Raw genomic sequence first — 288,358 nt, 5'->3', positions numbered from 1 at the left:
AACCTATTCGGTTCCATAGTATCTAGGCGGAAAATCCACCTTCGTTCTTTCTGCAAAAGTAGTCTCCTGTAATCACCTCCTCTCTTCTGTGGGAAAACCCATTGTATTACCCAACATCTAAGATCATCAAAACTGTGTTGATTCCTAGTGCAATGCACTGCTAGCAGAAGGTTCATCTTCTTAGTCAGGATGGAACTGCGGTGTTCTATCAAGCTAACTTGTAGTGCTCTTACTGTTTGTCCCACGTATAATTTATCGCAGGGACATTTCAGACAGTAGATAACCCCTTTCGTTTTACAGGTAGTAAGATCTATTAAATAGTAGATCCTAGCATTGTTCGGGTGCTGAAAAGTTGCGGTTTCTAGCATAACATGACAAACAGAGCATTCATTACATTTCCTATGCTCCCGATTAGATAAATCTGTTATACTTAGTTCCTCAGAGGTAGGGTGAAGAGCTGAGAGACAGAGGCGTTCTTTCAGATTCCGCCCTCTACTGTATGCAATTCTCAATGAATGATCCTTAAACGCTGGAATCGTCTGTACCAACGGCCAATGTTTCTGAATCGCACGCACTATCCGCAGTGTATGGGTCATGTACTGCATAACATATTTTGACTCACCAATAAAAATTGTTTTACATAAACTAAATTCTGAAAAAGTTCATCTTCAGCCTACATTAAAAAATACAAAAGGTATTCAAGCAGATTTTGTATGAGGCTAGAGAAAAACAAAGCTTTGCCCTTACACCAGATGGCAAACTCCTTTACTTTAAACCATTCAATCTGTCAATGGAATCCTTCCTAGAAGGCAGAAGGATGAGACACTTCATCAGACAAAGCAGTAAGAATGAATTATCTCCCATTCAACGTACAGATTGGGAGCTAAGAACTTGATGTTAGAATGAAGTAATGGTTTTCTCTCTCTAAGTGCAATAAATGCAGATGGCATCATTACTGATGTTTCTTGGGGCTTGTCAAATATCCAATGCTGCCTGGAGCTGTAAAAAAGGACTGATTTAGTATCACTATCAATGCATCCAGTGCCACAGTTATAGGTGCCAGTATGTCAAAATGATTGGGGATGCCCCCAAAAAATACAAGTTACCCCCCCCCCCCCCCCCGGACACAATGAAAGAGCTTGCTCAATTATGCTCAGCCCCCCCCCCCCCCAAAGATCTGGATCCTATGCTTTCAGCAAAGCAGTACCCCTCACCTATCCTCCTCCTCAAAAGCTATTAATAAGAGGACAGCATGTACCTCAAGCAGACAGATAACATCTTTCTGAATTAGTTGAGATATCTGTGATATGGCACGGAGATAGTTGCCATCTCATACTCTCTCTGGAGGGTAGCTGGCACTTAATACTTCGTCTTCACCTGATGCACCATACTGGCTGCCTCTGATGCCAGCAGCGATACAGCCAAACCCCTCTGTATGCGTCAAGTGGGATCAGCAGGAAAAATACCAGTACCAATGCTAACACACATGGGTTGGACGTTGAAGCTAGGCTGAAAATATACCCTTCTAGAGCCTCATGCCACATGGAGGACATTTTTTGGCAAGTGTTAAATCCTCTAAATCATGTTTAAAATCAATGCATGTAAGCTGTCATGAGTGTCTGACTGATATCATAAGACTGCCTCAGGTATCAACATGTTTCTCTAGCATTGCTGAAAAAGCATGTAATATAATGACAAAAAAAGATTTTAAAATACTGATGACACTGTTGCCAAGGTTGAACAGACAGTTGCAAAAAAGGATATAAAACCCTTGATAACCCTACCTGTGAGCCCTACTGAGGACGGAAGCAGCCAGGATGCATATAGGGCCAGCTTAATCATTAGGCAAACTAGGCCACTGCCTATGCCAGCAGCTTCCAAGGAGAGGCAAAGAGCTGCTGCTGTCAAAGCTAAACAGTAGGCTACCAAAGAACCATCAACATGCAATTTTTGTCACAGGAAGAGTAAATTATTTTCAAATGGCCCATTTACCTAGATAGTCATTTACATGCCGTCATCTACTATGTTACTATGTTATGTTACATGGCTAAATGATTTTGAAAATTGCTCTCATTACGTATGTGCATACAAAACAAAGTTTTGATATTAAAAAATGTGATGTCCACCTATACATTTTTACAGGACTGTTCTAGGATAGGTGATGTTGGGATGAGAATTGTTGAGTTTAATTGGGGGGGAGGGGGTGGAGGCCTAAGTGCATGAAAATAATGGAGGGGTGGTGGACACCTAATCCCCTTGCTCCTGCGCTGGATACACAGCAAGCCTATAATCACACACAAAAATACAGCAGAAATTGAAACTACAGGCAAAATAAAACGGATCAGGATCCTGCGGACTGGTGATTATAAAGGAACAATCCATACCTCTTCATGATCAAGTGTACAGCGCTGCATACATCTAGTAGCGCTATAAAAATGTTAAGTAGTAGTAACCTAATGTAACACTCTGCTCTTCTCAAAGACACAGAGTAGTTTACAAAACAGGTCAATAAAATAATTTAAACAAAAACATAGAGAATAATTCTATATGTCATCTGCTTATCCTTTTATCCTATATGCCTATTTCAAGCCTATTCTATAAAGAAAAGTAGGCACCTAATTTTCTTTATAAAATACAAGTGGAAGAAAAACACTTATATAGTTAAGGCATAATCACTTACACTAGCCCTATAGCTGATGTAAGTGCCCGCGCTAGATGTTGGCCAGAATGTACTTAAATTATAGCATTCTATGAATATAATTTACACACCTATTTGTGCTCTCTGCTCATGCACTACTCAAACTCCACTCATGTGTATACCTACCAGCAAGTATGCACCATCAAAACATGGTATGTACTTTTCTACTAGTTGATATTTTACAAGAGATCATTTACAGGCATAAGTGGCCATTAGTATGTGCTCCTGGCTCCTGAAAATAGGCTCTTCCTTATAGATTAACCCCCCCCCCCCCCCCAAGCTCTGTAAAGCATTAACAAAAGGCTCTAGAAAGCTCTCTGAGAAGATACAGTCTTGGGCTCCATCATGATGCCACCCCCACATGGAGGACTAAATATCCTGCTTGTCCTTGGAGATTTTTTTGGCTCTGGATATTAGAAGATGATTTTTCTGACACTGCTTCACAGCCACTATATTTCTAGAATAAGTCATTCTTTTTTGCTTTTATTCTGTAAGGCAGAATGAGAGAAGCTGAACGGGTCTGGAAGAAAAAACAAATTTTCAGTACATTTTGAAACCTCATATTGGACCAAGTTATCTTTTATACAAAGATGATGATGCACATGAGCTTCCAAAACTATTTGGTCCCTTCTTCAAAAACAGAGCAAAAGCTAAATTCTTTGCAGGTTGTAATGGGCAGCTGATAAAATGGGGCCCTGTATCATCTCAGATATTATATCACTGGAAAGTTATCTTAATTCTTAATGCCAAGTCTACCCGTTATCCTCTGGTACCAACTTTTTTTGTCAGCCGGAAAGGGAATATCCCACATGAGCACACCTTCTTCAACCTTTGAAATACTAATTAGGTTGTCCCACTAGTTTTCTAGTGGAAGAATAAAAAAAGGTTTTCCTAACTTTCACATGTGCACTACAGTAAAACATTATAGTAAGCTGTGTCTTCTAGCATAAACATAATACATGCAACCCATAAAGTAAGAACCCAGTGCTAGCTCAATACCAAAGAATTGCACTTGTGTGTTTTTCTCACAGTTAGTGTCTCCAAATGGGCTTGGTTAGCAAATATCAAGACATGAATAAAACTCATTTTAAGCCAAGGCTTATTAAACATAACGTTAATCTCAGTCTCATATTTACTGCTAGAGCTATTTTCAATATTTGCACTGTTCCAGGGATAGCTTCCTATTGTAATCCGTATCCCAATTATGGGTAGTACGTCAGAATGGGCTGGCAAATGGTTCTCGATCAGCCCCGTGACATTCCTAAGAAAACTGAAACCACTTCTGTGATCGTCCATTGTGACATCTGAGATGTCTCCTAAGACTGTCATTCCGACTGAAGTTTCTTTCACATTCAATACATTTATATGGTTTTTCTCCTGTGTGAGTTCTAAAATGCCTCTGGAGAGCAGAAGCCTGGCTGAAGCTTTTCTCACAGACAATACAAATATATGGTTTTTCCCCTGTATGAGTTCTCATATGGCTCTGTAGACCTGAGTTCCGACTAAATGCTCTCTCACATTCAGCACATTTATATGGTTTATCTCCTCTGTGGGATGCCAGATGGTAAATTAGAGCAGACCTCTCCATGAAGCTTCTCTCACAATCAGAGCATTTATAGGGCCTGTCTCTGTTACAAGACTTTAGATGTCCTCGAATACTTGAAGTTTTACTAAAATTCTGCTCATATTCAGAATATTCATATTGTTTCCTCTTTGTAGTTCTTCGATCCTTTAAAAATCCAGTATACCTGTCCATTTGTTCTTCACTGACTCTTTGCTGAGCAATGAGATTTGTTAGTTTACTTATCTTGGTTACAAATTTTGTGGTTTCCAATGTCTCTGGCCTGAAATCCAGAGGGTCCCTATAATTCCAGTTTGGTTTTTGCTGTCTCACAATGGAGATTCCTTTGGCAAAACACTTGTGAATGTTATCTTCAGCTTTCCCTGATATTTTTTCAAAGAGTTTTATTTTTTCTGTGCAACCCTTTTGGCCTTTTTCCAGCATGGTCATAGATCCACTTTCTGGTGAAATAAAATGAAAATCTAGTTGTTATATTTAGTAACTCCTGGGCTTAAAATAGTATTCAGACAAAATTTTAACTCAGTGAAATCTTAGAGCTATTGTGTTTACAAAAGGGCAACCAACATATGGTAACATCTGCACTATAAGCACTTGTGTTCTCTCTGGAAAACGCAAGGTAATATGCAGGCACATAAGTAGCATACTATAAATAACAAAATAGAACACCTGAATGTAGCTTGCTTTGAAAAAACACAAACTAAATCCAAATAAATATCAGCATACAATCTGTAAAAATAATAGAATTCTAGCTGACTTATAGAAAGATACATTATAACCATTCAAATCAACGCTTAAATTGCACCACCCCACAGAGGTTGAAGGTGACACTTAATATGGTGGAGGCAGGGCCACTGAAAGAGTGGGGCCTGGGGCAAAAATATTTAAGCCCCATCCCCTCACTGCTCTCCCCTCCCTTCCTCCTCCTTGATGGTCTCACCTACAGGTTCCTGCAGCTGGCAGCCATTCACAATCAGAGGCCATCTCAGACTCCGAAGCCCTCCTTCTGCTGCGTCCCGCCCTCTCTACTGCAACTTCCTGTTTTGATGCTAAACAGGAAGGTGAGAGGGCGGGATACGGCAGAAGGAAGGTCGCTGTCGGCTGTAGGATCCTGTAGGCGAGACCTGCAGGAACAAGAAGACAGGAAGGGAGGAAAGCATTTTGACTGCAAAAACAAAACTTTTTACTGTTCCTGTAGGGCGGTAAGTTTTGTTCCCATATCCGCAGTGCAATAGCTCTCCAAAGGCCTGGCGCTGGGCCCTCTCCTTGGAGGCTGAGCGAAAAGGTACAAAAAGCCAAGGTTACAAGTAACAGACATAAAGGCTATAAAAGTCTGGAAGGGAAACTTTCATTTTTTAAAAGGTTTCATGTACTATAGGGTCAGTAGAATGGAACTATGCAATTGTTTTTTTCACATCTTTGATGCTTTTCTTGTTTTACATCCTAAAAACCGCAAGTGCCTAAAAGGTACCTAAAGTGGGGTATGTGATTTCTGGGATTACTTTTTTTTTTTTAATTGATAAATATATTTCTCATTTTTTTAAAGATGTAGTTAGTCCACACTTGAAGCTCAAATTTAGCAGGATTATGCAGCTGACATTCCTTTATCTTGTGGTATAAATAAGACACATACTTTTGGTACCTTTTCACTCAGCAGGTCACATATAGAACAGCCTCTGTATGGAAGTGGTGGGAATAAAACCAATTAATCAGATTTCAAGTATTAAAAGTACAAAAGATTCTTAGAGGAAGGCAAATTATGGTAAAGCTGGATAAGTAGGGGCTGCAATAACGAGGAATAATGGTCAGACCTCATGTCATCTATATTTCTAAAAGCAGTACTACTAAAACAAAAAAGGTAATAACAGGATGCCTGGTTTAAGAGTTCAAGTAGTTGCCTACTTCGGTGCTATTTTATAAAGACACATAATAAAATACTAATATAAGCAGTAGAAATCTCACCTACCTTGCAGGTGCAGAAAGTCACACCTGCTGAGAATGACACGGGGACAAAGTTTGTCCCCGGCCCCGCAGGCTCTATCCTCATCTGCATAAACCTCAAACACTTATGATTTTATATTTAAATCTTTTTATTAAAAGTATAAAAAGAAACATTATTCTGTACAACTGTGTTTATAAATCACAAATAGAAAACAATAGTAACAATGCGCAACTGAAATAACACCCCCCCCCCCCGTCACTCTCTACCCTTTCAACCCCAACAATATCCGACTTCTGCTACCCCAAGGAACCCTAATCCACCCTGTTAAAGTGTCCAGGGTGACAAAATACAATCCGCTCTGTATGCCCTAGTGGGAGAAAAATATGCCCTATGAAGCATTATGATTTTTTAATCTGTGGATAAATAATGTCATCAATCTCAGGACTCAATCTAGCTCTCCTGTCTTCCACAGTCCTTCTTGGAATAGAAAATGTTCTCTCAGAAGATGTGCTGGTAGCAGAAATGCACAGGATTCCCCGTACAAAATTTGCCAGTTTTGGCCAGCACTTTTACTTGTTTTTCCAAAAAATCAAAACATTGTCATTTGCATCACTCAAGCATGAACAACTATCCAATTCATTCATTTATTCCGCAGCTTGGTACAATCAATGGTGTTAAAGCCACTTGAACTACTGTAATGCCATATACGCCGGATGCAAAGAACAAATCATTAAGACACTCCAAACTGCCCAAAACACTGCAGCCAGACTCATATTTGGAAAAGCGAAATACGAAAGCGCCAAACCCCTAAGAGAAAAACTACACTGGCTCCCACTGAAAGAACGAATTGCGTTCAAAATCTGTACCCTGGTTCATAAAATCATTCATGGTGAGGCCCCAACATACATGTCAGACCTCATAGACTTACCAACCAGGAACACAAAAAGATCAGCACGCACATTCTTGAACCTCCACTACCCCAGTTGCAAAGGACTTAAATATAAATCAATATATGCATCTAGCTTCTCCTACATCAGCATGCAATTGTGGAATACACTACCAAAGGCCTTAAAAATAATGCACGACTTAACAGCCTTCCGGAAGTTACTAAAGACAAACCTGTTCAAGAAGACATACCATAATGAACCATCATAAACAACCTACATCAAAACTCTATCAAAACCAAATAAAGCCGAATTCTTTACACCTGATTACATCAATTTGTCACCAATGAATATTAACGTATTACCCTTTATATCTTATGCCTGAAATGAACTGTTTATCCAACTTATTTTATAATTTACCTTAACATTTAAGAACTTTAATGTAACAATACTTTGTATTTCTCATTCCGGAAATGGCAATCGCCATTACGGCATAATGTAAGCCACATTGAGCCTGCAAAAAGGTGGGAAAATGTGGGATACAAATGCAACAAATAAATTAATTAATAGCCTTCAAAGGAGGCATTGTTCCATAAAAGTCATTCATAAAACTGCTAACACTCATTTTCATTCTTTTGGAGGAGAGCTCTTCCACGGATGTAACAATTTCTGAAAATGTGGATTGTGGAAAATCCTGAGTTGGTAAGGATGATGGCCTCGAGCCTTCCATTTCGATCTGGTTTTGGTACAACCTTCTCAAAGATTCGATTGCCTGTGTTTTTACATCATCTAGAAAGATAACTAACTTGTCTTTCAGATGTGGGTATAGAAGAGAACAAACATTGTGTAGTGGAAGAACAGAAAAATAAGTGTCAATTAAGTACAGGAAATGAAGTCAGAAACATTATGAATCTGTTGCAGTAAGATGCTTGAGCAACTGGGTACGTGAAGGAAGGACGTTGTGGATGGTAGGAGTCTGATCAGCAGACAAGACTCTTGTTGCCACATCAAAGGCAGACAAGACACAAAAGATGTCACTTAACAGTGCTTCATTTAAATCCAAAAACAGCTTCTGCAGTTTTTTTGATCATTGAATTCAGTTACCAGTTATCTAAGATGTGTTTTTACATATGGATACTAGCATTTTATAAATGCTGTTCCATCTAATTGGAACAGTCTAGTCTATTCATTAGTGTTACATACCACTTCTACCCTTAAAAAAAGGCCCCGAATTAGTTTACAAAAGAAATAGACTACAGGATACAATACCTAAAGAACCAGAAAGAATAGAGAGAACTCAGAAGCATTCAGGTATCAGTGAAATAAAAAATATTTAAGTATTTTCTAAATATAAAATACGAGTCAGCAAATCCAATAACTCAGGAAGAGTATTCCAAGTTCAAGCCACCTTATAAAGACAAGGAATTCTCCAAAATTCTCTTTAATCTAACACCTTTAAAGGAGGGAAACATAAGCTTAAAAATTCTTGACCCTCTACAAGGAAGCTTACAATTGGTAAAAGATACAACTGTCAAAAAATCTTCAGGAATATCCTCACAAAAACGTTTAACACAAAGCATGAAATTTTAAAAAGTCTATTCCTTCTGTTAACTGGGAGTCAATGTAGCTCTCTTAGAAGGGGTGAGACATGATCAAATCTAGATTTCTGAAAGATCACATGGTAGCTGTGTCCTGGATTATCTGCAATCTTTTTTTGCAACCCCAATCAAATGCCAGCAATGAGTTGCAGTAGTCTAGATATGACTCAATGATATATTGAGTCAGAATTGCAAAATGCTGCTGTTCAAAGAGTGCCTGCACAGATCTTAATTGCCTGTTTAAGGCTAGTCTCAAGCTTATAGAGAATGTCCCCATTGCTGTCCCCGTGGTTAACCACATGTCCCCATCCCCTTGTCATTCTCTAACCCTGATCTCTCTATTGTAGATTCCTGAGAAGTTACGACCTCTCAAAGCTTATTTTAGTTACCCTACAAACTAGAACACTGCTAGAGGACACGAGAGAAACAATTCACCCTCTGCCTGATTCAATCAATCATTCTCAACATGGTTCTCGGTAACTATCTGACCAATCTAGTTTTCAGGATATCCACAACAAATACGGCATGAGATACCCTAGAGGAAGAACAAATGTATGTAATATATATTCATTTATGCAGTACTTTTTTCCTACTAGCATCAGCCACTGGGAAATAACGGGAGGGGATAGGCTGGATTACGGAGTAGTGTAAAGCAAAGTTACTTACCTGTAGCAGGTGTTCTCCAAGAATAGCAGGCATACATTCTCACATGTGGGTGATGTCATCCACAGAGCCCAGTGCGGACACTGCCATAGTGCACTGTCACTGCCCCCACTGCGCATACGCAGATGCTTTCTTGCCTGATGATCGAATGTGGGACCAGCAGTATAATATTAAATCCATGTTATTCTCACACATGGGATTCACTAGCTGCCAGGCTCACAAATGCAATTATAATCTTGGCAAGTAAGGAGAAAGTGAGACTGGTGGAAAAAAAGGGTTGAAGGGTGGAGTTGGCATTCAAGTAGCAAAAAGATTTTGAAGGACTGCTTGTCCAAACCAGCTATCCCGCCTAGAATTCTGCTCCAGACAGTAGAGAGCAGTGAAGGTGTGAATAGAGAACTACATTGCTACCTTGCACATTTTTTCAACAGAGGCAGAGCAGAAATGGGCTACTGAAGCTGCCATGGCTCTTACATTGTGAGCGGTGACATAGCCATGAAGGGTCAGACCAGCCCGAGCATATGTGTAGGACATACAGTCAGCCAGCCAGCCAAGTCAAGATAGTACATTTGATGATGGGAATCTCTAATCTGTTAGGGTCGAAGAATTCAAAAAGCTGGGAGGATTTCCTATGAGGTTTTGTTCGTTCCAGATCATATACTAGGGCATGCTTGCAGTCTAAAGTATGTAGTGTTGCTTTTCCAGGATAGGAGTGTGGCTTAGGGAAGAAGTAGTACAACAGACCGATTGAGGTGGAACTCTGATACCACTTTAGGGAAGGATTTGGTGTGACTTCGGAGAACAACCCTGTTATGGTGTAAGGTGAGTCTGGCTTGAAGTTCGTTTACTCTCCTGGCAGAAATAAGTACTACTAACAATACTTTATATGTGAGGAATTTTACAGAACAAGAACGGAGTGGTTCAAATGGAAGTTTCATAAGAGCTGTGAGTATAGAATTAAGATCCCATGCTACAGGACATTATAATGCCTTTGTATTGCTCCATGGTGCGACCGCACCGCGAATATTGTGTTCAGTTCTGGTCACCGCATCTCAAAAAAGATATAGTGGAATTAGAAAAGGTGCAGAGAAGGGCGATGAAAATGATAAAGGGGATGGGACAACTTCCCTATGAGGAAAGGCTAAAGTGGCTAGGGCTCTTCAGCTTGGAGAAAAGACGGCTTAGGGGAGATATGATAGAGGTCTATAAAATAATGAGTGGAGTGAAAGGGTAGACGTGAAGCATCTGTTTACTCTTTCCAAACATACTAGGACTAGGGGGCATTTGATGAAGCTACAAAGTAGTAAATTTAAAACGAATCCGAGAAAATGTTTCTTCACTCAACGTGTAATTAAACTCTGGAATTCGTTGCCAGAGAATGTGGTAAAGGCGGTTAGCTTAGCAGGGTTTACAAAAGGGTTGGACAGCTTCCTACAGGAAAAGTCCATAGACCATTATTAAAATGGACTTGGGGAAAATCCACTGCTTAATTCTGGGATAAGCAGCATAAAATGTTTTGTACTTTTTGGGGATCTTGCAGGTATTTGGATGAGCCACTGTTGGAAACAGGATACTGGCTTGATGGACTTTTGGTCTGTCCCAGTTATGTAGGAGATGGTTTGACAGGAAGACTGGTATGAAATAAACCTTTCATGAATCTAGCTATTAAGGGATGAATGAATACTGGCTTATTATCAACCCTAGAGTGAAAAACACTAATGGCACTTAGGTGTACTCTGAATGAGTTAGTTGTGAGGCCAGATTCAGAAAGTGGAGGAGGTTTTCCATAAGGATCGGAAGAGAGCATTTAGCAGGGTGGAGTGATCTGGCTATACACCAGAAGGAAAATCTTCTCCACTTAATACGGTAACAGGTAACATTTCTGTGTAGGTGGTTTTCTAGAGGCTAGGAGTATCCTAGAGACATCGTCTGGAAGATTTAAGGAATGTAAGTCTATGTCATCAAAAACCAAGCCGTCAGGTCCAGACAGTAATGGTCTGGGTGGAAGAGGGACCCCTCGTTCTGCGTTATTAGGGTTGGAAAAGGATCTAACCTTAATGGTTCCTTGCAAGATAACTCCAGGAGAAGAGGGAACCAAATCTGATGTGGCCAGTAGGGAGCAATTAGAATCATGGTCCCTTCATCTTGACATCGTTTAAGAAGAGTTTTCCCAATAAGAGGCAGTGGGGGAAAGGCACAGTTTGGAGCATAGATTCTGGAACAAAAACAGGGAAGCTTGTTCTGAGAAAACGCAAACAGATCTATCGCTGGGGTCCCCCACAGTTGGAATACTTGATGAGCCACAGGCATGCTGAGGGACCATTTGTGAGGCTGAAGAACCCTGATCAATCTGTCTGCCAGCTAGATAAACAGCTCTTATAGAGATGTTTCGAGAAGCTGCCCAAGTCCATATCTGGATTGCTTGTTGACAGAACTGGTAAGAACCTGTCCCCCCGTTTGTTCAGGTAATACATTGCAACTTGGTTGTCAATGCGAATAAGAATTATCTGATTGAGGATGAGATCTTGAAAAGTGTAGAGAGCGCTCCAGACTGCTCGCAATTATAAGAGATTGATATGATGTTTCTCCTGTGGGGACCAAGAACCTTGTGTATGGAGACCATCGAGATGAGCCCCCCCCCCCCAACCTACCATAAAAGCATCCGTGGTGAGGACTCTGTGATGGGAAAGGGGCTGAAATGGAAGTCCCCGGGTGAGATTCTGGGAAACCATCCAGCATGGTAGAGTGTGGCCTAGCTGTGAAGTAACTTGAATACGGGCTGAGAGCAACTCCATGGCTTGAGACAACAGAGGAGAGAGAGCCCACTGAGGTATTTGGAAGTGGTGCCAAGCCAATGGTGTTTTTTGGTATGAGAAAGTACCTGGAGTAAAACCCTTGACCCCTCTCTCTCTGGCAGAGGAACTGTTCCATTGCATTCTGCTGGAGGAAGGCAGAGAGCTCCTTTTGAAGAACTATCTTTTGGAGGGAGTTGAAACAAGACTCTCCTTGGGTGGGTCTCTTTGCCCCCAATGCAGAGTGTAACTGTGCTGAATGATTCGTAGTACCCAACAGTCTGAGGTTATGAGTGGCCACCTCTGTTGAAAAGAGGATTAGCCTGCCTCCTACTGGTAGGTTGCTTGCCATAGACACCTAGATGGCACTCTAGGATGCAGTCAAAAACTGGGTTGTTGTTTAAGATTGAAAAGGGGGTCTGTGATTTCTGTCCTCATTGCTGCCACAGACATGAGCGCTGGGACATAGTCTTTTGGGGTGGAGGAGGGGTAGGAATATGATGACGCTTAGATATATGGAGCATTGAAAACCTCCCACAAAGCTTCTAGTACAGCGTCAGAAGATTTTGTGGCTTGGACAGAGTTTTAAATGTATCTATACGCTTTTTTTTTTTTTTTTAATTAGGTCGGCTACTTCCTTGCCTTTGTCCTTGAATAAGTTGTCTCCTCAACAAGGGACACCTGGCAGACGCTCCTTGACAGCAGCTTCAAGGTCGGAAAGTCTAAGCCAGGAAAGATGTCTCAATGATACTCCCAAGGTGAAAATGTGAGAAGAGACATCAAAGGCCTGCCTTATTAGATATCTATGACAATCTAGAAGTTTCTGGTGAATTTTGAGGAAATAGTCAGCCTTCCGAGGAAGAAGGAAGTCTGCAAAGGAGAAAGTACTTTGATTTAGAGACTAAGTAAATTGTGGAATAAAGTTAATAACCTAGTATGCGGTGGTTAGCATAGAGGCTTTAAATGTTCTCTTGTCAAAAGAGCCTAATGTTCTAGCTTCTCTGCCTGGAGGAGCAGAAGAACGAGATCTCACACTGTGAGAACGCTTTGAAGCAGGTTTCCAAATAAGAAATGATGGGTTAAGTGAGTTTTTTTTCAAACCCAGTGCATTTCTGTATCTTGCACATTTTCTTTGGTGCTACTTGAACTGTTAATGGAGTCTCCCAGTTTTTGATCAGAGTATTCTTCATGACTGTACGAAGTGATAGTGATTCCCTCTTTAGGAGGGGAGTCATAATCCACAATCTCAAAAAGCTCTGAAGGAGGTTCCTTCTCCATCTTTATTTTGAAATGTATGGCTTGGGCCATCTCACGGATAAGGCCAGGAAAGGATATACTTTCTGGAGACTTAAGTCTCTCAGGCAGTGGAGAAGGGTCAGATAGGATGCTATAAGGACTCCTCAGCTGAGAGGTCCTGTGGGTGCTGATCCATCTCCCAGGAGAGGTCTGAGTCTGACTCTTCAAAGTACAGCTCTTGAATAGTATATGGAAGTTTGTGTCGACTAGAACGGTGGCTGTGTGTAGCAGAGTGTCGAGGCAGATAAGTCTTCAAGGCTGGAGAAAGTTCCTCTACCAATTGTTAATGCTGAGCCAGTGTGTGGTACCTTTCCTGTAACTGTCTCTCTGATGTATCAACAAGCTAGGTTAAGGCTGGCGCAAGCAGCCTGTAAGCCTGAATAGACTGCATATGCAGTAGCGCTGAGAGCTCCTATTTGAGCATAGCCTGGATTTCCTCCTATAGAGTAGGCGTCGGTGCTGGCTGAGAAAGCAACACCTGAAGTATAGCCTGTGCAGGTGTAGGAGATCAAGGACATCAGAGGCTCTCGCTGAAGAATAAGTTGTAGAGAAGGAGACTGGTCACTGCTGCATGGACAACTCCAGTACATCGAGGATGCTGATGCATGGAAAAGTGTTGGCAGAATGCCTGGAGGGAGAAGATGGCGATACTACTTAGGTTTTTTAAGCTGCAGATCCGTCGATGCATGTGGCACTGACGAGGAGGATGTATAGTCCTTATGTGGTTTCGGTGCCAAGACAAATGTTGGACATTCACGATGTTGCATCAGTGCATCTGATGTTGACGCCGACACTAATGCAGGTTCTGTGTCTAAAGCCGAAAACCCTGCCATACTTGATGCAGAACCAAAACGTTTTTCAACCTGGACTCTGTAGGCTTTAAGTGTCCTCTTTTTGCATGCGCAGAGGCCATACTGTATGTCCCAGCGCTCCGGACCGAAGCACTAAATACAGAAGTTATGGGGGTCTGTGCCTGAAATGGTCCTATTGCATCGAGTACACTTCTTAATGCCACTCGGCACCCTCGTTGACATGGAGGAAAAACAGCAGGTGCAAGGTCAAAAGGCTCAATGGCCCAGGGAACTCAAGTAGTTCCATATCCAAAAATGGTCGATGTTCCCCGGACAAAAAAAGGGCTCATAGGCCTCAAAAGCTGAAAAATGAAAATTGGAAAAATGAATAAATTGAACAAAATTGATAAAGAAAAAAAGAAAAATATGAGAAAAAAAAAAAAGTTTCTCAAAAAAGGAAAGGCCTCAAAAAGGAAAAGTTTGACGCACTGAGATATCAGAAACTCAATCTCTCTGCTCCACGGAAAACGCTAGTCTGCAGGTCCCATGCTCAAGCATCAGGAGGGAAGGCACCTGTCCATGCATGGTGGGGGCACTGACTTAAAGTGACAGTGCACTTTGGCAGTGTTTGCACCAGGCTCAGTGGATGATATCACCCACATGGGAGAATATCATGCCTGCTTGACCTCGGAGAACTCTTCTGATCTGTTCCCTCCTTTCCATTTTCCTGCAAGATGCCTGAGAGGAGAAGGGCCAATACAAGCTCCCTCAGCAGTGTTGCCTTTTGCCTGAGGATATGGAACGGGAAGGACTAGAGCTAACACTACAGCAAGCCCACAACTCTATGCTTCTAGGATTCAGCTGTCAGTGAGTTGAAGGAGAAGGCTGAAAGGGGGAACATAGATATACCTGCACATACATAAAACATCTTTATAAAATTACTCCCTTAAGCTGTATTTCAAGTTTTAAAATGCTTCTTGGGCAGTTGCATAGCCAGACATGGCATTTTGGGTGGCCCTGAGCCCAAAGTGGGTGGGCATACAAATTCCCCCCACCACCACACTTTCTGCCCCCACCCCTGCGACTCCCAACAAATAAAATAAATACATGAGCTGGCAAGGGATCCTCAAGCCCCACCAGCTGGAAAAGGCCTCCGGTGGCCAGAACAGGTCATTCCCCCTACTTGCTGCAGCTGGTGGCAGTGTCCATGCACTGCTGCTATGTTGGCCTCTCCCCTCCCACACATGCTCAGTTTTTGCATTGTAGGAATATAGGTCATACCAGTGCAGATAGAAGTGCCACTCCCTTTTCCAAGGTATTTATTAATTTAACAGATTTCTATTCTATATTATCTATAAAATTTAAGTGGGTTACAACTCTCGAATTTCAAGACATACAACCAACAAAGTGTTTCTCCTTCCTCTACTCTGCCTACCTTGTCCTTCCTGAAAGAGCATAGCTTGGTAAAGCTATACTCCTGTAATTGAACTATGCTTCTGTGATGGCCAAAATATCTGGATCTGCCTCTGCCATTACAGCTGGCAAGTTTACAGTTTTACTACCTAAACTATTAGTGCTCATATATTTCAATATATTCTTACTTCCCCTTTGCAAATCTTTAGGAAAATATTTTGATTTTTCAAAGAATGATATATATATTTATATGTAGATATTACAATTTTGCTACCTTCATTTAATTTGTTTGATGATAGTATAAGGGATGTAACTGATAATTAAAATTGAATACTAGTTAAGACAAAGATTCTCTGGCTTACATCCCTTTCGAAAGATCCCCCTAGTGAAACATTATGTATTTTGGGCAAGTCATTTGTTTTAGAAACTACCTTGAGGGTTTTAGGGATATTATTGGATTATCATTTGTCTATGTCAGTTCAATTACAATTCTAATGGGACACTTTATTGCGGTGTGAACATTGAGTTTGGAATGCTTTTAGGATTAAGTGTCTGGCATTTGTTCTATTTTAGTAGTATGCGTTTATAGACATAGTTGTGTATGCATTGGCTCCATACAGGACCCCTGATGAAGGACATCGTGCCAAAACAGAGCCCCTGTTGGGTTTTGCCTGTATGTACTATTGACAAAGAAATAACTTGGAACATTAAAATTGTATGTCCTTGGAATTTGGTATCTTTGGATTTGTGGTTGTGGTGACTGCCACTCCTTGTTTGGTTTGTGCTTGCAGTTTTTTTGTGGAAGACTTTTGATTCTTCTTTTGCTTTTTTCTGACAGTTCAAAATAAACTGATTCAAAGAGTATCAAACTGAAACAACTGCAGTATCTGAAAAATCTATTGGATCTGGAGCTTTTTCAGTTAGTGGTATAAGCATGGTGTTGTCCCAGTTTGATTATTGTAATTATTATTTAGGCTGTTCAAAGACATCCTTCAGGCGTCTGCAGGTTTTACAGAATACTGCAGCAAAATTAATATCTGGCAAGTGAATATCACATCAGACCACACCATTGTTGAGAAGTCTTCATTGACTCCCAATAGAAGCTCGTTGTCAGTTGAAACTTTGTGTGTTAGTACATAAGAAATTATATGGGCAATCCTCAGAGTATATGATTAGCCTATTAGCAGTAAGGTCTATCGATCGATAAACAAAACCCACTGAATGAACAGATTTCAATTTCACTCCCTTAAGAGTAGGGTATTGCAGCATACAAAGATGTGTATTGTAAGATGATGTAATTTCTTAGTGATAGCCTGGTATTCTTATATTGTAATCCACACTAATCCAAAAATGGTTTGTAGCAGAATATACATTTGATTGTATGTGTAATCCTCATCTGAGTCCATTTAATTAGCAAAAAAAAAAAAAAAAAGTCAGTTGATCCAAGATTATCTTTTCCTTACTGGATAAGAACTAAAACGTTAAGTATCATAAAAACAATAGCTAGAGAAGCAACATACACAGCCCACCAAACCTAACTTACAAAACATCTTAAGTGTCTTAATTTAAAACAAATAGCTCCCACAGTCACAGGTTCCTTATCCTTTAACCTCTCAAATGGAATGGAAAAGAAAACCTTAAGCTTCTTGTGAAAGATTAGATAATTCCTCTTCTCTGAGCCCTGGGAGAAGACTGTTCCATTATTTTTTTAAGCCTGCAATCAAATAGGAACAGGTAGCCTCGTATTTTTCACTATTAACTTTGTTGAGGGTAACAGCTAATTATAGCTTCAATGCTCTGCTAGTAGTGACAGAAGCATTAGTTGAACTTAAGATTGTGATTAGTATATTTATTGTAATAAATTGTACAGATTACTTTGTTTTTACTTTATTTTTTTTTACATGTTTTTTGTATTTCTTATGATTTCATAATCCACCAAAAATGTGCTGGATTAGCAGAATACCAATGTTTTCAAATGAAATTAAACATTTATGACCAGTAGGAAATGAGTTGGTGAACTTGTTAAATAGTTATTGAGGGAAGAAAGAAATACCTTGTTCAACAGACAATTTAAATCGAAAAGACAGAACAGATTACAGAAGAGTTTAACACAAAATGGAAACTTTCAGAGGCCACTTAGTTGTGCCATTCTTCCTAATAAACGCTCTCATAACTCTTACCTGTGCTGGGACTGTTCAAATATCCTCTTTCCACAGAGTCTTGATGGTTCCTAATATGTGATTCTTCTTCTACTTTAACTTCTAATATACTATCAGTGATGACAACAGGATCAACTAAGAATAAAGAAATAATGTACTATAAAAATAATTTCATTATCCAGTAAGAGCCAGAGTCTAAATCAGTAGTCTTCACTAATTTCTGGTCAGGGCGACTTTGAATCCAAATGAGCTGAAAGACAGTCTCCAAATATCTTCCCATGCAGGGCTGCAACACTGTTAAACAGCATGTGTCAATGACATTCATCTCCCCCACCCCTTCAAAACTTTTCATTCGGGAGGTATCCTTAAGGGGGAATTTCCAAATGCATTCAATTTTGTCTATTGACAAATGTCTTGTCATTCAAGCATGCAGCTCTTCCCCCATCCACTTCCCACTTTCTGTCATGAGCTTGGTTAGAAAGGCAGATAGGGCCCCGCTCAGAGGTCTCCAGGGGTCATCATTGGCCCTCAGGTCTTCCATTGAAGAATCCTGGTCTAAATATTTAAAATTTAGTGTCACAACTGCAAACCTCAGGAATGGTAGGCACGCCATTCCACCTAAATAAAGATAAGAACTTGACTGGAGTCTTGAGCATCTGAGAAAACCAAGTTTTTATTTTCGGATAATAATCCTGATCCGTTGATCGATCACATATCAAATTCTCTCTCTCCTGTAATTAAAATTTTGAGTGTCTTTTTAGACCACTCTCATTCTCTTGAACCACAGGTCAATTCTCTGATTAAAAGCTCTTTTATTTATGAGAAAATTACAAAGAATTAGAAAGTTCTTTGAAGTTGAACAATTTAGACTGCTTGTTCAATCTCTGCTTTTGTCAAAACTAGATTATTGTAACTTGAAGAATGTATCTAGGGGCACTGAGATATCAACGATTGCAGACAATTCAATATACCGCAGTTAGATTGATTTTTTCTTTGTATAAGCATGATAGAATTTCTAAATTTTATAGAGCTTCATTAGCTCCTGATCGATGCCAGAATCTCTGTATTTTACTGAGTTCTCAATGGTGAATGTCCTGAATACCTATTGTTTAATTTTAAATGTTCAGTTTCTAGAAGCAGAAAGACTTACCTAGTCTCCTTTTACTTTTCCTTCAGTTAAGGTTTTTTTTAGCAATATAAGATTTGTGATAAGACTTCTTGCTTATCAAGCACCCAAAATTTGATGTGAGCATGCTTTATGTTTTATCAAACATTCTGAATACACTTTGTTTAGGAAGGTGTTGAAAATGTCACATTTAAAAAATTTTCTTCTTAATCAAGAATGAGGTTTTGGTCATTTGTTTGTAATTGTATTTCTCAAGTGACTGCCTTGATTTTTTCTTATCGTAAACTGCTTTGAATCTTTGGTGTCAGCGGTATATAAATATAAATAAACTGAAACCCCGTTTATCTTGTTGGGAAGACTGGATGGACCGTTCAGGTCTTTATCTGCCATCATTTACTACGTTACCCCAAAAGTGCAGGTCAAATCCAGCAAGTTCCCAGGTGTGTTTTGAAGAAGACAATTTTTAATTGCCAAGCATTTTCCCACCCTTGTTTATCATATTAGAACACAAAGGAAGTTTCAAATAGAAACAAGAAGATAAAAACAACATGTAAACAAACACATTTTATCCATCAGACTGATAAATAATGGTGTCAATTGATACACTGGAGCCATGGCTTTTTAGGATAGCCTTTAAAACCTTCTGTTCATAGATCTGGTGAGGTGACTAATGTTAACCAAATCACTTGATACCTCCTGAAATTCCCATCATATTCTCAAAAAAATATAGGCTTCTTTCCCTTCAGTCATATCTGAAGAATTAACCTCTTTGCTCTTGAAAGCTCCTGCAGTAAATCCTTGGATAATTCTTTTGTTGGACCAATACAACTACTTGAACTCTAACCTCTGTCAACAAAAGGAATGAGCAGTTTAAGGGAGTGATGCAGCTCTACTACATCATAAAAAATATAATATATATTCATAAAATCAGAATAACTATTTCTAAATCAATCATCCAAATGGTGCACAAAATAAAAACATAAATAAATACACAAAGAAGAAAAAAAAAACCTGTTCAATAGTTCTTACCTGCGTTGGGACTCTTTGTATGTTCTATTCCATCAAAGTCCTCATGATCCCTAAAAAATAGCTCCTCTCCTACTGTAAGTTCTAGTATACTGTCAGGACTGGCAACTGAATCCCCTGTGATTAAAGAGAGACATTATGAACATAATTTCACATACAATCAAACATCTGTTCTCATTCATTTGAAAAGGGATTCTTAATTACATATCTGGTATATTTATTACTTCTCTTGGTGAAGTTCTGAGACATTCCAGGTATTACTATGAACTTTTCTGAAACTCAAAGCAATTCTGAGAAATATGTCACTAGGCACTTAGAATTTCAGGGATAAGGACACCTGAAATAAACTACAGGAATTATTTGCTTCTGTTTTTGGTGGCATAAAGAAACTGAACTATTCTTTGTGGGTGATAATTTAGGGGAACTGAAATAAATCACTGGGGTGTAAGAGAAAATGGACAAATTAAATAGTAGCAAATCACCAGTACCTAGTAGCATTACAGAAATTTTAAGAAATAGTAGTGTTAGTAGTACCAAACTTGACGGTGTTCACCCCCGAGTTATGAATTAACTCAAAAATGATACTGCAGACTTGCGATAGATAAATCTATTATTTTAAAAATGCCAAGATCCAAGCTTGTGCTGGAGCTTTAGCATCCTGAGACATGAGCTCTACTGAGATCTGTTTTTTTCATCTTGATCATTTTCTACCATATGGTTAAGAGGAACAGTTGACTTGATAAGAACAGCTGACCTGACATTCAAAGTGAATTAGGTGCAAAGGCTTAACTTGTTTATCATTTATTTTTAGCCCTTATACAGATAACTGGCTCAATTTTAAACTGCAAAATGGTCAATTTCTATGTGTATAAGAAGAGGTCCACATTGGGGAGGGCCAAAGCACTTATGTTTAGCAACAATATTCAGCAAGTGAAAAGATAAGTTATGAATTTAAAACTGGGCCAGTAAAATAGCAGGCCTAAATTTTAAAACACCAGCACAATTGCCGATCAGATGTATATTCAGCAGCAGTACTTGAACTGATAGAATCGATGAACATAAGAATAAAGTTAAGCACCAGTGCCAGCACTCTGTAAATTTAAGGCATACCTTGTAAAAGACTTCTACCTCCTTTCTAAAATACCATTTGTTGTAGCTGTTGCTTTGGATGTTTCAACTCCTAGAGCTCCAAGGGTGGTTTTCCTAGCTGCACTTAGACACAACTTTTAGTCTAAAGGTAAATGTACTTCCTCCAGGATTGAGCAGATTGATAAACTGGGGTTGGTGAAGTACACTAAATCAGATTAATAAGCATGTGTCTGGATGGTAGCCTCTTCAAGGTAATGCTGATTTTTTTTTTCTGGTGGGCATCACTAGCGTCACATATTGGGTTAAAGCAGGCCAAATTGTAGTACGTAACTTGACAAATTAGGATGGCGGGATCCTTTCTTTTGCGGCATTGTGAGCAGTTTACATCTATTTAGCCTACTTGCAAGTCTGTCACTACATACATTCCCTGGATTCTCAGTGCTTAACAGAGGAGGCAGTGGAGCAAGTTAAGGAGACTTGCTTGCTTGCTAAGAATGAACAAACTAATATTTCCTTTTACAAAATGCTGAGGGCTAAGCAGGCCTCCTTGGAGCTTTGGAGTAAGTATAAGCAGGAAATCCAATATGTTAGCGTTTAACTTTCAAAAAGGAGACTATTATAAAATGAGAAGAACAGTGGGAAAAAAAAAAAAAAAAAAAAAAAAAACTTAGAGGAGCGGCTGCGAGGGTCAAAAGATTACATCAGGCGTGGATGCTGTTGAAAAATACCATCCTGAAAGCCCAGGCCAAATATATTCCGCGTATTAAAAAAGGAGGAAGGAAAACCAAACAAATGGTAGAGGCTATTATTAAAAACAAAATTACAGAGCACATCCGAGGACATGGATTACTGAGACCGAGTCAGCACGGCTTTTGTGTGGGGAAATCTTGCCTGACCAATTTACTTCAATTTTTTGAAGGAGTAAACAAACATGTGGACAAAGGGGAGCCGGTTGATATTGTGTATCTGGATATTCAAAAGGCGTTTGACAAGGTACCTCATGAAAGGCTACAGAGGAAATTGGAGGGTCATGGGATAGGAGGAAATGTCCTATTGTGGATTAATAACTGGGTGAGGGATAAGAAACAGAGAGTGGGGTTAAATGGGCAGTATTCACAATGGAGAAGGGTAGTTAGTGGGGTTCCTCAGGGGTCTGTGCTAGGACCGCTGCTTTTTAATATATTTATAAATGATTTAGAGATAGGAGTAACTAGCGAGGTAATTAAATTTGCTGATGACAAAGTTATTCAAAGTCGTTAACTCGCGACAGGATTGTGAAAAATTACAGAAGGACCTTACGAGACTGGGAGACTGGGCGGCTAAATGGCAGATGACGTTTAATGTGAGCAAGTGCAAGGTGATGCATGTGGGAAAAAAGAACCCAAATTATAGCTACGTCATGCAAGGTTCCACGTTAGGAGTTACGGACCAAGAAAGGGATCTGGGTGTCGTCATCGATAATACACTGAAACCTTCTGCTCAGTGTGCTGCTGCGGCTTGGAAAACGAATAGAATGTTGGGTATTATTAGGAAAGGTATGGAAAACAGGTGCGAGGATGTTATAATGCCGTTATATCGCTCCATGGTGCGACCGCACCTTGAGTATTGTGTTCAATTCTGGTCGCCGCATCTCAAGAAAGATATAGTGGAATTGGAAAAGGTGCAGCAAAGGGCGACTAAAATGATAGCAGGGATGAGATGACTTCCCTATGAAGAAAGACTAAGGAGGCTAGGGCTTTTCATATCAGCTTGGAGAAGAGACGGTTGAGGGGAGACATGATAGAGGTATATAAAATAATGAGTGGAGTGGAACAGGTGGATGTGAAGCATCTGTTCACGGTTTCCAAAAATAATAGGTCTAGGGGGCATGCGATGAAACTACAGTGTAGTAAATTTAAAACAAATCGGAGAAAATCTTTCTTCACCCAACGCGTAATTAAACTCTGGAATTCATTGCCGGAGAACGTGGTGAAGGCGGTTAGCTTGGCAGAGTTTAAAAAAGGGTTGGATATTCCTAAAGGACAAGTCCATAAACCGCTACTAAATGACTTTGGAAAAATCCACAATTCCGGGAATAACATGTATAGAATGTTTGTAAGTTTGGGAAGCTTGCCAGGTGCCTTTGGCCTGGATTGGCCGCTGTCGTGGACAGGATGCTGGGCTCGATGGACCCTTGGTCTTTTCCCAGTGTGGCATTACTTATGTACTTATGACAGCCATGTGGTTAAAAAGTGAGGTGACGGAAGCTATTAGAGCTAAAAGAAAATCCTTCAGAAAATGGAAGAAGGAACATACTGAAAATAATAAGAAACAGCATAAGGAATGTCAAAGTCAAATGCAAAGCGTTGATAAGGAAGTTAAAGAGGGACTTTGGAAAAAAAAAAAGATTGCATTGGAGGCAAAAACACAAAGTAAAAATTTTTTTTAGGTATATTAAAAGCAGGAAGCAAGCAAAAGAATCGGTTGGACTGCTAAATGACCGAGGGATAAAAAGGGCAATCAGGGAAGACAAAGCCATAGCAGAGAGATTAAATGAATTCTTTGCTTCGGTCTTCACAGAGGAAGATTTGAGAGAGATACCGGTGCCAGAAATGGTATTCGAAGCTGACGAGTCAGAGAAACTGACTGAAATCGCTATAAACCTGGAGGATGTAATGGGGCAATTTGACAAATTGAAGAGTAGCAAATCTCCTGGACCGGATGGTATCCATCCCAGAGTACTGATAGAATTGAAAAATGAACTTCGGGAACTATTGTTAGTAATATGTAATTTATCTTTCAAATTGAGCGTGCTACTGGAAGATTGGAGGGTAGCCAATGTAACGCCGATTTTTTAAAAAGGTTCCAGAGGAGATCCGAGAAATTACAGACTGGTGACATCACGTCGGTGCTGGGCAAAATGGTAGAGACTATTAAAAAGAACATAATTACAGAGCATATTCAAAAGAATGAACTAATGAGACAAAACCAACATGGATTTAGTGAAGGAAAATCTTGCCTCACCAATCTATTACACTTCTTTGAAGGGGTGAACAAACGTGGATAAAGGGGAGCCGGTTGATATTGTGTATCTGGATTTTCAAAAGGCGTTTGACAAAGTACCTCATGAAAGACTCCAGAGGAAATTGGAGAGTCATGGGATAGGAGGTAGTGTCCTACTGTGGATTAAAAACTGGTTAAAATATAGAAAACAGAAGGGGGGGGGGGGCGTGTCAAAATGGCGGTCGCGACTCGTGTGTGATCTGGTCGCGTTTAGCTGGTCTCTGAGTCTTTTGAAATTATACATATGAAATAATGCCACATACCAAGAGAAAAGGTCTGGTAAGAAATCAACCGTCGATGAGTCTTACGTCTTCACCGATACAGCTAACGATAGACCGTTTCACAACGAGTCGAGCACTGGAAGTTGGCGTGGTAATCCCTGCAGGGGACGCCGATGGAGGAGCATCGACGCCCCAAGGGTTTGAAACATCTCTGTCTCCGCCAGAAATCAACCCTCCACCGCGACCAGCTTTTGAAAAGGGTGAGCTGAAGGAGCCGCGAAAACCGGAAAGCGGCGATCACGACTCCTCGTTCGGCGGTAGCTGGCCCCGAGAAGCTGAGACAACCAGCTTGGAACGGAAGGTTCCCCAGGTGGTGACGCTGGAATTAATTTGGGAAGCGATCCAAGAACTGACTTTGGCTTCGAAGAGGACAGCTTTAGAGACTGCTTCAATAGTGAGTAAACTTGACTCCTTATCCATAGCGTTTGAACAATTGAAAAGTGACTCGACATCTCAAATTTCTCAGGTTCAAACGGACTTAACAAATTTGAAATCAATGACAGCAGTGATGAAAGATAATACGATAATAAATCGAAAAATTGATCAGATTGAAAATCATAATAGGAGATTGAATCTGAGAATATTGAACTTCCCAGTTGTTTCTGGAATTTCTGTTCTTGAACTTTTTAAGAAATACCTCATTGAAATACTTCATTACTCATCTTCCTTGTTGCCCCCAATTAATAAGATTTACTATCTACCAAATTCAATAAAATCTGTGGAAGATAAGAAAAATGTAGTTTCTTTAGCGCAAGAACAAGAGAAAGAATCCTTGGATATTTCAGCAATCTTAGAACAGTCACTATCGGATATAAAGACTCGAAGTTCTGTCTTGGTCTCATTTGTCTTCGAACAGGACTTGAACTCTCTGATGAAAATGTATTTCAAAAATGCTTTGACTTTTTTCTGTGGGGCCAGGATATGGATATATCCTGATGTGACCAAGACGACTCAGGACAGACGAAAATTATTTTTGGCTTTAAGAGAAGAGACTAAAGCTATAGGAGCAAAGTTCATGTTGACATATCCTTGCAAATGTATTGTTTACTATATGAATAATAAGTATGTCTTCCTCGAGCCTGATCAGCTCAAATTTTTTTTTGGATCAGAAAAGTTTAACCAAATAAATTCCATCGTAAGTTGTATATTAATCAGAAATGATGTGCAATCAACCAGGCCATATTTCCTATAAACAAATGCTTCTTTTTGTTCTACTACTTATTTTCATAGCCCTCTACTCTAATTGTGGTCTGAGGCTGAGCTATATTTACTTTAAGCAATACTTATAGTAATTTTGGAATTTCTTTATATTAATTCTTTTTCTTTACTTGTTTAAATATTATGTTTGGAAAAATATTAGCTCGATATTGCTTGATTCAAGTGTATGGCTTGTAAATGTGTAAATTCAATAAAAAAAAAAATAAAAAAAAATATAGAAAACAGAGAGTAGGGTTAAATGGTCAGTATTCTCAATGGAGAAGGGTAGTTAGTGGGGTTGCCCAGGGGTCTGTGATGGGACCGCTGCTTTTTACCATATTTATAAATGACTTAGAGATGGGAGTAACTAGTGAGGTAATTAAATTTGCTGATGACACAAAGTTATTCAAAGTTGTTAAATCGCGAGAGGATTGTGAAAAATTACAAGAGAACCGAGACTGGGCGTCTAAATGGCAGACGACGTTTAATGTGACGGGGAGAAAATCTCACCCTGGGCACCCAAATCCTGTCCGGTGCTAGCCACTCCTGAAATAACCTCATCTTGAGGTGCCCCACCCGGCTCAGGTCTCTCCGTGTCCACGGAGGCCGCGCCATGCGGTGTAAGCAAAATGGCGCCCGCTGCAGGCTCAGAGCGGGAAGAAACATCGCTCGCCATGCTCGGGCCGGCTCCTACGCCAATACAGCACGATTTACAGAGCCCTGCTGCTGATTTGCGCTTGCCACAAGTGGAACAGCGCTTTACATTGTCCGCAGCTATCGCCAAAAAACGGCGGTAAAATCCAAAATGGCGGTTCGCGTCAAAATCGCCCCGATCGCGGGCCCACCCCGGAGGAGTTGGAAAACACTCTTACCTCAAAGGATCTAGTGTACAACTACGATCCTGCTGAAAATCAGGTCAAAAACCTCTGTTCCAGCGTCTCTGCGTTTAAAACGCGACGCAACTTTATTTATTTATTTTTTTTTAAGCTGTGAGGAAAGCAGAGGTATTGAAGACTCCGGAGGCTCAGATGAGTGGGAAAGGCAGGGAAAGGGTGAACCTATATGCCTGCATCCACTGTTGGTGGGTAAGGACAGGGAAAGCAAGGCAATATGTCCACATCCACAGAGGTATGGGTAAGGCAGGGAAAGGGCTAACCTATGTGCCTTTAAAGTGAAGCTGCTATAGCCTCCAACACCCCGGTTAACAACTGGCAAGCCAGGAACCACCTCCCGGCAGATTTTTCTGGAGCTCGAACAAGCTGCAGCCACCCTGCTAAGGGAGATAGAGAATACTGAAGAGGCAGTGGAGCTAGCTGGCCAAGAGGGCACTGTGAAGTTTGAGTGCTCTCTATCTCCCCTGCTGGTTGATGGACATAACCCATACGTAATGGCTTCATCTGCTTGATGACAAGGAACTAACATTCTTTATCGGCAAAACATGCTTCATTTCTTTCTGAAACATCATCAAGTATCACAAATTTCCTGGAAGTTCAGTTTTGTTTGTTTTACTCACTTGTGAAGATAGTAGTCGGGTCCTCATCACTCATGGTGTGTGCTTCTTCCTCTGACTTCAGGCTCAATGACAGAATAGATGTTATTATCTGATGATCCGTCACTGAAAAGAAACAAGATTCTATAATGACGCTAAATAGCAGTACAGCATATCTGACAAAAGACTTCTAAATAAACTAACTTGCATAATCATGTCTAGGAAGAAGAGACTAGGCTGGTATGCTGGATTTCTAGATGTTTCTGCCACAGAAGCAGCACCTATCAATGGTTTAATTATGAACAAATCATTTTTAAGTGTGTTAACAGAAGAAACTAACAAAACAATGGTAAATAAGTAAAGTAATTCCAAGAAATGCACAAGAAAGAAATGCAAATAAAAACACAATGTTTTTGAAATTCCATCTCAAGAAAACTAGTCTCCCCCCAACCCTACAGCCAAACCACTCGATATCCAAACGTCCCATAATACATACCTAACACATGACATCCCACTGCAAACCTCACCTTACCAACACAAAATAACCTACAAAGTCAAGATTATAGCCACATATCCCACAACAGTAAAACAAAAATTAACAAGAAACTAGGGACAAACTAAAACCATCTGTGATTCGCAAGCAAAATAGAGAAAACGCAGAAATAAAATACAAGAAGCTACTTTAAAAAAAAAAAAGAAACAGCAATATTAAGAAGTCCAGATTAATTAGTCTGCCCGTGTGTCCAAAACACAGAGAGGTAGCTTCCTAAGTTCCCACATTGGCTGAAAGATGTTGAAGAAAAGTTTTTGCTGCCTCCACTGATGTAAAGAAATGCGTTTGTCCACCACAGGTGACGTGAAGTCGCGCCAAATAAAGCAATGCATTCGGAATCTTCAATACATGTAATTCAGTACATAGGGGAACAAAGGCTTTTTGTTGGAAATCCACTTTGACAGTATAGTCCTGGAAACAGTCGTTTCTGATTGTTATATTCCAGGTTCTTTCCTTGATGCAGAGCCTACAAAATGGCCTTCTTAAGTACCAGATGTAAGACAAGGAATATAATTACTCAAGGACGTGCTGTATCGCCACTCTTATAACATATTCTGTGGGCCCACTCAATTTTAAAAGGATCCTCCAAAGACCCCAAGGTCAAGGACTGTGTAAGTCAGGTCGGTCTCCAGAAAGCCCACAAGGTCCTCATCCTTCAGAGAATCGGGAAGCCCCGCCAGTTGCAAATTCTTACGACTAGAGCGGCCCTCCACAGCATTGATTTTACACCCCAACTGATGCACACGAAGCCTGAGTTGATCTACGTCCTGCGCTGCACACTGGGGCTTCTCCTCCAATGCCAGAGCCTGATGTTGTGCATCCATCTCTAAGTCCATATTGTCCATGCGTAGCCCCCATTCTAGCATATAATTGCTGCAACTACACATCTAGCGGAGCCTCCACCACTGCCCTCACTACAGTTAAATTCTCCGAAGTCCATGCTGAGGGACTCAGCGGGACTGATTCGGACGCCATGTTAGCACTGGTTCCCCTCTGCTTCTCCTTTTCTTTGCGTGCAAGTCTCAGATGTCATTTCAAAGTCAGGAACCTTGAAACTCTCCTGCCTGAACCAACATCAGCACTCAGTAGCAGGTAAAGTTTCAGCCAGTTTTTCGATATAAAAAGCAGGATATATGACTATTCATCAGAGGTTTAACTATAGTTTTGCAAATGTGGAATGCAATTTTCAAAGCCAACTGATTGTGTAAATAGTGACTTATCCGGGTAAATTGACCTCTCTGATGACTGCCAAAATGTGCAGATAGGTTTACATAGTGTGCATACTTTAGCTTGGCTAAAGAAAAGCATTCCTTGATGAGAAAGGCTAGGCTGGGCTGGGCAGAAAAACTGCACATGTATGTGGCATTTACAAAAGTAGGTACAGTATTCTATATCCCCTCTGCCAGTAGCGTAGCCAGAGAGGCCTAAGAGGTGGACCCTAATGTGCTCTCCACCGCCACTCCTACCCCCTCAAAGCACATGCCCCCCAGACTCAAGGTATAAAGGAAATTATAAATGCCACCTGAAGATCTCCCTAAAGGCACCAGGACCACCTGTGCTCAGCTCAGCAGCTGCTTTCTAAACCTGCATGCACAGAGTACCAGCATTAGCAGCTCAGAAAGCAGTTGTCGACTGCCAAGCTGAGCACAGGTGTTTCTTGCACCATCAGGGGATCTTTCAGCTGGCAGGGCTTGGGGATCCCCACCAGCTACTGCAGCAGTGTGCTACTGTTGGGTGAAACCAAGCCCAAAATCAGTAGGCCTGTGCCAACCCCGTGGCTATGCTGCTGCCTTCTGCCACCCACACAAATAGCAGATGCACTATACATTTTTTACATTTCTGGAGAACGGGGAGCCTATTATGAAATGACAGGCTCCACCTTAACCAGACTGGGACCAGGATGCTAGCATCAGCATTTAAAAAGGAGACAGAGCAGCTTTAAAACTAGAACCTGAGGGAAGGCTGACAGTCATTCAAAAGCACATGGTTCGGAACAAGGTATCTTTCAAAGATATCACCAAAACAGGGAAGATAGGATATCCCGATAGACACCATAGTAGACCAGGTGTCTATAATGAAAAAGCAGACAAAAGATTGCAAATTAACACTGTCAACTGCTAAGCAAGATGTAAATAGGAACAACAAACAGTTTGAAATGTCTATATGTGAATGCCAGAAGCCTACAAAATAAGATGGGAGAGTTAGAATATATTGCACTAAATGATAAATTAGATATAATAGGCATCTCTGAGACCTAGTGGAAGGAGGATAACCAGTAGGACACCATTATACCAGGGAACAAATTATATTGTAGCGATAGGGTGGATTGAATTGGTGAAGGGGTAGCATTGTATGTTAAGGAGGACCTTAAATCAAGTAGATTAAAAATTCTGAAAGGGGAAAAAAAAACATATCTTGGAATCACTATGGATTGAAATCCCATATATAAAGGGGAAAAGGATAGTGATAGGAGTGTACTACCGTACACCTGGCCAGGATGAACAGACAGATGTAGAAACGTTATCAGAAATTAGGGAGGCTAACAAACTGGGGAGCACAATAATGGGTGATTTCAATTACCCCGATATTGACTGGGTAAATGTAACATCAGGACATGCTATGAAGGTAAAATTCCTTGACAAAATCAAGGACTGCTTTATGAAGCAGCTGGTACAGGAGCCAATAAGAGGAGGAAAAATTCTAGACTTAGTCCTACTGGAGCACATGATCTGGTGCAGGAGGCAATGGTGCTGGGGCCACTAGATAACGGTGATCATAATATGAGCAGAGTTGATATCGGCTCTGGAGTAAGTATACACAAAGGAAATCCAATACATTAGCACATAACTTTCAAAAAGGAGACACTGAAAATGAGAAGAACAGTGAAGAAAAAAAAATCTTACAACAGGAACAGCTGAAAAGGTCAAAAAGTTACATTAGGTGTGGATGCTGTTCAAAAATATCATCCTAGAAGCCCAGGCCAAATATATTCAGTGTATTAAAAAAGGAGGAAGGAAAACCAAACGATAGCTGGCATTCCTAAAAAGTGAAATGAGAGCTATTAGAGCTAAAAGAAAATCCTTCAGAAAATGGAAGAAGGATCTGACTGAAAATAATAAGAAACAGCATAAGGAATGGCAAGTCAAATGCAAAGCACTGATAAGGAAGGCTAAGAGGGACTTCGAAAAAAAGACTGCGTTGGAGGCCAAAACACACAGTAAAATTCTTTTTTTTTTTTTTTTTTAAGGTATATTAAAAGCAAAAAGCCAAGAAAATAATCGGTTGGACCACTAGAGGACTGAGAGGTAGAAGAGGAAATCAGGGAAGACAAAGCCATAGCGGAGAGGTTAAATGAATTCTTTACTTCAGTCTTCACCAAGGAAAATTTGGGAGAGCTACCAGTGCCAGAAATGGTATTCAAAACTGACGAGTTAGAGAAACTGACAAATTAAAGAGTAGCAAACCTCCTGGACAAGACTGTTGTTTGTAATACGTAACTTGTCTTTAAAATCAAGCGTGGTTACGGAAGATTGGAGGGTGGTCAATGTAATGCCAGTTTTTTAAAAAAGGTTCCAGAGGTGATCCGGGAAATTATATATCGGTGAGCCTGACGTTGGTGCCGGGCAAAATGGCAGAAACTATTATAAAGAATAAAATTACTGAGCATATTCAAAAGCATGGATTAATGTGACAAAGCCAATATGGATTTAGTGAAGGGAAATCTTGCCTCACCAATCTATTACATTTCTTTGAAGGGGTTAGCAAACATGTGGATAAAGGTGATCCGGTCGATATCGTGTATCTGGATGTTCAAAAGGCATTTGACAAAGTACCTCTTGAAAGCCTCCAGAGGAAACTGGAAAGTCATGGGATAGGAGGTAGTGTCCAATTGTGCATTGAAAACTGGTTAAAAGATTGAAAACAGAGAGTAGGGTTAAATGGTCAGTATTCTCAATGCAGAAGGGTAGATAGTGGGGTTCCCCAGGGGTCTGTAATGGGACCGCTGCTTTTTAAATGATCTAGAGATGGGAGTAACTAGTGAGGTAATTAAATCTGCTGACACAAAGTTATTCAAAGTTGTTAATTCGCAAGAGAATTGTGAACAATTACAAGAGGACCTTACGAGACTGGGCATCTAAATGGCAGATGACGTTTAATGTAAGTGCAAAGTGATGCATGTGGGAAAGAGGAACCCGAATTATAGTTATGCAATGCAAGGTTCCACATTAGGAGTCAATGACGGGGAAAGGGATCTAGGTGTCATCGTTGATGATACGTTGAAACCCTCTGCTCAGTGTGCAGCGGCCGCTAAGAAAGCAAATAGAATGTTAGGTATTATTAAGAAAGGAATGGAAAATAAAAATTAGGACGTTATAATGCCTCTGTATTGCTCCATGGTGTGACCGCACCTCAAATACTGTGTTCAATTCTGGTCACCACATCTCAAAAAAGATATAGTGGAATTAGAAAAGGTACAGAGAAGGGTGACGAAAATGATAAAGGGATGGGATGACTTCCCTATGAGGAAAGGCTAAAGCAGCTAGGGCTCTTCAGCTTGGAGAAAAGATGGCTGAGGGGAAATATGATAGAGGTATATAAAATAATGAGTGAAGTGAACAGGTAGACGTGAATCGCATGTTTACTCTTTCCAAAAATACTAGGACTAGGGGGCACACAGTGAACCTAGGAAGTAGTAAATTTAAAACAAATTTGAGAAAATATTTCTTCACTCAATGTGTAATTAAAGTCTGGAATTCATTGCCAGAAAATGTAGTAAAAGCGGTTAGTTAGAGGGGTTTAAAAAAAATATATGGGGTTTTTTTGTGTTTTGTTATGTTGTGTTGTGTGTGTGTCTCAGAATGGAAAGGGTGGTTGGGTTGGTGAGCTGAGAGTGTTTTGGTATAAGAGAGGGAGAAGGGTGGTTATATATTTAGGGTGAGAGTGAGTGTTTTTTTGAGATTTTTTGTTTTGTTTTGCGTGTGTGTTAAGGGCAGTGCCTGCATTTTTTTTTCTTCTTTATGGCTTCGTTGGGAGGGTGCCGTGATCTTGAAGATGTATGACGACTTTTGAACTGATGTTTTGAAGAGTGGGGGTCTGTAGGCGCACAGGCATTTGCTGACGGGAGGTTGTCTGTTGTGTTTCTTAATGGGGACTCGGGAGGTAGTAGTTTGGGGAGTAGGTGGAGTGCGGTGTGTGTTGATAATCTTTTTTCTTAATGGGGACTCGGGAGGTAGTCGTTCGGGGAGGAGGTGGAGTGTGTTCCGACGTTGTAGAAGAGAGGGAGGGAGGATTTGGAGGGCGGTGTTTGTATTACAGAGGGAGCTATGCGGTTGCGTTTTGGGGAGGAGGGTGTGTGAGGGGGGCTGTGGCCGGTTGATGTGGTCTTCTGTTGAGTTTTGCTGTGCGTTGGGTTTTATTCCGTGGTTGCGGGGAAGTGGTTTTTTTTTGGGGGGGGGGGGGGGGGGGGGTTGTTGCATGTGTTTGGGTGTGGGGATTTACCTGTTGCCTCCGAAAGTGCTGATACCCTTTATCTTTCTTCTTGTGAAGTTGTTTTTTTGCGCTGTTGGCGGTTTTTTTAATACGTTGATGCTGTGCTGTGATTGGGCACAGTCGTTGGCGACGCAAAAGTAGGTGTGATACGTCATCATGTCAGGAGATGGATACCGGAGCACGAATGTTTCAAGGTTTTTGTCCACGCTGCCAGCTTCAGAACGTTGGAGGTGCTTTTTATTATATAGGATATTATTCCCTTTGTTTTGAAATGGAAGGATAAGTTATCTTTCGATCATTTATAGAAAAAAATTTTATGGGGGGAGGAGGAGGAAAGAGGCGCACTAGATTTTGTTTGAGTTTGTTGACCCTCCTGTTCTGAGGGGAGGTCTAGCTTTGCCTGCCCTGGACCTTTATGTTAAGGCTTGTCACATAAGGCAAATCCAAGATTGGTTAAAAGATGCATTGGACTATGAAAAAAAAAAAAAAAAACATTTTTCTCCACTGTCCTCTAGATTTGTTTTACATGCACAAACACGAGATTTCCCTACAAAGTCTGGTGCAGCCATTATGGATAGTTTGGGGTTGGTGGAGTACATTGGGCTAAAGCAGGTCTAGTTGTAGTAACTAACTTGACAAATGAAGATGGCGGGATCCTTTCTTTTGCAGCATTGCAAGCATCTTACATCTATTTAGCCTACTTGCAAGTCCATCATTGCATACATTCCCTGGATTCCCAGGGCTTAAGAGAGGAGGCAGAGGAGCAAGTTAAGGAGACTTGCTTGCTTGCTAAGAATGAACAAACTAATATTTCTTTTTATTACAAAATGTTGAGAGTTAAGCAGGCCTCTCCTTCTTTAGACCAATGGGTCCAGTGATGGTCCCGAGAATTAGGTGTGGCTATTCCACCACTTATGCTTCAGGGTCTGGTAGCTAAGGTGGTGAATGCTAATTTGAAATAAATTTATAAGTTTCCCTTTAGAGCCTACATTCCTCCTGACAGAGCTAAAATGATGGCCACTGCTGTTTGTTTAAAATGTAGAGCAGGAGATGCTGGGCTAGGCTACTTGTTCCGGCTCTGTGAACCAGTTCATCTTTTTTTGGGGAAAGGGTACATCATTATTTCATTGTATTATATAAACAAATTCCATTTAGTTCTCCGTTATTTTGTTTCATGATTGTACATCCAATCGACGCACCACTGTTTCTTTGCAGAAGAAATTTCTGTACTAATTGTTTTTATTAGTTTGGATGTGCATTTTGCTATAGTGGCGCACTGCCTCCCCACCCACAATGATGCAGTGGTTGAACCTTGTTTATACCACGATGGCCCTTCAGTAACAGAGTGAGGTGAAATGATGTCGCTCATTGGGTTGCCTTTCTGAAGATCTAGGAATCTGTTTTGGAGAGTGATGCCACACCTGGCACGCGGCTGGATTCTTAATTATTAGCTGGAAGATCCTGTTCTTCCCTCTGCTCTTTTGACCAGTTTTGATCTGGGCCTGGTATAAGGAACACCAATCAGACTGAAAAAGGTTAATTGACTTTTTGGTAGAAGCAGAGGGAGTTTTGATGCAGATGGGGGGGGGGGGGGGGGGGGGGGGGGGAGGAGAGTGGACATTACAACAAAACAGTGAACTTTCTGACTTGTTCGTTGCTGTGCACATTGCTTGTAAATTTCAAGCACAAATTTATGGTTTTTTCAAAACACAAGATTTTTTTTTTTTTTTTTTAAATAGAGAGGCATACTAGTGTAAAATACTGTGTGCCAATATTAGGACTTTAAAAACTTAATACAATAGGGAATGGACAACAAGCTGTGTTTTTTGTTTTGTTTTTTTTAATTTAAGCTCACTATGATCCCATGGTTTAAATTTTGATCCATTTGGTTAACTGTTTTTTGACAGAGGCAATATGATCCAACTTTTTGCGCAATATATTATTGCATGTATTTGCCTGTGTACCTAGAAATAAAATTTGTTGAAAACTTTTGAAATAATGGAGGGAGATGTTCCAGATCTATAGTTCCTAGTTTCCTTGTGGTATATCCTAATTAAGATGCACGTGTCCTGCAGATTCTATACACATAGGGATTTTAAATAATATTGCTAATCTTGGCTTGCAAGTGTATTTCGATTCAATGGAGGCAACCAGAATCTCCTATCATCACACAATGGTAGAATTTATTTGAACTTCTGAATCTGGAAAAGTGGAGAGTTGAACTATGACATCTGGATCGTTGGAAATGTTTTCGGAAAATATAGGAACCTGTTTGGACTGCAATGCTGTATTAAGCCTCATGAGGTGGGGATGAATCTGAAGGAAAGACCCAGGATTTCCTCTCCAAAAATCCTCCAACCCTTCTTCAGAATTCCAGAAACATTTAGAGTCAGACTCAAAGGTACTCTTGAAGGAAGTATCTGAGTCTCTGTTCATCTCAAACTACTGACACCAATATCAAGCCTTGTTCAGAGGCACAGAAACATAGGCAGGAACTGAATGATGGCCTTTATCGATGCTCAGTGTTGAGGGTGATTGAGACACATTTGATGTTGATGTGTCCTCAGCATGCAGCACCCACTGAAACCAATGCTTCTGATACTGATAGACTGGTCCTATCGGTGCAAAAAAAAACCAAAAACCGTTTCCTTCTGCTTTTCTGTGCCATGAATCCCTCTGACATCTGAGAACAAAGCATTTAATGAGAGGGATCTTGGCTGGGTCTCAGGCATTGGAGGCACCACGTGTGAATATCCATTATGGATATGCCCCTGCTGCAACAGAAACACCCGTTGAAATCACTGGGCTCTTCTTAAACATGTCCAGAGAAATAGCTACAGTGAATCAAATAATTCAACGATGAAAAAATCCCCAGATGGGAGGCCAAGGCCTAAAAAAATGGCTTACACTGTACTCATGATGAAAAATAAAGAAAATTTGAAAAGACATGGTAAAACCTCCCTAGGGACACCTAACAGAAAAAAAAAAAAAAAAAAAAAAAGAGCCCACACAACAGCCACAGGACTTACACAGTGAAAAATAAAAATCCAATCATTGAAAAGTCACGATAAGGCAATCGCGATGACATCATTTCAGCTCCACAGAACTAAGGACCACGGGAGTCCCATGTGACAGCGGCAGGCAGGAACAGGCATGCATGAGGCTCTCTCAGAAGCTCTGGAAAAGTGCTGGAGTAAACTTTCTGCATGAACTCAGTTTGATGTCGTCAACCATATGTGAGAATTCCATTATCCTACCTGTCCTCAAAAGAAATGTGCACTCCCCTGAAGAAATAGGGAATGCTCTTGTGTATCTTTCTGCCCCACTCTAGTCCCACCCAAAAGATGCTCCCTCCTTGCCAGATGTATGTTTCTGTGTTTTATAGATGTAAATATAGATGTAAATCATAACTTCCAGATGTATATGCAATACACATCTAAAACACAAATAGCATTTCTAAAATTAATGCCTTAGTTACAGTCACATGCAAAAAAAGGTTAAGTTTTATAATCAAACTACATCAAAAAAGGTTAAAGCATCATCACGCATCCACACATTTCAAAAAAGCTATTTGTTCCAATTCATTGCCACTCCACAACATAAAAATACAGTCAATGAACCTTCTCTAAAATAATATTTAAAAAAAGCAGGGAACTCAAACTTTAATTCTGTCATATATTGGCTAAAGCCAGGGCAATATTAGCACCCATCATTGTTCCTGATATTTGCATGTAAAATGTACTTCAAAAGAAAAATATATTTTTTAAGTGATAGTGCTCAATGATATGATGAATTATGTGGGTACTTCATGAGAGAAATCTAGTATTCAAAACTTGCTTAATTGTGTATTAACAGATGAATTGAGGCGGTTGAAATGTACACGCAGAGCACGTGCACAAATTTACACCTTTTTCAGAGCAGGTGTATACATTTTTGCATCAGTAATTGTGCACTAACTGATTGGTGTCAGACTGCATTAGTTAAATATTTACACCTAAATTCTATGCCAAGGTGAAGCAAGGCACATGCGAGAGTCTGGTGACCACAGAGAGCAACAAAACACTGGGCAGTAAAAGCAGAGCACAATAACATCACAAGACATGAGCACAAGCCAACAAAAGAACGGTACAAGAACTGCAAGTTCTTAAAGATGAAGAGGTAGTGGTCTTAGGGAAGGCATCACTTTTCTGCTTCTGGATCAGGGGCCTAGCTAGATGGGGGCATGGGGCCTCAGCCCCTACAGATTTAGTCCTGGCCCCTGGTTTTGCTGGTGGGGGTCCCCAACCCCCTGCCAGCTGAAACCTTCTTCAGCACCGGTCTCCAGCGCGTTCGCTGATCTGTGCTGCTGTCTTCTTGAGTCCTGACATCCTGCACGTTCCTTTAAGTGAAACTGAGCAGTTTCACTTAAAGGAACGTGCAAGACGTCAGGACTCAAGATAGCAGCACAGATCAGCGAACGCGCCGGAGATCGGCACTGAAGACGACTTCGGCTGACGGGGGTTGGGGACCCCCGCCAGCAAAGGTACCTTCTGGCAGTGGCTGGGGGAGGTGGGCTAAAATGTGTCCCCCCCCCCCACCTTGGACTCTGGACCCACCTCCCGCCGAGGTCTGGCTAAGCCCCTGTTCTGGATACATCTCAGGTACCTTGTCCTGCCTTCTGCTTCCATCTTAAACAGTTACTCACTTGTGATGGTATCACTAATGCATTCTCGTTCCTCAGGGTCATGGAAATCCCTTAAATTGGGGTCGTCTTCTTGTTTAATCCGAAAAAAGACATCAGGACTGTGACTCAGATAACCTGCATTAAAAGGAAACCCGATAATTTTGCAAATTCACAATCTATTTTATAAAATTCTCATCTATGAGTCTGAAACAATAGATGTTAAAACATCAGAGTATTTTTTTTTAACCTGTAACATAATTCTCTGACACACAAAAACTATGCATGGCTCTGAGTGAAACAATTTTTCCAAAGCTTTCTGGTAATGACAGCATCTTACTGCAATGCAATGACCCCCATGGTTTCTCTCAGCTCCCATTTTAACCAAGTTTATAGAATGACAAGCACTCCAAAAAAGGATAGGGGTGGGGTTTGTGTAACTGATGCTCTTCTTGAAGAACACCTGTTCCAAGTAAACAGCTTTGCTTTTTCTGAAGACAAGCTAGTTTACCAATAAGTGAGTATTTAGGTGATAATTCTAATCAACCAAATTAGACACTATGTTGTATGCTGTCACGTCTGTGGCCGTGACCACCCTCAGACTTACCCTGTTTCTGGGAATCAGTGGCTGTGCTGGCTTCTGCTTGTCTCTGTGTCTGTCTTAGTTTCTCTCTGGCTCTGTGTGCTGTTTGCCTTACTGGACCTCACCTGTGTGGGCTATGCCTCTTCCAAGATGGCTGCTGCCTCCTCCTCTATGCCAGTATCCAGTGCTTTTTTTGTAGAAAAAAAGGTGCCGGTACTCATTATGGGCGGGGTCACCACATATGGCTCCACCCCTATGATAGCCACACCCACATTAACCACACCCCCTATACCAGCCATGGCGCATATAAACAGACATCATTGAAAATATTATAGTACTATAGGAGAAAAAAATAACGTGATTTTTTTTCATGATAAATAATCTCTGTAAGCTCTTACAGCTCCAGTATACCCAGTGCAAAATAAGACAGCCAATGTAAATTCTCAAATTGGACATATTACAAACACTAAAATGAAAATAAAATGATTTTTTTCTACCTTTGTTGTCTGGTGACTGTTTTCTTTCCATATTGGTCCCAGTCTGTGATTCTGCTTTCCTTTGTTTTCGCTTAACTCTTCTGTGCCATTTGTCATTTTTGTCTCCTTTTTCTTTGCTTTCTTCAATATTTTTCAGGCTCTCTCTCTGTCCAGATTTAATTCATTCTTACTATCCATTCTTTAATTTCCTTCATCTACCTGTGGCTTTTCATCTTTTCCTCACCCTTGTTCTCCCCATGCATCTTCCTCTTATTCTCCAGTCTTTCTCTATTCCCCTTTTCCATCCAGCAGCTCTGCTTTCTCTCCCCATCCTTCCAGTGTCTCTCCTATTTCTTTCTGCATTCTTCCATCCAGCGTCTTCCCTCTTTCTCTCCCATCCTTCCGTTTTCCCTCTCTCTCTCCCCATCCTTCCATGTTTTTCCCCCTCTCTCTCCCCATCCTTCCATCTGTTTTCCTCTCTCTCCCCATCCTTCCATCTGTTTTTCCCCTCTCTCCCCATCCTTCCATCTGTTTTTCCCCTCTCTCCCCATCCTTCCATCTGTTTTCCCCTCTCCCCAATCCTTCCATCTGTTTTCCCCTCTCTCCCCAATCCTTCCATCTGTTTTTCCCCTCTCTCCCAATCCTTCCATCTGTTTTTCCCTCTCTCTCCCCATCCTTCCCTCTGTTGGTTTCCCTCTCTCTCCCCAATCCTTCCCTCTGTTGGTTTCCCTCTCTCCCCAATCCTTCCCTCTGTTGGTTTCCCTCTCTCTCCCCATTCTTCCCTCTGTTGGTTTCCCTCTTTCCCCAATCCTTCCCTCTGTTGGTTCCCTCTTTCCCTCTCTCCCAATCCTTCCCTCTGTTGGTTTCCCTCTTTCTCTCTCTCCCCAATCCTTCCCTCTGTTGGTTTCCCTCTTTCCCCAATCCTTCCCTCTGTTGGTTTCCCTCTTTCCCTCTCTCCCCAATCCTTCCCTCTGTTGGTTTCCCTCTTTCCCCAAACATTCCCTCTGTTGGTTTCCCTCTTTCCCCAATCCTTCCCTCTGTTGGTTTCCCTCTCTCCCCAATCCTTCCCTCTGTTGGTTTCCCTCTCTTCCCAATCCTTCCCTCTGTTGGTTTCCCTCTTTCTCTCTCTCCCCAATCCTTCCCTCTGTTGGTTTCCCTCTCTCCCCAATCCTTCCCTCTGTTGGTTTCCCCTCTTTCCCTCTCTCTCCCAATCCTTCCCTCTGTTGGTTTCCCTCTTTCCCTCTCTCCCCAATCCTTCCCTCTGTTGGTTTCCCTCTTTCCCTCTCTCCCCAATCCTTCCCTCTGTTGGTTTCCCTCTTTCTCTCTCTCCCCAATCCTTCCCTCTGTTGGTTTCCCTCTTTCTCTCCCCAATCCTCCCCCCCCCCCCCCCGCGCGACACTCCGGGCGAGTCCTACACTTAGTTTTTTTTTTTAAGACTCAGAACGTGCGAACGATGCAGCCGGCAGCGACTGAAAGAGGCTGTCTGGGCTGCCGTCTGCGTCGGAGCTTCCGACCCTCACCCTCTGCGAGTCCTGCCTTCGTTGTTACAACTTCCTGTTTTGCGGGACTCGCAGAGGGTGAGGGAAGCTCCGACGCAGACGGCAGCCCAGACAGCCTCTTTCAATCGCTGCCGGCTGCATCGTTCGCGCGTTCTGAGTCTTTTAAAAAAAAAAAAAAAAAAAAAAAACTAAGTGCAGGACTCGCCCGGAGTGTCGCGGGGGGGGGGGGGGGGGGGGGGGCAAAAAAAGGTGCCGGTACGCCGTACCGTTGCGTACCGGCACAAAAAAAGCACTGCCAGTATCCAAGATGGCTCCTGCTTGTCCTTCCTGTGGGCTCACTTCCTCTGTGTGTCAAGCCTCTATTTGGAGGCAAGGAACTTCCTGCTTCTATCCTGCTGGTGGTGACTCATCAGTGAGTTCCTTTATAAGGAAGGCCTGTGCTTGCAGTCAGTGCCTTCGCATGGTGTCATTGTCTGGTGTCATGCCCAGAGGCCGACAGGTTAGTTAGTGTGTTGCTGCGCTGCTTCTAAGCCTGTCTTCTGTGTGGGCTTCTTGCCTTTCTATGTGGGCTTGCCCTTCTGTCTGGTACCTGTGGGCTTCTTGCCCTTCTGTGTGGGCTTGCCCTTCTGCTTAGTACCTGTGGGCTTCTTGCCCTTCTGTGTGGGCTAGTGCCCTTCGGTTCCCAGTACCTGTGGGCTGCTTGCCCTTCTGCGTGGGCTGCTAGCCTTCTGCCTTTAGTCTGTGTTTAGAGCCTGCTGTTCAGCCCTGGTTTCCCCGTCTGTGTTTGCAGCCTGCCCTACTCCCTGCTTGTATATTCTGTGTGCACATCCTGAACCTTGTATATCCTGTGTGCACATCCTGGTTGCTATCCTTCTGCCTTTAGTCTGTGTTTAGAGCCTGCTGTTCAGCCCTGGTTTCCCCGTCTGTGTTTGCAGCCTGCCCTACTCCCCGCTTGTATATTCTGTGTGCACCTCCTGAACCTTGTATATCCTGTGTGCACATCCTGATCCTTGTATATCCTGTGTGCTCATCCTGGTCCCTGCTTGTTCGTCCTGAGTCCTGGTTTTGGCTAGCTAGTGTTATCCGGTTTTCTGCTCTGCCTAGCTACCTTCTGTCCCATGTGTCTACCTTGTACCTTGCTTGTATATCCTGTGTGCTTATCCGGATCCCTGCTTATGTATCCTGATTCCTGTATCTGTCTTGCTAGTTTGTATCTTCTGGGGGATTTATCCTGTTACCTGCCTCGACCTAGCTAGTGGGTTTGCCCAGGGGGTATTCCCAGTCCCCCCTTCTTCCTTGCTTGCATGTCTGTCCTAGTTCCTGCTCCTGATAAGCTTCTGTCTGTCTAGTATGTCTGGCTTAGCGGCTGCGTGCAGCGCTTAGTGCAGTCTAGTATTGTTCCCGTGTTTCCTAGACCCGAGGTGGGTCCTCTGGATCTTCAGTTCCGGCCTTGCCCTACAAGTCCTGTCGGCCGCCCGCACGCTAGAGCTCAACTCTAGCGGAAAGGTGGCTAAGTACAGGTGAAGCGGTTCCTGTTCTGCCGGTTCAGTTGCCTACTTCCAATCCAGAGTTTCCGGTCCAGTCCTTCCGGACGTCCAGTTCCAAGACGGTCTTGCCTGCCTCTGCCGCTCCGCGGCAGGGGCCCAAGGGCTCACGATTCCCAGTGCTGTCTTGAGGACCTGACAGTATGCCAAGGCCCTCGAGAACGCGACAATGCTAATTACTATGGGCCCTGTTTACTAAGCCGTGTTTTAGGCGCGTTAACATTTTTAATGCACATTAACTGTGTACGCACCTACAATATCCTTATAGGCGCCTACACAGTTAACGCACATGCTAATTGTAGACACGTTAAAAACGTTAACGCACGTTAGTAAACAGGGCCCTATGTTGTATGATATTTTCAATTTTTTTTTTTTTATTGAGAAGTCAATATTCAGCCATGTAGTCAAAAACCCCACCTCTATTTTTGGATGGATAATTCTGGTCATAAAATTACATGCTCATTTGCCTCAGATTTCTAAACAAAAGACACTTAGGCAGTCGACCCTACCATGCAAGTGGTTTTGAATAGAATGGATAAGAACTCTGTAATTTGCTTCTGAACTGTATTTATGAATTTGTTTACTCTGCAATCAATAAGAAGTCGGCCAAGGTGAACAAAATAATCTTCCACCCTAGATAATATGGGTGAATTAGTTTTTACCTGCTAATTTTATTTCCTTGAATCCCTCCAGACCAGTCCAGATGCTTAGGACTGTGCTGTCCTGCTAGCAGGTGGAAACTATGAACTACTAAGCAATCCCCTGGCCAGTTAATATTTCTCCTAACAAAGCAGAAGAGTTAAGAAAAACTCCCCTAGGAACTAATGAACCACTCAGAGAACCAATAACGAAGGATAAAGCCCTCCAGACTAAAGATTAATCAGGAACAATGAACTAGTCAAAATCAAAATCTTTGAGCTTAAGGAGATAGAAAACAAACTGATGCTCAGAACCACAGGTGTGTTTGTGCACCATTCTGGAGAGACTGAAGGAAAGAAAATTAGCTAGTCAGAAGAAATTTTTAAGGGCCGAACAGCTAAAAGAAATTAAAAAGGGAAACTGAAGAAAGGGTAAAATATCAGGCTATTTATTTATTTTATTAATTTATATTCCTTCTAAATCCTAGGCAGGTTACAATAAAAACATCTATACCAAATTTAACATAAAAACACAAAACAAAATAAGCTGCAAACTGTACATATCCTTCAGAAGTATAAAGTTTCTAGTAAAACTGTAAAAGTTGGTCTATAGTGTTCCCACTACGTTCTTAATAATTGGTACTTGCTCTCTGGTTCTCCTGCCCTTCAAACATGAAGTGGAGACCTCCCAGCTTTATTAGAGCCTTCATATTAAGTTTTTTGTTTTTATAAATGTCTTTCCTAGCTCTCCGCCTCAGTATTTCTTATGTCTTAATTTAAATTTCATTATTTTAATAAGGAAACTCTAAATTTAAACAGGGAATTTCAAACTAATTCAATATAAATGTTACGTATTATAGAGTTTGAAAATAGAGTTTAGCATGGTGTAGCCACCTAATAGTTAGTGCAGTGGACTGAGATCCTGGGGAGGTGGGTTCAGTTCTCACTGCAGCTCTTTGTGACCCCTAGGCAAGTTGCTTAACCCTCCACTGCCCCAGACAGATACAAAACTTAGATTGTGAGCCTACTAGGGACAGAGAAACTACCTGCATATAATGTGCACAACACTGTGTATGTCTAAAAGAGCTATAGAAATCATAAGTAGTAGTAGAGGTCTTTGATATTTTTCTGGAGCCTTTTTTGCTGGTAATTCGTCAATATCCTCACATTAGAGGCATATCTCACTTAAAAATAGTTACAAGTTCACCGCCTAAGCAGATGACATCTTACTCTACCTCAGTGAGCCTACTCAGATGATTCCACATCTCCTGGAACTTATAGACATCTTTGATGGTTTCTCTGGCTACAAAATAAATTGGACAAAAGTTGGAGGTGCTGCCCTGAATGTACACAACTTATCTGGCCCTGATAGGGTTTTCAGTCATTACACTAACCCAGTGGTTCCTAAACTTTTTCGGTTCATGGCACCCTTAGTGCCTGAGCAAATTTTTCGTGGCACTGCTCCCTCCCCCCCTGGCCATATAGATCTCCCTTTCCCTGCAGCCCCCTCCTCTCATGCCAGCACACTTCTCCATTCCCTGCAGCCCCCCTCCTCCCAGAAAGTCCAGCACACCTCTCCCTTCCCTGCAGAACCCCCTCCTCCCAGTCCAGCACACCTCTCCATTCCCTGAAGACCTCTTCTCCCAAAAAGTCCAGCAAACCATTCCCAGCAGCCCCTCTCCCCCTGTAAGTCCAGCACACCTCTCCATTCCCTGCAGACCACTGCTCCCAGAAAGTCCAGCAAACCATTCCCTGCTGCCCCTCCCCTCCTAGATAGTCCAGCACATCTCTCCCTTCTCTGCTGCCCCCCTCCAATAAGTCCAGCACACCTCTGCTTTCCCCAAATCCAGCATCACTCACTACCTTCCTTCCCGCAGGTCCAGGATCACTACCGCTTCCTTCTCCTTTCCCCGCAGCTGCTGCAGTGCTTGCAGCTTACATTTTTGGGCTGTCTGCAATTCACACAGGCACTCTGGTGCCTTCCCTTAGCCGTGTCTAGCTCTCTCTGATACAACTTCCTATTGTGAGGGCTGGATGCGGCAGAGGGATGTCCCCGCACAGCCTGTGTGAATCGTGGACAGCCTGAAAATGTAAGCTGCAAGAACTGCAGTGGCAGCGGGAAGAGGAGAAGGTAAAATTATGTATAATCATACCTGATAATTTTCTTTCCATTAATCATAGCTGATCAATCCATAGACTGGTGGTGGTTGTGTCCATCTACCAGCAGGTGGAGATAGAGAGCAAACTTTTGCCTCCCTATATGTGGTCATGTGCTGCCGGAAACTCCTCAGTATGTCGATATCAAAGCTCCATCCGCAGGACTCAGCACTTAGAGAATTACACCCACGAAGAGACACTCTGCCCAGCTCACCACCGCCGAAACGGGGGAGGGGAATTAACCCAGCTCATCCCCACACAAGTGGGGGAGGGGAATCCGTCCAGCTCATCCCCGCGGAGCGGGGGAGGGACACCACACCCGCCGATGCGGGGGGATCTGGCTTATCCTGCAACCGCAACCGCGGGAGGAGCTGACTGACCCTAACACCGCCGAAGCGGGAGGGGTACAAAGCTGCCCTACAGCCGCACGAAGCGGGAGGGAGTGCCGGCAGAATTTATGTCTCAATCCAGCCCCGTAAAACGGAGGGGAGAGGAATGCAGCAGCTCACTGTAACACAAACTCGTCTCAACTCTTGAAGAATCCAAGTGAAAGAACTTGAACACGAAGTCTTTCTGAAATAACTGAAGACTAAACTTGAACCTGAAATGCAACCAGAATAAAAACAGATATCTGGGAGGGGCTATGGATTGATCAGCTATGATTAATGGAAAGAAAATTATCAGGTATGATTATACATAATTTTACCTTCCATATCATCAAGCTGATCAATCCATAGACTGGTGGGATGTACCGAAGCAGTACTCACCCAGGGCGGGACATTGAAATCCCTGACCTCAACACTGAAGCTCCAAACCGGGCCTCCGCCCGTGCAGCCACAGTCAAACGGTAATGCTTGGAGAATGTATGAGCCGAAGCCCAAGTTGCCGCCTTGCATATCTCTTCCAAGGAGACTGATCCGGCCTCTGCCATCGAGGCCGCCTGAGCTCTCGTGGAGTGAGCCTTCAGCTGGATAGGCGGCACCTTCCCCGCGGCCACATAAGCCGCTGCAATGGCTTCCTTGACCCATCTTGCCACTGTAGGCTTAGCAGCCTGCAGACCCTTACGAGGACCTGCAAACAGGACAAACAGATGATCCGATTTCCGGAAATCATTGGTCACTTCCAAGTATCTGAAGATGACTCGTCTCACATCCAGATATTTAAGAGCAGAGTACTCCTCTGGTAGTCCTCCCTACGAAAGGAAGGGAGACAGAGCTGCTGATTCACATGGAAGCGAGAAACAATCTTGGGCAGGAAGGAAGGCACTGTGCGAATAGTCACTCCTGCCTCAGTGAACTGCAGAAAAGGCTCTCGACATGAGAGCGCCTGGAGCTCGGAAACTCTTCTGGCTGAAGTGATAGCCACCAAAAAGACTGCTTTCAACGTCAGGTCTTTCAGAGATGCCCTCGACAAGGGTTCAAAAGGCGGCTTCTGCAATGCTCTTAGCACCAGGTTGAGATTCCACGCAGGCACCACTGAGTGCAGAGGAGGGCGCAGGTGATTAACTCCCTTGAGAAAGCGCACCACATCTGGCTGCGAAGCCAGGGAAGCACCCTTCAGGCGGCCCCTGAAGCAAGCCAGAGCCGCTACCTGGACTTTAAGGGAACTGAGCGACAGGCCTTTCTCCAGACCTTCTTGCAGGAACGCCAACACTGAAGAAATTGGAGCAGTGAAGGGAGAAAGTGAGCCTGCTTCACACCATGCTGCAAAGATACGCCAAACCCTGGCGTAAGCAGTAGAAGTAGAGCGCTTCCTCGCTCTCAGCATAGTGGCGATGACCTTGTCTGAGAAGCCCTTCTTCCTCAGACGCTGCCGCTCAATAGCCAGGCCGTAAGACCAAAGGGAGAGGGATCCTCCATCACCACGGGACCCTGATGTAACCAGCCCTGCTCCACTGGCAGCCGCAGAGGATCGTCGACTGAGAGCCTGATCAAGTCCGCATACCAGGGACGTCTGGGCCAATCCGGACCCACCAGGATTATCCTGCCGGGATGCTTTGCCACCCGGTCTAGCACCCTGCCCAACATGGGCCAGGGCGGGAACACATAGAGGAGCTCTTGTGTCGGCCACTGTTGGAGAAGAGCATCTACTCCCAGGGATCGAGGGTCCCGTCCTCTGCTGAAAAAGCGCGGCACTTGGCAATTGGCCGATGACGCCATCAGATCTAGGCTCGGCTGGCCCCAGCGCTTCGTGATGTCCAAGAACGCCTGAGCAGATAGTTGCCACTCTCCGGGCTCCAAGGTATGGCGACTGAGAAAGTCCGCCTTGACATTCATGACTCCGGCAATGTGGGCCGCTGAAAGCTGCTCCAGGTTCGCTTCCGCCCACTGGCAAAGACTCATAGCCTCCTTGGCTAGAGGGACGCTCTTGGTACCTCCCTGGCGGTTGATATAGGCCACAGCTGTGGCATTGTCCGACAGGACCCGTACAGGCTACAACACCAGTACCGGGATGAACTCCAATAACACCAACCGAATGGCTCTGAGTTCCAGGAGGTTGATAGACCACTTGCCTCTGCAGGAGACTAGAGCCCCTGCGCTGTCCTTCCCAAGCAGTGGGCTCCCCAGCCCATCAAAGAGGCGTCTGTCGTGACGACAATCCACTCCGGGGTCACCAGAGGCAATCCTGCAGACAACTTGTCTGTCTGCGTCCACCAGCTCAGCGCCTTGCGCACTGCTGGGTCCACGGGAAGGCGCACAGCATAAACCTCCGACATCGGAGTCCAGCGCAGCAGCAGAGATAGCTGTAGTGGTCTCATATGAGCCCTGGCCCAGGGCACTACTTCCATCGTGGCCGTCATAGAGCCCAACAGCTGCACGTAGTCCCAAGCCCGAATAGGAGAGGCTACTAGGAACTAGTCCACCTGAGCCTGAAGCTTGACAATCCGATTGTCTGGCAGGAACACTCTGCCCACTTGGGTGTCGAATCGAACTCCCAGATACTCCAGGGACTGAGTCGGGCGCAGCTGGCTCTTCTTCCAGTTGATGATCCATCCCAGGGAGCTCACAAGAGCAACTACCCGGTCCATAGCTTTGCCGCACTCTGCATAAGAGGGGGCTCGGATCAACCAGTCGTCCAGATAAGGATGGACTTGTACTCCTTCCTTTAGCAGGAAGGCCGCTATGACCCCCATTACTTTGGAAAAGGTCCGCGGAGCAGTAGCCAACCCGAAAGGGAGGGCTCTGAACTGGAAGTGTCGTCTCAGGACTGTAAAACGCAGAAAGCGTTGGAGAGGAGGCCAGATGGGAATATGCAGGTACGCTTCCTTGATGTCCAAGGAAGCCAAGAACTCTCCTGCCTTAACTGCCGCTATAACAGAGCGGAGAGTCTCCATGCGAAAGTGCCTCACTTTCCAGGCCCGATTGACCCCTTTGAGGTCGAGGATAGGCCGGACAGAACCTCCTTTCTTTGGAACCACAAAGTAAATGGAGTAACGTCCCTTGCCAATCTGATTTTTTGGCACCGGAACGACCGCACCCAGGCGGATCAGGTTGTCCAAGGTCTGCTGCACTGCCACAGCTTGACCGGAGACTTGCAGGGAGAGAGTACAAACCCGTCTCTTAAGGGTTGGCAGAACTCTAGCTTGTAGCCGTCTCTGATGACTTCCAGCACCCACGCGTCTGAAGTTATAGAGGTCCACTCGCCCAGAAACGAGGACAGCCGTCCTCCAATCTGCACTGGGACGTGGACCAAGGCCCCGTCATTGGGTACGAGACCCTGGGGGAGGACCGGAGGGAGCACCTCCGGGACGGCGGTCTCTGCGAAAGGAATGCTGCTTGGGGGAGAAATTCCTCTTGAAGGAAGAGGGGGCAGAGGAACCCGACTTGCCCGGGCGGTACCGACAGGCTTCCAGCAACCGTCCTCTGGAGGTACCGGGACGAGTACTAGCCCGAGCCCTGACCTCTGGTAATTTCTTGCCCTTAGACGTGCCGAGATCGGTCACGATTTTGTCCAGCTCGACCCCAAAGAGCAGCTTGCCTTTAAAAGGCAATCTAGCCAGGCGGGATTTAGAGGCGTGGTCAGCAGACCAATGTTTCAGCCAAAGCCACCGCCGCGCAGAGACTGTCTGAGCCATGCCTTTAGCTGAGGCTCTCAAGACATCATACAGCAAGTCTGCCAAATAGGCTAAGCCCGATTCCAGGGCCGGCCAATCAGCCCTCAAGGAAAGATCCGAGGGGGAAGCCCGCTGCACCATAGTCAGGCACGCCCTGGCCACATAGGAGCCGCAAACTGAGGCCTGCAAACTTAAAGCAGCTGCCTCAAAGGACGACCTTAAGGCCGCCTCCAATCTTCTGTCTTGGGCGTCCTTTAGGGCCGTGCCACCTTCCACCGGCAACGCCGTTTTCTTAGTCACCGCAGTGATTAAAGAATCCACGGTAGGCCACAGATAGGCCTCACGTTCACTCACAGCCAAAGGATAGAGGCGGGACATAGCCCTAGCCACTTTAAGGCTCGTTTCCGGGACATCCCATTGAGCCGCAATTAAGAAGTGCATGGCATCATGCACGTGGAAGGATCTAGGCGGGCGCTTCGTCCCCAGCATAATGGCAGAGCCAACAGGGGCTGAGGGAGAGACGTCCTCCGGAGAGGAAATCTTCAAAGTGTCCATGGCCTGTAAAAACAGGTTGGGCAAATCCTCTGGGCTAAAAAGCCGCGCTGCAGAGGGGTCATCCGCTCCATCCGAGCGGGGATCTATCTCCTCCAAGGAATCCGCAAAGGACCGTTGGGAGACCTCAGACACGCTGCCCTCATCTACATCGGAGGAGACAAAGTCCTCCAAGGCCTGGAAATCAACCCGAGGGCGTTTACCTCTGGGAACCTCAACCTCTTTATCAGAAGAGGGAGCAGGGGCAGCGTTTTGCATGAGGAAAGCCTGATGCAGCAGCAAAACAAACTCGGGGGAGAAACCCCCCAGACTGTGCACTTCCGCAGCCTGGGCAACAGCCCTAGACGCACTCTCAACCGGCGCTCGCAATAGCGAGGGAGAGACATGCTGCGCATCCAAAATGGCGTCCGGCGCGAAACTCCGCGAAAGAGCCGCGCGGGAAGAACGGCGCTTAACTTTAGCCGCTTGTGCAGTCGCCCAAATTAAGGGCGTTCATGGCATTAATGTCTCCAACCTCAAGAAGCCGTCCGAGCCGCGTGGCCGGCCAAGATGGCGGAGGCGAGGAGCGGGGGATGGGCGTTTATGGCGGGAAAAAACCGCCACGCCGGAGGAACGACCGGGACATTCATCGGCCACTAAACTGTCACCCATCAAGGGCGAATCAGGTTGTAAAACCCCCGCATCCCCTCTAGAAGCGCTCCAGCGATCCGGGGAGCGACCCTTTGCGCCCTCGCCCTCCGACGCCATATGCCACGAGGAGAAGAATCGGGGAACCCCCTGCCCGCTATAAAAAGGTAAAATTACCTGCTTGCCGCTCCGAGCTGTAACGAACTGGTGTCCCAGTGAGTAGCTGCAATGAACGTTTAAAGAAACGTCGAATTAAACGCCTTTAAAGACGTTTAAAATTTTTTATTTTTTTTTTAAACGGAGCCAGCGGGAGGGGGGAGAAAAGGAGGGACCTGGCACCACCAGGTTTGCACTTGCTCAAAAGAGCCCTCAACCCCAGGCCTCAACAAAACCTAAGGATTAGGCTTGGAGGCCTAGCCAGAGCTGCTGCTGTGTGTGACCACCACCTGCTGAGATAGAGAACATACTGGGGAGTTTCCGGCAGCACATGACCACATATAGGGAGGCAAAAGTTTGCTCTCTATCTCCACCTGCTGGTAGATGGACACAACCACCACCAGTCTATGGATTGATCAGCTTGATGATATGGAAGCGGCAGATTCCAAACTTACGGGAGGGGAAGTAGGAAGCGATGATGGATTGTGGGTGGCTGGGGGTCTCCATCTTGGTTTGGGTGGCGGTGGAAGGGAGGTCAGGATTTGCCGCGGTACCCCTGAGAGTTTGCTGAAATGCACCAGGGTGCCGCGACGCATAGCTTGGGAACCACTGCATTAACCCAAGTCCTTTTCATGTCCAAAGTGCCTACTCTATGGAGGCTGCTGTGCCACATGTTTTTGTAAATGTAGGTGCACCCTGGGCTTGAAAAGGTTGAGAAACACTGCCTTACAGCACTAGGAATGGCAAAATTAATCTACACGTATATAATGGTGGAGAGAGGTGCAGGCTGTCTGTCGCAATGCACAAAAACAGACTAACCCTGAGCACCTACGCACTGAGGCACCACCATGGTACTCCATTTGAAAAGGAAAGCTTGAGAGCTACAGTACCCCAAAGAACCTGTATCGTTGCAAGATCCACAAAGCCCGAGAAGAAAAGAGCGGGTGTACCTGGGAGATGGAGGGCAGAGCAGAAGAAAAGAGATATGAGTTAGGGGGGGGAAACAGGAGGGGAATGAAAGCATGTGCTTGGGAAGTGCAGCCAATGCTAAAGATACTGCAAAAATTTTGCAGGCATCTGCTAATGTAAAAGATGATGATTCTTGGTTTCTGCCAACTGAGTTATCTTTTTTTTTTTTTTTTTTTTTTAATGTTTATTTCATTCCTGGAGTATTTCTGAAAACTACTACTCAGATTCAAAATTCTAGGAGTGACACATACAAGAAGATACATGCAAAGTATGGAGACAGAAAGGATAAAGGCAATATTGGAATTTTTAAAAAACTGTGCATGTTTTATTAAGGCCACCTTATTTATTTTTAATATAAAATTATGAAAAATTAAGAAAACCTAAAAATAAATATGGAAGCAATAAAACCCTGAAATAGATAAGCTAATATTTAGAAGTCTGCTGCTTTAACATGGGAAGCCTGTATGCTGACCACAATACTTGTCTACCAAACCATTTAATGACACATTTAAAAACAAGGAAAACTCTTTAAATATGTGAAATCAAAGGCAATCAGAGGGGTAGAGATAGCTGTTACTATTCAGGTAGCCTTACCTTGGATGGCTTTTCTTATGTTCTAATGACCCATTGAGATCAGCCTCCCCATTTCTCACTATGGCTGATTCAAGTCACTTGAAAAAACTTCCAGATTCTAATAGGGAGATCTATTCCCTGTTCACTCTTAGAAGTACAAGAGGCTTGGGAAAGGCATATCTGTGAAATGCTTCCCAGTACATACTTTACAACTTGTTACTTTGGGGCTCATTTTGAAAAAAGAAAAATGTTCAAGTGGCGGCATAAATCTGCACTTGGACGTTCTTCCTCACAAAAACGTCCAAATGTTTCAAAACCAATGTTTACACGTTTTTCTATGAAGTCCATTTGAAGTGCATTCAAATCAGAAGGGGGTGTGTCAGGGGCATGTTAAGGGCAGGATCTGGGCGTTCCTAACACTTGGAAAGTTTTTCAGCCATAATGGAACAAAACAAAACTGTCCAGGACTAAAACTAAGATGTTTTGAGCTAGACCTGTTTTTATAATGAACTAGTAAAAAAGGCCCGTTTCTCAAAAAAAATGAAACAGGCGCTAGCAAGGCTATCTTGTAATGGCGATTATGTTTTTAAGGCTCTCGTTGAAGCAATTTCTCCTCTCTCCCCTGCCCTCCCCTCCATGTCCAGCGATTCTTCCCTCCCCTCGGTGTCCTGCGATTCTGACCTCCCCTCCATGTGCAGCGATTGTCCTCTGCCTTGCCGTCCTCTCTGTGTCCCAAGATTCTGGCCTCCCCTCAATTTCCAGCGATCCTCCTCTGCCCTGCCATCCCCTCTGTGCCACGTGATTCTGGCCTCCCCTCCATGTCCAGCGATTCTCCTCTGCCCTCCCCTCGGTGTCCCGCGATACTGGCCTCCCCTCCATGTCCAGCGATTGTCCCCTCGCCTCCCATCCCCTCCATGTCCTGCGATTCTCCTCTGCCCTGCCCTCCCATCCGTGTCCCGTGATTCTTTCTTCTCCCATACCAACCATGTCCGTCGATTCTCCTCTGCCCTCCCCTCCCCTCAATGTCCCGCGATTCTGTCCTCCCCTCCATGTTCAGCGATTGTCCTGTGCCCTGCCCTGCCCTCCCATCCCATCCGTGTCGCGCGATTCTCCCCTCCCCAGTGATTCTCCTCTGCCATGTCCTCCCATCCGTGTCGCGCGATTCGATTCTCTCCTCTCCTCCCATCCATGTCCATCAATTCTCCTCTGGCATGCCCTCCCCTCACCTTGATGTCCCGCGATTCTGTCCTCCCCTCCATGTCCTGCGATTGTGCTGTGCCCTGCCCTCCCATCCGTGACCCGCGATTCTGACCTCCCCAGCGATTCTCCTCTGCCCTGCCTTCCCACCCAGCGTTCCCTGCAGGCAGGTTGGCTTGCGCATCCCCTCCCCTCCAGCATTCTGTTGCCTTCACTTGCTTGCGTTCATAACATCCTGACGTCAGCTCACCTCCAGCATTCCCTTCCCTCTCACTGTTCCGCCCTCCTCTGATGTCATTTCGCCTTTACGCGAGGGCGGGACAGTGAGAGGGAAGGGAACGCTGGAGGCTTGCTGACGTCAAGATGTTACGAACCCAGACAGCCAGCCAGCCATAGAACGTTGACAGTACAAATTATTATATTATGTAAGACACAAAAAGATGCCCTAAATGATCAGATGACCACTGCAGGGAATCGGGGATGATCTCTCCTTACTCTCCCCTAGTGGTCACTGACCCCCCCTCCCACACCCCAAAAATGTGATTAAAAACATTGCTTACCAGCCTCTAATGTAGAAGTCTGGCCTATTAGAGCAGCATGCAGGTCCCTGGAGTGCAGACAGGTGGACCCAGGCCCATACCTCCCCATTATACTTGCAGTGGAAAACTGAGCCCTCCAAAACTCACCCAAACCCTTCTGTACTCACATATAGGTGCCCCTTTCACCCATAAGGGCTACTGTAGTGGTGTACAGTTGGGTGTAGTGGGTTGGGAGGCTCAGCAGACAAGATAAGGGAGGAAAGGTGAGATGAATACCTGGAAGAATGTATATAAAGTTCACAGCAATGCCCCCTAAGGTGCCCCATTGCTCTCCTGGGTTGTCTGGGGGACCAGTCTACCAATAACGCTGGCTCCTCCTAAATCCCAATGGATTGATTTTGTGCATTTTTCACTTGGACATGTTTTGTTTTGTTTTTTTAAATGGGCCAAAAAGATAAACACACAGTGCACAAAAACATCTAGCAAGTAGCCATTTTTGACAAAAAAAACAAATAGACGTTTTTCTGTTTTGAAAATGGCTATGTTCCCCACTTGAATTTTGGACATTTTGAGTAAATCATCCAAAGTTGGACTTAAAACATCATATCGAAAATGCCCCTCTAGGTGTACTAAACCCCTTTATTGAAGTACTTCTTTGGCTACTTCTACTACCTGCTATAACCTAGGAATCAGAATATAAAATGTACCTTGGGTATGATCAATGGTCATTCATTCAGTCTGGGCACCTGAAGTACCCAGCAGATCTTAATGAGATGATTCCTTCCTTGTTGGCCATCTCCGATGTTGTAAATGACTAGACTGCTGTTAATAATGGACTTGTGATACAGAAGCTTGTCCAGACCTTTTTTAACTACAGTTATAGTCACGGTTTCCAAAAAACAAATCTAAATTTTATGTGGACAGAAACACACGTTCTTAAATTTGTTTTAAATCCGCTATCAGTTAGTTTCATGGAATCTCTCCTAGTTCTAGTATTATTTGAAAGGGCAAATAACTCTACCCTATTTATTTGTTCTACAACAATTGATTTTTATAAGGTTCTATAAAATGTCCTTTGTCATCTCTTTTCCAAGTTGAAGAGCCCTACCTGTTTAGCCTTTATTCATTAAAGGAGCTATTCCATATCTTATAGCATTTCTGCTGCCATTTCCTGTACCTCTGCTAGTTTTGCTATATGTGACCATCTCTGGGAAAAGGTGATGCAGTCCCCAGAAAGAACAAAAAAAAAAAAAAGATGTTAGAACAATTTGTAATACAACAGTCCAAATCCCATCATTCTATATTTCAGGAGTTCAAACACGTAACTTTTTCAGACTGCTTATGGATCCATGACATGAAAAACTAACCGCTCAACATTTTGGATCTGCTACTTTAGTCACCTTTTCCCTGAGACAGACATCATGTTTTAGGAGGAAATACACATAGTATTCAAGGTACGGTCACATAATGGATTTATACAGACACATGGGAGTCCTTGTTTTTTTCTGATTAATGAAATAATCTCTAAATGGGCTCTAATCCCGGGGACATCAGACAAAAACCCGGCATGTCCCTTTGAATAAAATCAAACAGCCCCCAAAATACCAATGAAGACTCCAGAATTTGTCAAAGGGCCTCTAGAAAACAAATACTAACAAACCAATTAACAGGGAGCAAACTTTTCAGAAGCTAAAATCACAAATTGATTAAGTTACCGTCATAGAAAAATTTCCAATGAAACTGGTTTGTTGGACTACCTCTCTACAAAACCCATTAAAACATTTATGAAAGAATTACTTACATGGGGGAGGATCCTTCATCCTCTCTTGTCCCTCTGAATCACAGGGATCCCATAAATATGGTGTCTTCTCTTTTTTAATTCTAAATACAACACCAGGATTAACAATGATGTGGCCTGATAAAGAAAGACAAATATGTTTTAGAATTCACTGTAGTATACTGAAGAAGTTTATTCATTTTTTTCTACAATTATTAAAAATGCATAACTACTTTGAAGATTTTTCCTCGGTATGTGGTTTTTTTTTTTTTTTTACTAGTAATAACCATTGCTTTCTAAGACTCTTATTTCTAAGCATGGGCTACTGTTGCAATGAAATATCATTCAATGATAATAGTACCCTCTTTGCTCATAGTGCACGGTCTTTAAAAAGAGAGTGCACAATCATTAAAGTGTGCACATTCTTCAAGAAAAGTATACCCTCTTTACACAATATGCACTGTTAAAACATTCATTCCAGGATGGGGAGGGGGGGGGGGGCGAAAAAGAGCACAGAATAAAAACACAAATGTTTTGGCTGTCCATCCTTCTTATTTTTATGCTGTGATGGTTTCCCTGTACTGAAGTACAATAGGGATAATTCTTTAATTGAGAGTCTCCATTTAGGCACCGCAAGGGTAGACAGTCGCCTAGGTTCCATTATAGAATACTACCCTGTTTCCCCGAAAGTAAGACATCCCCCGAAAATAAGACCTAGTAGAGGTTTTCCTGAATTTGTAGATATAAGGCCTCCTCCGAAAGTAAGACCTAGCAAATTTTTGTTTGAAAGCAGGGCCGCCGAGAGCCGGACAAGGCCGCCCCCCCACCCGAGGTTGCCGGGCCCCCCACACCCCCTCGCTCCCAGAACTAACCTTAAACGCCTCCTTTAACCTTCGCAGCAAGCAGCAGCAGGGCAGACCCCTCCTTCCTTCCGTGCCCCGCCCTCACGGATGTTACATCATGCGAGGGCGGGACACGGAAGGAAGGAGTGGCCTGCCCTGCTGCTGCTTGCTGCGAAGGTGAAAGGAGGCGTTTAAGGTTAGTTCCGGGAGCGACGGAGGGCGGGCGGGCCAACCCCGATGTTTCCCCGAAAAATAAGACAGCCCCTGAAAATAAGACCTAGCGCATTTTGGGGGGCAAAAATTAATATAAGACAGTGTCTTATTTTCGGGGAAACACGGTAGTGTAACCCAGTATCGGTGCACCTAAGATTTACACGCAGGCATAGACCTGGCATAAGCACAAGCACCTAAATTTAAAGTTAAGTGGTATTGCAGATTAGTAGTTAGGCAACCTATTGGCATATATGTGCATTAACTGCTGGATTCTATATATATCGCGCCTGGCGTTTTGTGACTAAATCTAGGCATATTCCATAATAATGTGCATAACGTAATCGGCTTAACAAGCCATCAACATTGTTAACAGAACTTAAGCAATAATTAGAACTAATTGGCAAAAATTTGAATTTACATGCATAATTCAATAACTGTACACTGTAATGAACTGTGCCTAAATTCTAAAGAGTGCTGTTTAAAGGAGGTGTGGCGTTTCCAAATTTAGGTGCATTGTTATAGAATATGGCCCAGTCTGCATAAATCTATATGCTGGGATATCAACTAAGCATATTCTATATACCGCGTATAAATCTCAGAATACGCATAGGCGAAAATGATTTCCACGTGGATTTTCCAGGCGCCATATACAGAATCTCCCCCTATGTGTGTACATACGCACATATATGCTATTGACATGTAAATGCTAACGACCAGTTAGAGAAGTGTCCCTTAATATGCATTTATGGGAATTTCTATTTATTTTCAGTATTTATATACCACCAAGACCTAAGCAGTTTACAATTTTCTTTTTCCAGGTACTGGTACTGTTCCTAATGGGCTCAAAATCTAGTATTATATTGTACCTGGGGCAATGTAGGGCTAAGTGGCTTGCCCAGGGTCACACGGAGCTGCAGAGGGAACTGAGCCTGGTTAGGATCTCAGCCCACTGCCAACTGTTAGGCAGCAGCGGAAATTCAACCTGGTTCCCTAGGTCTGCAACCTGCTGCACTATAGGGTGTCCAGTACATCAGCAAATTAAAGCAGTCAGACAAAGAACAAAAGATTATTTTATATAAAATTCAAAGTTACACAGATGCAAGTGTTTTGAATGTTCATAAAAACAACAGTTTTCATGAACAAGGTCAGGCCAATGGTCCATCTAGCCCAGTATCCTGTTTTCCAAACAGTGGCCAAGCCAGGTCACAACTACCTGGCAGAAACCCAAATTGTGGCAACACTCCATACTACAAATCCCAGGGCAAGAATTGCTTCCCATGTCTCTTTCAATAGCAGACTTTTCGTCCAGGAATTTGTCCAAACCTTTTTTAAACCCAGACACACAAACCACTGTTACCAAATCCTCCGACAAAGAGTTCCAGAGCTTAACTATTCGTTGAATGAAAAAATATCTTATTTGTTTTAAAGTATTTCCATGTAACTTTCTCAAGTGTCCACTAGTCTTTGTAGTTTTGGAACAAGAAAAACTCAATTTACTTAGCCGAAATTGGGTGGTGGAGCAGGTGGGGGAAGATGGGTTGGGAGTTGAGGATAGTGGAGGGCAGACTTATACGGTCTGTGCCAGAGCCGGTGATGGGAGGCGGGACTGGTGGTTGGGAGGTGGGAAATACTGCTGGGCAGACTTGTACGGTCTATGCCCTGAAAAAGGCAGGTACAAATCAAGGTAAGGATATACATATGAGTTTATCTTGTTGGGCAGACTGGATGGACTGTGCAGGTCTTTTTCTGCCGTCATCTACTATGTTACTTCTCATTCTACACCACTCAGAATTTTGTAGACCTCAATCATATCAGTCTCTTTTCCAAGCGAGCCCTAACCTCTTTAGCCTTTCCTCATATGAAAGGAGTTCCATCCCCTTTATCATTTTGGTCGCTCTTCTTTGAACCTTTTCAATTCTGCTATATATCTTTTTTGAGATACAGCGACCAGAACTGAACGCAATACTTAAGGCATAGTATTTTTGGTCTTATTCACCATCCCTTTCCTAAGAATTCCTAGTATCCTGTTTGCTTTTTTGGCTGCTGCTGCACACTGAGCAGAAGATTTCAGCATACTATCTACGACACCCAGATCTTTTTTTTGAGTGCCAACCCCCAAGATGGACCCTAGCATCAGGTAACTATGATTCAGATTATTCTTTCCAATGTGCATCACCTTGCATTTGTCCACATTAAATTTCATCTGCCATTTGGATGCCCAGTCTTCCAATTTCCTAAGGTCTTCCTGCAATATTTCACAGTCCACACGTGTTTTAGCAACCTTGAATAGTTTTGTATCATCTGCAAATTTCATCACCTCACTCGCCTTTCCAGTTTCCATATCATTTATAAATATGTTAAAAAGCACCGGTCCCAGTACAGAGCCCTGCGGCACTCCACTGTTCACCCTCCTCCATTGAGGAGAAATGACCGTTTAACCCTACCCTCTGTTCTCTGTCCAATAACCAAATTCCTAACCCACACCAGAACCTTGCTTCCTATCCCATGACTCTTTAATTTTCTCAGGAGTCTCTCATGAGGAACTTTATCAAAAGCTTTCTGAAAATCTAGATACATCACTTTTATCCACATCTTTATTCATTCCTTCAAAGAAATGAAGCAAACTGGTGAGGCACGACTTCCCTTGGCTGAACCCATGCTGACTCTACTACTACTAAACATTTCTAGAGCGCTACTAGGGTTACGCAGCGCTGTACATTTTAACGAAGAAGGACAGTCCCTGCTCAAAGGAGCTTACAATCTAAAGGACGAAATGTCAAGTTGTCCCATTACACCATGTTTGTCTATGTGTTCTGTAATTTAATCCTTTATAATAGTTTCCACTATTTTGCCCGGCACCGATGTCAGGCTTACCGGTCTACAATTTCCTGGATCACCCCTGGAACCCTTTTTAAAAAATCAGCGTCACATTGGCCACCCTCCAATCTTCAGGTACTATGGACGATTTTAACGACAGGTTATATATTACTAACAGCAGATCAGAAATTTCAGGTTTAAGGTCTTTCAGTACCCTAGGGCGTATGCCATCCTGTCCAGGTGATTTAACTCTCTAACTTGTCAATTTGGCTGAGTATGTGTTCCAGGTTCACAGAGATTTTTCGTTTCCTCCAAATTGTCACACTTGGTACAGGTAGATCTCTTATATCTTCTTCCATAAAGACAGAAGAAAATAATTCATTCAGTTTCTCCACTATGGTCATGTCCTCCCTGAGCATCCCTTATGCTCCTTCGTGATCTAACAGTCCCACAGATTCCCTCGCAGGCTTTCTGCTTCTGAAAAAGTTGTTACTGTGAGTTTTAGCCTCTGCAGCAAGTTTCTCACCATATTCTCTTTTAGCTGTCTTTATTAATGCTTTGCATCTGACTTGCTTATGTTGCTTCTTATTTTCTTAATTTGGGTCCTTTTTCCATTCTTTAAAGGACAATCTGGTTGCGAGGCAGGTCGGGTCTCAGAAATCAGAACTGCCGGGGCCAGTGCAGGAGCAGGATCTCGGCTGCTGGGAGACGGACACATAGGCACCTCCTGGATGGAGAGGGAGTGGTCCTCCCGGCGTCAACGGTTCTCGGGTGCCGAATCCCTCTGCGCCCCGGAGCTCCTGGCACAGAGTGTCGATGGAGACCGGTGACAATACTTCTTGGCCTTCACCCGATGCACATCACTCATGCTTCTCGGTGCTGATGAGGATGACGTTAAATCCTCATGCCACCTCTGAATCAGGTCAGACGATGGATGGTCTCGGTAGGACTGCACAGCAGGAGGCCTCAAGACAGGTGGAGACCCACCCGATGCCTCTGCTCCCAGAGCTCCAGGGTCTTGCAGCAGCCATTCCTACCGTGACTCCCAATGTGGTGCCACATTCGATGTAGACACCGATGCCGAAGAACTGGACCGGGCTCAAAAGATTTTTTTCACGTTGAGCCTCCCGGGAAAGCTGGGTTCTTTTCTTCATACAAAGAAACAGGACACAGTTGGCAGGGCTATGGTCAGGCTTCTGAAACCATAAATGAGTGTCCTTTCCCGAGATAGTCTGGTTGCACCAGGTAAGGCGTTTGAAGTCTATAACATGGAAGAAAAAATGGCTTCGGCAAAATCAAAAGCCATGATAGTACCCAAAAAGGAAAAAAAAAATAAAGCACAAAAACGGAGACCTGCCAGGCAGGCCTAAATACAGCCGGTGTCGAAAAGTAAAGAAAACTTAGACGCAGGGTAAAAACTAAAAATAAGAAGAAAAAAAAAAAAAAGTTAACTACAGTGAAAATGAAGAGGAAGAAAGAAAGATGAGCGGTATATAAAAAGATACCGAAAAGGCACTCAAAAAGCTCTACCGGGTGTGAGAGGAGCACAGAAAAAAAAAAACCCCAGCTTCTTTTCACCAAGGTTTGCGCGGCAGGTGGGAAGGCACGTGCACATGCGCATTGGAGCGCTGCTTGCACTCCTTAAAGCTCTAGAAATTATTTCCTCTGACAATCTTGCCGAACTAGGCGTCACTGGACCTTAACAACCCACTTGTGAGAATAACAAGCCTGCTTGTCCTTGGAGAATAGATGATATCCTAATGCCACTTACTGGGTGACAGGCACAACACAAGTTCTAGACTGATCTGGTGAGGATACTAAGAAAGTTAGGAATTATTAGGGAAGGAATGGAGAATAACAGAGAACATCATAATGCCTCCATAATCGCTCTATGGCGAGAATACACCTTGAATACTGTATACAACTCTGGTCAAAAAAAAAAAAAGATGTGGTTGAATTAGAAAAAGAACAAAGAATGGAAAATGCCTGTGAAGGTAAGCCTGGAGCATTTTGTAATTAGTTTGCTGCTCTCTACTGAACAATGCTGGATGCTCACTGGTTGAGGCTGAGAGCTCCCAAAGAGTAAAGTGATCTTTGATCAGGGAAAAAACATCTTCACTTTTTCACCAGAAGGCATCTACTAGGCAGTCATGATGTTCTCTCTAAGGCCTAAGTCTCTGAGCTGCTCTGTTTGTCCCTGTGGCAGAAGTGCGGGAGATTGTTATCATAAGCATCATATGTTGCATTGATAAGGTGGAAGCTACACTCTTGGAGGTTGAGAGATAAAAGACATAACTGTTCCTGCCAATCTTTCAGAGGAGAGTGCATCAAGTCAGTTAGTCTCTGAATGATGGTAAAGAACTGGAACTGATGAGCTACAATTCTCAGATTAAGCACTGACACTTGGTAAACTATGCCTCTTGTTATCTCTAGGATTCTTTATGCTTTCCCTAATGGTAGGTTTGCCTGATTTCTGGAAGGTTTTGTTTGTTTGTTTAAAGAGCTGCTTCAGATATGACCAAGAGGGAGCAGGATAGCCTTTATATTTCAGTTCTAGATATCAGAAAGAGGCTTGGGGCATGAGCAGAATCTACCATATCTTAAGATGCAGATCCTGAAGGACGTGATGGACTGGCAGAGCGAGGACCTCTTTGGGAGCACCAAGAGCCTGTAGTTTTGACATCCTGTTTGCTCTGCGCAATTGAGGAAGTTTGAAAGGAAAATGCATTTGAAATCTTCTGGAGGAATTTAGCGTAGCAGTAGTCATCTCCTGGGGCATCCCTGTTGGTTTTCATGTGTAGGACCTGTGAGATTTGATGAGAGAGGTTTCTCCAATGTTGCAAATAATTGTAATGATCCTGGTACACTATGAAGAGCTAGTATGTCTTTTTGGCCTTTGAGAAAAAAAAATCATCTTTGAAGGCAGGTCCCATAAGCAACTGGTAGGCTCTAAGTGGTCAGGGGAAGTTTTCAACCAAAAAGCTCTGCATAAATATATAGATACACAGTGCTCAGAGGCTCAAGAGAAGCAGGAGTCTTAGAAGGTTTTCCAGATTTTTGAAGTAGTGTTGTAGTTTCTATAAGGAATTTTTGAAGCAGATGCTGTTGGGAGGCCACCAGCTGAAGGACAGGCATTAGGCGATTCCCCAGTGACAAGAAAATGTTGTACTTTTTATGTGCTTGTATAGGAACCATGCAGTCAGTGAGCAGGATATACTAGTCGCTGATGATTTTTGTAGCTCCTTGGGAGTATGCATTGTGCCTTTAAAAACAGTGGTATTCCTTTAAGGGGTTCTGACTTTCCCTACACTGAAGCTTTGGCTTTCCCGTGGTCTATCAGTGCCTGGACAGCTTTAAGTGTAGCAGCAGGCTGCGCGGCTATTTCCAGCAGTGATGCTGAGATACAGGAACAGCTTTTATAATGCAGAGCTATGAGGCCGATCTAGTGAACCATGCCAGGAGCTGGTATGATATTGGCATCCAGTCTGCTAGCATGGGGAAAAGCTGGAACAGAGGCTTTCATTCCTATAGGTGCCAGTTTCTGACCCACTGGGAGAGAGGGGAGCCAGAAGCTCTGCAGCTGAGAACCCGCAGTACATGACTGAGTGGACATTGTTCTGAAGCTGCTGGTGTAATGTTCCTTTTATTTTCCTTTAGTTCTGGTAGTTTTCTTTTTTAATTTTATATTAAAAAAAAAGGAAGAGCAAGATAGTGAATTGTCGTTGGTGGAGCACAGAAACAAGACTGAGAAGAGGGAACATGAACACCTGGGTTAGTGTGGGAATACTCATGCATACTGAAGGAAGCCTCTTAAATACTACCCTGAGCTGTGCGAGAGCACCACATGGCACCATGAGGAGCCTTCAGGATGACATCAGTTGTGTATCTGCATTTCTCCCGTTGACAGAGAATGTTCCATTAAAAAAAAACAAAAAAAAAAAAAAAACATTTTTAGGGGGCAAATGTTACCACAATACTGAGTTACAACAGAAAACTTCACAACTTGTTTCCTTATTGTTCTTCCCATTTGACAAACCCTAGAAACCTGGAACATCCCGGTCAGTCCAAAGCTTTTATAATTTTATAAAAGACAGAAAAAATTCTGTACCCAGTGATGTGAGAGCTCCATGAATCATCTTAATCACGTTCCGGTACAGCTCCTTCTGCCATTCTTCTAACAGCTGCCACTCCTTTTCAGAGAAATAAATGGCAACATCATGGAATGTGACTGACGCCTGGAAGAGAAAGCATTAACAAGATTACCAGAAGTATTATATCATAGTATGCTAAGAATACATATCTTATAAGTTGTTCTAATAATCAGAATTACAAGAACTTTTTGAGTACTTGAGCTAGTTAATGTATCTTTAACCCTGTGACAACCGCTGTACAGCAGCCTATCTACAATGCTGAAACACACTAACGAATCGTTAAAGGACAAAACACACACTTACAACTGCAGATCTGACTGATGTTTCACTTTCCAAATTTAGGGCCTAATTTACCAAGGCTTTTGTCTATAGGAAAAGAACTTAATAAATCAGAATTACAGGCCCTAGCACAGCAATATAAGTAAAGGACAATTTTAGTCAAAGTCAGTGATACTTATTTTCAGTTGTCGAGGACTGCAAACAGGTCAGGTTTTAGGTTGCCCCCATTGAATATGCAAGAGGCGACTGCATGCAAATTTATCTCATGCATTTTCATTAGCGGTATTCTGAAACTCCTGATCTTTCTGTGGCCCCCACAGATCATACAGTATGTGACTGTCACTGCTCTAAGTAACAGCAGAAGATGGGTACTTCAAATACATTCAGTACTGTACAGCAGAAATTAAGTAGCTAATACTAGCCAAAAAGGAAGATTGGGTCACCATGTTCACCAGCAAGTTGCCAGCAGACTATCAGAGGGATTCAGCTATTCTGGTTGGTGACTTTTTTTTTTTTTAATTTGCATGAAGTCTTTATTGACAGGTAATACAATATCCAACAGAACAATACGAAATAAACCTTACATTACATTTCAGGGCATCTTGACACAAGTCATGGCTAACATTTAGCTGTCCCTTACATTTCGCTTTTCCCGTTGCTACTGGTTGGTGACTTTTAATAAAATTAAATAATTAGACTGTAAGACTATAGAAAAATGTATAGCTGTGGGGCCTGTCTCCATAGTTCAATGATGAACTATGAGAGGCAAAAAGATCATGCAGGCGTCTAGCAAGAATATAGTCCAAAGCAAAAACAGACGACAACTGGAACTGGCGAAAATTACTAAAAGAATAAAAATATAAAATTTAAAAAGCTAAAACTAATTATTATACTAAATATGTATATAGGTTCACATTAAATACCAGAAAGCTCTATGCTTTGGTTAATAACACACAATCCCTGACCATAACCAATGAACCTACTCCCTCCGCAGACCAACTAGCAAATTACTTAGAGGAGAAAATTAAAATTAGACAAGAAATGAAAGGCTCCATTACTAATATTGAAAAATATATTTTCCATCTGTCAATTCTGCTGTATGCCATCCAAAGACATAACATGGTCCAACTTCTCCCCTCCCACATTGGGTCAGGTAAAATTGTACGCAACGTCACAATGCATTTTACACACGTCCCATCAAGGATCAGCCCCCGACCTATTTATCAATTACATACAATCATACTTGTCCCTCATGTTATCGAATGGACTATTCCCTGAAAATGATGGCAAAATAATTTTAACACCTATCCCAGAGAATCCCAAGGCCAGTAGAAGCAAAACATCTAATAAACAACCTGCAGCCTCTATTCCTTTATTGGTAAAAGTAATGGAAAGTTTAGTAGCTAGTCAGTTCATGGAGTTTCTACAGGCCTTTTCCATCCTTCATAGTACACAATCAGGATTCCGGCCATCCTTTAGCACTGAGATAGTGCTTACCACCCTTATTGCAAACTTCAGAAAAGAGTTGAGCAGAAAAACTACAGTTGACAATAATATAGCTATACTTATTAGACCACTTTGGTATTAGTGGAACTGTCTTAAAGTTGTTCCACAGTTTCCTAATATCAAGATCCTACCAAGTAAAACAATCAGGTCATATCTCCTCACCCTGGGACTCTATCCAGCTTATTTTCAAAAGAGATCGCCGGCCATCTTCCGACACAAACCGGGAGATGGCTGGCGATCTCCTGAAGTCGGCCAAATCTGTATAATCGAAAGCCGATTTTGGCCGGCTTCAACTGTGTTCTGTCACGGGGCCGGCGAAAGTTCAAGGGGGCGTGTCGGCACGGTAGCGAAGGCGGGACGGGGGCGTGCGTTGAGATGGCTGGCTTTGCCCAATAATGGAAAAAAGAGAGCTGGCCTTATGAGCATTTCACCGGCTTCACTTGGTCCCATTTTTTTCAAGTCCAAGCCCCCAAAAAGTGCCCGAACTGACCAGATGACCACCGGAGGGAATCGGGGATCACCTCCCCTTACTCCGCCAGTGGTCACTAACCTCCTCCCACCCTCAAAAAAACAACTTTAAAAACTTTCTTTGCCAGCCTCAAATGTCATACTCAGGTCCACCGCAGCAGTATACAGGTCCCTGGAGCAGTTTTTAGTGGGTGCAGTGGACTTCAGGCAGGCGGACCAAGGCCCACCCCCCCTACCTGTTACACTTGTGGTGGAAAATGGGAGCCCTTCAAAACCCACCCGAAACCCACTGTACCCACATGTAGGTGCTCCACTTCACCCCTTAGGGCTATGGTAGTGTGTATAGTTGTGGGGAGTGGGTTTTGGGGGGCTCCGCACCCAAGGTAAGGGAGCTATGCACCTGGGAGCTATTTTAATTTTTTTTTTTTTACTTTTTAGAAGTGCCCCCTAGGGTGCCCGGTTGGTGTCCTGGCATGTGAGGGGGACCAGTGCACTATGAATCCTGGCCCCTCCCATGACCAAACGGCTTGGATTTGGCCGGGTTTGAGATGGCCAGCTTCGGTTTCCATTATGGGCAAAAACCGAGGCCGGCCATCTGAAACCCAGCCATCTCTGACATTTGGGTGGCCCCAACTCTATTATCGAAAAAAAAAGATGGCCAGCCATCTTTTTCGAAAATACGATTGGCTCCGCCCCTTCATGGCACCATCCTCGGAGATGGCCGGCGCCGTTCGAAAATGCCTCTCTATGTGTGTGGTGTTCAATATCATGATAGCACCACTGTGTTACTTACTGGAGACTCATGGATTTAATTTCTTCATCTATGCTGATGTCACCTTTTATATCCCCTTCAAAAGGGAATTGCTATAAATTATACATGAGATTAAAACCAGTTTAGATCTGATGGAATCTTGGGCATCCAGTTTCAAACTCAAATTAAATTGGGAAAAGACTAAATTCCTCATATTTACCAACCCCTATCAACCCATTTAATTAAAAAACTTCATTACTGACAACATACCATATGCCTCTGATCAATGAAAATCCTGGCCATCAACACTGACCAGCATTTATCATTCAAAGCTCAGGTCTCAAAGGTGGTCTCAAGCGTCTTCCATACACTATGGAAGTTAAAAAGGTTGTGTCTTTTCTTCCCAAGCTCCACATTTCATAATATCACCCAATCTCTGGTACTATCCAAATTTGATTACTGTAATGCTGTCACGCTTTCCAAAAGCAGGAACTAGGTTTGTGAGCCCTTGGGCCACTGCCGAGGAGCGGCAGCAGCAGGCAAACCACCCTCAAACCAGGGACAGGGCAAAACAGGACTGGAACCCCAGACTGGGGTTGCAGCAGAGGCAAACAAGCTGGAACAGGCAGAGCTGGAACCCTAGTCTTCACCTGCGCTTTGCCGCTTTTCCCCAGGAGTTGAGCCCCTGGGTGCAGGCGGACGGCAGGGCTTTGCAGGGCAGGGCAGGGGCTGGATACCAACAGGCAACACACAACAGAGAAGGACTAAAAGCTGCCAACGCAGCCACAAGAAACACAAACAGATAAGGATTAGGACTGAAAGCTGCCAGGCAGCCACTAAACAGGAAACACAGAGAACCAAGAACTAGACACTGAACAGTAGAATAAACCAAGGTACAAGCCGGGTCGGGGCAGGCAGCAGACAGAAGCGAAAACCAGGATACTAGCCAGGGCAGGCAGCAGGCAGTAGAGAAAACCAGGAAACAAACCAGGTCTGGGCAAACAGCAGAATCGGGCAAGAAACTAAAACAAGAAACCAGACTACGCAGAGGAGCACAAAGCACCAACATACCAGGGACCTTAGATGATGCAAAGGCAAAGGCAGAGAGTTTCCAAATGGCTAATAAGCCCAGCAGCAATTGAGGCTCAGCTGCAGTAATCACCAGGCAACTATGGGAGCTGTGCAGGTTCAAACAAAAGGAGCAAGTCTGGCAGTCTGGAAGATCCGGACCAGACTGAGCTGAAATCTGGAATGGGTGATAGTCCATAGCAGCCACTGGTTCTGGCCACCAGAGGGCTAGGTGAGCACAGACGTAACAAATGCCATATATATGGGTATTAAAATACCACTACTTAAAAAAAATTACAAACAGCACAAAATACCGCTGCCCACCCTGTATGCAGTGCTCCTCACTTTGAGAAGGCTTCCACTCTTGTTGAAACTTCACTGGCTTCCCATAAATGCCAGGATCACCTTTAAAATATGCGTGACTCTTTACCAAACCATATATGGTTTATCAACCTCCTACATACAATAACTAATTGATTTACCATCACGTAATACAGTAAAAACATCTAGAGAATACCTCATACTCCATTATCCAAATTGCAAAGGTCTTTAGACTGACAGAGTTCTCCATGCTGATCAGGCTCTCGGAGCAATTGAGACTCCATTCCACATCAAAGGTGCTACACTGTGACAATACCACCTACAATTTTTTGATCAGGATTAGCTGACCCCTGAGGCAGGCGCCAGTACGCCGAAACGCAGCCCGTGTCGGGTCTATCCGTCAATTAATAAACAAGAGACTTTGATCATCTCAATCCTGAAGGCCCAGTGTTGCTTTTTTGTTTCTGTATTATTTTGTATGCTGTTTTACCCTCTCTTTTGTGTCTGTGTAAATAATTATTCCTAAAATGTTATAATTAACTATTATATTTTTAATGGTTTTCTTGAATGTAAGCCACATTGAACCTGAGCTTGTTCTGGATAATGTGAGATACAAATGGCATAATAATAATTATTTTGTTATATTTGTACCCCACACTTTCCCACTCATGGCAGGCTCAATGCGGCTTACATGGAGCAATGGAGGGTTAAGTGACTTGCCCAGAGTCACAAGGAGCTGCCTGTGCCTGAAATGGGAATCGAACTCAGTTCCTCAGGACCAAAGTCCACCACCCTAACCACTAGGCCACTCCTCCATCAATACATCAACTGTCATCAGTTTGTTGTAGTCATTGTTAAGCCGCTTTAATATTAAGGAGGCACTTGCATGTATTTGCATTCAGGTGCAACGCATTAATATTTTAGTTGTTACCCTGGTTTATTTGTTTTATGTCTGTGGAATGGCATTCTACTGATGACAAGTTGATGTATTGATGGAGATCAACTTGTCATCAGTAGAATGCCATTCCACAGACATAAAACAAATAAACCAGGGTAACAACTAAAATATTAATGCGTTGCACCTGAATGCAAATACATGCAAGTGCCTCCTTAATATTAAAGCGGCTTAACAATGACTACAACAAACCTTGTGATTTTTGATAAACCTTCAAGAAGTGTGTTATGCCTGTGAAAGCTCTTGGTTGTCCCCTCATGTTCCCCAGTCCCTAAAGATGCTACTAGCCCTGAATGAAAAACAAGTTCTGCACCCCCTCTTCCCCTCCCAGTCAGATCCAAACATTCTCTCCAACAAGACTGCCTGCTGTAGTCATCCATGTCTTCCCACTAGGACCTCTCTTCGTTATCCAAGGGTAACTATGTCTCTTGGGCAGGTCCAATAACATATCAACTTCTGCCAACAGGTCTGTAATTTAAAATGGGGCTGGCTGACCCAAGCTCCACTTTGAATTATGGTACCAGTGGAAAAGGAATGACTGAGCTTCACTCTTGCCTAACACAGACCCTTCTGGGTAAGAGGAGTCTGGGATTATTTTTTTTTTTTTTTTTTTAAGTATTCTGGTAAGAAAGTGTGTAGCATGGGCTATAGTATGGGCTGTGGAATTGGGGCAGGTATTAATGGGGGAGGAGGGAATTTCAAATTGGGGTTAAATACCTCTTTAAAAGGTCACAGTCTAGAATGTCAAGAAACCTAGTAACATAATAGGTGACATCAGATAAACACTCATCCAGTCTTCCTAACAAGGTGTAATAAAATACACGTACTTGATCTTGATCTGACTTCGCTGCTTTTGGAACACAGACCGTATAAGCGTGCCTGGCAATGTCTTATTTCCTCACTGCTAGAGTTGCTTTCTAAGTACCACTCCTGCTCATCATAACACATCAATTGCTATGAGATCATTTATGAAAGAAGATGGATTCAAAACAAAACTTTAAAAGGGATCCTCTGTGTATATCCCATGCCTTTTTAGTCCAGTCAATGTTTTTGTCTCCACAGCCTCCACTGGAAGGACATTCCAGGCATCCACCACCCTCTTTGTGAAAAAGTGTTTCCTGATGTTGCTTCTAACACTCTGCAACTTCAGTTCATGTCCTCTAGTTCTACCACCTCACCATCTCTGGAAAAGACTTTGAATATTAATAACTTTCAAGTATTTAAATGTCTATCATATATCCTCTGCCCCTCCTTTCCTCTAGGGTATATATGTTTAGCTCTTCAAGTCTCTTCTTATACATCTTTTGGCACAAACTCCATACCATTTTCATTGCCTTCCTCTGAACCGCTTCAAGTCTTTATATTTTTTTAGCAAGATATGGCCTCCAAAACTGCACACAATACTCCAAATGTGGCCTCACCAATGACTTGTACAGGGGTATTAACATCTCCTGCTGGTAATGCTTCCTGCTATGCAGTCTAGCATCCTCCTAGCTTTGGCCACTGCCTCATCATAATGTTTCACCACCTTGAGACCTTCAGACACTATGGGGTTCATTTTCAAAGCACTTGACTTACAAAGTTCCCTAGGTTACTACAGAACTTTGTAAGCCTAAGTGCTTTGAAAATATGCCCCAAGGTCCCTCTCTCCTTCTAATTCACACAGTTCCTTTGGATTTCTACCTCCCAAGTGCATCGTTCTGCACTTCTTCACATTGGATTTCTATTTCCCAATGCATCGTTCTGCACTTCTTCACATTGGATTTCTATTTCCCAATGCATCGTTCTGCACTTCTTCACATTGGATTTCTACTTCCCAAGTGTATCACTCTGCACTTCTTCACATTGGATTTCTACTTCCCAAGTGCATCACTCTGCACTTCTTCACATACTATGCAATGATCACTGCCGCCCAGGTGGGCCTCCACCTGGATATTCAACACATTCTGTCCATTCTTGAGTATTAAATCTAGCAATGACCCTTCCCTGGTTGGATCCCTCAGTATTTGTCTGACAAAAGCCACTTATACGGCATCCACTATCTACTTTTGTTTAGATTTTTAGATGAAAACTCCAATCCACATCCAGTAGGTTGAAGTCACCCAGTATCAACAACTCCCCTGTGTGAACCACCCTTGCAATATATCAAGTCAATTTCTGTTCAGCTCATTAGTCTGAGTCAGAGGTCTATAGAAAGTACCTCCTCTTTCCAACAAAAGCCAAAGGGCTTCTTCTTTACCCACTCCCTCTGCATTTCCACTGCTTTAATATTGCCCAGGAAAGGCAATATAGAAAGTCTTTTAATAAACTTAATAAAACTATAAACGTTTACATGGAGAGCTACTCTCCTTCCTTTTTTGCCATCTCTATCCCTTAGGAATAGGTTATAACCAGATGCAGCGATATCCCATTCATGAAACTCACTGAAATACATCTCAGTAAATCGCCATAATGCCCAAAGCCATATCTTACCATTAGGGCTTCCAGATTAGGAATTTTATTGCCTAAAGTATGAACATTTGTGCTCACAGTCAACCACCAATCTTTAGATTATTTGCTTGCATTTTGTAAAGTTTCTGCTTTGGTTTTGGTCACCTTCCCTTTGTCTCTTGCTTTTTCCACTATAATGTTTATGCTGGGGGTGGCTTCCTGAAAATATGCTATTTCTCTGAGCACCTTCCTCTAGTTTAACTGCATTCCACATATTGACTTACTCAACTAGAATCCTTTTACCTGACACAGAAAGATGCAGTAATCCAAGAGAAGCAATAAACAGAAGTTCCTCTAGAACAATCCACAGAAAACACCGGAGAAGTAAAGGATGACACACAACCTTCAGGCAGGATCAAAACCTTTATTATGGCATCAACAATGAAGACCCGACATGGGTCCATGTTTCGGCAGACGTACCGTACCGCCTACCTCAGGGGTCACATATACACAAACTATACATATATATGTTGTATATTGTACTTGATGCAATTCACTGTATAACCAGGAGGATGTGTCCGAGAACACAAGGAACTTCTGTGCTACAAAAAGAAATGCTGCCTTAATCTGGCCAGCATTGCTTCCAGTACTTTCCCAATAACCAAACTGAGGCTTACCAGCCTGTAGTTTCCAGCTTCTTCTCTATCACCACTTTTGTGAAGAGGGACCACATCCATTCTTCACCAGTCCCAAGGAACCTCCCCCATCTCCAAGGATTTATTAAACAAATCTTTAAAAGGACCTACCAGAACCTCTCTGAGCTCCCTCAATATCCTGGGATGGATCCCGTCCGGACCCATGGTTTTGTCCACCTTCAAATTTTCAAGTTGTTCATAAACATTTCTGCTCCATTCTCATACGTACCTTTGCCAGTCAATTGTGGTCCTTCTCCAAGATTTTCTTTAGTGCACACATTTGTTTAGCACATTTGCTTTTCCCTCATCATTCTCCACATAGCGGTATATACTTGGGTCGTAATTTGAAAGATAATTTAGTCCATACTACCCTCGCTCAGCATAACCATCAGATTGCACAAGGGCAACATGAACCTTGTGGCGAGTGTCAGTTCTGCCCACAAACGAGGGTGATACATCAATGGACACATACTGGGACTCAGCAAACATTCACTATGGACCATTCAACCACATGTCAATCATCATTTGTGGTGTATATAATTCAGTGTCCGTGTTCACTATACTATGTGGGTTGTATTATAAGAAAGATGAGAATTCGCTTGGTGGAACACAAAAGTCGTTTGACCACAAAAATCTTACAGCACCCCTTGTCGCTCATTGTTTACAATTTAATCATAAGTTTTCTGAATTGCAATGGTTCATCATAGATCATGTACCAGCAACAATGAGCGGCGGTGATCGAGTTTCAGTGTTAACTGACCGAGAGCAAGGGTGGATATATAAATTACAAACCATTAGCCCTCTAGGACTGAATTAAAACACTGAGTGGAACACCATGATTTGGCATCATGCTACACTATTGTGATGGGAATCACTCAACACAGATGTATCTCTCTGGTTCCATTGTTTGTAATGAACAACAATAAGTAGATGTCGGTTTGTGCATTAAGATCATATGGGCTGTTTGATATTTAATTGATGGTTAATGATTTTTGTTTATCTTGCAGTGACGTCAAAAAGAATCATTTCCGGTTTAAGTCACATGAAGGGCGCCTTTATAAGCTGTAATAGTGCATCCAGTGAACGTCGCACATGTGGTCCAGTCAAGAAAAAATGGCTGCAATCCAAGTTTCTAGATGGCTTTAACCCGAGTCCCTGAGGAAAGACTTTTGAAACCCGCGGAGTCGGGCGTTTTCAGGGGAAGCCTGTCAGTTAGTCAGAGAGAACGACTGTGGAGAGAGGAATGAGAAGCGAGAATGTAATGTGCACATTAAAAAAAACGTTCAGAGATAAGTTCACGTTTTTGATTCATTATTATTTTTATGTTACGTTGTAGCACTACTTAGATAGGCAATAGCACATACACAAATTAAAAAGAGAGGCCCGATGAAAGAAGTGCTATGCCACTTAGCAAAGAAATGTACTTGCCTAAAATAAGTGGTTTTTGCTGAGAGCACTCTTTAATAAAAAAAAAAGAAAAAAGAAAATTGTAAAAACAGAGAAAAAGTTTCTGGCAGTATTGCTGTTAGCCAGTTTATGTGTAGCAGCATTTAGTCTTGGTTCTAGTTCAACATATGTCTATCATTTACCAAGGACTGTGGGATTTGATTTTGTACAGATCTGTAGACAACACCCATGTGGACAGAGGTTCCATCATTTGTTTTCAAAGTGATCCATATTGCTTCTTCCTTTCCCCAGGTCCCTGGCATTTCAGTCACTAGAGCTACTCCACCACCTTTGCCATCTCTATCCGTCCTAAATTGACTGTAGCCTGGTAAGTTTGCATCCCCATTCGTGGGAATCATTGAACCATGTCTCCGTGATAGCAGCAAAGTCTAAGTCAGGGCTTGCAGGTCATGAACTTTGTTGTTTAGACTGCAAGCATTCGTGGTCAACGCTTTCTAGCTACATTTCAGTGGCAGTCTCATCTTCTGTTTAGTTTTTCCTTTAGTTTCACTTCCTGCAGTGTTGGTACAAAGTGATTTGCTAAGATTGTTGTTTACTATCATCACATCTTGTCTTTAGCTGGGGGTCACCACTGGAAGTGACCTGCCTCCATATCCCACCCCGTCTTCTAGTTTAAACACCTACTACTACTACTATTTAGCATTTCTATAGCGCTACAAGGCATACGCAGCGCTGCACAAACATAGAAGAAAGACAGTCCCTGCTCAAAGAGCTTACAATCTAATAGACAAAAAAAAATAAAGTAAGCAAATCAAATCAATTAATGTGTACAGGGAGGAGAGGAGGGTAGGTGGAGGCAAGTGGTTACGAGTCAAAAGCAATGTTAAAGAGGTGGGCTTTCAGTCTAGATTTAAAAGTGGCCAAGGATGGGGCAAGACGTAGGGGCTCAGGAAGTTTATTCCAGGCGTAGGGTGCAGCGAGACAGAAGGCGCAAAGTCTGGAGTCGGCAGTAGTGGAGAAGGGAACAGATAAGAAGGATTTATCCATGGAGCGGAGTGCACGGGAAGGGGTGTAGATAAATACTGTCAATTTCTCTCCAAGGACTTTTTTTTCCTGCCAGTGAGTTGCAGTCCATCATTACAATATAGTCTTTTGTTTTCCATGTACTGCCCCATCCTCCTATGTATCTAAAACCTTCTTGATGACACCAGGCTTTGAGTCACCTATTGAAATTCTTGATATTTTATAAACTTCTCTCTGCCTTTCCAAAAGTAGGTAGTACGTCAGAAAAAGATACGGTTGTACCAAAGGTCATAAACAACTCCCCCCCCCCCCCCCCCCAAAGCTCCTAAGAAGCTATCTGTGCTGCAAGTGGGGTGTTATTGACCAGGACATTTGTTCCCAGGTGGATAACATCATCAGTGTTATACTCCTCAGTTTCTTCTCTGATTATAGACCGTATCTGCCTGGTATTCCTGGTAGCTGAGGAGCCTGGAAAGCATTTCACTTTGCTGGGCCCCTTGAACTGTGTTTCAAAGTTAATGCCTCTGATATTGGAATCCCCTAGCAGCAACAGTTTTCTGGTATGAGATTCTTTATTGCTTTGATGGTGTCTTTTCTCTTAGGACACCTTCGTTGCTTTTTGTTCCACCTCAGTTCTATTTTCAGGAGCATCACAGTGCTGTAATGGAGCAAAATAATTCTGTAGGGGCAACAATTGTGAGGGTGGATGCTTCTGTGCCACATGTTATAGTTTACCTGAACAAGTCCGCTATTAAAAAAGGTCTCTAGGAGGGGCAAGCAATGACACAATTTGCTAAAATAATCAAATTCTGTTTGATACAACAGTGAAATCCAGCTAGAAACTATCTTTTCTCCTGTAAATCTGAATATTCCCAATAATTATAGCAGTCTCTGCAATATAGATGCAAATTAAGCCAGTTTTAAGACTAAAGCTGGGGTTTTTTTTAACCTAGGGACTAGCAATGGAAACTAAACCTGGCAGAACTTGTCCATAGTATAGTAGCCAAAGTTAGAATGTTACTGCTAGAGTTAGCAGGGTGAATGACAAGAAACAGTTTGAAAAGCCTATGCTCACTACTGTCAGAGCTAGGAAGAAAGGAAGAGAAAGGATTTTTTTTGTTTTTGTCTTTTTTGGAGTCTGGGTGAGAAGACAGAGAAGTACACCACAATACAGATTCACAGGACAAATTAATTAAGCAATAAAGTCTAGAGAATAGATACATCAGGTAGCTAAAGCTGTAGCCAGAAAGTTGAGAAATTAAGAATAAATCAGTATTATGGTTCAGGTCCAGCACATGGACATGGGAGTGGGAGATGTGGAAAAAAGGTCAAGGGAAAAAAAAAAAGCTAGAGTGCTATGAGAGATTGTTACAATTAGAAAAGAAGCATAAGGCTAGGAAGTTAAGGGAACCCGAGCAGAGTTGGAGCAGGTAAGAGCAAGAATCAAGACATTACAGCTAAATGGCTTAAACTTTCACTTTGTAAGGTCAAAACAAAGGTTTTATGAGAAGGGGAATAAACCAGGTAGATTGCTAGCAAGGCAACTTAAAGAAAAGACTATGACTATGTGCAGAAGATTAAGTGGAGGAAAGAAAGAATGTTCTACAATAAGGGAACAAGAGTTATTTCTCCACTTTTATATGAAGCTATATGCTAAAGAAGGTCAAGTGAGAGAAGAAATCACTGAATATTTTGCAGGTTTAAACAAACATTCCAACTATCACCTGTGCCATAAGCATGGGTAAACATATCAATATGGGAATTCGAGGTGCAGAGGTTATTAAGGAATTGCAATACCAAAAAAAAAAAATGGGCTGACTTTTATAAAAAGACTGGGCTGTCTCCCAAAGATATGCGAGGGAATTATGGTTTTACCTAAGGAAGAGAAAGATTTAACAGTTTCTGGGTCACTGCAGAAGCCACCATTTTATTCTGTTGATGTTTGCTGTTGTGTATGCTATGTTGATAAAGATGAGTTAAAAAAAAAAACTGTTTGTGGGTCATATAGGCTTATTTCACTACTAAATGTGAATGCTAAAATGTTAGCCAATTACTAGGCAATGTGGCTGACTAGGGGGAATTGAGGGATAAAATAAAGAGAATGTTACCAGTATTATGGACAGCCCAGAAAGAGAGGAAGTTGACGGTAATGGTAGTGGTGGGTGCAAAAAGGGCATTTCATATGGTAAATTGGTATTTCCTTATGGGAGTGATTCCAAGAATGAAGGTAGAGGGGATATTTTGGACAGGTTCAGAAGCTTTATAAGGGACCACAAGTTAGAATAAAGGTAAATGGGACCTTTCCATTAGAAAGAGAAATGAGGTATGGTGTCCCCTTTCCACTTTATTATTTGCAGTATCAGTGGAGCCTTTTTCAGGAAAGATAAGGGGGTGTCAGGACACATGGGAGGAAGTGGTTAGTGGACAGGAGCAAAATAAGATATTATTTGCAGATGATAGAATGCACTATATGGAGCAAATGCTGCCAGATTTGTTTAAGAAGGTACAAGAATTTGAGGGGTATCCAGCTTCAAGGTAAGTACTGAAAAGATGGAAGTGCTTAATGTGAACACGGAAGAGTGGAAGGTGAGAAATTTGCAATTTTGCTTTCCTTTTAGATTGTCAAAGGGGACAATGATAAATTATGTCTTACCTGATAATTTTCTTTCCTTTAGACGCAGCAGATGAATCAAGAGACTAATGGGTTGTGTCCATCTACCAGCATGTGGAGATAGAGTGAGCCAAATTGAACTGCCATATAGGACTTCATGCTCCTAGCCCAGTCAGTATTTGCATTACAAAGCAGAAGAAAACATGAAGAACAAAAGCATAAAGAACATTTCTCCTCCCCCACAGTTGATTAAAGAACTTCCCGAAGTAATCTGCAACAACTGTGAAAAACCAACAAAAGGACCTGCAATCAACGGGCAGATACCAGATAAACAGAGCAAAGGGCGGGCGGGCTCTGGATTCATCTGCTGCGTCTAAAGGAAAGAAAATTATCAGGTAAGACAACTTCTCGTTCCTTAGTGACAGCAGCAGATGAATCCAGAGGCTAAAGGGATGTAGTCCTCAAGTAGGGTGGGAACCTGAAGCTCCCTCAGTGAGAACGGTCATCCTAAAGGCAGTGTCTGTACGCACTGCAATGTCCATCCAATAATGCCGTGAAAATGTATGAACAGATGACCAGGTTGATGCCCTGCAAATGTCTTCCACGGAGAGCAGACATGCCTCTGCACAAGAAGTTGGAACCGCCCCGCCCAAGTACAATGAGCTCGAAAATGGTCCGGCACTGACTTACCCTCCAGCAAATACGTTGAAGCAATTCCCTCTTTGACCCAGCAAGCAACAGTCGCCTTCGATACCGCCTTTCCCTTGTAGGGCCCCACAAGGAGAACAAACAAGTGACTGACTGGTGGAATTTATTAGTCACTTCCAAAATAACAAAACAGAATCCAGTGAACGTCTAGAAGACGGAGACAACTGACCTCCCAAGAGTAGGCTTCCTCCCAAGAGAAGGCAGGCAAAACTAATGGTTGATTCAGGTGAACAACCAATTCCACCTGTGGAATGAAGGCGGGAACCTTGCGCTTGTAACTCCTTTGGATGAAAAATGAAGAAAAGGTTCAAGACAGGAAAATACCTGAAGAACCAAGATCATGTGCGCCGAAGAAACAGCAATGAAAAAAAACCTTTTTCAGGGCAAGATCTTTTAACAATGCTCACTGCAACAGCGCAAAGGACGCTTTTTGAAGAGCCTGCAATACCAGATTAAGATTCCATTCCAGACATAGGGGACAAACCAGAAGCCTGAGGCGATTCTCAGCCTTTAAGAAACGTACTACATCTGGATGAGAGGCCAACAGTGAATGAAGATGGCTTCTATAACAAGCCAAGGCCACAACCTGCACCCTCAGGGAATTGTAAGCAAGACCCCTTAATAAGCCATCCTGAAGAAATGCTAAGATGTGCAGTAGTAATGCCCATAAGAGGACAATCGCCCGATCTGCACACCAGGATTCAAAAATGTGCCAAATCCATGGATGTAGAACGCTTTCATTTGAAGAAGAGTAGCAATCATTTTGGGATAATACCCTTTCTTTCTCAACTTGACCCGCTCAATAGATGGGAAATGTGGGGTACAAATGTAACAAATAAATAAATAGCCATGCCATAAGACCAAAGCAGGAGGGAACCTCCATTGGAATCGGCCCCTGAACCAGAAGGTCAAGGATAGGGAGCTTCAGAGATGCTCGTCCACTAACAGCTGAACTAGGTCTGCATATCAACGTTGGCCAAACCAGAGCCACAAGAATTGCCCACCCCAGATGCCGAAGGATCCGGTGAAGAACCCTATCACAGGCCATGGAGGGAACATGTAAAGGAGCTCCACAGGCCACAGTTGGAGTGCATCGATGCCCTCTGAACCTTACTCTCTCTTTCTGCTGAAAAACTGGAGTGCATTGGAACTGTGCTGAGTCGCCATTAGATCCAAGATCAGTGTCCCCCCACTTGTGGACAATCATTTGAAACTCGCCAGCTCCTACTCCCCCTGGTCAAAGGCGTGCCTGCTCAGAAAATCTGCCTGGATGTTCTGAACTCCCGCAACATGTGCTGTTCACAGTTGCTGCAAATTGGCTTCTGCCCACTGAATGAGGAGCTGTGCTTCATTCACCAGCTTACACTGTGCTTGCCTCCCTGTCGGTTGTATGCCATTACTGTCATATTGTCGGACAGCACCCAGACAGGCATGACAACTATAAGGGAGAGAAACGCCAAAAGAGCAAACTGGACCACCTGTACCTCCAACCAATTGATGCACGCCACTGTCGTCATGTTGTCGGACAGTACCCAGACGGGCTTGCCCACTACAAGGGAGTGAAACACCAAGAGCAAACCGGACCGCCTGCAGCTCCAATCGGTTGAACGACCACTGCCTCTTGTCTGACGACCACTGTCTTTGGGCCACCCGCCTGAGACAGTACGCCCCCCAGCCCGAAAGGCTGGCACCTGTCATTACTACTGTCCACAGCGGGGTCACCAGTGGCAGACCATTCTGCAGCGATGACCTTTACAGTCGCCACTCCATGTGCCGGTACGCTGCGACTGTCCAGGAGAGCATCAAGTCGGAATCTTGCGACACTGGAGACCACTGGCTCAACAGGAACTGTTGTAAGGGACGCATATGTGCCCAAGCCCACAGAACTACATCCAAGGTCACTGGCATCGAACCTAAGGCCTGAATGTAGTCCCAAACCTGAGGGCACGGGAACTGTAGAAGAGCCCTGACCTGCTCCTGCAGTTTGAGACACCTGTACCCTGGCAAGAACACCTTGCCCTGAGCTGTGTAGAACCGCACTCAAGAGATATTGCAGAACTTGAGTTGACAGCTGACCCTTGGGAAAACTGATGATCCATCCCAAATGCAACACTGCGATGACAAGAGACGTGGCCCAACTGCTCTCCTGGGCTGACAACACTTTGGTGAGCCAGTCGTTGATAGGGACGGACCCATATACCCTGTTTTCGTAAGAAAGCAGCCACTTCCATCATGACCTTGGAGGTGTGCAGAGCTGTGGCTAGACCGAACGGTAGCGCTGAAAATGCTGCCCAAGAACGGCAGAATGCAGGAAACGATGCAGAGGCCAGATGGGAATGTGCAAATAGGCCTCTTTGAGATCCAATTCTCTGGACCGCACAGCTGACAGCACTGAGTGCAGGGTTTCCATGCAGAAATGCCGCCCTTTCAGGCACCTGTTGACCTTTCTGAGATTGAGAACCAGTCGGAAGGCGTCTCCCTTCACCTTGGGAAGCACAAAGTAAATAGAGTACCCGCCCTGTCCCTTGCTCATCCAGAGGCACAGGACCTACAGCTCCTAACTCCAGCAGGTTCTGCAGGATAGCCCGAAACACTATTTTCCTTATATTGCCATATGGGGACCAAGAAAAAAATCTGCTACGGGATCAGTGAATTCTAACTTGTAACTGTCTCAAATAATGTCAAAGACCCACTGATCAGTCGTGATGTGGGCCCATTCCTCACCAAAAAGAGACTTCACCCCAATGGGCAGCAAGGAAGGACCCAGCGCTCCAACATTGGGAAGTCCTGAAACTGAAGGAAGGCTGGGTTGCGGGCACCGAGGCCCATTTATAAACCCGAAAGGACTGCTTCGCGAAATAGCGAGACCGCCGAGCCACATTCTGGTGCCTCAAACGCTACTGGCACGTCTCTAAACCTAGGCCGAGATGAGCTTGAAAGAGGGAAAGGCTTAGCTTTATACTCCAGCAAGCACCGAGTCTTAAGAGTCACCAAAATCTTTAACTAACTTCTCAAGATCCTCCACAAATAACAGCTTGCCTTTGATGGGCAACTTAACCAGACACTACTTAGAAGCAAAATCCACAGCCCAGTGGCACAGCCACAATAAGCGCCTTGCTGCTCCCGCCAGAGACATTTACTTTGCTGAGGCCCAAATCATATCATATAAAGAATTTGCCAGATACACCAGCCCTGACTCCACATCCGGTAATGTCCTGGGCAAGGAAACCTCGAAACCCTGCAAATCAGCAGCAAACTGTTGCACCCAACTAAGGCAGGCCCAAGCGACATAAAAGCTACAAACTGCTGCTTGCAAGGAGAGGGCCGACACCTCAAAGGAAAGCTTAAGAGACGCCACCAGTTTCCTATCCTGCACATCCTTCAGGGCCATCCCTCCCTCCACAGGGAGGGTGGTCTTCTTGGTGACTTTAGGCATGCAGAGCTTATCAAGTTCCGCTGGGATTGACATATAGAGTTTAGCTATAATCTTGGCTACCAGTAGGGATACTGTAGACATTTCCCACTGAGCAGAAATGATCTTGAGCATGACCTCATGCATTTGAAAAGACCACGGCAGTTTCCAAGTGCTAGTCATCTTACGGTTGGAGGCAGCTGAAGTGGCTAGATCTGGTGAGGCAATATTAAGAGCCTGATGACCTTTGGTGATAAGAGAGAGCAGTTCCTCCTTGTGGAACACTCACCACAGTGGGGTCCTCAGCTTCTTCCTGAAGAAGTTCCCCCTCCTCCAGCGGCGCTTGAGAAGACATCACGGCTTTCTGAAAACTCTGCCTCAGACACTGGGGGAGATGGGTCTCATGGACCCCCCCTTCAGATTCTGAGGCGCAACACCTCCATGTTGGGGCAGGATGCACTGGCAACTGTGCTATGGGACATGGAGGTGCCTGGTCCCAACAAGCTCCAAAACTGGGAGCTTCTGCAGCCTGACTTGACTGTTTCAATAAATAACCCCTATTAAGGAGCAAAACAAACTCCGAGGAGAATGGGTCAGACAGCCCACCCTGGCAGGAACACTGAGCTGGTCAGAAACAGGAATCAGCTGTGCAGCATTAAAATCATCTGTCGTCGAACTCAGCAGCGCTGTCCCCAGCTCATGCTACAAAATGGCCGCCAGCACGCCCTGAGTCAAAAGCTCCTAACCCTTCTCCGGCGTGTGGGCAAAAAACCGCTAGAGGAGGCACTGCTTCTCTGACATTGGAGAGCAGCTGCAACCTCCCCAACACTTACCCAATGCTGCTCTCCGCTTAGCACAGCGGGAGCCGTGCTTAACAAGCTCTGCCGCCATGGTGCTCAGGCACAGATGCACAAAGGTCTCCATTAAGAATCCCTCTGTATTTTGTTGGTAAACATTACCAATTTGGAAATACAAAGGGATTCCCAAAGAGAATCGCATGCAAATGAGCTGCTCGTTCCTTTGTGACCCAGCTCATCTGCATGCGATATGGGAGAAGCCAGTCGGCCAGCTGAGCATGCATAGAGCAGCCCATCAATAAGCATGGCTGCTCTGCACATGCTACAGATGGCTCTCATACATGCAGACAAGCTGCACGTATGAAAGCCAGCGTAGATTAAAAAAAAAAAAAAAATTTCTTTTCAAATACTGCCATGGTCCACTGATGCCCGAAGCTTGCAATTAGGGGCACCAGTAAAGGTCAAGACTGCAGCAACAGCAGGTCTATCCTCCTGGCTCTCCTCTTACCAGAGGCTCTGAGCACAAGCAGCTCCCTAGAGCTTTCTCACTCTTATCCACAAAACTGTGGGCTGCTGCTTGCCACCCCAGGAGCAGTGGAGAAGCAGTGGAGAGCCCGGAGCTGTACGAAGGATTCGAGCAAGAAAGTTGTAGACTGGCACTGGTGGCTTTATCCCGGGAGTCCAGGAGCAAACAAGAGCTAGAGTAGAGAGCTGCTCAAAGGGATCGGGAGATCCCAGGTCTGAGCCCTGACCTGTTGGCAACCAGTTCAGAAAGCAGCAGCAGAATTAGGGGGAAAACTGGTACATCTACATCTACTCCTAACAGCTCAAAGAGATAGGGAGATCCCGACAGGTCCAAGCCCTGATCTGTTGGTGACAGGTTCAGAAAGCAGCAGCAGTTGGGATTAGGAGGAAAACTGGCAGATCTACTCATAACAGCTGTAGCAGGATCCTTTCCTCCCAACTGCCCTATTTTAATGTGTGAAGAAAGTCTGGAGCTGTCAGGACCGACAGCTCCAGACCTCCTGTAAAAATTTCCATGGTAAAAGGTAGGGACTGCTTCTGTGCATCAGGTCGGAAAATTGCATGCACATTTGTATAGTAAATAGCTCATATCTTTGCATTCAGTTTTTGTTAGCTGCTACCGTGATAGGAAAATAGCTTGGAGAACCCTTTTGTGCACGTCTCATTTTACTCCTTGCTCGCTAAACTGGCTAGAACTTGTATAAAAACCACATTGCTGGGCCTGGGTTTTTTTTTTTTCAATGAAGCTCGCTGAAAGCTTAGTGCAGAAAACTTACCCAGCCAAAGACTAGGCCCATGTTGAAGGTCAGACAATTGTTGCAGTACTCACACCACTCTCTTATGCTCCCCAATAACTGCCGAACAGCAATCCTCAAAGTCAGGAAGTCAGACAGAATCAAAACCCGACTGCTAAGCCTGCCACGGGTCTCCTCTGTATTTATTTATTTTTTCATGGGGAAGGAGAAATGAGAAAGAGCAAGAGAGGGGTAGGGGAGGGATCTGGAGTGACCAAGTGTACCCCCTAAAGGCAGCACCACACAGTTGCTCACCCCAAGCTACACTGAACTAAGCCTAGCACAGAAGCCAGAAGCACACGGAAACATTCATTCGCCTGCTGGACATAGAGAGCGCCGAACTGAAGTGCTATATAGGACGCCATGATCCTAGCCCAGTCAGTATTCTCTATCTCTACCTGTTGGTAGATGGACACAACCCATTAGTCTCTGGATTCATCTGCTACTGTCGCTAAGGAATTAGGTATTTAAGAGTCCAGGTGGAGGTGAACTTGGGAAAGATAAGAGAATAAACTACAAGAACGTCCTTAGGGCAGTAAGGTGTGACACTTTAGGTAGTCAGCACAAAAGTTATCTGTCCCGGTGGGAGAGGATAGCGGTGGTAAAGATAAATATAATAATCTTGGTAATTCATTTATTTCAGGTAGTACTCCCTAAAAGGTACCCAAAGGAGTCCTGGTAAATTTGTAAAGGGAGATTTCTTGTTTTGCCCAGGAGCAGAGGAAGAGGAAAAGGAAAGGGTGGCTAGATCCATTTTATATAGTAATACAAAAGAGGAGAGTTAGCAGTATCTAATTTTAGACTATTACTTCCCACTCTTAATATATGCTTCATTTGAACTGCAAAGTGGAGAGATCAAAACCAATGGTCCAGTTAGAGCAAGCATATTGGGGGAAAAGGGGAGTTGAGAAAATTCCTGTGGCTATCAGAAACCTGAAACAGGAGAAGGAAAATAGTTAATCCCTTCGCAAGATATCTTCTAAATTTATGACAGAAGGTAAAGTATTTAAAAGGTTTAAGGAAGGTAGTTCTTTAGTTGGGCCTGTCACAGAGGAAGAGGGATGTTTGAATGATAGGTGGAGAAAGGGGATATCTAGATTCCATCAGTCCATGGAGGAAGAAAGAAAGATTCCTTACCTTTAGTGAATGCCAAATATTTATGGTCTGCCAGACCTACCTGAAATGCATGTGCAGCATTTTATGGGAGTGAATGGAATTAACTTGGAAATGTAAGGAGGTGTAGCAGATTGAGGATACCAAGTCCATGAATAGTTTGAAATGACTGATAACAAAAATGTACAGATATTTAACAGGATCAAAGTTTGTTAAATTTGCATTCATCAGGAGTGGGAAAATAATCAATATGAAGTAAAATGGAGGACCTTTGAAGAAGCAGGCAGATCTTTAATACTTTGATAAAAGAAAATGAACCGTTAACTAGTGATAATTGGGAGCCAACCATCAATTACTGCACTTAATTGTTGCGCACCTTGCTAAGTGCTATTCCATAAAGATCCATGTGCAAATCTTTTAGCACACAACTGAAAAGAAGGCAGGCCATTGGAAGGGCACTCTCTAAAGATGCGTACATTATTACTAAATACTGGGGATCAGCACTTAACTTGTGCACCAGGATTTACACTGGGTTTCAGCTGGAGTAAATCCTCATGCCCAAAGTTTGGAGCAGAAACCAGCTCTAAGCACTATTATACAAATAGAATGCAACTAGGAGTGCTACTTATAGAATATCACTCCACACAGATTTTTTTGGGTGCCATTTACTGAATCTATTCCTTGGTGGTTATATTCAAAAATAGTGGACTTTTGAAAGGCTGTGGAGGAAGAGGAGAAGGAATTTGTGGGGAGAGATTTAAGAACGGACCCAAAAGTTTTGTTGTTGGGGACTATTCCTAGAAATATAGCAAAAGGGAGGAGACAGTTGCTGTGAAATGTGAGACACTGGACAAGGGCCAAGGATCAGGCACTTGAGCAGTGACATTCTCTGTTTTATTCTCCATTCCTTTCCTAATAATTCCTAACATTCTATTTGCTTTCTTAGCTACCACTGCACACTGAGCAAAGGGCTTCAACGTATTTGCAATGACGATATCTAGATCCTTTTCCCGGGTGGTGACTCCTAATATGGAACCCAGCAACATATAACTGCAATTTGGGTTATTCCCTCTACATGCATCCCTTTGCACTTGCTCACATTAAATTTAATCTGTTACTTGGATGACAGGCTCTTGGTCTCTTAAGATCTTCTTGCAAATTCTCACAATCCTCTTATCTCCTATACAATAATTTATCAATCTGCATCCCTGGATGGCTGGCTGGTTGGTTTCGTAACCACATGAGGTATACGTAATCGGCTCGCCTCCAGCCTTCCCTCTTAGTGTCCCACCCTCACGGAATGAGGAAATTACATCAGAGGAGGGCGGGTCACAGAGAGAAGGAAAGGGATGGCTGGAGGTGAGCCGAGCCTGCCACTTTCACTGACGCCGCTGTGACTTCAGGTAAAATATAAGTTTTAAAGGAAGGGCGGCAGGAAGGAAAGGAGGGCTGTTGTGGGAGAAGAGGGTAGGCAGGTGAGGGCTTGGGTAGAACTGGAACTAAAGTGCTTAAAAGGGGGGGGCAGGTGGGGGCTGGGCTGAGTCACCGGACATGGAGGGGAGAGACGAGAAATCGCTTAGACGAGAGCCTTCCTAGGGCCCGTTTCATTTTTGCTTGTGACAGAATAACTTTGACTAACTTAGTGTTATTCATAAATTTAATCGCCTCACTCATTATCCTCGTTTCTAGATTGCTTATAAATATGTCAAAACGCAGTGCTCCCTGCACAGATCCCTGGGGAATCCATTAACCCTTCTCCGTTGAGAATATTGCCCATCTAAACCCTACTCTCTGTTTTCCATCTTTTAACCAGTTCTCAATCCACAATAGAGCATTGCTTCCTATCCCATGACTTAATTTCCTCAGGAATCTTTTACAAGGTACCTTTGTCAAAAGCTTTCTGAAAATCTATATCAACCAGCTCACCTTTACCTGCATGTTTATTCACACTTTCAAAAAAATGTAGTAAAATGGTGAGGAAAGACTTCCCTTGGCTAAATCCTAAACTAACCCAGTTAATGACATGACTCCAAGAGAGACTGAAATCTACTACAGATTCCCAGAACAGATGCAACACAAGCAGTAGTGATGCAAGCTTTCCATGCATACTGCCCCAATGCAGAACAAATACACATCACAGACAGCAGTAGAGAATGACACGGGGACAAAATTTGTCCCCGACCCGTCCTCGTGCGTTCGGTCTCCGTCCCCACCCCATCCCCGCAGGTTCTGTCTCCATCCCATCCCCATGGGCTCTGTCCTCATCTGCAGAAGCCTTGAACATTTATTTAAATCTTTTTATTAAGAATAAAAAAAGAATAAGCTGTGCAACTGTTTATAAATCACAAATAGAAAATAACAACAACAAGCAACTATAATAACCCCCCTCACCACCACCCTCTACCCTTCCAACCCCAACAATAGCCGACTTCTACTACCCCAAGGAATCCTAATCCACCCTGTTAAAAAACGTCCAGGGGTACAAAATACAACCCAATCTGTATTCCGTAGCAGGGGAGAAATATGCCCTTTGAAGTACTGTTATGATTTTTTAATCTGTGGATGTATAAGTCATCAGTCATCAACAATCTCAGGATTCAGTCTAGCTCTCCTGTCTTCCACAGTCTTTCCTGCAGTAAAAGATGTCTTCTTAGAAGATGTGCTAGTAGCAGGAATGTACAGGATCCCCCATGCAAATTTTGCTAGTTGTGGCCAGCATGTTTGGCTTGTTTTTCCAACAAATCAAAACATTGTCATCTGCATCACTCAAACATAAATAACATTCCAGTTCATTAACAGGCTTCAAAGTAGAAAATGACATGTGGACAAAGTTTGTCTCTGTCCCCATCCCCCCGGGATCCCCGTCACCATGGTTACCACAGGTCCCCCATCCCATTCTGTAAGCAGCAGTACAACATTCTCATGCACTTTCTGCCCCATCACACTGCAAATATAGAACAGATAGCAGTATGGCAATATTCTTATATATACTACTCCATCACATGCATCAATGTACAGGAAGCTCTCCCATTCACTTACCACCACAGAACAGGTACAGAGGCAGCAACAATGCAAGCTTATTTCAGTCATTACTCCGTCACAGAACAAATTCAGAATCGACAGCAATGGTTCAACCTTACAAAACACACTGCTCTACTACAATAAAGAAATGGTTGAGCTTGTTTCCCTCCCCAACACACTTTGACCAATTACATCTCTGTACAAATTCACTAAGCTACCTAGTCCTCAGTATCGGGGGGGGGGGGGGGGGGGGTTAACAAAGTACAGCCTATGCAGCTAACTTTTCCAGCTCACCTAACTTCCCTGCTTGCGGCTGAATCAAGCATATGGAAAAAAGTTTTACTTTTTTTTTTCATGCATCGCAGCAGTAAAGGCAGCAAAGCTGGGGGAGTTCATAGATTCCACCAAACTAACATGATGTGTTATAATATATAAGTACATAAGTATTGCCATACTGGGAAAGACCAAAGGTCCATCAAGCCCAGCATCCTGTTTCCAACAGTGGTCAATCCAGATCACAAATACCTGGCAAGATCCCAAAAAAGTACAAAACATTTTATACTGCTTATCCCAGAAATAGTGGATTTTCCCCAAGTCCATTTAATAACAGTCTATGGACTTTTCCTTTAGGAAGCCGTCCAAACCTTTTTTAAACTCCACTAAGCTAACCGCCTTTACCACATTCTCTGGCAATGAATTCCAGAGTTTAATTACACGTTGATGAAGAAATATTTTCTCTGATTCATTTTAAAATTTACTACTTCGTAGCTTCATCGCATGCCCCCTAGTCCTAGCATTTTTGGAAAGTGTGAACAGACGCTTCACATCTACCCGTTCAACAAACTCAGCAAACTCCAGTGGGACCCCCACCCTCACATGGCCTGCCTCTTGAAATGTAATGGCAGCCCTTACTCTAGATAAGACACTTTGTATCCCCAAGCCAGTACTCCAAATCATCCAAGCCCAAAAAAGAAAGGCTCTGTTCTCTGTGCCCTTCAAAGCAGTCCTTAAGGATTACCAGACCAGTCTAGTTCTTAGGATATTCACATGTATCTCATATACACATTCATTGTGAATATTGTCAAAACCAGACAGGCTGAGTAGTTCTTAAGAGAAGAATTTAGAACCACTATATAGTAGCCAAAGGATAAAGGGAGATAAAAAATGAAATGGAAGGAAAGACACCTGGGGCAGATGGCTTCAAACCTGAATTCTATAAATTGTTGGGCGATCAAATTGTCCCCACACTGACCAAGGTATTTAATGAATGGGTGGCAAAGGGAGGGCTACCGGATGGCCTCAATTTAGCCCAGATAGTGGTATTACCTAAACCGAACAGAGATGGAATCTTGTTATCTTCCTACCGACCTATATCCCTGTTAAACTTCGAGGTAAAATTGACTGCAAAAATATTGGCTAACAGGTTAGGAAGGGTATTACCAAACCTCGTTCATGAAGCACAGGTGGGCTTTGTTCACGGCCGTTCGGTTACTAAAAATTTGCGTAGTATCTTGATGGCATTGGAAACGCTAAGGAATTCTGCTGAACACGCATTATTGATCAGCTTCGACGCTGAAAAGGCATTCGATCGTGTAGAATGGCCCTTTTTATTTTCTGTCCTCACTAAGGTAAAATTATGTATAATCATACCTGATAATTTTCTTTCCATTAATCATAGCTGATCAATCCATAGACTGGTGGGTTGTGTCCATCTACCAGCAGGTGGAGATAGAGAGCAAACTTTTGCCTCCCTATATGTGGTCATGTGCTGCCGGAAACTCCTCAGTATGTCGATATCAAAGCTCCATCCGCAGGACTCAGCACTTAGAGAATTACACCCACGAAGGGACACTCTGCCCAGCTCACCACCGCCGAAACGGGGGAGGGGAATTAACCCAGCTCATCCCCACACAAGTGGGGGAGGGGAATCCGTCCAGCTCATCCCCGCGGAGCGGGGGAGGGACACCACACCCGCCGATGCGGGGGGATCTGGCTTATCCTGCAACCGCAACCGCGGGAGGAGCTGACTGACCCTAACACCGCCGAAGCGGGAAGGGTACAAAGCTGCCCTACAGCCGCACGAAGCGGGAGGGAGTGCCGGCAGAATTTTAAGTCTCAATCCAGCCCCGTAAAACGGAGGGGAGAGGAATGCAGCAGCTCACTGTAACACAAACTCGTCTTAACTCTTGAAGAATCCAAGTGAAAAAACTTGAACACGAAGTCTTTCTGAAGTAACTGAAGACTAAACTTGAACCTGAAATGCAACCAGAATAAAAACAGTACAGATATCTGGGAGGGGCTATGGATTGATCAGCTATGATTAATGGAAAGAAAATTATCAGGTATGATTATACATAATTTTACCTTCCATATCATCAAGCTGATCAATCCATAGACTGGTGGGATGTACCGAAGCAGTACTCACCCAGGGCGGGACATTGAAATCCCTGACCTCAACACTGAAGCTCCAAACCGGGCCTCCGCCCGTGCAGCCACAGTCAAACGGTAATGCTTGGAGAATGTATGAGCCGAAGCCCAAGTTGCCGCCTTGCATATCTCTTCCAAGGAGACGGATCCGGCCTCTGCCATCGAGGTCGCCTGAGCTCTCGTGGAGTGAGCCTTCAGCTGGATAGGCGGCACCTTCCCTGCGGCCACATAAGCCGCTGCAATGGCTTCCTTGACCCATCTTGCCACTGTAGGCTTAGCAGCCTGCAGACCCTTACGAGGACCTGCAAACAGGACAAACAGATGATCCGATTTCCGGAAATCATTGGTCACTTCCAAGTATCTGATGATGACTCGTCTCACATCCAGATATTTAAGAGCAGAGTACTCCTCTGGGTAGTCCTCCCTACGAAAGGAAGGGAGACATAGCTGCTGATTCACATGGAAGCGAGAAACAATCTTGGGCAGGAAGGAAGGCACTGTGCGAATAGTCACTCCTGCCTCAGTGAACTGTAGAAAAGGCTCTCGACATGAGAGCGCCTGGAGCTCGGAAACTCTTCTGGCTGAAGTGATAGCCACCAAAAAGACTGCTTTCAACGTCAGGTCTTTCAGAGATGCCCTTGACAAGGGTTCAAACGGCGGCTTCTGCAATGCTCTTAGCACCAGGTTGAGATTCCACGCAGGCACCACTGAGTGCAGAGGAGGGCGCAGGTGATTAACCCCCTTGAGAAAGCGCACCACATCTGGCTGCGAAGCCAGGGAAGCACCCTTCAGGCGGCCCCTGAAGCAAGCCAGAGCCGCTACCTGGACCTTAAGGGAACTGAGCGACAGGCCTTTGTCCAGACCTTCTTGCAGGAACGTCAACACTGAAGAAATTGGAGCAGTGAAAGGAGAAAGAGAGCCTGCTTCACACCACGCTGCAAAGATACGCCAAACCCTGGCGTAAGCAGTAGAAGTAGAGCGTTTCCTCGCTCTCAGCATAGTGGCGATGACCTTGTCTGAGAAGCCCTTCTTCCTCAGACGCCGCCGCTCAATAGCCAGGCCGTAAGACCAAAGGGGGAGGGATCCTCCATCACCACGGGACCCTGATGTAACAGGCCCTGCTCCACTGGCAACCGCAGAGGATCGTCGACTGAGAGTCTGATCAAGTGCGCATACCAGGGACGCCTGGGCCAATCCGGACCCACCAGGATTATCCTGCCGGGATGCTTTGCCACCCGGTCTAGTACCCTGCCCAACATGGGCCAGGGCGGGAACACATAGAGAAGCTCTTGTGTCGGCCATTGTTGGAGAAGAGCATCTACTCCCAGGGATCGAGGGTCCCGTCCTCTGCTGAAGAAGCGCGGCACTTGGCAATTGGCCGATGACGCCATCAGATCTAGGCTCGGCTGGCCCCAGCGCTTCGTGATGTCCAAGAACGCCTGAGCAGATAGCTGCCACTCTCCGGGCTCCAAGGTATGGCGACTGAGAAAGTCCGCCTTGACATTCATGACTCCGGCAATGTGGGCCGCTGACAGCTGTTCCAGGTTCGCTTCCGCCCACTGGCATAGACTCATAGCTTCCTTGGCTAGAGGGGCGCTCTTGGTACCTCCCTGGCGGTAGACATAGGCCACAGCCATGGCATTGTCCGACAGGACCCGTACAGGCTTGAACACCAGTACCGGGATGAACTCCAAAAGCGCCAACCGAATGGCTCTGAGTTCCAGGAGGTTGATAGACCACTTTGCCTCTGCAGGAGACCAGAGCCCCTGCGCTGTCCTTCCCAAGCAGTGGGCTCCCCAGCCCGATAACGAGGCGTCCGTCGTGACGACAATCCACTCTGGGGACACCAGAGGCATTCCCGCAGACAACTTGTCTGTCTGCATCCACCAGCTCAGCGCCTTGCGCACTGCTGGATCCAAGGGAAGACGCACCGCATAATCCTCCGACATCGGAGTCCAGCGCTGCAGCAGAGAGTGTTGTAGTGGTCTCATATGAGCCCTGGCCCAGGGCACTACTTCCATCGTGGCCGTCATAGAGCCCAACAGCTGCACATAGTCCCAAGCCCGAAGAGGAGAGGCTACTAGGAACTGGTCCACCTGAGCCTGAAGCTTGACAATCCGATTGTCTGGCAGGAACACTCTGCCCACTTGGGTGTCGAATCGAACTCCCAGATACTCGAGGGACTGAGACGGGCGCAGCTGGCTCTTCTCCCAGTTGATGATCCATCCCAGGGAGCTCAAAAGAGCAACTACCCGGTCCACAGCTTTGCCGCACTCTGCATAAGAGGGGGCTCGGATCAACCAGTCGTCCAGATAAGGATGGACTTGTACTCCTTCCTTTCGCAGGAAGGCCGCTATGACCACCATTACCTTGGAAAAGGTCCGCGGAGCAGTAGCCAACCCGAACGGGAGGGCTCTGAACTGGAAGTGTCGGCCCAGGACTGCAAAACGCAGAAAGCGTTGATGAGGAGGCCAGATGGGAATATGCAGGTACGCTTCCTTGATGTCCAAGGATGCCAGGTACTCCCCTGCCTTCACTGCTGCTATAACAGAGCGGAGAGTCTCCATGCGAAAGTGCCGCACTTTCAAGGCCCGATTGACCCCTTTGAGGTCGAGGATAGGCCGGACAGAACCTCCTTTCTTTGGTACCACAAAGTAAATGGAGTAACGCCCCTTGCCAAGCTGACTTTCTGGCACCGGAACGACCGCACCCAGGCGGATCAGATTGTCCAAAGTCTGCTGCACTGCCACAGCTTTGACCGGAGACTTGCAGGGAGAGAGTACAAACCCGTCTCTTAAGAGTCGGCAGAACTCTAGCTTGTAGCCGTCTCTGATGACTTCCAGCACCCAAGCGTCTGAAGTTATTGTGGTCCACTCGCCCAGAAACGAGGACAGCCGTCCTCCAATCTGCACTGGGGCGTGGACCAATACCCCGTCATTGGGTACGAGACCCTGGGGGAGGACCGGAGGGAGCACCTCCGGGACGGCGGTCTCTGCGAAAGGAATGCTGCTTGGGGGAGAAATTCCTCTTAAAGGAAGAGGGGGCAGAAGCACCCGACCTGCCCGGGCGGTACCGACGGGCTTCCTGAAACCGTCCTCTGGAGGTACCGGGACGAGCACTAGCCCGAGCCCTGACCTCCGGTAACTTCTTGCCCTTAGACGTGCCGAGATCAGTCACGATTTTGTCCAGCTCGACCCCAAAGAGCAGCTTGCCTTTAAAAGGCAATCTAGCCAGGCGGGATTTTGAGGCGTGGTCAGCAGACCAATGTTTCAGCCAAAGCCACCGCCGCGCAGAGACAGTCTGAGCCATGCCTTTAGCTGAGGCTCTCAAGACATCATACAGCAAGTCTGCCAAATAGGCTAAGCCCGATTCCAGGGCTGGCCAATCATTCCTCAAGAAATGATCCGAGGGGGAAGCCCGCTGCACCATAGTCAGGCACGCCCTGGCCACATAGGAGCCGCAAACTGAGGCCTGCAAACTTAAAGCAGCCGCCTCAAAGGACGACCTTAAGGCCGCCTCCAATCTCCTGTCTTGGGCGTCCTTTAGGGCCGTGCCACCTTCCACCGGCAATGCCGTTTTCTTAGTCACCGCAGTGATTAAAGAATCCACGGTAGGCCACAGATAGGCCTCACGTTCACTCACAGCCAAAGGATAGAGGCGGGACATAGCCCTAGCCACTTTAAGGCTCGCTTCTGGGACATCCCATTGAGCCGAAATTAAGGTGTGCATGGCATCATGCACGTGGAAGGTTCTAGGCGGGCGCTTAGTCCCCAGCATAATGGCAGAGCCAACAGGGGCTGAGGGAGAGACGTCCTCCGGAGAGGATATCTTCAAAGTGTCCATGGCCTGTAACAACAGGTTGGGCAAATCCTCCGGGCGAAAAAGCCGCGCTGCAGAGGGGTCATCCGCTCCATCCGAGCGGGGATCCGTCTCCTCCAAGGAATCCGCAAAGGACCGTTGGGAGACCTCAGACACGCTGCCCTCATCTACATCGGAGGAGACAAATTCCTCCAAGGCCTGGGAATCAACCCGAGGGCGTTTACCTCTGGGAACCTCAACCTCTTTACCAGAGGCGGGAGCGGGGGCAGCGTTGTGCATGAGGAAGGCCCGATGCAGCAGCAAAACAAACTCGGGGGAGAAACCCCCCAGACTGTGCACCTCCGCAGCCTGGGCAACAGCCCTAGGCGCGCTCTCAACCGGCGCTCGCAATAGCGGGGGAGAGACATGCTGCGCATCCAAAATGGCGTCCGGCGCGAAACTCCGCGAAGGAGCCGCGCGGGAAGAACGGCTCTTAACTTTAGCCGCTTCTGTGCCGTCGCCCAAATTAAGGGCGTTCATGGCATTAATGTCTCCAACCTCAAGGGCGGCCCAAGAAGAAGCCGTCCGAGCCGCGTGGCCGGCCAAGATGGCGGAGGCGAGGAGCGGGGGATGGGCGTTTATGGCGGGAAAAACCGCCACGCCGGAGGAAGGACCGGGACATGCATCGGTCGCGAAACTGTCACCCACCAAGGGCGAATCCGGCTTGAAGACCCCCGCATCCCCTCTAGAAGCGCTCGAGCGACCCGGGGAGCGACCCTTTGCGCCCTCGCCCTCCGACACCATGAGCCACGAGGAGAAGAATCGGGGAACCCCCGCCCGCTATAAAAAGGTAAAATTACCTGCTGTCCGCTCCGAGTTGTAACGACCTGGTGTCTCAGTGAGTAGCTGCAATAGACGCTCAAATAAACGTCGAAATAAACGCCTTTAAGGCCGTTCAAAATTTTTTTTTTTTTTTTTTTTTTTTACGGAGCCAGCGGGAGGGGGGAGAAAAGGAGGGACCTGGCACCACCAGGTTTGCACTTGCTCAAAAGAGCCCTCAACCCCAGGCACTCAACAAAACCTAAAAATTAGGCTTGGAGGCCTAGCCAGAGCTGCTGCTGTGTGTGACCACCACCTGCTGAGATAGAGAACATACTGAGGAGTTTCCGGCAGCACATGACCACATATAGGGAGGCAAAAGTTTGCTCTCTATCTCCACCTGCTGGTAGATGGACACAACCCACCAGTCTATGGATTGATCAGCTTGATGATATGGAAATACGGATTTACTGGTTGGTTTGTGCAAGCAATTCAAGCCTTGTATACCTCTCCTCGAGCACGGGTCTTGGTAAATGGAATGTGGTCAGAGAATTTTGAGATTAGTCGAGAAACCAGACAAGGATGCCCACTGTCACCGTTACTCTTTGCTCTTTATTTAGATCCTTTAATCCGGGATATAATTTCAAGTAGGACTATTAGAGGAATATCGATTGGACAGGAAGAGTTTAAAATCGCTGCATTCGCCGATGATTTATTAATGACTCTTACTAGTCCTCGTAAGTCCCTTGTGGATCTCTTAGAAGTTTTTGCAGAATTTGGAGATTACTCCGGTTTTAAGCTTAATCTAGAAAAGTCGGAGGATTGGGCTATTCCTTAGACTACCCGATTTCTTTGGAAAGAAGATTTTCCTTTGAGATGGGCAGAGGGCTCGTTTCGGTATCTGGGAGTCCTTCTGACGGCTCAGATGGAGGACATATACAAGTTGAATGTCACTCGATTGCTTAATCACACTGCGCAACAGCTGGAAACCTGGAGGGCCTTACCTTTGCCGTTGATAGGTCGGGTTAGCCTTATTCGAATGGTAATTCTACCCAGGTGGTTATATGTCCTGCAGGTTTTGCCGTTGAACTTACTTCAAAAAGACATTAAACAATTCTATCAATTAGTGGGGCAGTTCTGTTGGGCAAGAAAGAAAGCTAAGCTCAAGATGCACTTTTTGCTGGGGGCCTAGCAACAAGGAGGATTGGGTCTCCCTAATTTGCAATATTACAACCTTGCTAGTTTAATGCGGGTGGTGAGAGATTGGGTTTTCTCTTCACACACACATACACCTCTGGAGTTGGAGAAAGCTTATTTTAGCCCCTATGACTTAATCACACTACTGCATATAGAAAACATTTCACTGCCACAGAGGTTGAAACACTGTATACTTTTATTGCCTTTACAAGCAGCTTGGAGAGGTTTGGCAAAGAAGCTGGGGGGGGGGGGGTAACCCGAGTGTATCAGAACTGTTGTCTATAAGGGGAAATCCGATGTTCCCACCAGGGTTGGAAAATCCGGTCTTTATACAATGGGAGGAAAAAGGCCTTGTATGTTTGAAAACAATCTTAGATGGAGAAGGGAGATTAAAACCTCTAGAACTCATACTAGGAGACTGGAGGCACATTTTTAGCTATGGTCAGATGAAGCATTATATTCAAACCTTGGATGGGGAGGCGCTAAAACTTCATTTAGGTGAGAAAATTCGGAAATTTTTTTATGATATCTCCGATGAAGCCCCATCAATCTCACAGCTTCAGAGGACGTTGTGGACCCTGACGCCGCGAGTGGGGTTGATTCAGCTCCGTCGGCGGTGGGAGGCAGATACGGGAGCGGATTTATCTAACTGGGATGTTGAAGCCTACATTAAAAGTATTCCCCGACTAATCAGTGGAGCCAATTACAGGGAATGTGCATTCAGGGTGTTACACAGAGCCTATATCACACAAGCTCAATTGTCTCGAATGGGAGGAATCCTTACACCAAAATGCTTGAAATGTAATCTTGTGGAGAACACTTTTTACCATGCATTTTGGGAATGTTTAATGATTCAGAGCTACTGGCGGAAGGTAGTAAATTTTATGACTTCACTGATATCACGTAGAATAGTGGGTACTCCCCTGCAATTGATATTGGACTGCCCAGGTGCATTTCGGGGCTTAACAGCAGATGAGACACTTCTATGTCGTAAGTTGTGTATGGTGGCAAGAAAATGCATATTACAATCTTGGACTTCAGATAAACCTCCTGACTATTGGCATTGGCGAAACCAGACACACCAACTGATGACATGGGAAGCAAGGGAGGCTAAAGGTTCATGCCGCCGTAAGGCGCGCTTTCTAAAGCTTTGGGGACAGTGTTAGACACATTAACTCAAAGAGGACGGAGTCTTGTACTTAACACGTTATAATCGAGAAGCAGTCAAAGATACACATTTATGACCTTATTTTTATAAGCACACATTCGATGGGAATCGAGGGAGAGGGTAGTGGGGGAGATAAAGGGATAGGGAGGGGGAGGGAAGGAACATTATAAGGAGTGTTCACCTGCTAATTTGTTATAAAAAGTTCCTTTGAGCGTTGGTTTAATTGGAAGGTGAAAACACTAAGATGCGGGTTGTGTACCATGTTCAATACGGCCGACAATCTTTGTTTGTCACACTTAAGACCAAAGGTTGATGTATACTCATAAATTGCATGTATTCTGCTGGAATACAGGTAGATACAATACAGTGCAAAGACTGATGAAAAATTGGCTGTTAGAATACCTGTTTGCTTAGTCATAAGTTCGCAATAGTTTTACTATATAAAGATCTAAAGACTATATAGGACACAGTTTAATAGTTATTAGGGAATATGGTTTACATACTGTCCACGTAACAGCGAGCAGATGAGGATAATAGCCACATGATTGATGATTGTATGGAGCTTTTTGTATTGACTGCACGAAATCTCAAATATTTATCCATAATGCGTATGAGAATTCCATGTAGTTACTACTAAAGCAATGCGTAAATGACATGGGGGCATCCCTCATATCAAAGAGGGGGATGGGGATAAAATGTGAAAAGTGGTTGGCACTCTGTAATAGGTTAATAAAAACTCTCTCTGTGAACATTTATATCTGTGAGGCTGTATATAAATGGACAATAAAATGTATTTTATTGAAGTGTCATTAATAAAAATGTTGTATAAAAAAACCTGAAATGGTCCATCAAGTTTGCCCAGTAAAGTGATTAGGGATATAACGGCTGCTCTATGTAGCACTAGGTCTTCACTGTTGTTTTGAGCCAATGTGTTCACTAAATGGCTAGAAAAAGGAACCCATGCATTGATCCTCTGTATATATCCCACTTCATTTTGAAATCCATCATTATTTTTGTCTCTACCTTCTCCTCTAGGAAAGCTTTCCAGGCTACACTACCCTTTTGGTGGAAAAAAAAATATTTCTCTACATGGCTTGTATCCTTGCAGCTTCATGTCATGCCTTCTACAGCTCTCTTTTCTATTGAAAGAGTTATCGTTTCTAGTGCATTAATACTTTTCCAATATTTAGGTCCTTATTTTAGAAGCACCTCAAACATATGCAGCTTTTACACATGTAGACTGCTGGTGTACACCAAGCCATTTTAAAAAGGGGGCGATACCTCCAAGGTAAACAGGGTAAGCACAGTAGAGTTGGAGAAAGGATATGGCTGAGGTGGGCCTAATTTATCAACATGGATTCCCCATCTTACAAAGAGAATCCACAAAGCTAAAAGAAAATCTAGACTTCGGCATTTCCACCTACCTTATGGGCCAGAAGTCAAAGCCAAGGTCCAGCCTCTCTCATCACCCTACCCCTCAGGTAGAGATCCCCTGATCACCCTGCCGTCCAATGCCCCCTACAAGGCTTCTCCTTCTCTTCACGACCCCTCCTAGTAACTATCAACAATCCTCCCAACACATCCCCACCCCCTGGAAAGAAGACCCTCACCCCACCCTTTCAAACCAGCACCAGTCATTACTCTTCGATGTAGCACCCCTCACTCACAGCCTTACTGAGATCGCTGTCATCTAGCAAGAGCAATCCCCACGGACTCCTGCTCTTACGACCCCGAGTTCAAAAATGCCCGCCATGACCCTAGCCCTTGCGGTAATCTCGCGGTATCACCACTAGGTATCAAGCTCTAATCAGGCCTGACTCAGGCTGGCAAATAAACCAGCTGGGTGCTCTAACCACTAGGTGCTACTTCTCGCAAGATTGTGGCACGTAAAAATGCTAGACAAAGTGCATAGGCCTTACAACGTAACATTACTAACATTTTAATTACATTGTATTAAAAGGTGGTAGGGAGTAAGCAATAGAGCACAGACATTATTGACCCTGTCACTTCAATTCGAAGCCGCAGAAGACTATACCTGCGCAGATCGCTTCTGAGACATGGTCCGTTCTGCCTTTCCATACAATGTCCAGTCACAGGCTGAAGGTTCCCCCAACAACCTATGCGAGGCTGAGGACAAACACACGGGTGCAGCCCCACGCACAGCTAAGAAGCTCGGGGCCCTCAGAATGGAACTCCTTCGCTGGGTAGGACAAAAGAACAAGGAATGTAAAAAATATTTTAAAAATCTACACAAATCGGAGCTTCAGACACACACTCTTCGGTCACTTCCTGCCAATTGGGTGTTTTGACTGAAGAGCACACAGGCTGTATCAGGACCCCCACCAGGGCAAGGCTTTTGTAAGCTGGTATCTACAGAGAGAAAGGAAAGGCACACTGTTAAAGCGGCAGAGTGCAAGCAAAGAAATGGTCAGCTAAGGTGACGATTCGGCCAGTACCACTTACTTTGCAATTGCTGAATAGAAACAGAGGACATGACAACAGAAAACTCGCTTTATTTTAATTTAAAGAAGAGCTGGAAGAGCTCCGGTAAAAAATCACGCTTCTCTCTATGAGTTTGATTGAGTGCTCCCGCCCCTCCCCACACAACCACTATACAAAGACGTCACTTCCTGTCTGTTTGCCTCTAGGGTTGAAACCTGAGAGGGGAAGGGCAAGGAGGTTTAATAGAGGGTGGTTGTGTATAGGAAAATTGAAGGGGTAGCCAGTATTACCAATTTAGTTATTTGATTGCTAGGTTTGATAACATTTTCAATCCGTTGGAAATTTTAAAGGGCGAAGAATCGGAATAATTCATTTATTTTATTTAATTTACCCACAAATTGACGAATTCCTAAAATCTCATTCGGTTCCCATCCTAAACATAAAAAACAGAACTGTTTGGAAATAGAATAAGGTCTTTTGGCAACACCCTACGTGACGTTTCCATTTCGTTCGACCAATCCAATACGAAAAAGGTCCTGGGGGGCGGGGTCAGTCTATTAAACCTCCTTGGGTCGCGGCCGGTGAGGGCTGGGGTTAGTGAGAACAAGGAATAATATAATGGGAAGGGGAATGGTGACGGCGAGGACGTTGAATGTGTGTGTGGTGGTTGGCTGAGGAATCATAGATAATTGGTGGTAAAGACAATGGTGGTAATAGTGCGCGCTCAGGGAGTATTGAAAAGGGGCAGGAATTAGGTGAGAGCGTTGTGGCACGCCGAGGAGAAAATGCTGGTAGTAAGCCTATGAATTTTTCAAGACTGATTGGGGGGGGGTTTGCTGAGAGACTTCCGTAGCTGTAGAACTATGTCGGCTTGTCTAGGGCAGTGTGTGAGTGACTATATGAAGACCGTTTTTCTGCCAATCCACAGGGTCACTCAAAGTTGGTACCTGAGCTTGTGCCATTGCATAGCAATGAGGGTGTAAGTACGGTATTTTCTTACTCTGGAGACTTTTTAAATTAATCTATTGTCTTCAGCTAAGGATTGGCTAGTCTGGGCAGGAGATATTTGGTTTGACTGCAGTAGTAGTAGAAACGGAATTCTCACTGGGATCCTACAGAGTCAAACCAAAACCAGTTTCAAATCACTTGAAGAGGCTTTCAGCAGGAAGCTAGTATTTAAATGGGAATTTTTTTTCTGGACCTTTTGGCAGAATTGATGTACAAATAGTCATTTTTCCTAACTATATTTAATAAAGCAAGATTTTTTGTTTTTCAGATTTACTCATGATTTAGTAATGGGTCCTTGTACTATCCCATCTCCAACAAGGACTGGTGTTAAAGTTTATAGATATAGTGGATTTTCAATTAAGTACATTTGCTAATATTACAGAAACCAAAATACAGATATACCTAAGAAAAAACAGTGACATGCAAAGCTAATTACACAAAAACATCTAATAAATTAGATACAACAATTATATATAGTGAATTGTGCTCAGGTTTTTTTTGGTGCTTTACAGTGACCCGAATGCTGCAGATATATAAAAACACCATTCCAGCATCATTGCACACCATACCTCCAAACCTGTGAAAAGGCTGCCAAAAAAAGAAAAACAGTTCCTAAAAAATGGCTACTTAGCTGTATAGTCGTAGCAAAAGAGTTCTTGTAGGGTCTGGAGGTGGATGATCTTATGAATAAGATGATGTGAACAGCAGAGCCCCGGGGCAAAGTAATGCTTATATACTGCAAAACACTCCGTGATACATCAAATGAACAACGTTCAATCTTCCTTAATCTTTATCTTTGGTTCCCTATATGGACCATGTTTCACTGAGATACTGGCGTCTTCAGGGGAACTGATCTAAAAGAAATACAAATCAAGAAAAGAAAATACATTTTAATACATTTCTTTTAGATCAGTTCCCCTGAAGACGCCAGTATCTCGGCAAAACATGGTCCATGTAGGGAACTAAAGATTAAGGAAGATTGAACGTTGTTCATTTTATGTATCACAGAGTGTTTTGCAGTATATAAGCATTACTTTGCCCTGAGGCTCTGCATTGGACACCAGTGTTCACATCATCCTATTTGTAAGATCATCCCCCTCCAGATCCTACAAGAGCTCTTTTGTTATGACTATACAGCTAAGTAGCCGTTTTTTGTTTTTTTTTACTGTTTTTCTTTTTTTGGCAGCCTTTTCACAGGTTTGGAGGAATGGTGTTTTTATATATCTGCAGCCTTCAGGTTGCTGTAAAGCACAAAAAAAACTGAGCACAATTCACTATATATAACTTTTATATCTAATTTATTAGATGTTTTTGTGTGATTAGCTTTGCATATCACTGGTTTTTCTTAAATATACCTGTATTTTGGTTTCTGTAATATTAGCAAGGTAACTAAAGTTTGTCAGCTTTTCATGGGTCCTCACTTCCATCCTTAGGAATGGTGCATGGTTTGAAGACTTAACTATTCATTCCTAGTATATTTGAAGTGGCTGTAGATTTACTGTGGGTAGGCACCCAAGGTGGTTCTGCTATGGCCTGGGCCTTGGATTGGCTGGTGAAGTAGCTGTATTCTCCAACCTGCAGTCCTATATGTCTGTACTGTTTTCATCTTGTATCAATATATAGTAGTGTAGAATGAGTAGAAGTTAGTTAATTTCTTTTTTTTTTTTTTTTTCAAAAAATACAAAAACTAGGGGACACTTGGTGAAGTTAAATGGGAAATAATTTTTAAATAGGTGGAAATATTTTTTTCATTCAATGAATAGTTAAGCTCTGGAACTCATTGCTGGAGGATACACTAACGGTGGTCAATGTGTCTGGGTTTAAAAAAGGTTTGGACAAGTTCCTGGAGGAAAAATCCATAATCTGCTGTTGAGACAGACATGGGGGAACCACTACTTACCTTGGGATTGATTGCATGTTTTGGTTTTCCCAGTTTTTCAGATTTTCTCCTACCCAGCCTCTACCCCCTGGCTCAGAGTTTTATTGAGCACTGTGCAGTTAAACAGCAGAACACTATAAGGTAGAGGAAGTAAATATTGGAATTGATATGTCTAGCTCAGATCATCTAAAATTCTGCTAGGATTTTGGAATAGGATCTGCGGAAGAAGTGCATTTATAAAAATTACCCAAATGTGAATTAATTTGGTGACTAGGAAATTGGTTCCCTTGATTATAAAGCTTATTTTGTTGAGGGATATGGTACCACATGTAGGTTTCACTAGTGCAAAAAAATGTTGTTTTTATTGATTTGCTTTTGGTTAGTGTTTTACATCGCTGGGGCCACTGCTCATGGTTTTTTGCATGACTGTCATGCACGGAGCAAACAAATCCACATTGGACAGCATGAGAGTGTAAAAGTACTCGGTGATTTATTAGCAGCTTGTGATAGCATGCAGGTGAAGCCAATTATTCATCAATAGATAAATAAGCAGATAGGAGATAATCACAGCAGAGAGTCCTAGTGTTCAACTTTACTTTATTTGGCTTTGTACCCCACAATTTTCAGAGGATAGGCACATGGGCTCCTTTTGTCTTTTTTTTTTTCCTTTGGCATTTATTAAACATATCCACATCTATGTATTGGTACGTTAGATCATGAGAGCTTAAATGTCACAATCAGGATAGCTTTATCTGTTTTTTTTTTAACTTTAGATAAAGTTGGGTTTTTTTGCGGGGGGGGGGGGTTCTCTTTACAATGATGGGATAGTTCTCTCTCTCTCTACACACTTAAAATACTTGTATAGATTAGATTATGAGAGTTTAAATTTCACAAGTGGGTTAGAACTTTTATCAGTTATTTTTACAGATTTTGCTTTTTATAATGATGGAACAGTTCTCGCATTACACACTTCCAATATCTTTACGTTCCATATCATCATGCTGATCAATCCATAGACTGGTGGGTTGTGTCCATCTACCAGCAGGTGGAGATAGAGAGCAATCCTTTTGCCTCCCTATATGTGGTCATGTGCTGCCGGAAACTCCTCAGTATGTTCTCAGCAGGTGGTGGTCACACACAGCAGCAGCTCTGGCTAGGCCTCCAAGCCTAATTTTTAGGTTTAGTTGAGTGCCTGGGGTTGAGGGCTCTTCTTGAGCAAGTGCAAACCTGGTGGCGCCAGGTCCCTCCTTTTTTCCCCCCTCCCGCTGGCTCCGTAAAAAAAAAAAAAAAAAAATTTTGGACACCCTTAAAGGCGTTTATTTCGACGTTTATTTAAACGTTTATTGCAGCTACTCACTGGGACACCAGGTCGTTACAGCTCGGAGCGAGAAGCAGGTAATTTTTACCTTTTTTATAGCGGGCAGGGGGTTCCCCGATTGATCTCCACGTGGCCTATGGCGTCGGAGGGCGAGGGCGTGAAGAATCGCTCCCCGGACCGCGTGTGCGCTCCTAGCGGGGATGTGGGGGTATTAAAGTCTGATTCGCCCTTGTTGGGTGTCAGTTCGGAGGCCGGTCAGTGTCCCGGGTCTTCCTCCGGTGCGGCGGTTTTTCCCGCCATAAACGCCCATCCCCCGCTGCTCGCCTCCGCCATCTTGGCCGGCCACTCTGCTCGGACGGCTTCTTCTTGGGCCGCCCTTGAGCTGGGAGACGTTCATGCCATGGCCGCCCTTGATTTGGGCGACGGCAAAAAAGCGGCTAAAGTTAAGCGCCGTTCTTCCCGCGCGGCTCCTTCGCGGAGTGTCGCGCCGGACACCATCTTGGATGCGCAGCATGTTTCTCCCCCGCTCTTGCGAGCGCCGGTTGAGGGTGCGTCTAGGGCTGTGGCCCAGGCTGCTGAAGTGCACAGTCTGGGGGGTTTCTCCCCCCGAGTTTATTTTGCTGCTGCATCAGGCTTTCATTATGCAAAACGCTGCCCCTTCTCCCTTGTCCAATTAAAGGGGTTGAGGCCCCCGGAAGTAAACGCCCTCGGGTGGATTCCCAGGCCTTAGAGGACTCTTTCCTCTGATGTAGATGAGGGCAGCGTATCTGAGTTCTCCCAACGGTCCTTTGGGGATTCCTTGGAGGAGACGGATTCCCGCTCGGATGGAGCGGATGACCCCTCTGCAGCGCGGATCTTTCGCTCGGAGGATTTGCCCAACCTGTTAGTGCAGGCCATGAGCATTTTGAAGATTTCCTCTCCGGAGGACGTCTCTCCCTCAGCCCCTGTTGGCTCCGCCATTATGCTGGGGACGAAGCGCCCGTCTAGAACCTTCCACGTGCATAATGCCATGCACACCTTAATTTCGGCTAAATGGGATGTCCCGGAAGCGAGCCTCAAAGTGGCTAGGGCTATGTCCCGCCTCTATCCTTTGCCTGAAAGTGAATGGGAGGCCTTTCTTTGGCCTACCGTGGATTCTTTAATCACTGCGGTGACTAAGAAAATGGAGTTGCCGGTGGAAGGTGGCACGGCCCTAAAGGACGCCCAAGACAGAAGATTGGAAGCGGCCTTAAGGTCGTCCTTCGAGGCGGCTGCCTTAAGTTTGCAGGCCTCAGTTTGTGGCTCCTACGTGGCCAGGGCGTGCCTGACGATTGTGCAGCGGGCTTCCCCCTCGGATCCTTCCTTGAGGGCTGATTGGCCGGCCCTGGAATCGGGCTTGGCTTATTTGGCAGACTTACTGTATGATGTCTTGAGAGCCTCGGCTAAAGGTATGGCTCAGACAGTCTCTGCGCGGCGGTGGCTTTGGCTGAAACATTGGTCTGCGGACCACGCCTCTAAGTCCCGCCTGGCTAAGTTGCCTTTTAAAGGCAAGCTGCTCTTTGGGGTCGAGCTGGATAAAATTGTGACCGATCTCGGCACGTCTAAGGGCAAGAGGTTACCAGAGGTCAGGGCTCGGGCCAGTGCTCGCCCCGGTATCTCCAGAGGACGGTTTCAGGAAGCCCGTCGGTACCACCCGGGCAAGTCGGGCTCCTCTGCCCCCCTCTTCCTTCAAGAGGAACTTCTCCCCCAAGCAGCATTCCTTTTGCAGAGACCACCGTCCCGGAGGTGCGCCCTCCGGTCCTCCCCCAGGGTCTCGTACCCAATGACGGGGTCCTGGTCCATGGCCCAGTGCAAATTGGAGGACGCCTGTCCTCGTTTCTGGGCGAGTGGACCAGGATAACTTCAGACGCTTGGGTGCTGGAAGTCATCAGAGATGGCTACAAGCTACAGTTCTGCCGACCCTTAAGAGACGGGTTTGTACTCTCTCCCTGCAAGTCTCCGGTCAAAGCTGTGGCAGTGCAGCAGACCTTGGACAATCTGATCTGCCTGGGTGCGGTCGTTCCGGTGCCAGAAAATCAGCTTGGCAAGGGACGTTACTCCATTTACTTTGTGGTACCAAAGAAAGGAGGTTCTGTACGGCCTATCCTCGACCTCAAAGGGGTCAATCGGGCCTTGAAAGTTCGGCACTTTCGCATGGAGACTCTCCGCTCTGTTATAGCGGCAGTGAAGGCAGGGGAGTTCCTGGCATCCTTGGACATCAAGGAAGCGTACTTGCATATTCCCATCTGGCCTCCTCATCAACGCTTTCTGCGTTTTGCAGTCCTGGGCCGACACTTCCAGTTCAGAGCCCTCCCGGTCGGGTTGGCTACTGCTCCGCAGACCTTCTCCAAAGTAATGGTGGTCATTGCGGCCTTCCTGAGAAAGGAAGGAGTACAAGTCCATCCTTATCTGGACGACTGGTTGATCTGAGCCCCCTCTTATGCAGAGTGCGGCAAAGCTGTGGACCGGGTGATTGCTCTTTTGAGCTCCCTGGGGTGGATCATCAACTGGGAGAAAAGCCAGCTGCGCCTGACTCAGTCCCTGGAGTATCTGGGAGTTCGATTTGACACCCAAGTAGGCAGAGTGTTCCTGCCGGACAATCGGATTGTCAAACTTCAGGCTCAGGTGGACCTCTCCTCTCCGGGCTTGGGACTATGTGCAGCTGTTGGGCTCTATGACGGCCACGATGGAAGTAGTGCCCTGGGCCAGGGCTCATATGAGACCACTACAACACTCTCTGCTGCAGCGCTGGACTCCGGTGTCGGAGGATTATGCTGTGCGCCTTCCCTTGGACCCAGCAGTGCGCAAGGCACTGAGCTGGTGGCTGCAGACAGACAAGTTGTCTGCAGGGATGCCTCTTGTGACCCCGGAGTGGATTGTCGTCACGACGGACGCCTCTTTGACGGGCTGGGGAGCCCACTGCTTGGGAAGGACAGCGCAGGGGCTCTGGTCTCCTGCAGAGGCAAAGTGGTCTATCAACCTCCTGGAACTCGGAGCCATTCGGTTGGCGCTTTTGGAGTTCCTCCCGGTACTGGCGTTGAAGCCAGTACGGGTCGTGTCGGACAATGCCACGGCTGTGGCCTATGTCAACCGCCAGGGAGGTACCAAGAGCGCCCCTCTAGCCAAGGAGGCCATGAATCTATGCCAGTGGGCGGAAGCGAACCTGGAACAGCTGTCAGCGGCCCACATTGCCGGAGTCATGAATGTCAAGGCGGACTTTCTCAGTCGCCATACCTTGGATCCCGGAGAGTGGCAGCTATCTGCTCAGGCGTTCTTGGGCATCACGAAGCGCTGGGGCCAGCCGAGCCTAGATCTGATGGCATCATCGGCCAATTGCCAAGTGCCGCGCTTTTTCAGCAGAGGACGGGACCCTCGATCCCTGGGGGTAGATGCTCTTCTCCAACAGTGGCCGACACAGGAGCTTCTCTGTGTTCCCGCCCTGGCCCATGTTGGGCAGGGTGCTAGACCGGGTGACAAAGCATCCGGGCCGGATAATCCTGGTGGGTCCGGACTGGCCCAGACGTCCCTGGTATGCGGACTTGATCAGGCTCTCAGTGGACGATCCTCTGCGGCTGCCAGTGGAGCAGGGCCTGTTGCATCAGGGTCCCGTGGTGATGGAGGATCCCTCCCCCTTTGGTCTTACGGCCTGGCTATTGAGCGGCAGCGTCTGAGAAAGAAGGGCTTCTCAGACAAGGTCATCGCCACCATGCTAAGAACGAGGAAGCGCTCTACTTCTACTGCTTACGCCAGGGTTTGGCGTACCTTTGCAGCATGGTGTGAAGCAGGCTCACTTTCTCCCTTCACTGCTCCAATTTCTTCAGTGTTGGCGTTCCTGCAAGAAGGTCTGGAGAAAGGCCTGTCGCTCAGTTCCCTTAAAGTCCAGGTAGCGGCTCTGGCTTGCTTCAGGGGCCGCCTGAAGGGTGCTTCCCTGGCTTCGCAGCCAGATGTGGTGCGCTTTCTCAAGGGAGTTAATCACCTGCGCCCTCCTCTGCACTCAGTGGTGCCTGCGTGGAATCTCAACCTGGTGCTAAGAGCCTTGCAGAAGCCGCCTTTTGAACCCTTGTCAAGGGCATCTCTGAAAGACCTGACGTTGAAAGCAGTCTTTTTGGTGGCGATCACTTCAGCCAGAAGAGTTTCCGAGCTCCAGGCACTCTCATGTTGAGAGCCCTTTCTGCAGTTCACGGAAGCAAGGGGTGTCTATTCGCACAGTGCCTTCCTTCCTGCCCAAGGTTGTTTCTCGCTTCCATGTGAATCAGCAGCTCTGTCTCCCTTCCTTTCGTAGGGAGGACTACCCAGAGGAATACTCTGCTCTCAAATATCTGGATGTGAGACGAGTCATCATCAGATACTTGGAAGTGACCAATGATTTCCGGAAGTCGGATCATCTGTTTGTCCTGTTTGCAGGTCCTCGTAAGGGTCTGCAGGCTGCTAAGCCTACAGTGGCAAGATGGGTCAAGGAAGCCATTGCAGCGGCTTATGTGGCCGCGGGGAAGGTGCCGCCTATCCAGCTGAAGGCTCACTCCACTAGAGCTCAGGCGGCCTCGATGGCAGAGGCCAGGTCCGTCTCCTTGGAAGAGATTTGCAAGGCGGCAACTTGGGCATCGGCCCATACCTTCTCCAGGCATTACCGCTTGGCTGTGGCTGCTCGGGCGGAGGCCCGGTTTGGAGCTTCAGTGTTGCGGTCAGGGATTTCTATGTCCCGCCCTGGGTGAGTACTGCTTCGGTACATCCCACCAGTCTATGGATTGATCAGCATGATGATATGGAAGGTAAAATTATGTATCATACCTGATAATTTTCTTTCCATTAATCATAGCTGATCAATCCATAGCCCCTCCCAGATATCTGTATTGTTTATATTCTGGTTGCATTTCAGGTTCAAGTTTAGTCTTCAGTTCCTGTTCAGGAGGACTTCGTGTTCAAGTTTTTCAATGGATTCTTCAAGAGTTGAGACGAATTTGTGTTACAGTGAGCTGCTGCATTCCTCTCCCCTCCGTTTTACAGGGCTGGATTGAGACTTAAATTCTGCCGGCGCTCCCTCCCGCTTCGTGCGGCAGTAGGGCAGCTTTGTACCCCTCCCGCTTCGGCGGTGTTAGGGTCAGTCAGCTCCTCCCGCGGTTGCGGTTGCAGGATAAGCCAGATCCCCCCGCATCGGCGGGTGTGGTGTCCCTCCCCTGCTCCGCGGGGATGAGCTGGACGGATTCCCCTCCCCCACTTGTGTGGGGATGAGCTGGGTTAATTCCCCTCCCCCGTTTCGGCGGTGGTGAGCTGGGCAGAGTGTCCCTTTGTGGGTGTAATTCTCTAAGTGCTGAGTCCTGCGGATGGAGCTTGGATATCGACATACTGAGGAGTTTCCAGCAGCACATGACCACATATAGGGAGGCAAAAGGATTGCTCTCTATCTCCACCTGCTGGTAGATGGACACAACCCACCAGTCTATGGATTGATCAGGTATGATTAATGGAAAGAAAATTATCAGGTATGATACATAATTTTACCTTTTCACAAGGGTGTAACAGTTTATAGTGCATTCACTTTCCACCTCAAAACAAATGAATTCATGTTAAACACCTTGTAGACGTTGGTCAGGTGTACCGTGGTTTTTATTTGTACCTGGAGCTCTTCTACCTTTCTTGCTTCCCTGGTTCCCCCTCTAACGTTCTTTCTTTTTTTTTTCCTCTTTTGTCCCTTCCCCTTTCCCTCATCCTTTCCATCTCCCCTTCTCACCCGCCTTCTCCTTTGCTCCTCCCTTTCACCATTCAGTATCTGCAAGAAGATGACTTTATAAATATTTTTGTGTAATGTTAAGCATTTATACCTGTAACATTTGATGTTGATTGATCATCATTGGATGCCTGCTTTGTCGAAAGGCCTTGATGCTCAAAACTCCAGCACTATTTCAAATAATGCCGTAAAAATACTACTGGAACAGCACAGAACCCCCCCCCCCCCCCCCCCCCCCCCCCAATGCCCAGTGCTAATGCGATGCAAATATAGGTGTGCTCATAGCGTTGAGCATTAGGGAATTTAGCGGAAGGATTGTAGAATTCCATACTAAGCTTGGCTCCAGTGCGTATGCGCCTGGTAAAATCCAGGCGCCAGTGTTTAAATTTAGATGCAGGAAATAGACACCAATGTGTGCTTTCGTGTGGGGCTGCTATTTCTCACGACCAGTGTTAAGGGCTTACTTGGGCTTTCTTCTGCTTCCAAAAGTAATAAAACTAGCAGGTTTGCAGAAAGAAGCATGAAATCATGGGAAATCTTCTCTTCCAGCACACACTGAGTGACCACAACAGAAACCAGGCGAAGAAGGAGGAAATGTGAGGATTCTAAGTAATGGGAAAGCTGATAAAACACTTGAGTTTAGCAAGAAACATGTGGTTGGAGATGGGCCTCTAGTTAAAAGTGAGACAGGTCAAATGAAGGGCTCTTGATGGCTGGCTTCACCAGGACAGATTTCCAAGTGGCAGGCACTTCCAAGTGGAAGGGAGACTATTACAGACCATTGAAAGAATTAGTGGGAGCAAACCCAAGGAGTTAATGTTAAGCCAGGGAGGGGACTAAACCAAGGGGACAGGTGCTTTTTCACATAGTGGCAAAGAATTTCTCAAGGGTAACAAGGAAAGTTAAACTGAGACCAAGAGTGGGGTAAGGGGGTCTGCGGGGGGGGGGGGGGGTTGAGAAGGGATGGAGAGGGCGGAAAAGGGGCATTCAATGAGGTGATTTTTGTTAGAGACGTAGGAGGCAAAGTCAGAAGCTGAGAGGGAAGTGGGATAAACAAATTGAGTTGGTAGAAAACAATAGAGAAGTGTTTGTGGGGGATTTTTTTGATGGTTAGCAGCAGTAGAAATGATTGTATAGTATTGTCTTGCTTGGTGCCTACATGAGCCTAAAAACTTCTGCATATAAAATTTTCACGAGGCTCATATTTAGGCACAGAAGAAAAGTGTTTCTGCTACCTCATCAGTTCATCACCTGAGCTGGAAAAACACCCATCATTTCATCACCATGGACATTTCATCATGTGTTCAAGCTTAATGCATTCAAATTATACCCTCAGAGAACTAGCAGCAACTGGGGTGGGAGCAGGCCAGTTAATAGTGGCTTCTTTGTGAGCGTGTCGAAAGGAAACAGGAAGTGCCAGCATACTTTGCCTATACTTTTAAGCCTAAATATGAGTCTTGCTAACATTTCTTGCACATAAAATTTTCACAAGGCTCATATTTAGGTAACATTTTTTGCTACCTAAATATAGGCACCTTCTTATAGAATTATTCTCTGAGGATAACTTTTAGAAAGGATTTTTCACACTTTAACCCTGTTTTATGCATATGAAAGGCCTTAAAAAAATTTACCCCAAGGGTTAAATGAATAAAACTGAGCATTGTGATAAGGCATGCATTTTTTACATAACCCTCTTGAAGTCAGTCATAACATAGTTATAAATTATGCACTTACATGCATATTTCACTTATGTACATTTACACCTGCTACTGAGCAGCAATAAATGTATGTGGGTGCATTTTAATTGTGACAACACAGGTTTTGTGAAGTTCTTTTATAAAGGCATATAAGTACCTATGGTACTTTTTATGCATTCCTTCCTCTTACAGTTTTCTTCCCACCATGTTTTGATGATGTCTGGTCTTTTATTTTTTTGCCTTCACAGATCAGTATCATGTTGCTGCCACACCCCACTTCCCCATTCCTGTAATGCCAACACCTGAGAATCACTTGTACCTGTATAAGTTGTGGGTCTCTTTACCTTTTCAGTCATATACTGTGATTTTCTTATTCACACCAGCCATTATGGTCTTCTGTCTTTCTGTATACAAACACTCCACAGCATGGGCTCTTCTGTGCTACTCCCCGACTCTGCCAATGCCCTGGGTATTTTTCCTAGTAAGTTGTGACTCTCACTTCCCTTTCAACCCTCCATTCCCACCCCTGTATTTTGTTACGTGCTCAAGCCACCGTAATATTCTTTCCCTTGTCTTTTCTCCACAGCCAGCCTGCCCCTCTTCCCCCCCCCCCCCCCCCCCCCACCCCCGGTGCATCTGGATTGCTCCTTCTTGACACCCCAGAGGTCTGCCATTCTCCTCTTGCTGTGCATGATAAGTTGTGGCCTCCATTTTCCTAAACATCGATCACCTCCCTGCTAACACATACCAAAGCCATGCACCCGATTCTCTTTCTTCTTTTATCTACACAGGTCGTCGAGCTGCTACCTCGCTTCCTCCCCAACTGCAATAATCTGTGTAATTGCTTGCCATGGTTTTACCTTTAGTTTCATCACCTTTGTGTGCAATTTTTCCTTACATATTTATTGTATGATATATGCTATTTTAAATGTAAATATCTTGAATGAATTTGCCACACAGATTTCCTATGACTATTATTTGAGTACTCTTAGCTTTCTGCATCTGTTGAAGTGCTGAGCAATGAAAATGCTGTTCTGCACCTAAAGTTTTTACCTTTTCCTTACTGTCCGTCTTGGAACTAAACCAAATATAAAAAGAAAACACAGTAATAATCATATTGCATCTCACACAAGAAGAATTTGTTCTCCTAACTTTGAAACTTATGCTCCTGAATGTGTTCCTTTTTAAAATTTACTAAGGTTGAGTGCCTAAACTTATACTCAAATAGAGATACCAGATAGCTTCTTTCGTGGCTTACAGGGTAGAGTTTTTTCCTATATCTGGAGAAAGAGACCACCGAGGGTGAGGAGGGATACAATGTACCAACCTCGAGATAAAGGAGGGATGGGAGTCCCGTCATTTTACGAATATTATTGCGCGGCGCACCTTAGACTACTAGCTAATTGGTACCAGAGTACAGAGAAATTATGGGTTAGCATAGAACAACATTGGTTGAGGGCATATCCACTCAAAGCGATTCTATGGTTGCCTAAAGGTACACTTAGGAAGGTGATTGAAGGAAGCCCCTCTCTCATACGGTGGCCTTTGACTGTCTGGAGCAAAATCAGGGAACAGTTCTTTCCAGAACGCATCTATTTTCAACACACTTACCTTAGATTTGCTCCTCAATTTGATCGGGGCAGATATAATAGAATATATAAAGATTGGGAGGAATTGGGATTGTGTGAACTGGGACAAATGTGTAATGAGGAGATGATCCCCACATATCAGGAGTTGTGTCAGGATTATGGGCTCTCCCCGCTACAGGCCTTTCACTACCATAGAGTGCAAATTTTTCTCAAACGAACCGCGGGGGAGGAATTGGAGTTAACAGAAACACAGCTGGAGAAGGGGATGACGGGTGGGGGAGGTCGAGGGAGTATTACTAGAATTTATGGAGCTCTGTTGGCAAAGGAGAATCCAGTGGAGCATTATACAAGAAAATGGGAAGTAGAAATAGGAACAACATATGACCCACCACAATGGACGCAGATGTTTAAATCCTTACTTCGGGTATCGGTGTCCAGCAAGATGGTGGAAAATGGACACAAAATATTATATAGCTGGTACTATACACCCGCCCGTTTGGCTAAAATGTTTAGATTAAATTCGGCAAGTTGTTGGCGAGAATGTGGGGAGGATGGGGATATGTTTCATGTTTGGTGGTCATGTACATATGCACAAAGATATTGGGCAAGTATTATAGACTTTATTAGTTCAGTGACTGCCACACGATATCAACAGAAAATGGAATATTGTCTGTTACATCTCCGACCGCCCAAGGTACCACGGCATATACATCAATTTGCCACCCAGACATTTGTGGCGGGTAAATTGGTACTAGCAGCAGCATGGAAAAAGCTGAGACTGCCGGATATATCTACTGTGCTGGAAAAATTGGACTATATTCACTTAATGTCTAAACTCACAGCTATAAGGACAGGATGTATGGTGAGGTACCTAAAGACTTGGGACTCATACATAGCCTGGAAAGAAAGCTCTGCGAAATCCTAATGCCACATGCTTAGCAAGAGGGGGAGGGGGGGGGGAGGGCGGGGTGAAAAGTTGGAGAACAGCTGATAGGTAACACAGTGGAACAGGAGATTATATATGTGTATTAGAATGTTATATTTTGGAGAAAAGTGATGTTTTAAAATGGTTTTGTAAGATTTTGCAAAATATATAAATAAAAATTAAAAAAAAAAAAAAAAAAAAAAAAAAATTTCACTAAACTCAAATCTAGGAGCATAACACTAGGTTGCAACTGGGGAAGATTTAGTGCAGGGAAAAAATAGGAACTTAGCTCTGAATTTCAGCTCTACACACATGAATAACATGTCTAAAAGTATAGACAAATTTACACTCATAAATTAAGATACCTTTTCAGCTGTGTATGGAGGGGGGGCATTTTGAAAGGCATTTCAAGTCAGAACAGATTTCTAGCTCATAATGTCGAAAACAGACATCCATCTTGCTTGTATTTTCCAACAGGAGATATGTCAGGATTTCCTGTTTCAAAATTCGTGAGATGGACGTCCATCTGCGGAGGACCTCCAGCACAAAAAAACATTTTGCACACTGGAACAGCAACATGTTACTGGCAAAAAAACAGGGACCAGGACAACTGGCAGCATTCTTAGCAGAATGGCTACACAGGCATCCCTGCAATGCAGAGGGGCAGCCTGGTGGTTAGTGTAGTGGAATTTAAACCAAGGGGTACAGGTTCAAATCCCACAAACTTTTTTTTTTTTTGTAATTGAGTCCTCCAGGAACAGAAAAATATATATATACTGTAAAGAATGTATACCACGACTTGTACGGTCTGTGTCTAATATATGGCAGTCTGGTTTAGGATGGGCTAGAAAGGGCTTAGACTGTTAGACAGCAACTTCAGTGGCTGGAACATAAGGACAGTGCTGGTCAGATTTTTACAGTCTGTATCCCACAAATGAGAAGACAAATAGACTGGAGTGGGCTTCAACGAGAACTCCAGCAGTTGGAACATAAGTATAGGGCCAGATAGACTTCTATGGTCTATGTTCCAGAAACACGAAAGAAAGTATATAATATCACAATCATTGATTTAATCATGAATTGATAATGAGAGTGACTATTGGGCAGACTGGATGGACGTTCAGGTCTTTATTTGCTGTCACTTACTATGTTACAATTAATCCTCTTTGCTCCCGGGCTGATGCGCAGACCAGTGGCGTAACAAGGGGGGGGGGGCGGTGGAGGTGGTCCGCCCCGGGTGCCAGTGGGTGGGGGGTGCTCCGCTCCCGCCGCCTCCCGTGGCCGTTCCCGCGGCGCCGCACATTTAAAAAAACCGGCGAAGCAGCGTCGCAGGCAGCGCCTCGTGCCCTGCTTGTAAAAAAAAAAATCAAATCTCCTTCCTCCTTCTCCTCCTCATCTTGACGTCGACTCGGGCCTTCCAATCAATTTGATTGGAAGGCCCGAGTCGACGTCAAGACGAAGAGAAGGAAGGAGATTTGATTTTTTTTTTACAAGCAGGGCACGAGGCGCTGCCTGCGACGCTGCTTCGCCGGTTTTAACAGGACAGGACTGAGGTGGGGAAGGAGAGGGGCGAAAGGGACTTGGGTGGGGGTGTTCAGAGGGGAGAAGGGGACTGGGGTGGGGGTCTCAGACAGGGGAGGGGAGAAGGGGACTGGGGTGGGGGTGTTCAGAGGGGAGAAGGGGACTGGGGTGGGGGTCTCAGAGGGGAAAAGGGGAGGGGAGAAGGGGACTGGGGTGGGGATCTCAGACAGGGGAGAAGGGGACTGGGGTGGGGATCTCAGAGGGGAGAAGGGGAGGGGAGAAGGGGACTGGGATGGGGGTGTTCAGAGGAGAGAAGGGGACTGGGGTGGGGGTCTCAGACAGGGGAGGGGAGAAGGGGACTGGGATGGGGGTGTTCAGAGGAGAGAAGGGGACTGGGGTGGGGGTCTCAGACAGGGGAGGGGAGAATGGGACTGTGGTGGGGGTCTCAGACAGGAGAAGGGGAGGGGAGAAGGGGACTGGGGTGGGGGTGTTCAGAGGGGAGAAGGGGGCTGGAACTGGGGGCTGAAAAAAGGGGCAGAGAGAGGGGACAGATCCTAGATGGAAGGGGGAGCGAGAGGGAGGGCAGACCCTGGATGGATGGGAGAGGGAGGGCAAATGGTGGATTGAAGGGGCAGAGAGAAAGGGCAGGCAGTGGATGGAAGGGACGGCAGAGAGGGCAGACACTGGATGGCAGAGAGAGAGTGAAGACAGATGCTGGATGGAAGGAAGACGGTGAAAAGAAGATGAGGAAAGCAGAAACCAGAGACAACAAACTGTAAATAAAATATATTTTTTTATTTTTTTTGCTTTAGGATAAAGTATTGTAGATGTGTTAAATGTTTATAATAGAACATGTAAGTAAGGTAATCTTTTTATTGGACTAATTTTAATACATTTTGACTAACTTTCGGAGAACAAAACCCCCTTCCTCAGGTCAGGATAGGATACTGTAACAGCACTATACTGTACTGACCTGAGGACGGAGGTTTTGGCCTCTGAAAGCTAAATGTATTAGTCCAATAAAATGGTATTATTTTACTTTCTATATTTGTTTTATTTCTATTTGTTAATTTGTAAAGTGGTGATTGGTACTTGTTAGGTTTTTTTTTTCAAATTTACATCTGCTGTCTTTATATTTTGCACAGTACTAGGGGACAGTTTCTGTTTCTGTGGTGTTGCATTGTATGCAGAGTTTGGCATTGGGGGTTCAGTTTAATTTTTGTCTAATTAGAAAGTTTATGATTACTTATTCTATAGTGGATTAGGGTGTATCTGTGTTTGTGAAAAAGACATGGCTTTCAGTTGGCATTGACTGTGCAGGATCTACGATCTGTACTATTCTGTCTGGTTTCGTTTTACAATAGGTGAATTGATGTTCTAGTGCTCACTGTAGTGTTTAAGATGCTTTCCATTTCCTTGTGTGACTCGTTGAAATGACTGCTTATGGTATGGTAGAATTGCTCTATAGGTCCTGAGTGTTTTGTATTCTCAGCATGCCTAGTACTGGATTTGGGGGGGGGGGGGGGGGGGGGTGTTAAAAAATGACCGGCCCCGGGTGTCAACTACCCTAGGTACGCCACTGGCGCAGACATCAGGTCTGACACCTGACCTACTGGCGCGTGCATGTGGTGACCTCTCAGCACACAGTGCCAGAAATCAGACAAATCTTACATGTGCACACCAGAGTGTTCTAAGTTTCAGCTTCCATTCCTTCCTTGCCTACAGTGATGTGGCTCAAATCCAGAGAGAGACTGAGGGAGCTGACCAGAATTTTCTTCTATGTGCCATTAAATTCTTGCGGGGATGGGTTGTGATGGGTTAAATTTTTGCAGGGATGGGTGAGATTCTAGCAGGGACGGGCGGGGATGGGTAAGATTTCTGTCCCCATGTAACTCTCTAGTGTAATTTTCTTTTATGTGCCATTAAATTCTTGCGGGAATGGGTTGTGATGGGTTAAATTTTTGCAGGGATGGGTGAGATTCTAGCAGGGACGGGCGGGGATGGGTAAGATTTCTGTCCCCATGTAACTCTCTAGTGTGAAACTTTCCTTGATCTTCTTGCTCAGTAAGAACAACAAGTTTGTTGTTGGCGTATGCAGTTACGATCTGGTCTGGATTCTGGAAAGCTGCCAGACCAGTTCTACCACCGGAAATGACGCAATAGCCATACTGATCGAAAAGAATAGAATAAAAACGCCTAGAAAAAAATTACTCCTGTTTTAATACATAGATATTGGCTACAGAAAGGATAATTTGATCCACTCACCCTGCCCAGTATTGCATTCCGCTATTTCCCTTCCCCAGGTCCCCCCCCCTCCCTCCCTCCCTCCCATCATGTTAGCATCCAACCGGAAGCATATACAGTTTTGAAAGTGAGTTCAGTAGAAACTGGGGGATGACTATATTACTGTTACTGCTATTGCTGCTGCAGTCTGAGAGTGAGAGATTATTTATATCACCCTTCGTTTTCCTAACACTCCACCACCACTCCTTCCGCTTTCAGGCTCCAATCCTAGCGGGAAGTACACAGGAAGTGACATCTTTGTATGGTGGCGGGGAGGGGCGGGAGCTCAATCAAACTCAGAGAGAGAGCAATGTGATTTTTACCGGAGTCCTTCCATCTATTGTTAAGAAAAACAAGGCGAATTTTCTGCGATCATGTCTTCTGTTTCTATTCAGCAATTGCAAGGTAAGCGGCAGTGGCTGAATGGGCACTCCAGCCGACTATTTCTTCGCTTGCACTCTGCCGCTTTAACAGTGTGCCTTTCCTTTCTCTTTGTAGATACCAGCCTACAAAAGCCTTGTTCTGGTGGGGGTCCCAGTACAGCTGCCTGTGCGCGCTCCAGTCGAAACACCCAATTGGCAGAAACTGACTGAGGAGTGTATGTCTGGTGCTCCGATCTGTACAACTGTTTTTTTTTTTTATTACATTTATTTTATTTTTACATTGTTGTCTTGTCTTATCCTGCGAGGGAGGTGCATTCGGAGGACACTGAACTTGCATGCTGTTTGATCAGTTGCACGCTACTGAAGAGGGGGAAGAAGCTGAAGCTGTGTGGGTCTGCCTCTGCCCCCGTGTGTTTGTTCTTAGCCTCACATCGATTGTAGGGGGAGTGTCCAACTTGTGCCTGGACACCGTATGGAAAGGCAGAGCAGACCATGTCTCAGAAGCGATCTGTGCAGGTATAGTCTTCTGCATCTTCAGATGGAATTGAGTGGAAGTTCAGTATACATAGTAACATAGTAGATGACGGCAGAGAAAGACCTGTACGGTCCATCCAGTCTGCCCAACAAGATAAACTCGTATGTGTTACTTTATGTGTATACCTTACCTTGATTTGTATCTGCCATTTTCAGGGCACAGACCGTAGAAGTCTGTCCAGCACTAGCCCCGCCTCCCACATTTCTTCCCTTTTCATAAATAAAAACAGACATTAATAACCTGTAATCACTGCAAGGCCTAATGTCCAGTTTCCTTACCTATCACTATTAATAGCTGATCCTCCATCTTTATCGTATTTCTAGTCACATCTAGAATGTTTGTACGTTTGGGAAGCTTGCCAGGTGCCCTTGGCCTGGATTGGCTGCTTTCGTGGACAGGATGCTGGGCTCGATGGACCCTTGGTCTTTCCCAGTGTGGCATTACTTATGTACACAGTTATTTCTCTTTGAATATTCTATGCTTTCTTGAGCTGTGATACAGTTTTTGCTCCTATTACCTTCACAAGGAGACTCTTCTGTGCATCCACCTTCATTTCTGTGAAGAAGTATTTCCATAAGTTTTGATACTCCTTAATCTGCCCCCTTTCAGCTTGGTGTCATGACCCTGTGTTCTCCCACTCCTATTAAACTGTACTTGCTTTCTGTATCTTTGCAGTATTTCCCAACTCTGTCCTCTTGTCAAGTGAGTTTTCAGGATACCCACAAAAAATATGTATATACTTCAATGAGAGAAAATATTTATAATTGTTATTATTCTTCATCCCAGCACATAAACATGAGTATACAAATCTAATATCCCATTGCAGGGTAGTAGCAAAAACTATAAATCATTAACTTATTATAAATAAACCCCCCCAAAAAATTATGTTTCAACAATTTTTACAAGACGGGCAGACGATCCATCAGCTCCTGATCCCATCTCAGAGCTTCCTCTTTGTCTGGCTGGGCCCTGGCCCGATTTTGATCCTGAGGGTCCGTGTAATTCCAAGGCTCCTTCTGCTGCCTGTTTTGGCGTACACAACTTCGGATTTGGCTGTCTGTCTTCCGTCCTGCTGTCTTGGTGCCAGCGTGGGGCCCGCCTGATGGAGTGGTTGCCGGGTCGGTGCGGGTTGCGCGATTGGGCCGGTGATTTCGGTCTTCGGGCTTCTCTCGCCTCATCTGCACTGCCGGTTTCCTCTGTGGGCTTGCCTGGCGTGCTCTGCTCTGCTTGTGCTCCCGTTGCTGCCGCTCGACCGCTGCCTGCAGGATACTGTGCTGCTGCCTTCGCCCAGCTCGTCCTCTTCTCCATCGCGGATCTTCGCTGCTGCCTTCACGATCTTCTGGTCTTCCCCGGCTCTTCCTCTTTGGCCGGCCAGATGGAGTCACAGTGGAGGAGGTTCCTGGCTCGGAAAGTCCTGACGGTTGGGGCTGCGGAGGATGACCGTTTGTCCGCCATCTTGTTTCAGAGGATGCCTGCCTTCGGCTTCGTCTGGCCTCTGTATGCTCCTGCGGGCTCTTCAGTGCTTCATTTGGGGATCACTTTGCAGGACTTATTCACGTCAGCCTGGTCTTCCATCATCCCTCTTGGCCCGCTTGGACTTCTGCTGTTCCTCTTTGCCTCCTTTGCCTTTCCCTTCTTGCCGTGTCCTCCCACCCTTACTGACGAAATGTAACTGTACTGTATTTATTTTAATGTATTTATTTTAACTAGTTCATTGTAAGCCGCTTTGGGGCTGCAACACTGCGGCAAAAGGCGGGGTATAAATGATCTGAAATAAATAAGTATATGAAAAATTCACAACAAACTGAGCAATACTACAATAATCTTTTCATATTTCAAGTGTAACCCTCAGTTGCTCAAATCGGTATTGACACTTGTTGATATCATCTTTTTATTGTATTTTCCTCCCCCCTCCCCTTCCCTCCCATTATTTCCCCATACCTTCTCCCATCCACAATCTAATTCTCCAAAGTCAGAGATGGCCCCAACATTAATTAGAGATTGTCTGCCATCACTTATCAGATATTATCCACCAACCTCTGCATAATTCAAAATCATTCTTATTTCTAGCTCAGCACATTTTATCGTGATATTATAATGCCGTCCCATTTACAGTCCTTTATTAGCTATTTCCTCTGAGTATCTTAGAGCAAAACCAAACAAATTCTCTTCACAAAACAAAAAAAAAAGGAGGGTGGGGGGAGGGACCCACCCAATCAGAGCCTTTGCTACCTCTGTATCTGACATGCCTCTATATTTGTACCACAGAGCATCCCCACCTCATTGCAACAGTCTATTGACTAACAAGAATTCCAAAGTAGACTTCTGGCGCGGTGCAGAAGGGATTCGATATGCACATCCCATACTGCTTGGAATAACTTTAAACGCTTGGGGGTTTGCCTAGCAAATTGTCGTTTCCTAAGAAGCAAAGTAACTGATTTTTTTGCCTATTTTAAATGTTTCATAGTTATCCAGTAATATCGCTTCCGGGGATAATGGTATAACAAATCCCAACAGCCTCCCCAGATATTCGTACACCTCTCTCCAAAGGACCTGGGTCAACCTACATTCCCAGAACGAGTGGAAAAAGGAATTTGATCCCTGATTGCACTTCTGACATACTGGGGTCTCTACCGCTCCTATCTTAAATAGCCTGTCTTGTGTGAAATAGGCTCTGTGCAGTATTCTGAATTGGCATTCCCTCAAAGTGGCATTCACTGTGATCTCAGGGATTCTCTTAATTTCAGTTTCTTCAATTTCTGACCTAAACCCCCCGACATCCCAATCCCATCTAGCAGCTAAATCTATAAAAGGCCTACCTTGAGACTTCATCTGTAACTTTCTATGTAATCCTGATATTGACAGGCCCCCCTCCTGAAATTTCTCTTAAAAGGTCTGGATTTTTCCCCCAATGATGGGATCATGGCTCTCTGGTCCAGAGAAGACACATAGTGCCAAAGCTGTAAATAAGCCAACCTGTCTCTTTGTTCTACTATTACCTTGCCCTGCAGATCCTCCCATGTCAGCATTCTACCTTCCGGATCCAACACATGTTGTAAAAGAAAAACATGTTTAAAGGTGATGTGTACTCAGAAACCTCGTGCCAGTAGTGAGCAATACTATCACACCATTCCAATCACTGCACACTTCAGATGTGATAACAGTTCATTGTAAATTCCACTTTCCGGCAAAAAGGAAGCAAAAAATGCACTTATCTGAAGATTTTCAACACAGCAGCACAGCAGTAGATTGGATCCAATGGTAAACCTTTTTAGTACATAAAATAGACATCATAGTAATGCAGCAGTCATATCCCCAGACTGAAATCCAGTTTCACAAATATACAACTTCTTCAGGAGGAGATGCTGCAGGTTCTTTTCAGGCATGTCATTAAAGGAGCAAAGGAATTTACAATGGACTGTTATCACACGAAGTGTGCAATAATTGGAATGGTGCTGTGGTATTGGTCACTATTGGCATGAAATTTCTGAGTACACATCACCTTCAAGCATGTTTTTCTTGGGTTTATTTATAGTAAATTAAAGATTTATATTTTTGGTACTACACAGGAATTGGATATTAGACAAGAAACATGTATGAGAGAGATACTGTGTTTTATTTATTTTATTATTAGGCTTTATTTACTTCTTTTTTTGAAGGAATTCACTCATGGTGGTGTACAGCATGAATCGGTAAAACACAAGCAATAGACAGTTACAGTAGTAAAAATATTAAAATAATACAAAGTATGGCATAGTATGCTTTATTACAACGTGAGCACAGAATGTGATACAACATTTTAATTGACAGCAAAGATTGAATAATAGATAAGGTAGAGTAACAGGAATTGCACATGAGATCCAAAAGGTGCTTGAATATTATCTTCAGCTAGGGTAGGAGTGGATAAACATGACTAGCTATGTAAGCACTACCTCATTTGTATGCAGATGAATCTCATATTTGTTCATTGTGGATATCATGAAAACCTGAACATAATGTCTACCTCCAGGAACAAATTGGGAAACACTGAAATATTTGAATATCTGTCATCCTCTAGGCCTTGTGGATGCAAGTCTACTTGGGTTCTCAAGATATCTGTATTGTAATCCACCAAGAACATTCTTAGATTGGTGGGATATAAATGATTATGAATAAATACCTAAAATACATCCCTAATAAGGATAAGCAACAGGTTTTGCTTGAACACCAATTCAGTTGTATGCAGATCTGTCTCATTCATATTCATTAATATAATACTAAATGAGTTATCATACAAAAACTGTGCATACAATTTAAGTGTTACTTCTAATGCCAGTCAAAAACTCCAAAATTCATTAAACTTTTATAATGTTCTGCACCTTTACTGAAATATTTTATGCAATAAACACTTACATGTGGAAATACTTCCTGTTTATACTGCATAGACAGAAATAAATCTACCTATGTAAGTTATAACATCATACCCAATACACACCAAGCATACCACCATTCAATGGAGCTATTGCCACCACTCTATTTGCTCAAAATGCAAGTACAATACAAAATAACCATCCTAGACATAAACAAATGTCCTGAAATAGTCCGTAAGGAAGTTACGCTTGTTTGGCAAAGCAACACTCCTTGTCTTTTCGAAAACAGTAATGCATTTGTAATCCCCAAAAGTCTTATCTTTGAGCAGTGCAAACTTGTAGGCTCCTTATATTCCTGTCGGCTGCATGGTTGGGTAAAAGGACTAGGAAGAGCCTCGCAGTTCAAAGTTCTTGACGCTGTAACACAGCGTATCTCTTCAACGTAAACCTCTTCAAGCCGAGCGTGTTTCGCACTAGGCGTCTTCAGGGGCTCCAATTCTATGCACAATAGCAAAACAGGAATGTAAATTCCCTCCCTAAATATCAACAATAGACCACATTCAATATTCTTAAAAACTGTATTCTCCTCACTCTCTAGAAGCTTTCATATCTCTAGGCAGTCGCCAAGATGGCTCCCTCCATGGAATGCCGGAAATGACTTCAACAAAGCGGTATTGCTGCAAAAAGGATTCTACTCTCTCTTACCCTGTGCTGTCTTTTATAGGTTCCCTCACTCCACTTCGAAGTGTAAGTGTTTATTGCATAAAATATTTCAGTAAAGGTGCAGAACATTATAAAAGTTTAATGAATTTTGGAGTTTTTGACTGGCATTAGAAGTAATTCATATTCATTAGGAATATTCTCAATTGTCAAACAGATTAGTGCTCATGAAGACTGAAGGCTGCTGCTCCTTTATGTATCATATCCTTCTGTCCACTTGAGTTGTGGTCCTCAAGGATCCTTCGGCCAGTCTGGATTTCAGGATTTCCACAATATATCTCATACATACTCATCTGCAAACACTGCCTCTGTTGTATGCAAATATGTCTAATGCATATTTCTTGTGAATATCCTGAGAACCAGACTGGTGGATGGTATCCAATGACCATGTTGCAGGCACAGTGAAAACAGCCTTTCACTGCTAGGACTTGGCCCAAAGCACTGGCATAGGAATATAGAGCCTTTCACCATCCTGAGTGCTGGTAGCTTATGGGGTTTGTTCAAAGGCATAGAACCTTTTATCTCTAGGATTTGATAGTGCACGAGTACTGATGGTGGCAGAACAGCGGAATTTCCTGGTGGAATGCAGTGTGTACAGTAAGCTTGAACTTTTGCTGCGGATGCTGAAATTGTTTTGTGGTAACGTAATGAGTGAGGGAACTTTGCACTGTTATGGCCCCTGCTGTACCTATTTTGTTGGGAAAATTAAATTTCTATCTTGTAATGGAGACAAGAGTACAAGAGAATTGTGCACTGTGGCTGCCTGTATTGCATATCCATTTGATGGCAGGGCAGTGTGTGTGGGAAGCCTGCACTGTTACTGAGTTTGCTGCATTTATGTAAATTATATGATAAAGTTCAATTTCCAGTGCTGTCAAAAGTGTTGCTGTATCTTGATAACTTGACAGAAAAAAACCATCCACTTTCCCCCTCTAAATAAGCTGTTATCTATCATAGTATTTCTAAAAGTTCATGTTCCTGGTTTTGTTTACAGTCTGCTGTGAGAGGAGACACTCGGAACTGTCAAATTAAATCAGAGGATAACATTTTTGCAGGGAGAATGATCCAGCATTTAGTGGAACAGAGTCTATTCCAATGGCAGCTTCTGGCTGGAAAGTGTGTACACACATCTATGGACAGGAGATAGCAGCAGTGTTATAGAGGTCCTAACAGATAATATGGGTATTTAGAGAGATGCTGTCAGGGATGAAGAAATGTGGCTTTAAGATACCTCCTTTAAACGTTTTGCATATGGCTGTATGTGGGAAATAGGATTTCATTTCACATTTCCTCAAGTGTTCTATGACACAGTCTAATGAAAGTAATGGCTTTTATAAAACATGTTTGTGGTATCACTTGGAACTTTACATGCTGATCTCACAACTTACTGTACATGCATATTTGCCAGCAACTACACATACGTGCTGGATTTCACAAAGGTACATGTACAAAAGGAGCCAATTAAGAACTTTTTTAATGAATTGTTGAGGGGCCTTATTACTAAGGTGCAGCAAAAAGTGGCCTTAGTGAACCCTTGTGTGGCTTTTTCCTGGTTGCTAAGGCCATTTTTACTGCAGCCGTAAAATGGCCAATTTTCAGAGAGTGTTTTTTTTTTAAATTAATAGTCGTGCTAATGTCATTAGGGTGCAGCCATTAATAAAAATTACTACATGAATACTTACTGCCACCCATTTTGTAGGCAGTAAGGGGGGGGGGGGGGGGTCAAGGGGGAATCCTGCGCTAACCAGCATACGGTAATAATGTTGCTGTGCTGATTAGTGCAGGGACTCCCCCCCCCCCCCCCAAAAAAAAGAGAGTTTTTTAGCATGTGGATTAACGTGTGCTAAAATGGCACATACTGCAGGATGCCTGAGTGCATCCCATGGTATGCTATTTTAAGCTGTGTTAAGCACGTGTTAGCACCTAACACAGCTTAGTAAAAGGGTACCAAAGTGATTAGCACAATAGCCCCTTGAATCACTGGTGAAGACCCCAGGTCGAAATGAGCAAGTAGCTATCACTTACATGTGCCTAGGAGCAGGTGTAAAAGCCATCTCAGAAATGTTTAAAATCTATGGGCCCTGTTTACTAAGGCGTGCTAGCGTTTTTAGCGTGTGCTAAAAATTAGCACGAGCTAACGCTAGAGACACCCGTATATTCCTATGGGTGTCTCTAGTGTTAGCGCATGCTAAAAACATTAGCACGCCTACAGCATAGCTTAGTAAACAGGGCCCTATATGTATTCCATTGTAAAATGAGAATACATGTGTAAGTGTTTGGCCTATCCAAACCAAGCCTGTTTGACATCTGTGCGCCATTTACACTTGTGTGTTATTTCCACTTGTAGATGCTTCTAAATTGACCGCCTTAGTGTCAATATTTTCATTTGATATGCTTGCTGGTTATAAGGCGTGGGTGTGTTGCATGTTAATTGTAGACTTTTTATTTACATTTGAGTTTTAGTAGAACTTGGGTACACCGAAGCAGCTCATGCAACTATCTTTGTCACTTCTCTGCAGTTATAAAGAAAAAAAAAGTCATTCCGATTTTTGTTTGCATTCCCGTGTTATTTCTGGTCTATTTCCTGGCTAAATCAATCTTATAAACTATATATTCTTAGACACTTATTACATTTGATATATTATCCTTCACGCTGTAGGATAACAAAGTGGTTTACAAGAGTAAAAGGTCTATCTGTTTTGTCTGTTTCCCTACCAGATTGCTGAAAAAGGGAAGTTACCATAAAAGAGACAACACACGAGAGGGTGTCTAATATAACACGTGTTAGCAATATATTCATATCAGTTTGAGGAGCTGTATATTATATACCCTTTGCTGGTTACCTGTTTGTGCTGTTTTGCCTGTGGTTGCTAGGGGAAGCTATAAGCTGTTTAATATGTAGTCTTTTTTTTTTTTTTTTTAACCATACATGGCACTGAATTTAGGTAAAGCATCAGAACACTTTATTTAATTCCTTTTTGTGTGGGTTATATTTGTTAGGTTCTTGATATTCCACCTTTCTATGGTACATCCAAAGTGGATTTCATATGTATACACTCCTTGTGAAGGTGTGTATATGCGTGAGGCCCCTTTGTTCACAGCTGAGGAGGTGCCTAAGTCTGGGACGCTAGGGTTATTCCATGTCCATTCAATCTATGGTCCCCACCTCACCGTTCCAGAAATTGATGATAACCTACCAGAATGGAAACCAATAAATAGTTGAAGCTAGAAGTCTGAAAGTTTGCGGATTTTGAACAGTTTTTGAGATATTGTCTTTTACTCCGAGGACAAGCAGGCTGCTTGTTCTCACTGATGGGTGACGTCCACGGCAGCCTCTCCAATCGGAAACTTCTCTAGCAAAGTCCTTTGCTAGTCCTCGCGCGCCCGCGCGCACCGCGCATGCGCGGCCGTCTTCCCGCCCGAAACCGGCTCGAGCCGGCCAGTCTTCTTTTGTCCGCACTCGGTACGGTCGTGTTTCGCCGTGTCGAGCCCCGGAAAGTCGACCTCGCACGTCCAAATTTATTTTGACGTGTTTTTTTTTCTTCGGAAAAGTCTTTAAAAGTGTCGGGAAGTGCTCCGGAAACCCCCCCCGGGTTTCGTGCCAACCCCTTCCCGTACTTCCAGCTTTTTGCCCCGATAAGTTTTCTTTCGTCGTCGGGGTAGGCCTCTTTTCGGCCTCGGTCGAGATTTTCTCCCTTAAAAATTTTTGGTGCTCTTTTTCCGTCATTTCGGATTTTGATTTCGCCGGCGTGATTTTTCCGCCCATGACATCGAAGCCTTCCAGCGGCTTCAAGAAGTGCACCCAGTGCGCCCGGATAATCTCGCTCACTGATAGACACTCGTCGTGTCTTCAGTGTCTGGGGGCCGAGCACCGCCCTCAGAACTGTAGTCTGTGTTCCCTGCTTCAAAGGCGGACTCAGGTAGCGAGATTAGCCCAGTGGAACGTGTTGTTCTCGGGCTCTTCGTCGGCATCGGCACCGGGATCTTCGAGTGCATCGACGTCATCAGCGTCCAGACCATCTTCCTCGGCCGCCACTGCATCGAGTGCATCGAGGCATCGGGCCTCTGCATCGGCGCCAAGGTATCGGGCGACTGCATCGACGTCTGTGGTACCGGGACCTCGTCTGCTGATGTCGTCGGACGGTGGTGCATCGTCAGGAGTGCAGGTGAGGGCTGTCCATTCCCCTGCTGGTGGCGGTGAGCCTTCGGGTGGGTCTCCTCCTACCCTGAGGGCTCCTGCGGTACAGCCCCCCCGAGACCGACCTCCTTCGGCCTCGGCCCCAAGGAAGCGACGGCTGGATTCTACGTCCTCCTCGTCGGTGCCGGGGAGCTCCGGTGACATGCTTCGGAAGAAGTCGAAGAAGCATCGACACCGGTCGCCTCCCCGCGTCGGCACCGAGAGCTCTGGGTCGCCGAGGGAGTCGGCACCCAGCAGGCATCGGCACCGAGAGGACCGCTCACCCTCTGTTCAGGAGGTGTCGATGCGCTCCACTCTGGACAGCCCGGAACAGCCTCCTCGCCCGGAACAGGTTCTGACGTCGACGCCTGCATCGACCTCTTTGCCTTTCTCTGTAGCCGCTCTGAACGAGAGCCTCCGGGCCGTTCTCCCAGAGATTCTGGGAGAGCTGTTGCGCCCTACCCCTCTGGTACCGGCGGTGCTTGCGCCTCCGGTACCGTCGAGCGTGGCGCCGGCTGGCCCATCGCCCGGGGTGAGGTCCCCGACGTCGGTACCGCGTGCGGTGCCGACTGCGGCCACCTCCCAGGAGGGCTCCCCGACTACGTCGGCGGAGGGAGCTTCGCCGATGCGGGCGAGGGAGTCTACCTCTCGACGCCCCCATCGTGGATGTGGCTCCACGGAGTCGAGCCGGGCGAGGTTGCAGACACAGGTTCGTGAACTTGTGTCTGACACCGAGGGTGAGGCCTCGTGGGAGGAAGAGGAAGACCCCAGATATTTCTCGGACGAGGAGTCTGAGGGTCTTCCTTCTGATCCTACTCCCTCTCCTGAAAGGCAGCTTTCTCCTCCTGAGAGTCTGTCTTTCGCTTCCTTTGTCCGGGAGATGTCTACGGCCATCCCCTTCCCGGTGGTTGTGGAGGACGAGCCCAGGGCTGAAATGTTTGAGCTCCTGGACTATCCTTCTCCACCTAAGGAAGCGTCCACTGTTCCCTTGCACCATGTCCTAAAAAAGACATTGCTTGCGAACTGGACCAAGCCACTAAGTAATCCCCACATTCCCAAGAAGATCGAGTCCCAGTACCGGATCCATGGGGACCCAGAGCTGATGCGCACCCAGTTGCCTCATGACTCTGGAGTTGTGAATTTGGCCCTAAAGAAGGCTAAGAGTTCTAGGGAGCATGCTTCGGCGCCCCCGGGCAAAGACCCTAGAACCTTAGACTCCTTTGGGAGGAAGGCCTACCATTCTTCTATGCTCGTGGCCAAAATTCAGTCGTACCAGCTCTACACGAGCATACATATGTGGAACAATGTGCGGCAGTTGGCGGGCTTGGTTGATGCTCTTCCCCCTGAGCAGGCCAAGCCTTTTCAGGAGGTGGTCAGGCAGCTGAAGGCGTGCAGAAAATTCCTGGCCAGAGGGGTGTATGACACCTTTGATGTTGCGTCCAGGGCCGCTGCTCAAGGTGTGGTGATGCGCAGGCTCTCATGGCTGCGTGCCGCCGACCTGGAGAATAGACTCCAGCAGCGGATTGCGGACTCGCCTTGCCGTGCGGATAACATTTTTGGAGAGAAGGTCGAACAGGTGGTAGAGCATCTCCACCAGCAGGACACCGCATTCGACAAGTTCTCCCGCCGGCAGCCTTCAGCATCTACCTCTACAGGTAGAAGATTTTTTGGGGGAAGGAAGACTGTTCCCTATGCTTCTGGTAAGCGTAGGTACAATCCTCCTTCTCGACAGCCTGCGGCCCAGGCTAAGCCCCAGCGCGCTTGCTCTCGTCAGCAGCGTGCGCCTCAGCAAGGCCCCGCGGCTCCCCAGCAAAAGCAAGGGGCAAGCTTTTGACTGGCTCCAGCAGAGCATAGCCGACATCCAAGTGTCAGTGCCGGGCGACCTGCCAGTCGGGGGGAGGTTGAAAGCTTTTCACCAAAGGTGGCCTCTCATAACCTCCGACCAGTGGGTTCTTCAAATAGTCCGGCAAGGATACACCCTCAATTTGGCCTCAAAACCTCCAAATTGTCCACCGGGAGCTCAGTCTTACAGCTTCCAGCACAGGCAGGTACTTGCAGAGGAACTCTCCGCCCTTCTCAGCGCCAATGCGGTCGAGCTCGTGCCATCCGGGCAAGAAGGGCTGGGATTCTATTCCAGGTACTTCCTTGTGGAAAAGAAAACAGGGGGGATGCGTCCCATCCTAGACCTAAGGGCCCAGAACAAATATCTCGTAAAAGAAAAGTTCAGGATGCTTTCCCTGGGCACCCTTCTCCCCATGATTCAGCAAAACGATTGGCTATGCTCTCTGGACTTGAAGGATGCCTATACACACATCCCGATACTGCCAGCTCACAGACAGTATCTGCGATTTCAGTTGGGCACACGCCACTTCCAGTACTGTTTGCTACCCTTTGGGCTCGCCTCTGCGCCCAGGGTGTTCACAAAGTGCCTAGCTGTGGTAGCAGCGGCACTTCGCAGGCTGGGGGTGCACGTGTTCCCATATCTCGACGATTGGCTGGTGAAGAACACATCCGAGGCAGGAGCCCTGCAGTCCATGCAGATGACTATTCGCCTCCTGGAGCTACTGGGGTTTGTGATAAATTATCCAAAGTCCCATCTTCTCCCAGTGCAGAAACTCGCATTCATAGGAGCTCTGCTGGATTCTCAGACGGCTCGCGCCTACCTCCCAGAGACGAGAGCCAACAACTTGTTGTCCCTCGTCTCGCGGGTGCGAGCGTCTCAGCAGATCACAGCTCGGCAGATGTTGAGATTGCTGGGCCACATGGCCTCCACAGTTCATGTGACTCCCATGGCCCGCCTTCACATGAGATCTGCTCAATGGACCCTAGCCTCCCAGTGGTATCAGGCTGCTGGGGGTCTAGAAGACGTGATCCACCTGTCCACGAGTTTTCTCGAATCCCTGTATTGGTGGACAATCTGGTCCAATTTGACTCTGGGACGTCCTTTCCAAATTCCTCAGCCACAAAAAGTGCTGACAACGGATGCGTCTCTCCTGGGGTGGGGAGCTCATGTGGATGGGCTTCACACCCAAGGAAGCTGGTCCCTCCAGGAACGCGATCTGCAGATCAATCTTCTGGAGTTGCGAGCGATCTGGAACGCTCTGAAGGCTTTCAGAGATCGGCTGTCCCACCAAATTATCCAAATTCAGACAGACAACCAGGTTGCCATGTATTACGTCAACAAGCAGGGGGGCACCGGATCTCGCCCCCTGTGTCAGGAAGCCGTCAGCATGTGGCTCTGGGCTCGCCGTCACGGCATGGTGCGTGCTCCAAGCCACATACCTGGCAGGCGTAAACAACAGTCTGGCCGACAGGTTGAGCAGGATTATGCAACCTCACGAGTGGTCGCTCAATTCTCGCGTGGTGCGACAGATCTTCCAGGTGTGGGGCACCCCCTTGGTGGATCTCTTCGCATCTCGAGTGAACCACAAAGTCCCTCAGTTCTGTTCCAGGCTTCAGGCCCACGGCAGACTGGCATCGGATGCCTTCCTCCTGCACTGGGGGGAGGGTCTGCTGTATGCTTACCTTCCCATACCTCTGGTGGGGAAGACTTTGTTGAAACTCAAGCAAGACCAAGGCACCATGATTCTGATTGCTCCCTTTTGGCCGCGTCAGATCTGGTTCCCTCTTCTTCTGGAGTTGTCCTCCGAAGAACCGTGGAGATTGGAGTGTTTTCCTACCCTCATCACTCAGGACGAAGGGGCACTTCTGCATCCCAACCTCCAGTCTCTGGCTCTCACGGCCTGGATGTTGAGGGCGTAGACTTTGCCTCTTTGGGTCTGTCAGAGGGTGTCTCCCGCATCTTGCTTGCTTCCAGGAAAGATTCCACTAAGAGGAGTTACTTCTTCCAATGGAGGAGGTTTGCCGTCTGGTGTGACAGCAAGGCCCTAGATCCTCGCTCTTGTCCTACACAGACCCTGCTTGAATACCTTCTGCACTTGTCTGAGTCTGGTCTCAAGACCAACTCGGTAAGGGTTCACCTTAGTGCGATCAGTGCATACCATTACCGTGTGGAAGGTAAGCCGATCTCGGGACAGCCTTTAGTTGTTCGCTTCATGAGAGGTTTGCTTTTGTCAAAGCCCCCTGTCAAGCCTCCTACAGTGTCATGGGATCTCAATGTCGTTCTCACCCAGCTGATGAAACCTCCTTTTGAGCCACTGAATTCCTGCCATCTGAAGTACTTGACTTGGAAGGTCATTTTCTTGGTGGCAGTTACTTCAGCTCGTAGAGTCAGTGAGCTTCAGGCCCTGGTAGCTCAGGCCCCTTACACCAAATTTCATCATAACAGAGTAGTCCTCCACACTCACCCTAAGTTCCTGCCAAAGGTTGTGTCGGAGTTCCATCTGAACCAGTCAATTGTCTTGCCAACATTCTTTCCCCGTCCTCATTCCTGCCCTGCTGAACGTCAGCTGCACACATTGGACTGCAAAAGAGCATTGGCCTTCTATCTGGAGCGGACACAGCCCCACAGGCAGTCCGCCCAATTGTTTGTTTCTTTTGATCCCAATAGGAGGGGAGTGGCTGTAGGGAAACGCACCATTTCCAATTGGCTAGCAGATTGCATTTCCTTCACTTATGCCCAGGCGGGGCTGGCTTTTGAGGGTCATGTCACGGCTCATAATGTTAGAGCCATGGCAGCGTCGGTAGCCCACTTGAAGTCAGCCTCTATTGAAGAAATTTGCAAAGCTGCGACGTGGTCATCTGTCCACACATTCACATCTCATTACTGCCTGCAGCAGGATACCCGACGCGACAGTCGGTTCGGGCAGTCAGTTTTTCAGAACCTGTTTGGGCTTTAGGATCCAACTCCACCCCCCGAGGGCCCTGTTTGTTCTGTTCCAGGCTGCACTCTCAGTTAGTTGGTAAATTTTTTAGGTCAATCTCAGTTATGTCCTCGCCGTTGCGAGGCCCAATTGACCATGGTTGTTGTTTTGAGTGAGCCTGGGGGCTAGGGATACCCCATCAGTGAGAACAAGCAGCCTGCTTGTCCTCGGAGAAAGCGAATGCTACATACCTGTAGAAGGTATTCTCCGAGGACAGCAGGCTGATTGTTCTCACAAACCCGCCCGCCTCCCCGTTGGAGTTGTGTCTTCCCTTGAAGTGTATTGTCTTGCTACATACTGGACTGGCCGGCTCGAGCCGGTTTCGGGCGGGAAGACGGCCGCGCATGCGCGGTGCGTTCGAGGACTAGCAAAGGACTTTGCTAGAGAAGTTTCCGATTGGAGGGGCTGCCGTGGACGTCACCCATCAGTGAGAACAATCAGCCTGCTGTCCTCGGAGAATACCTTCTACAGGTATGTAGCATTCGCTTTATCCAATGGGGATCGGCAAAGTTGGGGCACCTTTTAGGTTTTAATAACTCTGCCATTAACTGTTCCACAGCTGTGAAATTTGTACCACTTATTCAGACTTTTGTATAGATTCTGAAACTGCAACCCATCTTGAGTTGGGACACATGGAGGCATATTTTCAAAGCACTTAGATTTATAAAGTAACATAGCATCCTATGGAACTTTGTAAGTCAGTGCTTTGAAAATGAGCCCCATGGTCTCTGAAATATTAATTGTCAAAAATAGGATTTTATTAAGTCTCACTTAACAAAATGCCACTTTCTGCAAACCACTGTGCCAAATATATTAAAGGAAAAGATTTCATATTTTATCTGGTAGCACTGGTTCAAATGAGCAATATGAGTTAATTTTGTGCAGCTGGAAGCTATAGTTTTTCTGATATTCCTCACTGAAAATTGTCATTCTGTAAGTGAGTCCACTTCAGAGGCCGTTTTCATCATGTGGGACAGGCAGTACAAAAACAGGCTTTACATCATTTGAAAGTGCAAGAAAATCCTTTCATTTGATGCCAGTTTCATTTTGCTTCTCTCAGGCTTTATATGTTAACTAGTAAAAAAGGCCCGTTTCTGGAACGAATGAAACGGGCGCTAGCAAGGTTTTCCTGGGAGTGTGTATGTTTGAGAGAGAGAGAGCCAGAGTGAATGTGCGGGTATGTGACAGAGTGAGACTGTCTGTGTGACAGTGTGTGTGTGAGAAAGAGAGTGTGTGACAGGGTCCCCTCCCCTGTTCCTAATGCCCCTCACCCCGTTCCCTCCCCTCCTTTTCCTCCTCCTTCCCACACTTTGGGTTCCTTAAGGCTTTCAAAAGTCTATGTACCCCCGTGGCCCTAACGCCCAGTATCCGGATACTCCACCGCTTTCCTCCTCACCCCTCCCCCAAGATGTAATACTTTCACGCCCTTCATTTTTTAAAAAAAGTGTCCTATCTACCCTGTGTACAAATGCCCGGCATTCAGATTGTGTTCCTCCCATAAATTTTCATTTCTTTCATTCATTCAGAACTTGCCCCCCCCCCCCCCCCCCCCCCGAACACTTTTGGTTCCTTCAGTCTTTTAAAACTGTCCTATGTACCCTGTGTGCTAATGGCCAGCATTGAGATTGTTTTCCTGTCCCAAATTCACATGTCTTTCAGTCATTCACAACTCCCCCCCCCCCCCCCTTCTCCAGTTTAACACTTTCGTTTCCTTCAGTCTTTTAAAACTCTCCTATCTACCCTGTGTCCTAAGGATGGCCAGCATTCAGATTGTTTTCCTTTCCCAAATGTTCATGTCTTTCAGTGTTCAGAACTTGCCCCCCCCCCCCCCCCCCCCCGAACACTTTTGGTTCCTTCAGTCTTTTAAAACTGTCCTATGTACCCTGTGTGCTAATGGCCAGCATTGAGATTGTTTTCCTGTCCCAAATTCACATGTCTTTCAGTCATTCACAACTCCCCCCCCCTTCTCCAGTTTAACACTTTCGTTTCCTTCAGTCTTTTAAAACTCTCCTATCTACCCTGTGTCCTAAGGATGGCCAGCATTCAGATTGTTTTCCTTTCCCAAATGTTCATGTCTTTCAGTGTTCAGAACTCCCCCCCCCCCCCCCCCCCCCCCATTTAACACTTTCGGTTCCTTCAGTCTTTTAAAACTCTATCAACCCTGTGTCCTAATGGCCAGCACTCAGATTGTTTTGCTTTGCCAAATTGTCTGTCACTGAGGTCAGTGCATGCCTGCCTAGCAGACCACTTCCAGCAGGCACGGTCCCAAGCACATCCTGTTGGAGGTGAGAATTATTATATAGGATTTTATGAGCCAAAAGTCATCTCATAGAACTATGTACGCATCATGAGTAACTATAAAAATTCTACTATTGGTTGCTTAAATTAAGTGAACTTGTTTGTATACACTGTTTAGATGCAATTTTATGATATTTAGTCATAATAAAGGTCTTAAAATGTAAATCAGACAAGCTTTCTGCTGTAAGGTTCTTTCTCAGACCACGTTTTGCATAAAAGGTCCAAAATTATTTTGTCTAAGTTGCACAGATCTGTAGGTCTTTCTACAGACTTTCAATAACTTCTAAAGTTTTTCCACATTAACTATTTAAGGGGGTCTTTTATTAAGGTGCACCAGTGTTTTTAGCTCACACTAAAATTCAGCTGGCACTAAATGCTGAGATGGGTGTGTCAGTGTTTAGCACCAGCTAAAAACATTAGCACACCTTAGTAAAAGACTCCCTTTGTTTCTAAAGGTAAACCAGTGTTATAAACAATCAGTGGTTAAAGAAATTATTACTAGTATCTTGGTCTTTGGTTTGGTAAATAGGTCAATCCAACAAAATTTCTAGCCAGTGACAGCTTGACATATAATGAATTCTGACCAATGAGCTGCTTGGCACAGATTTATCTGACCAGTGAGAATAACTGGAAACAGGTCAAATGATTACATATCAGTTAGAATATTTTAGAACTCAGTGCACTAAGGTTGCTTGGCTGTGATCTCTGGACATTTCTTAACAAATTTAATGCAATGTTTTAAACTCTTTGGATCTGTGGTGACAACATGGCTGAGAAATTAGGGTCTTGCTCTGTTGGAATTCATTGTGAGGACAGTTGTCACCAGAAAACTTACTGCGGGAAGGCTGGTCTGTTGAATCTGTCATCTTTAGTGGAGAATGAGAAGGATCTAATATTTGCAGTAATCAGTGGGCTAGAAGGCACAGTCTCCAGATGCTATCACAAAAAAGTTTGCTTGGACAAGTATGAATTCAGGCAGAAGTCATGTGCTGCTTCCATTTTCAGTTCATGCTACTTCAGTAAAGGGTGCTCTGAGAGCAGTATCCATGGATCTTGCTAGGAAAATTTCTTACAGCAGTAGATGGTACAAAGTTTCTTACCAGATTTAATTTCTTGTTGACAAGTGTTTAACATCAGCTTCTGCAGCAAGTTCTTCGGGTGCCAGTGGTACAGTATCAGAATATGAAGACGAAACTTTGAGTACATTTAAAGAGACTGATATTAACACGAGTCTAACTGCTCTTGGGTGCAGTCCGATGAAACCTGGAAAAGCAAGCAGAAGAGATTGTGTTGGCTACGGCAAAAGAAAACTTGAGCCAACAAAAGAAACATAGTAGATGACGGCAGAAAAAGACCTGCACGGTCCATCCAGTCTGTCCAACAAGATAAACTCATATGTGCTACTTTTTGTATATACCCTACCTTGATTTGTACCTGTCCTCTTCAGGGCACAGACCGTATAAGTCTGCCCAGCACTATCCCCGCCTCCCACCACCGGCTCTGCCACCCAATCTCGGCTAAGCTCCTGAGGATCTATTCCTTCTGAACAGGATTCCTTTATGCATTTGAAGACAAAATTTGCTTGTGCACTGGAAATTGAAACAGAGGATCTACAACCAGAGTCAGTACAAAACTGTACGAAATGTTCAGATCTGGATAAAATAATTAAAAACATGAAGGATACAGTTGCTAAGTCCTCTAAAAAGAGGAAGATTGAGAAACTGACAGTGATACCTTCAAGCTGGACAATAGAGCAAACTGCTGAAGAATTTGAAATTTCAAAACATATAATTAAGAAAGCTCAAAGGTTATGGAAAATTAGTTTCTGGCTGAGTCCAAATGCAGTAAAGGTAAAGAACAGTCATCTGAAGTGTTGTCTAAAATGGCCAAATTTTATGAGGATGATATTTCCCTAATCTGCCTTGGAAAGGAAGACTTTCGGGCTCATTTTCGAAAGAGGACGTCCATTTTTCGACATAAATTGGACGTTGGACGTCCTTCTCCCAGAGACGTCCAAATCAGTATAATCTAAACCTGATTTTGGACATCTCCAACTGTAGTCCGTCGCAAGGACATCCAAATTTCAAGGGAGCGTGTCAGAGGCATAGCAAAGGCGGGACTTGGGTGTACCTAACACTTGGACGTCTTTGACCCATAATTGAAAAAAGCAAGGACATCCCTGACGAACACTTGGATGTTTTCACCCGGACATGTTTTTTTTACGAATAAGGCACAAAATGGTACCCGACATGACCAGATGACCACCAGAGAGAATCGGGGATGACCTCCCATTACTCCCCCAATGGTCACTAACCCCCTCCCACCCTCAAAAAAAATCTTTAAAAATATTTTGTGCCAGCCTCTATGCTAGCCTCAGATGTCATACTCAGGTCCATGACAGCGCATGAAGGTCCCAGGAGCCATGTTAGTGGGTACTGCAGTGCACTTCAGACAGGCGGACCCAGGCCCATACCCCCCTTACCTGTTACATTTGTGGAGGAAACAGAAAGATCTACAAAACCCACCACAAACCCACTGTACGTATATATAGGTGCCCCCTTCACTCGTAAGGGCTATAGTAGTGGTGTACAGTTGTGGGTAGTAGGTTTTGGGGGGCTCAGCACACAAGGTAAGGGAGCTATGTTCCTGGGAGCATTTTATGAAGTCCACTGCAGTGCCCCCTAGAGTGCCCAGTTGGTGTCCTGGCATGTCAGGGGGACCAATGCATTACAAATACTGGCTCCTCTCGCATCCAAATGGCTTGGATTTGGATGTTTTTGACATGGACGTCTTTGGTTTTGAAAATCGCCAAAAGTCAGAAATGTCCAAATCCAAGGACGTCCGGATTTAAGGACATCCCCAGATTTGGACGTTTTGCAAAGACGTCCAAATTGCAACTTGGACATTTCTTTCAAAAATGCCCCTCTTTGTCTCTGTGAAGATTGATGGTGAGCGCATCCATAAGCAAAAAAGATTTCTCCTAGTGAATATTCATAAACTATATGAAATATTTAAACAGAAGACGAATGGAGTGTACAAGACTGGAATTTGTAAATTCTGTGAATTGCGACCACCTTGGTGCATTACTATTGGGGTGTGTGTGTTTGCGTGCCAGATTCACCAAAATGTCAAACTACTGTTGTCAGCCATCAGTGATACGAAGTTAGACTACAAATTGCTGATGCCTTTAGTCATATGTGATATAGAATCACAAGACTGATTCATTGGTGCTAGAACTATCCAGGCAAAGCAACTCTCCACAGTTATCTACTTCAAGTTGCACAGTGCTTCGACTTGGAAGAAGGTGATGAAATCTCATTCAAGCAGTGGGGCCACACAGTTCGCAAAACAATATTCATAAGAGAAGAGTCTGTTGAGAACTAGACATACTCTGCAACCAGGTCGATGAGCTCACTCTGCATCACTACACGGCTGCAGCTCAAGCTGCCTTTGTGAAGAGCAGTGAAGAAAATTTGAAAACAGACACAGTCTTAATTCTGCTAGACTTCTCTGAGAACTACTTCAAGATTCCATTTGGGGGTTTTACTGGGAAAACAGGCAAGCAACATTCCATCGACCTGTTGCTATTTAATATGTGCCGAATGAGGTCCTGGAATGCATTTCCATGTGTTATCAGTGATTGCATGTAGCATGATACAGTGTGTGTGTGTGTATATTTCAGAAGGCATTCATTCAACATCTGAAATAGGTGCTGCCTAATATTACACACATTAAATACTTCAGTGATGGAGCTACATACCTCAGTACAAGAATTATAAGAATTTTTTTTTTAATCTGTGCATGCACTAAGAATATTTTAACATGGCAGCAGAATGGCATTTTTTTTTCTACAAACCACAGAAAGAATGTGTGTGTGATGGAATTGGTGGCACAGTGAACAATCTTGCCACAAGAAACCGTCTACAACATGCCACCAGTCAACATATTTTGACTCCTTATAATCTGTTCAGCTGGGCAAACAACAGCATAATGAATATAAAATTCCTTTTCATTTCTTCTGCCAACGTTGATTCTGCTTGCGAAATGTTGGAAAATTGATTTGCAACTGAGAAAACAATACCTGGCACAAGAAGTCACCACAGCTTCATCCCACTCACAAGAGTGAGCTCAAAATTGGCAGAATGTCTGCAGATAATGCAGCAACAAATGTAACGGTGAAAGACAAGAGTGGTATTTCTGTACAACACCTCAAATATGGTCAGTATGTTGGTGTTGTTTATGACTGAGATTGGTATTTGGGAACCATCTTGGAACTTTCTCAGGAAAATCAGATATTTTGGTTAATTTTATGCAACCGAAGGGTCCTGCATTGTCATTTTCCTGGCCAAGCCACAGAGATGAGTGCTGGGTACCCGTTATCCATGTGGTTGTGACTGTTGATGTTCTGACTGCAACCAGTCGTCCATACCATCTGAACAAGGGAGATACAGGAAAAGTTCTGAACTTTACTCGGCTTTTAAATCTGAACACTTTAAAATAACTTTTACTGGATTCTTGAATTGATGCAATTGCTTATGATGTCTTTTTAAAATAAACCTGTCTGCAAAGATGTTGCTGACAGTTGTTTGAAATTTTGGAATTTTTGCTATTATCTTTGTTATGGATAGCTTGGGAGAAGCGAAATGAAACTAGCATCAAATGAAAAGATTTCTCTCGCACTTCCTAGTGATATAAAACTCATTTTCGTACTACTTGTCCCACATGATGAAAATTGCCTCCAAAGTGGACTCACAGAATATGACAATTTTCAGTGAGGCATATTAGGAAAACTATAGCTTCCAGCTGTACAAAATGAACACATATTGCTCATTTTAACCAGTGCTTCTAACAGATAAAATATGAAATATTTTCCTTTAATATCTTTGGCACAGTGATTTGCTGAAAGTGGCATTTTGTTACGTGAGATTGAATAAAAGTTTTGACAGTTATTATCTCAGAAACCATGTGTCCCTGCTCAAAATGGGTTGCAGTTTCTGAATCTACACAAAATTCTGAATAAGTGGTGCAAATTGCACAGTCACAGGACGCTTTTACAAAGCGGTGGTACCTGTACCACCGCTTTGCCGTTCGTCAATCCAGCTCTACCGCCAGCCTACCACAGGAGCCTAGCAGTAGTGCCTGCCCCCATTACGTGCCATTTCTGGCACTGAAAAAATGCCTTTTTTTTTTTTTTAGTGCCTGGGGCTTCTCTGGGGGTAATCGGGCAGCCCTGTGCACTGCCAGGTTGCCTCTGGGTTAGCGTGGGAGCCCTTACCACTTCCTAAATAGGTGGCGGTAAGGGCTCCCCCAGGAAATGGCCTCACGGCAAGTGTTCACTTTACCACACGGCCATTTCCTTTTGTAAAAAAAAAACAAACCCTTTTACCGGTGGCGGTAAAAGGGGGCCTCAGTGCATTACAGACCCATGTGCCGACACCACCACAGGGCCCCTTTTACCACTGCTTGGTAAAAGGAGCCCTTAATGACAGAATTATTAAGAACTCAAACGTGCCACAACTTTCAGTCGACCGCAAATTGTTCTGACCCTCCTCCTCCTCCCCACCCACAGGTTGTATAAAAATCTGGTATCTCAAAAACCGTTGAAGTTAGAAGTCTGAAAGTTTGTAGTTTGTCATCTTATATATTGGCCTCTAGTCTGGTAGGTTATTATTTTCTGACATGATTGGGGGGGGCGGGGAGGATTCCAAATTTTGGTTGAATTGAAATGGAATGACCCACTATCACTAATTAAAATGACTGGGAAGTTGTTGATATACAGCTTGTTAAAGTTGGGGAATTATTTATTGCTAGATTTATTTTCTAAGGTTTAATTGCTTAAGTCTGGTGGATGATTGGATCCCAGTGGTTGCTTGGAGGGGGAAGTATGGAGAAGGCTCTCTTAGGAACTTTAGGCAAGGGAAACTGATAGACTTTGGTGGATGTTGTCAACCCTATCAGTTGAATCTGATTATCAGCTGTTGAATTGACTGTGTTATTAAGAAATGTAAGAACTCTAAATAACAAATTTATTTTGGTACTTGATATTGGAAATTAAGACAGACAAATTACTTGATTTCGGAGTTAGACCAGTTGCTTCTGTCCTTTAGATACCCTTTCATTCATTGCCCATGAGTAGAGAAAAATGAAGGGTGTCAGGACTTCCCCTGGGAAAGAACTTGGATGGAGAGTTAGGCCTAGGGCAGCAAGGTGGAAACCACACAGGATCAGGAACCAAATGTGGAGCAAGAATTAGGCATGAGACATGAAGCAAGCAGGGAAGAACATGCAGTGAAGCAGCACAAGGGTCTGGGATAAATTAAAGTAAGGCCCACCAAAAGCTGTTGAACCACCAGTGGTATATTGGCTGGACTTTCTTATATACTGCTGTTGCAAGACATACATGTTGCTAGTCCAATGGGCTCCTCTGGGAGCAGGCTTCTCCTTCTGCCCTCATGATCATATTTCTGGGAGATCAGGTTGCAGCTAAGCAGCCTCCATGGCTGAGCTGGAGGTGTTCAGTTGTTAGCCCACGACTGTGATTCTCAAGATACCCTTATAAGGGGAGTTGTCGCTGAAATGGAGGATCTGAAAATACAAGCAAGGATCCCATTTACAATGTCCTTCAGGCTCAGGAGTACTACTACTTCAGTTGAACATCAAACCACAAACTATTTGTTTTGATTTGTTGAGTTGTGGACCTATTGCTATGACAGCCTATCAGGCTCATTTTCAAAAGAGACGTCCAAAAAGTGACATAAGTCAGCATTTGGACGTTTATCTCACAGAAATGTCCAAATCAGTATTATCGAAACCTCTTTTTGGATGTCTTTCTCTGAAGTCCCATCAGAAGGACGTCCAAATCTCAAGGGGCTGTGTCAGGGGCGTGTTCAAGGTGGGACTTGGGTGTTTCTAAGACATGGACGTCTTTCAGCAATAATGGAACAAAACAAAGATGTCCAAGACTAAAACTTAGATGTTTTGAGCTAGACCTGTTTTTATAGTGAATAGCTGCAGTGGGAATTGAACCCACTTCCCCAGGATGAAGATCTTCTGCACTAACCACTAGGCTACTCCTCCACCCCCCCCCCCCAAGAGGTGCCCCAAATGGCCGGATGACCACTGGAGGGACTCGGGGATCATCTCTCCTTACTCCCCCAGTGGTCAATATCCCCCTCCCACCCCCAAAAAATGTGATTAAACATATTATATTATTTGCCAGCCTCAGATGTTATACTCAGGTCCATTAGAATAGCATGCAGGTCCCTGAAGTAGTCTAGTAGTGGTGCAGTGCACTGCAGACAGGCGGACCCAGGCTTCTACCTCCCCCTACTTGTTACACTTGTGGAGGAAACTGTGAGCCCTCCAAAACCCACTGTACCCATATATTGGTGCTCCCTTCACCTGTAAGGGCTACGGTAGTGGTGTACAGTTAGGGTTAGTGGGTTTGGGGGGGTATAATCAGTTCAAAATGTTTATTGCAAAACATGACATGTACTCTTTAGAGAACCCAAGTTTAAAAAAAAAAATACACATAAGCTAAAAACTTCATAGTGCTGTTGGGTCCGCAGGAAACAGTGATCATAACATGATCAAATTTGAGCTAATAGCTGGACTGAAGTCACTAAGGAAATTACTGTAGAAACATTTAATTTTCAAAAGGGTGACTATGATAAAATGAGAAAATGGTTAAAAATAAGCTAAAAGGATCAGCTGCCAAGGTTAGGACTTTAAATCGGGCATGTACATACCATCTTGGAGCCTAGGTCAGATGTGTTCTATTTATTAATAAAGGTGGAAAGAAGAGCAAATGACAGCCAGCATGGTTAAAGGGTAAAGTGAAAGAGATTATTAGAGTCAAAAGATCATCTTTCAAAAAATGGAAAAAGGATCCAAATGAAGAAAATAAGAAGCAGCATAAGCACTGGCAAGTTAGATGCAAAGCATCGATAAAGAAGGCTAAAAGTGAACATGAAGAGAAACTTGCCACAGAAGCAAAAACTCATAGTAATAACTTTTTCAGGTACATGAGAAGCAGAGACCCTGTGAGGGAATCTATGGAACTGTTAGGTCATCAAGGAGCAAAAAGGGCACTCAGGGAAATTACATACCAGTAAGCCTGACTTCAGTGCCAGGGAAAATAGTGGAAACTATTATAAAGAATAAAATTACTGAACACATAGACAAACATGGCTTAATGGGACAGAGTCAGCATGGATTCAGCCTAGGGAAGCTATATAGAGGCATATTTTCAAAGCACTTAGCCTTCCAAAGTTCCATAGAAACCTATTGAACTTTGGAAGGCTAAGTGCTTTGAAAATATGCCTATGTCTCACCAATTTGCTTCATTTCTTTGAAGATGTGAATAAACATGTGGATAAAGGTGAGCCGGTTGATGTAGTGTATCTAGACTTTCAGAAAGCTTTTGACAAAGTCCCTCATGAGAGATTCCTGAGAAAATTAAAAAGCCATGGGATAGGAGGCAATGTTCTGTTGTGCATTAGGAACTTGTTAATGGATAGGAAACGGAGGGTACAATTAAATGGCCATTTTTCTCAGTGGAGGAAGTGTGAATATTGAAGTGCCACAAGGATCTGTACTGGGACTGGTGCTCATAAATGATCTAGAGATTGGAACTACAAGTGAAGTGATGAAATTTGCAGATGACACAGAACTATTCAAAATTACTAAAACACATGCAGACTGAAAAATTGCAAGAAGACCTTAGAAAATTGGAAGACTGGGCATCCAAATGGCAGATGAAATTTAATGTTGACATATGCAAAGTGATGCATATTGGGAAGAGTAATCCGAATCTCAGTTACTTGATGCTAGGGTCCACCTTAGGAGGCATCATCACCCAAGAAAAAGATCTAGGTGTCATAGACAATACGCTGAAATCTTTTGCCCAGTTTGCAGCAGCAGCCAAAAAAGCAAACAAAATGCTATGAATTATTAGGAAAGGGATGGAAAATAAGATGAAGAATATTATAACACCTGTTTATTGCTCCATTATGTGACCTTGCCTTGAGTATTGCATGCAATTCTGGTCACTGTATATCAAAAAGATATAGCGGAATTAGAAGAGGTTTAAAGAAGGGCAACCAAAATAATTAAAGAGATGGAACTCCTCTCATATGAGGAAAGGTTAAAGAGGTTGGGGTGCTCATTTTCTAAGCACATAAACTTACAACGTTATATTTGTGCTTTGAAAATGAGCCTGTATGGCTCCTCAACTTGAAAAAGAGATGGCTGAGAGGGGATATGATTGAGGTCTACAAATCATGAGTAGTGTAGAACGGGTTTTGTTCTAAAAGTACAAAGATTAGGGGAGACATGCTTTTAAAACAAATAGGAAGAAATATTGTTTTATTCAATAAATAATTAAACTATGGAATTCGCCAGAGGATGTAGTTCCAATGGTTAGCGTATCTGGGTTTAAAAACGTTTTGGACAAGTTCACGGAGGAAAAGTCCATAGTGTGCTATTGTGATAGACATGGGGAAGCCACTGCTTGCCCTGTGATCGGTAGCATGGAATGTTGCTACTATTTGAGATTCTGACCTGGATTGGCCGTTGTTAGAAGCAGGATTTATTTATTTCAGATCATTTATACCCCGCCTTTTGCCGCAGTGTTGCAGCCCCAAAGCGGCTTACAATGAACTAGTTAAATACATTAAAATAAATACAGTACAGTTACATTTCGTCAGTAAGGGCGGGAGGACAAGGCAAGAAGGGAAAGGCAAAGGAGGCAAAGAGGAACAGCAGAAGTCCAAGCGGGCCAAGAGAGATGATGGAAGACCAGGCTGACGTGAATAAGTCCTGCAAAGTGATCCCCAAATGAAGCACTGAAGAGCCAGCAGCAGCATAGAGGCCGGACTGGACTAGATGGACCATTGGTCTAACCTGGTATGGCTATTGTTATATTCTTAAATCTGGGGGAGGAAAGATTGATATATGATCAGGTTGACTGGAAACTGGTTTGGACTAAACCAGTCTAGCCCTCCCTTTCTGCAGGTTTGTTATATTTGATGTATATTATAACCCATAAGGTGCTATAGGCATCTGCAAAAGTGTTAAAATCTGGCTTGCTCTCTGCTAGTGCTAACTGGGGCTGCCACCTTGATACAGCCTGTTTCATTGAAGTTTTTTGGAGTGATGTATGGAAGATAGTGATGAAAATATGTGGGATGCAGAAGCCTTTAAGTTATAATGTTCTTATATTGAAATACTTTTTTCTCAGTGACACTTTCTGCAATGAGCATTGTAAACTTTTTGACATTTTAATTTTTATAGCATGTCAAATGCATTGGAATGATAGTATAAACTGGCCTCTATGCTGGTGGCACTCAGTTTTGTGGTTTTACAAACATGAAAGTTGCGGCTGAGAAATGTACCTAGATGGATCATTTATTGAAAACATTTTTATTGGTGATACAACGATCAAGCAAGATACATTGAAAGTCAGTCAAAATATATAGAAACAATTGTAACAATGGCCTTATGAACAATAAATACAAACATACAAAATACATCTCACCAATTTTTTGAAGTAAATCTCCAACAGTCAGACAAAATACATCACCCCAATTTTTTGAAGTAAATCCCCAACCAAAGAGAGTGGTTCATCATCTTCTGCCTGGTTTCATATGGCATCCGGTGACCAAGAAAGTATGGTAGCGCAGCATGAGAAATGAGGCATTGTAAACTGGAGAACCAAGCACCACTGATCCCTAATAAGACTCCTTCCCCTTGGTGTCACGAGCTGAATGTAACTATCTCAAAAGCATTTTACATCTAAAAGAATTAGACATCTCCCAAGCCTCCCAAACAAGCAATTGATGGTCCTGACCTCTCCATTTCCAATACGTAGGTGGTTCAGCAGCTGTCCATGACTGTAAAGTACATTTTTGAGGCACTAGGCACAGCTTCTGGATTAGTAGTATATCACCTTTAGATTTTTTCCTATTAGTCCCTGCTTTATTCAAGATAAGGCTCACTTGTGAATTCAATAGTATTTTACCTGTTAGAGCAAAGGTGTAATGAACGATGGTAGTCCAAAACAGTGTGATTGAAGTTCAGGCCCAAAAGGAGTGGAATAAAGTGTTATCTGCATTTAAGCATTTACCACAAATAGGGGATTAGATATGACCAGATTTATGTAATTGTACCTAGGTGAAATAGGCTGTATGTAAGGTATGAACGCCCATTTGTAACGCCCAATGTAACGCCCATTTTTAAAAAAGGCTCCAGGGGAGATCCGGGAAATTATAGACCGGTGAGTCTGACGTCGGTGCCTGGGAAAATGGTAGAGGCTATTATTAAAAACAAAATTACAGAGCACATCCAAGGACATGGATTACTGAGACCAAGTCAGCATGGCTTTTGTGTGGGGAAATCTTGCCTGACCAATTTACTTCAATTCTTTGAAGGAGTGAACAAACATGTGGACAAAGGGGAGTCGGTTGATATTGTGTATCTGGATTTTCAAAAGGCGTTTGACAAGGTACCTCATGAAAGGCTACAGAGGAAATTGGAGGGTCATGGGATAGGAGGAAATGTCCTATTGTGGATTAAAAACTGGTTGAAGGATAGGAAACAGAGAGTGGGGTTAAATGGGCAGTATTCACAATGGAGAAGGGTAGTTAGTGGGGTTCCTCAGGGGTCCGTGCTAGGACCGCTGCTTTTTAATATATTTATAATTGATTTCGAGATGGGAGTAACTAGCGAGGTAATTAAATTTGCTGATGACACAAAGTTATTCAAAGTCGTTAAATCACGACAGGATTGTGAAAAATTACAAGAGGACCTTACGAGACTGGGAGACTGGGCGGCTAAATGGCAGATGATGTTTAATGTGAGCAAGTGCAAGGTGATGCATGTGGGAAAAAAGAACCCGAATTATAGCTACGTCATGCAAGGTTCCACGTTAGGAGTTACGGACCAAGAAAGGGATCTGGGTGTCGTCGTCGATAACACACTGAAACCTTCTGCTCAGTGTGCTGCTGCAGCTAAGAAAGCGAATAGAATGTTGGGTATTATTAGGAAAGGTATGGAAAACAGGTGTGAGGATGTTATAATGCCGTTGTATCGCTCCATGGTGCGACCGCACCTTGAGTATTGTGTTCAATTCTGGTCGCCGCATCTCAAGAAAGATATAGTAGAATTGGAAAAGGTGCAGCGAAGGGCGACTAAAATGATAGCGGGGATGGGACGAATTCCCTATGAAGAAAGACTAAGGAGGCTAGGGCTATACAGCTTGGAGAAGAGATGGCTGAGGGGAGACATGATAGAGGTATATAAAATAATGAGTGGAGTGGAACAGGTGGATGTGAAGCTTCTGTTCACGCTTTCCAAAAATACTAGGACTAGGGGGCATGCGATGAAACTACAGTGTAGTAAATTTAAAACAAATCGGAGAAAATATTTCTTCACCCAACGCATAATTAAACTCTGGAATTCGTTGCCGGAGAAAGTGGTGAAGGCGGTTAGCTTAGCAGAGTTTAAAAAGGGGTTGGACGGTTTCCTAAAGGACAAGTCCATAAACCGCTACTAAACGGACTTGGAAAAATCCAAAATTCCAGGAATAACATGTATAGAATGTTTGTATGTTTGGGAAGCTTGCCAGGTGCCCTTGGCCTGGATTGGCCGCTGTCGTGGACAGGATGCTGGGCTCGATGGACCCTTGGTCTTTTCCCAGTATGGCATTACTTATGTACTTATGTACTTATGTATGAAAATAACATTATCTAAGATCAGCATTGATGGTTAAACCTGGAATACCTCTAATATTATTGTGCTTTACCCAATCCTCCAGACCTTGACTGATATCGCATTCCCATCTGTGCCAAATCTCCTTCACAGCTTTTAGCTACATCCAGTTTAGCAAGCGCTTTATGTAAACCCAAGATTGAAACCTCTTCCTCTTATATATCATGAAAAAAGCCCATAATTTATCTCCCATGCGGAGGATAAGAGAGGGCCAATCCAAAGAGAATACATAATGTTTTAGTTGGCAGTAGGCAAATCTATTCCCCCATTGCTCTCCTATGTGTAATTGTAGGTCCTCAAAAGGTATAAGAGATTTATTCCCTACACTTATATATTTCAACAAGATAATACCAACAGCTTCCCAGGCTAAAAAGGCTGGGTTTTCTAGGCCTGGATCCAATGTAACATTACCTTTGATTGGGAACAAATCAGTTATGAATGGGTTCCCCCCCCCTAGACATGAGATCTAAAGCTTCCAAGCCATTCTCTTAGTAGGTGTAACATAAAACTTTTAGCCAAATGAGAAGGTAGTTTCTTAACTGGAGCATGCAAGAGGGAAAAGAAATTGTAAGGGGCATAGTAAGCTTTTTCAATATCTACAGAACTATGACACACACTATCAAAAAGCCAATCTTTAATACGTCTGAATAAGCAGACATTATTGTAGGTGTGTACATTTGGAAGACCCAATCCTCCCTGCATTCAATTCCCTACTAAAAAATAGAGAATTTTATTTTAGTTTTCCTGTTAGTCCAGCAGAACTTGGAAAATAAAGTTTATATGTCTCAGATCTTTCTGTAGCAGCCGCAACGGTAAAGTTTGTAGCAAATATAGAGGGGCATTTTCGAAAGGGACGTCCATGTTTTGATATGGACGTCCTCGCAAAACATCCCGATCTAGGGCGGGGAAACCCATATTTTCGAAACAAGATGGACGTCCTTGGTTTCGATTATCGTCAAATCAGAAACGACCAAGTTTAGGGACGACCAAATTTAAGGATTTGGACGTCCATCTCAGAAACGACCAAATGCAAGCCATTTGGTCGTGGGAGGAGCCAGCATTTCTAGTGCACTGGTCCCCATGACATGCCAGGACACCAACCGGGCACCCTAGGGGGCACTGCAGTGGACTTCATAAATTGCTCCCAGGTACATAGCTCCCTTACCTTGTGTGCTGAGCCCCCAAAACCCCACTACCCACAACTGTACACCACTACCATAGCCCTTACGGGTGAGGGGGGCACCTAGATGTGGGTCCAGTGGGTTTGTGGTGGGTTTTGGATTTGGAGGGCAGGTAGGGGGGTTGGGCCAGGGTCCGCCTGCCTGAACTGCACTGCACCTACTGCTCCAGGGGCCTGCATACTGCTGTGATGGACCTGAGTATGACATCTGAGGCTGGCATAGAGGTGGGCACAAAATATTTTGAAAGATATTTTTTGATGGTGGGAGGGGGTTAGTGACCACTGCGGGATTAAGGGAAGGCCATCCCTGATTCTTTCCGGTGGTCATCTGGTCATTTCGGGCACCTTTTTGTGCCTTGGTGGTAAGAAAAACACGACCAGGTAAAGTCGTCCAAGTGTTTGTCAGGGATGTCCTTGTTTCTTTCAATAATGGGTCAAGGAGGTCCAAGTGTTAGGCACACCCAAGTCCTGCCTTCGCTACACCTCTGATATGCCCCCTTGAACTTTGGCCGTCCCTGCAACACGCTGCAGTTGGGGACGTCCAAAATTGAGTTTCGATGATACCGATTTGGGCGACCCTGTGAGAAGCACGGCCATCTTCTGATTTATGTTGAAAGATGGGCGTCCTTCTCTTTCGAAAATGAGCCCGCTAGTCATTTAGGAAAAATAATCATATGTATAAGATTTATTCCACCTATTAGAAATACTGGTAGATCATCCATTGAGTTATTCGGTGTTCTGTAGCAGTAAGTGGTGGATAATGATAACTGAATACCCAAATATTTGAAAGATTGCATTGCTCATTGGAAAAGGAATACTCCCTCCCATTGTCGTTTCACTGAGTCAGAAGAAGGCAGTGCCTCAGATTTCTGAATGTTCAATCAGAAACCTATATAATCTGTATATTCCTGAAAAAGGTCCAAAAGCGTGGCCAATGAATGTTGTAGATTAATCAAATGTATAGAGAGATATTTCGAACCCTGATACATTCATTGGTCCTAAGCCACATCGATTACTACAGTGGATTATACGCTGGTTGTGCACACTATATTCTGAAGAAGCTCCAGATGGTTCAAAACACCACGGCCAGACTAGTCTTTGGAAAAGCTTGCTTCAATAGTGCGCAGCCTCTCCGTGAGAGTCTTCACTGGCTACCCATTAAAGACCGTATTGAATTCAAAATCTGCGCCTTAACACATAAGATCATTTATGGAGAAGCACCAGTCTACATGTGTGATTTGATAGATTTACCTCCCAGAAATTCATCGGTGTCATCTCGTACTTATCTTATTCTGCACTATCCTTCCTGCAGGAATCTAAAGTACAAGTCAATCTACGCTTCTTTTTCGTACATCAGCCCGCAATCCTGGAATGCTTTGCTGAGACTACTGAAAGAGACAACGGATCACCCAACGTTTAAAAAATTACTAAAAACTTATTTGTTTAGTAAAGGCTATCCCAAAGCCCACAATACTATTTAAACCCCTATTTCTGTTTTGTTTGATTTCCCGCTTTTTGCCTTATGTCTGCTTCCCTTTTGTTGCTCCTGTTTTCCCATCCGTATTCTCTTAATTAGCATCTTACGTTACTGTATTTGTTAATTTTTATATAACTATTATAACCTGCTGTATTATGTAATTTTCTTGTAACTTGGTTAGCCACATTGAGCCCGCACAATCTGGGAAAATGTGGGATACAAGTGAACCAAATAAATAAATGAACAAGGATATCATCTCCAAAAGCCACCACTTTAAACTTTTGGGAACCTATGTGAAGCTTTTCAATCTCTGGATGTGAATAAATCTCTCTGATCAAAGGATCTAATGTTAAAATAAAAAGTAAATTTGAAAGTGGGCAGCCCTGCCGCGTCCCCATACCTATTGAAATAGCAGCCGGGCCTGCGGTGAAGTATAAAGTGTTTGAATTGTGGAAACATAACGGCCCATAATACCATATTTGTTTAGAATAGCATACATAAAATCCTAGTGTAATCTATCGAATGCTTTTTCCACATTGAAACTGATTAATAGAAGGGCGTCCTGTGCGTTGTCTGTAATGCAGATATGCAAGTATTGTCCTTAGATGTTTTGATGTGGTCCGATCTTTGACAAAACCCACTTGTTTTCTCCAATGAATTAGCTGTGAGCTTGGCCAAACGTTTTATCTCATAATTCAGAAGGGAGATTGGATGATAGGATTCTGAAATGTCAGGGTCTCAGCCTCCTTTAGGTAAGACAATTATTTGGGCCATATTGAGGTGTTCCGGCAATAATTTAGTATCTACCACTGTATTAAATACTAAGTATAGATGACCAGAAAGGCCTACATCCATGGGGGGGTGTAAAGCTTAGTATAGTAACCATAAAATATATTACAAATCTCCTTGTCAGTATGGACCCTTGACCTATGATTGTTTTTCAAAATTAAGATTTCTATGGGACCTGTCTTAGCAGAGACTAAACAGGCCAAAAGTTTACTCCCCTTATTACCATGCTTCTAAAGCTAAAACTTGTAATAAGCCTGGGATTTGCTGGACTATTGAAGAATCGGTTCATTTAGGGCTGTTTGTGTTTTTAGTTGTTGCTTATCATTAAGATTACGAGAAGCCCCACAATGTGTGAAAGATGAGTTGACATTCTAATCTGAGTAACTCTTTATCCTTTTTTGTCTGAAAAGAACTAGAATAGCTTATTCACCATGTAACACACTTTTGCTGCTTCCCAGTACAGGACAGGGGTTATCTTTGTGTACTTGTTTTGTATTCCTATAGGTTCGCCAACATTCCAATAAGCGCACCCTAAACTTAGGATCATGTACTAGGTTGCACATTTGGTTGCTATTCTCTAAACATATTGCAAAATATTACAGAAAAAGTGGACAGGAATTAGAGAGACAAGTCTTCTGTTCTTAGTCACCCACCAGCACAGCATCAGATATCAGTTGCAAGTTGTAACAAACTTACAAAATGTAACATCAGTACCTCTGGTAATTATAAGTAATCAGACTAATTATATAAAGAAGAGAAAAAGGAGGAAGGAAAGTTTATTCCTCATACAAAGGTCACAGAACAGAGAGAGAGAAGAGAAAAAGGAAGAAAGAATGAATGAAAGTGAGAAAGATTCTTAGCTATAGAGAATTAGTTTCTACGAAGGGGGGAGAGTACCCCCTTCGGGGAAACAAATAGGCCATGGGACGGATCTGAAACTCTCTTTCCAAGCATGGCTAGTTTTCAGAGTTTCTTTGTCTGCAACGTGGTTTTATAGGCTGTGGTGAATATCCACCTCTCCTCTACCCTGGACCAATCATAGGTACTGCATATGTGCTGGAGACTTGTAATTGGGTCTTTCATGTGTGTTGGAGGCTTGCAATTGGTGTCCTTGCCACACCTCTTCTCAGTAAATTACATTTGTAACAAGTTATACCAGGTAGCTGAGTTACCCTAGCAACGGGAGGCCGCATCAGAGTTTGTGACCAGCCAGAAATTCCTTCATGCAGCTGATAGTAAAGAAAGATGGGGGGTGGGATATTGGATGGGAAATAGTGCAGTATACCTGAAGTAGAACATTATAGCTAAAAATTATAGACGTCTTATAGACAATCATTATACAAAACTAACGGAAAGGCCCAGCAAAATCTCCCTGTTCTCCAACCAAACCAAAGCGTGGTCTGACACTGCATATGGTCCAGTTTCTACCTTATTAATAGAGGTTAATAATCTAGCAGAGGCTAATAAATACTCAGTGCAGGACTGAGTAGAATGTGCCCTCAATAAGTGAGTAAAATCTTTCTCAGTGGAATGGAGAACTCGCTACACATCTAGCAAATCTAAAAGTTGACACATTGCAGGCAAGCATTTCATGGGAGAGGGCCCCCCTCTCTTTGGAGGACATGATTTGACCATGGCTGGATCCCCAACCCATGTTGAAATCTTCCCACAGCATTATTGGCAATACGGCTCTATCAAGAAACAGAGACGTCAGAGTTTGGTAAAAAAAATTTGTATTGAATTGATTAGGAGCATAGGCACTGCAACGCAACATCTCCCTATGATTTATAGTCGCCTGGCAGAGAACATATCTGCCCTCTGGATCAGAAGCTGGTGCTGCATCTACTGCAGAATCTTCAACCATTTGATCGAAGAATTAATACCTCCCAAATTCCAAGTCACCACTCTCATGCAGGGGGATCCTTGTCAGTATGTTGTCTAAGCTGATAGAATAGTATCTGAAACCAAGAGGACTGTCCTAGCCACCAGTCTCCTTCATGTACCTGAAAAAATGGATCCGAAGCCGCACAACCTTCTGTTGTGAAAACATTAAAAGCCCTGTTTTTACCTTTATATGCTCAAATGGTTAATACATCTTTACAAGGGGGCATTTTGCCATCGGTTTTGAAATTGGCAGCTGTGAAGTCCTTTGCTTAAAAAATTCAAAACTTAATCAGTCACAAATTGACAATTATCGTCCAATTTCTTTATTACCTTTTTTTTTTGCAAAATTGAATGATCTGTGTTTCAACAACTTGATGAATTTTTACAGCAGCATGAAATTTTAGATCAACATCAATTTGGGTTCTGAAAGGACCTCATACTGAGACATTATTAATATCTTTGTTAGACAGTGTCAGGACAGGTTTTGATAAGTTTTTCTTAGTTACCCTGGATATTTCTGCAGCTTTTGATACCATTGATCATTCTATTTTGTTGAATCGATTACAATCGATCGGATTATCCGGCTTTGTATTATGCTGGTTTAAATCTTTTTTGAAAGACAAGATGTTTTGTGTGTTCGAAGGAACAGGAAAATCGGAGTCTCTGGTCTGTTTGTCAGGTGTTCTGCAGGGCTCCTGTCTTTCAGCAGTGTTGTTCAATCTCTTTCTTTTACCTTTATGCACATTGTTGAGATGTTTTAGGGTGCAATACAAGTTTTATGCTGATGATATACAGTTTGTATTGCCTGTTGAGAACTCTTTTGAAGATACTTTTGTTAAATTGAGGCTTTACCTTTCAAAAATGTTGCAATGGATGGAGGGAAATCATTTGAAACTGAACATTTCGAAAACTCAAATTCCTTGTCATCAAGCAGATGAAGCCATTACGTATGGGTTATGTCCATCAACCAGCAGGGGAGATAGAGAGCACTCAAACTTTCACAGTGCCCTCTTGGCCAGCTAGCTCCACTGCCTCTTCAGTATTCTCTATCTCCCTTAGCAGGGTGACTGCAGCTTGTTCGAGCTCCAGAAAAATCTGCCGGGAGGTGGTTCCTGGCTTGCCAGTTGTTAACCGGGGTGTTGGAGGCTATAGCAGCTTCATTTTAAAGGCACATAGGTTAGCCCTTTCCCTGCCTTACCCATACCTCCGTGGATGTGGACATATTGCCTTGTTTTCCCTGTCCTTACCCACCAACAGTGGATGCAGGCATATAGGTTCGCCCTTTCCCTGCCTTTCCCACTCATCTGAGCCTCCAGAGTCTTCAATACCTCTGCTTTCCTCACAGCTTAAAAAAAAAAAAAAAAAAAGTCGCGTTTTTAAACGTAGAGACGCTGGAACAGAGGTTTTAGACCTGATTTTCAGCAGGATCGTAGTTGTACACTAGATCCTTTGAGGTAAGAGTGTTTTCCAACTCCTCCGGGGTGGGCCCGCGATCGGGGCCATTTTGGCGCGAAACCGCCATTTTGGATTTTACTGCCGTTTTTCGGCGATGGCTGCAGACAATGTAAAGCGCTGTTCCACTTGTGGCAAGCGCAAATCAGCAGCAGGGCTCTGTAAATCGTGCTGTATTGGCGTAGGAGCCGGCCCGAGCATGGCGAGCGATGTTTCTTCCCGCTCTGAGCTGGCAGCGGGCGCCATTTTGCTTACACCGCATGGCGCGGCCTCCGTGGACACGGAGCGACCTGAGCCGGGTGGGGCACCTCGAGATGAGGTTATTTCAGGAGTGGCTAGTACCGGACAGGATTTGGGTGCCCAGGGTGAGATTTTCTCCCCGGATTTTGTGCTTTTGCTGCATAAAGCATACATGATGAAAAGAGCCCTTCCTCAAGGGTCGCCTGAGGCTCCTCTGATTGCCCCCCCGATGGATTCTGGCCTGGGACTGCCCAGTGAGGCTTTTTTCCCGGATGCTTGGCCTAAAGATAAGCACAGAAGGGTTAATTCCCCTTCAGATTGTGGTGTACCTTCCCCCCCCCCCCCCCCCCCCGTGGTCGGGGTGTGAGGATTCGGAGAACTCTGACAGACATTCTTGGTCTGAGGAACCAGAGTCAGGTGCGGATTTACCACAGGATCTGGATGATCCCTCCGCGGTGAGGATTTTCCACCGTGATGAGCTGCCAGCGCTTATTTCAGATACCCTGCAGGCCCTCTCGATTGAAGATCCTGACAGTGGCATGGCCTCCTCGGGTAATCCCAGGATGGCTAGTACCAAGAAAGCTGCTCGGGCCTTCCCTTTGCATGACTCCATCCTAGAGCTTGTTTCGGCTCAGTGGGCTGACCCCGAGGGACCTTTGAGAGTTTCCAGGGCTATGGGGCAGTTATACCCTCTGCGTGAGGGACATATGGCTCGTTTTCAAATGCCTACAGTGGATGCCCTAGTCACTGCGGTGACAAAGAGAACTACCCTCCCTGTTGAAGGAGGTGTTGCCCTGAAGGATGCTCAAGACCGTAGGCTGGAAACAGCGTTGAAACGGTCCTTTGAAATTGCAGGTCTCACTGTTCGGGCGTCTGCATGCAGCTGTTATGCTGTGAGAGCCTGCCTAGCTTGGCTGCAACAGGCAGTGGCTCAGCCCGGAGATGGAGCGGAGCCCTTCTTGGATGTGGCTCCGCGGATGGAGGTGGCCTTGTCCTTTCTGGCTGATGCCCTTTATGACCTTGTCAGAGCTTCGGCTAAACAAATGGCAGTAGCAGTGGCGGCTCGCCGTCGTCTGTGGCTACGACACTGGGCAGCGGACATGGCCTCTAAGCAAAGGTTGGTGAAGTTGCCTTTTCAAGGACTTCTCCTATTTGGTGAGGAGTTAGAGAAAATTGTGAAAGGCCTGGGTGATCCAAAACCCCAGCGCTTGCCCGAAGATAGGCAGAGGCCTTCCTCTAAGGGCCAGGCGGTCCACTCCTCGTACAGACCTCGCTTCCGTGAAGCTAGAAGGTACCGCCCGGGGCGTTCTGCTGGGTTCACTTCTCGTGCCCGTGGTCAGCAGAGGAACTCCTTTCGCTCGGGCAAGCGTTCCGCAGCTGGTGGCTCAAGACCAGGAGTTCAGGGGCGACCCTCTCAATGATGGTGCGCCGGCCCTCTCCTCGATGCCTGTCATCGGAGGACGGCTTTCCCTCTTTGTCGAGGAGTGGGCCAAGATTTCCTCAGATCAGTGGGTTCTGGACCTGATCAGAGATGGATACAGAATAGAATTCAACGCCCCAGTAAGAGACGTGTGTGTGGAGTCCCGATGCGGTTCTGCCGTCAAACGGGCGGCGGTGGAGGAGACTTTACAAGGTCTGATTCAGTTAGGGGCAGTGACCCCGGTGCCTCCCGCCGAGCAAGGCTGCGGCCGATACTCCATCTACTTTGTGGTGCCGCGAAAAGGTGGGTCCTTTCGCCCTATTCTGGACTTAAAAGAAGTGAACAAGTCCTTGAGAGTGCGGCATTTCCACATGGAATCCCTGCGCTCCGTCATTGCGGCGGTTCAGCCAGGAGAGTTTCTCACGTCTCTAGACCTGAAAGAGGCTTACTTGCATATTACGATTTGGCCCCCGCACCAGAAGTTTCTGAGGTTTGCGGTGTTGGGAAAACATTTCCAGTTCAGGGCCTTGCCTTTTGGCCTCGCCACAGCTCCCCGAACCTTTTCGAAGGTAATGGTGGTGGTAGCTGCTTTTCTCAGGCGAGAAGGTATCAGGGTTCACTCGTACCTAGACGACTGGCTCATCAGAGCAGACTCTGCAACAGAGAGCTTACAAGCTACAGCCAGAGTGGTCTCAGTACTGCAGTCTCTAGGCTGGGTCGTCAATATGGCCAAAAGTCACCTGTCCCCTTCACAATCTCTAGAGTTTTTGGGGGCCAGGTTCGACACAGTCTCGGGCTATGTGTTCCTACTCGAGCTAAGGCGGTGCAAGCTTCAGAATCAGGTCCGTCTGCTCCTGAGGATGCCCCGCCCGCGAGCTTGGGACATTGTCCAGCTGCTGGGATCGATGACAGCCACGATGGAAGTGGTACCCTGGGCGAGAGCGCACCTGAGACCTCTACAGTATTCCCTACTCCGGAGATGGTCTCCTATTTCTCAGGATTACCAATGCAGACTTACTTGGCTCCCTGCGGCCCGTCTCAGCATGGAGTGGTGGCTCTCGGACAGCATGCTGCGGCGAGGAATGCTGCTGACGCTCCCCGTTTGGTGCCTAGTGGTAACAGATGCCAGCCTGAAGGGCTGGGGCGCACACTGCAAGGGGAAGCATGCCCAGGGTCTATGGACACCAGAGGAGTCGGAGTGGTCCATCAACCGCCTAGAGTAGAAAACGGTGTTTCAGGCGCTTCTGGCCTTTCAAGTGACCCTGGAAGGATTGGCTGTCAGAGTGATGTCGGACAACACGACAACGGTGGCCTATATAAATCGACAAGGCGGAACAAGGTGCAGAGCACTAGCCGCGCAGGCCGAACTGATTTGCCACTGGGCCGAGCTGCATCTTCAGTGTCTGTCGGCAGCTCATATTGCAGGTCAGAGCAATGTGCAGGCCGATTATCTGAGCAGGCATCAGATCGATCCAGCAGAATGGAATCTGGCAGACGAAGTATTCCTGCAGATCTGTGCCAAATGGGGCAAGCCCGTGATGGATCTAATGGCGACAAGTGCCAATACCAAAGTCCCTTGCTTCTTCAGCAGACGGAGAGATCCTCGCTCGGCGGGGTTGGATGCCTTGGCTCAACCCTGGCCTCCGGGCCTACTTTATGTGTTTCCCCCATGGCCCTTGATAGGGCGCCTGCTCTTGCGGATTCGGCTGCACCCAGGAGAAGTGGTCCTCATCGCCCCGGATTGGCCAAGGAGACCTTGGTATGCAGACCTCCGACAGATGCTCCTGGAGGCTTCTCTGCCGTTACCTCTGGTACCGAACCTCTTGACTCAGGGACCGGTAGCCATGGAGGACGCCGGCCACTTTGGTCTTTCGGCATGGCTATTGAGAGGGCGCAATTGAGGGATAAAGGTTATTCCAATAAAGTTATTTCCACTCTCCTGCAAGCCCGCAAGCGGTCCACTTCCGTGGCTTATGCCAGGATTTGGTGCCTGTTTGAGTCTTGGTGTGCTTCCAGAGCCATTGTTCCAATGCGGGCTCCTGTCTCGCCGATTCTGGACTTTTTGCAGGAAGGTGTACAAAAAGTCTTGGCCTATAATTCCCTGCGGGTGCAGGTGGCAGCGTTGGCCTCCCTTCGTGGTAAGGTGGAAGGCGTGTCTTTGGCTGCTCACCCAGATGTGGCACGGTTTCTTAGAGGGGTGCTTCAGCTCCGACCTCCAGTGCGAGAGCACCCTGTCCAGCTTGGAACCTGGGGCTAGTTTTGAAAACCCTGCAGGCATCTCCTTTTGAGCCGCTTCGGCGAGCATCGGAGAAAGACTTGACACTGAAGGCTGTTTTTCTGGTGGCCATTACCTCGGCGAGACGGGTGTCAGAGCTCCAGGCGCTGTCCTGTAGAGACCCATTTCTGCAATTTTCAGAGTCCGGAGTCACGGTTCGGACCGTGCCTTCCTTTATGCCTAAGGTGGTTTCAGCCTTTCACTTAAACCAGCCTATTTTCTTGCCCTCTTTTTCAGAGGAAGAGTTTCCAGAATCTTTTGGGCAGCTGCACCTTTTGGATATGCGCAGGACTCTGCTGCAGTATCTGCGAGTTACTAACTCTTTCAGGACTTCTGATCATCTGTTTGTTTTGCTATCCGGTTCTCGCAGAGGGTCTCCAGCGTCTAAGCCACTATTGCCCGCTGGCTCAAAGAAACTATCTTTTCAGCTTATCTGCTGGCCGGCAGGGTTCCGCCTGTAGCCTTTAAGGCACATTCTACTAGAGCGATTTCTTCCTCTTGGGCTGAAACTGGAGCACTCTCTCTTCAAGAGATATGCAGTGCAGCAACATGGGCTTCTAAGCTCTCCTTTGCCCGACATTACAGGCTGGATGTGGCTGCCAGGAGGGATGCGCGTTTTGGTGCACAAGTGCTAGCACGTGGTGTGGCTTGTTCCCACCCTATCTAGGGATTGCTTTGTTACATCCCATACGTAATGGCTTCATCTGCTTGATGACAAGGAAGGGAAAATTAGGTTCTTACCTTGGTAATTTTCTTTCCTTTAGTCATAGCAGATGAAGCCATGAGCCCTCCCTGTATGATTGTCTGTATGCTGTGAATCTGTTTTTCAGGTTCTGTTCTAATTTCCTGAAGTTCCTTCCTTGGGAGAAAGTTGGAAAACAATCTTCAGGATTCATGTTCAGTTTAAATTTAGGAGGATGTGTTCATTCCCTCCAGGAGGCGCGTGTGTTCCCCTCCAGTTCTATAAATAGGAGGATGAGTTTATTCCCTCCACGAGGATGTGCATTTCCTCCTTTATGAGTTCATGCCCTTGTGATGGTCCATCGTTCGCTGTGAGGAAAGCTCTTGTGATTCCCATTGCGGTTTGCCATACTGCTTTGGAAGCTTCAAATACTGAAGAGGCAGTGGAGCTAGCTGGCCAAGAGGGCACTGTGAAAGTTTGAGTGCTCTCTATCTCCCCTGCTGGTTGATGGACATAACCCATACGTAATGGCTTCATCTGCTATGACTAAAGGAAAGAAAATTACCAAGGTAAGAACCTAATTTTCCCATAGGCTAGGTAGCCTCGTACCATCTTCTGTTCTCAATCTAACCTCCTTGGGCAGAGCCAGCTTTCTGCCTGCTGGTGATGTCGTGGCTGCATTCACATCAGGAGAAGCAGTGGGGCTTGGCTGTTGACCTTGCAGTTGCGTTCACCTTGGGAGGCCCCTTCTGTTCCCTATACCTCCTAGGAGCACTCCACAGTTGAAGCAATAATAATAATAATACAGGGCAAAGAAAAGAGCAGATCTGTCAACCCCTCTACCAGCAGCAGCAGGGCAGAAAGAATCACCCACTGTTCACTCTTATGCTTCAGGTAGGTAAAATAAATAAACAGATAACATTAATATAAACAGGAGGAGCTCTGCTTAGTAGTATGTGGGTTCCTCCATCTTGGTTGCCAATATAGACCTCTCTTTGTTCATTATCATGAATTAAGAGAATACTATACTAGGGCATTTCCATAGGTGGGTAAGGTATCATTGGAAAAGTAAAACCATATAATTCAATTAATGAAAACAAAAACACACAATTGTCATAAAAAATATGGTTTTACTTTTTCAAGGACACCTCATCCAGATCTATAGAGAAATGGAAGTGCCCTAACATAGGATTTTATTTATTGTTAACATTTGAAACTACAAATAAGTGGTTTATGCTTTATTTCAGGAGTTTTTTGTGTTTGTTGTATATTCTTTAAAAATATCTTACATATTAATCGTGATTAATCACTGTCACACAACATGATTAAAATTTTTAATCTTCTTGTAGCCGTAGTAAAAATGTATACAATTGCTTCGTCTACTTAAATTTACTAAAAGTTTTCTGCTATTTTATACCTACAAGAGAAAAACTTTAGTAAATAGTCCTCCTAAGCTTTTAAAATTTAAGTAGAGTACAATGCAAACATGAAGGCAATGTATGCATATTCTATATATGCTTATGTTAAATTTTATATACCGCCATTTCTGAATGGGCGGGTCAAAGTGGTTTATAATAATAAAAGTTTTAAAAACAGTGATGTAAATATAGAAAAGAACTCCAAAATTCAAACTGTGATCAGTAGAATGCTTTTTGGATCAGTTCTAGGCCTGTTCAGTTCTACAGCTTCTAAGTGAGGCTGCGACTACTAGACTAGAGGGGAAGATGTAGCTTTTTGCCCTAGGGTCAATAGTAAGGCTTGTACTCCCAGTGTTCAAATCAAACATGGAAATTGTATCACTATGCATTAACAATGTGGACCCATTAAGATTTGTAAACTTTCCCAAGATAAAGACAGTTCCTCCTCTTGATATGTTAAAGAGATATTTGCGAGATACTTTGAATATACCAGACCAGAATCTACCACCATTTACTTCTGTTTATTATGTCCCAGGAAGGGAACTGAACCAAATTCCTGATACTCCAATAGATGTATCTCTTTTGCTTGAGACTTCTGACTCCGAATTAGCAACGGCAGCAACTTTGGTTGCTACCGTTGCGCTGTTACCGGATAAAAATTGGATCTTCCGTCTTTTCTTTCGTAACAGAGAAAAACCCTTCTTGGGTTATAAGATATTATTATTTCCTGATGTCTCTAAGGAGACAAGAAGACGGAGGAAACAATTCTTGCTCCTTAAGTCTGAAATAATACATTTGGGGGGCACCTTTTTTTTAAGATACCCCTGCAAATGTATAGTAAGACTTGATGGGAAGAAATATGTGTTTACAGAGCCTGCGCATGCATCAGCTCTTATAACTTCGGTAAAAATGGATAAACGCTAAAGAAATAAGTAATCACCTCAATAGAATTTGCATTAACTCAATTTAGTTTCCTAAATTTGTTTTTTGATTCTCCTTGTATTCCTGAATCTTGGATTTCCAATTTATGGACTTGAGTATTAATAATTTCTTAACAGATTGTTAATCTTTAATGATATATGATTTTGTTTTCTATTCTATGTTGCTTTTCCTACCAAGATGTTTTCTTGAAATGTTTGATGAAATTGAATAAATAAAAAAAAAAAAAAAAAAACAATGTTGATCTATCAAAAAGAATGTGGTCATGATTGGCTTCATCTGGAAGTCACTTCAGGAAACAGGTAAAAGTCTGGCTCTTCTCCCCTTATCCCCTTACTCTGCATCTGGATTAGCATGCCGCATTCTTTGTAAGTAAGAGCAGTTCCACAAACCTTTTTCAACTGTACATGAAACCTGCCTTAAATTTAACCACCCGTTTATTTATCTAAGTGTCTTTGTTCTATCTGTCTGTAGAAGTCTTTTCCCCTTGGCTGCCTGTTAAGATTTTTCATTGTGTTGTATTGGCATTGTGAGTATTGTATCTGTTGTTGAATGTTCTACTGCATATCTATTAAGGTGGTTTTTTTGTGTTTTGCTAACATTGTGAGTATCATTTCTATGTTATATGAATGTTCTACTATGCTACATAAGTTAAGTCGAGATCTACTGCCTTGGTTGAATCTGTTCATAAAGGTGATTTATAATCCCCAATAAATAAATTCTTTGCATAATCACTGATGCTTTGTAAATGTTATGTCTTAATACAATGTATTTTTAAAACTCTCTTCTGAATAGAACTCTTGATAATTTCAGTGTCCTTATTGCACCTTGCATTCACAAATGCTTCCTCTAGCTCTGTGAAAAATGATAGCACCATCTGTATTGCAGTTGGTGCTTTTCAGAAGCTTGAATAGCTGCCTTTCTGTCTCCATTTTGCTGCCTTTTTTTTGTGTTGTTAGTATACCTAACAAAGTTCAAAGGGTCATGTTATTTACAAGATTGGTAATTCATGATAGAAGTTTATTGGTTTCCATATCATCATGCCGATCAATCCATAGACTGGTGGGTTGTGTCCATCTACCAGCAGGTGGAGATAGAGAGCAATCTTTTTGCCTCCCTATATGTGGTCATGTGCTGCCGGAAACTCCTCGGTATGTTCTCTATCTCAGCAGGTGGTGGTCACACACAGCCGCAGCTCTGGCTAGGTCTCCAAGCCTAATTCTTAGGTTTTGTTGAGTACCTGGGGTTGAGGGCTCCTCTTGAGCAAGTGCAAACCTGGTGGCGCCAGGTCCCTCCTTTTCTCCCCCCTCCCGCTGGCTCCGTTAAAAAAAAAAATTTGATCGTCCTTTAAGGGCGTTTATTTCAACGTTTATTGCAGCTGCTCACTGGGACACCAGTTCGTTACAGCTCGGAGCGAGAAGCAGGTCATTTTACCTTTTATAGCGGGCAGGGGGTTCCCCGTTCGGTCTCCACGTGGCTTATGGCGTCGGAGGACGAGGGCGCGAAGATTCGCTCCCCGGACCGCTTGTGTGCGTCTTGCGGGGATGCGGGGGTTTCAAAGCCTGACTCACCTTTGTTTGGGCGTCAGTTTGGAGTCTGGTCAGTGTCCCAGTTCTTCCTCCAGTGTGGCGTTTTTTTCCCCGCCATAAGCGCCCATCCCCCGCTGCTGGCCCCCCCCCCCCCCCCATTTTGGCTGGCCACTCTGCTCGGACAGCTTGTTCTTGGGCCGCCCTCGAGGTGGGAGATGTTAATGCTATGGTCGCCCTTGATTCGGGCGACGGCAAGAAAGCGGCGAAAGTTAAGCGCCGTTCTTTCCGTGCAGCTCCTCGGAGTTTCGCGCCGGACGCCATTTTGGATGCGCAGCATGTTTCCCCCCCCACTCTTGCAAGCGCCAGTTGAGGGTGCATCTAGGGCCGTGGCCCAGGCGGCAGAAGTGCATAGTCTAGGGGGTTCTACCCAAGTTCATTTTGCTGATGCATCAGGCTTTTCTTATGCTAAACGCTGCCCCAGCTCCCCCCTCTGATCAAGGGGTTGAGGCCTCCGGAAGCAAACACCCTCGAGTGGACTTCCAGGCCCTAGAGGACTCTGTCTCCTCTGATGTAGATGAGGGCAGCGTATCTGAGTTCTCCCAACGGTCCTTTGGGGATTCCTTGGAGGAGACGGATTCCCGCTCGGATGGAGCGGATGACCCCTCTGCAGCACGGATCTTTCGTTCAGAGGATTTGCCCAACCTGTTAGTGCAGGCCATGAGCATTTTGAAGATTTCTTCTCCGGAGGACGTCTCTCCCTCAGCCTCTGTTGGATCTGCCATTATGCTGGGGACGAAGCGCCCGCCTAGAACCTTCCACGTGCATGAAGCCATGCACACCTTGATTTCGGCTCATTGGGATTTCCCAGAAGCGAGCCTTAAAGTGGCTAGGGCTATGTCCCACCTCTATCCTCTGCCTGAAGGTGAACGTGAGGCCTTTCTTGGGCCTACCGTGGCTTCTTTAATCACTGCGGTGACTAAGAAAACGGCGTTGCCAGTGGAAGGTGGCACGGCCCTAAAGGACGCCCAAGACAGGAGATTGGAGGCGGCTTTAAAGTCGTCCTTCGAGGCGGCTGCTTTAAGTTTGCAGGCCTCAGTTTGCGGCTCCTATGTGGCCAGGGCGTGCCTGATGCTGGTGCAGCGGGCTTCCCCCTCGGATCCTTCCTTGAGGGCTGATTGGCCAGCCCTGTATGATGTCTTGAGAGCCTCGGCTAAAGGTATGGCTTAGACAGTCTCTGCACGGCGGTGGCTTTGGCTAAAGCATTGGTCTGCTGACCACGCCTCTAAGTCTCTCCTGGCTAAGTTGCCTTTTAAAGGCAAGCTGCTCTTTGGGGTCGAGCTGGATAAGATTGTGACCAATCTCGGCACGTCTAAGGGCAAGAGGTTACCGGAGGTCAGGGCTCGGGCCAGTGGTGCACGCCCCGGTTCCTCCAAAGGACGGTTTCAGGAAGCCCGTCGGTAGCGCCCGGGCAGGTCGGGCTCCTCTGCCCCCTTTTCCTTCATAAGGAACTTCTCCTCCAAGCAGCATTCCTTTCGCAGAGACCGCCGTCCCGGAGGTGCCTCCTCCGGTCCTCCCCCAGGGTCTCGTACCCAATGACGGGGCACTGGTCCATGGCCCAGAGCAGATTGGAGTGGGTGAGTGGACCGGGGTAACTTCAGACGCTTGGGTGCTGGAAGTCATCAGAGACGGCTACAAGCTAGAGTTCTGCTGACCCTTAAGAGACTGGTTTGTGCACTCTCCCTGCAAGTCTCCGGTCAAAGCTGTGGCAGTGCAGCAGACTTTGGACAATCTGATCCGCCTGGGTGCGGTCGTTCCGGTGCCAGAAGATCAGCTTGGCAAGGGACGTTACTCCATTTACTCTGAGGTACCAAAGAAAGGAGGTTCTGTCCGGCCTATCCTCGAACTCAAAGGGGTCAATCGGGCCTTGTAAGTTCGGCACTTCCGGATGGAGACTCTCTGCTCTGTTATAGCGGCAGTGCAGGCAGGGGAGTTCCTGGCATCCTTGGACATCAAGGAAGCTTACTTGCATATTCCCATCTGGCCTCCTCATCAACGCTTTCTGCGTTTTGCAGTTCTGAGCCGACACTTCCAGTTCAGAGCCCTCCCGTTCGGGTTGGCTACTGCTCCGCGGACCTTCTCCAAAGTAATGGTGGTCATCGCAGCCTTCCTACGCAAGAAAGGAGTACAAGTCCATCCTTATCGGGACGACTGGTTGATCCTAGCCCCCTCTTATGCTGGGTGCGGCAGAGCTTCAGACCGGGTGATTGCTCTTTTGAGCTCCCTGGGGTGGATCATCAACTGGGAGAAAAGCCAGCTGCGCCCAACTCAGTCCCTGGAGTATCTGGGAGTTCGATTCGACTCCCAAGTGGGCAGAGTGTTCCTGCCAGACAATCGGATTGTCAAGCTTCAGGCTCAGGTGGACAGGTTCCTAGCAGCCTCTCCTCTTCGGGCTTGGGACTATGTGCAGCTGTTGGGCTCTATGACGGCCACAATGGAAGTAGTGCCCTGGGCCAGGGCCCATATGAGACCTATACAGCTCTCTCTGCGGCAGCGATGGACTCCAGCTTCGGAGGATTACGCTGTGCCCCTTCCCTTGGATCCGGCGGTGCGCAAGGCGCTGAGCTGGTGGCTGAGACCAGACAAGCTGTCCGCAGGAATGCCTCTTATGACCCCGGAGTGGGTTGTCGTCACGGCGGACGCCTCTTTGACGGGCTGGGGAGCCCACTACTTGGGAAGGACAGCGCAGGGGCTCTGGTCCTCTGCAGAGGCAAAGTGGTCTATCATCCTCCTGGAACTCAAATCCAGTCGGTTAGCGCCTTTGGAGTTTCTCCCGGTCCTGGCGCTGAAGCCAGTACGGGTCCGGTCGGACAATGCCACGGCCGTGGCCTATGTCAATCACCAGGGAGGTACCATGAGCGCCCCTGTAGCCAAGGAGGCCATGAAGCTATGCCTGTGGGCGGAAGCAAACCTGGAACAGCTGTCGGCGGCCCACATTGCGGGAGTCATGAATACTGCTCAGGCCTTCTTGGACATCACGAAGCGCTGGGGCCAGCCGAGCCTAGATCTGAGGGCTTCATCAGCCAATTGCCAAGTGCCGCGCTTTTTCAGCAGAGCACGGGACACTCGATCTCTGGGAGTAGATTCTCTTCTCCAACAGTGGCCGACACAGGAGCTTCTCTATGTGTTCCCGCCTTGGCCCATGTTGGGCAGGGTGCTAGGCCAGGTGGCAAAGCATCCGGGCCAGATAATCCTGGTGAGTCCGGATTGGCCCAGCAGACGTCCCTGGTATGCGGACTTGATCAGGCTCTCAGTGGACGGCCCTCTGCAGCTGCCAGCGGAGCGGGGCCTGTTGCATCAGGGTCCCGTGGTAATGCAGGATCTCTTCCCCTTTGGTCTTTCGGCCTGGCTATTGAGCGGCAGCGTCTGAGGAAGAAGGGCTTCTCAGACAAGGTCATCGCCACTATGCTGAGAGCGAGGAAGCGCTCTACTTCTACTGCTTGCGCCAGGGTTTGGCGTACCTTTGCATCGTGGTGTGAGGCAGGCTCACTTTCTCCCTTCACTGCTCCAATTTCTTCAGTATTGGCGTTCCTGCAAGAAGGTCTGGAAAAAGGCCTGTTGCTCAGTTCCCTTAAGGTCCAGGTAGCGGCTCTTGCTTCAGGGGTCACCTGAAGGGTGCTTCCCTGGCCTCGCAGCCAGATGTGGTACGCTTTCTCAAGGGAGTTAATCACCTGCGCCCTCCTCTGCACTCAGTGGTACCTGCGTGGAATCTCAATTTGGTGCTAAGAGCCTTGCAGAAGCCGCCTTGTGAACCCTTGTCGAGGCCATCTCTGAAAGACCTGACGTTGAAAGCAGTCTTTTTGGTGGCTATCACTTCAGCCAGAAGAGTTTCCGACCTCCAGGCGCTATCATGTCGGGAGCCCTTTCTGCAGTTCACTGAGGCAGGAGTGTCTATTCGCACAGTGCCTTCCTTCCTGCCCAAGATTGTTTCTCGCTTCCATGTGAATCAGCAGCTCTGTCTACCCTCCTTTCTTAGGGAGGACTACCCAGAGGAGTACTCTGCTCTCACATATCTAGATGTGAGACGAGTCATCATCAGATACTTGGAAGTGACCAATGATGTCCGGAAGTCGGATCATCTGTTTGTGCTGTTCGCAGGTCCTCGTAAGGGTCTGCAGGCTGCTAAGCCTACAGTGGCACGATGGGTCAAGGAAACCATTGCAGCGGCTTATGTGGCCGCGGGGAAGGTGCCGCCTATCCAGCTGAAGGCTCACCCCACTAGAGCACAGGCGGCCTCGATGGCAGAGGCCGGGTCCGTCTCCTTGGAAGAGATTTGTAGGGCGGCAACTTGGGCATCGGCTCATACCTTCTCCAGACATTACCGCTTGACTGTGGCTGCTCGGGCGGAGGCCCGGTTTGGAGCTTCAGTGTTGCGGTCAGGGATTTCTATGTCCCACCCTGGGTGAGTACTGCTTCGGTACATCCCACCAGTCTATGGATTGATCGGCATGATGATATGGAAGGTAAAATTATGTATCATACCTGATAATTTTCTTTCCATTAATCATAGCCGATCAATCCATAGCCCCTCCCAGATATTCTGGTTGCGTTTCAGGTTCAGGTTTAGTCTTCAGTTCCTGTTCAGGAGGACTTCGTGTTCAAGTCTTTTCAATTGGATTCTTCAGGAGTTGAGACGATTTTGTGTTACAGTGAGCTGCTGCATTCCTCTCCCCTCCGTTTTACGGGGCTGGATTGAGACCTAAATTCTGCCGGCGCTCCCTCCCACTTTGTGCGGCTGTAGGGCAGCTTTGTACCCCTCCCGCTTCGGCGGTGTTAGGGTCAGTCAGTTCCTCCCGCGGTTGCAGGATAAGCCAGATCCCCCCGCATCGGCGGGTGTGGTGTCCCTCCCCCGCTCTGCGGGGATGAGCTGGACGGATTCCCCTCCCCCACTTGTGTGGGGATGAGCTGGGTTGATTTCCCTCCCCCGTTTCGGCGGTGGTGAGCTGGGCAGAGTGTCCCTTTGTGGGTGTAATTCTCTAAGTGCTGAGTCCTGCGGATGGAGCTTTGATATCGACATACTGAGGAGTTTCCGGTAGCACATGACCACATATAGGGAGGCAAAAGGATTGCTCTCTATCTCCACCTGCTGGTAGATGGACACAACCCACCAGTCTATGGATTGATCAGCTATGATTAATGGAAAGAAAATTATCAGGTATGATACATAATTTTACCTTCCTTCCCTTAAACGTCTCAGAATGATGTGGTAATAAGATTATAACATTTATTGGTGTTTCAGGCATCGGTTATATTCAACAAAGTTGCCATCTATTTCTCTGAGGAGGAGTGGCAGCTTTTAGAAGAATGGCAGAAGGAACTGTACAGGAATGTGATGAAGGAGATCCATGGAACCCTGATCTCACTTGGTAAGAATCTTGCTTCTTAATTTTTTGCAGAATTGTACAGATATAGAAGTGCCTGGCTGTCTGCATGTCTATAATCCTTATCATTCTGCTGGATCATTCAGGACCAATGGGTTAATGTTCCCTTATTGGCAGATGGAGGCAGAGAAGTTAAAATTACAGTGATATCATCGGTATAAGAAGTGGTGCAGCCTGGGAACTTGCCAGTATTTCTCTGCCTCCAGCAGAGGGTGCAGATTGGACTAGTAGAGTGGGAGGTGCCATATCTTGTTCTGAAGAGCATTAAGTTGATAGGCATGTTGTATCTATCCCTTTCCCTGAGAAAACAGGCTTTTTATGGTGCCCAAAGTTGATGCTCTGGTTACAGCGGCCAAGAGGACCATGATTCTTACTAATAAGGGTTGAATTGCTCTTCAAGTAGACCTTTAGTTCCTCTGCTCTTGGAGTTGAGGTGGCATGGCCCATCCTGCTTTGGATGCAGCAGCTCCCACCCTCTCCGGAAGTGTCCTTTTGGAGTCTAGCATGGCCTCTGTTACTGATGGAGCTGCATGACTTGATTTGAGTTCGCTCTCACTCTATAGCTTTGGGGATGGTTGCCTATTGGTGGCTCTAGTTGTGGAAGTGATCGGTGAATGCTGCTTCTAACTCCTGTTTAAGTTAACTTCCCTTTTGTAGTTGTCTTCTCTTTGGAGAAGACTTTGATAAGCTTGTTACGGATCTGGAGAAACCAGATCCCAGCACCTTCCGGAGGACAACCCTCGCTCAGCTAAGTCATCAGACAATAGGCCTCATCCCAGGGACTGGTTGGTCCCGTCCTGGTAAAAAGGGTTCCTCTTGCCCCTCATCTGGTTTGCAGAAGGGCTGCCCTTTGATGTAGTGAGGAGGATAAGGGCAACAGGTCCTTCCCCTCCCCATCAGCCAGTGAGATTTAACAGGTCCCTTTTGTGGAAAGGCAGGTGAAAGCCAGACTTTGCCTTATGGGAATAACCCTCTACCAACACTTAACTTTCAAACCATAAGTCTCTGCCCTAACATCCAAAATATTCAAAACGCTCTGGTGACTCTGACAACTAAGGCGCTACTTCTCAAAACATACCTTACGCATCCTGGTTCAAAGTTTCGTACTACCCCAGTTGGACTACTGTAACACCATCTACACAGGATGCGAAGAACATGTCCTCAAAAAGTTACAAACAGCACAAAATATATCCGCGCGTTTGATATTCGGCACATCCAGATACGACCATGGCACTCCATTGTTACGATCCTTACATTGGCTACCAGTAAGAGCAAGAGTAGTCTTCAAAATCTGCACCCTTGTGCATCAAATCCTTTACAATCATGCACCAAACTACATGACAGAAAAGAAACAGGTGGAAAAATAACTTCAAGGGATCAATCCAAGACAAGGGGTGAGATGCTCCAGAAAAACTTTATTAAGGACCCAAACTACATGACACCATTAGTAAAACAGACATCGTAGAACTGCAGGTACTACGAGACAATCTGCTGTTGTGTCCACCTAGTTGTAAAGGTATGGTCTACAAATCAAATTATTCCACAGTTGTGCTTGGTTTTGAATGACTATAAGCTTTAGTAGATGGAATAGACAGCATTTCTTTAGCTTCTGACATGTATGCCCTCTGCCAGGTGAAAATATATTTAGAAAATGTAGGTGAAAGTCAAAATGTTTTAGGAGACTGGGCAAACTATTTTCTTTTAGCTTCTTTTTGTTCTTGTTGTTGTTCTGCTTAATTTTGTTTGACTTTTTTTCTTATTTGACTCTTTATTTATTTTGCTGCTTTTCCTTTATTTTTTGGTGCAGATTTTTAGACATTTAGATCACCTTGATCCTGAGATTTTTCAGCCCTGTCCTCTTGTCTCCAGAGTTGTTAGCCTGCCCCCATGTCTGGTCCTTCTTTGAGAACTCCCGTCCACAAATGATGCTCACTATATCTTACGGGATGTAAACACATATCTAGTTATCTGTTTGTCCCATCCACTTAGCCCATCCTGTCCAGTCCTTATTTTCTTGTAGAGTGCTTTGGGGTTGGGAGTTATAAAATAAGTGCAGGTCTATTATCACATGTCATGGAGACAGATTGTCAACTCTTTGCTTTCATACATGTGTAGCTATATGACTTCCTAGGAACCTGCTGATGTTCTACTCGTTTCCTGGAAATTTGCCTGTGGCCTCATTTGCTACTTGGAAACCTAGCAGCTGCTGCACTTGCTTGCTTAGTTTGCTTGTGAACTATACCTCTCTGCCCTCTGTCACTCTTTCACTTTTCTTCCTGCCTCAATCTTTTCCCTCCCTCATCCCTCATGTTGTACCAGTTCTTATTTGTTCTTTACTTCTCTTCCACAGATGTTCCATTGCCTGTAGGGCTCTCTTTTTCTTGAAGATACCGTATATAAACACACTGCCTGACACAGGCCGTGTTTCGCCCACCAAGGGCTGCGTCAGGGGCTAAAATAAATCAAATTTTAATAGATAAAATATGAAATATAAAACACCATACAACCATATTGTCACATATCTATGAATAAACAAATGAATTATATGTAAGGTATAAAACAATATATGTCCATAATAGAATATAAAACATAAACATAAATAGTTATTTAGTGTACATAGAGGCATATTTTCAAAGCACTTAGCCTTCCAAAGTTCCATAGAAACCTATGGAACTTTGGAAGGCTAAGTGCTTTGAAAATATGCCTCATAGTGTACCAGAAAAGGCGCTTGATGCACATAAATAAATAAGCATATCAGAAAACACACTATCACATATCAAAAATATGTATATAAAAATATTATTATATGTGATATTTAATATGACAATTAAATTAACTACTTAAAAATATTAACATATACATAAAAAATATATACATATATAAAAAAAATGTATATATATATATATAAACAAAGCAAGGGCACTGATGTAAGCATTACAACTTGAACATATATAAATATGTAAAAATACATATTTAGAAAAATACAGAATATATATATATATATATATATATATAATTCAATATAACAAACTAGCAAATAAAATTATAGAATGGAATAGTGGGAGGACACATACCTAATCTGAAACCTTCTGAAAGAAACAACTACAAAAAAAATAAGAAATAATGAATATATAAATGAACACAAACAAAAATGTTGTACCAATTACATTAAAAATATGTGGTACCAGAAAAATAGTAAATACACAAAAACCAAAAGTGATGAAAAATAAAAATGTAATAATAAAAAAATAAAAATAAAATACCCAATTATCATATGCAATGAAGAGGTTACTCACTTGTACTGCATAATAGACGAAAAAACCAGCTCATACAGCAGATCCCTGAAACAATTGACCAAAGAATAAAAATTGAAAAAAATGAAAAAAACAAGTACAATAATATAGTGTCATTGATTTGCCGAACATAATAGTGAATTGCTGAAAATAGTGCATGTCAGATCACCATTAAATATTATACTACCCAGACTGACAAAATGTGGAGATGAACAACACCCTCTTACAATAAAGAAGTGTACTTGCTATTATATGTTTGAATCGTATATGAAAAAAACATTATAAATGACTATAGAAACTATCCAGAGCACATTGTGATACTAATCTACCTCATTTGCAGTCAAGAAACAATAATGAAAAATGCGCAAGGAGTTACAATAGTATATTGATATTTAAAGTAGCAATACTATGGTGGAAATTTATGCACTTTTAATAGCGCTCAATGTTTGGTTTTCAGACTAACCCCCCTCTCCTTGCGCGTTTTTCATTATTGTTTTTTGACTACAAATGAGGTAGATTAGTATCACAATGCGCTCTGGATAGTTTCTATAGTCATTTATAATGTTTTTTTCATATACAATTCAAACATAATAGCAAGTACACTTCTTTATTGTAAGAGGGTGTTATTCATCTCCACATTTTCTCAGTCTGGGTAGTATATTATTTAATGGTGATCTGACATACACTATTTTCAGCAATTCACTATTACATTCGGCAACTCAATGACACTATATTATTGTACTTGTGTTTTTCATTTTTTTCAATTTTTATTCTTTGGTCAATTGTTTCAGGGATCTGCTATATGAGCTGTTTTTTTCATCTATTATGCACTACAAGTGAGTAACCTCTTCATTGCATATGATAATTGGGTATTATTTTTTTATTATTATTATATTTTTATTTCTCATCACTTTTGGTTTTTGTGTTTTTATTTACTATTTTTCTGGTACCACATATTTTTAATGTAATTGGTACAACGTTTTTGTTTGTGTTCATTTATATATTCATTATTTCTTATTTTTTATAATTGTTCCTTTCAGAAGGTTTCAGATTAGGTTTGTGTCCTCCCACTAATCCATTCTATAATTTTATTTGCTAATTTGTTACATTGAATGACATATATATATGTATTCTGTATTTTTCTAAATATATATTTTTACATATTTATATATGTTCAAGTTGTAATGCTTACATCAGTGCCCTTGCTTTGTTGTTTTTTATATATTTTTTTTATATGTATATATTTATTATGTATATGTTGATATTTTTAAGTAGTTAATTTAACTGTCATATTACATATCACATATGATTTTTTTTTATATACATATTTCTGATATTTTATAGTGTGTTTTCTGATATGCTTATTTATGTGCATCATGCGCCTTTTCTGGTACACTCTCTATGTACACTATTTATGTTTATGTTTTATTTTATATTCTTTTATGGACGTATATTGTTTTATACCTTACATATAATTCATTTGTTTATTCATAGATATATGTGACAATATGGTTGTATGGTGTTTTATATTTCATGGTTTATTAAAATTTGATTTATTTGTTTATTTTAGCCCCTGACGCAGCCCTTGGTGGGCGAAACACGGCCTGTGTCGGGCAGTTTGTTTATATACGGTATCTTCAATAAAATCTTTCTGATGTTATATTGATCTGCTGGCTTTCTTTCCCATATTGGATTTTGCAGATCGCTTGCCTTGTTGTTTTTTGGGGCTCTCTTTTTCTTACATTCTCTTTTCTTGTCTAAGCCTGTGCTGCTGTCACTGGGAACTCTGGAAATCTACTGAGCCAACGTTGACTAAGTGAACTTCCCTACATGTTATTTGCTCACTGGGTTCCTGTAGTTCCATGTAGCAGATCAAACCTCTTTGAGGTGGTGGGGTCATGCCCCCCAAAATATTGCATCAGGCCAGTGCTAATTCTATATTTGTGCACCCATTTATGCAGAGAGCAAAGTTTCATCTGATATTAGTCAAACAATTAAGCAGCCTAAATTAGGGAGTTTTACTCTAATTCAGGTTGATAAGTTTGCATTCTCTGAATTCAAATACACTCTTGGGCCTTAATTATTGGACTTCTTAAAAATGAAAAATGGATGAACTGAAGACCCCATGCTCTGAAAGCACTTTAAAGCACATTTTCATCATTTAGTAGTGCCTGTTGGGGAGGATCCATCTGTCTGCCCATTTGTTTGTATGTTTTGTACCTCAAATAAACTTATGGGTAGGGGTAAAAGAAGAGAAAAGCCACATAGTTGCAGCAAAAAAATGCACAGGCTGCCACCAGGGTCCAAACCCTCAGTGACAGAAGTGAAAGAAATGTGCAGCAGCCACAAAAGATAGGCAAGTTGCCAACCCCAGGTGGCAGAAGAAGAATGAAAAAGCCACAACCACAATGAAGAAATGCACATGCTGTCACTGGGGACCCAACTCCAACAGCCAAAGTAAGAGAAGGCTGTGGCAGCAGCAAAGAAATGTGTAGGGGAAGGGTCAGTGGCTGTAAAAGGGGAGGAGTGGGTGATTGACTTCATGGGGAGGAGGCAAAATGTGTGAGTGGCTTTAAAGAGGAGGGGAAGGAAAGAATGTATGGTTGTAAGGGAGAGGGGGAGGGAGGAAGAAAAGGTGAATGGCTGTGGGGGAGAGAACTGGCTGTAAAGAGGAGGTGAGGAGAAATAAAGAGTGAATGGTTGCAAGGGAAGGGGGAAAGAAAGGGTGAATGGCTGAGGGAGTGCTTGCACATTGGAGTGGGGAAGAAAGGAACTGTGGGTGGGGGAGGGTATAAGGAAAAAAAGAGTGAGTGGCTGCAAGAGGGAAAGGGAAGACAGGGATGGAGGGGTAAATAACACGGCAGAGGGAGGGAAAGGAGAAAGAGTGCAAGGGGGGATTGGAGGGGGTGACATTAGAAACGGGTGGGAGTTTGAGGAGGAAATATGTGAGGAAGAGAGAGAGAATGTCTTTGTACCCGCAGTGAGAAATATACTGCCTGATACAGACACACACAATCCCCCATGCGCCCCAACTTAAAAGAGAGAGGGGAGGGGAGGCTTTATTCATAAGAGTGGGTGAGGTAAGGGGTAGTTGGGGATAATAGAGATAGATAAGCAGTTGGAGAAGGTAGAGATAGGAGGGGTTTATTTTGGGGATGGGGTAGTTGTGGAAGATGGGGGAATAGGAAAAGGAGGTAATTGTTTATAGGGAGTTGGGGAGTGGAGGGACAGGTGAAGTAGACTGAGGCACTATAAGGAAGTGTGGCCTATTATCCAGCTACAGAAAAATGTATGGAAAATCTCTCAAAAAGGAGTAACTTAACTTATAAGTTCTTTGTTGGACTGTTTTTATCAGCAAGTTGACTTGTACAGTTTTATTTAGCTTCCTTGTCATCAAGCAGATGAATCCATTACGAGTGGGTTGTGTCCATCAACCAGCAGGAGGAGATAGAGAGTACTGAAAAACCATAGTGCCTCATGGCCAGCTAGCTCCATCTTCCTCTTCAGTATTCTCTATCTCCCCAGCAGGGTGGACGTAGCTTATTCAAGCTCCTTCAGAAATCTGCCTGGGGTGGCTCCTGTGCTTTTGCCAGTTGTAGCAGGGGTGTTGTGGCTGATGGTGCCCACTTTAAAGGCAAATAGATTCACCCTTTCCCTGCCTTACCCGGCCCCCGATGTGGATGTAGACAAATAGGCAAGCCCTGTCCCTGTCTTTGCCCATGCTGTGGATGCAGGCACATAGGTTCGCCCTTTCACTGCCTTTCCTACACTACTGATCCTCCGGAGTGGAAAAAACTTGCCTCTTGCGTTGTTGCCTCTAACTTTCCTCACAGATAAAGCGGTCCTTTGAGATTTCAGGCCTATTCTTATGGGCGTCTGCATGCAGCTGTTACGCTGGCCGAGCCTGCCTCGCTTGGTTACAACAGGCAGTGGAACAGCCTCAAGTCGCTTCACTGGCTCCCTATCTGCTTCCGCATACGGTTCAAACTTCTCCTTTTGACCTACAAGTACATCCACTCCGCAGCTCCTCAGTACCTTTCCGCTCTCATCTCTCCCTACACTCCTCCCCGTGAACTCCGTTCACTGGGTAAATGTCTCCTGTCGTCCCCCTTTTCCGCCACTGCTAATTCCCGGCTCCGTTCCTTCTATCTCGCTGCTCCCTATGCCTGGAATAGACTCCCTGAGCCAGTACGTCAGGCTCAGTCTCTGGCTGTCTTCAAGTCTAGGCTTAAAGCCCACCTCTTTGCTACTGCTTTCGACTCCTAACCATGACTCTCTTACTCAACACCCTCACTTATCACCCCTACCACTGCAATTTCCCCACCCCAAGCTGTCTGTTCGTCTGTCCAATTTAGATTGTAAGCTCTGTTGAGCAGGGACTGTCTTTTCATGTTAATTTGTACAGCGCTGCGTAAGTCTAGTAGCGCTATAGAAATGTTTAATAGTAGTAGTAGTAACAGCCCGGAGATGGAAAGGAGCCCCTTTCGGAGGTGGCACCGCGGATGGAGTCAGCCTTGTCCTTTTTGGCTGGCGCCCTTTATGATCTGGTCAGAGCTACGGCTAAGCAGATGGTTGTGGCGGTAGTGGCTTGCCGTATGTTGTGGTTATGACATTGGGCGGTGGACATGGCCTCTAAGCAAAAGTTGGTGAATTTGCCTTTCAAGGCCTTCTCCTGTTTGGTGAGGAGCTGGAGAATATTGTTAAAGGCCTGGGGGATGCTAAACCCCAGCGCTCACCCGAGGATAGGCTGCGGCCTTCCTCCAAGGGTCAGGCGGTTCCCTCCTCTTACAGACCTCGTTTCCGTGAAGCTAGAAGGTACCGCCTGGGGCGTTCTGCTGGGTTTACTTCACGTGCCCGTGTTCAGCAGGGGAACTCCTTTCGCTCGGACAAACGTTCCGCAGCAGCAGGCTCAAGACCTGGAGTTCAAGGGCGACCCTCTCAATGATGGTGCGCCGGCCCCCTCCTCGGTTCCTGTGATAGGAGGACGACTTTCCCTCTTTCTCGAGGAGTGGGCCAAGATTTCCTCAGATCAGTGGGTCTTGGACCTGATCAGAGATGGCTACAGAATAGAATTCAATGCCCCGATAAGAGACGTGTTTGTAGAGTCCCAATGTGGTTCTGCCGCCAAACGGGCGGCGGTAGAGGAGACCTTGCAAGGCTTGATTCACATAGGGGCGGTGTCCCTCGTACCTCCCGCCGAACGTGGCTCTGGCCGTTACTCCATTTACTTTGTGGTGCTGCGAAAAGGAGGGTCTTTTCGACCAATCCTAGACTTAAAAGAAGTCAACAAGTCTCTGAGAGTGCGGCATTTTCACATGGAAAACCTGAGCTCCGTCATTGTGGCGGTACAGCCAGGAGAGTTTCTCACGTCTCTGGACCTGAAAGAAGCTTACTTGCACATACCAATTTGGCCCCCGCACCAGAGGTTTCTGCGGTTTGCGGTGATGGGAAAACATTTCCAGTTTCGGGCCTTGCCTTTTGTCCTCGCCACAGCTCCCCGAACCTTTTCAAAGGTAATGGTGGTAGTAGCTGCCTTTCTCAGGCGAGAGGGTATCCGGGTTCACCCGTACCTAGACGACTGGCTCATCAGAGTGGACTCTGCAGAAGAGAGTCATCATGTTACAGCCAGAGTGGACTTAGTACTGCAATCTCTGGGGTGGGTCGTCAATTTAGCCAAAAGTCACCTGACCCCCCTCTCAGTCTCTAGAATATTTGGGGGTCCGGTTCGACACAGCCTCGGGGTATGTCTTTCTACCTGAGCAAAGGCGGTGCAAGCTTCAGAACCAGGTCCGTCTGCTCCTGAGGATGCCTCGCCTGCGAGCTTGGGATATAGTCCAGCTATTGGGGTCGATGACGGCCACTTTGGAAGTGGTGCCATGGGCGAGAGCGCACTTGAGACCTCTGCAGTGTTCCCTGCTTCAACGATGGTCTCCCATATCTCAGGATTATCAATGCACACTCATGTGGCTCCCTGCGGCCCTGCTCAGTATGGAGTGGTTGCTCTCAGACAGCATGCTGCAGCGAGGAATGCCGCTAGCGCTCCCCGATTGGTGCCTGGTGGTGACAGATGCCAGCCTGAAGGGCTGGGGTGCACATTGCCAGGGAAGGCATGCCCAGGGTCTCTGGTCACCCGAGGAGTCGGAGTGGTCCATCAATCGCTTGGAGTTGAAAGCGATTTTTCTGGCGCTTCTGGCCTTTCAATTGACCCTGGAAGGATTGGCTGTCAGAGTTCTGTCGGACAACACAGCAGTGGCCTACAAAAATCGACAAGGAGGCACTCGGTGCATTGCACTAGCCGCACAGGCCGCGTAGATTTGCCAGTGGGCCGAGATACATCTGCAGTTTCTGTCAACAGCTCATATTGCAGGTCAGAGCAACGTGCAAGCCGATTATCTGAGCAGGAATCAAATCGACCCAGTAGAGTAGGAACTTGCAGACGAAGTATTCCTGCAGATATGTGCCAAATGGGGGACGCCCGTAGTGGATCTTATGGCCTCAAGCGCAAATGCCAAAGTCCCGTGCTTTTACAGCAGATGGAGAGATCCTCACTCGGCGGGGTTGGATGCCTTGGCTCAGCCCTGGCCTCAGGGCCTCCTGTATGTGTTCCCTCCGTGGCCCTTGATAGGGCAAGTACTCCTGTGGATTCGGCTACACCAAGGAGAGGTGGTTCTCATTGCCCCGGATTGGCCCAGGAGGCCGTGGTATGTGGACCTCCGGCGGATGCTGGTGGAGGCTCCCCTGCCGTTACCTCTGGTACCGAATCTGTTGTCACAGGGACCGGTGACCATGGAGGACGCCTGCCGCTTTGGTCTTATGGCATGGCTATTGAGAGGGCGCAATTGAGAGACAAAGGTTATTCCAGTAAAGTCATTTCCACTCTCCTTCAGGCCCGCAAGCGTTCCACTTCCTTGGCTTATGCCATGATTTGGCGCCAATTTGAGGCTTGGTGTGCTTCTAAAGCGATCACACTCATGCAGGCTTCTGTCTCGCCGATACTTGACTTTTTGCAGGATGGTTTACAAAAAGGCTTGGCCTATAATTCCTTACGTGTTCAAGTGGCAGCCTTAGCATGTTTTTGAGGGAAGGTCGCTGGCCTCTCTCTGGCTGCTTGCCCGGATGTGGCACGGTTTCTCAAGAGGGGTGCTTCGGCTCTGTCCTCCCGTGCGGGCTCCCTGTCCGGCCTGGAACCTGGGGTTAGTTTTAAAGGCCCTTCAGTGTTCGGCCTTCGAGCAGCTTAGGCGAGCTTCGGAGAAGGATGTAACCTTAAAAACGGTCTTTTTGGTGGCCATTGCATCGGCGAGACGGGTATCTGAGCTCCAGGCGCTGTCCTGTCGTGACCCATTTCTGCAGTTCTCTGAGTCCAGAGTTATGGTACTTACGGTGCTTTCCTTCATGCCTAAGGTGGTTTCAGCGTTTCACCTAAACCAGCCTATTTTCCTGCCCTCCTTTTCTAAAGAGGAATTTCCAGAATCATTTGGGAAGTTGCACCTTCTGGATGTGTGAAGGGCTCTGTTGCGATATCTGCATATGACAAATGCCTTCAGGACCTCTGACCATCTTTTTGTTCTATTGTCAGGTCCGCGCAGAGGGTCTCCAGCGTCTAAGGCCACTATAGCCCGCTGGCTCAAAGAAGCTATTTTTTCAGCATATTTGCTGTCTGGCCAGCCTCCGCCTGAAGCCTTTAAGGCACATTCCACAAGAGCAATTTCCTCTTCCTGGGCTGAAACTGGAGCACTCTCTCTTCAAGAGATATGCAGTGCAGTGACATGGGCTTCTAAGCTCTCTTTTGCCCAACATTACAGGCTGGATGTGGCCGCCAGAAGAGACGCGCATTTTGGAGCACAAGTGCTGGCGCGTGGTGTGGCTTTTTCCCACCCTACCTAGGGATTGCTTTGATACATCCCACTCGTAATGGATTCATCTGCTTGATGACAAGGAAGGGAAAATTAGGTTCTTACCTTGGTAATTTTCTTTCCTTTAGTCATAGCAGATGAATCCATGAGCCCTCCCTCAGTGGTTCATTATGTGATTGATGTTAATTTTATGTTCAGTTTTTCCTGTAGATATGTTCCCTCATTGGGAGAAGTTGGAAAACAGTCTTCAGGATTTCTGTTCTGTTACAGGAGGTTGAGTTCCTCCCTCCTTTGAATTACAGCTCCGGTTGCGTTTATCCGCTGTGAGGGAAGTTCATGTTATTATGCTTTGTGATGTAACACTGCTTTGGAAGCTTCAAATACTGAAGAGGCAGATGGAGCTAGCTGGCCATGAGGCACTATGGTTTTTCAGTGCTCTGTATCTCCCCCTGCTGGTTGATGGACACAACCCACTCGTAATGGATTCATCTGCTATGACTAAAGGAAAGAAAATTACCAAGGGTAAGAACCTAATTTTCCCATAACTGTCATTAAAAGATATTGCCCTCTGTGACATGGTACAGTTAAAAATCTGAATCCTAATGACTGCCTTGAATTTTGCTTACAGGCCACAAAGTTCTCAATCGAGGTGTTTTATTCAGGATAAAAAATGAGGACATGCTGCACCATGGTAGGGAAGAGAAACAACTATTGGGCCTTGCACGGGTGAGTAAAAAAGTGTTCCTAAGCTTTCAAGCTGCTATATAGTAGGCATTTGAACTTGACTGATTCAGCAGAGTAGTTTTATTCTTGACAGCTAAAAACATAGGGGAGAAACCTGGCATTTTGGATGCAGCCTGTTTTAGAAGATGTGCATTGTTACTGTTTGGTAATTTCTTGGGATAGTGTCTTCAAATGGGTTAATTTTGCGTGGTCGGAGCTAAGCGGGGAAATTCAGGTGCACTTAACCTGACAGTGCTAGTGAATGTTCCTCCTAACTGGCCATCCCCTAATTAGCAAGGTATGAAGTGGGAAGGGGATGGAGTTTGGGCAGAGCGGTGACCTAGCTAGTTAGTGGCAATATTCAGTCTACTTACTGGTTAGATAACCACATAAATTAGGACAGAAAAAAAAAAGCTGTCCTAACTCTATATGTGTACATAAGTAATGCCACACTGGGAAAAGACCAAGGGTCCATCGAGCCCAGCATCCCGTCCACGACAGCGGCCAATCCAGGCCAAGGGCACCTGGCAAGCTTCCCAAACGTACAAACATTCTATACATGTTATTCCCGGAATTGTGGATTTTTCCCAAGTCCATTTAGTAGCGGTTTATGGACTTGTCCTTTAGGAAACCGTCTAACCCCTTTTTAAACTCTGCCAAGCTAACCGCCTTCACCACGTTCTCCGGCAACGAATTCCAGAGTTTAATTACATGTTGGGTGAAGAAAATTTTTCTCCGATTTTGTTTTAAATTTACCACACTGTAGTTTCATCGCATGCCCCCTAGTTCTAGTATTTTTGGAAAGCGTGAACAGACGCTTCACATCCACCTGTTCCACTCCACTCATTATTTTATATACCTCTATCATGTCTCCCCTCAGCTGTCTCTTCTCCAAGCTGAAAAGCCCTAGCCTTCTTAGTCTTTCTTCATAGGGAAGTCATCCCATCCCCGCTGTCATTTTAGTCGCTCTTCGCTGCACCTTTTCCAATTCCACTATATCTTTCTTGAGATGCGGCGACCAGAATTGAACACAATACTCAAGGTGCGGTCTGAATATCGGCCAGTGCCCAGTTAACCTCCAGGTAGCGACTGATAATATGCAGCAGCTCTGCCTTCCAAGACCTCCTCTTTCTGGAACTTTAGAATTCTCCCTCCTTAAGATCTCCCTCCCCCTAACCCTCATAGGCCTCCCTGGGCTTACCTTTGTTAGTCCCTGGTGGTCTAGGGGGAAATAGGCAGGAGAGATGCCCACTCACTCCTGCCTGACAAAATGGCTGTTGCGACCTCTAGCAGCAGCTTCACAGTACTTCAAATACTGTGAGTAATTCAGGTAATGCAAGACTGCTGTTAGAGGTTATGGGGGCCGTTTTGAAAAGCAGGCTGCACCAAGCAGGAGCGAGTTGGCACCCTTAGACCACTGAGGGTGAGGGGGCCTTCAGGGGTGGGGGGAGGTGGCTAGGGCCAGCTTAGAATTTCTTTAGGGGGGTAGATGGATGTGATCTTAAGGGGGAATTCTGAAGTTCCATGAGGGTGGGAGGGATGATCGGAAGAGGGGGTTGATACCTGACCAGAATTTTTAATTTTAAGACCCGCATAAGACTCGGTGGCTGGCACCTAAAGAATTATCCCTGGATATCCATTGCTGCTGCCACAACATGGCCCCGTATTGAATATCTGGGGCTAATTCTGCACACTGCAGTCCACATTTAAAAAAACACTTTTCAGGTTCTCAGGTTCAGAGCCCGCGGTACCGGGCTCTGGAGCAAACGTGAGCCCTTGGGCTGCTGACGAGGAGTGACAGCACCAGGCAAAACCCACCAACCAACGCTGGGCAAGCACACCGGCACTGGCAGGGACTGCAGGCACCGCCCAGCGAGCTGGAACACACGGACTGGAATCCTCCGGACTGGAGGACACAGGACTGGAACACACACCGGACCGGAACACACTGGACTGGTCCATACAGCTTCACCTGTACTTAGCCACTGCCCCCCAAGGGTTGAGCCCTTGGGTTCGAGTGGCCGGCAGGACTTACCGGATACCGGATGACACAGGGACCAGGACTGGAAACAGAAGTACTCCTAAATCCTAAACTGACCTAAGTGCTTCCAAGCCCTAAACCAGCAGAAGTGTTCCTAACAGTAAACTAACAAAAGGACTTCCTAAGCCCTATACTAACAGGAGTGCCCCTAGGCACTAAGCTAACAAGAGTGCCCCTAGGCACTAAACTAACAGGAGTGCCTCTCACAGCACCAAAAGGAAAGCAGGGGAGCCACAAGGAAGAACAGGGAAGCTAAACACATAAGCCAAAAGTGCTTCCAAAGCACCAGACCCAACCGTGCTTCTAAAGCACCAAACACAGCAGAGCTTCCAAAGCCCTAGACACAGAAATGCTTCTAAAGCACCAAGAGGGGGGAACCAAAAGGAAAAGCAGGAAAGCTAAACACACAGTCACAAGTGCACACTGCACTAACACTAACCTGGACCTAAAGCAAGTAGCAAAAGCAAACGTTGCAAAGGCCCTGAAGGGAAGAAGACCACTTCCTTATCAAGGCCCTCCCAGATGATGTCACACTCCCTAGAGCCAGGCAGACAGCACACTGAAACCCAGAGAGGCCCAACCCACACCAATGCAGCACCATGAAGCACTTGAAGCCAGTACACCCAAAGAGAGGTAGAGCTAACTCAGTCCACCCACACAGCTGTCGTAAAGTGAAACAATTAGAGTCATGCTGCTGGAAGCTGCCAGCACAGAGAGAGAGAGCTAGCTCAGAAAGGACAGACAAAAGAAACAGAAGCCAGCTAAGAAGCTGACCACCAGGAAAAAGGTAAGTTTGAGAGGGGTTCTGACCACGATCATAACACCACTGACCACCGCAGGCTGAATATCGACCAGATAATATCTTCACTATATATCTCAATTAAAAATTCCCCCCCCCCCCCCCAAAAAAAAAAAAAATCATCAAAAATGTTAATAGTAATATTCCAAATCACGTACATAAGAGGAGAAAAAGAATTTCAGGTACAATTGTCTTCATAGAACACTGCACTCTCAAGGGCTGTCTCGATTATCAATTTTTCAAATACCATGATGTTAATGAACTTTACTGCTATACTAGGGTATGTTAGAGAGTACTTTAGTGTCTCAGATTTACTGCTAATGCTCAACTCAGTACTTGCATTATGCCAGAGAGAGCATCCTTCTGGAGTTCATAAGGTGTAATATATATAGGCAACATATCGAAATGAGCATGGAAATTTCTTATTCCTTGTCATCAACAGCAGATGAATCCATTAACTGATGGGTTATATCTGCCTACCAGTAGGTGGAGATAGAGAATACTGAAAAACCACAGTGACCTTGGACAGCTGGCCCCTTCTGCCTTCGGTATATCTCTATCTCCTAGCAGGTGTGGACGTCACTTGATCAGCTCCTGGATTTCTGCCTGGTGTGGCTCCTGTGCTTTGCCAGTAGAACGGGGGTGTTGTGGCTGGTGGTGCCCACTTTGAAGGCATACTTGGTTTTGTTCTGAGTCCCTCTGTTGCTGCCTGCCTCCAACTTTCCTCACAGTATTAAAAAAAAAAAAAAGAGTGTGCGCTTTATCAGCGTTGCTGTTCCGAGGCTTTCTCCAGAGAGTCTGGTTCTGTGCAGCTTGACTGCAGCTCGTTGACTCGGTCTTCTGAAGTGAGAGTGGTGCCCAGCTACTCCGGGGAGGTTCCTGCGGACAGCGTTCTATGCGGTGTAAGTTTTGGTGCAAAGCCGCCATTTTATTTCTATATTTCCGTCCAGTCAGGCGATGGCTGCTAGAGGAGCTCCTTCCTCCGCTTCTCCTAATTCGGGGGCGGAGGGCCAGGGTGAGTTTGGCTCCCCTGAATTTGGGCTGCTGATGCATAAGGCCTTTATGTTAAAAAGGACTCTGCCGGAGGTGTCTGACACCGCGTTGCGGACTGGATTCCCTCCAGGTTTTAATAGCTCAGTGTTGGCTGCGGAGTTTCCTTCTTCTCCCGAGCATTGGACTGACGCTAAATGTAGACAGGTAAATTCCCCGTCTAAGGGTGGCGCATCTCCCTTTCCCCCCTCTGGCAGGCTGTGGGGAGTCTGAGGAGTCTGGTAGGCCCTCATGGACAGAGGATCCAGAGGAGGGCCCCGGTTTGCCACAGGATTTGGATGATCCTAAAGTGGTACGGATTTTCCACCACAATGAGCTGCCAGCGCTCATTTCTGACGCCTTGCAGGCCCTTTCTATTGAAGATCCGGCCGAGGGCGATGCCTCCCCTGTTGATCTTAGGATGGCTAGTACTAAGAAGTCTTCTCGGGCTTTGCCTGTGCATGACTCCATCCAAGAGCGTATTTCTGCTCAATGGTCTGACCCTGATGGGCCTTTTAAGGTTGCCAGGGCTATGGGTCAGCTTTTCCCTCTGAGTGAGGATCACTTGGCCCCTTTTGGGATGCCTAAAGTGGATGAGTTGGTCACGGCCGTGACTTTAAAGACCACTCTCCCGGTGGAGGGAGGGGTCGCTTTGAAAGATATGCAGGACCGGCGGCTAGAATCCGCGCTGAAGTGATCCTTCTACATCTTGGACCTTTCTTTAAGGGCGGTGATTTGCTGTTCCTATGCAGCCCGTGCCTGTCTTCTTGGTTACAGCAGGCGGGTGTTTTGCCCGAGGATGGTGCTAGTTCCCTCTCTGAGGTTATCCCGCATGTGGAGTCTACACTGTCTTTTGGGGCTGATGCCCTTTATGATCTGCTCAGAGCTGCGGCTAAGCAGATGTCTGTGGCGGTGTCTTCCCGCCACCTTCTTTGGCTGCGGCATTGGGTGGCTGACATGGCCTCTAAGCAGAGGCTGGTGAGGTTACCCTTTGGGGCCTTCTGCTATTTGGAGAGGAATTGGAGAAGATTGTTGAAGACCTAGGGGACTCCAAGCCCCAGCGGTTACCTGAGGATAGGCTGCGGCCTTCTTCCAAAAGCTCTGTTTTTCCCTCCTCTTACAGGCCACGTTTCCGCTAAGTGCGCTGGTTTTGCCTGGGGTGCTCTGCTGGGTTTCCTTAACGTGCCCATTTTCAGCAGAGGAACTCCTGTCGCTCGGACAAGCGTTCCGCAGCGGCCGACCAATGGCCAGGAGTTCATGGGCGTCCTCCACATGGACGGGACGCCGGTCCGCTCGTTGATTCCTGCAGTAAGGGGTCGTCTTTCTCTCTTCTTTGAGGACTGGACCAAGATTTCTTCGGTTCAGTGGGTCCAGGACCAGATCAGAGAAGGCTACCGATTGGAATTCGGTGAACTGGTGAGAGACGCTTTTATGGAGTCCCGATGCGGCACTGCCGTCAAACGGGCGGCGGTAGAGGAGACCTTGCAAGTCTTGCTGCACCTTGGAGCGGTTGTTCCGGTGCATCCCGCCGAACGCGGCTGCGGTCGCTACTCTATTTATTTTGTAGCCCCTCAAAAAGGCAGGTCTTTCAGACCGGTCCTCGACTTATGAAGAGTCAACGAGGCCTTAAGAGTTTGAGTCTTTTGCATGGAAACCCTGCGTTCCGTCATTTTGGCGGTACAGCCAGGAGAGTTTCTCATGTCTCTGGACCTCAAGGAAGTGTATTTGCCAATGCCTATTTGGCCTCCACATCAGCGGTTTCTCCTGTTTGCGGTTTTGGGCTAACATTTCCAGTTTCAGGCCTTGCCTTTCAGCCTAGCCACAGCTCCCCATGCCTTTTCCAAGGTGGTGGTGGTGGTAGCTGCCTTTCTCAGGTGACAGGGTGTCAGAGTTCACCCGCATCTCGACGACTGGCTCATCAGGGTGGATTCGGCAGATGAGAGTTGTCTCGCCATGACCAGCGTGATAACAGTTCTTCAGACTCTGGGCTGGGTGATCTATTTGCCCAAAAGTCACCTGACCCCCTCTGTCTCTCGAGTATTTGGGGGTCCGGTTCGACACGCCCTCGGGGTTCGTCTTCCTCCTCGACCACAGGCGATGCAAGCTTCAGAATCAGGTCCGTCTGCTTCTGCAGATGTCGCGCCCTCGAGCTTGGGACTTTGTTCAGCTCCTGGGGTCGATGATGGCCACCATGAAGGTGGTTCACTGGGCGAGAGCTCACTTGAGGCAGCTGCAGATTGCTCTGCTCCAGCATGGTCTCCGATTTCCCAGGAATATCAATGCAGACTAACGTGGCTCCCTGCGAACCGGCACAGTATGGATTGGTGGCTCTCCGAATGGAGGCTGTGACTGGGAAGGCCGCTCGCACTTCCTTCTTGGTGCCTGGTGATAACGGATACCAGCCTTTCGGGCTGGGGAACTCATTTACAGGGAAGCTATGCTCATGGTCAGTGGACACCCGTGGAAGCGGGATGGTCCATCAATCACTGGGAACTGAGAGCGATATTCCAGCCTCTTCTAGCCCTCCACAAAACTCTGGAGGGGTTTTCTGTTCGAGTTCTGTCAGATAACTCGACAACGGTGGCCTACATCAATCGCCAGGGCGGCACTCTGTGCAGGGCCCTGCCCGCGGAGGCCGCTCAGATTTTCCAATGGGCCGAGCTCCTTTTGCTTCTGCTGTCCGCAGCTCTCATAGCATGTCTGAGCCGATTTCCTCAGCAGGCAACAAATCGACTCGGCGGAATGGGAACTGGCAGAGGAAGTTTTTCTTCAAATCTGTGCCAAATGGGGGACTCCCGGTTGGGAGCTAATGGCGTCGAGTGCAAACGCCAAAGTCCCTCACTTTTTCAGCAGAAGGAGAGTTACTCGCTCGGCGGGGTTTGATGCACTGGCTCAACCCTGGCCCTCGGGCCTCCAGGATGTGTTCCCTCCTTGGCCCTTGATCGGGCGAGTTCTCCTGCGGATTCGGCTACACCGAGGATTGGTGATTCTCATCACTCCGGATTGGCCAAGGTGTACGTGGTACGCGGATTTCCGTCATATGCTGGTTCCGGGACTCTAGAAACCTTTTTTTTGCACCAACACTGTTCAAAATGTATCCTCTGCCTCTTAATAATCCAAGATCCAATGATACCATTCCTTATTTTGTCTGTAATTCCTTTTAACATGCTTGTCTCTGGCCCCTTGAAAGTTAGTGAACTTCAAAAAACTTTATTAAAATAGGACCCAACATGGCCTGTGTTTCAGCAACAGTGCCTGTGTCAAGGATCAGATCCACATATATATACAAAGTGGTATACACATGTTACAAGGTGGAACCAACAGACTGCTCTGGTGCGCAAGACACAGCAAAACCAAACCAAAGGAAGGAGGGCACATGGTGCTTATCTGTTGGTTTTAACACTTTGTGATGGATGCACTGCTTTGCCTATATAAGGGGAGAGAGGAGAATTGCTGGACATGGATGGATGGAGGGGAGGACAGGGGAGAGAGGAGAATTGCTGGACATGGATGGATGGAGGGGAGGACAGGGGAGAGAGGAGAATTGCTGGATATGGGTGGATGGAGGAGAGGGCAGGGGAGAATGGAAAGTTCCTGGACATGGATGGAGGTGAGGGCAGGGGAGAGAGGAGAATTGCTGAACATGGATGGATGAATGGAGGGGGCACGGGAGAGAGGAAATTTGCTGGATATGGGTGGATGGAGGAGAGGGCAGGGGAGAATGGAGAGTTGCTGGGCATGGATGGATGGAGGGGAGGGAAGTCAGGAAGGAGATGCACATGGATGGAGGGGAGGGAAGAGAGGAGAAATGCTGCAAGGGATTAAAATATAAAGTAATACATTCATCCAGTTTTTCTTACATAGGAACGCAGCTTTGGAATGCATTACCACTTGATGTGAAAAAAATAAGTGACCTAATCAATTTTCGGAAATTGAAACTGAAGACCTGTCTCTTTAATAGAACATATCACTATGATCCATCATTTGAACTTTAGTACATTACTGTTTTAATTGATATTTCATTATTGATCTCGCTATACCGAATGTTTTATTCCACTATGTTACTCATATTCTTGTGTTATTATTGATTGTATCTCTACTCAACCTTGGCAGTAGCCAGGGCGGAATATTGTGAGCCACATTGAGCCTGCAAATAGGTGGGAAAATGTGAGATACAAATGCAATAAATACATATTCCCATGGCGATGGTTTATATAGGTCCTTGTGAGAGAGTCTATGGGATGCTGCCATTTATCCTTAAGAACACTCCCTCACAGTATCAGAGCCACCGTAAAACCCCAGAATTCCGCCCGAGGAGGAAGTGACACAAGAGAGGTGGAGCCAGGAGGGCATGGCCCAGGAAGTATAAAAGGCTGGGCTCGAGCTAGGTTAGGGTTGCCCACTGCAGATGCCTCCACCCTGAAGCTGAGAAACGGTGACTACTATATTCAGGTAGGCCAAGTTTAACCTGGACCCTTGAAGAGTCTATGTTTGTCCTTGTCAGCTGCAGGCCAGTCTTGTGTACCTGCTAGAGACTGTGCTTGTATCTCTGGATCCAGGGACCAAGCCAGAGACCAGAAAGAACTGATGCTGAGAGAAAGACATTCATGTATGCTGTGGCTCTGCAGGAGCAGGCCACCCAAGGACACTGTTATATTTACTGAACTAGTTTTAAGTATTGATTCCTCCTTTTCTGTGAAGTGAACAGGAGCTCTTACCTGACAACTTTAATAAATACTTGTTTTCACCATAATTTGCTAAGTGTGTGGCTTGTCTTACCTGGCTCAAAAAATATTTTGTTACTGGTAATGCATTTATAAAATATGCAAACTTTTATTCAAATTGCTATAAACCTTTACGTTTAAAATTCACTCTCAAAGGTGAGAAGGGGTGAGGTAACAGGGAAGACAATCATACCTTTGCAGAAAGACAATACCACGGGACATATAAAGAGGGGATTATCATATGTGACACGGAAAGGGCCCGTGCCCCTCTATTGTTCATGAAGTTGATAAGTCTTGCTGATACTACTGTTTGACAGGTGAAATTGTAACCAACAGATGTGGGAGGAGGGGGGGGGGGATAAAGGGGGGGAAGATTGGGTCAAATGTTAAGGGCAAATTCTAAAAAATTGGTGATCTTGCAGTTTAAGGTTTCAAATGTATATTTTACAAGCTTTGTACCATGCTCAATCTGTTGATTTTGTTAATCTGTGGAATCATCAATAAAAAATTGTTATACATAATAAAGAGTAACAAGTCAAAAAAAAAATTCACACTCAAACTAAGGAGATGAAATGAAGGAATCTGGTGCACTGAAAATAATCCTATTAATCAATCCCTGAAACGTAACCACAGTCTATAACATCAGATGCTGCAGTCCGCAGGTACGTTCCTGAACCAGTGACGATCAAGCTTTTAATGCTTCCAAAGGTAATGTCTTAAAGTGTCTTAAAACATGCCAAAGTATTATTATTCGTTCAGGGATATAAAAAATCAAACCACCTTGATCAGGGCTATATGGAAAAAAGCTCATAAGGAAATTCAGCCTCTCCTCTTTCACACACCACAAAAAAAAAAAAAAAGTTTTCCAAATCTTCTTTTATCAGCAATAAAATCCACAGGTCAGAATTTGTCCTCTATATCCTATATAATAATTTGCACCTTCAACATTCTACGTCTGGATGCCGGGGTTCGTAACATCCATTCCCACTCATTGCCCTGCCCTCGCGTCAAAACGTAATGACGTCGTCAGACGGAACAATGAGGGGGAAGGGAATGCTGGAGGTGAGATGATGTCAGGAGGAGAGAATCGCAGGACATCGAGGGAAGGGAGGGGAGGGGAGGGCAGGGCAGAGGAGAATTGATGGACATGGATGGGATGGGAGGACAGTCATAGGCGCTCCCGTATAAGAGGCTTCCAAGCCCAACCGTGACCTTCCCCTGGCTGCTGCCCCCCCCCCCCCCAAACGCCCTCAGCTCCCCGATCAACAGCCCTCCTCTCGATTCCTCCCCCCCCCCCATTGCGCGTGTTTAACCCTTTTACTTTCAGGCACAGTGACGGCAGTGAAGAGGACAAAGCAGCGGGCTCGCCTCCAACTTCTCCCTTCCCTCACACAGTGTCCTGCCTTCTGCGGTGATGCATTTCCTGTTTCCGCGAGGGCAGGACACTGTGTGAGGGAAGGGAAAGCTGTGTTGTCCTCTTCACTGCCGTCGCTGCGCCTGAAAGTAAAAGGGTTAAACGCGCGCGGGGGGGGGGGGGGGGTGTGGAGAAGGAACGGAGAGGAGGGAGGGCAGGGAGAATTGCTGGATATGTATGGGAGGGCAGGGGGAGAGAAGAGATCACTGGAGAGGAGGGGAGGGCAGGGGAGAGAAGAGAAGAGAATTGCTGGACATGGATGGATGGAGGAGAGGGCAGGGGAGAATGGAGAGTTTCTAGACATGGATGGAGGGGAAGGGAGGGCAGGGGAGAGAGGAGAATTGCTGAACATGGATGGATGAATGGAGGGGGCAGGGGAGAGAGGAAATTTGCTGGATATGGGTGGATGGAGGAGAGGGCAGGGGAGAATGGAGAGTTGCTGTACATGGATGGAGGGGAGGGAAGTCAGGAAGGAGATGTCCATGGATGGAGGGGAGGGAAGAGAGGAGAAATGCTGGACATGGATGGAGTCTGTGTACTCTTTATCTTTTAAAAAATACTATAAATAAAAATCACAAAAAAGAAAGATTAAAACAAACAAAAAAACATAGATAAAACAATCCGTATCTCATACCCCTGGCACATATTACTCATTATACATCCTTCCTAATTATTACTTATCATGACAGAACATTTCTCCTAACGGTTCCCTTAAAAACATAATCGCCATTACATGATAACCTTGCTAGCGCCCATTTCATTTGTGTGAGAAACGGGCCTTTTTTTTTACTAGTAGATCCATATTTTGCCACCTGCCTTCCTCAGGAGGAACAGAGTTCACCATGAAATATATGTGAAATACTACCACCAAGCATATTATTAAAACTCACCAAACTATGGACAAAAAACATCCTGTAGTTTTGATTCTAGTTGTCTTACCTGGCCCCACAGCCTGGCATCACTTACGTTACCACAGGCCTTTCATGATGGCAGGACTTAAACTCCTCTATTTAAACTATGTTTAACCCATTGGTAATGAGCTCTTCTGTGGGTCAGAACAGTTTTCTCACTGGATAGTGTTTATATGTCAATTTACTTATATTTTTTATTCTATCTTTACAGCACCAGGTGAAGTAGATACCACAAAACTTCAAAACACAAGTATAATAAAATATGCATAAAAGTGGAGTATCATGGCAATGTGTAATGTCATAGCATGATGTTGGAAACAAGCTGATGCGCTGACACTGTGTTAATGGAAAGTGTGTCTTCAGTTTATTGCACGAATGGAGATACTGACTAATATAAGGCATCAGAGATTTTGTAACAATGCTGAAGAATGGTCCAAGTTGGGTCAAAGCTGTTTGGAGGGAAGGTAGGGAGGTGGAAGGGCAGGAGGGGGGGAGGTTGATAGATGGCTAGGGAGGGACTTTAGAAAGGTTAGATGCATTGTGTTCAATGTTTTAAAGGATGTTGTTGGTTGTATTTCTTACTAAAACTTGAATAAAGAATTCAAATTGAAAAAATGCATAAATCACTAAATATAGGCTCCCCACCAAATAAAAAAAAATAAAACAAATAATGGAACTACAGGTATGATATTGCAATTCTTTTGTTTCTAATTTAGAAACCCACTGCTGCTTAGGTTTTATAGTTCAGTTTTTATGGTGTGAAGACAACTGGCATTTGTGTTCCTCCTTGGGGCTGTCACAAGGGGTGAGAAAGCAGGGTGACCATTCTGGATGCTTCAGAGCACTCTTGAGTCAGTCTGTGAGCACATGAGCCCAGAAGGAAGGGGGTTCCAAAAGCAATTCATGCTCCTGATGCCACTTTATCTGTTGACAGTCCCTTTTGCCTTGCTGACACTGAACCCTATCCGTATCAGTGCTTGAGTTAGGAGAGTATCCTGAGAAGGAGTCATAGAAGAAGGTAGCTATGTGTGAAGTGTTAATGAACCACTACAACTGTTGGCCTGTATCTTCAATCGAGGGAGAAGCATCGGAAGTAGAGGAGAACTGAAGTAGCTTATAAATATTAAATATAATTTTATACACATATGAACTCTGTGGTCCAAAGCTTCAGTTACTTTAATTAACCTGCAGAAGGCTTTGAGCATGTCCCACTTGCTGTTTCAGGCATTGGTGACATTCCATGATGTTGCTATCTATTTCTCTGACGAGGAGTGGCAGCTGTTAGAAGAGTGGCAGAAGGAGCTGTACAAGAATGTGATGACTGAGATCCATGAAGCCCTCATCATACTAGGTAGCTTTTCTTTCTTTAACTTTAGAACTGAGCAGTCTGAAATTCCTAGTTTGTTTTTGGTGTATGTCTTACTGATTTTTTTTTTTAATTTAACAAATAGCTTTATTATTTTCTCTTGGTACCATATAGTAACATGAGGTCCATAAGTAATGAGATAATCACGGAATGTGTAAAGCATGCTACATACAAAAAGAAAAAGGGCAACAGTGCCATCGCAAATGAAAGCATTTCATAATAAGATTGCTCATTAATATCAAAAAAACAGTTTCTAGCAGTTAACAGTATTAAGGGGGAAAAAAAGGAACAGTGAAACAGTGCAATAACTATAACAAGAAAGAAAGAGAAAAGTAATATGAAATACATCAAGGTACATATAGGAACAAAATAAGAATCAAATCCTGGATACAAATACAAGTGATGAAATATAAATGAGAAGGGAATCATCCTAAAGAGAAGAATGTAATAAAAGATTCCAAGGGCTCCTTTTACAAAGCTGCACTACTGATTAGGGCGTGCTGAATACGAAGAAGCCCATGGGAATAGAATGGCCTTCTTCACATTCAGTGTGCTGCACAGCTGTGTTAAAGGAGCCCCAAATCTGGTAATACTTTCAAGGTTTATGTTTCATTTGCCATGAGCTTATCCATATTGACTACTTGCCAAACCTTCTCCAGCCTAATAGTAGTTTAATTAGCTCTAAATGTGTCACATCATCCATATGAAAAGTGGGTATTCCAAGTAATACTAATTGGATATGTTGTCCAACGATTTTACTACTATGTTCTAGAACCATAGACCAATACTGTTGAATAAAGGGACACTCACCACATGTGTAAGAAAGTGGCCAAAGTCTTACAGCCTCTCCAACAGAGGGAACATTTGGGGATCCCATTCATTAATGTGTTGGGGGGTGAGAAAAATGTGAAAAAGAAGCTTTTGATTGTGTGTTAATCGGAGACCACGAACGTGAGCATGTAAAATTATAATCCCATACTTCCAGCCAAAAAACATCTAGCGATTGTTCACCAAAAGCTGATCCCATGTAGTCATATAGCTTAAACGACATTTAGGGAATATGAAAAATGCTTTTGAAAAGGTAGGATATCAGACCTTTAAGAGAAAGGCGGACAAACAAAATTTCTTCAAAGGATTTTAGATAATGATGAATTTGGAAATATTGATAAAAAGTCTGAAATCAGCTGAGTGTCATAAATCTTCCATTGTTCATAACTGTTTATTATGGAGAAGTCTAGACAGAGGAAAATTAGCTAAATCTGTTGGAAGATTTAAATTGTAATAAGTTGGGCAGCTAGAAGAGGTGTAATTGGAGAAAAGCAAGAAGAGGTGCTTTGTTAAAAAAAAAACAAATTTTCTTCCAGTTATTTAATACAGATGGTAAAAAGGGTGATTATTCAAATGAGTATTCCAGGTATCCTTATCAGAAAAAAGATAAGTTAATAATGTATAGGGACAATTAAAGATCCTTTTACTCAGTCCCATTGGGTACTCTTAGAAGAATAAACCAACAATGAACTGCTCAAAGACAAGCAGTCCAGAAGTATCAGTTTGAATCAGGTAGACCATACCTCCTAATTGTTTAGGTAAAAAACAGTAGCTCAGATCTTGTTAAAGGTATGGTTTTTTGTGTGTGTGTGTTTTTTTTTTTTTTTTTGCCAAATATATTGCATTATAGCAGATTGTAATATAACAGATGTGTGATGTGTTGTGTGGGGTTGGCAGATTGGGGAGAGGGAAGAATGGGATTCTGAGGGCTATCAGGTTGCACTGCTTTAGGCGAACTAACCCTTCTACACCTCTTCAGACCTGTTTAGGTTCCTGCGTTGTGCTTGCAGTAAAGTCTTCTGCAACATTTTAAATTCTAGCTTGTGTGAGATTCTGTTGAGAAGTGTTTCAATGTTCGAAGGAAGAGTGGGACTTGGGGGTGATTGTGTCTGATGACCTTAAAGCTTCCAAACAGATAGAAAAAGTGACGGTCAAAGCCAGAAGGATGCTTGGGTGCATAAAAAGAGGGATGACCAGCAGGAAAAAGGAGGCGATAGTGCCATTGTATAAGTCTCTGATGAGGCCCCATGTACAGTACTGTGTGCAGTTCTGGAGACCGCACCTACAGAAAGATATAAACAGGATGGAGTCGATCCAGAGGCTGGCTACAAAATTAGTAAGTGGTCTTGAACACAAAAAAGTATAGGTTGGAAAACAACAGAGCAGATCAGTGGAAAGTCAACATGAATTTTATTAATGAGATCATAAAAGAGCCTGACACAGGCCGTGTTTCACCCAATAGGGCTGTGTCAGGGTCTATTCAAAGATCCTTATTGTCAATACTTGAATATGTATCAATAAGTTGTCATAAATATATAGGGAACCACAAGTCTATCCTTTCAAATGGCACCTGTATGTGTGGCTATCGGCTGTTTTTTTAATCTTGCTTTTGAAAGGATAGACTTGTGGTCCCCTATATATTTATGACAACTTATTGATACACTAGTGAAAAAGGCCCGTTTCTGACAGAAATGAAACGGGCGCTAGCAAGGTTTTTGTCGGAGTGTGTATGTTTGAGAGAGTGTGTGAAAGAGTGACTGTGAGAGAGAGTGAATGTGTGTGTGTGTGTGAGAGAGAGAGAGTGAGACTGGGTGCGAGTGTGTCCGTGAGAGAGAGAGTGTGTGCCAGGGGCCCCTCCCTCCTCCGTCCCAGTTCCAGGGTCCCCCCTCCATCCCTCCAAGTTCCAGGGTCATCCCCCCCCCCCCCCCCCCCCGGGTTCCAGGGTCCCTTCCAGTTTCAGGGTCCCTCCCACCCTCCCTCAGAGTTTCAGGGTCCCCACCCTCCCAGTTCCAGGGTCCCCCTACCAGTTCAAGGGTCCCTGCCCCTCCCTCCCAGTTCCATGGTCCTGTCCCTTCCTCCCTCCCTCCGAGGTGCTTGGTGGGGGGGTTGTTGTTTGCTGTCAACCTAAGGAGACACTGCTTCTGGCGTCCAGCAGCTACAGTGGGGGAAATAAGTATTTGATCCCTTGCTGATTTTGTAAGTTTGCCCACTGACAAAGACATGAGCAGCCCATAATTGAAGGGTAGGTTATTGGTAACAGTGAGAGATAGCACATCACAAATTAAATCCGGAAAATCACATTGTGGAAAGTATATGAATTTATTTGCATTCTGCAGAGGGAAATAAGTATTTAATCCCTCTGGCAAACAAGACCTAATACTTGGTGGCAAAACCCTTGTTGGCAAGCACAGCGGTCAGACGTCTTCTGTAGTTGATGATGAGGTTTGCACACATGTCAGGAGGAATTTTGGTCCACTCCTCTTTGCAGATCATCTCTAAATCATTAAGAGTTCTGGGCTGTCGCTTGGCAACTCGCAGCTTCAGCTCCCTCCATAAGTTTTCAATGGGATTAAGGTCTGGTGACTGGCTAGGCCACTCCATGACCCTAATGTGCTTCTTCCTGAGCCACTCCTTTGTTGCCTTGGCTGTATGTTTTGGGTCATTGTCGTGCTGGAAGACCCAGCCACGACCCATTTTTAAGGCCCTGGCGGAGGGAAGGAGGTTGTCACTCAGAATTGTACGGTACATGGCCCCATCCATTCTCCCACTGATGCGGTGAAGTAGTCCTGTGCCCTTAGCAGAGAAACACCCCCAAAACATAACATTTCCACCTCCATGCTTGACAGTGGGGACGGTGTTCTTTGGGTCATAGGCAGCATTTCTCTTCCTCCAAACACGGCGAGTTGAGTTCATGCCAAAGAGCTCAATTTTTGTCTCATCTGACCACAGCACCTTCTCCCAATCACTCTCGGCATCATCCAGGTGTTCACTGGCAAACTTCAGACGGGCCGTCACATGTGCCTTCCGGAGCAGGGGGACCTTGCGGGCACTGCAGGATTGCAATCCGTTATGTCGTAATGTGTTACCAATGGTTTTCGTGGTGACAGTGGTCCCAGCTGCCTTGAGATCATTGACAAGTTCCCCCCTTGTAGTTGTAGGCTGATTTCTAACCTTCCTCATGATCAAGGATACCCCACGAGGTGAGATTTTGCGTGGAGCCCCAGATCTTTGTCGATTGACAGTCATTTTGTACTTCTTCCATTTTCTTACTATGGCACCAACAGTTGTCTCCTTCTCGCCCAGCGTCTTACTGATGGTTTTGTAGCCCATTCCAGCCTTGTGCAGGTGTATGATCTTGTCCCTGACATCCTTAGACAGCTCCTTGCTCTTGGCCATTTTGTAGAGGTTAGAGTCTGACTGATTCACTGAGTCTGTGGACAGGTGTCTTTCATACAGGTGACCATTGCCGACAGCTGTCTGTCATGCAGGTAACGAGTTGATTTGGAGCATCTACCTGGTCTGTAGGGGCCAGATCTCTTACTGGTTGGTGGGGGATCAAATACTTATTTCCCTCTGCAGAATGCAAATAAATTCATATACTTTCCACAATGTGATTTTCCGGATTTAATTTGTGATGTGCTATCTCTCACTGTTACCAATAACCTACCCTTCAATTATGGGCTGCTCATGTCTTTGTCAGTGGGCAAACTTACAAAATCAGCAAGGGATCAAATACTTATTTCCCCCACTGTAAGTCCTGTCCTGACCCACAGGCAGCTGGAGCTCCCTCATACTGTTTCAGTGACACACATTGACAGGCAACGGCTGGATAAAGTGTTTGAGTGATATTTAGTTTAGATTTCATGATATTCATATGTACAGATGTATAGCTTTCAAATAAAGTAAAAGGGTGTGCAGTAAGAAACCAAAAAGAAAAACCTTTTGTCCTTTACCTGTTAAGGCGCAGTTTATTCAGTAGAAACAGCTTTAGACGTGTTTCAGATGGAAGAAGGGGAAAAAAACGACAATGTATATCGGCAGCTCGTAGGTGTGCTTGGTTTTGAGTGTATGGGAATGACGGCTGTGTTGGGGAGTGGAAATAGAGATTAACCAATGGGGCTCCTTGCTTACATTGTAGTTGATTGAGTCAGTTCCACTTGTGTGTAGTAATGGTCCTGCTGCATGGCCAGAGTGGGAGAGGAGGGGGGGGTGCGGCGGAACTGTGAGTGAGCGGCTGCAGGAGGGTGGGTGAGGGGGTTGTGGGCGGGGGGACGGGGTGCAGTGGCGAGTTTGGTTTTGAGTGTATGGGAATGACGGCTGCATTGGGGAGTGGAAACAGAGATTAACCAATGGGCTTCCTTGATTCGTTGACTGTCTTTGCTCTGCCCTTGACGTCATCACGTTGTGACGTGAGGGCGGGGCAGACACTCATGGCCAAACCGGATATCTTGCCCGCCTCAAGTTTCCGGCTTGAGGCTTCATTCGAACGTTGAAGGTGCCTTTTATATATAGAGAGCTATTCAAGTATTGACAGTAAGGATCTTTGAATAGTCCCTGACGCAGCCCTATTGGGCGACACATGGCCTGTGTCAGGCTCTTTTATGATCTCATTAATAAAATTAATGTTGACTTTCCACTGATCTGCTCTGTTGTTTTCCATCTTGGAGTTTTCCGATCGTCTGCCTTGTTGTTTTCTTGGACCCCTACAAAAAATATAGGGACAGGCTTTTGAACTTCAACATGTATACGCTGGGAGAGAGGAGACATGATAGAGACATTTAAATATCTCAAGGGCATTTATGTACAGGAAGTGAGCCTTTTTCAACTGAAGGAGAGCTCTGGAACAAGGGGGCATACAATGAAGTTAAGAGGGAATAGGCTAAGGAGTAATCTAAGAAAGTATTATTTCACAGAAAGGGTGATGGAGGTTGTGGAGTTGAGGACTGCGAAGAATTGAAAAAGGCATGGGATAAGCATGTGGGATTGCTTAGGAAAAGGAGTTAGGGGTTACAGAGGATGGGCAGTCTGGATGGGCCATATGGCCTTGTCTGCCATCATGTTTCTATGTTTCTAAATATTTTTCTCTGTTAATCCCCCTCCCTCCGGGATTATTTATGCTGATAGCTCTATTATTTCTAACATTTTGCTTTCTAATGGCATTTCTTCACATCATACCACCTTGTTGGTTGATTTTAACCTGCATTTTGATTTAATAGCTACTGATCTAGTTTCAGATTTTTCTGAGGTTCTTTTTGATTTAGGCTGGAGCAGATTCTTTCTTCCTGTTCTCATTTTGCAAATCATTTACTGGTCTTATATTTTCTGGAGGTGAATTTTTTAAAATAGGCATACAGTGGCTATTTCTCAGTCTCTGGTACCTTGGTCTGATCATTATTTGATTTCCCTTTCGATGCTAAGCTAATTAGAACCATTAGAAGTGCAATTGATCCTATAAAGTTAAAAGATCTTTAGATACCAAGGTTGGGTGATTTCGATACTTTGTCTGCTTCTGATACTGTCAGTCCTTGGTATGAACCTGGAACAGAGTGTCTGGATGAAGTTGTTTCCTTTAAGTCTGTTACATGTGTATGAAAATGTGATACCTCTTGGTTTACAGTTAAGTTGCTTCGAAGAAAAGAGCCTGAGTGGTGAAAATATTTGAACTCTGTCCATTTGATGGAGTATTGGATGCATTTGGTTACCTATCAGCATGAGACACTGAAGGCAAAAAAATGTTTCTTTGATGAAGCTGTTTAGAACAGTAAAGAACTTAATTACTGTATCTTCTGTTACCTTTGCGTGATATTTCATATCAGGAGTTTGCTGATTTCTTTCAGAAGAAAGTAGAGGACATTGCAAGTTCTTTTAATTATTTAATTTTTCCTTCTGAGCTGATGAATAAGTGGTTTAACTTCTCTACAATTTCTAAGGAACAAGTAAAGTCTGTGATGAGTAAGTTGAATCCTTTGCACTGTTCCCTGGATAATTGTTCCCTGGCAATTATTAAATCTTTGAGTGCCAACTTGCTTCTTTTATCTAGTATCATGAACAAGTTGCTTTCTGAGGGGATTGTCCCTGGCACTTTGAAAAAAGGTTTCTGTTCATCCTTTGCTGAAGGATGGTGCATTTGATACTAAACAAATTGTGAACTATCATCCTATCTCGATGCTGAAGTCCTTGGCAAAAATTTTAGAAAGGTTTGTGTTGTATCAATTGCATGATTTCCTTGAACTGAATGACTTGCTTGACATATGTCAATTTGGTTTTAGGTCTAAATATTCAACTGAAATGTTGTTGGTGTCTGTATTTGATTTGGTACATGCTGGATTTGATCGAGGTGAGGAAACTTTAATGATTTTCTTGGATATTTCCTCAGCCTTTGATACAGTTCACCATGAAATATTACTAAGTAGGTTATATTCATTGGGGATTCAGAGTACGGTTTTAGAGTGGTTCTGTTCATTTCTCTCAGAGCATTATTTTCATGTTTCTTTAGGTGAGGATGACTCAGCTTGAATTCCTATTACTATGGGTGTGCCTCAAGGGTCCACTCTCTCCACTATACTATTTAATATCTATTTGGTCTTGATCTGTCGTGTTCTGTCTAGTCTGGGTGTTCATCATCAACTTTATGCTAATTATGATTAGTTTTTATCCCAGTAAAGTGTTCTGTCTGTGATACCCTGTCCTTTTTGAGGATGTGCTTGCAGACATTAAGATCCTGGTTTAGCATCAATAGGCTGAGGTTGAATGTAGGGAAAACGCAGATATTGTGTTTGTCAAATCAATCAAATGTTGGGCGTTAGCCTGGTGTCATAAGTTTTGCAGACACTGAGATAGATTTCACTTTGAATGTAGGTATCTTGGGGTTCTATTATATTCTAAATTTACTTTCAAATTGCAAATTTGGAATGTTATGGGGAAGGCCTTCAGGTTGAGATTATTAAGGCTTTTGAACAAATTGTTATATGAGGTGAATTTCCGACGGTTTTGCAAGCTGTGTTATCGGTGCTAGATTATTGTAACTCATTGTACTTTGGCCTTTCAAAATTGATGACTCAGTCTCTTCAGTTGTGTAAGCTGCTGCTGCTAGACTTCTGATAGGATTGTCAAAATTTGATCATATTACTTTAGCTTTGAAGGAATTGCACTGGCTTCCTGTATTTTGGTGAATTAGGTTTAAGGTGTTAACCTTGATTTTTGAGGTGTTGAACAATGATGCACCCCTGGCTTTAGCTTCATCTTTAAGACTATCAGCCATCTCATTGTTGCCATCTAGTTGCGTTCTTTGGCTAAACGTTTATTGGACACTAGTAAAAAAAGGCCCGTTTCTCACACAAATGAAACAGGCGCTAGCAAGGTTATCATGTAATGGCGATTATGTTTTTAAGGGAACCGTTAGGAGAAATGTTCTGTCATAAGTAATATTTAGGAAGGATGTATAATGAGTAATTTGCGCCAGGGGTATGAGATACGGATTGTTTTATCTATGTTTTTTTTTTGTTTGTTTTAATCTTTCTTTTTTTGTGATTTTTATTTATAGTATTTTTTAAAAGATAAAGAGTACGCAGACTCCATCCATGTCCAGCAATTCTCCTCTCTCCCCTGCCCTCCCTTCCCCTCCATCCATGTCTAGAAACTCTCCATTCTCCCCTGCCCTCTCCTCCATCCACCCATATCCAGCAAATTTCCTCTCTCCCCTGCCCCCATTCATCCATCCATGTCCAGCAATTCTCCTCTCTCCCCTGCCCTCCCCTCCATCCATCCATGTCCAGCAACTCTCCATTCTCCCCTGCCCTCTTCTCCATCCATCCATGTCCAGCCATTCTCCTCTGTCCTGTCCAGTGATCTCTTCTCTCCCCCTGCCCTCCCCTCCTCTCCTGTCCAGTGATCTCTTCTCCCCCCGCCCTCCTCTCAAATTCCAGCCATCTGTTCTCCCCCCCCTCAGCTCCCTGACAGCCCTCCTCTCTGTTTACATTCGCCAAAGTAACACAACAGATGTACAGATCAGTAGGACCCAAAGCAGTCTGAAACAAGTAGTCATAAACAACACAGCTTATACCTAATTGTTTAACCACCCTTAGGTTTCTCCTTTGGGTTTAACAAGCAATACCATGTGAATGCAAAGTCTGGATAAATGAATTAAAACAAAATTTAAAACAAACACCCAAAATATGTGATACTTGGTAGTAATAATGAAACAGTGATAGAATATTCACATAGGCAGCCAACAGATTTATTTTCCACTGAAAATAATTAACCTTGTATGAACTTGGCTGCTAATTGTGTACTGCTTACATTTACATCCAAACAGACTGTAAGAAGAAATAAAAGTATACAACAGAATTGACACATTTAGACTGACTCTGGACTTCTGCATGAAGGTAGCTCTTCCCTCATTATTCAATACCTCTCTTTTAAATAGTATTAGTTAAAAAAAGTGCATTTTTATAATTATACCATTGCATTCCACAGAGCAAGTTCCCACATACCGTCTTTGCATAGGAAAAAAGATTTTAAATGCTTCTAGGTTTCAATCTAATAAAAGTTGTAAAAATCTTTTGTACTTTAAAATAAAAACTCTGAATGTTGAGCACCAGTTTCTCATAACATGATGTCTGTTTTGATGACCCTTTTACTAGGTGAAAAAATTTCAGCACCAATACAACGCCTGCTAGAGCATTAGAGTGTCCTTATAACCAGCCCCTCCAAATGACACAATAATTACAATTTAGAACAAATTACTACTCTAATCGATGAAAGTTTATTCCATTGTGATAGTTCCTCTGTGTATATCCGTCAGCATGTTTCTATAACTGAGATAAAATAAAAATATGCAGACCTAATCAGGCTGAAAGCTGTGAGAAAGGGTGAGGGAAGAGGGGGAAGGAAAGATTTAAGGATACAGCTGATAGTGTGTTTTAATGTCAGTATGGTAACTGCGCAGGGAAAATGGCTTCAACCTTTTGTCGTCATGCCATTTCCAGTCATATGAAACCTCCTTAACTAAAGGTCATTGCCACTATTTTGAGAGCAGAGCCAGCATAGGCAGGAGTGACTGGGGATCACTCCTACCCTGACTACCTCCCTAGACTGCCAGGGATTTGAGATACACCCCTTCAAAGGGGAGGGGAAGGGAGGGAGACAAATAGGACAAAGCACAAATTTTCGTCTTCCTCCAAAAGTGCACGATCAGTTTCAGCCGAAACTGGGAAAAACTCTACCTGTTACTAGGGTGACAAGTCTAAATGGCATTAACAGAACATAAAAAAATATGTTGAAAGAAATCTAAAACTACAATTTAAAGGAAATACATCAATTGAATGTTTCTACTACTATGTAGGTTATCAATAGAAATCAAAATAAAACATGGAAAAGAAAATAAGATACCTTTTTTATTGGACATAACGTAATACATTTCTTGATTAGCTTTCGAAGGTTGCCCTTCTTCGTCAGATCAGAAATAAGCAAATGTGGTAGCAGATAGTATATATAAGAGAAACATCAAAGCATTACTTTGACAGTCTGACAGAGTGGGAGGGTGGGGGTATGCATGGGGACATCAAAGCATTTCATTGATATTCTAACAGGATGGGTGTTGGTAGGTGAGAGGAGGGTAATAAACAGAGAAATACAACTTTATGGTTTATAATGGGTTAGAAAACCCAGATCCTTGTTAAGTCCTGTCTGTTGGGTGTTAAAATATTCAATCATTCTTATTTCAAAGGTTTTACGTTCCTGTATTGTTTTAAAATTACCTTTCAGTATTCTTACTGTGAAATCACTGGTGCAGTGTTCTGGTTTTGTAAAGTGTTGGCCCACAGGGGTGGGGGCTTGACTGGCACCGGCAATTTTCATGTGATGTCTGTGCAGATTGAATCTTGTCTTAAGCATCTGGCCTGTTTCTCCAATATAGCATCCTTCGTTACATTTTTTACACTGAATGATATATACCACATTGGAAGATGAGCATGTAAAATAGTCCCTTATGTTGAATATTTTTCCTTTGTGAATGACACCTCTGTACTACTATGTAGAATAAGAATTAGGCCTGCGTTTGGTGACTGAAATGCTTGTTGAGTGCTTTTTTTCTGAGCTGCATGTTGTGTTTCTGTTTGGTGTTACTGGTTTGTGTGCAAAAACTTTGCTGTATGCTATGTTCATAAACTTGTGATTAATGTTCTGCGTATGATGATAATTAAGATAAATGGGTAAATGTGTCAGTGACCGCCTGTTTCCCATTTAATTTTATTTTTTTTAATTTATTGCTATCTTTGGCTTAGTCTCTTTTAATATTACTTATTGTCAGATAAAGAGAGAATACAGTGCTTCTTTTTGTAGTTAACAGAACATGACCAATCAAAACTTTCTAGTTAGTACCTGGACTGAAGCACTGTACCCATTTTGGGGCAAAGAGAGCATTTTATGTTTTAGGATACAGAATGTATTTACTGCTTTTAACAGGCCATACAAGTACCAGTCCTGGCATTTCATGCAGAATAAAAGAAGAGGAGGAACCATATTTCGGGGACCATGATAACTCCAGCAGAAACCTTAGCAAAAGACCCACTGCAGGTATGAAGTAGAGGGGTAATTTTATAATAGGTTAATCGTGCAGGATAGTGCCTATTTTCTTGTCTATTTTATAAAGAGATATAGGCACCTGTTTTTTTTTAACATAAAATGCTAGCACAGATATGGCAGAAACTGTCCCTAGATTCTAGGCATTAGCATTACATCTTTTGAGTAGGCAAAATGTCAGCACATATTTTCAGGGCTTTTTTGAGGGGGTACTTGGGGGGCAGTGGCGTAGCCAAGGGTGGGCCCAGGCCCACCCAGTAGCAGCACACCTATGATATGGCTGGCAGGGATTCTTCCCAAGTCCCACCATCCGAAAACTCCCAACAACTGTCCCTCCTTCATACCTTGTAAATAGCAGATCTTCGCCTGCAGCAAGCAGCGAGTGATACATGCTGTGGGCCCAACATGAGCAGTGTGTATTAGTTGCTGCTTGCTGCCGGTGAAAATCTGCTATTTAAAAGGTATGCGGGGGGGGGGGGGGGGATGTTTGAGAGACCATATGATATGCAGACGAGAGAGGGAAAGACCAAATCACTTGTGGGACAAGGCAGAGTTCTTCTGCCCACCCATCTTGGGCACAGGCCCACCCAAAATTGGGTGCCTGACTACGCCCCTGCTTGGAGGTACTGAGTACCGGCACCTTTTCCATTGTCTGCTAAAACTGACCCATGGACCCCAAGTTTTAATGAAAGAGCTCAGACTACACAGCAATTCTGGCTTGTCATAGATTCTATGACTGGTTGCAGGGGGCCTGGCTATTGTGGGGTGGGTCCCTCAGTGATCACCCCACCCCTAAAGGGTGGCTTACCATTTGAATACTGGCACCTTTTTTGCTAGAAAAAATGCACTACATATTTTACATGTGGATATACACAGATCTTGACTTTGACCAAACTCTGTTCCTGAGCTCACTTGCTGTACAAGTATGCACCAGTTTCCACTGCATGTATTTTTAGGCATAACCTAATTTTATAAGAGGCCCTTTCTGTGCATAAATCAGTTTTACACACAGAAAAGGTTTATAAAATTACCTATTGAATGTATGTGTGTGTCTGATATTCTGATATTTCACTAGTTCAGTGGTGGCATTCTAAAATGTATTTGTTTTTGTGTATGTGTTTTTTCTTATCAGGTTGTCCCAACATCAGTCCTGATATTTTACTGAGGATTAAGCATGAGGCAGAACCCTGTCGCAGGGACCAGCACATGTTGGATGGAAGGGAGAGGATCAGCAGTTCAAGCTTAGGTGAGTCAGGAGACGTCTGGATAGCTTGGGAAATGGTGTGGAAAATCTTTCTCTTGTATTTTATTGTTATGTTGTCACAGTAGTCTCAGTGTAAGTGAGTGAGTCAGGAGATGGGGCTCCATATAACCCCCCCCCCCCCCCCCCCCCACCCACAGATACATTGTTTTATTGTACCAACTGTACCTAATTTCTAGGTTCATTTAGTTCCTTTCTTAGGGACCCTTTTACTAAGGTGTGCCGAAAAATGGCCTGCGCTGGTGTAGGCACGTGTATTGGATGCGTGCGGGTCTGTTTTTCAGTGCACCTGTAAAAAAGGACTTTTTTTTTGCCAAAAATGGACATGCGGAGGGTGAATAGTAAAGTGCCGCAGGGATCTGTACTGGTACTTGTGCTATTTAACATATTTATAAATGATGATCTAGAAATCAGAACAACGAGTGAGGTGATTAAATTTGCAGATGACACGAAAGTTATCAAAACACATGTGGATTGTGAAAAATTGCAGGAAGACCTTAGGAAACTGGAAGACTGGGCATCCAAATGGCAGATGAAACTTAATGTAGACAAATGCAAAGTGATGCATATTGGGAAGAATAATCAGAGTCATAGTTATCTGGTGCTAGGGTCCACTTTAGGAGTCAGCACTCAAGAAAGACCTAGTTGTCATTGTACATGATACACTGAAATTTTCTGCTGAGTGTGTGGTGGCAGCGGCCAAAAAAGCAAACAGGATGCTAGGAATTATTAGGAGAGAGGTGTAAAATAAGACCAAAAAAATTTATAATGCCTCTATATCACTCCATGGTGCGACCTCTCCTTGAGTATTGCATTCAATTCTGGTTGCTGTATGTCAAAAAAGATACAGCGGAATTAGAAAAGGTTAAAAGAACAACCAAAATGATAGCGGGAACTGCTCCCATATGCGGAAAGGCTTAGGACTCTTCAGCTTGGAAAAGAGACTGATGAGGGGGGATATGATTGAGGTCTACAAAATCCTGAGTGTGTGGAGCGGGTGAAGGTGAATCAGTTTTTTATTCATTCAAAAAGTACAAAGACCAGGGGACGAACAATGAAATTGATTGGAAATACTTTTAAAACAAATAGGAGGAAATATCTGTTCACTGAAAGAATGGTTAAGCTCTGGAACTTGTTGCTGGAGGATGTGGTAATGCCGTTTAGTATATCTGGGTTTAAAAAAGGTTTAGACAAGTTCCTGGAGGAAAAGTTCTTAGTCTGTTATTGAGATGGACATGGGGGAAGCCACTGCTTGCCCTGGAATTGGTTTCATGGAATGATGCTACTCATTGGGTTTCTGCCAGGTACTTGTGACCTGGATTGGCCACTTCTGGAAGCAGGATACTGGGCTAGATGTACCATTGTTCTGACCTAGTATGGCTGTTCTTATGTTCTTTGCCAGCAGCTATGGACTGTCTCCATCTCTCCTCTCTGCTGGTGGTGTAAATTTTTTGCAGCATATTTTAGGTTTCCGTTAGAAATGTCTTGAATACCTCACCGGCTAATCAAAATTCAATCCCCAAAATAACTCCCTGGTAAAAGTCATAAACTAACAAGAAAGAACCAGAGGGTACTAGGATGGAAACAAAGTATGGATGGAAGATTGACCCCACACTATAACTAACTAATTACTCAATATATATGGAGAGTTCTCAGAGTATTAACTCACCCAAACGAGGCTACACACAAGTGATTTACGCCTCTAGGGGTGGTTGAGCTTCTCAATCATAGAACTTCTCCGTGGTTTCTATTTTTTATTTTTGAAAAGAACTTAAAAACACAAAGTACTGCTCTTGTCACCAATTAGTGAATAACCACAAGTAGACGACCTAAAAAGAGGTCTAATTCACTTATAGTATACAATGAGGCACTTATCGTGTCAAGTCAGCTGAGAACAAAGTGATAATGATATGATCCGGTATTTTTGTGGAAAGCAAGATGAATGATAGCACGAGAGCAACCCATTGAACACTCTGGTGGCTACTCAACTTGACATGATAATTGCCTCATTGTATACCTCTTTTTAGGTCATCTACTTGTTTGAAAAATATTTATGATTGAGGCAGAGTGGTAACAATGGATGGAAATGATTGACTTTCACATTATTTAATTGTTTTCAATTTTTATATGTGGTTATCACTATTTGGTGACAAGAGCAGTACTTTGTGGTTTTGTTTAAGTTCTTTTCAAAAATAAAAAATAGAAACCACGGAGAAGTTCTATGATTGAGAAGCTCAACCACCCCTAGAGGTGTAAATCACTTGTGTGTAGCTTTGTTTGGGTGAGTTAATACTCTGAGGACTCTCCATATATATTGAGTAATTAGTTAGTTATAGTGTGGGGTCAATCTTCCATCCATACTTTGTTTCCATTCTAGTACCCTCTGGTTCTTTTTTGTTTGAATACCTCACCAGCACAGCATGTCAGTGCTGCCCATTTTATATAAGGTAACAGTCTAACTAGGTCACAATAGATCTGTACTGTTCAAATGATAAGCTAACAGTGTTTATCACAAGGTAGCAGGTCAGTAGCCAGTCCTACTCCTCATAGCATTGTCACAAATCAGCAATGAGGTGTGCGGCAGAATTCATAGATTTGTAGGTATGAGAAGCACTGTAACATAATCTCTTCAGCTATGACCCCAGAAGTAAACCAACACCACCAACTCAATTCACATAGACCACATTTTAAGTCCTTATAGACATGATTTGTATTTGAACCAGTGACCTAGCATTTGGAAAGAGTGTATGCAGCAGGTTATTTTTCAGTAAGATAGTGGTATATACCAGTGGTTTTCAATCCAGTCCTCAGGGACCACCTGGCCAGTTCAGCTTTCAGGATGCCCACAATTAAAATGCATAAGAAATAGTTGCATGTAATGGAGGAAGTGCTTTCTAATACATCTCATGCATATTTATTGTGGATAACCTGAAAACCCAATTGACCAGGCGGTCCCTGAGGACTGGGTTGGAAACCACTGGTATATACCACAGCCCAGCATGATAATGGACTATTGCTTTCAATTCATTCACAAGTTTTTGTTTTTGTATTTTTACTCATTTCTGGTCCGCCAATATCTAGGGTTCATATATATATATATTTTTTTTGTTTGTTTTTGTATTTTTACTCATTTCTGGTCCGCCAATATCTAGGGTTCCTATATATATATATATATATATATATATATATATAGGAACCCTAGATATTGGCGGACCAGAAATGAGTAAAAATATATATATATATATAAACTTAAATTAATATCCAGACAAACATTATCTTCATATGGAGCATTATTGTATCTTAACTCTTAAAGCACTAGGCCTTACCTGTCTTTTATTGAGAAATAGCATATTTGCTAGTGCTAGTCATCAAAAGCTTGCTTGAAAAAGTGTGCTTTAAGAAATTTTTTCATCGATCATATTGACCATCGTTCTTAAATCAGCCAGTAACTCATTCCATAAATCTGGACCAGCAAGAAAAAAAAGCCAGGGTTGTTTTAATCCATATATATCTGTTTAATATCAGGAAATTCACTTTCTTCCATTGACCTGGCAAAAAGTATCAAAGAAGAGCTTGAGCCCTACCCATTGGATCTTCAGGACATAGAGAGGAGGGGATGTGTTAGTAATTCAACTGCAGGTAAGTGAATAGAAAAGCTCAAGGCTTCCTTCACTGTTCATTAGATGTCCCTATGGTGAAATCTACTTGAATTGTAATGATATGGGCTGTTCAGTTGCTGTACGTTTTCAGAAAATATGACAGAATTCTATTCTTCCCCAGTACAGTCTGAGTCTCATCCAGATGTTAGTGAGAATTGTTTCTCAGCTTCTTCCTGAGTATGTAATGTGTTCTGTTTGCTGCTATCTACTCCATACATTGTTTTCCAGCAGCAGCCTGTTCGTGCACACTCGGGGCTTGAGGTCTTGTGATGGCCCATCAAGAACTGTGATAAAGAATCAGGGGTTCCATGTACAGGAGTGTGAAATGAGATATAGTAATGGAAGAATTGAGGTTAATCACCTGTCGGATATAGTGAAAACTCACTGATAATAAAATCAATATGTACCTTGCAATAACATCCCTTAGCAGTAAGATACCAAGGATATAAAGTCATTATAGAGAATGGCACTTTGTAATATTATCCCAAGCTCATACAAACACTATATATTCAAGCCCCGCTGCAACATGTCTGCTTCAGTTTTCTGGATACAGAGCTTGCCCAGTCACTAGGTGTCCACCCAGGACAGCAAAATTTGAGGGGGAGGGGAGCTGTCTAAAAAAAAAAATTCATAGTGGCTGGCACAGGGCTTTGAGCATCCACACATGCTCAAGGTCTCCCAGTCCCGCCCCATCCGAATTTCCTGTTTCAGAGGGGGCGAGAACCAGCAGGTTTTCAGTATACACAGATACTCAAAGCCCCACACTGGCCACCATCAATCATTTTTATATGTGCTCACTACCATGCTGGTTCAATTTTGGAGGGGTTATGGAACAGAAGCCACTGAACATCAAGGTGTGATGGAAAGGGAGCTGCTGACCACCTCGGTGAGAGAGGGGAGAGATATGCTAATACCTTAGGGAAGGAGAGAGATGCTGGTCTACATAGGGGGGAAGGGAAGGGGGGGGTACTAGACATGGAGGAGGAAGGCCTTGAGATGCCCCTTGGTGGGGAAATGCACATGGCTGAAGGTTTGTCCAGAACAGGGGTGAGATACCACAGTCCTTGAGATCCCCAACCCAGTTGATATTTCAAGATTTGCACAATGAATATGCATGAGGCTGATTTACATGTACTGCTTCTGTTATATGCAAATAAATGTCTTGCATAATGATTGTAGAAATCTTGAAAATCCAACTGAATTGTGGCCCTCAAGGACTGAGGTTGCCCACCCTTGGCCTAGAGTGTCAGATATTTTTGGGCTGGCCATATCTGGATTTAAACTATTTGGGTCCAGTTTAATCCAGGGTTCATTCCATGTGTACAGAATCAGGCCTCGTCTAGCTATTCACATCTTTCTATAACAATCATGTTCGGTTAATTTCTTATATGTTAAATTCTTATAATTTATTTATTTATTTGTTGCATTTGTATCCCACATTTTCCCACCTATTTGTAGGCTCAATTTGGCTTACATAGTACCGGAGAGGCATTTGCCGACACCGGTGTGAACAAATACAAAGTGATGTTGTGGTAGGTAAAGTTCGTGTGGCACAGCCACATTAGGGAATCGTACAGCGGGAGAGTTGTGTTATGTCCATTACGTACTTTAATTTTATTGTGTTGCAGGGATCAGGCATTTAAGTTGGATCGGTAGGGTATGCCTTTTTTAAACAGGTTAGTTTTTAATGTTTTCCGGAAGTTGAGGTGATCGTATGTCGTTTTCAAGGCTTTTGGTAATGCGTTCCACAGTTGTGTGCTTATGTAAGAAAAACTGGATGAGTAAGTTGATTTGTATTTAAGTCCTTTGCAGCTTGGGTAGTGCAGATTTAGATATGTTTGTGTTGAATCGGATGTGTTTCTAGCTGGTAGATCGATCAAGTCTGTCATGTATCCCGGGGCTTCACCATATATAATTTTGTGAACCAGGGTGCAGATTTTGAAAGCAATGCGTTCTTTGATTGGGAGCCAGTGTAGTTTTTTGCGGAGGGGTTTTGCGCTTTCAAATCGTGTTTTTCCAAATACAAGTCTAGCTGCCGTGTTTTGGGCGGTCTGAAGTTTCTTTAAGGTTTGTTCTTCACATCCCGCATAAATACCATTGCAGTGGTCGACGTGGCTTAGTACCATTGACTGTATCAGGTTGCAAAATATATCCCTCAGGAAGAATTGTTTAATGCGTTTGAGTTTCCACTTTGAGTGGAACATTTTCTTTCTTGTGGATTTCACTTGGCTCTCTAGTGTTAAGTTGCGGTCCATTGTGACGCCGAGGAGTTTCAGGCTTTCTGAGATAGGGAGGGTGTAATCTGGGGGTGTTGATACTTGTGGGGTTGTCTGCGCTGTGTTGGGATGTGAGGATGAGACAATGTGTTTTTTCTTTATTGAATTTTATTTGAAATGCATTTGCCCATGAGTCTATGATGTTCAAGCTGAGCTTGATTTCGTTGGTGATTTCTGTCAATTTAGTATTGTAAGGAATGTATATTGTGACATCGTCTGCATAGATGAAAGGGTTGAGGCCTTGGTTGGATAATGACTTGGCTAGTGGGGTCATCATTAGGTTGAAGAGGATCAGAGATAGCGATGATCCTTGAGGTACTCCACAGTCTGCTTTCCACGGTGATGATATGTTTGAGTTTAATTTTACTTGATATGTTCTTGTGTTTAGGAAACCCTTGATCCAACTAAGTATATTTCCACCAATCCCGAAGTTATCTAGTAATCTTATTTAATATATTATGGTTTACCATGTCGAATGCACTGGACATGACGAATTGGAGTAGAAGGATGTTTTTGCCTATTGGTATTTCCTGCTTGAATTTGGCTAGGAGAGTGAGTAGTACTGTTTCAGTGCTGTGGAGGGGGCGAAATCCTGACTGTGCTTCGTGTAGTATTGAGAATTTGTTTATATAATCTGTAAGTTGTTTGGTTACCATGCTTTCCATCAGTTTGACTACCAACAGGATAGATGCTACTGGACGGTAGTTAGTGATTTCGTTTGTATTTTTTTGGTATCTTTTGGTATTGGGGTGAGTAGGATATTGCCATTTTCCTTGGGGAAAAGACCTTGCTGAAGCATGTAATTTAGGTGGGATGTGAGGTCTGCTGTGAAGCGGGCAGGGGTGGATTTCATTAGGTAGCTGGGACAGGTATCAAGTTTGCAGTGAGTGTAGGAGAACCTGCTAAGCGCTTGGGTAACTGTTTCGACGGTGAGGATGTATTGTCTTAGAGGTATTAGATGTCATTGTTGAAAGATTTCAAAGGACGAATTTTTCAGTTTCACCATCCCAAATCAACAGATATTGCCTTACTTTTCTCTACTGGGTGACAGCATACATAACAACCAGTAGCAACATGCACAGTTTAAATCATTAGGTGTCATTGTACATAGTAACCATTAAGAAAACTATGTGGCTCACTCACTAGATTTCATAGTAGAATTTACAAGACAGTGATTTAAATGTCTTTTATTTTGTAAGGCAGCCCAGCAGGGATAGGATGTAGCAGTGGAAGAGGATAAACGATAGGGAAAGTGTGTAGAGCATGACTTATAGAGTGTGTGCGTGTGCATATGTGTTATTTTTGAGTAGCTTTATTTCTCTGGAATCCTTGATCTGATTTGGCCCATTTTCTAACTTGATGTATCTTCACTAGTTTTTCCTCCATTCCAAGTTTTGTTTGTTCCAGGCAGATGGTCAGACATTTTTTTTTCTTTTATGTATAATTTCTTTCCAACAGTCCACTAGGTCAGAAAGAAAAACATACAACATCAACTGGCATGCCATTAAATAATTTTGTCACATTTTAATTGAAAATAATTTTTTTTATTTGAGTAGGGTTTAGTAGGGGAAGGGGGGGGTTGTATTCTATTTTTTTGTATATGATGATTGTAAACTTTTAGTTTTTTATTCATAAACATTTCAAAATTAAAATAATAAAATTTTTAAAAATTATTTTATTCAGGGCCAGAGAAGATAGACCCTATGTCATTTCATGGCTATCAGAGATCATTTCTTAATGCTCTGATGAAAACAGTGGCTAAGCAGTAAGGAATCCTGCCACAGGTGACGTTTTCTGAAGGCAGACTAAGAGTCTGATATAACAAAGGTCCCGTTTACTAAGCTACGCTATAGGTTCACTAACGCTAGAGACACCCATAGGAATATATGGGTTTCTCTAGCGTTTAGCGCATGCTAATTTTAGTGTGCGCTAAAAACAGTAGCGCACCCTTAGTAAACAGGGCCCAAAGTGTTACTCTCATGGGGAACGACACACCTCCTCCTGCAACTGTCTCTCTCTCTCTCAGAGGGATTCAGTTGACCCTATGGTCAATTTATTTATTATTTATTTATTTATTGCATTTGTATCCCACATTTTTCCCACCTATTTGCAGGCTCAAAGTGGCATACATAATGTTGTTACCAATGTCATTACAAGATATTAGATACAGTTAGTATTGTGCAGAGATTTAGACAACAGAAATCTACTCAGCTTGTGTTGAAATGAAAATCACTTAAGTCTTGGTAGACCCAAGAAGAACCCTCCCAGATCCCATGCGAATTTAAGATTAACAGTCTTAATAGTATTGCCAGCAGATATACAGAAGGGGATATATGTTTTGGCACCCTTACTAGGAATGACGATAAGTGACAGTAAATAAAGTCTTAGGAGGCAATTCTAGAACTTGGCGCCTCATTTTAGGTACCCCAATTCTTCATGTGGAGCACTAATTCTACAGTGGCGTATGGGCGTGCCTACATCGTTGTAACATACTAGTAGTGCAAGTCAGCCAGCATTGGCACATCTTATCTTAGTCATGAACACTTATGCCATGTCAGTGTTTTATTTATTTATATTATTATTGTTATTATTTTATTTATGAATATTTATTATTATTTATAAGTATGTATTATTTATTAGGATTTATTTACCGCCTTTTTGACGGAATTCACTCAAGGAGGTGTGCCGTAAGAATAAATTAAACAGAAGCAATAGACAATTACAGCAGTAAAAATATTCAAATAATACAAAGTATGGTATAGTATACTACTTACAATGTCAACACAATACGTAATAAAACATTTTCATAGACAGTGTAGAATATAAGCAAAGATGGAACATATAAATAGGTAAGAGAGTAAGAGGAGTTAGAAAGTAAGGGGACTAATTTAAAGAAAGTTGCACATGAAGTAACGTGAATAACTGACAGTATTCTGTAACTTACGCTTGTTACTAGGCACCAGGCCCATGGCCTGCCCATGCTCCTCCCATGTATCTGCCCACCTTAGAGTTACGTGCTATAGCACTAAGGCGCTACTTTATAGAATGACACCTAGTGCACTTACGTTTGAATCCAGCAATTAAAAGTGCCCTTGACATGCATAAGTGGCACATAACTCTAGGTGTAAGCTTATAGATTTGCCTGCTTACATTTTAATAAAATCTGGCCTATTTGCAGGTTTGCTCCAAGTGTCAACTTATCTATGTGTTTGGCATTTTTTTGGAACAAAATTATAAACTTGCTCAGTCTGGGCAAAGACTTGCCTCCAAACCACAGCACAGAGGAGATCATTACAATCTTCAGCTTTTCCCTGCAGAAAATTCTCAGTCATTGTTACAGCTATGTCACAATGTACATGTCTCCTTTTTATGACAGGTCACCCTGTGATCACCTCAGTGATGTCACTGAACATTAAACAGGAGGAAGAACTAGAGCAGCTGGATCTAAGTCATGAGGACTCTGAGAGATGTGAGTGAGCAGGGCTCCAGGGACTTATGACTGCTTGGATTTACCACCTGAGCACTCTCTATCTCTCCAGAGCTGCACAGTGCTGATCCCACCTCACTAATGTTGGTTACCTGCATGATCAAAGGAATTGGGGCTTTGTTTCAAACCACAATAACCTATTCTTTATTCATGATTACCTAAGTATATCATAGGTAATTTGATAATTTTTTCAGCATAACCAACCCTTCTAATTGGTACAGTATTCTCACAGTTGCCAAATGACATCCTTCAAAAAGAATTATAAATAACATTACCCCAGTGTGTGTGGTGGTGAAGGGGAGGTGAAATCATAAGCCATATGTTTCTGAAACCTTTTTTGTCTCATTATATAACTGTCAAATATAACTAGTGGTAGGACTTTTTTTTTTTTTAATAGAAGAAGTAGGTTGCATCAAAGATGTCTATTTGTTATTTTATGCTATCATCCCCTTTCACTTGGCTTTACGAACAGCCAAACAATGGTGGATCCATTAAGGGTGTGCATTTGGTTCATTAGGGCTCCTTAAAACTTTAGTGCACACTGTATCAATTTAACATGTTAAACTATACAGCCCATTAATGCATGTGGTCAATTAGTGAATGTTAAGTTCTAATGCGTGTGAAAACATTTTTATTAAAACAAAAGTGTAAAATGAACTGAAAAAAAAAAGAATTCTGAAAAATGGAGGGGGGGACCTCAAACATATTATTTATATTTTCTGAAACTTCATAAAATACAGATTTCAAAAATAGATTAATCATTATCCTGATCAGAAATTCACTTAAATCAGACCCCTCTGGAATTGGAAGAAAAATCGATTGAGTAAAAAGAAACTGCAGCAAGGGAGGGCTGTCATGTCACTAGTTTCTGAAAACTTGCATTTCCTCTAGTTTCAAGAAATATAACTTCTGGCAGGATGTCTGATAATATAGACTTTTTGCTAGGGTTATTTTACTGCCCCGGAGCATCAGTCCACAAAGCCGCAAACTGATGCTCCTGGGACGGCAGATTAGGATCCCTGCCTACCCCTACCCTCCACATTGCCATACCCCTACGGGAGCTATCTTGGGAAGCATTAGTGGTTCAGGGGGTCTTCAAGCAGGAGTGATGCCCAGTCAGTCCTGCCCAGACTGTTGCTTTCAGTAAAATGGTGCCCCCTAATGGTGGTCTCACATGACTACCACTAAGGGCACCATTTTACTGAAGGCGCCAGATGGGACAGGAACCACTAGGCATAGCTTCTGCCCAAAGAGTCCCTTGAACTACCAGTGTAGCTCCTGTAGGAGTATGGCAGTGTGGGGGTCTTTCATCTTGGGGGTGAGTGGGGGGCATTAATCTTGTGGGGGACCTTGCATCTTTGGGGGGGGGGGGGTGGATGGGTGGGTCCTCAGCCGGGGGGGATTCTTCTCTAATGGGCCATGGCTTTGCAGCCTGATGCTCATGGACGGTGAAATAATCCCAGCAAAATGTTGGAGTTTTTTTCCCATGATTTTTGGGCTCTAGCATGACTAGTGGTGGATCACCATGACTCAAAATAGGACATTTGCATAATAATGAGATGTAAAACTGCATTTGCATGTTTTGTATCTCATTACTACTAAACCAGCAGGACTTAAATATCACCACAGTATTTTTGGTCAAGCAGCTTTAGGGATGTTTATGTTGTATTGGGGGCCAAATAATGTGACTTAAGGCCCTAACACAGCTTGATGAATTCCCCTCTAAGTTTTTTATCTTGAACTACCACTGACAATAGGAAGCTGTAAGGATTCAAACCACAGTCCACTAAAATGTAAATTCAAATCATTTCAACTTATCTCATACTCAGTCTGATTATGTCAATAATATTTTATCTCCTGCAACCATACCAGCCCAAATATGTGAAACTGACTGCAGCTTTACATAACCCAAGAAGGGCTCCTGTTTTGCAGCAGCTGCTTCAGGGAATGTCCTTAGACTGCTGCTCATAAGCCAAAATGGTACCTGAATAACAAAAACACCAAAACCTAAATTCAGTCAGTCAATATTATGCATTGACTGAGACATCATTCAAGCCCACCCTAATTCAAAAAAAGGCATTTCACTCAATTTTATGGTTCAACCCCTCTGGTTTCACTGTTTGTAATCTACTGCTGTTTTCTTTACCTTAATTGTCTACAAATGTTTCCTCACCACAAAGACAGCTGTATGTGATCTAACACAACACAGTGGAGGGCTTCAAAAGTAGGCTCCCATTCTATACAGTGTTGCATTAGGGGTTCTTTAAGTTAATGATGGTTTATTAAAACTTAATGGATCGCCTTTCCTCAGCAGAATTAGTGGATCCCCCGAAGACCATCAGATTCCAGCCAAATTGCAAAAGCTTTTTCAAATAAGTGTGTCTTTAGAAATACTTCTTAAATTCAGAGTAAGCATATTCAAGGTGAATCGTGGAGGGAAAGGGAGTTCCAGAGCGAAGGGGCTAGCCAAAAGTAGGTATGATCTCATGTAGACTCGTAGTGGGCCTCTTTCAGAGGTGGAATTTGAAGGCGATTGTTGTTGGGTGTAATGGATAATTAAGGAAGACAAATAAGATGGAATGCCTGAGTACAGTACTTTCTTTGTGAGTGAGGGCTTAGGTTTTGAACTGAATACGAAAAGGAATAGGGAGCCAATGTTGGATAAGAAGAAAGGGTAATACAGTTCAATCTAGTAGCACTGGTAAGAATCTGAGCAGCTGTGTTTTGAATTGTCTGTAGATGATAAATGAAATATTGTGGAAGATGAGTAAATTGTGTTAAGAAGTCTAGACTTGATATATGACGAGTGTAGAGGAGTATCATTAGTGATGAAGTATCAAGATAAGATGTGATGCTTTTAAATTGACAAAGGGATAGAAAACAGAGTAGAAATGTGTTAGGTAAATGAGAGTTCTTGGTCTAGATCAGGATGACTCCTAGATACGTAAAGTGGAATACATGGAACAGTACAATTTGGAAATGTACGGGAGAGTGATGGGGAAGAGAGGGTGCTGGTTATTCAGCTTGCATTGGTCTTTACAGGGTTGAGGAGAAGATAGCCTTGGCCTCTATTGAGTAATATTTAAACTGACAACTATGTTAAGGTTAGTCAGGTCTGGATTTATTGAGTTAGTTTCATAAAACGGGAGTATATCATCAGTGTATAAAAGTCGTGAATACTAGTTGTTAATGTTATGTCAATGTTCTGTCAATTGTGACTTTAACTTTCTAGAAGTCTGTCTCATATACATCAAGGGCGTTGAATTAAATACACCACATGCGTTGACTCACAGGAAGAGTTTTGATGTAACATATGTTTTTCCCATTGTGCAGCCCCTCACATCTTTAGTCAAAGTAAACAATGACCACAGTTCTTATGACCACTCACCTAGTATCCAGTTCATTTTTAGTAGAAGCTGGCCAACATCTGGAGACATAGGATGTCTTTTAGATTAAAATTCTTGCTGTAAGCCACTGTGGATTATCTGGATGCAAAACATGAATGGACACATAACACATTCTAGCATCTCCTCACAATCTTAGCAATTTTCTCACACCCCAGCACTTCAGATTTTATAGGATCATTCTTATATGACAACAGTTGCCCTCTGGGATTATTTTAAAAAAAAATTTTTCTTGCATTTTTAACAATCCTGAGACCTGATTCACAAATTGAGAACCTCTGGACCGGGTGCCTCCTGGACCTAGAAGACCCAAGCCTAGGACCTATAAGCCTCTACCATGGGACCCATGAGCCAAAGACCTGCTCTGGTACCCCCAAGTCAAAAGACTCTGTATCTTTAACCACCTGCCCACCCTACAGTCTCCCCTGATGGTTATCCCATACTTCACTATCCAGTTAAATGTTTGCCTTCTCATTTTCAAAATGGTGCCAGTTATGAAAAGGACTGCTCAGAGCAGATGAATAGAAGAGGAGGTGATATTCAAATTGATAGGGACAGATGAGGTGACCATCAGAGGAGGGCCAGTAGGCTGGGTGGAGGGATAGACTTGAAGGTAGATTGGATGGGGGATAGTAAGGATAGTAGTGAGTACATACAATTTGGGCTTTCTGGCCATAAAGCAGAGTGACGAGGGGGTCCTGGGCTGAAACAACAAGCTTCCAAATGCTTTAAATTTAAAAAGTAGGCTTGCTTTTCTGATGTAGGCTATGAAAACTGTAAGGCTGTTAGCTATTCTGCATTCTGTTTTAGAGTCTTTAATCTAATTTTTCAATTTGTATTTTGTATTTCTTATGTTTTCATTACTTTTTATTAGGGCTGCACTTTAATCTCAGTTAACTCTGTGGTTAATACATTAAATCATTAATTGCGATTAAAAAAAAAACAAGACGCGTTGCGGTGTCTCCTGTCCCCTCCAAGCACCTGTCCTGCTCTTTTCCACTCCCAATCCCTGTCCTCAGTGCAATCCGACATCTTTTTCCTTATCCACAGTTTAACATCACCTACCCCCCAACTACGGGCTGCTTTAAAGGTGGTCTTTTATTGATCCTTGCCAATGGCACTATTGCACATGTGCTGTCTGCTGTCTGGCCTGAAGCTTCCCTGTGTCCAGTACAGCCCAAGCAGAAACAAGAAGTGATGTCACAAGAGGTGGGATAAGCCAGAGGGAAAGCTTCGGAGTAGGTCACATGCAGCATGTGTGCAACGCTGCCACTCCCAGGACCAGCAGAACACCACTTGGGTATTGAGAGAGGGGGTATATGCTGAATCTTGGGTGAGGGAAGAAGTGCATGCTGCAGACCCTGAAGCAGAACTTGAAGGGTCCCCGATGGAAGCTATGACTTACATGGTGAGCTTCAGAAGCCACGAGAAGAGCTTTGTGCTACTCATGGGGGTGAAGGGGAGAGGACAGAGAGAGAGATAATGGACTGGGGGGAAAAGAGATGGAGGGAAGGTTGAAAAAAAGGGAGAGATGTTGGATTTGGGGGTGAGACAGAGGGAGATTCAGTCCTTTAGGGAGGGGTGAGATTTGATATACCGCCTTTCTGTGGTTAAAATCAAAGCGATTTACATATTATATACAGGTTCTTATTTTGTACCTGGGGCAATGGAGGGCTAAGTGACTTGCCTAGAGTCACAAGGATCTGCAGTGGGAAATAAATAAAAGAGTGGAACCTCGATATGACGCAACATCATTGCATTATAGTGGGGTTAATAGAACATGAACACAATTGAACCAAAAACTGATCTGTTGGAAAAGACTTGTTTGCTAAAAACCAAAACAGCATTCACACAATTGTGTGCATTATGGCTGAACTACTGAATTTACAACGTTAATGGAGCATACAATAATGTAGTAGTGCAGGAACTTATCTAGCATGGTCTGTTTTCTTAAGGCAATCTATTAGGTTCTTGCAAAATCAAGAATATTTTGTAGCTGTAAAATTTTGATGCTGTCCACATCCTGGATTTCTAACCATCTCAGACTTGCTTCAAGATGTTCTATAGCCTTTGACACTTTTGGTGGAGGAGCAGGAGGAACATTGTCATCATCTTCCTTATCATTAGCGTTGTCTTCTGATGGTGTGGCTGTGACCTTTCGCTGAACATTTACACAATTTCTTCAGTCACTTGCTCGTAAGTGGGGCACTCATCAGTTGAAACCCAGTTCAGGATATCATTATACACGTGTTTCAAATTTTTTTAATGCCTCTTCAGCTAACTATATGTCCTCTGGACAAAAGCCAAAATAAGCTTCCTCGTGGGCATCTTCCTCATCAATTGTCAGTGAAGGGAATACCAGTCCAAACCCCTTCATCCCTCATTGCTCAATGCAAGTTGCTGAGATAACATCCCAAGCCTTTCCACTGAGGTGGCAAACTTCTTTCAGGTTGAGTGGTGCCTATGGCAGTGTTATCTAGCACCATCCTCTTTTAATCAATTCACATTGGTAGTTTGTTTTAAACACTGAAATAATGCCTTCGTCCAGGGGTTAGATCTCTGAAGTTGTATTCTTTGGTGGATACCATCATGGCTCACAAGCTCTTCTGCTGGAAGGTGTGCAGGACAGTTATCCAGAAGAAGTATGGCCTTTTTCACTTAGGTTTATGTAAATGAGCTGTAACAGGTGGAAAAAGGATTTATGAAACCAATCTGTAAAGATGGAAAGTTCATTCAAGCATTCTTGCTGTTTGTATAGTGAAAAGGCAAACATTTCATATTTACATGGTGAAAATACCTGTGTGATTTGAACTTCCCAATCATGAGTGGCTTTACTTTGCCAGATTTATTCACACAAAAAAAAGAATGGTCACTCTGTCCTTCCTTTGTTTAAAGCCTTCCCATTTGTGTACATCATCCTTGGCTGCTAGTGTATGATCAGGTAACATTTTGAAACACAGTCCTGTTTCATCACAATTGTACACTTGATCCTCATTGTACCCTCCTTCTTCCAGCAGTTTTTAACCTTTTAGTGTCCAATGTTCCCATCAATCTGTTCCCATATGGCTTATTACAGGAACATTGTAAAGGTAGTTCTCTTGGTTAAGAATGTGCTGCATCCTTGTCAGCTAGATGGAGCTCCCCTGAGACGAGGACTTGACGATGGCATACCTTCTTAAATCTGTCAAGCCATCCATTGCTGGCTTTGAATGTAGACTCTTGGCCATTTAGCTGTCGGTCAAATTTTTTTCGCTTGCCCTTTCGTGATGGGGCCAGAAATAAGGACTCCTTGGATTGAGCTTAGATGAACCATTGATATAGCGCTGAATCCAAGTTTTCATGACTAGCCACTTTAAATTTTTTTCCTCTGTGATCCAGCTTCCTCTTCTAAAATACAGAGCAAACTTCTCAGCTTTTCTTCTTTTTTTCTCAACCCTCTTAGAATAGAAACATTGATGTCCAGCTCTCTGGCCAGCTGAGTTTGTTTCTTACTTGTTAAAGTTTTGTAAGTAGTAAAAGACTTCCACTTACAAGATGGTTTCTCCATGGGAGCAGCCTTCAGTCACGTAGACAGAGCTCACCTGAAGTTGTTTTCACACCGCCACTGAGAGCAGCCTTGTAGACGGAGCGTACCCAAAGTTGATTTCACACGCAGTCTTCAGCCACTTAGATGGAGCTTACCCAAAGTTGATTTCACACGCAGCCTTCAGCTGCGTAGACAGAGCTCACCTAAAGTTGTTTTACAACGGGGTAGGAGTAGGGATGTGGGATGGACCCACCCCACCCCGGCATAGCTAGACATTGACTGACGTGTTTTTCATTCAGGCACGGAGGGCGTAGACAGACATCGGCTGGAGTGTTTTTCATACAGGCACAGGGAGTGGGCCCCACCCTTGTGTAACTAGACATTGCTAACAGAGAATCTGTATGTAAAAAATTGGAATCCAAGAAAGTTACAGGGCAGTCTATCTGCAAGATCCAAGATGGCAGCAAAAAAAGCAGACAGGATGCGAAAGAATGTGCAGAATAAATTTAATCAACAAACAATGCCCGACACAGGCTGTGTTTCGCCATCTCATGGGCTGCGTCAGGGGCTATAAATAAATATAAATATATGCATATCAGTAATACATATGTATTAATAAATAAAAACATATGCAAAATATTAAAAACATATTACAAAAAACCATGACATATAGAAATAAAAAGCAAATTAAAAATGTATATGTATATCCACATATGCAAATATTAATAAAAATTCTGAAAATATATCAAAAATTCTTGATGAGGATATACATATACGTTTTTAATTTGCCTTTTATTTCTGTATGTCATGGTTTTGATATTAATACATTTTGCACATGTTTTTATTTGTGTGTGTGTGTGTATATATATATATATATATATATATATATATATATACACACACACACACACACACACACACACACACACACACATAATATATCATTGGTATGCATATGCTTATGTTTATAGCCCCTGACACAGCCCGTGAGTGGGCAAAATATGGCCTGTGTCAGTGTTGGTTGATTAAATGTATTCTACACATTCTTTTGTGACCTCTCTGCTTTTTTGTTTAAAAAAAAGGGGGGGGGGGGGGGAATCAAAACATGATTGCGTCCTGTGTGGATTTATGTTACTGTGGGGTGTGTTATATGAAAGTTCCACTGTATCTTTAATTATGTGATTAATCGTGATTACAAATTTTAATAGAAATGCAGCCCTACTTTTTATTCTTTAATTTTTTTGTAGGGCTTAATTTTGATTAAAGGGGTATGTTTACTAAGGCACGCTAACATTTTTAACGCGCATTTAAAGTTACGGTGTGTTAAACGCTAATGCACCAATTCATTCCTATAGGTGTGTTAGCGTTTCATGCGCATTAAAAATGCTAACACGCCTATAGCATGCCTTTTGTAAACACAGGTCAAAATTTGTAATTGTGATTAATCACGCAATTGAAGGTATGTTTTTTTTCCCCCACTGCAGCTCTTTGCGACTAGGGTTGAGTGACTTGCCCAGAGTCACAAGGACCTGCAGTGAAAAAAAAAAATAACATGCCTTTAATCATTTAATTTAATCAAATGCAGCCCTATCAAAAACAGTAGTAAAGTTAGGACACTTTTTTAACTTTATTGTTGTTTGTAATGCACTACCTTAAGTAGCATATTTTTGCTCTAGTTTTTATCATGGATTTTGCTTTTATACAGATTTTTTTTCAAATGCACTTGATATACTGCAGGGGGCTTGTAAAAGCATCTATGCAGTTTGCACCGTAAAAATAAAAAGGAAAAATGGGAAAGGGAAGAAAGAGGATAGAATGGGGGGAAAATATAGCATATCATTAGCCTACTGCTTTCAACGTTAATGCTTTTTTTTTTTTTTTACTGCATAGCTAATTAAAGAGTTCACTGAAAATCTGCGCACATTTTAACTCACGTTTTATTAGACTGGGGCCAAAATGGAGTAGTGTAGAATAAAATGGCACACATTTCTTTTTCCTTATTGTCCATGCCAGAGCAGTCCAGACTTGTGGGTTATACCCCCTGCCAACAGATGGAGACAGAAAACAAAAAGCTCAGAGCTGACTTCATTCTCCTTATGGGGAGCAGTTCTGCAGGTGGCCTCGGCCATCACAGATGGTGCAGATTTTATATATTTTAATTTCTTATATACCATATACAAGCCCAAAAGCTATCGAAGCAGTGTATATTCAAAATCAGTACATGTTTTTCTGTCTCTGGAAGGCTCACATTCTGAGTTTGTAATTGAGGCAGTGGATGGTTAAGTGACTTGCCCAAGATCACAATATGTGGCCCAGTATAGCGGCTTTGATGCCATGGTCTAGATGGGTGAGCCCTTGGAACGCTGCCAGGCAACTGCCGTCCTCTCAATGTGGAGGTCAGAAAGGTTCCGACTGATGGCAGGCAAGTCACCCCTGGAAGAGAGGAGGCCAACAGGTGGCTCTGAAAAGAGCCCTTGGGAGAGGGCCTGGCAGACCAGGACCTGGGGTTGGACACAGGAGAGCTGAGACAGGAACGCTCAGGCAGGGCTAAGCCTGGACTGAGACAGGAAGGCTGAGACAGGAACACCATAAGGTGATTTATTGTGAAGGCAGCATGCACAAGGAAATGGCTGCTTTAAATGGGCCCGGGGGCCTGACCTCATCAAGTCGCACCTGTTCTCTCGCTGTGGCTCCAATAAAAGACGTTCTGGTGCGTGTGCTCTTAAGGAACCCAGCAGCTACCAATGTGGATGGCTTGGAGAGGACGCTGCAGCCCCGGCCTTGTCACAGACCTGACCCCAACTCCCTGCTGAGGACCGCAGTTGGGTCGGGGCACAACCTGGGACCATGACATATGGTTAGACTGCTCTGGAGATGGCTGTAAGTCTGTATTCCTGATAGACCGTTTACTGAGTTTGGGCTACAGTCCTTTGAGGCTTATTTCCCTCTCCTTTAGGGAATCAACACAGTTGGGGATCTGAGTTCCAACACCAGTGAGTCCAGAACCCCCCTTGGTGGGTCCAAGAACAGGAGCTACTGACAGCACACACTTCCTTTATTCTTAACAGGGCGGTATCCTTTTTCCCAGTCGGCCCCTCTTGGTGCTTTGTCTGATTTGGGACTCAGGGAGTTTAATGTTCTCACATTCCCCCCCTTCCTCCCAGTTGTTTTTAGTATGCCTGCAAAAGGAGGTGGTACACCACAGGTAAGTCATGGCAGTTCAGCATGTCAGCTGGTGTATTTGGCCTGGCTTGGGAGCAAACGGGTACAATTTGGGGAGGTTTAGCACCCAGTCAAAAACAAAAACTGGAGATGTTTCCCAGTCTGAGCTGTGGCCAGTGCAGTGAACATGCAATAAGACCTAGTCAACACTCCTGTTTTGGTGGAATCGGTATCCATTTTGCTGCCACTTCACACCCAAAATATACGTCAAATATGCCAGGCTCTTTGCTTCCCTCTTTCCTTTTTGATAGAAGACTGAGAGGTTCTGTGGGGGTTACATATTTAACCTTGGGCACAGCAGAGTCTGAGCAGCTCCAGGTCTCTACTGAATTCATATTTCAGTAAGTGACCTCACAGGCATGTCAGAGCTCCTGCACCCTTTCCCAGATAGGGGAGCAATGGCGGGAACAGCCCACAGAGCTGGCGCTCAGCTTCCTTTAAGGCCAGGTTAGGATTGAGATGTATGAGTATTGCTGCAGCTTGAAGGGTAGGATAAATGGCACAAATTTGTTTTGCAAAATTTTTCTTTAGCTAAAAATGGCTAGGGTAACGAAGAACATAATGAGATTTGTACAGTGTAATGGTGATCCCCATGAAGTGGTTTACAGGTAACACTGTGTGAAAATGCTGAGTCATACATTCCAGTCTATGATGTTTTGTCTAATTTCTGAAAATACAAGTTTTGCTATGATGTTTTATTAATCACTCCTTTTTACAGGAGAAACTGATTGACCCCAGGCTTTTCAAAGGTAAACTGAGTTTTGCCTCCTTTTCCCAATGGAAACAGTTTCTGAACTTTTTTTTTTAAAGGTTTGTTACTCAGAGCCCCCCCCCCCCCCCCCCCCAAACTGAACTATCTTGACAGAATATAGTGAATCTTTCACATCAGTTCAGAAGGAATAGGTAAAACTCCATCTCATAAGGATATAATGAGTGGAGTGGACTGGTTTAACTCACACCTTACAAATAGGTAGTTCAAGGCGAGTTGCATTCAGGTACAGTAAGTATTTCCCTGTCCTTGGAAGGTTTGCAATCTAAATTTGTACCTGAGGCAATGAAGGATTAAGGGAGCAACAGTGGGATTTATATCCTGGCTACTATGCTTCTCAATCTGCTGAGCTTAACTATTAAGCTACTCCTCCAGTTTCAAAAATGATAAGATATGATTGATTTATTATTTTTGTAGTTAGTGTTTTTATAGAATAATAGATCAATAGGGGACCCTGGCTAGATGTGCAAAAATGTAGTTCTCACTCCTAATTGGCCCTGTATCACACTCAAAGAATAGTTAAGTTCTGGAACTCGCTGCTGGAGAATGTGATAAGGTTAGCTTATCTGGGTTTTAACAATATTTGGACAGGTTGCTGGAGGAAAAGTCCATAGTCTGTTACTGAGATGGACATAGAGGAAGCCACCGCTTGCCCTGGGATTAGTAACATAAAATGTTGCTACTAATTGGGTTTCTGCCAGGTATTTGTGACCTGGATTGGCCACTGTTAGAAGTAGGATACTGGGCTATATGGACTATTGGTCTGACCTAATATGGCTATTCTTATGTTCTTATAGGATATTAAACATAAGTCAGGGTGTCACCCCAGGTTCAGCATTTCCCTAAACTGTGACTGCTAGAAACTGGAAAGATATGATGGTAGATGGATGTCCCTTCACATACCCTATCAGTTGTCTACTTTCTCTAAGCACCCACTGATTGACATTGTTGGAGACCAGATACTGGACTAAACAGACTTATGGGTCACCCATCTTGACAGTTTTTATTAAGGGTGGGAAGGGTATCAGAATTTGAGTTTAGTAGATAGATGATAATCCATTTCGCAGCAACTCACTTGTTTCATGATCATACATTTGCATTCAATTTCATATGTGTTATCCTGCAAAAATATCCATAATGCTAATTGTTTTTACCAAAGTACCAAACTCTCTGGCACACATTACCCAAGTATGTCAGACACTGAAGTCGATAATATATTGTTTAGAAGTTTACTTAGGGGCCCTTTTACTAAGCTGCATAAGCATCTACTCGCGCCCAACGCACACCATAATGGAGTTACCGCATGGCTCTTGTGGTAATTTCATTTTTGGCATGCGTCCGATACATGCATCCGAAAAATCATTTTTATTTTCGGATGTGCGTATCAGACAAGCGCCAAGTGGCACTTGACACGCATAGGTCATTACCGCCCGGTTACTGCGTGAGCCTTTACCGCAAGATCAATGGCTGGCGGTAAGGTCTCAGACCCAAAATAGACGCATGGCAATTTTGATTTTGCCGCATGTCCATTTTCGGCAAAAATGTTTAAAAGACCTTTTTTACAGGCGCGCTGAAAAATGGATCGTCATGCGCCCAAAACCTGCGCCTAGACTACTGCAAGCCATTTTTCAGTGCACCTTAGTAAAAGGACCCCTTAAAGTCTACTTCTTTAGATCTGTGTTAAGCTAATATGGAAAGAATTTTTTTTTAATAATTGTATTCTTGTATTAATATTAATTGTCTTGTAATTCTTCTTAATTTGTTATGTAATCCGCATTGAACCTGAGCTGTCTTGGGAAAATGTGGAGTAGAAATTATAAATAAATAAATAAAACTTTAAAAAAAAATCTTTCTGTTGGTTCTAATACAGATAATGAAAACATCACGTCTAACTTTTTAGAAAGAATTAAAGAAGAGGAAGCTCCATTTTTCATAGGATACCCTGAATTTGAAAAGAGAAGAAATTTTAACAGCCCAACAATAAGTGAGTACAAAACTGTTAAAAGAACATTCAGTCCTTCTACAAAGTTACTGCTCTTTCAGGGCTAGCATTATAGCTACAGTTGAAAAGTAATGGTACTGTTTATTCAAAACATTCATAGATAAGAATTCCAGGGTGTGACAGGATGAATAAAAAAGGCAAAGAAATGATCAATTAGACTAGAGGATTGCAGGTTCAAATCCTGATATCCCCAGCTAGAAAGATCTGCAGTTAAACTTCAGAGTTTCATCACACACTTGTAGCCAAATCTCTGTACCGATGATACCATTGGATGCTAAGGGTCAAAGTTTTGTTCCTGGCATGGCTCTAAGATAATGTTGATCAACCGTGGCACTTGAAGGTTTCCAAAAGCTCTGGTTGGGAGCTTCTTAACAAGGAATGTCCATCCTTTGGCTAGCTTATAAGACCACTTCTAATTGTAAAGAACAAAACTACAATTTGAGGAAGCCAACGTCTTAAACATATGTGGTCACCTATTAAATTTTTTTGAATTTTTGAATTTTTGTTAATACAGCATATAGCATTTATCTTCTCTTCCATCCATGGATGGATGAGAAGGTAAGTGCTATATGCTGTAATAACAAAAATTGAAAAATAAAAAAAAATGTAATAATTAAATTAGCATTAAAACACAATTTTGTAAAACGGAGGTTTTTTAGACAATGAAGAATTGAGTCCTGTGAGTCGTGAAAAGCACATTAATAATGACCGGGGACATACCTAGGCTTTTTCCTCCATCAGTAAATACAATTAGATATTACCACTATTAGCTTATAAGACCACCCTTGGAGGTACAGAGTTGACCAGCCTAACTGTAAGATGAAGCAGTTTAAGACGTCTCAGGACACAGCTAAAAAAACAGAAAGCGAGGTGTCTTGGTGAAAAGTCTCACTCTTCGCTGGACCATTGTCATTTGTCATTACCAACAGAACCAACAAGCAGATGATCAAAAACCCTGCGCTGTTCCAAACAGTGCTCTAAAAATAGCGTTGGAACAGCATGGGGCATTATTGGACCTGTGATCAGAGTTAATGACATGCAAATATAAGCACGCAGTTATCTCTGATCATGGAGTAGAAGTGCGGGAGGATTGTGCCTGAGCATGCGCTCAGGCACAATCCTCCCGCATTTGTTTGACAAGTCTGGGCTGTCACCCAGACCTGTGAAACACAGGGGCTAGAGGTTCATGGGACCACCAGACCCCAACTGCCCCTGCCCCAAGCAAGGCAAAACGGGGGCTGGAGGTCCAGCGGACCTCCGGTCCCCCCGACACAAGTTCAGGGAGGGCTGGAGATGTGGGTCTCCAGCCCCCCGTTACCACCCCCCCCCCCCCCCCCCAGGATTTCTAACAAGTCCCTGGTGGCCCAGTGAGTGACCGACGACCCCGCCCCCCCCCCCAGCGACAGGGGGCTGGAGGTCTGCCGGACCTCCAGCCCCCTGTCACTGGGGGGGGGGGGGGGGGGGGGGGGGGGGGTCGTCGGTTCCTGGGGGGGGAGGGTTGCTTTGTTGGGGGGAATGGGAGCCTGCTAGCATGCAAATGCATGCTGGACAGGGCTCACCATTCCTCCCCAAAGGTCTGCAAACCCTAACGCCAGCTTGGAGCTGGCGTAGGGTTTGCCGCAACCAGCGAGCCAGTCTTTGGCGTACTAGTCGCTGATCATTGGGGATGAATAGGTTTTGCATGCTAGTTGTGTTCAGAGCCTGTGAGTGCGCTGTTTCACGCGCTCAGAGACTCTGATCATGGGGCAGTAGCAAACACAGGTGCTAGTATGGCGCTAATAACCTCTGGCGTCTGCATTTGCTTCTGATCATCTGTATTCAAGTGTACTAATTACAGACAAAGAGAAGTATGTGAAAACTTCTAGTGAAACTTGGTTTTCTATATCAGAAAGTTCTGTGTCAGGAGAGAACTGTTTTCCACAGAACCCATGACAGAAGCACTAAGGCAGGGAACAGACAACTGCCACGGAGAGTATAGGTCACTGACAGGCATCCCCAGTTTCTCTGCTTTCTCATTACCATATAACTTTGTGTGATTATGCACTTAGGAACAGTGGCGTAGGAAGGGGGGGCGGTGGGGCGGTCCGCCCCGGGTGCACGCCGCTGGGGGGTGTCGGCGCCTCGCTCGTTCCTTGCTCTCTCTGCCACAGAACAGGTTACTTCCTGTTCCGGGGCAGAGCGAGCAAGGAACCAGCGAGGCGCCGACACCCCCCTAGTGGCGTGCTCTCGGCGGATTGGCCCGCCCACCCGCCCCTCACCGTCTTCCAGGTATGTTTTCGCGGGGGGGGGGGGGGTGTTGCGCTACAGAGGGGGGAGGGTGCGTCGCACTGCACCCGGGGGGGGGTGCGCAGCGGCGACCCGCCCCGGGTGTCAGCTGCCCTCGCGACGCCACTGCTTAGGAATAATTAGTTTTTGCTATGATTATAATGGACTGTGAAATAAAAGGTGAAAGCTTCATTTGAAGCCATCTGTTTGTGGAAATGGCCTGTGCCGTCCTGGCCTTTCATCATAAAACGCCTGGAGTGTTAAACTAATCAAATTGCTTAATAGACTAACATGCATTTCTGCTTCTTTGTTACCTCAGCATTGTATGGGACTATAACAGTGTTGGACCATCCTATTGTAGGCAGAAAGTCATTATTTTGTTAACAAAGTTAAGTCAAATATACAGTATTTACTAATGACACATTCTCAGGTATTTCAGCATGTATTATGAAAATGTATTATGAAAATTGGGCCTGAAAGTGTCACGTGTGTAGTATTACACTATATTAATATAGAATGCAGCATGAAAAGGGCTTTCATTGCACTATAAAACTGCAATGGCACTTGACACTATATCCAGTTCACTGTGAAGCTGGCATTATATCACTAATGCATCTGTGCTGTTTGCACATAGACTACTCTTAAGAGTGACATTTTATTTTGCTTATAATATCAATTTGCAATGGTGGTCTTGCTCACAGATAACCATAGTGCACCATATTGGAGGCTGAAAGTTGAACTTTGACCTTGCCATGCCTGAGATATGTATGTCTTTGGCAGCCTTGTATATTCCCCATTTTTGGACAGTGCAGACATATATTTAATATGTGTGATTTCCTGTTTGAAATCCATTCTCTCTCTTCACTCTTGACATTATGCACCAGTTGCATGGAGAAATCAAGTTCAGTGAATCAGTTTGCATTTTAGCAGAAATTTGTAGAAATTTTGCACAGTGGAAAAAGCATGTTCATTCCTGTGCTGCTAACCCCATGATATGCACTCAAGCTAGATCATAAATGCTTGTCCTTTATACAGCATGTACAACTGATAATCATTCAACACAGTCCTTGTTTAAGCCTCCCTTAGGGGCCCTCCATTCAGAACCAGCAATGGCAACACCATGGCTATCCATCAAAAGAAGGTCCGACGCATCTCTTCGCCTCTAAGGCACCGCAGCAGACACCGGAGTCATCTTTCTTCAACAGACCTGCGGCCTCTAGCTCCAATACTTTTTAAGGCATCGACTAGCTTGGACTCTCGCTCCAGGTCCCTCATCAACAACCAAGAACTTACAGTCCCATCTGGTCTCCGGTCACGCACTTCTTCCACTCAGGACAGCCGGGAAACAGGACTGCCCTTAGGCCAGGCAAAGCGCAGCCGCAGATTCAGGAAGCCCAATTTTACCATGACAGAGCTGGAGATCTTGGTGCAAGAAGTTCTCTGCCAGCACGAACAGCTATATGGCAGCCAGTCCCGCCAAACCACCCCAGATCGTCGGAAACAGCTGTGGCTCCATATCCAGCAGGCTGTCAACAAGGAGGGTGTGGCACTGCGGGAGATTGAGGATGTCAAACACAAGTGGAGGGACCTCAGGATGCAGACTAGCAAGAAGATGGCGGAGGCCAGGAAGAATGTGTCTGGCAGTGGTGACATGTCACCTGTCGAGCAGCATCTCACCCCATTGGAACAGAAGATAGCTACCGTCATCCCACAGATCTCCGTGCAGGGTGTTCGGCAAGGAGGCGTTTCCCGGCCAGGTAGGAAACAGTCAATTCTGCTCATATAGCCACAAGCACTATATTATAGGGGTTCTTCTCTGACAGAGGGGTGCTACCAGTTTCTGGATCCCTCCCCTACATTACAAAGCACTCAGGCTATCCTCTTGTTGGCTGGGAATACTACACAACACTGTTTACATAAACAACACATATTGTTATATTATATCCTATGGTATTATCCTTGAATAATTTTTTTCACCATAGAGTTTCAAGGACCTGATTTTTGAAATGTAGAATTTATTTTCCTTGTTTGATCTGCTGCATGATTGTGCTACCAGCCTGTCCTTTCCTCCCTGTTCTCTCACACAGTATGTACTCCGACTCAAATATTTTTTTTGGTCCTTTTAATAAATCTGTTATATTGGAGTACCTAGGCATTCACCAGTACTCAGGAAATGGGATTTTCTAAGCTTCAGTGTATCGCACCTTAGATAAATGACTAGAATACAACTAAGATTACGTACAGTAGTTTGGCAGATTCTTTCTCCCAAGTGCCAGGAAGCACTGTAGTCTATTTTTTACAGTGAAAACTGACACACACTTTCCTTTACTATAGGTAGATGTTTCTTTGTGGTACCAGATACATTTCAAATACAGTACAAACCTCATTTAATCTCCCTCAAGCCAGTTTGAAATGCCACAAAGTAAGTGTTTTTGAAAAACCTTTTGTTCTGTGGTGATTATGTTCATCTAGTAAATAGTATCTCAGCCTTAACAGACTGGTGACACTCAAAGAGAATGCATTTCAAACTTATTTGAGGGAAAGTTCATGGAAACAGTATTGTAAATGTAAATAATATTGGCAAAGGGAATTAGAGCAGTTACCACTCTTAGAGGATTCTGAAAGACTGAACGTGTAGATATTTATTGCAGCTTTACAAAAGAGGGTTTCAACTCGTGTTTGGTGGTGGGCAGGGGTATTAGGGTTTGTGTGTTAATGGGTTTGGAAAGTTGTCAGGGCTTGTGTATATCTGAGGGTAGGAGGAAGTAACATAGAGGCATATTTTCAAAGCACTTTGGGAGGCTAAGTTCCATAGGTTTCTGTGGAACTTTGGGAGGCTAAGTGCTTTGAAAATGAGCCTGATAATGTCTTCCTCAGTGATTGTCTGTCTTTATGGGGTAGATGAGCATATAAATTTCCCACACTTAAACCAACAGCAGCCCTTTTAACCCTGTTACTACTACTTCCTTCAATATTTGTCCAAGGTATCTTTAAATTCTCTTACAATGCTGTCCCCACCGTCTCTGCTGTTGGGTTATTTCAGACTTTATGTTCCTTTTTTGTTTTTACCAATTCCCTATTTTAATCCAGCACCAAGGCCCCTCCCATTGTCCTACCACCAAGCTTTGTTATAATCCAGACAACCAACAAAGTAGCTTTTATTTGATTTATTTACTTTATCACAATGAGGCATTAAAGCGGTTTACAATAAATGTTATATTAAAAACAATTCAATACCTTACCTAAAAAAAAAAATTGCATGTGTAGATTTTTAACGCACTAATACAAAAAAAAAAAAACAGCCCAAAATCAATCAGATGCACAAATCTGAGCCATAGCTCTGTTTAAAATGCCAAGTTTTCAAGGCTTTTCAAAACAGCAAATATTTGGGAGTACTCTGCAAATCAATTGGAAGTTTGTTCTACAAAAAAAAGGGCCAGTGTCTAATGTAGCATCTCCCACAACATGCTTGTGAATTGTAAGATTATAATCGTGGCTGCTTCATGCAGGTTACTCCCATACTGCCAGTGTCTCCCCACTGGTTATGGTCTTTCTCTATTCTAACCCACTAAATTTTCTTCTTCCCATTACCCTCAACCTGCCCTTACCATTGTACTTTCTATATATTCCAAGCATACTTCAGTTCTGTCACTCCCCACTGGTTATGGTCTTTCTCCATTCTAGCCCACTAAATTTTCTTCTTCCCATTACCCTCAACCTGCCCTTACCATTGTACTTTCTATATATTCCAAGCATACTTCAGTTCTGTCACTGTTTTGATTGCTTCTTCCTTTGCAGACAGACTATTCCAAGTATTTACTCCCCCCCCCCCCCCCCCCCCCCCCCCCCCCGGGTAAAGAAATTGTTTCCCCTGCTGCCTCTGAACCTTTTACACTGCAACTTCAAACCACTTTTCTGTGTAAAATTTCACCTTTCTGTCTTTACTGTAGTTCACCAATTAAAGGAATGAAAACAAATGAAACCAAGGGTTATAAGGTGTAAATGTCCAAAACATGCCTTGGAAGTTTACTAGAACCCAGTAGAAATGTTCTACATTTTTAATATTCAGCAAAATAAAGGTAAAAGTTGAAAAAGGTGTGCTCATAGATAATGGTCTAACTATGCCATGAAGCAAATGTATCAACTTTCTAATCATAATATTGTTAAAACAAAACACCAAAAACCTTTTTCTGAAAAATAGCTGGCCAAAAAAAAAAATGAATTTGCTTGAAAAACTTGCTCAAAGTAACTGAAGTTCTTTCCTTTGCCCACCTCCTCCTTTAACCTATAGCATCTGCCCTACCCTCTCCTTTTACGTATTAGAGGTGTGCACGGGGACATGATCTGGTCCTCAACCCACCTGTTCCCAGTCACTTATTTTCTGACCCCACTCCATTCCCATCTGTACCCCCATCGGTTTGGTATCATACCCACAGTTTTCTTTCCTATCCTTGTAACCAATTCGCATTTAAGAGATTTTGTAAACTGAAACAAAATGCTTCCTATAACTTGTTAAAATTTAACAGTAGGCATTACTTTGTTAAATATGCAAAAAAAAAAATTTTTTTTTTTTTAGCAGAGATGTTGGTGTTTCAAGTTTTCGAGTTGAGGTGTGCATGGGTACATAATCTGGCCCCCATCCCCTCCTGTCTCTGTTCACTTATGATCCATCCTCGCAGTAATAATGACAGTTTTGTCTCCAACACTGCAGATTCCTGCAGATTTCCGTGGGTTTCCCGTTTTCCCCACACATCTCTACTTTCTTTTCCCCAGCAACTACATTTTGAGGGTCTTGAGCCTACAGTTGTGTTGCAGGTGCTGTGTTATTTCAGTAATACATTTTGAACTGCCTCCATTCACTCAATATCTTTGCCAAGATGTGGGCAAGTATAAGGGATCTGAAGGTGATAAAAGGTGGGAGATGGGAAGGGGTTTTGAGATTTTATTTGTGTTTGATAGTGTGAAAAGATGTCAAAGTTTGTTTGAGGTTAAGTATAGATGTCTGGGTAGAAAGAGGTATTATGTGTGTTTCGGGTGGGTGGATACAAGGGTCATAAGAGTTTGTATTTCTGAGGATGGAAAGGGGGATCAGAATTTATGTGCTCCAGAGAATGCTCAGGGATGTTTGTTTGAGGGGGAGAAAGTGGGAAGAAATGTTTGAATTTGTGTGTAGGAAGAGATATCATGGTTTGGATGTGTTTGAGGAATGTAAAGGCATTGGGTGTTTGGGTATGTCAGTGAGGGCTCTGCTGCTTCTTAATGTCAAGCACTATGACAGAGATTACTAGCTATTTGAGCTTAAAGGGAGACACCTGAGATTTGTATTTGCATCAGTATTCATAAGGATATCTTATTCAGGTGTGACTAATTCAACCATCTGAATATCACTCAGGGTATCAGTCAACATTCTAGAAGAAGCATGTTTTCATATAAAAAAGGAATATATTATTGTAGAAAATGCTTCATTAAAACCGATCTTCATTTATTTATTATAAAGGCTTTATATTTTGAAATATAAGAGGAGTGTATGTCTCCCTTTGTGGGGTTCATGACATTCATTTCTTATGGCCCATGCTGGAGTAGGGTTACTGTATGAATTTAGCTTTTCATGGTCCATCTCAAGGCCTTTTTCCCTCCCCTGCCCTGCTCCATCTCATCTGAGATATGGAAAATGTGTCTCTTACCAACCCTTCAACCACTTTCTAACTCTTCCAGTCTGTTCATTACCCTTGGAAGTACAGTCCCAGGCAGGGGAGTGGATGAAGAAATGGGCAGAGCTAGTCTCCCTCTCTCAAGTCCAGGGGTGGATGGGCTGCTGCTTCTCTCATACTTAAGATCTAGAGGTGGTGCTGAGCTGCAGGTTTCCATTTCTTCCCTGTTATCCTCTCTTTTTCCTTTCTTTGGCTCTTCCCCCCCCCCCCCCCCCCCCCCATTTTGCTGCCTTCGTATTTTCCTCCATTCTTCTCTTGATCAGGGTTCCACTGAGAGCAGCTGTGGAACAGAAAGTGCTTTACTTTTTGTTTTTCCTTACTCTTACTCCAAAGCCATACACCAATCAACTAAGAGAGAAAGCAGGAGCAGAAAAGATAATTCCTTTTCTTCCTGTCCTCCTCCCTGGTCAGTCTCCTCAGTGCTGGCACTTCTGTTAAGCAACCTCTGCCTTAGAGGCACAGTACAGAAGCACTGGGAATCCAGAGGTTTATAGGCTTGATATGGAGTCCTGGAGATGGCTGACTAAAATCCAAGGACTCTGGCTCCAATCCAGAAAGGTGGCAAGGGAACCTTAGGTTTATGTCTTGTTTCATGGACTTTTTCTTATCGCCCTGCATCTTTGGAACAGGATCATCATGCACCAATCTGGGTCTGAGCACACTGTGCCCACCAGGAACAGAGACAGACACAAGCCTACAGGAGGATGTAACAACCGGAACACTGCAAGAGCAAGAGCCCACGTCCCTCCAGGCCACACTGCAAGCTGTCCGCTGCTTCGTCCCTGATGCCAGCAGTGATAGTGGTAAGTGCCTGCAGCAGAAATGCACTGTACACAAGAAATGGTGAACCGGGTTTAGCGGATTCAGTCTCAATGGTGATGAGTAATGAGGAGAGATTTCCACATCTTGTGAGCTGGATTTAGGTTTTAGATTTTAGCCCTCCTTTTCCAAATTGAAGTTTACAGTGTGTTATATTCAGAATCACAAGTTATTTCCTTGTCCAAGTGGGCTCACAGTCTACATTGTACCTGAGGCAGTGAAAGGTGAATTGACATACCCACAGTCATTAATTAGTTCAAACCTGTTTTTCTGTTCACTATTCTACTCCTCCACTCTGCTAATTCTGAAAGACCTGGTCTGTATCAAGATAGCAGTGAAAATAATTGTAGAGGCATTTATAAAGTACATGCATGCTTTTATCATACATAGTTTCCACTAATTTTCAAAAGAGAAACAAAATGGGCAGTTTCTGTTTTAAATATTAGTATGTTTGTATGTTAAAAGTGTGTTTTGCACCTGCTTGTTTGTGTGGACTGCTGAGCAGGGAGAAATAAAATGCCATGTATGTACGCTGTTTTTCTCCTCTGTCCTTCTCACAGTCCAGTTAAAACTGCACCCTGGAAGACCATATGTATTTTTTGCTGGACTGAGGGCAGTTGTCAGACGCAAAAACGTAACCCAGGGTATGTCACTTTGAAAATTGCCTCTGATGAAGTATAACCATTCTGTACTGTGCCAGTCTGGAACTGTCAAGTATTTTTCATCATGCTGCAGTGGGAAGTCTGTGAACGCTCACAGCAGCACTACCATGGGCATAATTTCATAATTGTATGCAGACAGAGTAACATAGTAAGTGATGGCAGATAAAGACCTCAACGGTCCATCCAGTCCGCCCAAATGTCACTCTCATTATCAATTCATGATTAAATCAACAATGAATATGATTTAAAATACTTGATCATGGTCTTCCTTTGGTGTTTCTGGGATATAGACCATAGAAGTCCACCTGGCCTTACCTTACGTTCCAAATACTGGAGTTGCTGACGAAGCCCACTCCAGCCTATCTGTCTTGTCTTTGCAGGACACAGACTGTAAAAGTCTGCCCAGCGCTAGCCCTTTCCAGCCCATTCTAAACCATATTGCCTTATATGGGACATAGACTGTACAAGTCTGCCTGGCACCGACCCTAGATCATCACATCCGGAGTCACCATCCAAGGGTCACTCGACACATCTACATACATGCAGTCATTTAAGTTTTCAAAATGAAAGTATATACCAACTTTCACTGTATTTATTTTTTATTTATTAGGATTTATTTACCACCTTTTTGAAGGAATTCACTCAAGGTGGTGTACAGTAAGAATGGATCAAACATGAGCAATAGGCAATTACAGCAGTAAAAATATTCAACTAACAGTACAAAGTATGGCATGGTATACTACTTGCAATGACAACATAATACGTAATAGAACATTATAATTGGTAGTGAAGGGTAAGGCAAAGTTGTAACATATAGATGGGTAAGAAAGCAGGAAGAATTTTGTACTTTTAACAACGGATGCAGAAAAGGCCTTCGACCGGGTCGAGTGGCATTACCTATGGGAGGTGTTGGAATTTATGGGGTTCGGCCCAGGGGTATTGACATGGCTCAAGGGGTTATATGCAACACCAAAAGCTTGTATAAAAGTTAATGGGGGATACTCTGATCAGTTTAGGATACAGCGGGGCACGCGGCAGGGATGTCCCCTGTCGCCCTTGCTCTTTGCCTTGGCAATTGAGCCGCTAGCACAGAGAATTCGGGAGACGGTCAGTATTGAGGGGATTAGGGTGGGCGATCAAGAGCATAAAGTGGCGTTATTTGCAGATGATATTCTGTTTTATGTAAGTCGCCCGGAGGAGACTCTACACTCTATCTGTACGGAGCTTAGAGCGTTTGGAGCCATATCTGGCTTCAAAGTCAACTATGATAAGTCTGAGGTGCTGGGCATTACGGGTCCCACTTTGGATATGAGTAACCTGGTAACCAGATTCTCTTTTAAGCATGCCAGGGAGAGCTTTCGATATCTTGGGGTAAGGCTGCCGCGGAACCTTGCACAGGTATATGGGATTAACTATGTCCCCTTGATTAGAGAGCTAAGAGCAGATTTAAGTAGATGGAAAAATGGGTTACTCTCATGGTGGGGAAGAATAGCGGTTATCAAGATGAACCTCCTCCCTAGGTTGCTATTCCTCTTCCAGACGTTGCCAGTGGAAGTACCCTGGGGTACCCTGAACAAATTACAGGCGGATATGTCTAAATTCGCCTGGGGAGAGAAAAGGGCAAGGTTATCAAAGCGAATTATGTGGAGTGGGGTGGAGGTAGGAGGGAGGGGGATGCCCAACATTACATGGTACTATCAAGCGGCACAACTGAAGCAGGTGGCGGAATGGAGTAAGGGGGAAGGGGCACCAGTAGCAGTGTTAGAACAACTACTGGAAACTAGGTGTAATCTGGAAAGGGGTCTGTGGGGATCTGGAAGGATGAGCACCCCACGTAGGGAAACTGACAATCCATTTATAGGGCACTTGTTACACACATGGGATGTGCTGAAACGCAAATTTAAAAAGGGAGTTAAAACCTCAACATTGGCTCATATTATTCATGAGGTAGAGTTCCCAGGTGGAGAAGAGGGGGGTACGTTTCATGAATGGTATAGAAAGGGCTTGCGGAGATTTCGAGATTTGATGTCAGAGGGTACAATAAGGACATTTGAGACACTAAGGAGGAAGTTCGACCTGCGGGAGTCTGACAATTATGCATATTTGCAAGTCAAACATTATATGAGTAAACAGGGGTGGTTACATGCGGACCCGAGGGAAAAGGAGCCCCTAGAAAATATATGGGTTACACTGGAGGGGGGGAGGAGAGGCATATCCAGGTTATATAACTATATTAGAGGTAGCGCATTGAATAAATTACCTTATATGAAAGCATGGGAGAGCGATTTGAACTGTGAAATGAGTGTGAAAGAATGGGAGAGAGTATGCATTGAGGTAAAAAAGGCATCAGTGTGTGTATTAATAAAGGAAAATGCCTACAAAGTTTTAAGCAGATGGTACTATACGCCAGAACGGTTAAAACGAATGTATTCTAAAGCCTCAGACAGGTGTTGGCGCTGTGACAATGATCTGGGTAGTTTTATACATGTGTGGTGGTCTTGCACTCTTGTACGCTCCTTCTGGGACGATATTACGGTGTGCCTGACCTCTATACTGGGGGTGCAGTTTCCTGCAGAACCAAAGTGGTGCTTGCTGGGGTGGGGAAATAAAAGGGGCCAGAAATGGCAGAAGCGGCTAAAAAGACTATGTTTATCAGCTGCGAAGCTAGAGATAGCAGCCCACTGGAAACAGAGAGTGGGCCCTACGATGGAAAAATGGAAAACGAGACTCCGAACATTAATGGGACTTGAACAACTGACGGATAGACGGAGGGGTAGATTTGACCCTGACGCGGAGGAATGGATGCATCTAGAGCGTTTATGGACTGCTGCAACTAATATATAGGGAATTCAGCCATAAAGTGAGGGAGGGGGGAGGGAGGGGAGGGGGGGGGGGAAAAAAAAAATTCATTACGTTTTCAAATGTATATATTGTAGTCCATTCTATTTGCACTGGCTGTACAGCTGTTAGCTGAATAAGTGTATGTACTATGGAACAAAGTGACGGAATAAAAACATTTTTCAAATCAAAAAAAAAGAAAGCAGGAAGAATTAGAAAGTAAGGTGACTGATTTGAAGAAAGTTGCATGTGAGGTCAGAGAGATAGTTAAATATTATCTCAGCTAGGATAGGAGTGGATAAACATGTCCCGCTGCAGTATGTGCAGCCCGAGTCAATCGTTGTGTATGTGAGTGAGACTAACAAGTTAGTTACTTCTTCCGTTAAAGGCTTGGTTGAAGAGCCAAGCTTTCACCTGCTTCCTGAAGTAGAGATAGTCTTGTGTTAAGCAGAGCCTTTCAAGCAATGCATTCCAGAGTGTGGGAGCTAGTCCGGAGAAGGCTCGCTTCAGGGTATCACATCATGTAATATCTTTTGGAGAGGGTGTAGTTAGTGAAAGTCCTTGGGAGGACCTTAGTGTCCTTGGCGGTGTGTGGAGGGTCATCCTATTCTTCAGATACTCAGGGCCATTTCCTTTCAGGGCCTTGAAGATCAGACATAGAGTTTTAAATTTAGCCCTGTGTTGTACTGGTAGCCAATGAAGTTTTAGCAAAAATGGTGTGATGTGGTCACGTTGCTTGCAACCTTCTATGAGGTTGCATTCTGCTGCATTCTGAATCAAGTGGAGCTGGTGCAGACCCTTTGTAGTCAGACCATTGTATAGTGCATTGCAGTAATCCACTCTTGATGTTACCATGGCATGCACAACTGGGATAAGATTTACCTTCTTGATGTAAGTTGTGCATGCCATGGTAACATCAAGACTGGATTACTGCAATGCACTATACAATGGTCTGACTTCAAAGGGCCTGCACCAGCTCCACTTGATTCAGAATCCGGAATTTTATGTGGTCGTACGTCGTTTTCAAGGCTTTTGGTAATGCGCTTCACAGTTGTGTGCTTATGTAGGAAAAACTTCACGCACTTGAGTTTCCACATTGAGTGGAACATTTTCTTCGTTATGGATGCCACTTGCCTCTCTAGTGTTAAGTTATGGTCCATTGTAACGCCGAGGATTTTCAAGTTGTCTGAGATAGGAAGGGTGTGATCTGGGGTGTTGATACTTGTGGGGATATCCGCGCTGTGTTGGGATGAGAGGATGAGACAATTAGTTTTTTCTTTATTGAGTTTTAGTTGAAATGCATTTGCCCATGAATCCATGGTGTTCAGGCCGAGCTTGATTTCGTTGGTGATTTCTGTCAGCTTGGTTTTGTAAGGAATGTATATTGTGACATCGTCTGCATATATGAAAGGGTTAAGAGCAAGTGGAATCATCATTAAGTTGAATAGGATCGGTGATAGCGGTGATCCTTGTGGTACTCCACAGTGTGCTTTCCACGGTGATGATATGCTTGAATTTGATTTTACTTGATATGCTCTTGTGGTTAGGAAGCCCTTGATCCAGTTAAGTTTGTTTCCACCAATCCTGAACTTATCTAGTAATCTTATTAATATATTATGGTTTACCATGTCGAATGTACTAGACTTGTCGAATTGGAGGAGAAGGATGTTTTTGCCTGTTGCTATTTTCTGCTTGAATTTGGCTAAAAGAGTGAGTAATACTGTTTCTGTGCTGTGGAGGGGGCGAAAGCCTGACTGTGATTCGTGTAATAGTGAGAATTTGTTTGTGTAATCTGTAAGTTGTTTGGTTACCATGCTTTCCATCAGTTTGACCACCAAAGGGATAGATTCTACTGGATGGTAGTTAGCGATTTCGTTTGTTTTTTTTTTCTTGGTATCTTTTGGTATTGGGGTGAGTAGGATATTGCCATTTTCCTTAGGGAAGAGGCCTTGCTGAAGCATGTAATTTAGGTGGGATGTGAGGTCTGCTATGAAGCGGTCAGGGGCGGATTTCATTAGGTAGCTGGGACAGATCTAGTTTACAGTAAGTGCTGGAAAACCTACTAATCGCCTGGGTAACTGTTTTGACAGTAAGGAGGGCGAAGTTTAACCAGGTCCGATCTGCCAGGTATTCTCCAATGGTTAGGTCCAATTCATTAAGGAAGTTTTCAATGTCTGTGTTGTTCTGAGGAAGCGTGTTGCGTAGGTTTACAATTTTTTCATTGAAGTACTTCACAAGTTTATCTGCAGATGGGATGTCTGTATTCGTGGTAGTGACCAAGTTGGTGTCTAGGAATTTGTTCACGAGTTGATATAATTTCTTCATGTCTTTGTAATCTGTCCCTATTTTGGTTTTATAGTATGATCTTTTGGCCTGTCTTATTGCGTATTTGTATTTTCTTTGTATTTGTTTCCATGTGTTGATGTAGAACTGAGTCTCCATTGACTGAATCAGCTCAGCTAGTGACTTGAGGTAGATATTGAACAGAATAGGTGACAGTGGTACCCCGCAGGTCAGTGTCCATGGTGGTGATGAGTTGCTGCCAAACATTATGGATTGTTGCCTGTCTGATAAGTAGGATCTGAACCAGGCAAGTACTGTTCCATTGATACCTGTTTCTGTCAGTCATGCTAGCAAGATGTCATGATCCACAGTGTCAAAAGCTGCTGAGAAATCTAGCAGAACTAGCATTGAATTTGAAATTTAATGCAGAAAATTTGTGTACTTACTTTCACACCTGCTAATTAGCATGCACAATTGGGTTAGTCTGTAGGCGTATTGGACGTGCAATTTAATAAAAGCACTGCTTTACACACAGAAATGCTTTTAAATATTGCCCTCCCTATGACTAGGTTGCCCCTTGTTTCACCAGCAAATGTTGATCTTCAACAGGTAGAAACCAACTGCATGTTCTCTCTTTGGCTGATATAAAAATCACCACCTAAAAAATGTGAAATCTTAAAGTTTGCCAGGTTTTCCTCTTCCTGTTGTGTCTAGGCTTATGGCAGGAACAGGTGCAGGAAAGTTCAAGCCTTTGGATTCTCCACTGGAATTGAGATTGTGAGCTAGTGCTAGTGTAGACACTGAGGGAACCATTAGAACCCTGAGTCATTAAACAATCTTTGTGGAATAACTAAATATAGGATCTACCTCCCTGTCTGATCAGGATCAGCTGCTCCATTTGGACTCCTGATGAAGGTACATACTGAAACACGGACTGTGTAGAGTCCACGCTTCAGTGTATTTTGACTCGCCTCATTATTTCATCTGTGGATGTTTACAATAAAGGATTAATAGAGATTCCTTTATCAACGCCTTGGTCTTTCCCACTCTTCTTCTTGGTTGTGTTGTACCTTGTGGGATTGTTCGTCGTCTTTTGCCTTGGATATTTCTTTGGGGTCAATGCAGCAAGGTGGTCGGATTGGAGGAAGAGAAAGGGGTACCACTAGACACATCTCTCAACCAGCTCTTCTAACACTGCCTCAGACCTGGTGTACAGTTTCCCACGCTAAACGTGCTTGAGAATCTTTTCTGTTTTTAAACATGGTTGCGGTGTGTATAATGCCCGCATTCACATGCATTTAAATGTGATCTGAGCTAATGGTTTCAGTGCTCTTTGGTATTGGTCCAACCAGGGTCCAAGAAATTGGATTTAAAATATAAGGCACAAACACCACAATGCATAGACAAAATACACCTGTCTCATCAGTCCTATCATTGTGGAATCAGTAGTGAAGAAAAGAAAAAGATCTAAGGATATTCCATCACCCCTCAGGGGAAGGCAAACATATTTGATCAGATAGACAGTTCCATGCTAAACTCAAAAGCAGTAGTGTACAAGTTATATGTGATAAACTACATGCATGTCTCTCTAGGAAAAATATAAAATCCTTCTCACTCCTTACCTTAAGATTTGAAAGAGACAAGTAAGACAGGAAGCAGGAGAGTTCAGAAAATGCCTAAGACTCCACATATGATGCATTTGAGACATCCTCCAAAATAGGGGCAACACCGTTGGAGCCTAATCTTATAGCCATGCTTTGTTGATGGACATCTCTTCATCATCTGTTGAAAAGGTTACCCTTCCAACTACCTCAGCATCATGACATTCGTAAAATAGATGCCTTTAATATTGGATAGAGAGCCTATCTCCAGTCCCAACGTACACAAGGGTACTGGTTCAGAACAGTGTAAACTATTTCAAATCAGTCAATCGGCATTATAAACAGTCATCCTCACATTAAAAGTATTTGTCTATTGGCTATGAAACAAAACTGTTCTAATGCAGACTTATCAAGTAGCCATGTTTTATATAAAGAAATAGGGAAGTAGAAGATTGTTCTCTATCTTCAGAATGAAAACCAGAATTTACGATCAGGCAGTAGAGGCATTCCTAAAACCATGTACCTAACCCAGAGTGCAAAATAAATGAACAGATAAACTCAGTCTAGTCCTGCAGCCTCCCAAATGGTGTCTTGGTAAGCCGGCTATTTCAGCAGTAGGGAACACCTAAGGTGGATTTTTTGTGTGTCCAACATGAGCAAGAAACCACCACCCAGCCAGGAACAGAATTGTGCGCATCACCCTGCAATAGATTTGACACGGGATTTCCTATAGTCCCTCTACTTACTAGCACTATATGCAAATTCAAGCAAGCAGGGAAAGCATGCTGAGCATCGGTCATGGAATTCATTCCAAACCCTCTGTAAATGCATGCATGTGTGTTTTATTTTTTTCTGTATGTATCTGTGTTATGTATGTTTATCTGTTTTGTGTATACATGTTTATTTTTTGTGTATGTGTATATCTTTGTGGGTTGCTATGTCTATATTTATTTATTTATTTATTACATTTGTACCCCGCTCTTTCCCACATACAGCAGGTCCAGTGCGACTTACATAGTAAAAGAAAGCATCTTACATGGTAAAGAATACAGTAAAAACTAGGAAATGTAGGAACAGTATTATAAATTGTGATGATCATAACTACTTACATTATGAAAGGCATTACAAAGAACATGTGAAAAGAACGTAGTGAACTAGAATAGGGAAGGTAGACAAGGATATGATAGGTGAAAGGGAAGGAGAATGGGAGGGAAATGGTAAAGGATGGAGGGAAGAAGATGAAGGATTGAGTATAACATTGGGGTCAGAGTAAGCGTCGACGTCTTAGCAGGAGTATCGTAGGTGATCTGGTGGAATTAAAGCTGGTCCATTAGGGTAAACTTGCTTGAAAAAATGGGACTTTAACATTTTCCTGAAAGGTAAATAGTTATTAATCGCTCGGATGGGTCTTGGGAGAGCATTCCAAAGTTGACTACCCAGAAAGGGTATGTGTTTATATGTATTCACGTGTGTGTCTGTTTCAGTGTATATATGTATGTGCATGTTTGCATATGTGTGTCTGTGAATGAGTGGGCACATTAGAATATGTGGTTCTTTGTCTGTGATCAGGAGAGGAGATGAGAGGAGAAGACTGTTTGAAAGGTGCATTTTCATACTTGCTGTATTATTGTGAATCTGTGTTTGTATGCTGCAGCTATTGGAACTGTATTTCTCAGTTGGGGGTGGTTTATTTGTCTTCTATATCCCACTATACACAGAAACTTTATTTCTACAGCACAGGGCTCACCAGCTCCACCCCCTCAGTCTTCCTATTGATTAGAGCTGTTGGCGTGGGAAGGCGTAACAGAAGTGGAAAAACAGTGGTCCAAGCTAAAGGCTGCTATAAATATGGTGGCTGATCTTTTTGTGAGGAAAGTAAACAAAAACAAGAGAAGCAGGAAACCTATATGGTTCTCCAAACAAGTAGCTGAAAAAATAAGAGCAAAAGAGGCTTTGTTCAAGAAATACAAAAGAACACAACGAGAGGATCACGGAAAAGATTATCGGATTTAAGTGAAATAAGCAAAGAGGGAAATACGGCTAGCGAAAGTGCGAGTGGAAGAAAAAATGGCTAAAGATGTAAAGAGAGGTGACAAGACTTTTTTCAGATATATTGGAGAAAGGAGAAGAGATAGGAATGGAATTGCGAGACTGAAAGATAATGAGAATGGCTATGTGGAGAGTGATGAAGATAAAGCGAATGTGCTAAACAATTATTTCTCTTCGGTGTTCACAGAGGAAGATCCTGGAGAAGGACCGCGGTTGGCTGCTGAGGGAACGTCTGGGAATGGAGTGGATACTGTGCCATTTATGGAAGAAAGAGTTTATAAACAGCTGAAAAATCTGAATGTGAACAAAGCTATGGGGCTGGATGGGATACATCCTAGGATACTGAAGGAGTTCAGAGAGGTCCTGACGGGACCTCTTAAAGATTTATTTAATAGATCTTTAGAGACGCCAGAGGTTCCGCGAGATTGGAGACAAGCTGATGTGGTCCCTCTTCACAAAAGTGGAGACAGGGAAGAAGTGGGAAACTACAGACCGGTAAGTCTCACGTCGGTGGTAGGAAAAATAATGGAGTCGCTGCTGAAAGAAAGGATAGTTAACTTTCTAGAAACCGACGGGTTACAGGACACGAGGCAACATGGCTTTACCAAAGGAAAATCCTGCCAAACGAATCTCATTAACTTCTTTGACTGGGTGACCAAAGAACTGGTTGAGGGATGTACGCTAAATGTAGTCTACTTGGACTTCAGCAAAGCCTTTGATACGGTCTCGTGAATAAGCTGAAAGGGTTGAACTTAGGACCGAAAGTGGTGAACTGGATAAGAAACTGGTTGACCGACAGGTGGCAGAGGGTGGTGGTAAATGGAATCCGCTCGGAGGAAAGGAAGGTGAGCAGTGGAGTTCCTCAGGGGTCGGTGCTGGGGCCTATTCTGTTTAATAGAATGACCCTACTTAACTTTTAAACCCTTCCTCTTAATCCCGGTCCTGATGATTATTATACCTTAGTCTATATATCCCAATTTCCTTGTACCTTTATCTTTCCCTCTCCATCCTTTACCCTTTATCTTCTCCTCTCCATCCCTCCTCTCCTCATCTCTCCCAATCTATTTTTTCCTTTTTGATTATCCTTTCCTTTATTTGCCTCTACATGTTAAACTTTATTTATCTTCAAAACCCCACTCACTGCTCATAATATTCTCCTTCAAGACTTTGTAATTATAATTATAAATACTATGTAAGCCGCACTGAGCCTGCAATGTGTGGGAAAGTGCAGGGTACAAATGTAATAAATAATAATAATAATAATATATTTGTGGGAGATATTGCTGAAGGGTTGGAAGGAAAGGTGTGCCTTTTTGCGGATGACACGAGAATAGCCAATAGAGTGGATACCCTGGAGGGAGTAGAAACGATGAGAAGGGATCTCCGAACCTTAGAAGAATGGTCGAGGGTCTGGCAGTTAAAATTTAATCTATAAATTGGGGTGCAGAAACTCAAAAGAGAGATACCGGATAGGGGGGGAGAGATTAGTAAGCTCGACTCAGGAGAGAGACCTTTGGGTGTTGGTGTCTGAGGATCTGAAGGTGAAGAAACAATGCGACAAGGCGACAGCCGTGGCCAGAAGGATGCTAGGCTGTGTAGAGAGGGGCATAACCAGCAGAAGAAAGGAGGTGTTGATGCCCCTCTACAAGTTGTTAGTGAGGCCCCACTTGGAGTATTGTGTTCAGTTTTGGAGGCCGTATCTTGCTAATGATGTAAAAAGACTGGAAGCGGTGCAAAGAAATGCTACAAAAATGGTATGGGATTTGCGTTGCAAACTGTACGAGGAGAGACTTGCTGACCTGAACATGTATACCTTGGAGGAAAGGAGAAACAGGGGTGATATGATACAGACGTTCAAATATTTGAAAGGTATTAATCCGCAATTGAACTTTTTCCAGAGACAGGAAGGTGGTAGAACTAGAGGACATGAATTGAGGTTGAAGGGGGTCAGACTCAGGACTAATGTCAGGAAGTATTTTTTCACGGAGAGGTTGGTGGATATGTAGAATGCCCTCCCTTGGGAGGTGGTGGAGATGAAAACGGTAATGGAATTCAAACGTGTGGGATAAACACAAAGGAATCCTGTTTTAGAAGAAATGGTTCCATGGAATCTTAGCGGAGATTGGGTGGTGACGCCGGTAATTGGAAACAAAATAGGAGCTGGGTAGACTTCTGTGGTCTACGCCCTGATCGTGACTGAATAGATAGGGATGGGCTGGAGTGTAAATTTTAAGGGGCTTCAATGTTAGCTTCAAAACTTAGTACAAGAACAGTACTGGGCAGACTTCTACGGTCTGTGCCCTGAGAAAGGCCAGGACAAATCAAACTCGGGTATACATATAAAGTATCACATACCATGTAAAATGAGTTTATCTTGTTGGGCCGACTGGATAGACTGTACACGTCTTTATCTGCCGTCATTTACTATGTTAGATTCTATCCGCTGCCAGCTACCCTGGAAACAGGCTGGCAAACCCCTGTCAGGAATCTTCTGTGCTTGAAGTCTGCTCAGATAAGTGCTTTCTGTATTTTTTTTTTACTTTAATTGGGCATATGACTAGAGTACTGGCAGACAACATGTGATATGATTAAGGTTTGATATGTTTTTTTTTTCTTTTCCTGTGTTCAATTCTGGTCACCACATCTCAAAAAAGATATAGTAGAATTAGAAAAGGTACAGAGAAGGGCGAAGAAAATGATAAAGGGGATGGGATGACTTCCTTATGAGGAAAGGCTGAAGTGTCTAGGGCTCTTCAGCTTGGAGAAGAGATGGATGAGGGGAGATTTGATAGCAGTCTAAAATAATGAGTGGAGTGGAACGGGTAGACGTGAATCATTTGTTTACTCTTTCCAAAAATACCAGGACTCGGGGGCATGCGGTGAAGTTACAAAGTAGTAAATTTAATATGAATCGGAGAAAATGTTTCTTCACTCAACATGTAATTAAACTCTGGAATTCGTTGCCAGAGAATGTGGTAAAGGTGGTTAGCTTAGCAGAGTTTTAAAAGGGTCTGGACGGCTTCCTAAAGGAAAAGTCCATAAACCATTATTAAATTGACTTGGGGAAAATCCACTGCTTATTTCTGGGATAAACAGCATAAAATATATTGAGCTTTTTTGGGATCTTGCCAGGTATTTGTGACCTGGATTGGCCACTGTTGGAAACAGAATGCTGGGCTTGATGGACCTTTGGTCTGTGTCCCAGTGTGGCAATACTTCTGTACTTAATTAGGTTGTAGTATAGTGATGATGGATGTAATTTTGATTAGTTTTTTTGTAATTTTGTTTTTGTGGAGGTTCTTTTAAATCAATGACTATTGTGATCTGTTAATAAGACAGTATTAGTCTTATTAACAGATCTGACTGCAGTATTAGTACGCCTTTTTTTTACAGAGGTCTTTTTTTCCACATTTTTTGTATGACAGTAGAAAAATCAATCCAGTTCCTATATTATATATTAGTAGGAATTTGTTGTTGATTTCCATGATTTATTCCTAGTGGTATCTCTCTCTCTCTCTTTTTTTTTTTTTTTTTTCTTTTTTCAAATTCTATTATCCCAGTGTTGATTGGATAAATGTCACATCAGGGAATCATAGAGAGAGAAAATTCTTAGACATAATAAAATGACTGCTTCTTAGAGCAACTGATTCAGGAACCAACAAGCAGGGAACCCATTTTAGATCTAGTCCTTAATGGAATGCAGGACTTAGTATGAGAATTAATGGTGCTGGGTCTGCTGGGAAGCAGTGATCATAACATGATCAAATTTGACTTAATAACTGGAGTGAAGTCACTAAGGAAATCTATTGTAGCAGCGTTTAATTTTTGAAAGGGCAACTATGATAAAATGAGGAAAATGGTTAGAAAAAAAAAAGGTTAAAGGATCAGCTGCTGAGGTTAGGACTTTAAATCAGACATGGATGTTATTTGTGGAATGCACTACCAAAGACTGTGAAAACGATTTACGACCATCTTAACTTCAGGAGATCATTAAAGACTTACCTGTTTTGCAAGGCCTATCCCTGACCCTACTTAAATGCTTTAACTCTGCAACACAACATAACCTTAGATCGTATTGGACATTATATATTCCTTATTATCGTTGACCCTTATTGTACCTTATACCCTAACCTTATCTGACCCCTATTTCAATCTATATTTGTTTACCCCTACCGGGCTTGGCGTTCACCTTTACGGTATTTTATAAGCCACATTGAGCCTGCTAATGGGTGGGGAAATGTGGGATACAAATGTTACAAATACATTTAAAAATACCATCTTGGAAGCCCGGATCAGATGTATTCCACATATTAATAAAGGTAGAAAGAAGACAAACCAGCCAACATGGTTAAAGGGATAAGTGAAAGAGGCTATCAAAGCCAAAAGAGCATTCTTCAAAAAATGGAAAAAGGACCCGAATGAAGAAAACAAGAAACAACATAAGTACTGGCAAGCTAGATGCAAAGCATTAATAAAGAAGGCTAAAAGAGAACACGAAGAGAAATTTGCCACAGAGGCGAAAACACATATTAATAAATTTTTCAAATATATCTCTTTGCTGGAGTGGTTAGTATCTGGGTTTAAAGTAAGTTTGGATGAGTTCCTGGAGGAAAGGTCCATAGTCTGCTATTGAAACAGACATGGAGAAACAACTTCTTGCCCTGGTATTGGTAGCATGGAACGTTGCCACGATTTGGGTTTCTGCCAGGTACTTGTGACCTGGCTTGGCCACTGTTGAAAACAGGATACTGGACTAGATGGACCATTGATCTGACCCAGTATGACTACTCTTATGTTCTTAGGAATTAAAAGCAAATTTTTTAAATGAATTCTTTTCTCCACCGGTAACCAATGAAAATCCTTCAATATCGGGGAGATATGCTGAAAACGTGATAAACCAGAAATGAGACATGCCGCTGTATTCTGGACAACCTGCAATGCCCTAATTCTGGACTTAGCCAGACTCAGATACAGGGCATTGCCGTAATCCAGACCACTCATGTCCAGGCTCTGAACTATCAGTTTAAAATCCTCCACAGGAATACAGATCTTCAACCTACTTAACATCTTCAGCTTAAAAAATGAACTCTGAACTATCTTTCTAATATGTGGTTTAAAATTCAAATGAACATCAAGGATAACTCCTAAATTTTTTTTTGAACACTTATATAACAGGGGCTTGAGTAGAGAAATATACTTATGATATGGTGGGAGACTTTAAGTATATTTCTCTACTCAAGCCCCTGTTATATAAGTGTTCAAAAAAAATTTGAGTAGAGAAATATACTTATGATATGGTTGGAGACTTTAATATGATTATGGGTTTTTCCCTGGATAGGACACCCAAAGGTGGCACTAATAGGATCCCAATTTATTCTAAAAGGCTGCCATTTCTAGTGGACAGTCTGGGTTTAGTAGATATGTGGCATACTCTTCACCCAGTGGTGCAAGAATACACACACATTTAGCCTGTGCTCATGTGATGAAAGTGTTTGTGCTTTTCGGGCCGCACCTCCAGAGTCTCTAATCACGGTCAGCACTACTTACACAATACAATCTTCTCAACCGATATCTTAAGAGCTGGACAGCGGATAAAACTTATTTAGACTGAAACAAAGAAAAAAGGACCAGAGAAGCGCTTCTCGGGGTTAACATTGGTTTATTTAATTATCCAAAGATTAGGATAAAAAAATTAAGAAAAATAGTCATAGAAATAGTCTAGAATATGACAGAAATGAGAACATATATAGAAATGGAAATTACAATGGAAAGTGGAAGCAGGACATTCTTTCAAACTCCCTGGCTTGGGAGCCAAAAGAGATGTACACTGCCCAACCTCCTATCTGGCAGAGAAATATTATATAGGGTTTCTTTTCCCTTACAAGACAAAAAGGGAGCACAAGGGGGAGGGGTTGTCACACCCCCTTAGTTAGCACCTTACAGTCAGTCAGGATCTCTAGTATCAATAAAATACACAGCATCTGTTTATATTTCCTTTTGAAGATGCATTTGGTCTGTTGTCCAAATGTTTTGGACCTCTTCTATTCATCTATACATACATTTCTCAAACCTTTAATTAGTATTTCCCCTATTCTAAAAGAGGAGACAAAAGTTAACTACTGCTTCCAGTTGCTATAGAGGTGTTAGGTTTCTTTTGTCAATAGAACTATTGCTTTTGACTCCAGGGATCAGGGAGATAAGTGTTTGACTTGTTCTAGGCAGAGAAGGAAATAAGGTGTTACCTGCAATAATATTTTCTTATCCTGTCCTACATAGTAACATAGTAGATGACGGCAGAAAAAGACCTGCACGGTCCATCCAGTCTGCCCAACAAGACAACTCATGTGTGCTACTTTTGTGTATACCCTACTTTGATTTGTACCTGTGCTCTTCAGGGCACAGACCGTATAAGTCTGCCCAGCACTAGCCCCGCCTCCCAACCACCGGCTCTGGCATAGACCGTATAAGTCTGCCCAGCGCTATCCCTGCCTCCCAACCTCCAGTCCCACCTCCCACCACTGGCTCTGGCACAGACCGTATAAGTCTGCCCCGCACTATCCCCACCTCCCAACCTCCAGCCCCGCCTCCCACTACCGGCTCTGCTATCCAATCTCGGTTAAGCTCCTGAGGATCCTTTCCTTCTGAACAGGATTCCTTTATGTTTATCCCACGCATGTTTGAATTCCTTACCGTTTTCCTCTCCACCACCTCCCGCGGGAGGGCATTCCAAGCATCCACCACTCCGTGAAGAAATACTTCCTGACATTTTTCTTGAGTCTGCCCCCCTTCAATCTCATTTCATGTCCTCTCGTTCTACCGCCTTCGTATCTCCGGAAAAGGTTCGTTTGCGGATTAATCCCTTTCAAATATTTGAACATCTGTATCATATCACCCCTGTTTCTCCTTTCCTCCAGGGTATACATGTTCAGGTCAGCAAGTCTCTCCTCATACGTCTTGGTTCATAGGTTTTCTGCAACACAGGTCAGTCCAGGTCAAATGGTAACAATCTCTATCTCGCTCCCTGACCATGAAATGCGGAGTGCCACAGGGCTCACTCCGTCCCCAATTCTCTTCAACTTTTATCTTAGAGGGAAGGAGAAAATTTTGAAGCCTTTAAGGATCAAATACTTCTCTTATGCTGACATTATTATCCTCTTCACTTGGAAAGATTTGACTATGGCATACTCACTAATGAACGAGGTCTTCGATCCCTTATTTGCATGGTTCTGTTATCTAGATTTGAAAATAAACCCAGATAACAGCAACATAATATGGATTGAGAATGAAGTACTCATAGCAACCTATGCTAACAGGATCCACAATAACCCTAAAAACAGAGATAAAACTGTTAGGTATTTGGATTGACTCTCACTTTACCATAACAGCACAGATAAATAAAGTCATACTCAAATGTTTCTGCAAATTGAAACTCCATCATGCCAAACATTTGCTGTAAACAACACATTTTCAGATCATAGGTCAAGCTCTGATCCTAAAAATCTTAAGACTACTGCAATATAATATACCTGGGCCTAGTGGTTAATGCAGCGGACTTTGATCCTGGGGAACTGAGTTCAATTCCCACTGCAGCTCCTTGTGACTATGGGCAAGTCACTTAATCCTCCATTGCCCCTGGTACAAAACTAAGTACCTGAATATATGTAAACCGCATTGAATGTAGTTGCAAAAAAACCTCAGAAAGGCGGTATATCAAGTCTCATTTCCCTTTCCCACCCAGACAAACTAATGAGGAAGATAAAGATAATAGAAAATGCTGCAGCCAAGCTAATTGGAGGAGGGAAATGATGTGAACACGCTACACTATTCTTACTTTAATTGCACTGCTATAAGGACAGAGTGGAGTTTAAACTCCTTACCATGATTTTCAAATGCCTCTAAGAGATGGCCCCACAATACTTACAAATCTTTGTAAGAATTTAATCAACCAAAAAATCTCTTAGATCCTTAACTGACATCAGACTAGTACCCCCTCACAAACAAGAATGTTGTCTCAAAAGGACATTTAACTCAACGCTGTTAGGGAAAGGGGCAGAATTCTGGAATTCGTTACTGCTAAAGATCAGATTAATGTCAGAATATGTAAACTTTTGTCGACTTTTGAAAACACGTTTTTTCCAAACACACCATGGGATGAATCCCAGACAAATGTCTCAACACCACCTACAATGACAGACAGAACAAATCAAGACGAGGTGACCACAGAACAGTTAGAATAAGGAGAACAATCTCACTGACCCCTGGGAAAAGCAATACAATTGCCATACAATTGACACTTATTTCCAACCCACAAGCGCAGATGTCACTTAAATGTTTTAAGGTCTTATATGATCATGAATATAGATTCTTAACCCCACTTTTTGATCGCCTTTATTCTGTTTAACTATACATGCATTTGTTCTTATATATGAATATGTTAAAATGTGCCACTGTGAATCTTGATGAAGTCTTAAGATCTCCCTCCGACAGTGCCAATAGGTAATGGAGGATGGTCGGAATGGACAGGAGAGAGGTTTGAGGTGAGTGGAGGAGCACCACCAGGTGCAAAAGCGTTTCCACTTGATCGCGTAAGCTTGTCTTGTCAATAGTCTCTGGGAAGCCAGCAGTACTACTTCAATGCTGGATGAGAGACTCAGCCTTTCAACATCCAGGCGGTCAGCGCCAGTGAGCCGAACTCATAGTGAAGTGTCTGGGTGATGAGGTCTGCTATATGGTGGAGGCGGCACTGTGGGTTGGCCGCTAGACGATGGAGATACGAGAACCAGGGTTGTCAGGGCCAGAAGGGGGTGATCATGATCAACCTGGCTCTGTTGTGGAGTATCTTCAGTAGGGTTTTGGTAATCAGCAGTGTTGGGTGGTAAGCATAGAGTAATCGCTGACCCCATTTGAGTGAGAAGACATCTGAACTGAGGTGGTGCTGGGAGGGTTGCTTGGAGCAGAAATTGGGACACTTCGCACTCTGCTCCGTGACAAAGAGATATATGATGGGGGTTCCCTATTATTATTATTATTAGCATTTGTATAGTGCTACCAGACACACGCAGCGCTGAACACCTGACACAAAGAGACAGTCCCTGCTCAAAAGAGCTTACAATCTAAGTAATACAGACAAACAAGACAGTTACGGGTGAGGGAAGTAATGGGTGAGAAGGGAGGAAGGGACAAGGGGAGGGCAATTGTGGCTAGGAGCTAAAAGCCTGACTACAGGATTTCTCTTTCTCTCCTCTGTCAGCCCTGCCCCCTTCACCAGGAACTTCCTTTGATCTGCATCCTAAAAGTCTCTCAAAGGCTAATAAACACACTCATGTAAACAGCAAATGGACAACAAATGGCAGGAGCTCATTGTCTTTCACTTGCTTGGTCAGAGGAAGGTGGGGGAAAGAGGTGGGGGGGTACCTGGCCTGCTTAATATCATTGTAATTTACAGAAAAAAGAGAAATTTCCACTTCTCATCATCTGTACATTAATTCTTAGATATTAGATAGTTAGCAGCACTGAAACTGCTTGGTTCAGGCCTTGATAAGTACAAAGTACACCTCCACCAACAAAAGCAATATTAATATTATGTATTTGTCTCCTGAAATGGTTTTTCTAAGGTTAGAGCAGTAGAAATAGGCTCTATGGTAATATAAGACCATATCCCATTTTGGATGGATATTGGGATAGATGAAGGACGTTCATGGGGGAAGGAGGAGGTCATTTCCCAGTTAACTTTTTAAGGATCTACAATTTCCACTCCTTTCTAATTCAGAAATGGGAAGACTATAGTAAAAGCAATGCTACTCATAGGGATGGCCTTGCATTATATTGGGAAGTCAGTAAAACCGTTGTGCAAGAAGATATTATAGAATATGTGATTAGAAAAAAAGAAAGAAAAGGGGAGGAATATATTATGCTTGAAGAAACGATTGAGGGAATGTAAACGGCTTTTTTTGCAGCCTATTATGGTCAGCTGTATTAACCCCAAGGACAGATAGTGAAATGCAGAGACAATTTTTTTTAGATAAGACTTGCTTCCCACATTATCAGAAGCAGAGCTGGTAGAATTTAAATGCCCCAATTGCCTTAACTAATCAGGTTAACTAATAAGACTTTGAATTTGCATAAGTGACCTGGTTCGGATAGATTATCTGGGAAATACTACAAACTGTTATACCTTCAAATATGTGCTTCCTTAGAAGAATTTTCTTTTTCCACCTTGCAATTTGAGAGTGGAGGAGTGGCCTAGTGGTTAGGGTGGTGGACTTTGGTCCTGGGGAACTGAGGAACTGAGTTCGATTCCCGGCACAGGTAGCTCCTTGTGACTCTGGGCAAGTCACTTAACCCTCCATTGCCTGCCGCATTGAGCCTGCCATGAGTGGGAAAGCGCGGGGTACAAATGTAACCAAAAAAAAAAAAAAATGTGTCCAAGGAGGCTAATGGTGCTCTTATTACTTATTCATGCATTCCTTGGCTTGGTTTTTCTGATTCAGATTCATTCTAAAGCACGTTCACTGCTTTGCTCACTTTCTTGTGTATTCCGTATTTCTGCCGCATTCCATTTCTCAGATTCGCATTAAGGAATCATTATTGGCATGACTGTATACATGTTGCCAGTGTAATATATGAAGCGGCCAATTTTTAAAGTAATTTAAGGGGCACAAAACATTTTACCTGCATAAATTAGGTGTCTGAAAGTTGTCTGCCCTCAGTGCAGCTGGAATTCCATGCATTGTGTAACAGAATTCAACCGCATAGAGAGGAGGAATTCTTAGGGAACTGTAGGCCGTGAAGACCTTTATTTTAGAAACTTATCCATAAATAGCATGTAAATAGCAGCATGTAGATGTGTAGAATGCTTAGACACGCAAATGATGATCTCTGAAAGTTGCTATTTACACATGGAGGTTTCTACATATGCACTTCCCGTGTTATAAAGAGAATACAAATTTATGGGTAAACATTTTCCTGTCAAGTTTTGCACCAGATTAAAGGCATGTACAGATTTTTTTAAAAGTGCTCATTTCAGCCAGTGCTTTACAAGAGGGACATGAATTGAGCTTGCAGGATAGTAGATTTAGGAATAACAGGAAATGCTTTTTCACAAAGAGGGTGGTGGATGCTTGGAATATGCTTCTGGTGGAGGTGATGGGGACAAAAACAGTGGCGGAATTCAAAAAAGTGTGGGAGATTGTAAGCTCTTTGAGCAGGGACTGTCTTTCTTCTATGTTTGTGCAGCGCTGCGTACGCCTTGTAGCACTATAAAAATGCTAAATAGTAGTAGTAGAAATACAGAGGATCACTATATAGAAAGACGGTGAAATCAACAGTAGTGTACCAAAGGCGGGCGGTGGGGCAGGCAGCAAGCGGATGCATGGAGCAGTCACATATATGTCAGCTCTGCCAATTCCCTGCCCCCTCTGACATTACTTCCTATTCCAGGACAGGGGACTGGTGGAGCCAATAGCAGCGTTACTGCTCCGTGCACCCCCAGGTGATGAGGATGATGTGCTTTGGGGGGGAGTTGGGTGATGCACTGGAGGGAGAGTATAGTGGCAGCCAACCTAGGTACACCACTGGGAATCAATGGAAAACTTAAATGACCTTCTTTTCAACGGAGCATAGAGGGGTGTAATCTGCTCATAGTGGCAGCTATAACTCTGGCCACTTCGTTGGGCAATCTGAATGGACCATATAGGTCTTTATCTGCCATCATTTACTATGTTTAGGCCAGGGGAGGTAAAAATATGGATGTACCGCACATTTTCAACTCCACATGGGGACTTTTTCAACAGAATTGTACCTGCAGTAAAAGCAGGCACAGATTGTTGTATTCTTCCAACGCCTTCTTCCTCAGAGATCCTCTGTGCAAGTGTAATTGTACTGTGAAGAGTATATGCAGTTTTGGCTGCCCCATCTCAAAAGAAGATATAGTGGAACTAAAAGAGGTATAGAGAAGGACAACCAAAGTGATAAAGGGGATAAAATGGCTTCCTTATGAAGAAAGACTAAAGAGGTTAGTGCACTTCAGCTTGATGAGGAGGTAAACAGGACTTAAATAGAGACTGGTTATTTAACCTTTTAGACAGCACTAAAACAAAAGGACATTCCATGAATCTAACAGCAAATTCAAAGCATACTGGAGAGAGCATTATTTTTGCACTCAACATACAATTAAGCTGTGGAATTTGTTGCTGGAGGATGTGGTCAAGGCATCTAGCATATCTCGGTTTGAAAAAGGATTTAGATGTTTTCTTGGAGAAAAAGTCCATAAACCATGTAGACTTGGAAAAGTCATCACTTATCACAGGGATTGAACAATAAGAAATTGTTTCTACTATTTGGGATCCTGCTGGGTACATGTGATCTGCATTGGCTATTGTCAGAGGCAGGATACTAGTCTCAGTGGACTTTTGGTCTAATCCAACATGGCACATATGTGTATTCTTTTGCTTTTGAGGACTGGTGAAAACCCACAGGTTAAAAATACATACGGTCTTTGTCGTAAACTGGTTAAAAATTAAAGCAGAGATTAAAAAAAATACATAATAGTAATAGCAGTAAAATAAAATGATAAAGTATACAAAAACATTAATGCAGAGAACTCCAGGATTCTGGTGATGTTCATTATTATTTCTGCTCATATTGAGGGCAATGTTCAAACCCTCTGGACAGCTTACCTGCAGAGCTACAAGCTAAATTTCAAATTCAAAAAAATCGAGGCTAGCAAAGACTACGTAGTTTTGCAAAGTACGAGGGGTAAAGCACATGAAAGAAATTGAAGCAAAATTCAATACATACCCTTTCTGGCATGGATACTTTTAATAAGAGCCATTTTCAAAGGGTCCCAACTAGCCACGTTAATATGTTAAAAATATTTCTATCTATGGCATCCTTTTACTGCTCTCTTGACTGCAAAAAAAAAAAAAAGTAAACAAAGAAAGTGCTGCCATGTCAATGGACCGATACATATATTAAGATGCATTATATTTAAATAATGATGACTGGGATGGATAACACATCAGACTGCCCACTTCTGTGTCAGTGTGTAGTTTCTGTGTAGGGGATGTGGGTTTGATGGTTGTTTGGCTCATTCTGTTTTAACAGCAGGAGATATTTGCAGTATTTGTAGTGCTGCCTTTTCATAGGCAGGTATGTTGCTATTTGAGTCAGGGAATTTAGTGCTGTTGTGACTTGGCGGGTTTGCTAAATAAGCATTGAGTGTGTGCACTGTTTTGTCACAAATTGCCCAGTAGTGAAAGGAGTTTTTGTTACTGTTATTGAGATAACACCAGGGTTTAAGCGTATTTTTGTATGGTAATAAGGAGAAGCTTTTCTCTTGCTTGCCCTGTGCACATTCTCTTTTGTTTATTCCTTGGTTCATTTCATTTCACATGCTCTGTCCTATGTGCACTTCCTCTCTAGCATGTTTCCATTTGTCTGGCAAGCTCCATCTCATATGTTGTCTTTGACTTTGTCCATTTTTGGTCCATGATTTCTCTGGCTTATTCCATCTTGTAGTTGCTTTCTCTCACTGGGGTGCTCACTCTCTCTCTGGTTGCTCCTTGTTCTCTTTCTTACTAGATCACACTATTTCCTGCATGTATGTCATCTTTTTTATTTATTTTTTTTGGACCATTATATCTTTTATGCAGACTTGCTCTCTGATTCTCTGTTATCCTTTTGTGCTCTGTTGCATGTGCATGCTTTCGTTTTGGGTCATTCCACATTACATGTACACTGATGAAACCAGATCATCAGTCTTGAGTTTGTGATTGTAGCAGCTGACCCTGAAATCATGGCATGGGACCTGCACAATTAATATTTCTCACAAAATAAACAATTATCTATTACCCCACAAGTAACCCAGCTTGACCTGTTAAAATCTACATACTGACTTTCTTTATATTGTCTCCTTGGTCTTAGGCTCGGAGCACTCTGAGGAAAATGTGAGACCCCAGTCACCCATCTTGGCTTCCCCTGTTGCCACCAATGATCTCAGTGAACCAGAAATGGACATTGACATCATCTCCCCACCTCAAGAAGTGTCCCACCCACCATCACCCCTGTCCTCCGCCATCCTTTCTTCTGGACGCAGACACAAGCATCTTGACACAGAAGATGAGGAGCATGAAGAGGCTGGGCCTTCCCCAAGCTGGTCTGGGGAGTCGCAGAATGGCCAACCTGAACCTTGCCAAAGGACACAAGCCAAAACACGCCTTAAGCGACCACGTACTACTTCCTGGCGGCTAAATATTCGGGACATGTGTGATTTGGAGCATCATAGGGAGGCAAGGTACATAGCACAGCTGCGCCAGCAGAGAGAGTCTCAGGCAAGGACAGAGAGGCTGCTGCAGTGCATAAGCACAGCACAGGACCGACATCGCAGGGAGAACCAGGCCCTGATTCAGCAACAGCAGATGCTCCTGCAGCAGCAGCAATCACTCTTGCAGCAGCAGCAAGCACTCCTGCAGCAGCAGCAGCAGGACCACCTTGCTCTGATGCAGCTTCTGACAGGGCAGCACATCTCTCACATGCGCCAACAAAATCGCCTCTACAGACAGATGGTTCTCGCAGTCAGAGCTATCTCCCGTGACAGAAATCCAGATGGCAACATCAGCAAGAGTTGAGGCTTTCAGGAGCACCCTTAACCAAGGCCCATGTGCCAGTGTCTAAATGATGAAGGAAATGGACAGAGGGGCAGGTGATTTAGTTTAAAGGTGGTAACCAGTGCCGTCCTTCCCCATGATGGGCATTTCGCTTAGAACTACATTGCTTTTAGAAAGAATATGCGGTGGATTCATCAGGAGAAAACCAGCACGGAGCTTTATGTGCTCCCCTTCTGTCATGCATATCCGCCACATGGTGTACCTGCAAAATCATACAGCAGAAGCACTGACATTTTTGCAGAGGATGCTATGAGATGTTTAAGTTTTTTGGGGGGTTTTTCACTTATGTTGGTGGTCTGCTGCTAACAGATGCAGATAGTTTGTTAATCTTAATTTGGTGACATACATCACAATTTTACTATGTTATCTATGCTTTTTAATATATTTTTATCCCTTTACTGATACAATGTATTGACAGTGTAGAGTTATTTTAAAACGTACCTAAGTAAAAAAAAAACTGTATGAATTGGATACCCTTGTCTCTTGTGTACTGCTTCTGATTTCCAGAGGTGTTTAAGCTAGTCTGCCCATATTATTTCCAAGGCTCTTGCAGCCTTAGTATGAAAAAAGGCTGCTACAGACAGATTTTACTCACCATCCTTAAAGTTAAGGGCAAAGAGGCTGACAGGTGGTTCAGAGTTCTGAAGCTCAGATTTAACAAAGCAAAATGTTTCTCATCATGTACCTTATTTTTCTGTGAGACCTCTTCTAGGCCTCCTGCTGGTTTCTCGTAGGGAAGTATCTGAGATAAACATATCAACTGAGAAATTACTCCAAATTTGTAAGAACTGCCATAAAAATGCTGGTGGTTGTTTTTAGGTCCATGGTTTTTTTTTTTTTTCAAAGATGGATTCATGGCTGAAAATGCTTTGCCTTCTCGCCTCATAGCTTGGAGGCGGCTAAGGGGGAGGGGATGCTTTTCATCCTCCCATACCATAGCTTAGTGGGAAACTGCTGAATAAAGAAAACTTAAGCAATGAAGAGGAAAGCCAGGTTATAAGCTAGAACACTTCAGACGCTGCAATTTTATTGCCCCTGTAATTTTCCACTATCGTTGACCTTGATGTGGATTGGAAGGCAGAAAAATGATCATCTGAAGGTACAGGTGTGAGACAAATACCAGATTTCTCACACAGTTCTAAAGTTTAATGTAAGCTATTTCTCTTTCTTCCTGCTGTCAGTGACTTCATCAGGGTGCAGATGTCTGCTCTATATCCTAGACATTTGGTGCATACTTATGGTATTGGTCTCATACCATTTGCACATTTGTAAAATGTTTTTGGCTCCTGAATAATTATATTTCCAGCTTTTCTACTTGTTAAAATTCAGATACATTCGTGTGCAATTCGCATCTGAGTTATTGCTGAAAAACCAGGCGTTGTCAACAACAGGACTGTGGCACTAGAAAACATGAATTGTATATGCATAGTGGCAGAAATCTAGTGGAAAGTGGTGGCCATAAAAATGATTTGAGTAATTTTCATCAGCTGGTGATTATCAGATTTTAGCAGTTTTCTGTTGTACTGCTTATGAACCATCTTAGCATGTAGAAATGTAGTCAGACAGCATATTTCATGTAAAACAGTATTTCACCTATGGTTTGCCACACTAAATTATACGAATGCCTTGTCTCAGTAGTACATCTCAGTTAAAAGTTTTCATAAAATGGCAAGTTTTTAAGGCTTTTCTAAAAGACACATAATTATTCAAGCATTCTGTGAAAGTGAACTAGTATAAAATGAATGTCTTGCTTGTGACTGTTAGCAGTTGGACCTTGATTAAAGGTATCAACTGAAGCAAACGTTTCTGAGAAGAACACAATGAGCAAGAAGGAACATACTTTTTCAACTTGACAAATAGGAAGGAACACCCATATAAGCTTTATGAACCAGACACACTATTTTAAATGAAGTACTTATGCAGTTCAGAAATACTGAGTGCATGATCAAACTTCTTACTGGTTATCAACCTAGCTGCTCTGTTTTGAATACGATTTGTCATTCCTTGATATAATGAATTACAGTAGTCCAGCTGACTTGTGACAGCTGCGTGGACTACTTTAACCAAAGTTGCAAGAATGAACAGTGGTTTCAGTTCATGAATCATACAAAGATGGTAAAAGCAAGAGCACACTACAGCACCAATTTGCAGAGATATCGACAGAGATATTTCAAACTTGTCAAATCCTTAAAGGGATTCCTTGCCATATAGGATTGTACATCAGTGGATTGTCCTTTCTGGATATCCACATAACTATTGACTTTTCTGAACTTAGAATAAAATTATGCTGGTACAGCCAGCCCTTGGTCATCTTTGATATTTCATTAAACTGAAACATGACCTTCTGCTGATCATCCTTCATAAATATCAGCAACTAAATGTCATCCACGAAAATATGAAATTTGAGAGTACATTTCTCTGAAGGCTTAACTAATGGCATACAGTACAAATTAGACAAAATAGGAGACAAAAGTGATGCCTGTGATGTACCCCTTAAAGCCTTAAAGGAAGAAAAAGAGTGGTTCCAGTAAACCCCCTACATTGACCTAGATAAATAAGATGAAAACCAATTTAGCACTTCAGGGCCAGTCCCTGTGTCCCACAGCTGTCCTAATACAAATCATGCTGAACGGTATAGGTGGTGAAGTCAGACCAGAGGTCACATGATGCAAATACCACCAGGAAGTAGAGACATTGACTCTTAAAGCAGCATAGGACCTGCCTACCTTTGTTTCCCTGGCCTAGAAGAGTCATAGCTCATCCCTGCTGAGCAGAATCTTCAGCATAAAATAGATAAACTTATGTTCTGGATCAACTGACAAAGATGAAGCTTCAAATTCCAATGTTGAGAATGTTCTTTTTTGTATGTATTCAACCCAAGGACTGGGAAAGGCTTTTGCAAGCAAGTTTCAAAGTACAAGTATAGTTGGGTGTGGGAAGGGAGACAGACAGAGTGCTAGTAAGAGAAAGTGCTTGTGTTATTTCCTCAAAATATATTTCTGATGGCATAAGCCCATCCACCATCACTTCAAATCAGGCTGTAGAATCATGTTTTCATATTTGAAAATAAGCCTCAGTCTCTAAAAGGTCTATTTGAATGTCTGGAACCAATGCAGAGAAACTGATGCTATTGGTTGCATAGTTTATTTCATTTCATTATAATAGTACAGTCATTGTGCTTCTATAGGAAGGTGTCCTTTCCAGAGAGGTTAATGTGCCTTTAATAAAGACCATCTTAATATATACTAGGTCAGAGTTCGACAATGGTTACTTTGTGAAGCACAGATGTACTGAGCAGGTTAGTGTTGGGTACAGTAAGTTTGAGAGCTTAGGAGACTCATTTTCAAAGATATAGACTTACAGAGTTACATAGGTTGCTATGAGGCATGTTTTCAAAGCACTTAGACTTACATAGTAACCTATGGAACTTTGTAAGACTAAGTGCTTTGAAAATGAGCTTCCAAATAACTTTGTAAGTCTGTGTACTTTGAAAACGAGCACCTTAGTGTGTTATTCCAATGAAAGTTTAAGATGAAGCCAAGCACTTACAGGTCAGTTGTTAGTTCAGAATTCATGCTATAAGCAGACAAGTTCAGTGAAGATAATCTGAAAACCATTATCCCCCTAATTCTATAATCTTAGCACTTAAATGTAAGTTTCATTGTTGCTAAGATCATAGAATACTAGCACTTACACACATGAATGTAACATTCATGTGTGCAAGTGCTGGTTGGGCACTAAGGAGTATTCTACAAGCTTAGCACACAATTGCAAGGGGTCATACATGTAGGCGGAGCATGGGCAGGGCATGGGTGTGTCCCAGACTTAGGGGCGTAACTTACAGAATAATATAAGTTACGCGCTAAAGTGCAACATTTTACATGGTGTAAGTGATAGCGCCTAAATGTTGGCATGCAAATACCACCTTATGCTCTATTCTATAATGGAATATGGATGTCCATATGATATGTTAGAATTTGCACTCAGCACCCTGCATTTTAGTGCCCAAATTTGGATGGCTTTTATAGAATTACTGCTATGGCTTATTAGCTTGCAATTATGTAGTACATTCAATACCCTTAGGATTCCAGCATAATAATTAAGGAACATCTTGCTTTATGTAGTGTGGGTAAACTATTAGCATGGATTCAATGAAAGGGCATGAGGTGGGGAATAGAGTAGTGGTGTTGCTAAATTACCAGTTGGTAAATTGAGTTGCTGGAGGGACAAAATGACTTGTCTAAGGACATCTGGAAGTTAATTTTGTAACAAGGTGCTGGTGTTAAGAAGGCAAGTGGTTGCTTACTTAGGCATCTATGTGACTTTAGAAAATACTAGTGTAAGTGGCAGAAATCACATCTTGAATACAGGTGCAAGCAGATGAAAATGTTTGTTTGTAGTATTTGCAAGTATACACATAAAGCGAAGTTACTAATTTGTAATAGGTGTTCTCCATGAACAGCAGAACACACATTACCACAGTTGGGTGATCATTGATGGAGCCCTGGTGTGGACGCTGCCCAGAACTCTAAACGTCTAGAAGCCTTTGGCAGCCCTGACCACATATGCATGCATGCCTTCCTGTCCACCTCAGTCACAGGGTACCAGCAATTGACTTAAAAAAGCTTGGACAATATAACTCCTATGGGAGGTAGGAGGGCCTATGATATGTGTCCTGCTGTCCTCTGAGAGCACATGGTACAGGTGAGTAACTTTGCTTTCTCCGAGGACAAGCAGGACATCAATTACAACAGTTGGGAATCCCTAGTTGCCATGTTCATTGAAAACAACAAACAATAATGAATAGGGACTTGCAACAGGCAAGACCAATCAGAAACCAATTAAACTGTACTGCAACATAAAAACCCATTGTGTAGGTGCAGCCTGGAGCAGAACAGACCTAGGAGGGTAGAGTTGGATTCTAGACCCAAAGCAATTTCTGTTTAACTGTCTGACTGAACCAGCTATTGCATCGGGAATCCTGCTCGTGGCGGTAGTGAAATGTGAATGTGTAGATGGAAGACCAAGTTGCAGCTCTGCAAGCCTCCTCAATGGAGACTGAACTCAAATGGGTTACCGATGCAGCCATCGCTCTGACATTGTGAGCTGTGACATGACCCGCCAGAGTCAGCCCAGCCTGGGCATAAGTGAAGGAGATGCAGTATGTTAGCCAGTTGGATAAAGTGTGATTACTGATGGCTGCTCCTATCCTGTTTGGGTCAAAAGAATAAAAAAAAGGTGGGTGGACTGTCTATATGCTCTATTCTGCTCCAGATAGAAGGCTAAGCCTTGCTTCTAGTCCAAGATGTGCAGTGTTCTTTCCCCAGGATGGGCATGGAATTTTGTAAAGAATATTGGAAGGACAATTGACTAATTAAGATGGAACTCTGACACTAACTTAGGAGGGAACTTAGGATGTGTTCGGAGAACTAATCTGTTATGATGAAACCTCATGTAAGGTGGATCAGTTACTAGGGCTTTGAAGCTCACTGACTCTGTGTGCTGAAGTGACCACCACTAAAAACAAACCTTCCAGGTCAAGAACTTCCGTGTGATGTGGATCAAAAGAAGCTTCCATCAACTGGGTGAGGATGAAATTGAGGTCCTGTGACACTGTTGGAAGTTTCAAGGGGGGGCTTTGTCAATTTCAATTTCAATTTGTTTATTAATTTTCACTTTTAACAAGAATACACTTGTTTTGAAATACAGCAATAGTTGGTTAATCAGAAGTTAATAACTCTTCATATAAACAGTAAAGCAAGAGAAAGTATTAACATACTTTTCAAAATCTTATCAAACAGAATCTTCATGCTTCCTTAGACCCCATTTAAAATCATGAGACAATCAGAGTTAGGGAAGAATTTTTCATATCTATACACAGGGGGGCTTTGTCAAAAGTAAATCTCTCATGAAGCAAGCAACTAAAGGCTTTGCAGAGATGAATTTTTCTTCCACTCAGTGATGGTAAGCACCAATTATACTGAGGTGTGAGCCCTTACAAAATTGGTTTTCAAACTAGCCTCTGGTGCAGAAGATATTCAAGCAGTTTTTTGTATAAGGCAAGTAAAAGAATCTAGGGCCTTGCCCTCACACCAGAATTCAAACCTCTTCCACTTAAAATTATATGATCTCTTAGTGGAATCTTTCCTGGAAGCAAGCAGGACCTATGCAGTTGTGAGGGCCAGAGATTGGAAGGTAGGGATACAGAAGAGTCCTCTCATTCTGGGTTGTGAGGGTCAGAAAGCATGCCAGTTTCCATGGATCTTTGGAGGATAACTCCAGAAGCAGAGGGAACCTGATCAGCCTCAGCCAGTAAGGCACAATGAGGTTCATGGTTTCCTGATCCTGCTTGAGTTTCAGCAAAGTCTTCCCCACCAGAGGTATGGGACGATACACTTACAGAAGACCTATCCTCCAGTCTAGAACAAAGGCATCCAACGCTAGTCTGCTTGTGATCTGGAGCAGAGCAGAGGTTGTTGAGGTGCATGGCAAAGAGGCCCACCGAGGGGTGCCCCACGCTGGGCAGCTCTCCCGGGCAACACTCATGTTGAGAGACCATTCCTGCATTTGCATCACCCTGCTCAGCCTGTTGTCCAGGCTGTTGTCTCTGCTAGCCAGATATGTGGTTCTGAGTGTCTTTTTTTTCCCTCATACTCAAAATCTAAGATACAACCCTTGACTGAGATATATCCACAGGTGGGGTTTAAGAAGGGCAACCAAAATGATTAAGGGGATGGAACTCCTCTCATATGAGAAAAGACTTAAGAGGCTAGGACTCTTCAGCTTGGAAGAGAGACAGTTAAGGGGAGATATGACAGAAATCTACAAAATACTTAGTGGTGTAGAACGTGTAAACGTAAATCACTTTTTTTTTTTTACTCTTTCAAAGTACAAAGACTAGGGAACACTCAAGGAAGTTACATGGCACTATTTTAAAACGAACAGAAGGAATATTATTTCACTCAACGAATAGTTAAGTTCTGGAACTCGTTGCTAGATGATGTGGCATCAGCGGTGAATGTATCTGGGGTTAAAAAAGTTTGGACAAGTTCCTGAAGGAAAGGCCCATAGTCTGCTATTGAGATAGAAATAGGGAAAGCCACTGCTTGTCCCTGGGATCAGTAGCATGGATCTTGCTACTATTTAGGATTCTGTACTTGTGGCCTGAATTGGCCATTGCTTGAAGCAGTATTCTGGGCTAGATGGACTATTGGTCTGACCCAGTATGGCTATGTTCCAATGTTGTTAATCCCTTGCCTTCTTCCCCTGGTGGTATGGGGTCGACCATATGGGCCTGTAGAAGAAAGGAGAGTTCTTCTGCGAGCATCCTGGTGCTCAGAGCTGAATCTTGACACTCTTGGTGGGCAATTTGAAGAGAGTTACCACCAATGCAGGGTGTAACATGCCCCCCCCCCCCCTCTTCCTGGACTATTGGAAGAGCCCATTGGTCTGAGATTTTAAGGGGCCAACTTTTTTAGAAAAAAATCAACCTCCCCCACCCCCAACTGGTAGGCCGTCCAGGACGGTCATATGATGGCTATGCTTTCTTGGTGCCAGTCAAAAGCTCGTCCCCTGCTTTGATTGGAAAGCTGGCTGGGGCTTTTGGGTTCACTGCTGTGGGAGTGGAAACTCTGAGACTGCTGGGGAGGGAGGGGGAGATGGAGTGAACGTACGCCTATGAAAGTAATAGGTCCTCCTCTGACTACTTCTGGAAGACTTCCAAGAAGTGGAAGTCACAGGAGCGGGCCAAGACAGGGATTTGATGGTAATCAGCATGTTTCTTGATAAGATCAGTGACTTCCTCCACCTTGTCCCCTAAAAGGGGACATCCACAAGTTTCTCTTGAACTGCTAGTTCTAGGCCTGTATGTACCAATACCTAAGGCGAAGACTCTGGACACCATATTAAAAGCATCATATGTTGTGTGGGCCAAGTGCTTTCGGCATTCCTTTTGCTTTACTACCAGCTAGTGGAGTTCCATGACCTGCTGTGGAGACAGAGTGTCTGCAAATTCTGCCGCATTGTACACTTCTTGTGGAGCTAGTAGGGTTTTATGTGGGTAATAAGCATAGAGCCCTGAAAATCTTTTCTCCCAAAAGACTTTAGAGTCTGGACATCCTTCCCCAGGGGCACCGAGGTATGGGTTCTGGAACTTGTGGCCCTTTAGAGGGCGGATTTGACCACCATGAATGGTGAGGAAGCTGTTGCTTTTTAAATCGGTGAGCCTTCTGGATTCTGTATATGGAGCCTTCTGCCTTAGGTATAGACTGCATAGAGAGGGGTCTCCCAATTGTTCAGTTGTGCTGTCCTAATGATACTGTGCAACATCTTGGACCTGAGTTTATCCTTGAGTACATCACCTTAAATGAGATGTACTCAGCCATCTCCCTTAAAAAAAGTTACAAGAGAGAGCTCCTCTGGGGGAGACTTTCTTCTTTCCTGCAGGGGAGGAGTCTGAGGGTAAACCATGGGATCCCTCCTCTGAGTGGTCCTCTGGTTCTACCTCATATGCCCAAGCATTGTCCGTTTGAGACTCGGCAAAGTACTCTTCTTGAGGTGGCTGTCTGTGCCCACTTCAGACCACTGGAATCATGGCCATACTCTGGATGGGAGTACCAAGGGGAGGGGCCCTCTCCTGGAATCCGGGGGGGCTTCCTCCCCTGATGGGCTGGAAAGGCGCACCAGCCCGGCCATTGTCATTTCCGATGCTTGACAGGGCACCAGTGTCGGTGGGCCTCCAGGAAACTGCTGGGATGGCACCATGGATGGCATGATGCCCTCGATGCCTTGGCATCGCACCAAGATGTGCTCCAGATCCTCATGTAACATGGCCTGGAACCACTCAAGGACAGACATAGGTAAAGACTGGGATGGTGCCAGTAAAGTGACAGCCTGAGAAGATGAAGAAGCCAAATTTGTGATCTGGTACTAGTTCCGAGGAAGCAGCTGCATTGACACCAACTTCACAGAGGGGGAGCAGGCCTTCTTGAGTGCCAGCGACATTGAGGAAGTTTGATGTGGATGTTTCCTCTCCTTCGTTCAATGCATCAGTTACCAATGAGGACAACGATGACAACAAATCCTTCCATGCCATCAGTATTGGATCCAAGGATGTTCCACCTATTCAGGCACTATCCACACCTGTCATCAAAGCAGGCAGAGATCTCCTCAGGGTCATCGTGTTCCCAGTGCTAGTGCAGCTCCAGTAGTCTTGGGGACCGATGCCTTTGATGCTGATGTTGATGCACCAGCATTAATCTCAAACAGTAGTCTGCAAACCCAAAGTCTCATGTGTATGAATACATTTCTTATGCCTTGGGACACTGGTGGAAGTTTCTTGATACAGTAGATTTAAGTTAGTTTGTCTTTATCCCTCTTGTATTAATCCCCACCGGAAACATAGAATGTCCCAAAAAGCTCAATTAGCATCTTCCCCATATATTGTCAACAAGATTGTAAACCTAAATATGAAAAGAACTCAAATAATCTAGATACATCATCAAATAGATTATGGCAACCTGGTAAAATATCTACTTCTACCTCATACTCTGAGTGCTAGGACTAAATTTCGTTGAGCAGCTGCAGGAAACATCTAGGTGTACTGTATTACTGGCCACCTGCCATTTCACTGAAGTTGAATGATCATTACATAATTGCTGGTACCCTGTCATGGGATATTGCTGATGTCATAATCTGACATGTCTGGTAAGAGTGCAGCCATTTCTAGTTGGCCTTGATACAGCAATTCTGCTGCCTATTGAAATACAGGACTAGCATTATTTTGAAGAAACATGATGAAGGTGAAACAAAGAGGGGCATAATCAAAAGAGACGCCCAAGTTTTGTTGAGGATGCCCTCGCAAAACGTCCCAATGAAGGGGTGGGGAAACCTATATTAACGAAATAAGATGGATGTCCATCTTTTGTTTCGATAATACGGTCAGGGATGCCCAAATCTGGAAATTTAGGTCGTCCTTAGAGATGGTCATCCCTAGACTTGGTCATTTCTGATTTTCGGTGATAATGGAAACCAAGGATGCCCATCTCAGAAACAACCAAATGCAAGCCCTTTGGTAATGGGAGGAGCCAGCATTCGTAGTGCACTGGTCCCCCTGACATGCCAGGACACCAACCAGGCACCCTAGGGGGCACTGCAGTGGACTTCATAAATTGCTCCCATGTACATAGCTCCCTTACCTTGTGTGCTGAGCCCCCCAAAACCCACTACCCACATCATTACCATAGCCCTTACGGGTGAAGGGGGCACCTAGATGTGGGTACAGTGGGTTTTGGAGTGCTCACATTTACCACCACAAGTGTAACAGGTAGGGGGGGGATGGGCCTGGATCCGCCTGCCTGAAGTGCACTGCACCCACTAAAACTGCTCCAGGGACCTGCATACTGCAGTGATGGACCTGAGTATGACATTTGAGGCTGGCACAAAATATTCTGAAAGATTTTTTGGGGGTGGGAGGGGTTAGTAACCACTGAAGGAGTAAGGGGAGGTCATCCCCGATTCTCTCCAGTGGTCTTCTGGTCAGTTCGGGCACCTTTTTGTGCCTTGGTCGTAAGAAAAACAGGACCAGGTAAGTCGTCCAAGTGCTCATCAGGGACACCCTTTTTTTTCCATTATGGGTCGAGGATGTCCATGTGTTAGGCACTCCCAAGTACCACCTTCGCTATGCCTCTGACGGAAAGCAGTTGGGGATGTCCAAAATCGGCTTTCGATTATACAGATTACAAACATTAACCTTCTCATAAGTATAGCATAATATGCAACATGGGGCCAGATTAACATGGGTGGGCGGTTATGCACAGCCGCTCGCTCTTTAAACATCTGATTCATACAATATCAGCAAAAGATAAACTGTTGCATTTGGAGTTAAATGCTATTTACATTACTCTGGCCCCATATTGTATATTATGCTGTTTTTAATGTAGGTTAATGTTTGTAATCTGTGTAGGATGTGTGAGAGAGGTGAATGTAATTTGTATGTAGTAGTGTGAGTGGTCTGGGCATATATTAGCAGTTCAATAGAATTTTAATTTATATGTTTATTGCAACACTTAATAAAAGGGAATTTGGTATTTGAATAATTGTTAGTATTATGTGCATAATTTATTTTAGAATACGTAAAGAATATTCTTGAACAGATTTAAGTATGGGTTAATTAGAGTGACAAATTTCCTACTTTTCTGCTAGGCTTGCTGGTGGACTGATCTGGTAGTCAAAGAATGTTTAGTACTGAAAGAACAGGAATAGCTAAAACATAGTGGGGGTTAGATTCGTGGCAAAGACAGAGGAATGATGTCTGTGATTTCAGTGAAAAGTTGCTGAAAGTGATGACAGCTTATTCCCCTTTGAATTTCATACATGAATGTTTTGCACTAAATTGAAGTCAGAAGAATGTTCTAGACATTCACATATGTAGTGAAGGATGAACTTTGCCATTGTGGCTCTGGTTAAGTTTGGTCACAGGCTAGGAAAGGACTTGCTGCACAGGAGCAGACCAGGCACCCAGCACTTACAGCCAACCTTTGCTAACAAAAGCAGTGGTGCTGGATTTCCCATCCTTGAAACGTTCAGGGAGAACTAGATTAGGAACGTATTCTTTGTACCCACACTGCCAGCCTATTGTCATTGCTGCTGATCTGTCAAAGAGGAAGAGAGCCAACCTTTTTAATGTTATAATGTAAGGGATTATCATGTATTCTGGATATGCATCAGAGGCCACCTTGGGTTGAAATGCTGTTGGCCTGCTGTTGATCTATAGAGGATGAAGAAGCTTTTTGAACATGGTAGCGTTTGGTTTGGCTTTAATCAAAGAGGTGCTTTTGAGATAGATCAGAGGCTGTTCTAGGGCTGGCATGTGCTGCTTCACCTGAGGCCTTCTGCAAACAACAGCAGCTGAATAGAAATACAGTTGACCTTCCATTTCGTTGTGTTTATCTACATGTAAAATATGTTACACCCAAGGAAATTGTCTCTTATAAAATGCACAATCAAATGCTTGCTCCCAGGGGAGTAGTTTGGGCACAGCTGGACTGGAGTTGTAATGAATGTACACTTTTATTTTATAACATATGATATACTCCTTGGCAAAAATGATCTAAGCAGTTTGCAGTAAAATAATATGAGGATTAGGTGGGAGACAGAGCAAACAAAAATATCCCCAAAAGGAAATATAGGTTACAAATTAAAATCAATAAATACAACAATGTACAGCAATTTATTTATTTGGATTTAGCGTTTTCAGTAGTAGTTTGAGGTGTTACATTCAGGTATGCTAGGTATTTTCCTGTCCCTGGAGCACTTACAATGTAAGGGCCCTGTTTACTAAGACATGCTAAAATTTAGTGCGTGCTAACGCTAGAGACACCCATATATTCCTATGGGTGTGTGTCTCTAGCATTAGCGTGCACTAAAAATGCTAGCATACCTACAGCGTGACTTAGTAAACAGGGCTCTAATTTTCTACATGAGGCAGTGGAAGGTTAAGTGACTTGCCCAAGATCACAGGGAGGTGGGTTTCAGCATGGTGTTCTAACCACTAGACTATTCCTCCACTTCTAGTATAACCATTCAACCATTCCTTGACTCCTACTATAACCACTACTATTCCTGCACTCCACAATCATTAAGAATTCTTACCAAGACACAGTAGGAGCAATCTAGGTTAATGTGTAAACCCTCGCTGTCACCATGGTCATGCTTCAGGCATCGCACTGACAAGGAGTGGTCTAATTAGAAGAAAAATCTTGCTGAATATGATAAGTTTTCAATGCTCTTTTAAATTTCAGGAATGATAATTCTGAATGAACATCTAAAGGTAAGTTATTCCAGAGCATAGGTGCAAGTACACTGAAACAGGAATGTCTTTGAAATCAAATTTAATTTGTGCAAGGAAAGAGATGACTAATAGATTTTGATTAGATGATTGAAGGACTCGCAATGTGAGTACGCACACATTCACACCATCTTCAAGTCAGGTGTAAATTTCTATACTATTAGGGATAATTCTGAGAGCCTTTTCTAATATCTTGCCTTTATAAAACATAGTAACATAGTAGATGGCAGTCCATCCAGTCTGACCAACAAGATAAACTCCTTGATTTGTCCTTGCCATTTTCAGGGCACAGACCATAGAGGTCTGCCCAGCACTGCCATTGCTTTCCAATTACCAGAGTAAGCAAAGATGGATAAATCCATCCTGCAGTTTATTTCAACAACACATCCCTTGGGCTGGGCTTTCCTCCCACCCAAGGACATCCCGTGCTCTCCCCCCAGTGACTATAGGGAAAGCTATCACCACTCAGCAGGCACTATTTTGGAAAATTTACATGTAGACTTATGAAATTACCCCCAATATACACTATCCCCCTAGTTCTATAAAAGTCACCAAAACTTGTGCGCACAAATGTGAGCATGCACACATTTTACACATGCTATTTAATTGAATAACAAGCAAACTATTGGCTTTTTAATAAGCAATTATTGGCACTAATTGAAATCAATATGTACGTGCATAAATTTAGGTGTATGATCCGTGCTTAAATGTTACGTGCGTCCTGGAAAACTGGGTGTGGAAGTGGGAGGGTCATGGGTGTTTCAGGGTGGAGTATGGGCATGGATTCCAGTTAATGTGCAATTATAGAACAAGAGAGTTCCATGCATAAATTTAGACAGGGCATTTGCACCTTTAGGTGCAGTTTATAGAACATCGCTTAAGCATTTTTTTTCAGTGCTGATTTTTTAGGTGTGATTTGTAGAATTCACCCCATGCACTCATTGACAGAGTCTAAGCTGAAAAACAGCCTGGTTAATGGATTTAGATTTACATTTTATTCTCCTTTCCAAATCTGAGCTCAAGATGAATTAAATTTAGATATAGTCAGTATTTATTTCCTACCACCAAGAGTTCACAATCTAATTTGTCCCTGATGCAATCTGAAGTGAGGTGCCCAGGATTTATTTGACAGCTAGGCTCCCTGGCTCAGCCTATTTGCTGTAAGTGCTAGGCTACTCCTCCAATGCAGCTCATATTCCAACTTTACTGTTAGAAGGAGCTTCAGATATCAAATCGTTTTAATATACATTCATTGTTATGCTTAAATTATATCCTCCTGTTTACTTTGATATATCCTCCTGTTTAGAGTTTTTTCTTTAGAACTAATGTATTTACTTAAGAAAATAGGAATTACTATACTGGGTCAGATCAAAGCTCCATCAAGCCCAGTATCCTGTTTTCAACAGTGACCAATCCAGATCACAAGTTACCTAGCAAGATCCCAAAAAGTAGATAGATTCCATGCTGCTTACTGCTAGGGATAAGCAGTAGGGGCCATTTTACTAAGCTGCATAAGTGTCTATGCATACCAATGTGCGCCAAAATGGAGTGGCTACCGCGTGGCTCTTGGCAGTAATTTCATTTTTGGTACGTGTCCGAAAAATAATTGTTATTTTCGGATGCGCACCAAGTGGCTTTTGTCATGCATAGGTCATTACCGTCCGGTTACCGTGTGAGTCTTTACCGCTAGGTCAGTGGCTGGTGGTAAGGTCGCAGACCCAAAATGGACGGGCAGCAATTTTGATTTTGCTGCACATCCATTTTTGGCAAAATGTTTTTAAAGGCCCTTTTTACAGGCTTGCTGAAAAATGAATCGGTGCATGCCCAAAACCCGCGCTTACACGACCGCAAGCCATTTTTCAGCGCATCTTTGTAAAAGGACCCCTAGGTTTCTTCACATCTACTTTAGTAATGTTTTATGAAATTTTTTCCAAGAATTTGTCCAAACCTTTTTTTTAAACCAGCTATGCTAACAGGTTTTAGCACCTCCTCCAACAATGAATTCCAGAGCTTAATTATATGTTAAGAAACAAATATTTTCTCTGATTTGTTTTAAAGATATTACTTAATAACTTCATGGCATATCCCCTAGTCTTTGTACTTTTTCAGAGAAAAAAACAACCAATTTTTCCTTTTCCCATTCCATTTGTTATTTTATAGACCTTTGTCATATCTCCCCTGAGCCATCTCTTCTGCAAGCTGAATAGCCTTAACCTCTTTAGCCTTTCCTCATAAGAGAGTCAGATACTCGACCCATTAGGCCACACAGCCAATGTATTCTTTTTGCTATAAAAGGTGGGCACTTTTATATGACTATCTAGCTTATTTTCAAAAGGGAAGAGCGCCCATCTTCCGACACAAATCGGGAGATGGGTGTCCTCCTGACTCGCGAGGTCGCCCAAATCGGCATATTCGAAAGCCGATTTTTTGCGTCCTCAACTGCTTTCCATCGCTGGGACGACCAAAGTTCACGGGGCGTGTCAGCAATGTACTGAAGGCGGGATGGGGGCGTGGTTAAGAGATGGGCATCCTCAGCCGATAATGGAAAAAAGAAGGGCGTCCCTCACGAGCATTTGGTCGACTTTACTTGGTCCCTTTTTTTCACGACCAAACCTCAAAAAGGTGCCCGAACTGACCAGATGACCACTGGAGGGAATCGGGGATGACCTCCTCTTACTCCCCCAGTGGTCACCAACCCCCTCCCACCCTTAAAAAAAATTAAAAAACATTTTTCCAGCCTCTGTGCCAGCCTCGAATGTCATATCCAGCTCCATCACAGCAGTATGCAGGTCCCTGGAGCAGTTTTTAGTGGGTGCAGTGCACTTCAGGCAGGCGGACCCAGGCTCATCCCCCCCCCCCCCCACCTGTTACACTTGTGGTGGTCAATGTGAGCCCTCCAAAACCCACCTGAAACCCACTGTACCCACATGTAGGTGCCCTCCTTCATACCTATGGGCTATGGTAGTGGTGTACAGTTGTGAGGAGTGGGGATTGGGGGGCTCAGCACCCAAGGTAAGGGAGCTATGCACCTGGGAGCAATTTGTGAAGTCCACTGCAGTGCCCCCTAGGGTGCCCGGTTGGTGTCCTGGCATGTGAGGAGTAGCAGTGCGCTACGAATTCTGGCTCCTCCCACGACCAAAGGGCTTGGATTTGGTCGTTTTTGAGATGGGCGTCCTCGGTTTCCATTATTTCCGAAAACCGGGGACAACCATCTCTAAGGTCGACCTAAATGTTGAGATTTGGGCGTCCGCAACAGTATTATAGAAATGAAATATGGACATCCATCTTGTTTCGATAATACGGGTTTCTCCGCCCCTTCATCGGAACGTCCTTAGAGATGGACGCCCTTAGAGATGGTCGTCCCCATTCGATTATGCCCCTCCACGATCTCCAAGTCACTCCACCTAGACCTACTATATTCATTTTCCATATATCTGTGTCAAATCTGCCTGGGAGAAGGAGGGAGGGAAAGGGGAAATTCTGTTGACAATCTGCACTATTTTGCCAGGTTTACACTGGTTAATAATGAACTATAAAAAAAATTATAAAATGTATTTCTCTTTATGGTTTAATTTGTTTGACGTACAGTAGGAGGGTAGGCAAGTGCGAGAAGACTATGTAAAATGCAATGGATAAAGTGTTTGGGTGCTGTGACAAGAGTGCCAGCAAACACAGCTAGAAGCAAGGAAGGTAGATGAGAATCTAGAATTTAAGTGGAAAGGCCAAAGTAAAAATTATATATATATTTTTCAATACTTTATTAAATTTAGTGTAAGAGGTTTCAGCATGAATTCCATAAGGCGGAGGCTACTACTCTGAAAGTAAGAAATATATATAAAATAACAAACAATGGGTGTGCTAATGGATTTAGCACACGCTAAATGAAAAGATGCCCATTATGGGGGGGATTCTATATATGGCACCTAAAAAATCCATGCAGAAAAGATTTTTGCCTAAGCATATTCTATAAGTGGTGCCTAGATTTAGGCACAGTAGAATACATGTATTTGGTATCTCAGCACCTAAAACTACATAGAGGGGCATAATCGAACGTCGCCGGCCAAATAGATCGCCAGCGATCTATGTTGGCGGCAGCACTACAACTGGCTGGAACCGTATTATCGAAAAAGATGGCCGGCCATCTTTTTTTTCGATAATACGGTTTAGCCCGGCCAAATGCCTTGGAGTTCGCCGGGTTTGAGATGGCCGGGTTTGTTTTTTCAGCGATAATGGAAAGTTATGTTGGCCATCTCAAACCCCGGCCAAATTTAAGGCATTTGGCCGTGGGAGGAGCCAGCATTTTTAGTGCACTGGCCCCCCTGACATGCCAGGACACCAACCAGCCACCCTAGGGGTCACTGCGGTGGACTTCAGAAAAGCTCCCACGTGCATAGCTCCCTTACTTTGGGAGCTGAGCCCCCAAACCCCCCCCCCCAAACCCACTACCCACAAATGTACTGCACCCACTAAAATTGCTCCAGGGACCTGCATACAGCCTCTAGGACTTATTGCTGCTGTATAACTTTGGCACACCAGTTCACACCTGAAGACTAATCTCTCTGAAAAAGTCCTTTCTTGAAATAACCACGTTTACTCACAGTTAACTGCAGATCAGAGTCCCCTGGTACTAAGATTAGCAGTAGGTCAGAGCTGGCACAATGGTGTACATTGCCCTCTTACAGCACCATTCAAGGTAAGAACTATGTTCTCTAACGTGGGTAACACAGGAAAGGGAACTAAAACTGGCTTACAAAAATGGCCACTACTGCATGGACTACAACAGGAAACAAAACAGGGCACACTCTGACCCAGTTAGCAGGGGGGGAAAGCACCATTGGAGTAGAGCCCAGTACCCTACACCCACCACAATGCATTGCTAATGTGACTCTGCAGGGCACCTAACAGAAAAGGTGTCACACTCACCCGAGAGCCACATCACAACCAGGAAAAAGCTGTCGGAGGATAACACACATTCTGCTGTCATGGAGATGGGTACGGCATTTGAGGCTGGCATACAGGCTGGCAAAAAAGGTTTTAGTTTTATTTTTTTAGTATGGAAGGGGGTTGGTGACCACTGGGGGAGTATGGGGAGGTCATCCCCCATTCCCTCTAATGGTCATCTGGTCAGTTGGGGCACCTTTTTGAGGCTTGGTCTTGAAAATAAAAGTACCAAGTAAAGCCGGCGAAATACTGCTTAACGCCGCTTTTTTTTTTTCATTATCGGCGAAAGCCAGCTATCTGGTAGCCACGCCCATGTCCCGCCTTCGCTAATCTACCAACACGCCCCCTTGAACTTTCGCTGGCGAAGCAACGGGAAAGCGGCAATGCTGTCTAAAATGCCGCTTTCGATTATACCAATTTCGCCGCTTTTAAGAAATCGCCGGCCATCTCCCGATTTGTGTTGGAAGATAGCCGGCGATCACTTTTGATTATAAGCTGGATAGTAACATAGTAAACATAGTAGATGATGGCAGAAAAAGACCTGCACGGTCCACCCAGTCTGCCCAACAAGATAAACTCACATGTGTCATTTTTTGTGTATACCTTACCTTGATTTGTACCTGTCTTTTTCAGGGCACAGACCATATAAGTCTGCCCAGCACTATCCCCACCTCCCAACCACCCACCCCGCCACCCACCACCGGCTCTGGCACAGACCGTATAAGTCTACCCAGCACTATCCCTACCTCCCAACCACCAGCCCTGCATCTATTTACACCAACAAAAACATTGCATAAGTCACGGCACTTAGATTTAGGCACACTGAGCCATATTTTATTATTACATATGTAATAATGTAAATTTTGGAACGCCCATGAAATGCCCATTTAACCATGCCCTTTTTTGCCTGCATGCATTAAAATTTAGGCACAGTGCATTACAGAATACACTTAGTGATATGTGCGCATAAATTCTATTTATTGTCAATTAGTGCTCATTGCTTGTTAAGTGCTGTTAACATTGCTGATTGGCCTGTTAAGCCAATTAAGTTACGTGCGCAGTTATAGAATCCGCTTGGAAAGCCCGCTGCACCATAGTCAGGCACGCCCTGGCCACATAGGAGCCGCAAATTGAGGCCTGCAAACTTAAAGCAGCTGCCTCAAAGGACGACCTTAAGGCCGCCTCCAATCTTCTGTCTTGGGCGTCCTTTAGGGCCGTGCCACCTTCCACCGGCTACGCCGTTTTCTTAGTCACCGCAGTGATTAAAGAATCCACGGTAGGCCACAGATAGGCCTCACGTTCACCTTCAGTCAAAGGATAGAGGCGGGACATAGCCCTAGCCACTTTAAGGCTCGCTTCCGGGACATCCCATTGAGCCGCAATTAAGGTGTGCATGGCATCATGCACGTGGAAGGTTCTAGGCGGGCGCTTCATCCCCAGCATAATGGCAGAGCCAACAGGGGCTGAGGGAGACGTCCTCCGGAGAGGAAATCTTCAAAGTGTCCATGGCCTGTACCAACAGGTTGGACAAATCCTCTGAGCTAAAAAGCCGCGCTGCAGAGGGGTCATCCGCTCCATCCGAGCGGGGATCCGTCTCCTCCAAGGAATCCGCAAAGGACCGTTGGGAGACCTCAGATACACTGCCCTCATCTACATCGGAGGAGACAAAGTCCTCCAAGGCCTGGGAATCAACCCGAGGGCGTTTACCTCTGGGAACCTCAACCTCTTTACCAGACGAGGGAGCAGGGGCAGCATTTTGCATAAGGAAGGCCTGATGCAGCAGCAAAACAAACTCGGGGGAGAAACCCCCCAGACTGTGTACGTCCGCAGCCTGGGCAACAGCCCTAGACCCACCCTCAACCGGCGCTCGCAAGAGCGGGGGAGAGACATGCTGCGCATCCAAAATGGCGTCCGGCGCGACACTCCGCGAAGGAGCCGCGCGGGAAGAACGGCGCTTAACTTTAGCCGCTTTTGTGCTGTCGCCCAAATTAAGGGCGTTCATGGCATTAATGTCTCCAACCTCAAGGGCGGCCCAAGAAGAAGCCGTCCGAGCCGCGTGGCCGGCCAAGATGGCGGAGGCGAGGAGCGGGGGATGGGCGTTTATGGCGGGAAAAATCGCCACGCCGGAGGAAGGACCGGGACATTCATCGGCCACAAAACTGTCACCCAACAAGGGCGAATCAGGCTTTAAGACCCCCGCATCCCCTCTAGAAGCGCCCAAGCGATCCGGGGAGCGACTCTTTACGCCCTCGCCCTCCGACGCCATATGCCACGTGGAGATAAATCGGGGAACCCCCTGCCCGCTATAAAAAGGTAAAAATTACCTGCTGTCCGCTCCAAGCTGTAACGACCTGGTGTCCCAGTGAGTAGCTGCAATAAACGTTTAAATAAACGTCAAAATAAACGCCTTTAAGGACGTTCAAAATTTTTTTTTTTTTTTTTTTTTTTTTTTTTTACGGAGCCAGCGGGAGGGGGGAGAAAAGGAGGGACCTGGCACCACCAGGTTTGCACTTGCTCAAAAGAGCCCTCAACCTCAGGCACTCAACAAAACCTAAAAATTAGGCTTGGAGGCCTAGCCAGAGCTGCTGCTGTGTGTGACCACCACCTGCTGAGATAGAGAACATACTGAGGAGTTTCCGGCAGCACATGACCACATATAGGGAGGCAAAAGTTTGCTCTCTATCTCCACCTGCTGGTAGATGGACACAACCCACCAGTCTATGGATTGATCAGCTTGATGATATGGAAGTATAGGTTTTATAACCTCTATATTAAACAGGGAAGTCCAAACTTAATAATGACAATTCACTAAAACGTGTAAAGAAGTTTGTACAGTTTAGTTTGCGGGTGTCTCCCAATCATTAACAATTAAATCAATGGGAACCTCAAATCTCCTGATAGGGATAAATACAAATGTATTAAACAACCACTATCTATAGAGGAGTCCGTTAATATCATCAGTTCCACAAAGGGGGAAAAAAGGAGAAAAACCAATCATACGCAAAAAAACTCACTATAAGTGAGAAAATGTATGATGTAAAAAAAACCCCTTGTTTTGGGACACCAAACTAACTCAGTCATCTAGACTACTGCAACGCACTCTACGCCGGCTGTAAAGAGCAAATAATCAAGAAACTTTAGACAGCCCAGAACACTGCAGCTAGACTCATATTTGGTAAAACAAAATATGAAAGTGCTAAACCTCTACGAGAAAAGCTACACTGGCTCCCACTTAAAGAGCGCATCACGTTCAAAATATGCTCCCTAGTTCACAAAATCATTCACGGAGTCGCACCAGCCTACATGTCAGACCTGATAGACCTACCACCCAGAAATGCTAAAAGATCATCCCGCACATTCCTTAATCTGCACTTCCCCCAACTGCAAAGGTCTAAAATACAAACTAATGCATGCATCAAACTTTACCTACTTGAGCACACAGTTATGGAACGCATTGCCGTGCAACTTAAAAACATTTTACGAACTCACCAACTTCCGTAAACTACTGAAGACCCATCTCTTTAATAAGGCATACCACACAGATCAACAAATGTGAACATACACCACTCCTCCACATATATTCAGAATTGTTTTATAATATCTGCTTGTTATACTACTATCATGCTTTTTCATTATCATGTTACCCAAGATTCTTCTGTTACACTAAATGTCTATTTTCTAATATATTTCCACCATTCATGATGTATTGTAAGCCACATTGAGCCTGCAAATAGGTGGGAAAATGTGGGATACAAATTCAACAAATAAATATATCTAACACAGAAATCGTGCCGATCGACCCCTTTACTGACAGACAGCATTCCGGCATGTTGTGGACCTATTATGCTATACTCTAAAGCTAAGTACAATTGAATGCAAGCTGGAGGTCCATGAGGCTGATTATAGGGATTGACTGATTGAGAATTTGAACTTTGGGGTGGTTTGTGCTATATGTTGTATATTTCATTTCTGTTTTGTTGGATTAGATATAATGTGTGTTAGTTTGGTGTTTGGTGTCCCCCACTAGGTGACAAACTAAGGGATCAAAACAAGAGTTTTTTTTACATCATACGTTTTTCTCACTTATAGTGAGTTTTTGCGTATCACTGGTTTTTCTCCTTTTTTTTTCCCTTAGTGGAACCGATGATATTAACGGACTCCTCTATAGATAGTAGTTGTTTAATACATTTGTATTTATCCCTATCAGGAGATTTGAGGTTCCCATTGATTTAATTGTTAATGATTGGGAGACACCCGCAAACTAAATTGTACAAACTTCTTTACCCAATTTATGTTTTATTACCTACCATTTCCAAAAATTCAAAGCAGTTAACAACATGCATAATCATATTAAGTAAAGAGTACAAAAAAACCTCATTAATTATACATAGTAAACACAAGCATAATAAGGTTAAATTGCTAGAAACTAAAATACCTAACAATGATACAAGAACAAAAGAAATAAGCTAAAATCAAATATGACAAATAAAAAAATTAATGTAAAATAAAACTGGCTTCACCCGGCGCATTATCAATTATTATGTCTGGTTATTCAACTGCTGTGAATGCCTGATGAAAAAGAAATCCTTTAGGTTGTTTGTGAATCAAAACTGCATTGGTTGTCAATCTTAATTCAACAGGTAATGCATTCTATAATATAAGAGCAACTACTGAAAAAAACACAAGGTCTTGTCAACTCAATCAAACTTGCTAGTGAGTTGGAACAGCCAAATGAACCTTAAAGGCCTGGAAGGTTGATAGATTCTCAAAAAGGTAGCGATGGTAACTGAGACCGCGTTACATAATTTCTAAGCTTTTGACATAAAGATGATTGGCAGATTAGATGGGCCAATTGGTCTTTATGGGGATAATTTTATAAAGCTTTTTTCACTTGTAAGCCCTGTTTTAAACACATAAAAATGCTTTTATAAAGTTGCATAACTTCATAAATGCACATGGAAAACTAAGCTTAATTTTATGTAATTTGCACAAGGCATTCCCAGGGGCATAGTTTGGGTGAGGCGGAACAGAGGCAGAGATATGATGTAGGCACATGTTTTATAAAATATGCATACAGTACATGTACAAATTTACACCTTCAGAACAGGTGTGAATTTGTTTATTGGCATATATGTGCTGCTGGAACTGAATCTGGGTGCCTATTTTTATAAAGGTCATAGTAACATGGTAAATGATGGCAAGTAAAGAGTCATATGGCCCATCCAGTCTGCCCAGAAAGGTGGCCAGGGGTTAAACCTGCTATTGTACTGTGCCCCCAATGCATTTTTACCAAAGCATCCTGTTACAAAATTACCACTTATGTGTAAAGTCTGTCAAGTCCACCAACGTCCTGTTTTTATCAGTTGGCAGTCTGGGTCATTTGACCCCACCCAGCAATTCCTAAAAGAGAAATCCTTTTATTCCCAAAGGAAGTGATAAACCCCAAGCCTAACTGGCTAGTAATGTGTTAATAGATCTGTGTTCCAGAAAAATAGCCAAAAGTTTTTCCAAATCTGGCTATCCTATTAGTCTTGACTACATTTTTTGGCAAAAAAAAAAAATGCACATCATAGTCTTAAAATGAGAAGATGAATAGGCTGGAGTGGGCTTCAAGGGCAACTCCAGCAGTTGGAACATAAGGATAGGGCCAGGCGGACTTCTATGGTCTATGTCCCAGAAGCGCCATGAAAGACCATAATCAAGTATATAATATCACATTCATTGTTGATGATGATTGTGACTATTGGGCAGACTGGATGGACAGATCTGGTTTTTATCTGCTGGCATTTACTATGTTACTATTAATCCTCTTCTCCTGGGCTGATGCACAGACCTCAGCTCCGACATAGGCACAAGCATCAGATGTCACCTAACCTACTGCTGTGTGCATGTGGCGATCTCTTAGCACACAGTGCCATTGAATCAGAGAAGTCTTACATGTGCGAACCAGAGTGTTCCAACTTCCTTCCTTGCCTGCAGTGCTGCGGCTCAAACCCAGAGAGAGACTGAGAGAGCCGACAGCAATTTTTTTTTATGTACCATTAAATTCTTGCGGGACTGGGTGAGGACAGGTTAAATTCTTGCGGGGATGGGCGGGGATGGGTTAGATTCTGTTCACGTCCAATACATGCGTCTGAAAATAAAAATTATTTTTGGATGCGCATATCAGACGCACACCAAAAATGAAATTACCGCAAGAACCACGCGGTAGCTGGGCGGTAACTCCATTTTGGCGCACATTGAGCATGTGTAGGCCTTAAGCGGCTTAGTAAAAGGGTCCCTAAGCATTTCCCCAAAGACACAAAATAGGAGAAAATCTTTAGTAGGTGGGTCCATATGGAGTGAATTTCTTGATAGTTACACTCCAAAGATTTGAAAGCAACTCTTTTCAGATGTTAGAATTATTTCACTCCATTCTGCACTTAATAGTTCGCTTTTTGTTGTTGTTATTGTTAAATAACAGACTATCCTACCATCAAAGCTGAGACCTGTGTAAATTCAAAAGGAGAGGAGGAGCCCTGTTTCAGTACTCAGTGCAGTTCTGAGGAGACCGGAGTAGTTAAAAATCACTCTGTAGGTAAGTACAACCAATATAAGATTTTTTGATGCAAGGTCTGAATGTTTGCTCAGATTCTAACTTAATTTAATATAACATTTATATTCTGCATCACCCTTTAGAGCTCAAGGCTGATTAAAAAATCTCCAAATATAAGACAATAAGGATAGCCAATGAAATACAGTCAGTAACGTAGTTAAAGTAGATGGTACAGATTCAAACAGTAACACTAAATTAATGATTTGGAGAATGGGCGTTTTGGTGACTGCCCCCTATGAAAGTTGTATGAAGGAGTCAATAAAAAGATAAATTTTAAGTATTGCACCAAAATGGTCACAATTTAACTTATTGATTCCCAGTGGTAGTAATAAACTCTTAATAAGCAGTTTCCTGATATTTAAAAGAACATACTACTACTACTACTATTAAACATTTCTATAGCGCTACTAGACTTACGCAGCACTGTACAAATTAACATGAAAAAGACAGTCCCTGCTCAACAGAACATCTTGTATGTTTTGTTAGCATAAAATATTTATGATTCAATACAACAGTCTTGACGCTGTTTTGATCTAGGAACAGGAAAAGAAATATTTTAAATGCTCCCAGGTTTCAACCTAATTTATGTTTAATGTGGGATATAAATGTCATAAATAAGTAAGTACATAAATAGATACTCTGAATGTTGAACACCTGATTCTCATGTCTGTTTTAGTGGCCCTTTACCAGGAGAAAAAAATCTATGCACAAATATAATCCATGCTAGGGTGTCCCAGTAGCCAGTCCCTCCATATGACACACTGATTACTATGTATAACAAATTACTACTCAAACTATGAAAAGTTGTTCCATTATTATCAGGCTCATTTTTGAAAGAGAAGGACGCCCATCTTTCGACACAAATCGGAAGATGGGTGTCCTTTTCACAGGGTCGCCCAAATCAGTAGAATCAAAAGCCAATTTTGGGCACCCCCAACTGCTTTCCGTCGCAGGGATGACCAAAGTTCATGGGGACGTGTCAGAGGCATAGCGAAGGCGGGACTTGGGCGTGCCTAACACATGGACGTCCTCGACCCATAATGAAAAAGAAAAGGGCGTCCCTGACGAGCAGTTGGATGACTTTACCTGGTCCTGTTTTTTTTTATGACCAAGGCACAAAAAGGTGCCTGAACTGACCAGATGACCACCAGAGAGAATCTGGGATGACCTCCCCTTACTCCCCTAGTGGTCACTAACCCCCTCCCACCCTAAAAAACATCTTTAAAAATATTTTTTGCCAGCCTTAGATGTCATACTCAGGTCCATCACAGCAGTATGCAGGTCCCTGGAGCAGTTTTAGTGGGTGCAGTGCACTTCAGGCAGGCAGACCCAGGCCCACCCCCTACCTGTTACACTTGTGGTGGTAAATGTGAGCCCTTCAAAACCCACCACAAACCCACTGTACCCACATCTAGGTGCCCCCTTCACCCATAAGGGCTATGGTAGTGGTGTACAGTTGTGGGTAGTGGGTTTTGGGGGGCTCAGCACACAAGGTAAGGGAGCTATGTACCTGGGAGCAATTTATGAAGTCCACTGCAGTGCCCCCTAGGGTGCCCGGTTGGTGTCCTGGCATGTCAGGGGGACCAGTGCACTACGAATGCTGGCTCCTCCCACAACCAAAGGGCTTGCATTTTGTCGTTTCTGAGATGGGCATCCTTGGTTTCCATTATCACCGAAAATGAGAACCGACCAAGTCTAGGGATGACCATCTCTAAGGACGACCTAAATTTCAGGATTTGGGCGTCCCCGACCATATTATCGAAACGAAAGATGGACGTCCATCTTTTTGCAGTAATACGGGTTTCCCCGCCCCTCCACTGGGACGTTTTATAAGGATGTCCTCAGCAAAACTTGGGCATCCCTTTCGATTATGCCCCTCCACGTGTCCTGTGTATACATCCTTATGCTACACAAGCTGGCATGTTTGAAATTATAAGTGAGATTACATAAAAATGCTATCAATTATAAAGAACGGCAACGTGGATGCAGCAGCTCATAGGTTTGTTTGCTTTGTTTTGAGTGTACACAGAACAACGGCTGCGTGAGGAAGGGGAAACTTAGGCTAAGCTAAGTGGCTTCAACTTTTATGATGTCATGCCATTTTGTTCTTAATCAAACCTTCTTGGTGACAAGGGTACAGGCCTAACATCATTCACTTCCTATCGCACCCTAAGTTGCTGACTGCTCAGCATGCTGAGACTTTGATCATTGATAGAAGCACATGCCCTGTGCCTCTGGCTGTACCATTAAACTTTGAAATTCCCAAGTTACTAAGGGTCAGATTCAGTAAATGTTACCCAAAATTAGGCGCCGTTAAGATCTGCGCTAAATGCCAGTTCTAAGCAGCCTTTATAGAATAACGCTTAGCATGGATTCCCATGCCCAACTTTGGGGGTGAAGACTTATGCCTGATGAATACTGGTGTAAATTCTGGCACGCAACCAATGGCAGTTGGGCTCGTAAATGACCTTATTCCAGTGGTTCTCAAACCTGATCCTGGAGGCACCCCAGCCACTCAGGTTTTATGAGAGAGAGAGAGAGATTCATGAGAGAGATTTGCATGTACTGCCTCCACTGCATATTAATTGTAGATTCATGGCCCTATTCTATAACAATGTGCCCAAATTTTCAGAAAGCCTCTGACTCACCCATTCCCCTCCCCTGGCCACACCTTGTTTTGAGTTGCACACGAAACAACTTAGGTTCGCAGTGTTATAGAACAGTGCATAGGCAGATGCACACGTAAGTCCTAATTAGTACCAATTAACTTTAATAATTATCAGCTTGTTAACTAATTAGTTTGCACACACATCTGGGATTTGGGCCCAAATTTGGGCTACCTTTATGGAATTTGGGATAACTGATTTGGAGCTTAAGTTTTGTTTTTTCCCTGTTTACTGCAGAGAAGGGCTAAGGCTCACTGGTGAGCTGCAATAGTTTATGTAAAGAAAGATGGGAAGGTGACACTGTCCATGCTGTGTAGTTTTAAGAGAAATTAAATTTCCATTTCCCAGCACTTTTAATTCCAGCATCCTTCACAAGCGCACATCCATTAAATATTTAAATTACAAAATGTGACCCTTGACAAATCTGCAAACAAAGACTGTATAATAGAAAGATTTACTTATGAGTATGTGTGATATCCTCACTCATATACAAAGAAGCTCCAGTCTTTGCTTCCTTAATCCTTCAGGCTTTGTGGCAGCCAGATTCTATAATGCTTTAAAAGTTGTGAAGGAACTGAACAGAATGCATTTATTATTACAGTGGAAGGAAACGTAGAATTCAATCATGAGATGGCTTTGTGGATTAAGCAAGTGGAGAAGACAGATCATGACGGTAACTCACACTGCGAGGAAGATGTTAAAAGTTCAACTCCAGGTAATTGAGAAGTGTGGGCATGCCCGGACAACTGAGAACTGCCACCCCCTTATACGTTTAAGAACGTCTGACCTTCCTGGATTTTCCCATAATCTGACCATCTTCTTGATACTTTTGCAATACTTTTTAATTCCACAGTTCATCTGTGATCGCAGGCTAGATTTTCCAAAATGTCCCTCCTTGCTCCTTCTGCAGTGCTTCTATGTCATGGGTATTTTTTTCTTGCCTTTGCTTGTGTTTCTTCTGACAAGACTAACTGAGAGCAAACCAAATTTGCAGATCAGCAGTTTATAGCCAAGTGGATCTATTCTCTTCTTTTGTCAGAAACACTACACAGGTCTCTGCAGGCTCTGGACCTGGTTCTTGGCACTGAAGATAAACATATTGTAATGCTGTGGTTCCCCATTATGGGAGATGGATGGGACATTATTAGGTTCTACCCGAGACAAAAGTAAATAAAAATTGTGGAAAAGTCATGTTCAGCACCTTTTTTAGGTCTGGCAGTTTAATTCTAATTTCATCGGGTTTCCAGTTCAATCATAACCATCTATTTCTGGAACTACACTTGAGTCTTCATTCCGGTGGCATACCAAGGGCAGGGCGATGGGTGTGGTCTGTCCCAGGTGCAGGCAGTAATGGGGTGCAATTAGCATTTATGCGGCTGTTGGCTCTGCCGGTCCCATTCCCCCTCTGATGTCAACTTCCTGTTCCGGGGTAGTGGACTGGCAAAACCGACAGCCACGTGCATTCCTTTACTACTTGGAGGCGGCAGGCAGACAATGTGCCTGGAGGAGGGGTACTCTGCCCCAGGTGGCAACCAAGCTAGGTTCACCACTGCTTCATTCTCAGCTTTCCCAATGTTTTAATCCTCTCCTCCTTTCTCTCTAGCATCTCTCTCCCCTTTGAGTTCCAGGACCCCCTCCCTC

General features: G+C 43.9%; 2 protein-coding genes across 4 annotated transcripts in view; one reads left to right on the top strand and one right to left on the bottom strand.

Annotated features, from left to right (window-relative positions):
* LOC115473999 (zinc finger protein 569-like) overlaps positions 1 to 99,001 on the bottom strand; it is a 128,785-nt gene extending 29,784 nt beyond the window's left edge. Inside the window, exons 1-9 of one of the 2 annotated variants that reach the window (XR_003942795.1) lie at positions 98,889 to 99,001; positions 98,461 to 98,795; positions 63,090 to 63,216; positions 55,134 to 55,247; positions 37,793 to 37,906; positions 27,090 to 27,191; positions 19,971 to 20,084; positions 17,837 to 17,950; positions 3,028 to 4,720 (exon numbers count right to left, since the gene is read on the bottom strand). Coding sequence is in view for 1 of the 2 variants with exons in the window: in XM_030209259.1 (XP_030065119.1) it covers positions 3,960 to 4,720; positions 17,837 to 17,950; positions 19,971 to 20,084; positions 27,090 to 27,191; positions 37,793 to 37,906; positions 55,134 to 55,247; positions 63,090 to 63,216; positions 98,461 to 98,484 (1,470 nt within the window). In the remaining variant the exon portion in view is untranslated. Of the gene's footprint in view, positions 1 to 3,005; positions 4,721 to 17,836; positions 17,951 to 19,970; positions 20,085 to 27,089; positions 27,192 to 37,792; positions 37,907 to 55,133; positions 55,248 to 63,089; positions 63,217 to 98,460; positions 98,796 to 98,888 lie in introns of those variants that run through there. The other variant, XM_030209259.1, reaches the window with a different exon arrangement.
* Positions 99,002 to 117,125: 18,124 nt separating this feature from the next.
* LOC115474009 lies at positions 117,126 to 260,139 on the top strand. 2 transcript variants are annotated; one of them, XM_030209277.1, is made up of 13 exons: positions 117,126 to 117,235; positions 117,329 to 117,729; positions 167,465 to 167,591; positions 179,381 to 179,478; positions 191,618 to 191,744; positions 203,052 to 203,162; positions 204,301 to 204,414; positions 207,955 to 208,068; positions 213,741 to 213,833; positions 226,643 to 226,756; positions 230,116 to 230,796; positions 235,380 to 235,553; positions 258,926 to 260,139. In XM_030209277.1, the coding sequence occupies exons 2-13, from the start codon at positions 117,706 to 117,708 to the stop codon at positions 259,627 to 259,629; spliced, it is 2,481 nt and encodes an 826-aa protein (XP_030065137.1). In that variant the 5' UTR covers positions 117,126 to 117,235; positions 117,329 to 117,705; the 3' UTR covers positions 259,630 to 260,139. The 2 variants fall into 2 exon arrangements, with proteins under 2 accessions (XP_030065137.1, XP_030065138.1); XM_030209278.1 differs by lacking the exon at positions 213,741 to 213,833.
* The last annotated feature ends 28,219 nt before the right edge of the window (positions 260,140 to 288,358 follow it).

This window comes from Microcaecilia unicolor, chromosome 7, assembly GCF_901765095.1.
Source record: "Microcaecilia unicolor chromosome 7, aMicUni1.1, whole genome shotgun sequence".
Lineage (NCBI taxonomy): Eukaryota > Metazoa > Chordata > Amphibia > Gymnophiona > Siphonopidae > Microcaecilia > Microcaecilia unicolor.
The sequence above is the reverse complement of the archived record's forward strand: the minus strand, read 5'-3'. Positions and strand labels throughout refer to the sequence as shown.

Coding starts and splice junctions, on each gene's coding strand:
- LOC115474009 (XM_030209277.1), top strand. CDS start 117,706: ATGTCTCAGAAGCGATCTGTGCAG. Junction 179,479..191,617: donor AACTATTGGGCCTTGCACGG/GTGAGTAAAAAA, acceptor TTGCTGTTTCAG/GCATTGGTGACATTCCATGA. Junction 191,745..203,051: donor TGAAGCCCTCATCATACTAG/GTAGCTTTTCTT, acceptor TGCTTTTAACAG/GCCATACAAGTACCAGTCCT.